The sequence below is a fragment of the Haliotis asinina genome, chromosome 16, assembly GCF_037392515.1.
Source record: "Haliotis asinina isolate JCU_RB_2024 chromosome 16, JCU_Hal_asi_v2, whole genome shotgun sequence".
NCBI classification, from domain to species: domain Eukaryota; kingdom Metazoa; phylum Mollusca; class Gastropoda; order Lepetellida; family Haliotidae; genus Haliotis; species Haliotis asinina.
This window is the reverse complement of record NC_090295.1, coordinates 24,874,580-25,108,362: the sequence shown is the minus strand read 5'-3', so window position 1 is coordinate 25,108,362 and position 233,783 is coordinate 24,874,580. Positions and strand designations below refer to the sequence as shown.

At 41.3% G+C, this 233,783-nt stretch overlaps 8 protein-coding genes and 1 pseudogene across 8 annotated transcripts; 5 read left to right on the top strand and 4 right to left on the bottom strand.

The window, feature by feature from the left end:
* The first annotated feature begins 22,142 nt into the window (after positions 1 to 22,142).
* On the top strand, positions 22,143 to 27,976 carry LOC137268526 (uncharacterized). Its single transcript, XM_067803097.1, has 5 exons — positions 22,143 to 22,275; positions 24,083 to 24,463; positions 25,232 to 25,579; positions 26,608 to 26,745; positions 27,470 to 27,976. The coding sequence occupies exons 1-5, from the start codon at positions 22,200 to 22,202 to the stop codon at positions 27,589 to 27,591; spliced, it is 1,065 nt and encodes a 354-aa protein (XP_067659198.1). The 5' UTR covers positions 22,143 to 22,199; the 3' UTR covers positions 27,592 to 27,976.
* A 1,783-nt stretch (positions 27,977 to 29,759) lies between these two features.
* On the bottom strand, positions 29,760 to 31,830 carry LOC137267722 (toll-like receptor 4; annotated as a pseudogene).
* A 6,693-nt stretch (positions 31,831 to 38,523) lies between these two features.
* LOC137268564 (uncharacterized) lies at positions 38,524 to 50,358 on the bottom strand. Its single transcript, XM_067803132.1, has 4 exons — positions 50,274 to 50,358; positions 45,912 to 45,955; positions 41,870 to 42,001; positions 38,524 to 40,890 (listed from the first exon to the last, which is right to left on the bottom strand). Exons 2-4 carry the CDS (start codon positions 45,916 to 45,918, stop codon positions 40,286 to 40,288), a joined length of 744 nt encoding a protein of 247 aa, XP_067659233.1. The 5' UTR covers positions 45,919 to 45,955; positions 50,274 to 50,358; the 3' UTR covers positions 38,524 to 40,285.
* Positions 50,359 to 90,797: 40,439 nt separating this feature from the next.
* Positions 90,798 to 113,220, top strand: LOC137268198 (solute carrier family 12 member 9-like). The gene is made up of 11 exons (XM_067802735.1): positions 90,798 to 91,238; positions 98,394 to 98,528; positions 99,555 to 99,689; positions 100,620 to 100,768; positions 101,599 to 101,776; positions 102,174 to 102,281; positions 105,049 to 105,160; positions 105,664 to 105,821; positions 106,093 to 106,175; positions 106,337 to 106,461; positions 107,178 to 113,220. Exons 1-11 carry the CDS (start codon positions 90,881 to 90,883, stop codon positions 108,523 to 108,525), a joined length of 2,889 nt encoding a protein of 962 aa, XP_067658836.1. The 5' UTR covers positions 90,798 to 90,880; the 3' UTR covers positions 108,526 to 113,220.
* A 261-nt stretch (positions 113,221 to 113,481) lies between these two features.
* Positions 113,482 to 186,278, bottom strand: LOC137267512 (serine/threonine-protein kinase mTOR-like). The gene is made up of 58 exons (XM_067801983.1): positions 186,169 to 186,278; positions 180,223 to 180,472; positions 179,404 to 179,639; positions 175,336 to 175,437; positions 174,810 to 174,908; positions 174,574 to 174,708; positions 174,148 to 174,210; positions 173,603 to 173,773; positions 172,604 to 172,716; positions 166,088 to 166,267; positions 165,609 to 165,737; positions 165,185 to 165,348; positions 164,027 to 164,110; positions 163,748 to 163,866; positions 163,373 to 163,469; positions 162,920 to 163,125; positions 162,230 to 162,352; positions 145,447 to 145,530; positions 143,852 to 143,944; positions 143,177 to 143,311; positions 142,621 to 142,756; positions 141,611 to 141,861; positions 140,567 to 140,653; positions 139,463 to 139,630; positions 139,197 to 139,309; positions 138,052 to 138,307; positions 137,717 to 137,860; positions 135,860 to 136,002; positions 135,337 to 135,499; positions 134,832 to 135,044; positions 133,812 to 133,951; positions 133,205 to 133,305; positions 132,786 to 132,901; positions 131,623 to 131,700; positions 131,338 to 131,445; positions 130,390 to 130,515; positions 129,781 to 129,918; positions 129,366 to 129,484; positions 128,689 to 128,806; positions 127,896 to 128,045; positions 127,361 to 127,458; positions 127,129 to 127,225; positions 126,523 to 126,621; positions 126,317 to 126,439; positions 125,872 to 126,054; positions 122,968 to 123,102; positions 122,560 to 122,734; positions 122,225 to 122,360; positions 120,508 to 120,655; positions 120,120 to 120,242; positions 119,691 to 119,773; positions 119,409 to 119,556; positions 118,486 to 118,621; positions 118,169 to 118,231; positions 117,804 to 117,884; positions 117,159 to 117,236; positions 116,465 to 116,570; positions 113,482 to 115,684 (listed from the first exon to the last, which is right to left on the bottom strand). The coding sequence occupies exons 2-58, from the start codon at positions 180,446 to 180,448 to the stop codon at positions 115,669 to 115,671; spliced, it is 7,455 nt and encodes a 2,484-aa protein (XP_067658084.1). The 5' UTR covers positions 180,449 to 180,472; positions 186,169 to 186,278; the 3' UTR covers positions 113,482 to 115,668.
* A 277-nt stretch (positions 186,279 to 186,555) lies between these two features.
* Positions 186,556 to 193,159, top strand: LOC137268518 (ubiA prenyltransferase domain-containing protein 1-like). Its single transcript, XM_067803088.1, has one exon. It carries the CDS (start codon positions 186,687 to 186,689, stop codon positions 187,653 to 187,655), a length of 969 nt encoding a protein of 322 aa, XP_067659189.1. The 5' UTR covers positions 186,556 to 186,686; the 3' UTR covers positions 187,656 to 193,159.
* An 8,399-nt stretch (positions 193,160 to 201,558) lies between these two features.
* Positions 201,559 to 215,344, bottom strand: LOC137268006 (uncharacterized). Its single transcript, XM_067802477.1, has 11 exons — positions 215,257 to 215,344; positions 214,345 to 214,727; positions 211,465 to 211,540; positions 210,632 to 210,775; positions 209,440 to 209,583; positions 207,768 to 207,846; positions 207,138 to 207,229; positions 205,843 to 206,005; positions 205,319 to 205,422; positions 203,660 to 204,301; positions 201,559 to 203,086 (listed from the first exon to the last, which is right to left on the bottom strand). Exons 2-11 carry the CDS (start codon positions 214,399 to 214,401, stop codon positions 202,827 to 202,829), a joined length of 1,761 nt encoding a protein of 586 aa, XP_067658578.1. The 5' UTR covers positions 214,402 to 214,727; positions 215,257 to 215,344; the 3' UTR covers positions 201,559 to 202,826.
* Positions 215,342 to 222,423, top strand: LOC137268008 (uncharacterized). Its single transcript, XM_067802478.1, has 3 exons — positions 215,342 to 215,458; positions 215,731 to 215,834; positions 219,801 to 222,423. The coding sequence occupies exon 3, from the start codon at positions 219,837 to 219,839 to the stop codon at positions 221,301 to 221,303; it is 1,467 nt and encodes a 488-aa protein (XP_067658579.1). The 5' UTR covers positions 215,342 to 215,458; positions 215,731 to 215,834; positions 219,801 to 219,836; the 3' UTR covers positions 221,304 to 222,423.
* Positions 222,424 to 225,644: 3,221 nt separating this feature from the next.
* LOC137268400 (uncharacterized) lies at positions 225,645 to 230,749 on the top strand. The gene is made up of 4 exons (XM_067802968.1): positions 225,645 to 225,733; positions 227,287 to 227,476; positions 228,063 to 228,205; positions 230,584 to 230,749. Exons 1-4 carry the CDS (start codon positions 225,685 to 225,687, stop codon positions 230,688 to 230,690), a joined length of 489 nt encoding a protein of 162 aa, XP_067659069.1. The 5' UTR covers positions 225,645 to 225,684; the 3' UTR covers positions 230,691 to 230,749.
* Positions 230,750 to 233,783: the final 3,034 nt, after the last annotated feature.

Below are 233,783 nucleotides of genomic sequence, written 5' to 3'. Positions count from 1 at the left end.
ATCCACTTTATCTATGTTGTAAGTTTTGACCGACCATATAGGATCGGTGGCTCGCTTACGGCTATGTTATGTTTATATCGATGAAACAGTTTAACGTGAACCGCCTATGATCTCTTTGGTGTTCGTAATAAAGGCTTGTTGGGCTTTTTGTATCCCCTGTTCTATGTACTTTTTTTTCTCATCCTCGCTGATAGCAGACTTACGAGACTTGGATCGAATATCTTGTTTCATTCCGTTATATTTTGTGAGTTCAGATAGGATTGAACGAAACTCCTCTTCTGAGATCTTACTGTCAGAGAGTGCCGTGGAAATTCGCTCACTCACTGTGTTCAGCTTTGCTTCGGCCAGAACCTTTATCTCATCGTGTTTCAATGCCTTACGATTAAGTCTGCGTGATACTAACTTAAGCGCCAACCCTACCAACCCTGTCACCCCAGCCGTTATTTCAATACCTAACACTATAGGTGCAGCCACGATGGTGGTTAACAACCCAACGCCTGCCGCCCCTAGTCCCATGCTGGTTGCCATAAGGGTAGTGTCAGCCCCATCCACGATATTGAAAGCTCTATGGTACTTTTTACATAGTGCTTTCCGCGTGTCACGGTCTTGTTCTAGTTGACGTTTCACATCACATAACTGCCTCAAGCGGAACCCATCTACGGTTTCCAGAGTCTTCGCTACTTCCTCTACGACTGGGTACAGACCCATCCTATAATATATATTTTGAAAGATATTTTAATTGGGTTTCAGTTAACTTTCTCTTAATGTATTTAAGGTTTAGAAGGTTTATACCAATAGTCAGGGTAATAGGTGAGAGTTTAATAGTCTCTCCTATTATTTCAATAGAAACCCCACTGAGGCTTGTTAAGTGTTTTATAGGTTCCGGTTGGTATCCTCGTTGTATAATAATACGGCAATATTGACCTGCGTGTTTGTAATCCCATCTTATTATCAACCCGGGTAAAATTTGGGTTACTCTCATGGTGCCATCACTCGTAAAGAAGACTTCTATGATGATTGTTAAAGGGTAGTATGATAGCTCAATACTGTCCGGGAAAGGTATATTAGTGTTAAATGTTAATTTATTGATTGACCCAACAGACCTTAACCTAGTTTTTATATTACCAAACCCTACTATGACTGCTACACCACCATCCGGAATGAACTCCCCGATCCAGTCACCGTTGTTTCTAATCTTAGTGATAAGATCATCTTCTTTTAGTGTGATATAAGGTGAGGCTAATGTTAAGTTGATCAACCATCTAGGCTCTTTTAAGTTTGATAACGACACTCGTCTGTACACGTTGTCTTTGAAGTGTAGGATATAAAATTCATCTTCCTCACCAGGCTCATCGAACCCCTCAGTATCTCCTAGGTCGTTAAGAGTAGTGTTGGGATGATAATTGGTCATTGTTATAATATTATGGTATAATTTCCAACTGGTTTTTTGGTACTAGTATAGGGAGGAACTTCATACCAATAAAGTGTATGTTGTTAGGTAGGAAGATCTTAGTTAGTGATATTTTGTTTTCCACGGTCACGTTGACACCCTGCAGACTGGTGTTGGAGCCGACACCAACCCGCACGTAAACGTGGCAAACTTGATCCTTGTGTCGTCTTTCCCACCCTAGTTTGACCCCTTTCACGATCTCGACGTCATCCCCCGATGGTTCCCCTAGGTAGACTTTGATGGCCAGTGTTACGTTTGATGGTATACCATCTAATAATTTGTCCACGCCTTCGAATTCAGACACCAACTGCAATTTCACGTTTTGTATGTTCGGTTTACTCGATAGCATGTGGAGTGGTGAATTGTTGATTTGGCTGATGACTACGCTACGTCTCTGAGTTGGAACGTAAGCCACGAGCAGGGTTCCATTGTTCACGACTTTGTTTAGGTAGTGGTCTTTGTTATCAGTGAACACGTAGGGGGAGAAGAGGTCAATATTAAGAAACCAGGTTTCGTAATCGGGTAACAACACCCACTTGTCATCTTCGGTGAAGACGAGCCTATATGGCCGGTTTTTGACGACGGTAGTGCGCTCAACATCGTCCAAGTCGAACAGTTTACCCCCGAACGATGGGTATATTCTCCAGTTGTCATCACCGGTGTTGACGAGGGCGTACTTAGTGTTGACTGTTGCTCCTGTGGTATCTATCATATCACTTAGGGTTCCACCGGAGGAGACTTCAACGCGTTTGTAAATGTTGTTTTTCAGTTGCAAGGCGTACGATTTACCATCTACTCCGGGAGCGTCGAAACCGCGCGTGTCTCCAAGGTCGGAGATCCCGATATTGACGCATTTTTTCACTCCGGGCCCTTGTGCGCTGGTCATGTTACGTGAAGCGTTAAGCTGAGGTATCCTATATTTACAGGATTATGATTTATATCTAACACCGATATTGTCAGCTCAGGTATGTTGCCCTGGGTTAATCTCTTATACTGCCGTGGTGAAAATGACTCGGTTCTACCGTCGTTGAATTTCTCAGTTTTCACCGGCACTGCTCTCAATATAGTGGAAGGGTGACCTCCTTGAATGTTATACGTTGTGCTCACCTGACCGAGATGAATGTATAGCTCTCGGTACGGTACTAGTTCGGGTAACTTCGTGCCTGTGACGGTTGTTGTTGGTTTTATCTCGTCAGGAGACATACCGAGTATCCTCGCTAATGGTCGGCCGAGCCTCAAGGAGGTTCTTCCGTTGTTGATTAACACCACTGTGCCGTTTGAGTCGTTCATCTTGAGTTCGGCTCCCAGGGGTTTGAAGACCTCGTCGTTTAGAGAGCACACGCTGTAGTAACCGTCAGTTATCTGACTGCGAGTTCCACTGACGAACAGCTTATTGTTGCTGATATTAATGTTAGTCCATTGCGGTAGGTAGGTGATATCGCAGAGTGCGACTTCGAGTTGACCTGACGTGTTATCGATCGCGTGCGTCAGCTGAACGGCCTCACCGCTCGTTATTCCTGGAAGTGTTATGTACATATTATATTATATAATTTATATATTATAATATGGATTTAGCACACTTGAAAATCGTGGTGAATGCAGATGGTACGGGGTTTAAAACAACCTTTATTGATATCTTTGAAAAGTATGTCGTGTCCGTTAATAACGCGCAGGCGGTGGTAAACTGGAATCAAAACCCAATGCAGTTTTGGCAGAACCAACTCAACTTTGCTGTGTGGTGTGCGACGACAGGGTCGGGTGTGACACCAGACTATGGTATAGACGAACTGAGTAAGGCGGTTGTTTTGTTTCATATTTATTATCAAACGAGACGAATATTGAAGGAAATAAGTGCTCCTCTTCCCCAAGATAAAGCGTGGAGTATGACGAATAACCCCTATGATAGACGCGCTTATGAACGTATTTGTGGGGAGTTTGAGATTCCAACGAATAAAGACTTTCGCCTTCCTGGTGTGAACCATGGTCTCGGTATAGTTCTCGTGTACTTCTACAGGTCCGGAAAATATTATGCCGGTTCTAAAGATGGTTCATACAACCCACACCGTCATACATTTACAGGCCCCACAACGAATGAACAGATCCATGTCAGCTGTATAAAGCAAACCAGTCCTGATGCAGCCACAGCCTGGACTAAAATGATCTCAAAAACATCGAAAGGATTCACTCGTGCTGGTACAATATGCTTGAACGACTCGATTCGAACGTACGTGTGGGCGCTGTTGGGTGCGCAGTCGATGACGCGTTCTAACATCCTCGGTAAGGGAACTGCTTACGACGCTCAGACACAATTCGTTTCCAACGTTGATGATGCTATCAATTCACCAGTTGATCTCCCGAGGGCCATCGAACGCTACCAAAACGTGTTAGAATACGCCAGATCGAAAGTCAATTACGTGTTCGGCGTGGGGTTGTACATGGCTCCGAGTGATATGCAACTGAGAATAAAAAAAGTGGTGGGTTATAACAACGAAATAGTCATAGCCACGAAGGATCAAAAGTTGGGTATCAACCCTGATATTAACACCCCCTATATCCCACACACCCAACCACGTGAAACGGGTATAGTTGCGCCACCACCGGAGCCTAAAGTTCATGTGGAGGTACCCCCGGGGGGTGTGGGGGTTTCCACCACCTATCAGCAGCATATTGATAATAAAACAGCCTTAGTGGTTGGTGGGGTAACTTTGGGACTTATTTGGTTAAAGATTTCTTAGCCGCTACGTACACCAGACCCGCCACGGCGACGATGGCTGCCCACAGGTTTTGACTGAGCCACATGGCAGTTTTAGACAGAGCGCTCAACAACCACGAGACGATGCTACCCAGGATGCCGGGAAGGGCTTCGGCGGCTTTACCAGCCAGTTTAGCTAGGCCTTCCCCGAGTTTTTTAATCCAGTCTTTAACACCACCACCGCCACTTGGAGTTCCGCCGCCTCCTGTAGACCCAACAGGGGCACCCCCCACCAGTGACACCACCAAGGTTGATATGATGAAACCCAATGCAGTCAGAATGCTGGCGATGGTGATCCCTTGCTCCCGGAATAATATCCGAATCCTGTTGGCTAAAGTTGTATCTTCGTTCAGTATTCTATCGATTGTTTCCCGAATGCGACTGATCTGGGATCGAAGCTGTTCACGATTCGAGGAAGCGGCTTCCAATCGTGTACGTCTCTCGTCTTCTAAATCGCGTATTCGTTCATTGATACGGCGTTTCATATCATCGTTTTCAGTTTCGTTGAGTTTGGTTTTTTCCCTAGCGATGTGCTCGTCGATTTCGTTTAGTTTCCCCATGTTGTTCACGAGTTCTCCACGCACGCGTTTCACGGCTTCGTCTAAGCCGTACAGTTCCCTTACCGGAAAGTCAAACCCCGGTAACGGTTTGTCCCAGTAGGTGCTCAACAGTTTTTCTATGCTGTCCGAGGCTTCTGTAGCACGCTCTGGTGTCATTTCATCTCTAGTGGTGAGGTGGGATCTGGTAGCTTGCAGATCTTCTTTAACGGCCTTAGGTATTGCACCACCGTAATCATTCATGTTTAGATTTTTACGAATAAATTCGACACCATAGCGGCTGGCTAGAGTTGACAAGGCCAGTGGTTTTTTATTGCTCTTGTTAAAGAGGTCAACCCCTGGGTCAGACTTAAGGCGTAGAACACCCTTTGTATCAATAAAAAAATCCTTATGGTATCGACCCTGTGGTTCAACGTAGTTTTTATCTCTTCTTAAACTTTCGAAATAATCATCTACCGTTGTTTCCAAGAGTTCTTGGTTCAATGGTGAACTAGTAAATGAGGTCTCCTGCTCATCATATGCCTGGGCACTAGCGCCCGGCATCTCCGTCATATCTATATCTTCATCCATTAGTATTAAAAATATATTTTATTTATATAACAATGTACGGTAGAAAATTAGATCCTTTCAGAAGATTGAGAGAGCCATTAGGTGCCAGAGCCGTGCGACAGTCGGTGACCATCACCAACAATCCCAGCAAGATAGACCAGAATCAAACTCTGTTGGTTAGATTTCCAAACCTTGGTGAGAATGACCTCATTGTACCAGGCACTGTTCGACTGGCGTTCAATATCACGTTGACCTCCGACAACGACAAACGCGAGCTAGTGCGGAACGTGGGTCGAGCTATCATCAAGAAAACGACCGTCAAGATCAGCGGTAACGAGGTACTGAGCATCGACGACAGCGACGTGTTTCACTGCTACAAGGATCTCTGGAAAAGCGAGAGAGAACGAGTCAATGATGTGTACCAGGGTATCAGTAAATCAACCCGGGCGCGCATAGGATACGTCTTCACGACAGACCAACAAGACAAGCTATCGGACGGTGAAAAGGCCATCGCTCTAGCATACGGGAATCGATTCTGCGTGCCGCTCGACTTCGAGCTGCTCACGGGACACGCGCCGTTTTACCAGGCCGCGCTGGGTGATAGGCTCGAATACGAGCTCACGTTTAACGACTATAGCAAAGTAGTGCGTACGCCGAACGGTGATGAGGCCAGTTATGCCATAGACAACATCTCTCTGGAGTTCGACATGGTCACTAGCCCGGAGCTGGCCAGGCAGGTTCGAAGCCAGTACTCTGGGAAGATGGCTATCCTGTACGATCGCGTACTGAGGCATAGATCAGTCGTGCGAGATAAGAGCGACACTGTGTGGAATATCAACCTGAACGTACCGGCGCGATCGATGAAAGGTATCCTGGTCGTCCCCGTGGAGGATTACGATCCATTCCGGAGGGACAGCGAGAAGTTTTTCAACCCCGAGATTGAAAAGGTGGAAGTGACCATCGAGGGCGTGCCCAACCAGCTGTTCAGCCATGGTATGAGACCACACCAGCAGTGGGATGAGATAAAAAAGCTACCAGTGGGGGATTATATAACAAAGGACCTGGACCTCGGCTCCGTGCAGATCGGTGAATACCTGACCACCAAGTACGCCTTATGGTTGGACATGCGATCCACGGATGATGATAAACTGCACGGTAGCGGGCGCCGTATAGATAACGGCAGCGAAGGGATAACCATCCAGATTAATAAGAAGGCTCAAACCGCTGGTAAGTTGAAATTATATCTGTACGTTATTATGGACGCGCAACTTAATATAGACAATGGGAGATTCGTGCAAGCCATCTACTGATGGGGGAGACCCCCCCAATAAACTACCAACCTCTGGGGGGTGTGGGGGTCTCCCCCTCCCCACTGACCCACACTGCGCTATCATATGCGGACAGACTGGCTGTGGGAAGACCGTTTTCGTGTTGGATATGTTGGAGGGTTACTACAAGGATGTGTTCGATAACATCGTTATCATGTGCCCTACTCTGAGCATGAATAAAACGTACGCGCGACCTTGGGTAATGACGGACCCGGACGTACACAAAATCGACCCTGGAACACGCCTGCAGGACTGGTTGAAAGCTCTTCACGAGAAATTTAAAGGGGAACCGACGCTGTTTATACTGGACGACTGCAGCGCTAATCGCGAGATAACAAAAAAGAGAGACATGCTATCGTACCTGGCCTTCTCCGGCCGGCATGCAAATCACAGCGTCTGGGTGCTAACGCAGAAGTTCAACTCGGTGTTGAAAGACCTCAGGGAGCAGACGCGATGGGTGGCCTTATTTCACTGCAAGGATAGGGATTCGTTTGAGGAGTGTTTGAGAGAGAACGATGTGATGAGTAAATTAGAACGGGAACGGGTGAAGAAACAGCTCGCTGAAACTAAACACTAAGCTCGTTCTAAAAACCGACCAACCAGTAGCATATATAGTATACTAAAGCTAAGCAAAGCTAAGCTAAAGCTAAGCAAAGCTAAGCAAAGCTAAGCAAAGCTAAGCAAAGCTAAGCATATAGCTATGATATTTGAAGTATTTATCGTGTGCAACTTAACCTTCATTTCTCTGTGTTTTATCTGCATCGGGTATTATATAGTTAAAACTAAATCTTACTTGTTATATTATAAGATGGAGTGTGAGGAATTGCTCGAACAATTGTCTGTGGAGGGTTCCCCAACTGGGGATTCCCCCAAGCGAGAGAAACTGGTGGCGTTGGCTGTTGGTGGCAAAGCCAAACATTACTTTGGAGACTACACTCCAGATAAAATTAACAAAATGTCAGCCGAAGAAATCGATAAGCTGTACGCTAGATACGAGTCCCGGCTCGGAGCAGAAATGACAAAGACAATAGGATCGGCTATGACCCAGATATACACCGGTATTGTGTCACATTTCCTTCCCATTCCACCAGAGCGCCGACTTTACCTGTGGGAGGACCTAGATAAAGACCCTTTTATCGAACACGCCGTGAGCTCTATCAGCTGCGGGCTGTACCACAAATATGGTATGTTGTTGGCTCCAGTGACGGCGGCGATTATCACGGCAAAACATTGCCAATTTGAGAGAAAGAATAATAATAATAGTATAGATGGATGCTGCACAGGAGGAGACCCCAGTGGATTCACAGGAACCAGTGACGGTGGAGACCCCAGTGGTGGTACCCCCCACACCCCCTACAGTAACCAGGCAGAAGAACCCTAAGAGAGTAGCTGCCGGTAAAAAACGGTGGTGTAACCAACATAAAGTGACCAACCCAACCCGACTGTTGTTGGCTGTAGGTGTAACTGCTGCCGTGGTTATAACATGGTTATACGCGGGGGTACCCTCCCACAGTGAGCCCCCCACCCACAACAGTGGGGGTATGGGGGATACCCCCATGGTAGACCCGCATATCATGTTATAATTTAAAATATTTTATATCATATACATAATGTCTGAGGGGAAAACGTTCGTCAACGACGCATACCACGCCACAGTGGTCGCCAGTCTAGCCGTAGGGTACGCTCGGTTGACTAAAATGGTGCTTAAACAACCAACTATCAAGCTAGATTTCAACCTGCAGGATATGGGTATGCTCATAATGAACCTTGGTATGGCGATGGCCACAAAAGACATCCTAGTAAAACAAGGAATAATACCTGATAATATAATGAAATAAATATAGGGATGGCCACGATAGCTATGATGGTCGGTGGGGCGTTAGTGAATGCCCTGGCATTTTCCGGGAGTAATTTCCTCTTCTCGAAACTACGAGATGATCACGCGTCTGAAATACAGGAAGAAAGGAAGCGACACGATCTCGCTACTGAGAAATTACAAAGAGCACAGGACGAGTACGTTAAAAAACGCCTCCAGAGGATCGATTTTATTAATGAACAGCTCAAGCGTGAAAACCATGCCATTAAAACATTCTACGATGTCGATGAAGCAATGAAAGAATACTACATACTAACTGGTAAACAATTGGAACCGCTCAATAAACCCACACTCGCTCAGTACTACACACCATCCAAGGGACAAATGAATCGTGAACTGGGCTTCATAGTGTTGGGTATAGCAGCTACTGCGTTGGTTGCGAAGCAATTAAACTAAAATACCTATATAAGTAAACATGAGACCCGCTCCATACCGATGCGAATATATACTTATGGGGAAGACCGAGGCCTGTGGTAGGAAATGCAGGAATCAGGGGTTCTGTTGTTTCCATATGGGAAGTCCTAACTACACGTGTTCTGTGTGTGGTATCGGGGTTAAAGGGCACTACTGTTTATGTAAAGCTCACGGAGCGAACGTAGTCAGACATCAACTCATATACGAGAATAAAAAAGGCTACATAAAAGAACGTAGGCGACTGCTCAAGATAGCCACTTAAGAGTTACTGTGAACCAATTAGAGATTATACACACCTACGTATAGCTATGTCTGTGGAAAACATATTCAAATATGAACTGGCCTTATGGGGAAGCTTCAGATTTAAGATAATAGTGGACGTGGTATGGATTAAAGAGGGTGTTAAGTATACTCACCCCTTCGAATGGGAGCGGGATATCGCGTCTCAATACCATATAGAACGTTTTTCGAGTATAAGTGAATACAAGGAATACTATACCCAAGGCGAGTACTGGATTGAAACAGCCACACTATATATTTTACCAGGTACGTGGGACGATTTGACAGAATGTCTAGAATTGTACCCGGCCACCAGAAAATATTTTTTAAGAGTTACCTCCCCTTTACTGTGAACCAATTAGACATTAGTTCTCTTAGGTGTAAACACGATGTCTACTGTGCGCGAGCTCAAGAGGGTCGCAAAACAGAGAGGTGTTATCGGGTATTCTAGAATGCGGAAGTCAGCATTGTTGAGATTACTAGGTTTAGAAGTCCCTCCTACAGTAAAACAGTTAAAAGCTCAAGCGAAACAGCTTGGACACACGGGTTATTCAAAACTGGGGAGAGCTGGGTTAACCGCATTGTTATCACATGCCCCCGTAGCACGTCCCACTGTAAAACAACTGAAAACCGAGGCACACGATTTGGGTTTAGGCGGGTATTCTCGTATGAGGAAACCACAGCTTTTAGAATTATTACGACAGAATAGAGCTATTGACCTACAGTTCGTGCGCACTAAGCACGCTGTAGGCAACTATTTAGGAAGTTGGCGCATGCACGTTGATAGAAACATAGACATTACAGATATCAAACCTCTGATAGCTGATAAGGTCAACCAGGAACTAAATAATCTAGGAAGTATCAAGTTTCAGATCACGGTGAAAATGTCGCTCGATAAGGAGGGCACCACAGGGGTCACTGAGTATTTTCAACCTTACTTCCGAGGCCAACAAGAGGTCGTCACACATACAGAGACCATTGACGCATCAATCGATAATAGTTTTCAGCAGATACGAGAATACCTAGAACGCTACACGCACATGGGGTCCGGGTGGGCTGTAGATAAAATCGATAATGTCTATCTAGACATAGCTAAATACGTGCCGTTCAGAGGTGGGTCATACCTAGCCTTGCCTCCCTACTATAGGAACAAACATGCCATAGTAAACGTTAAGAATAGAGGAAACGATTGCCTGAGGATATCTATCAGGTCAGCCTTATTTCCAGCTGCCACTCATTCAGATAGGCTTTCTAGCTATCCCCAAGATGATGGGCTTAATTGGGATGGTATAGATGAACCCACCCCCATATCCCAGATCACTAAAGTAGAAAAACAGAATAATCTGGCTATAAATGTCTTTGGGCACGAAGGTAATACAATAATAGTACACAGGGTCAGCACGGTGAAGGATTGCCAAGTTATCAATATATTCATGATCCAACTAGGTGAAAAGTATCACTACACGTGGATAAAACATCTCAGCCGGTTGTTGCACGACCAGTCGAAACACAATGGGGAAAAACACTTTTGTGTACGATGTCTACACGGTTTCAGTCGAGCTGATTTATTAGAATCCCACCGGGATGATTGCCAAGGTGTGGGGCAGACGGCCATACGAGTCGAAATGCCTAAGGAAGGTGAAAATATCCTAAAATTCAGTAACCACAAGAACCAAATGTCTGTACCTTATATTATATACGCCGACTTCGAAGCCTTAGTTGTGGGTGGGGATTCCCCCACACCCCCTAGTGGGGGTAGCTTCACCCACAAGACACAAGAGCATAAAGCCTGTTCGTTTGGATACATTGTCGTCCGTTGTGACGGGGAAACGAAAGCTCCGGTAGTGTATAGGGGGCCTGACGCGGCTGAAAGGTTTCTAAAGTGTTTGCAGGAGGAAGAAAAAATTATTAGGAATGCATTGTATAGAATCGCTCCCATGCGTATGACCCGAGCCGACAGGCTAGCTCACGCTAGTAGCACTAACTGTCACGTGTGCGACTCACCACTTAACGGTGATTCGGTGAGAGATCACTGCCACATAACTGGTAAGTATAGAGGCGCCGCTCACAACGCGTGCAACCTCAAGCTTAAAATCAACCCTAAGACAATAAACATCCCCGTTGTCTTTCACAACTTGAGAGGGTACGACTCACACTTGATCATGCAGGCCATCGCGAAAATCGATGGTAATATAACGTGCATCCCCAACAACATGGAGAGATACATCTCCTTCAGCTTAAACGGACTTAGGTTCATTGACTCGTTTCAGTTCCTCCTGTCGTCACTCGACAGTCTGGTCAAGGCCAACAATACCTTCCCTATCACCGATCGATACACAGACGCCGAGACTAGACCCCTGCTTATGAGGAAGGGTGTGTACCCCTATGAGTACATGGATAGTTGGGCTAAGTTCACAGAGACCAGACTACCTCCTATTGACTGCTTTTATAGCAAGCTGAATGAGGCGTCCGTCTCACGAGACGATTACTCGCACGCGATTAACGTATGGAATAAACTGGGTTGTAAGAACCTGGGCGATTATCACGACCTGTACTTGAGGACAGATGTACTGCTGTTAGCCGACGTGTTCGAGACGTTTCGGCGGACATGTTTCAAGCAGTATAAACTCGACCCCGCATGGTATTACACCAGCCCAGGTCTGTCGTGGGACGCCTTGCTTAAAAAGACCGGAGTTAATTTAGAATTGCTCACAGATTACGACATGCACCTATTCATTGAGAAAGGCTTGCGAGGTGGGATTTCCATGGCATCCAAACGATACGCTAAAGCAAATAATCAATACGTGAAAGGTTACGATCCTAACAAACCAACCAATCACATTCTCTACCTCGACGCAAACAACCTGTACGGCTGGGCCATGAGTCAGTATCTACCTACAGGGGGATTCGAATGGGTACCCCACGTTGATGTTATGAGCATTGCACCAGATTCGAACAAAGGTTATATCCTCGAGGTTGACTTAGAGTATCCCAAGGCATTACACGCATCGCACAACAGCTATCCCCTTGCACCCGAACGTATGAGGGTTAACCCAGACTGGATGTCTGAGTACCAACATAACTTGTCAGGTGGTCGTGTGACAGACGTTGAAAAACTCGTGCCTAACTTAATGAATAAGACCAAGTACATCGTTCACTATCGCAACCTACAGCTGTACCTGTCGTTGGGTATGAGGCTGGCCAAAATACACAGGGTGCTCATGTTTGACCAGAGCCCATGGATGGAGCCCTACATCAGAATGAACACAGACCTACGAAAAAAAGCCACCAGTGATTTCGAGAAAAATCTCTACAAGCTCATGAACAACTCGGTGTTTGGTAAGACTATGGAGAACCTGAGGAAACGCGTGACCGTGAAGCTGGTTAGATCTAGTGAGGAAGACAAGCTCAGGAAATTGATAGCCAGTCCGGCATTCAACCGTAGCAAGATATTCACAGACGACCTGGCTGCCCTACACATGAAGAAAAGCCACATAAAATTCAACCGACCTGTTTACGTGGGGATGAGCATCCTCGATTTATCCAAACACCTGATGTACGACTTTTACTACAACGAGCTCAAGAAACAGTACGGCGACAGGTGCGAAGTGCTGTACACTGACACGGATTCCCTGCTGATGGAGATTCGAACCGAGGACGTGTACGAGGACATGAAAAAACACATCGATTTATACGACACCAGCGACTACCCTAAGACCCATGCCATGCACAGTACGGTAAATAAAAAGGTCCTAGGTAAGATGAAGGACGAGTGTGCTGGCACGCCCATAGCCGAGTACATAGGTTTGAGGCCTAAGATGTACTCCATACTGAAAGCCGACAATAGCGAGATCCGGAAGGCTAAGGGGGTTAAGAAGTATGTGGTGAAACAACACATCAAACACGCCAGATTCAAGGAAGCCCTGTTCAAGACCCGTACCTTTAGACATAAAATGAACACACTTAGAAGTGATGGGCACAAGATATACGGACTGACTATAAACAAGACGTCCCTATCGCCTATGGACACGAAACGTTGGATAGCTATTGATGGGATAAACACATACGCGTATGGACATGAAAAAATTTGAGGCTATTTATTACAGCCCGCGTGGATATTGGAAAGGAGCTAGCGCAGTAGATAAGCTATCTAAAATGGCACGAGTACCCCCGGAGGAAGCCAAAGCGTGGCTTGAAAAACAAGCCCTGTGGCAGATCTATTTGCCTGCACCACGCTACGTGCCTAGAAGGAGGTTCGGTATTAACATACCTAATAGCGTTCACCAGGCAGACCTACTGTTCCTACCCCACGACAAGAGGTACAAGTATGCCTTAACCGTAGTGGACGTAGCCAGTCGTTACAAGGAAGCCGAACCCTTGACCACGAAAGATTCGGCCCAGGTAGCCAGAGGATTCGAACGCATATACAAACGCAGCCCGCTGACGTGGCCAACAGAGCTGCAAGTTGACCCCGGACGGGAGTTCATGGGTGCCGTGTCACAACTGCTAGCCAAACACGATACAAAGGTCAGGCGTGGCACGGCCAGAGCCCATCGCAGCCAAGCCATAGTTGAGAGATTTAATAGGACTTTGGCTGAGCGCTTGTTCGGCCATCAGTATGCTAGGGAGATGGCCACCCCTGGAAAACGATCGACTGAATGGGTCACGAGGTTACCCGAGGTGGTGTCGGCAATCAACCATGAAGTCACCCGTCTCACCAGTAAGAAACCGGCAGACGCTATCAAACTAAAATCAATAGTTGCAGAATCGGCCGCTCCATTGCGTGGGAAGGAGAAACAGATACCGGATAGGGTCCTAGTGAGGTATCTGTACCAGCCGGGGGAACACGAGGGCGATAGTCGTAAGCGAGCCACCGATCCTATATGGTCAGTCAAAACTTACAACATAGATAAAGTGGATATGAAAGCCGACGAACCTAACTTATACTACTTGAGGGATGGGCCGGGTAGGGGGTTTGTAAGAGAAGAATTATTGATCATACCGTACGGCACAGTGTTACCGCCTGCCAAGTCACGGTAAACGTGATGGCGTAGCTTTGTAGTAGGGGCAATAGTAGCAAGAGCTAATGGTCCCACCAAAGCCTCATTTAGTAAATGAGACTTTTTAGAGGGGTTTTTTGAAAAGTGGTCCAGAACTCTCATTACCTATACTACTGTTTGTAATATATTTTTCTACACAGTCCCCTTCCAAGTTCACACACTTTTGCCAGCGATGCTGCAAGGCCCGAATCCAGGTGAGGAAGAAATCTTCTTCAGCTACCCTAAAAAAAATCAGCCACAGCGGAAATGACGTCATCATTACTTGGAAAATGGCGACCAGCGAGTTCCGTTTTCATTTTGGGGAACAGGTGGAAGTCAGAAGGAGCCAAATCAGGTGAATAAGGAGGATGGTCAATGAGTTCAAAGCCACAATCGCGGATTGTTGACATGGCCACCACCGATTTGTGAACAGGCGCATTGTCTTGGTGGAAGAGGACACCTTTAGCGATCATCCCTCGTCGTTTGGCTTTGATTGCTTCTCGCAACTGGTTCAGTAGATCAGCATAGTATCTGCCGTTGATAGTTTGACCTTTTTCAAGATAATCAATGAGCAGAACACCCCTGGAATCCCAAAAGACTGATGCCATCACCTTTCCAGCTGAAGGAACAGACTTGGCTTTCTTCGGAGCTGGTGAATCAGGATGCTTCCACTGTTTTGACTGCAGTTTTGTTTGTGGTTGAAAGTGATGTATTCAGGTCTCATCCATGGTTACAAATCGTGCCACAAAATCATCGGGATCTGCTTCAAAACGACGCAAATTGTCAAGGGACGTCTGGAACCTGACACGTTTCTGTTCTGTCAAGAGCTTTGGCACCCATCTTGCAGAAACTTTAGTCATTCCTAATTCGTTGGTGATAATATGCTCAACCCTCTCATGAGAGATGCCCACTACCCTAGCAATATGTCGAGTAGTCAGTCGTCGATCATCCATCAACATATCGAGCACTCGCGTGATGTTTTCTGGAGTGGTTGCTGTTTGAGGCCTTCCTGAGCGTGGGTCATCATCAAGGCTTTGTCTGCCACGCTTAAATTCTGCAGCCCACTTCTTTACTGTGGAACATGAAGGAGCATCATCCCCTAGAGTGGAGACCATGTCAGCATGTATCTGTGTTGGGGACATCCCTTTCTTTTGCAAGTACTTGATGACTGCCCTGTATTGTTTTGTCCATTTCTGATGATTTCAGAGGGTAGGTTTACCAAAAGAGCTGTAGTTGAGATAAAACTATTAGTACGTTTGTAGTTCTTGTGTCTATGATTCACTAAATGATTGTCCTCATTGGTGGCAAACACCTGTCTCTACCTGGTGCGGAAAAACCACTCAGGCTGAGAACTTTTCAGCCAACCCTCGTACTTCCCTTTGAGAGGAATATGTTTGATGACGCCCTGTGCATACACTCCCTCACCAAGTGTGTTAAGAACAGTGATTGTAAAGTATAACCCTTTAAGGCAATCCTAATAAACCAATGTTCACAATTATCAGCCTGTCACACGGAACACTTCCTTACAAATTAAGTAGTTTAGGGCATTTTTCAAGAGCACGCCTTTTAGTAACATCACATTAAACAAATATCAGGTTTTAATATTAGCTATGATTTTTTTTGCTGAACGTGTAGAGTCTGGCCTTGTATATTATTAGCTGACGTAAAATGATCTGGCTCTCACGTATTTCACCGTAGGAGTGGTGTCAGAAAATGTTCCATATATATACATATGAACAAAGGTTAAGCGCCATCCACTATTTTTGTGATCTGCTACTTTGGATACTCAGTGGATCATAAAGAGATCTATGCCTGTCATTGACATCATTGGTTTGATTATGTTTGGCAACTAATCGGGTGATGATGCTGTGATGACGACCTATTTGCCATGCAATGGCCCTGCATGACATACCCGCATTTTTCATGCCTATCACCTTCCATCTCTCAGCGGTAGTTAACTTTGTCCTCTGCATGACTGATTTTCTACTTTCTCCTCACCATGACTGATTTTTTAACTCTAAAATGAAAGGAGAATCTCAAAACAGACCGGTGAAACCAAGTGTTTGAAACTTGATTTTCAAGATTCAGATAGTGGGGAAATGGCGTTGCACGTGCAGAACGTTTTCCTTGTCATATCTTGACGGTCTTAGGTTCAAGAATCTATGGAAGGCTTATTCAGTCAAAAACATTTATAGATTGTATTTCTGATCTTCAGTGCTGAAATCAAGACACTATGAAAATAGTGGCGCTTAACTTTGGTGCATGTGTATAGCTAGTTAAGCATCATGGTAGATGTATTAGTAGCGTAGTTTTGTATATCGTTTCAGTACCCGTACAGTTCCAGGTTATAGTTTTAGTAACTCATGCCTGCGTAAGAAGCGACTAACGGAGTCTGGTGGTCAGGCTCACTGACCAGGTTGTCACATGTCATCGTATCCCAGTTGCGTAGATCGATACTCATGTTGTTGATCACTGGATTGTCTGGTCCAGACTCAGTTATTTACAGACCGCCGTCATATAGTTGGTACACTGAAGAGTGCAGCGACATTTATCTTACCTCACACATCAATGTCATTTTCTGATTGGCTTAGCGCTCTTCTACTATTTTCAATGTACCCCTCCTGCAAGCGGGGTACATAGCAATGTAGCAACGTACCCCGCGGCAAATCATTTGGTATTTCGTGGTAGTATTTATCATTATCTCAAATAACACTAAATCATGCATTCATTACCGATGTTTTGCGAATGCAAATCGATAGAAAGGAGATGACTCTAAAAACTGTTTTTCTTGTGTCGACTACAAAATCTAGCGATGGCTACGATTAGCCTCGCATTCCAACAAGTTCATTTTGATAATACGTTGAAATGGGGACCCTGTGGATATTAAGAAGGGGAAATACAGCGCGGCGACTTTACTAAGACAATACCTTCGGGAAAGCCAGCAAGATGCAAGATCCGAATCGTTTGAATCACACTATGGTGGCTGATTAGGGCCATCGCTTTCTCACCTTAATATTTGGAAGCGAGAGAGCGATATCACAAGACGAGAAACCGATGGCACTAGATGAGAAAGCGATAACGCGAGATGACAAATCGATTACAAGAGACGAGAGCGATAGCACCAGACGATAAAGCGATAAAACGAGAAAGCTATATAACAAGGCGAGAAAGCGATACAACCAGCTGAGAAAGCGATACAATGATAAAGCGACAGAGCGAGGAAGCGATAATGCGAGAAAGCGATGTTTACCTTAATTCTGCCCTGTCTGCTCATGTCGCCTTGCCTGCGTATGACATCGGGAAGCCGAATCACCATTTGTTTTAGTCGCATAGAAACAAAATGCACATGCTTTCAAATTCTAGGGCATCTTTGTAATTAATCTTTTAACTCGTCCAGACAATAATCCAACAATAACTCCAGAAACTGAGAGTGTTTTCGTTGAAATGAATGAGTGTTTTTAAAAGCCTGGGAAAAGAATGACAATCATTATTGTTAAACCACTAATTAGGCCTGGAATATTAATTTCTTGGCTTACATTTCTTTATTGCCATTTCCCTTATTAAATGCCACCATTGTTACTTCATCAATAATGCCTGGATGAACAAACCCTGGCTTCCATTTGCCCATCCATCCTACCAATTTAGCTCTAATTATCTACCAGCTTCCCTTGCTATCTTATCACTGTTGTTTCAAATGTTCGTATATAACTTTCCGTTTCCTCATACACCTGATGTAGGAATAAGAATATACAGTGTTTGTGTTTACAATCTTTTTTTTTTTCTAATGATGCTAAGATTGGAAAAAGGGCTTTCACTATGCACTAAGCATACTAAATAAGGGAGACAACTCTTGAAGGCTTAGAAGGCAGCTCATTACGTCAAGAGTTATCTCCCTTGTCTGAGCAGACGGCTTCCTGTGTTGACATGGCAGAATTTACAGCAATAGAGAAAAGAAAGCTCATTCTAGATGCTTTTGAAAGGGGTGAGGCTGATGCTAAAGTGTTAGCTTGTAGACATGGTATTCCTCTGTCTACAGTATACAGAACTTTGAAGAATATTCAAACAGGAACCGGGATAGAGCACTAAGCAGGGGCAGGTCGGCCTAGGAAATTCAGTGTTGTGGATCGCCGAAGACTTGGGCAGATTGTGAGTAGGGGCAAATTGAAAAGTGTTGAGAACATCAGAAATGAAATGATTAGCAGAGTAAGTCCTCAGGTATGCAGTGAAACAGTTAGGCAGGAATTACAGAGACTTAATTGGGTGAAAAAACGTGGAATTCCCTCGCCGTTGATGAAAGATGCACAAACGGAAAAACGTTTAAACTGGTGTCGGGCTCATGAAAATCAAGATTGGGATAATGTTTTCTTTTCGGATGAAAGTTCTGTTTGGCTTTTCCCTAATTGTGTGAACATTTGGACCAAAGATACTGTCAAACCTATCTACCAGCGACCAAAACATAGCCCGAAGTTTCACATGTGGGTTGGCATATCGGCTCGCGGAGTGACGCCATTGTGTGTTTTCACGGGAAACTTGACAAAAGAAAGATACGTTGACATTCTTAATGGTCACCTTCTTCCGACAGCACAAACATTGTATGAAGATGATTGGATTTTCCAGCATGATAATGACCCAAAACACACTGCGCGCTACACAAAACAGTGGTTGTCGGGCGAAAATGTTCAAGTTTTAGTCTGGCCCAGTTACAACCCAGACCTAAACCCAATTGAGAATGTGTGGGGAGTCATGAAGGACAGAATAAACCAAAGGGACTGAGAAATATTGAAGACATGAAGGCCGAGGTGGTCCAATATTGGGATACCCTGTCACACGATTACCTACAAACTTTGATGGGTAGTGTGCCTAAGCGTATTCAGGCATGCATTGCTGAGCGAGGAGGTCTAACAAAGTACTAAAACAAGACTGAGACTGTGAAAGGATGATGTTTTAACATGTTTATGTAAGTAAAACGCCAGAAGTTAATAAACGTAATGAGTTACATGACGCAACATGATTCTCAATAATTTCTGGGAATACTATACTTTGTAACATCGTGTTCCACAAGTACGGAAGTAATTCTCTTTAGGTACTTTACTAGTACCTTTTATTCCCTGGGCTAAAGCTACACATTTGACACGTGACGCCATAAAGACGAGTATCAGGAAATACGATAATATTCCGCAAAGCCTTAATAACCAGTACCTTCCCTACTCCCCATGTTACCGGGGTAACAAAATCGGGCTTACATTGGTCTTCAGCAAGTTATGCTTGTTGTAAGAAGTGACCAGCGGGATTGGGTAGTCAGGCTCGCTGACACATGTCATCGTAACCCAATCACGTAGATCGATGCTCATGATGTTGATCACTGGATTGTCTTGTCCAGACTCGGTTATTTACAGACCGCTCTCATACAGTTGGATTAGTGTCGAGTGCCATGTTAAACAACAAACCAACCAAACCATCTCCCTGCTTCCCACGTTGTTTAACGAGGGCTACATCTTCAAATATATTCTCTCTCGCTGTCGGGCTTTATTGTATCAGTGATGGAATGTTATACACCCTGAACCTTTCATCAGGACCTTTTTAAGTGTACATATTTCAAACATATATTTCTACAAATATGGGGTAAAAATGTATTGTCCCAAATGTATATGTCGTAATATTGTTATTGTTGTCTATAATATTGTTGCCCGTAAGGTGATACTAAACTGTCTCTCCCCATTTCTAGACTATAGACTTGAGACAGTGCCGCAATTCATCGAAGTGATTGGTGTGTTAAACGAAAACGTAATAAAATAATCACTTGGGGAATAAAGCACTATATCATTAAACACATGTAAAATGTATAACTGACACATTGATGTGGGGGTATTAATGAGCATTAGATGACGAAATAGCAAAGAAAAAGTCATGGGTTGGGGACATTTCGCTATTTTGAGGGCTTTATATTATAGGGAGTGTAGTTTATCACTATTGACAGGGGATAGAGGAGGTGGGCGACGCAGCCCAGACTAAACATGATAAGAGTTTTGTAGATCGAAGGAGGGTTTATTTGTCTGCAACCCAGTGAATGTCACCTGTTGCTCTCATTAGATTCGAATCGTTTTCACATGAGTTGACCAAACTATAGACAAAATAATGCAGGTAGGTAATTGCATGTATTGAACGAGTTTGACAACGAAAACGTTATAGACTAAAAATGGTTAATTGGATACACACGTCACAAGCCAGCATATCAAATTCTTTGCGACCTCGAGCAGCTGTACCCTTTGAGATATATACATGTAATACATATATACAAAGATAGGTAAAACAGTGTATTTATAAAATACGATAGCGGTCAGATATGGCAAACGGAATGTTTTACACACCAACCTTTGACATACAAATGTCATTTAAACTGTCCCAATAATATATCCATAACACTTTTAGTGCTGTTATGTATACTATGAGATAAACGTGATACAGAGCAAAGGGTTGTTATTTACATGGACACTTGGCTTCTTCATGCATCATCGTTAATTAGTAAACATCAATGAACTTACTGAGCAAACTTTCTCATGTATATATAAGTCTTTCCTGCAGTATTGTACATAACGTGCTTGATAACAGTGTCTATACCAAAACGTTGTTTATATTATAATAAAGAAGCTGCATATCCATAGAACTTTCACACTGTTCAGCACACCAACTCCTAAATGCCTCTCGAAGTTCACTTTGGTTAGTGAGACCAGCGTCTAACTGTGTACCATTTTCAGCTTTGATCGGACGAACGTTTGACTGCACTCTTTCATTGGCCTAAGTTAGACCATTGATTGTGTAATGGTTCTGTTTCTATATTTAGATACCAACACGCTTTACTGTCACGTGCGTCTCCTCGTTGCTTGGGTAGGAGCGATTTGGCTTCATATAGGTGAAGATCGTAAGTTAAGAAATGTTATCATCTGTAATTATTCAGAGAAAGTACAGCTGTATTAATTTTTCATAACCATGAATACATGACGTAAACAAATTGTTCCAATTTGTTGGATTATACATAAATCGCAACTCGCTTAATGTGGGTTGTTGTAGTGATTTTATTTTAGGATGATTGTTTGGATGTGACTGAATGTGCGGTATCATGTTGCCTTGGTGCTATCACAATGCCTTATTTGTCACTGGTCCGTCCCTTTCGTCTGGCACTTCCGACACATTGGTCACACAATGTTTGAACTGGTTGGTGTCATAAAATTGGTTGAAACAATTCCAGTTCAGTGATGGCATAAAATCACTTTTTAAAATGTAATTCCTTTAGTCACTTCACAAAATGAATGTTTCTGTTTTTCACGATATGAATATTGTATATACGTTGAAATAGTTTGCCAAAGAAAAGGCTGCTTCTACCTCAGATATTCTCTAAACGTCAAGTCAAACAATGCCATGAACATTACTGAAAACCATTTAATACTATTGAGAAATTACGAATGGCGATTGAGCTCCAGTTTGTAGTCCCAGACAGGACTGAATTATGTGTAATATCGCTTTCTCGGTCTATCGCATTCTCGCTCTATCGCTTTCTCGCACAATTATATCGCTTTCTCGTCTCGCTCTATCGCTTTCTCGCCTTCAAATTTTAAGTGCAGTTAGTGCTCAGCTGGTCGTACCTTCTACAGTTTCACATAGACTTACGACTTTCATAGTGCTCTATTCTCCTTGTAGAGCGGGGCATGTCTTTTAGCATGTAGGCCGATGAAATCCAACAAGACGTCGATATTTAGAGTGGTATTTCAAAGTGCTTACTGTTAAATATTCGATTTTAGAAAACAGTGTAGCTAACAATAAGCCATACATAACAGTTTGACATTTTTATAGCATCCATAAAATGATTGAGTTCACGATGAGGAGGCTGTATAACCAGACCCACAGGTTTATCAGATAGCGCAGACTTGTGTCTTGTGTTGTGTTGTGTTCATATTAGCATGGATGTATCCACACACATACCGATCTGGATCACTGTGTTGTTGATGTTGACGGCTTCCTCGGAGCAACAACCCGGTGAGTTAATGTGTCTTCCGAACTACTTTCACCGTTTAGAGAGTGATTGAGTTGGTGATTTGCATATACAGTGTTAGGTAATACAAACAATCTCGGGAACCCATGTCTCGAGGCTCGTAACTGAATTGACCCGTAAAGATACGTGTTAGAATTGATCTTGAGTAACCCATACATGTCATGAGAGGCGACTGACGGGATTGGGTGGTCTGGCTCGCTGACTTTTTTGACACATGTCATTGTATTCCAGTTTCGTAGATCGATGCTCGTGGTATTGATCACTAGATTGTATCGGCTATTTACAGACCACCGCCGAATAGCTGTAATGTTGCTGAAAGTAGTATAAAACTATAGTGATCCACTCATAACAGAGTTGAATATATATAAAAACACTAATGTGTTCCTGTGGTACTACATCAAGCAAAGTGAACGAAGTGACTATGCGTTACTTTGAGAAATCGGTTAAAGCAGTTTATTGACCAAGGCAAGTAGTCAGCCAGTCAGTCAGACAGACAGGTTTATTCAGTGATTTATGCCTATAGCCCATAATACATACAATTTGCAAAATACTGAATATGATCATGAAAATATGTTCAAGGTTATTATAAGAATTATTGACATTTGAGCTTCACAATGGAATCACAATATATGATTTGACTGAGAAAATGCAACAACAACAACAACAACAGCAACAACAAATAACTAAGGCTACATACTTAACAAGGCAAGCTCACTAACGGCGTTGAAAAGAAAGATGCTCAGGTTCTTTCAGCAGACGGAAGGACAGGCTAAACTTGAATAAGTCTGATGATAATAAATTCGCAGATTCAATCTCGATGCTACTGAACCAGAACATTGCAATAGAAACAAGCAAATGAATGGACTCTTCATATTCTTTGCTAACATGTTTTCGACATCAACTTGCATTTGATAAAGACATTCTTTTGGTGTTAATTCTTAATCCATCTTCAGGTGAATTCTGCTGCTTCATCTCCAAGTTGATCTCTCACACACTCTTTGAGGAGCACTTAGAAGTAAAGAATATAAATCAATTACTTAGCTTCAAAATCTGTGTTTCATAAACACGAAGTTTTAGAATTTATTCGTACTCCTTTGCCGGAAGGATTAATCAATTTCAGCGTTGGGGTAACTGTATTTTATTAAACACAGTTTTACATAACTTCCACAGGGTTGTATTTCTCTCAACAATATAGACCTGAGATGCAAGGTATGTCTTGGGTGTGACCTAAATACCTACAACAAGAAATCGTTTCAACAGGGGAACCATTACAGAACCATTTCTCATAAAGGCAAGTTATTATGTGCAGTGGTAAAATGTGTCTGAAGTAAGATTGTGAGTTGTTTTTTGTTTTGTTTTGTTTTTTGTTTGGTTTGTTTGGGGTTTTTTGTTTATGTTATTTGTTTTTGTCATGGATGTGGATGAAGCTTATCATGGATGAAGCTTATAGTTATTCTGGACAAATGTCAAGTGTCTGATATATAGATCTGGGAGAAACATAAAAAGCTCCATATAAATTGAAATGGAGAGACAGTGAGGTGGGTAATTCAGAACCAGAGGCAGATCAAGACTTTCCTCATTTAGAATTTTTGGACTAGTGAATCGGGTGAGATCCAGAGGAATTGACAACAGTATGGTGCAGGGTGTATGAGACTATATTCAGTCCCCAAGGGAAAGAAATACCACCTACGAAAATTAGAAACGACAATGTCCAGTTAGATCGACCCCTTCTACAAGACGTCACCTTTTTCTCCACCCATTAAAATATAGTATTCTTTATCTTTCATTCAGACAATTTTAACACCTCATTCGAAGTCAGACCAGGAAGAATCATACTTGGTGGCGTGGGACAAACAAACTGGATGAGCCTAACATGTTTACACCATGGGACCCAACATGGCGACCTAACGACACGAGCAATGGAGATCGGCAAGACAGTCGATGACAGGAGAATAAAGATGGCGACTCTCCAACACGGAGACGCAGGACCTCACATTGTTGATGCCGCGATCAGGAAACGAGCGTCTTCATCCGGGACAATCACTGATAGAGGTGGTTATATGTACATCAGCTTGTATCAGCTGAGGTGTGACGACCAGGGGGTGTACTACTGCAAGTCAAACTCCAGCTACAACACAACTATTGTCTTGTATCACAATGTCACCGTTACAGGTAACCGTTATCTTGTATCACAATGACACGGTCACAGGTGACCATTGTCTTGTATCACAATGTCACGGTCACTGGCAACCAATGTCTTGTATCACAATGCCACCTTCACAGGTAACCACTGCCTTGTATCATAATGCCACGGTCACAGGTAACCGTTGTCTTGTATCACAGTGGCACAGTCACAGGTAACCATTGTCTTATATCACAGTGTCACGATCACAGGTAACCATTGTCTTGTAATTACAATGTCAAGATCACAGGTAACCATTGTCTTGTATCTCAGTGTCACGGTCACATTGGTCATCTAATATTACACATTAAAGTAAAAGTAAACCGAACACACTATCAAATAGTATGATGATATTTGTAGTGAGAGAATATTAAGCTCTTTATGAGCTGACGGAGCAACGTTGACCCGGTCGTCAGAGGCACTGCAGATAGCTGTGCAGAGTTGCGTCCCTTCACCAGAAACCCAGGAACGTTTCTAATCTCAGTTCGACACGTTTATGTTTACTAGTTTGTATTCACCATCCTCGTGAGTTTCAACAAAGTGATGAACGTGTTGGACCAGCATCACTTTAGGCCTTCAGTCCACAGTTTGTTGACAGGTCCTGCTGTGGCAGGAGTACTGTTGTAGTTTCATCAGACCCAGCTCATTTGCAGGCAAATTCGATACTTTAATTGTGTAACTGACAAAGACCCCTTTGAATGTATTGTTATAATGTTGCCTGTATGTAATATACAAGCGTCACCCATGTCCTGTTACAGCAACTGCCCACATCCCGTACATGAGGCTCACGCCTAGTGGTTCACGATACCATGTCGGCCTTGACCTTCACATTAAATGTAGCGGACGTGTAGGAAGCCAATTCAACTCAAGCCTTTGGAGATGGGAATGGCGGAGCGCAGGCGAGTCGACCAGGTGGACAGAATACCCACACAAGGAACGCATCAGACATGAAAGTCCGACCGAGGACCCAGTCAGTAAGTGTGAACTCCAGGCAGCAAGCACACTCATCCACACCATCACCAGCCTGGACGACTGTCGCCAGATTCGATGTTCGGTCGGTGACGCCAAGTACAGTGATGAAGTCACCTTACGTCTGGAAAGTCCAGGTCAGTGTACACTGCAATTTTAAAATATTCACATTTGCGAATCGATGTCATAAAAGTGCTTTGGTACCAACCTGAAGACCGGGGGATACTTTTGAAGGAGGCCACTTTGGTTGAATATTCTCCTGAGCCAACCAACGTCGAGATTTTCTAATCAGCCAGTTCCGAGTGCCGATGCTCCTGAAGTCGACGCATTCAGACCAGCATATCTAATTTCAATTTTTCGACACGAAGTGACGAACGTAAGAACGATTAGTTTCCAATGAAAGAAATAAAAAAAACAACAACTGATTTTAACGAGATTAATTTGATGTCTGGTTCATTTGTGTATAATCGTTATTTTGTAAATAGATAAAAATGTTTTTGCCATGCCTCCATACCTTTTGCCAGAGTCAGCTACGACGTGTAACCGAACCATGTAAGAATACACAAACGCATGGGCGTTTAACAAGCACACCCACGTTTTCTAAGCACGAAATCACCCCATGTTTCCTTTAAGCCTTGAAAACCATGTTCTGCAAAATGAAATGGAAACTGTCATGTCTGGCATGTGGGAAATTGGTAGTAATATCAGAGAAATAAGCGGAGACGTCAGCAATGCCAGAACGTACTGTCACCATGACTACGCCACCAATCTGTTGTGCGTTTCGGAAATAATGATTCAGTAACAGTGATCAAACTTCAAACATCAAGCATTTGTTAGATTTTGGTTTACACTTCCTCGGTAATCTACCTGTTGTCATTCCTCCATTCCATCTGGAAGCGGTGATGGTTTAGTGGGTTAGATCGCTGTCTTTGTATACCGGTCATTGGGTATTGAGGGTGTGTACATGAATCCCTCTAGGACTCAGCCCCAAAAGATAAGAAAAATATAATAACAAATATAGCATATGATTCGTAAGGCTATTCTAGAAATGGCGTTGTGCGTGGCAAAAGCCCTTTGACGTTTTAAAACGCATTCCTGTTCAGTGGTAAACACCTGAGTGCTGACAACGCCACAAGTTAAAGAGTACTGTATGATTTATTCCAAGATGGAGACCCCAGACTCCAGGGTGACAAGTCAACTCTCCTTCTGGATTGTGTGAGAGTGCTACTTCTCCTGACCAGTGCGCTCGGTGTTACAACAATAATGTATCTCACGTGGAGACGGCGTCGTGCACTACGACAAGGTATAGCTAGTCATTATATACAACTGTTCATTATATGTTTCAGATATATATTCATTATTTAATGTCATGTATAGCAATTCTTTATCAATTTAAGTTCTAACAATTGTTATCAACTCAATATAAATTAATTAAGGTATTCGTTACTGCTATCTATATTTTTTAGCTGATGATCATAATTTACATTTTTGTGCTATGCAAGATGTAATTAAAGCTACATATGATTTTTTCAATCAAGATGTAACTATTTATTATTATCAAAAATAACTTTCACCGCTCTGTCGTCTTCTGTGACGTCTGTCAATCACTGATGGCCTTCAATGGTCCCGACATCGAGATGTTGTCCTCAGCTGTGTCACAGCTGTAATGTTTTAGAAATACTAATTCACTCTTAATAATGCTAACTGTCAAGCTGAGTCTTTTGTCCGAAGTGTGTTTGTACACCGTTTTGTGATGCCATGTTAAGTGATAATTATTGGTATGAATAAGTCTTTTTTCCCCGTTTAACTGTAATGCAGTCGATTCTGTGAGTATACAGTCATTGCGCAAGGTGTCAAACTGTAAATAAACTCAAAGCCATATATCTGGTACCGTGTTAGCAAACAAACAAGAAAACATACGTGCTTTTTAACTTGATGATATATTTGTATAAATTGTTACATTAGTTTTCAAGAGGTTAAACAATCAGCAGGAACCTAACTGAAACTGTATGTTTTATCTTCCATAGATGCAGCGATGTCTCGCCGCCTACGATCACAGGAGACAGGGGGAGTTCAGTTCATATCGTCCCCAAGCGTACACGCGTATGGGGACAGTCACAAACCTCCTTTGCCTGACTCCAACATTTAGCTGACTCGTGGAAATGTTGCTCGTATTGTCAACAAATGCAGTGCTTTTGATGAATGTAGATCTTAACGAAGAAAAGCACAAGTTTCCTACGTATACAGTTGTTTCTGAAAAGTTTCATATCATGTTGATCCGATAGTTCATGTACCTGCCACGGCATCCGCTGTGGTTGGATAGAGGTAGTCGGGATCTCTCGACCTGTTAGGCCGATCCTTGGTTGATGGTTTTCAGCCACTTGTTGATAACATCATCCAGGCTGTTTTCAGTCAACTTTACTAACGCTGCCTCGTCAATACCGACATCGTCCCTCTTTAGGGAGTATTTCTTTGTGACTATGTACTGGCTTTGTCGATGAACTTGTCCTGATAAAACGTCCATCACCCACAAATATTGTGTTGTTACTTACACCGCCTTGTTTTAAGCACAAATAGTGCCTCTGATGTATACCACAGAATCCTCGCGATATTGGGAAGACGTTGATACATTCGGTGTTCCCCCAATCATGATTTGCTAATCATATCAGCTGATCTACAGTTGGGAACCATCAAACCATTCTGTCCAGTAACCCCGCCATGAACAATGTGCCGTGGGTGTCTGCCTGTTCTAGTGATCCTACACCGTATCATTTGCGACAACGGTGTTATTCTACAGGGGGACCTCCATGACCACGGCTTCCAACACTAGGTGTTATTCAACAGGAGGACCTCCATGACCACGGCTTCCAACACTAGGTGTTATTCTACAGGGGGACCTCCATGACCACGGCTTCCAACACTAGGTGTTATTCAACAGGAGGACCTCCATGACCACGGCTTCCAACACTAGGTGTTATTCTACAGGGGGACCTCCATGACCACGGCTCCCAACACTAGATGTTATTCTACAGGGGGACCTCCATGACCACGGCTCCCAACACTAGGTGTTATTCTACAGGGGGACCTCCATGACCACGGCTCCCAACACTAGATGTTATTCTACAGGGGGTCCTCCATGACCACGGCTCCCAACACTAGGTGTTATTCTACAGGGGGACCTCTATGACCACGGCTCCCAACACTAGGTGTTATTCTACAGGGGGTCCTCCATGACCACGGCTCCCAACACTAGGTGTTATTCTACAGGGGGACCTCTATGACCACGGCTCCCAACACTAGGTGTTATTCTACAGGGGGACCTCCATGACCACGGCTCCCAACACTAGATGTTATTCTACAGGGGGTCCTCTATGACCACGGCTCCCAACACTAGGTGCTATTCTACAGGGGGACCTCCATGACCACGGCTCCCAACACTAGATGTTATTCTACAGGGTGACCTCTATGACCACGGCTCCCAACACTAGGTGTTATTCTACAAGGGGACCTCCATGACCACGGCTTCCAACACTAGGTGTTATTCTACAGGGGGACCTCCATGACCACGGCTCCCAACACTAGGTGTTATTCTACAGGGGGACCTCCATGACCAAGGCTCCCAACACTAGATGTTATTCTACAGGGGGTCCTCCATGACCACGGCTCCCAACACTAGGTGTTATTTCTACAGGGGGACCTCCATGACCACGGCTCCCAACACTAGGTGTTATTCTACAGGGGGACCTCCATGACCACGGCTCCCAACACTAGGTGTTATTCTACAGGGGGACCTCCATGACCACGGCTCCCAACACTAGGTGTTATTCAACAGGGGGACCTCCATGACCACGGCTCCCAACACTAGGTGTTATTCTACAGGGTGACCTCTATGACCACGGCTTCCAGTACTAGGTGTTATTCTGCACGTGACATGACCTGCCGAGCATAATGTAAGAATGTGACATGTGACCTGCCTATTTGCATGACCGGGTTGCTGTTCCGGTAAGCAGCTGAACACCCTTGACATGTGAGGTGTTGTTGTGAGTTGAAATAATGACAGCTCTTATGGACAACTTTCTTATGATCGAGTGATAAATTACAACAATTAAACACCTCAATGGTAGAAGAATTACCAAATTGGAAACGGATAGCACTGCTAATATGGTCCAAAGATACAACAAAAAAACAGCACAAAACAAAAGGATAATATTCGGTTCCCACAGTACAGGTAGTTGACTAACTGAAGTTCTGTACATATACAGATTTAGACATATAAAAGCACTTGTACATTCCTTCTCTGACGTTAAACTAGAACACCTAACAAACGATCGCTTCTTTCAGATTTTGCCAAGACGATTCCTTATCCTCACCATTAGAGGGGTATCTGAGATAGGCGCCATGTTCAATTTCAAATGAGATGTCTTCAGTTAAAGCTACGTTACGCGACAGGTCAGTGTACCACACAACGCATAGCACAACCCTTCCACCGTAGACGCTCTCCAGTCTGGCCATGTGGACTTCATAGTCACACCAGGAGCTCCGAAGGAAGCTTGGAGACAACAGAGCAATGGTTCTACGGCTTGATTGTATGGCGTTTTAGATATTGGAGGTGATAACTTCTGCAACCATGAAGTCTTGGTGATGTATGCAAAGTCTCAGCCCGTGTGTCTTCTCCAGAACGTTGCTCGTGTCCAGCACAACGAAGTCTCTATCCTCGTTAGCACAGGAAACAAAGGCATCATAAGTGAAGTTGTCTTCCTCATCCGCCAGTCTCTGGTAGCCTATGTACTTCCTCCGGGTGGAGTAATAGATGTATCTCAGTCTCCATAGGTAACAGTAGACGACGCCAGCCACTACAACCATGAAGAACGCCAGTATCCCTGTTACTGTTCCACCAACGATTGTGTGTGTGGCAGCTTTGTTGGAGGGTCAGCACAATGTCCTCAAGGTTGTCCAAACTGACGATGTCTCCATCATCCATCACACAGGAAGATGCGTTGACATCGACCACCACCACGTGATCTTTCAGCCACTGGAATCCATCCAAATGCCCGCAATTGCATTTGAAGACGTTTCCGCTTAGTCTGGTCTGGGCTTGCATGTCATCGATTTCACGTCGAACTGACCCTGTGATGCCTTCAAACCTGTTGTTTGAAACTTTGTTACGGTTAAGAATTTACCGTCACAACAATTTAAGAAATCCCCTTGTAAACCAGCAAAACAGAACAAAGACAAGTCGTTCACGTTCAAACTCTATTATTATGCAACGAGAGCAAGGTATACACAGTCACAAGTCAATATAACAATGTAGATTTCAGGTACAATTCAACAGAAACAAAATCATACACAGCAGATATGCCTCTTCTGTGAACATGCATGTTCATATCCTCAGATGTTTTATCATGGTCATGGGGAAACGAAAAGAATTGATCATAAGACATTTACTGCTCTGAAGCGTAACGCTGTTTCAGGCTAAGAAGCTGATCCAGAGAAAACATATACATTCCAAACCTGAATCGATTTCCCTTAACTAAAATTGACTCTACAGATGTCAAGTATTTTGGAACTGTGCTTGTAATTAGTTCGAGTCTGTTGGTGTCTGCATACAGGTGTTTGAGCCTCGTGTCATTCAAATATTTAGCGTGGTCCTGTTTCAGTTCAACACCAATAGCAAACGTTGGAACAACTATACTCATATTAAGAACACGAATGGCAGAATATCGCAGTCCATAGAATGATTCCCCAAGTACATTAAACCTTTATGTTCATTATCTGACACATCGAGTGTGGAAATGTTTCTCAGTAGATAGAAAGTTGATTCTTCGATATTTTGAAGATCACAATTCCTCATGTCTAGAAACTTGAGAAATGGGAGGTTGCTGAATGAGGTATTAGACAAGTGTCCAATATGGCAATGGCCCCTCTGTCCCGAAAGATGCAGATTCATCAGTTTGGTCAGATTTGCAAACCCCTCTCCAAATGTGACTTTTGACAAGCCGTCAATCGCAAGTGTCTGAAGAGAAACCTGCAGAGTCTGCAAAGGTCCTGTCCGGGTAATATGATCCAGAAGCACCCTGGTCATTTTTGCAAATGTCTAGTGTAGACGGTTGCCTCTGAAAACGGAAGAGCCCTTCTGGGTAGGCAGCCGATCTAAGATTGATCCTATTCTCGCGAAAACTCAGGAAAACTTCAACATCTTGGCACGGACCAGAGAGTCGCGGTGTAGGGAAGGGATGTTATTAAAGGACAGATCCAAATTTTGTAAGTTGGAAAACCGCTTCAACGACCCAGGCCCAACCTCGCTGAAGAGATTGTGGCTGAGTTTCAAAGAAGTTACAGAATTAGGAATGATCGAGTGATTTTCCGGAACACTTGGCGATGAGTTCATTCGCTTTCGGTTTAAGACAGAGGCATGGTTTGCAGTTATGATATGTGGAGCGATATTCGTAAGGTAGTCCACTCTTGGCATGAAACACCACGAACAGAACCAGTTCTTGCCACATGTATTTATCCATCTCTGTAAAAAGACATTGGCATATTGTGAATATATAACGAACATGCTTTTGTTTCAATACAACACATGTGCAACATATAGGGTAATGGGTCATTTCACCCCCAAACACATTAGCCCCAAGTCGTTTCACCCGTGCTTTTTCACTCCACACAGTTTCACCCTAGCAAAAAATAGCATTATTGTCAACTATAAAATTGTTTCAATATTATTTTTATTCATCTGTGTGGAGTGCCAAAACATCACAGTCAAATTGTTTGAATAATTACATTAGTATTTTGTTCACACTGGCTGTGTTGCATCGCGTGACGTCCGTCAATGAGGATAGCAAGTAGCTGCCGTGGACAGGAATGAACTTGTGCAGAGTTCCTTGTTCTGTACTGTGTCCAGAGATGAAGACGCTTCTCGTGGATATTCTTGAATTTCTTTTTATTGTCTCGTGACAGAAGACCATTCTGAACCAGGCGCACTTGAGTTTTACTTGGTCAGCCTCACTTCTCAGGAGAGGCACAAGGACATAAAATGGCAACCCAGCACCACCACACTTCTTGTATCGCCGTCTGTGCCATCCCTCTACGTCATCACTGGTCCTGACGGTATGCTGGGCCACTGGGGTGTACAGCTCTGCTGCCATCCACGTTGTTTCCAGGTACGTTACAAACTCTGGTGAGTGTTCTGTGTTCGCACGGGTCTTAAGAGGTGTGAAGGCTTTAACAATGTGATCTTCTTGGAGAAACGACAGTTGGATATTTGAAAGGTATCAATTTAACATCATTTATCAAGCGCCGTGTACCACATGCATTCAACATTCTTATCAAACAGCTGTTACCATTATCGGTGCCACATATTGTGTCTTGATGCGGATGATGGGTTTCACGCTGCCTCACTCGAGTCAAGTCAGGTTAATGTATTGTATTCAAAGCCTTCAGAGTCCACCCTTTCACCAACATTTAACACGTGTATAAATGAGAAAAAATCAGATGAGAAAACAAAATAATCGCTGACACTGGATCCCTGTTGACCCCTCAGTATGTATATTCGCCTTGTTCGTCTCCGAATACTCTACCATTTACTATAAACAGTTTGAAGGCATAACATGTCTAACAATACTCTACCAAAACCGTTAACAACATTGTCGTGGGAATTACGATCTTCTATAGAGAAGTCATTCTCATCAACATCATGGCATACATTATTCATATGATCATCACTAGAGAAAGATTTACCTGAAGTCGCCACAAGTAAGAGTGTGACACTCATTTATGCCTTGAAGATCTATCAGAGACTGTTCTTACTGTTCATTATTACAATTATAAGGTTTATGTTGATCCTGTCGGAGGGATGCATGCACATATCGGGTTGACACCTTTATCGATAAAAACAATTCCTTAGCAAGTCTGAGACAGAAAAAAAACGTTATCGAGATCAGTTTGCATAAGTTTCTCGGATCATGACGGATGCAAACGTCACCGGAATGTCTGCTATAGTTTGATTGCAGGGCTATAAAATGTATCATAATCTTCAAGCCAGTTATAATTCATGCTTTCCACAAATGTTTCAAATAAAGAGAAATCGATATCATCAACCTCATCTTTGACCATTAATATACCAACTCAGAAAAGTGTGTTTCCCATTGTCAATGATATTCCGTGCATGGCGGTAATGTTTACTACCGGTGTCAGTCGAACAGTGACCTTGTAGTAAATGTTCCAAGGCTCGGCCGGGTTCCTATACAATGGCGGTGTTTGTCGGCGATTGTGCGATGCCCTGGTTAGTGTTAGTCGCGGCATATGACCTGGGTTGCGTCAATCTAGGCTGGGGATGTAACTGCTTATGGACGTTTACACTAGGTCTGGTTACATTCGTAACTACTCGTCTCTTTCCGTGACCTCAAGAAAACTCGCACCATTCTCGTACGCCATTATTGCCAGGAATGGTGGCAAACCAATCAAATCGCGCATAGTAAAACGCATTTCAAAACATGGAAATGGAGTAACTGTTCAACTTCGCTAAACTATATCAAGCACAATTTCAACATAAATTTTGAGCTAAAGGATAAACAACATTCACCACTGAGACATATTTGCAAAGGCAATGCCAGTATTGCTGTTTAGTCCACGGGATGTAGGCTATTCTTACAGCCATGTTTGTAAAGTTATCTTTCCTTGATAATAGTGCCGGTTTGCGCTTAGACATGACCCAGTCGTAAACATGGCCACGAGAGGGGTACGAGACGCCACCCGGCTTGCCGGAATGACACGAGTAGTGGTGATCGTTACAAGTTTTCCATTCTTGAAATAACCAAACTGGCCAGTTCCCTTACTCTCATCTTGCAACAGAGGCTGCAAGGGTGAAACGACACATGTGGGATGAATTGACCTAGTTTGGAATTTGGATGAAACAACCCGGATGATATGAAACGACTTGGGGAGAAACGACCCGTAACCATAATTATATAGATAAAAAGTATATTACTTTCCACTACGGCTGCCAAAAACTTCTAATGTCCTGTAACAGTATTCAGTCCCTTCGGTAATTTTGGATGGTTGTATTCAACAAAAGGCAAAGACGACGGTTTATCTCTTATGAAATTTCTAAGGTTACCGAGGCTGAGGATATAGCTCCTCAGCTTTATATTGAGCTTATCACTCACACTTATTTGAGACATTTATTATTTGACATTTATTCAGAAGCATTTGCTAAGATAACTGTTACCCCGATGTATCTAGAATATGACGCATTTGGAGTACCCTTCTCCTTCTGTCTTGGGTGGTCGGCTGCTTTAGTTTCGGGTTGGATATTCCAAAAGTACCAGCTATGTTCGGTTATCAAACTAGTGCTATGTCGCGTTCCTCAAAGCGATGGTAGCATTAAGCTGATCGTAACTCCCACATTTTAACACAGACTTGCGACTGTCGTGGCGATATGCTCGTAACTTCCATACTTTAACATAGATGTTCGACTGTCGTAGTGCTAAGATGATCGTAACTCCCATACTTTAACAAAGACGTTCGACTGTCGTAGTGCTAAGATGATCGTAACTGCCATACTTTAACAAAGACGTTCGACTGTCGTAGTGCTAAAATGATCGTAACTGCCATACTTTAACAGAGACACAGGACTGTCGTAGTGCTAAGATGATCGTAACTCTCACACTTTAACATAGACATACTACTATCGTAGTGCTAAGATGATCGCAACTCTAACACTTTAACATAGACATAGAACTGTCGTAGTGCTAAGATGATCGTAACTCTCACACTTTAACATAGACATAGAACTGTCGTAGAGCTAAGATGATCGTAACTCTCACACTTTAACACAGACATATTACTGTCGTAGTGCTAAGATGATCGTAACTCCCATACTTTAATATAGACATGCGACTGTTGGAGCGCTAAGATGATCGCAACTTTCATGCTTTAACATAGACATACGACTGTCGTAGTGCTAAGATGATCGTAACTCCCATACTTTAACATAGACATGCGACTGTCGCAGCGCGACAATCTCTTTGAGGAACGTGGCCCTAATGGGTTTCCAGTGGTATCCTTGTCGTACCAATGGCATACTAACATCACTTTGTAGAGAACAGTTCGGGGATCTTTTAAAAATGTCTTCTCTTCCTAGTATCCTAGTACTAAACAAGTGAAGGTTTTTATGGGCTCAACGCTGATCACGGGCCCCTTTAACATACTCGTACACATAACCGTTGCTTATTTGAGCTATTTCTGCGATCTTCAATGTTCAAAGAACACATATTTAATCCTAACATTTATGTTATTACTTGACAGTACTATTACCGCTTGGGAAATCATGTCTGCTAACAATTCTATCCTTCTGGTGAGATGGGTTTTTTGTCATCTTTGTCATAACATTTGACCAACTCTTCGTATGTTTTTTCTGACGTTTAAAAGTTTCAGTTGTTTCATGGTTGAATCACACAGAAATACATCAGCCGTTTAAAGTTCAAAACTTTGCCTAGAGACAAGTAACCACGGCTCATGCTCATTCACCCATCGGTACCTCCTTCCAAGCTTGAATACATGGTCTATATAAGACAGGCCCCCCTAAGTAATTGAAGGAATTACAGCAAATTTGAAGGAATTGCATCTCAAATGTAAACAAACGCAGCCCACTCGCGAAACAATTGCAGCGATATCGGTAGTTTAGCGGTAATAACAGAAACACATCGGCCCTATCGGAAGCAATGCCGGTAATAGCTATTGCCCCGACAACACCTCATACCTAAACGCATTCAACACGGGTGGTCAAAGATGGATAAGTATAAAAATGTAATAGTAGAAACTAAAAACAAATCTCAGCGAGACGGGTGCTTCTTCCAACGACGCCATGTTTTGCTGCGTGAGTTTCCGCTCGCGACCGAAAAATCTCCGAAGGTGGCCGATCGTGTTTCCAGTATTACCGACATTGCTTCCGATAGGGCCGATGTATTTCTGTTATTACCGCTAAATTACCGATATCGCTGCAATTGTTTCGCGAGTGGGCTGCGTTTGTTTACATTTGAGATGCAATTCCTTCAAATTTGCTGTAATTCCTTCAATTACTTAGGGGGGCCTGAAGACACTTTTAGTGAGTGACTGAATTTAGTTTTACGGTGCTTTTAGCAATACATTTTAGCTGACGCTTTAACCACAAGGGTACCCCACCCTTGCAAAGACACTTGAAAACATACAAGCACAAATATTTAACTGAAAATGTAAACATGACCGCTTCTAGCTCCATACCTTCCCTGAAGATCTGAATGTTCCCTTGGTCGATGTTTCTACACTGCCGTGTGTGAGACTGATATGTGTCCACAACAGGAAACATCTACAAATTGTAGACATTGGACATCAAGATGTGTATTTCCCACTCGCAGTTTCAAAACGTTCATCCCAAGTAGGCTTTGTTTGTGTCAATATTTGTTTCAAAATTGTTTGAAACTACCTCTCGATGTTTTAAGCTGTCCAGGTTGAACCACTGAGTGACAAAAAACTCGTAGGGGTTAGCACTCACTGCAAGAAGCAAGTCGCAGTCGTATGGATATGGTGGCTGAGTTGAATTCAAGACATTTTATAGGGCATTAGCTGAGCGAATAAATAATGAAACTTACAAACCGAAACATGAGTCTCATTAACCTATTCAGACAGTGATCTACTTTTCAAAGCGTTTACGAACGCTTTTAACATTTCCACACCGAGGAATGATATTGAAATATGTACACATTAACAAAATTTTAAAGTCATTTTGAAAACAGTGGTACTGTCCAGAACTGGTTATTGTCAGATAAAAAAATCCACACCACAAGCTGTATGATGCAGTAATATCGTCAAAAGTAATGGCCTACAGTGATTCATTGACCTCCATGCACGTGTATTGGGCTACAGCGTTGAGCACGTGCACCCCATGAGTTGTCTTTAGGGGTGGTGATAAAGGGAAATGATGGCGCGTTCATAAGAAGTGACTTCAGGTAATTTTATTAACGTTTACGTTTTTATCCAAATTGAATGCTCAAGTTACCCTAATTATTTAAATAGTATAACCACACTGTATTGCAGAAGAGGGAGCATGTTCTTCACCAAAAGTCCCATCATTTCTTCTTTTAAAATCCCGTCTAGCACTTTGTAAATTCCTTCATTCACACCATGGTTAAAGGAAGGAAACACGTTACACAGTAACTGACTCTTGGTCTCACAACTGCATAAGCGTGCTAATATCAGTTTCAAGAAACTTCCTAGATAACGCTTCACCAGATACTGTACGATTCCAACATATAAATAATGTGTACACTGTTTACTCCGGCGAATACTAAACAGACATTGTCTATTTGTATGGCCCGTGTCAATGACAACTGCCCCGCAAATATGCTGTTTTAATGAAAACTAACAAATGACCGTGTTCATCACAGTAAATGCTTTTAATGAAAGCTAACACAAATTACCGTGTTCATCGCAGTAAATACAGTATACATCGAGCATATACACGCCTACACAATAACAGACCACTAATGGTCTGAGTATTGTCATTTGGTCGTTTTGTACATGTATACGGCAGGGAATATCGATCTAGACAATAGCATGCGACTGTTCCACATTCACAGAACGTCTCCAGCATCTGTGAGTAGTTACAGGGAGAATACTCTGGCTTGAATGTGTTTTTGACGACTGAACACTTCATCCTTTGCGATGACCGGGTGGATGAATTGGGTGGTCCAGTAGTTTGGGGGTGATGGCTAGTCCTGCTAGGATCCACTGGTTGTCGGCGGTTTGCTTGTCGTTTAACTCCGCACTCAGCATTTTCCCAGCTATATGACGGTGTTCTGTAAATACCTGAGTCCAGACCAGAAAGTCTAATGAGTGTCATTAGAATAAATCATTAGAATAAATAACAAAACAGGGATACGATGCCATGTCAGCCATGTCACCGAGCCTGACAAGAACGGGTCACTTTCTGTCGTCTCCTTGACAACGCGTGGACAACGTACCTGCCTATGAAAGCGCATCTGGCACCATATCATGATGTCAACTCGCTCGTCCAAGCGCAAACTATGTAATAGGGAAAGAGGTGTTTGAGGAGACCAACTGTTTATTCAGAGTAATATGTTTTACAACAAACGTGCATTCAGTATTGGAAGAAATACTCACAACTCGCTTGTAGTGTCAGAACGGTAATCCATCTTTCTGGTCAGATCATTATTGGGACAACATTTAAATAGCATTACATACCATCACATAAAATTACTAGCGTTACATTGCATCACTTCCAGGTCAAGCAGAAAATACTATGAGAGCTTCAGACTGTCCAATCAGATTCAAGTAACTGTCACGTAAAATGTGACTGTGTCAGCAAGACCATGTGACCGTTATGTCCTCGGAAATATACTATCCTCTCACAAAAGCGCACAGAGGACTTGTATATTTAATTACAACTATTACTTAAAGCGGTTTCTTACAAGGATTAATCGTCACAACGTAACAGAAAGCACCTTCAAGTTGAAATTGTGCAGCAAAGAGCAATAAAAATCCAGAATATTTTCCGAAAATGGCAATCGTTTTGAAGGAGGTTCAAGGTCAAATCACAACGCCACGTCTAGACTCTACGACACAGAGCATTGCCAGTGAAAGAATGTATGCTGGCGATTACCAATCTTTGCTGTCAGGCGTCTGAATGTTTGTCTGAGCAAGATATCACGGCTTGCAGTTCGTTACAACCAAACAGACATAGCAAATTCCCGTTCCCGTACAGGCAGACCTCGAGTTACCACTGCAGGCCCAGAAACATGCCTCCGGGTACTACATTAGCGTCATTGTACTGTCACGGGTGAGAGCACAGCAGCCAGGGTGCCTGAACCTCGGAGGTCAAACTTTACGGAACATACTGAAAGAGATTGGTGTGAGAGCCAGAAATCCAGATGTCGGGGTCTTGCTACGTCGTCACATCTCAACGCTCAACATCTCCGTTATCTAAAAAGTATCCGCTTGATTGTATAGACATTGCCTCTTCTAAACTAGTGTAAATATTGGTGGACAAGTTATACATGTTTGAAAATAAAACACTTTCGCAACATATTTCTGGTCTGTGTATCTTTTTGGGACAGTATACATGTGTGTAAATAGTCTACTGAAATTAGGTCAATCGGATAGGGCAAAAGCTGTGAATAGATTAGAACCCTTTGATACACATTTCCAGATGGATGTCCTCAAAGGCATGTTACATTTACTACCTTTAACACTGCACGGAGAGAATTGCATTCATATCCTAAAGAGTATGTAGTGTATGAGGTTTTTTGTCCTCACACAGTAAACAACAGGGTACGTTTTACGTTTCAACTCTACATTTATACATTATGTGGTAGGAGAACGCCGACGTTTATCAGAAAGACCATTCCACAATTTGAGCTTGTCCGGTATAAAGACTTTCCGTTTCAAATAATGGCGTGTGTAAGATTAAAGTTGTTTCTGTGTGTATGGTGACTGATGCTACCCTTGATGATAACGATGGTTGTGGACAAACTAATTACAGATCCTGACACACGTTTCCTCGAATCAGTTTATACATTTAGAGGAATAAAATTACAAGGTTAATAAGAGTATGCTGTATCGTACGTGCATGGAAACAATGCTGTCTGTACGGACATATAGCCAAGTAACACACTTTATTTTATCTTGGGGTGTCAACGCGTGTTTTCTTCGGCATTGCGATTTACAACGTATACTAAAAGTAAAAGAAACGCAACACACGTGATGGCTTACTATCATGAAATTTCATTTTTTCGAAACTTGCGTTTCTTTTGCTTTTCAGTATATTTCAGAAATGTCGTTCCTTCGATTTATCCAGCAGCATATATTGTTTTAAACGCATCTTTCTGCATTATCCAGATGGATTTGGAAGTATGTTTGCACCCGCTGGTGATGTAACCGTTTTCAGTCGGTGTTTTGGCAGTGGCGTGCATGGCAACCACTCCGCGGACAAGACTTTCACATTTGGAGTTGGTCATGATCATGTAGGTTCTCAGAGCGAACGACGTGGAGGCTGACTTGAGACGCTGCAGCCGTTGGGAGAACAGCTTCAGGTCCTGTGCGTCATAATCGACACCAACTACACCAAACGCTAGGGTGAAGTCGACACTAACGAACATCCTTAGACGGCGTAGTACAAGTTTGGCCATGGCACGGTTACACTCCGAGGCCGTTTCCTCGTCCTTCGCGAAGGTCAAAAGATATGGGACGTCAGTGGGTGTAAGAATGATGACGTCACATACGACGTCAGATGCTGTCTTCAAACCCAGGAGGTTGGAAATTGATTTCTGGAAGAAGGCAACCCCTCCTTTCTCCGCCACAAGGTGTTCCCTGACGGTGCTGATGACGTGTTGCTCGTCGTCTTGCAGTTCTTGGTCAAATCTCGGGGGAAACAAAGTGAATTTGACACCATCCTCTGAAGCACAAATCAGAGCCATGTGTTAAATGTACAGTCTGATAGAAATACAGCAAAATTCCAGAAACTCTTTCAAAAGGCATCGTAACGCATGGACAGTCGTAAGTCCAGATTAAAACAGATACGCGTTACGATAAGATTGTGGAATTTAACAATGTTTTCCTGGCATATTATTCGGATTACAAGATACTGAAGTTCAAAATCACAAAAAGGCACTTGCCAGTAGTTTGGAAAATTTACATCTATTTACAGTTCATTGCTCAGATCACATTAACTGGATTTGCCCATCAAGATGAGTGAGTGAGTAAATACTACTGGGGGTGACACAAGAAATGTAGTAGGGAATCGAATCCGGGCCGTCGGTTGGGGAGGGGATACGTTTTAACCACAATGGTACCCAACCGACCCTTGTCAAGATGAAGTTGTAATATGGAGATGTCGTGGTGGAAGACGCAGTTCACACACTTGGAAAGGAGTAGATACACCTCATTACATGCCGTGCCAAATGCCAATTTGTATTAATCACATGTACTTTTGCACGTATCAGATGCCGTGTAATGAAGATGTATCTACCTTATTTAAGTTTTAGAACAGTTCCTAACCACTTCAGCATATTTAAAAGAAATGTCAAAGTATTCGACAAAACAAATTTGTATCTCATGTAATAAAATATTTGCTCAAAATTTTAGTGATATTCAACTTTGATCACTTTTACTGAGTCTAACACACTGGGAGCCAAAATTTCTGGCACTAAATACCTGCAAATCTGCTCACGCATCGTAAAGCAAGTTTTACTCACTAACTAACTCACTCTCTTGCGTAAATTAGGAGTGGTGGAACAGCCTAATGGTTCATGCGTTAGCTCCTCCAGTTGAAGATCTGGTTTCTGGTGTCATATTATGTTATATTATCGCGGTGTAAAACCATACTCATTCATGGATGTTAGTGAAATAGACTTCTAGTCACATAATACTTTTACCTTCTTCTTGGAGAGAGTTAAAGTATTCCAGAATCTCACTGAAAGACTCTCCTGAGTGTTTGACTGTCGGTCCGAAACTGTAGCAGCCTCGCAGGTCAGTCACAGTGGACGTATCTCCCTTCTTCCAGATGTCTGAAACACATGACTATTGATTCACTACCTGTTTACATTGTTAATATTTACAGACAGCGGAAAAGATCATTATTTTGATGTGGCCGATATTGACTTGGTTTGTTGTCAGCGAGTCTTGATGGTCGCCTCTTAGGAAAAGAATGGGTTGTTTAAGATCAATGATAACCCGGATGTTCACAAGTTTGCCATAAGAAGGGATTAGCTATCTGTCTACAGTACGAACACCTCATTTATCAAGACAAGCCACTGTGTGAAGAGGTCACACAATTACGTTATGAGGAACGATGCCTGTATACATTCAATGTGAATTTGAAAATATTTAAATGTTTTTTAAAAGCCTATTCAGCACAATGAAATAGAACATAATTCCGTGTCTTAATATTGCCATTTAGTTAAATATGTAGTCGCACTGCAATGTTTTCACTTATAACCTACCTATCCAGACTGTTGTTATTTGCAGTGGTTGCATTATAGAGTGTCAGTGGGACAACATTTATGCAGTTATGTTATAACGTTACGGTTGGATAAACTGCAAAGGTTCTGGTATGACGTTATTTTCATGGTTAAGATTCCTTTAGCTGCCATTTGTTGAATACTTAAGACATACAACGCGGCTTGAATCCATAAGTCTTAGTAGCAATACCATGAATGTAATAAGGGTTGAATTATGCCATAGTGCGCCATGTCACCTAGTAAGTGCGGATCAGACATACCAGCGAATGGATATATGAACAAATCTAGGCATGTCATATACCCTGAACACCCTTCTTTTAACGACGCTTGTGACAATACATTAAATGCTGGTATCTTCTTGACCTCGTCAGTGACCAGAAACAATATAGTGTTTTAGACGGTTTAGCATATATTCAAACTGTGGAACTGGCTAAACATCACAGCTGCCACCAGTTTTGTTTTCACAAATACACGTAGTTCCTTCCCGCCAAAGGTTTCCGGCACAGACACAGCAATGACAACATATTACAAGAGACAGAAGAGATATAGGACTTGCATATGCCGCCCAGGACCAGGCTCCACTGGCATAGGTTATCCACATTTAGGTCGTTCAGGCATAGGTTATCCACATTTAGGTCGTTCAGGCATAGGCTGTTCACATTTAGGTTGTTCAGGCATAGACTGTTCACATTTAGGTTGTTCAGGTACAGGCTGTTCACATTTAGGTTGTTCAGGCATAGGCTGTTCACATTTAGGCTCCACAGGCATAGGCTCCACAAGGCATAGGCTCTCAATAAAGTAATGGAAGCTCACCAATCCAACCGTGCATGCTGCGGAATGTCTCAGTTTGAAAGAATGATGAATTATTGTGATACAGTCTCAGAAGGAACTAAACGTCATGTGTGAAATGACGATATTGATGTGTGTAGTTTATTCTGGTCTAACACGCTGTATCCACTCCGAGAACGCTACCCTTCTCGGCGTCAGGTCGTTGCTTACTACATAACACTCGGGTCCTTCCTTGTCATAAAATACCAATCCATCAAAGAAATTAATTACAACCTGCATGACGAATATCTCCTCTCGAACCTTATGAAACAGTATATCTATAACATCGTCCGGAGGGTCAATGTTCTCGTTGGTTCGGTTGGTCCACATCATGTCTGTTCGAACCTTTTGAAGGAGAATACGTCTGAGGTCTTCCCTTTCACCTTCAGTCAAGGTCATACCACAGACCTTCGACCTTTTCAATTTATAGTCGCCCATGTCTATCAGTTCTTCTTCTATCCCACAATAAAATGAACCTCCTTTCACTAGTTTTGTCATCGCTGTTATATTTTCTCTTAATTTAAGTGTTTCCCAGACCACAAGTGCTTTTTGCTCGACATCTGATGGTACCACAAATCCTATTCCCCAACATTTCATTTCTATACTCCGACTTTCATGCAAAGCAACAACACTCTGAGACCAGTCTATGTCGACCAGGGGTTGGGGTGGAAGCAGAGGGATTCTGTCTCCTGGGCTGAGGTTATACAGATTAGGGATGTTCCTTGCAGAGGGGTCAATTAGGCAGTTGTCCAAGGGGATCTTTGTCTTGAAGTCTGATGTGGAGCAAGACAGCGAAGATTTAACCTTGAGGATGATAACGCAATCATTAAGCCAATTTCTCTCGTAATTGTCAACAAATAATGTATCGTCTTCTATCATGGCGTTCAGCTTCAAGTCGACCAGCTCATCAAATGCATTCAAATCTCTACTACCGGTTTCATTAATTCCATTCAAATGAACCAACAAAATACCTCCTCCAGAGTTTCTTAGAGCACAAACATGATTACAGAATTTTGTCAATAATTCCTTTCTACGTGTTTTCAAGTTGGTAGCTTTGCGGCCAGATCCATATACCACGGCCCGCTCCATGTCAAGTGTGATAACAGTCTCGGCGGTAGTCACGTGATCCACAGCCTCCGCGCAAACTTGGCACCCATCTGGAACAAACGGTGGGCACCATGAAGTTCACGTGGCCTTGTACACCGAAACGTACTGTTACTTTAATGACACCATTGGAAGACTGCTGGATTTGTGAGGATCACACGTGCACTAAAGGTAACACTGATGTTTATGAGCCATTACTAATAATGTATAGGCCATAATTTCTAATCTTCTATAGGTAACACATTGCACTGGATATTTTCACAGTCAAATATTTGTTTTGCTCCTATGTTTTTACTTTTTTGTTTTTGTTTTTGTTTATTGATCATGAAAACGCTCCCCAGATTACACGAAAGCATAAACTGAGTGTCAAGGAACCGTTACGGCATTCATCAGGGTACAGAAAGTGTTCAAGGATACTTAATGACTTACGTTAATGAAAACATATTCTAGCAATTTCGATCAGTTGTTGTTAATTTCTCACATTGTCTTTTACCACGAACACCAACTCGCTTACACGGAATACAATGGATGGAATACAATAATTTCATATGGCACATTCTGAAATGATACTGTCAAAAGTCAGCCCACCATGTGACACATAACTGAAAAATTACACACAAAATGCTTATAAGCTGGTTCACGAGGTAACCTCTTTAGTCATGTGGACAAGGTGTCCGACTTCGAATGAGAGGGTCCTGGTTCTTTCCCAGCACGGGATTTAGAAATTTTGTGATACAGCATAGCGTTGGGAAACATGTAGTTTGAAACGGATTCGTGATTCGGGATTCGAATCCCCGATCTGAATATTTTGCTAGTTATTTGCAACAATCCTACACTTGTCCTTTTCTCAAATGTCTGGGATTCACGGCACAATTCCTTGAGCGCAGCAAGTTCAGATGGCGCGTACTGGCCACCTCAAGGAACCAGTTGGTGTGGATCGAATGGCCACAATCTCACTTGAATGGGTGTGGATGACAGCGTACCGTTCAGGGGTTTGCCTTAAACAGTCTCGATTATTTGGATGCCGTACTGATGCTGACCCAGCAAAACATCAGTCACACGGTCACTTCCTGGTCAGATGGACATGTGTTATCACGAGGCAAGTGCCTTGTCTATGATGATATCCGTCATTAGCAAACATAGCCATGGATGATTTCAAACTCCTAAACGTCCCATTATCATTTGCTTCACGCCGCACCTGCAATTTCGCAAATATTCGCAGCGATAATTACTGACCAATAATGTTTCAATTACGATTTGTTTTAGTTACATTTCATGGGGTTTTAATAAGGGGAAAGTTTAAAGATACTTCCGGGCAAAAACATAGCATACAGATGGAAAGTGAATTTGACAAAAATGACTAAACGTTATAAAACAATATTACTGTCCTGAATACTGGTGGCGGAGCACAAACGCTCCTGTGGTAATGTATCAAATCCATCACCATGAACAACCTATTTGCATCCTTACACATGTCTGTATACTTTATTTTGCCCTTGAGTATACGTTTCACATATACTAGTACCTGTCATATTTGGAGATTGCCTGGTAGTGCTTGCTGTCCTGGATCTAAAACAAAATAAACAATGGTAAAATACGAATATAACACAAATGGTAAATAAACTATAATTAGCATTCAGAATATGTCATGTACATGAGTGACTGACTGACTTTAATTTTAGCAGTATTCACGTCAGGGGACACCACAAATGGACTTCAAACATACGAGGAATTAAACCCGGGTGTTCATCACTATGCTACCCAAGCACCCCAGTATGTAAATGACTGGGATAAATCACAAACTTACACTTTCATCGAAATAAGATCTCGCAATAATCTGACTTCAAGGTTATGGGAATATTCCATGTCTCTGCCCAGGCAATTCTTAGCCTATGAATAAACCTTTGTGGTTGGCGTGAGAGCATTCCCTAGCGTCTATAGTGCATACAAATTACAAGTGTCTGGCGCAAGACACATCGATGGTAATGTGGGTCACGAGTATCGATCTTGACAGTGGGACTGTCAGATAGGTCACGAGAATACGGAGTCTGCAGGTTTTCTAATACAGGTTCGTAAGGCCTTCAAGATGGTATGAATTACAAAAACGTCATTGGGAAAGAGTGTTCACTAAATAATTAAACTTACGATGGTGGTTGTTGGGGTGAATTCGCAAGGATTGAAATATTGTGCAATAAATCACGTATTTGTTGAATTTAATTCATTGAGATAATAAATAATTAACCAACGCTATAAACTCGTACCTCGAGTATTGGACTATATCAAAATATAATATTTAATTTCATTTTTGAAATTATAAAATTAAAATGAGCTACATGTGCGTATATACACGATTATGTTGCACTTAGTAAATATAAGCATAGTCACGGAATGTAAGTAATTACCGAAGGTAAAACAACCGCGTCACCTCTATAGCTGCCTTGAGGGAATTGCCAAGAAGCACCAGACTTTTAACTCCTGGCATTCTAAGAAATGATACACCAACATAAATATATATCTTCATAATTAGCGTGGAATACTTGTCGATACTGTATGTTGGCGTCATTCTAACTGCAATATGTTTTTAGTTTGATAAGGTAATTCTCGATCGTTCTCAGAGCAGATCGTAATATCATACCGGCTTACCGCTATCGTCATTACTTTGTCACAACATGTCACACTGACATTTATCAGACATTGTTATTAATGTATTAATTCTGTGCAGTATAGTAAACAGTTTGCAATGAAAACATTCACAAGCAAACGTTTGCTTTATTCGTATGTTTTTACATTTTTTTTCTTGGTTGGGAATCATGAAAACATCCCGGATGAACTAGGTATAGGAGGAAGTAGTGTTAAGCTGTGTCGTTCCTCGCAGACATATACCACACTGATGACGTTCGCATTAACCAGGATGAACGAAGTTCACAGGGATAGTTAACATAAAGAAACTAACAATGAATATATTGTTATGTTTCGTGCATTTTCGATCATTTGTCAGTTCATTTGTCAGTTCATTTGTCAGACAGTCTTTTCCCAAGAAAGTTAACTGGTTAAAACGATGGAATGATAATAATTCCGTTTGGCACAATCAGGCAAAGCCTATCATAGAAAGAAGTCATCTTCAAAACATGTATATTTTTAAAAGATACCATGAAAAGTCACCATGCAATATGACCCATACTGGTACATATAGATTCTGGGATGATACCATTAACGTTAACCCACCAGTTGATACTTACTGACACATAAGCACGTTAACCCACCATGTGACACATAATGAAACATACACATTCTGGAGGGTGACTGTCAAACGTTAACCCACCATGTGACACATAATGAAACATACACATTCTGGAGGGTGACTGTCAAACGTTAACCCACCATGTGACACATAATGAAACATACACATTCTGGAGGGTGACTGTCAAACGTTAACCCACCATGTGACACATAATGAAACATACACATTCTGGAGGGTGACTGTCAAACGTTAACCCACCATGTGACACATAATGAAACATACACATTCTGGAGGGTGACTTTTAAACGTTAACCCACCATGTGACACATAATGACACATACACATTCTGGAGGGTGACTGTCAAACGTTAACCCACCATGTGACACATAATGAAACATACACATTCTGGAGGGTGACTTTTAAACGTTAACCCACCATGTGACACATAATGAAACATACACATTCTGGAGGGTGACTGTCAAACGTTAACCCACCATGTGACACATAATGAAACATACACATTCTGGAGGGTGACTGTCAAACGTTAACCCACCATGTGACACATAATGAAACATACACATTCTGGAGGGTGACTGTCAAACGTTAACCCACCATGTGACACATAATGAAACATACACATGCTGGAAGGTGACTTTTAAACGTTAACCCACCATGTGACACATAATGAAACATACACATTCTGGAGGGTGACTGTCAAACGTTAACCCACCATGTGACACATAATGAAACATACACATTCTGGAGGGTGACTGTCAAACGTTAACCCACCATGTGACACATAATGAAACATACACATTCTGGAGGGTGACTTTTAAACGTTAACCCACCATGTGCCACATAATGAAACATACACATTCTGGAGGGTGACTGTCAAACGTTAACCCACCATGTGACACATAATGAAACATACACATTCTGGAGGGTGACTGTCAAACGTTAACCCACCATGTGACACATAATGAAACATACACATTCTGGAGGGTGACTGTCAAACGTTAACCCACCATGTGACACATAATGAAACATACACATTCTGGAGGGTGACTGTCAAACGTTAACCCACCATGTGACACATAATGAAACATACACATTCTGGAGGGTGACTTTTAAACGTTAACCCACCATGTGACACATAATGAAACATACACATTCTGGAGGGTGACTGTCAAACGTTAACCCACCATGTGACACATAATGAAACATACACATTCTGGAGGGTGACTTTTAAACGTTAACCCACCATGTGACACATAATGAAACATACACATTCTGGAGGGTGACTGTCAAACGTTAACCCACCATGTGACACATAATGAAACATACACATTCTGGAGGGTGACTTTTAAACGTTAACCCACCATGTGACACATAATGAAACATACACATTCTGGAAGGTGACTTTTAAACGTTAACCCACCATGTGACACATAATGAAACATACACATTCTGGAGGGTGACTGTCAAACGTTAACCCACCATGTGACACATAATGAAACATACACATTCTGGAGGGTGACTGTCAAACGTTAACCCACCATGTGCCACATAATGAAACATACACATTCTGGAAGGTGACTGTCAAACGTTAACCCACCATGAGACACATAATGAAACATACACATGCTGGAGGGTGACTGTCAAACGTTAACTCACCATGTGACACATAATGAAACATACACATTCTGGAAGGTGACTTTTAAACGTTAACCCACCATACGGTTGACACAGAAACATATATTCTGGAGTCATTTTATCAAACGTTAAAGAACACATAATGAAACCTACACATTCTACATATACGACACAACGCAACCCAATGTGAATGTGTGTCTTTCATAAATATTCTCCAGGATGGCTTGCTAATTCTTTAAGAGAGACAGCAGAATAAAGAACATTTTACACAGAATCCAGCGTGTCTTTGAAAAATGTTATTTAATATTACAAAGGCAAACTCGTCAGTTTCAAGGGGTAAATCATACCTAGATACACTAGACAGTCAGGCTTTGGACGTATGGCTACAAATATAAATGAAACAATCTACGTTTCTGTCTCGCATGCATCATGCTTCCTTCTGATTGGTTCACATCCAGACAGTACGTCATATTGTAAAAAGACAGTAACATAAGGGTAGCCTTTTGAAAATGTCAGTGAGTGTGGCGTTTTGAAAATGTAAAAAAGTGACAAGAAACTGAATGATACATGTTTCAGAACTATACGTGAACCTTGTATCTCCATAAATTGCATATGTAATGTGTAATGAATATGTTCCCGTTGGTGAATCAATAGTGGGACCCTGTATATCATTATTGTGGGTTAATTTGTATAGGAACCTTGTTAATCAGGACTTTGGTTTAGACTCAAATTCTGCAGTAACTAAGAAACAGGTTGAAAGAAAATGATTCTTCAAGGGTTTTCTGCTGATACTGTGGCCTCGTTTGATACGTGACAGCATCACAGATACGTATCCTAACTGAATATAATGTACACACCTATAATATGATAAAATAGATGGTAAAGACTTTTTATGGAACTCCTTTCAGCTAATATCAGCTTAGACTGTTTCTAAGGATGTATTGAGGCACCATTATCTTTGTAAAAAAATGCTTAAACCAAGGTTCCACTTACCAGATGTCTGTCCCGCAAGGTATGTCAGGCGAGGGAACAATGAGGCAGCAATGCAATACCGGAAGTGACCAGACTCACTGAAGACAGGATTTGATTGGTCAGTCAGCCAGACATGACATCACTGCTGCCATCGAGTATTGATTATGATCAGAGAAGCTGTTCTAGCGATTTCTGTGACAACCTGTTCACATAGCTACAATAAAGAAGATGGAGAGTGGTTTAAGCTTCCCTTGACACTTACAGGTACTAAATGCAAACTGAAAACAAGTATGGTTCAGAGAGGTGGCATTGTGAGCCATACCTGACTAACAGACTGTAGCTAAGTGTGCTCTAGTTCTGCTTATATATACATATCACGTATAGCAATGTTTAATATATACGTACCTATGTGGTAAACATACAGGTGTAAGGGTTTGGGATGGTAGCCTATACTAAACGTCAAAGGTTGCCATCCTATTCGTTCGTCGCCTGAAAACCAAGTATTTAGCTTCGACAAATACATTTAAAATCGCGGACGTCCTTATATGATGGATGGAAACAAGCTGAAAGAAACGCGTGCTTAAATAAGTGACAATTAGCAATTGGAAGTGTACTGCTAAAATATCTATTTTGATTAACTACTGATTTGATTACTCATTACTAGAGCTAATTACATAGTGTTTAAACAGTTTCTAAAATGGTTTCATGGTTCATTCTAAATACAAGTTTTCAGTTATGTACATTTTATTGATAATTTAGGTAAGTGTTCTGATAAATAGATCATTTGAAATGGAACAAAGTGTTTGCAGATGAACGGCATGTGGCTATAACGTTACATAACACCCTCATGATAATGGATTTCCTGATAAATCTATATTTCGTTTGAACATGAGGTTTGTAATTCATTTAACCATGGATTGCAGTGCTTAAACACCAAGATCCTATTTGTATTTGTATAAACCAGAACTCCTTGTTTTAACGTTTCATAATCATAAACACGAGACCAAGAATGGATACGATAACATTCTTCGTAATAAAGAAGACGTTTCATGTTTCTGTAAACTCTTGCTGTGCTGAACTGTTTATTTACACCAATATATATGTTGTAGCCAGGAACATTAACTTTCGTGAGTGCTTTGTTCTTGTGACTCAAACACAGACACAAGGCTAAAGTGATTCTCTTTCAATCATGATAATACACAGGTGTAATCTAACTATGGGGGCTGGAGAGAACAACTGATGTTGATGTGGTCAGTCTGAGTTTGTGTAGACCGGATGACTCTAGACAGATCTTTAATTATATTACGTAAACTATTCTCAACTGAAACATCGTGCAAATGGTGAATATAGTCGTTGATGAATGTACAGGTTCAGTGTCATTGAGAGAGGTTGATTTTACACCGTCGATAACAATAATACAGCAATATCAGCAATAAAATGCCTGCAAATGAATCACTGGATTCAAACCAGAGTCTTCGGCGTGACGAGCGACCACTTTAACCACTAGCATATCCCCAACAGACCCGGTCTAGTTGACATAAATCATGATAGAAGTGTGTCTCCGTAAAAAGTAATACATCACATTCCGAGATGTGCTCAGAAATACAAGGAAGTTTATGTTGTAGACTTGCTACATATAGGTGAAGTAGGTATTTGTCTTTATTGTGAGACGCCGGACCTGGGTTTAGTCCGTATCTCCAGCAATACCCAGATGTAAGATGAGTTGGGTATAATGTTACACACAATCAGGTCGAGACTGTGAAAAACAGGTACAGTTAACAGTGTCCCACGTGTGTCCCATGCTGACATCTATGTTGTTTTTTTTCATGCATAGTTAGTTGGGTAGTGTTCACGCGTCATTCGTGTTCTAAGCCATTATAATGCCAAGCCACGACATGTTCAGCCGACACTCCAAGTTACCCTTTGTTTCACTGCCTTGTCTTACTCTGTTAACGCCCCTCCCACAGATAAGCGCCCCTCTCACTCAGCAATCTACAGCTGTATGGCGGCGATCTGTTAATAATCAAGTGTGGACCAGGTCTTGGTGACCAGCAAGACAATTTATCTGGTCAGCTTTGATATGTTTGCATTCTATCTTATTGCGTTTATAAACCAGAGTTTAAACACTAAATAAAACTCAACAATAACATCTTTTCGTAAATGCTGTGAATTATGACAACATGTTATAATCTTTTGCAGTAACTAATACAGTAAAGTTTGGGTTGGCTACAACAGTAGTTGGTTTGTATTTCTACTGTACACCTCAAGTGGCGGCACCAAATAACAGTTTGTTATATCCGTCAGTTCGTGTTACGCGTGTTCATTATAAACATTGTTTACTGTACGTAACTTTCCTGTCTCAGTGAAGCACAGATTCTAGTGCATTTGTTGGGCTGAGTCCCATCCGGGATTCGAAATCACACCCTCTGAGTCTGGCAACCGATTACCAGCACACAAAGTTAGGCGTCCGACTTTGGTAGCTGGTAGCCGTCTGATTTCTGATGAGTGTTTCATAATGTGAACTTATCTCCTCTTGTACCTCTGAATAACCGAGCAGATAGCGATTAATATTACATATCAGATGTAATTGAACGATGTTCTTTGTCAAACATTTATATGAAGTCGATATAGTCATTTGGCATTTAGCGAGGATGCAATACATGAAAAACGACTCAGGCACCACATTACAACACAGTTACAGCTCTGCCAAGTGACCTATGGCCAGTTAGTGGGAGAACCGCTCTCAGCCTCAGTGTTAACGATATCGACAGGCATTGGAGGACCGCAACTGACTGCATGTACGGAAGCTGATCAGATGACCAAGCTGGGTGAGCCAGACAAGTGACAATACAGATTCAAGTGTATTGATCACCTGATAAAGACGAACAAGTACATCCCAGGATATGTTATACGTCTGCTTCAGTTATCGTAAGTCTACTTTGCTTTTTAACAAAATGAAATGACAAATTTGCTTGATGCATTATACGTACGCTTCACCGACTATTACTTAAGATAGATGAAACACTTAGATATTGTGAAAATGTTTCATTAGAAATAGACACATACATGAAGTTGATTAAACGTAAGGACGACTTCCTCATGATATCAACGACTCATGGCATATGCTTCAACGACTACTTACATTTAAATACTAATATCAAAAGAACGGAAAAAAGAATGTGTGAAGATATTATACGTACGCTTCAATGCGCTGCAGATCAGTTTACCTAATTAGTGGTGTGTTACATGCAGCTGTTTTTCCCCAATATAATCGACAGGTCCTGTTCACACGAGTACGTTGGTCAACATGTCCTGCGTTTATTAAAACATTGCAGGGAAAAACATGACTATTTCATTACCTGAATTTACAAAAATATTAAAAGTCAACCCAAGTGAATTATCGATTATCCGTGGAAACATCCTCCATTTTGGAGAAGAGACATGTTAGCTGAGACCAGGATCGGATTATAGCATACATGAGAGCAAAGCCAATATATGTAACCTGTGTATCGTATATATATTGTCACCTTCACCAGATGTCAAATTAAATACTTTATTCTCAGGTCCACATAGAATCACATGATCCCGCTGAAATTAGTGTCATTTCCAGCTTGTCTCAAAACAGGACTTGACAAAGATTATACCGAAGTCCTATAAAAGTCTTGTCAGTTGGATCCATTACCCACATGGTGGTTGAAAGGCATTATCGACTCTCATTCTTGCCACTAAGCGTCATCATAAATGATTCGATGTCTATCGGCAAAGTTCCAAATGCTTTAAAGTTGCTTGCATCAGAGCTCTCATAATATATTGAAAAGACCAGTGTCTTAAATTCCGTTTCTGTCTAAAGTTCTGGAGAAAGTTGTAGCATATCAGCTACATTCGGAAGCAAATGACCTGCAGGAACATTTCAGTCTGCCTACAAAAAGTACCACAGCACAGAGACCGACCTGTTACAGATTCAGAACGAGATCCTGTCAGCCCTGGACAAGCAGGAGGTTGACATACTTCTTCTCTTGGACGTCTCAGTCGCTTTTGATACAATCGGTCATAACATCGGGAACTTTGCATCTTGTTTGTATAATCATTGATTAGGTGATAGTTATCACTGGATCACAATGTTTAGAGTTTTGTGAGTGAATTGTGGGTCACTTTTCATATCATATACATTGATATCATTGATTTATTGATATACGTACATGAAAATATTTCCCTTTCACTCAATTTTCACGTTTTGCTTGTTTAATCCAGTTAACCGGGCATCTCGCTATCTGGACGATTTCGAGTGAAACTAAAACAGCCGGATAAACGGGGTTCGACTGTATGTTCAAGGACAATAGTTTCTTTAGCGGCAAACATCCTTGATAGGGCCCCAGTTACCTGCCCTTGGAAATCTATTGTTTACTTCCTATTCACGAATGTTCTGACTAACTGGCGACAGTCACGTTGTGCTCGAATGTTCCCGATACTGTGTCAGTGTGTATAAAGGCTGGTTGTTGTGTTAACTGACACATACGGACGCACACTCTGTATTACTGGAGTTCTGTCTCTGCCTATCATCGACTGTTTGTCAACAACATCCGACCTACAACTTACATCTGTGTATTGTATTTCAGCGTCACTTGCTCATTGTTTGCTCAATATAGTATTGAATATTTTAGATTTGTATTTGTTATATTTTGCTTGTTCAGAATGGAATTCTTATGCCTTTTGTCACAGCAATTTGCTATCCGTACGAATCTAAACCATGTCCCTTGTCATATGGCGTACCCCAAGGATAGGTGTTGAACCCACTGCTGTTCACAATGTACATCATTCCTCTTGGTGATATTTTCGCAAGTTACAGAATACCTCTCCATGTCTCCATGAATATGCTGACGACACAAAAGCCATTGCTGCCAGACCAAACCTCATTTTCACTGAACATGACTGACTAGAAGAAAGCACGGATAGAGTTTGCCACTGGATGAGAATGAACTTTCTTAAATGGAATGAAAACTAAAGTCCTTTATGTTGGCTCTCATCGGCAATTACAGAAGATGCCGATTGCAGAATCACTTTCAAAATTGGAGATACACCACTAATATCATGGAAACAAGAACAAAATATGGGCGTTGTGTTTGACTCCAGAATCACAATGAAGAATCAAGTAGCAGCAGTTTGCAAAACAAGTCATTTCCACCTCAGATTTTTCAGACTGGAAAACGCCGCAGATACGTTTCTCAAGATTCAACTAAAATGCTAGTTCAATCTCTTATCATCTCCAGATTAAGTACCTCTAATTCCCTGTTATATGGCATATCCTCAACACTCCTTCATAAACTTCAACTACAGCTGCCACGATCATTACCAGGACACCTAAGCACCAACGTGTCTCTATTGTTCTCAAGCAACTCCACTGGTAACCAGTTTCCAGCAGAATCAAGTTCAAAAATCTATTCCACACATTCCAGAGCCTCAAGACAGACTGTGCTCCTCCTTATATAACAGTCCTTGTACAGCCTCGCACACGAAGCTGGACACTGCGTGGACAAGGGCCTTCTTCAAAAGCCTCACTGTAACCGTGTACATACTGTGTGACATACGGTGAATATGCTAGAGCGCCAGGGAACAATCAGTCTGGAACCTATCGGTGCTATACACAATGAAATCATCAGATCAGATTAAATATATGTCGTTATAGCAATCAAGAGAATTGTCACTGCCATCGGGTAAATCTGTGCTGTCTCTAGAATTATCACTCTGTCATGTATGTAGTTACTGCATTCACTAAAGATTTTCACTCTGCTATATGTAAACATCATGGCATTCACTAGAATTATCACTCCGTCAAATGTGTAGTTGTAGTAGCAATAACTGGAATTTCCACTCTTTCATGGGTAAATGTTATGGCATTCACTAGAATTGTCACTCCGTCAAATGTGTAGTTGTAGTAGCAATGACTGGAATTTCCACTCTTTCATGGGTAAATGTTATGGCATTCACTAGAATTGTCACTCCGTCAAATGTGTAGTTGTAGTAGCAATGACTGGAATTTCCACTCTTTCATGGGTAAATGTTATGGCATTCACTAGAATTGTCACTTCGTCAAATGTGTAGTTGTAGTAGCAATGACTGGAATTTCCACTCTTTCATGAGTAAATTTTATGGCATTCACTAGAATTGTCACTCTGCATGGGTACTTTTATACATGTACATTTACTTTGAAGTTGGTTTTTGGGGGTTTTTTTTCATGGATTCCATACAAACTAGAGACATATCAGAATAAGTTATGCATCATTTTGCTGCAACCTAACTCTCATTTGTTTTGTATTTTTCATGTAAATCATCTGTCTACATGGGACAATTGATAAGTCGACAGGTCCAGCTCCAGAGTCAAAATGTAGAACCATCACAAGGTCTCCAGACAACATCAAGAATGAGTATACAGAACCAAGACAAGTCAGATTCCACATCCTGATGACACCGTGATGACCGTAGAAAGAACATGCTCTCCAGTACCGAAGTGACAATGGTTTAATTGTTATTGACTGTACAACCAGTTGTATATGACTGGCCATTACCATAACCTTTTTTCAGACAGCGGGGAAGTCGTCACCGAGTAATAATTTGTGGAAAAAAATAATTATCAAGTATTACCACTCCAAGCGATATATTAGGATCCATATAATAAAAACAAATACATATAAAACATCCGTTTCATTGTGATCAGTAAAAGCTTTGAGAAAGACATCGGTCAAAAGTAATACAAACTCAAACCACTGTATAGTGTAAAAGATGTTTCTAGATAAATCCTAGCCTAAGGAAACAAAAACTCATCTCTTAGACATACTTTTTAGACGGTCAAACACTATGTCTGTAATATCTGATAAATTGCCACTATTAATTTGATGAGGTAAACATGTCATCGCCTATATAAGTATAACAATATTATATGGCACAGTTTCCTCTATGTATAGCAGACAGTCTTATCAATCATATGGCTGTGTACAACTCAGGATGACAATCACATCACTAATACTTTGAATACTAATGCCGTACTGCTGTGATGAAGGGTTTCATGTGTTGGATGGCAGTGAGTATGGTTTTACGCCAGTTTTAGCAATATTCCAGCAATATTTCGCTTCATGCACACTACAACATTTCAGGAGGTTTCACGTCCATATTCTAAGAAGACATAGCCCGTGCTTGAAGAATTCAGTTTGAAGAAATAGGCTACCACTTGGCATGAAAAGTTATTGAATATTGTCAGTTAAATTGGTAACAATAAGTATCAGCTTAGTCCGAAGATGCTGCAATCTGAACATTGGTGAGTGAGTTGAGATTACTGCTGCTTGCCTTAGATTTGATTTTCAGCCACTCTGGCTTTGTAAGAGGCTCCTGGCACGATCAGGTGGTCAGGCTGGCTGAGTTGCTTAACGCATGTCATGGAGCCCCAGTTGCTTAAACTGATGCTTAATGCTGGTCATCGCTTGATTGCCAGGCGTATACTCGATTATTTACAGGCCACTCCCTGTTACCTGGGATATTGCTGAGAGCGGCATACACCTGCACTCACTCACTACTGCTCCACATAGGTACGATGTGTGAAGCTCAGTTCTGGCGTTCCCTGCCGTGATATTGCTGGAATGTTGCGGAAACTAAACTCACGTATTCATGACCAACAACAGTACAATGCACCCGTTGAAGATCCGGGTTAGATCGGGTGGTCAGTTGGTACGGCTTGACCGATGTATATTATCGTATACTAACACTTGGCAATCGGTGCTCTTTGTTGTCCATCACTGAATTATCTGGTTTCAGCATTTACAAACAGCCGGCGTTAAACGACGAACAAAGAAGCATAATCCGTACAGATTATACACATATCCGTACAAAAATGCCTTTCGGCTTGCCAAGCCCTGTGACGTGGCTAACTGGTTTCTTGACGATCTGTGTGACAGGCAGTTTAGAAGTTGAAGAATGATACGAAGGGTCTGATATTTCATTATAGAATCCTAGAAGAGGTATTGTTGCGTTGTCGCAATGTCACGTTGTCGCCCTCTCAATAAAAAAAAGTGAAAATGAGGCAAAAATTAACTAAATGCGACAACACGATGTTTTGGCCATTTGTCGCACTATCGCTGTGTCACATTGTCGCATTTTTAGAAAAAAATGTATTCATCCAAGTATGTCGCGTTGTCGCTCAGTCTAACATGTGTAAAAAGCATAAAAATGCTCGACAACGCGACATAATGAATATGTCGCTCTTTTCGATTACCGCTGCGCATGTGTAGGAGGTCAGTTAGTCTACTAATGCGCAGAAATGTTATGCTCTATTTCAGATTTCACTGGTCTTTTGTTAACTCCAGTGGTTTTTAAAACATCAGTAGTACTGGTAACTGGCAATGCGGCCTGCTTTTCTTGAACATAATGCAAATCTTGTTCCTTTGAAAATTATATCATATATTGTAAATGTATTATAGCCAGTCAAGTGTGCTTTAGCTTTCAGCAGCAAGACAAATTATTACCGCTACTATTCATTGTAATGACTGCACACTGTCATTCTAGGCGTTTCAAGCAATTCGCTGTGTGGGGCTGCGTCTCTCAGTAGCACCAGATAACTATGATCATAGGTTCGAATCACAGCACCATGCACATTCACCACTTTGGACATTTCACCAATATCAAGCTGACAGGTTGTGTAAACCTGAAACATTGTTAAAATTCAGGCCGCATCGGCTTAAACATAAAGTGAAGTCCCCCCCCCCCCCCAATTCTGTTCTATGTACAAAACACATGACCCCTCCGCCCGTCCCCTTGCGAATCAAGGGTGATATCAAAAGCTTTTGTCCATGTTCAAAATAGCTGACCCACTAAAATATGGGTACAAAACAGTGATAAATTATGAACGGTCCCTAACCCACCACCCTAACCCACTAAACTGTCTCAAAGACAGTTTAGATCGGCTTTGAACGTCATATTCCTGTTTGAAAAACGCCATACACGTGGACTGTTATCATTATGATATAAAAAAAGTGAAATGGCTTGGCGTATTTGCATACTCTTGGAGTGCCGGAAACCTACTCTCACTCACGCACGCGCACACTCGCTTGCTCGCTCGCTCGCTCACTCACCCAAGGCTTAGCGAGTTAGGTAAATGAGCACGGTATTTCATCACAACGACCCTTATCCAACAGACTTCATGCTTGTCATATTGTTCCAATTACCCAATAACTAATACAACGCGACAATGCCACATGTGGATGAAATGTCGCGTTGTCGCCCTTTCTTACAATATTGAGTATGGTATTCATTATAACGTACTGGCTACCAGCGCGACAATACGACACTGCGACATTTTGATGAATGTCACGTTGTCGCATTGATGCATGTCGCGTTTTGGTTTATCTTTCCTTAGTCCAGGAGGAGGCAGGTGAAAAATCTGATGCCTTTGCCTCCCAAGTACTGATTTGGTTTGACACTGTTTTCAGTTAGTATGATGTCTTGGGCTCATGAAAAGGCCTGTAATACTCTTAGATTGTGGTATCAGGTGTTTTTTTTCATAGGCCGTTTTATGTGATGGGAGTCTGTGAGCATTTTCATGACATTTGGTTTGCTGCCACACAACATCTCAAAGTTAATCAAGGATGGGTTTACTACTATCAATCTGATCACTTTCATTTTGACTTTTGTATATTGGTAGAGGATGTTTAACTTTTTTTACGTATTTTTGCTTTTAAAAATAATCAAAATGGCCGCCATTTTGCTAGTCATCTTGAATTGTCGTGTGTTGCTTTCTCGGGAGTTAAATTTACATAAAAATTAATACCGAATGTGTCCAATTTACATCCAATGTTGATACTTTATGTATTTGACACTTGTCTCTTCTAGAGTGGCGGTTATGGCACAAAACAAGTAATTTTGTATGGTAATATAATGCTTATTCAGCTTATATAATATACAGCTTATTCTTTGAGACAGGGGATTTTAACGATTCTCCGACTTTTCGTGTTAATGTGTGGTGGTGATTTATTTATTGAAAGTTTACATTATTCTTGTAACTAGAATCAATTGTTTTTGTTACCTGTTTACTTCTGGAGTGACAGCGTGTTATGGAATTATTTCATATTAACCAGAATTCAAAATGGCTGCCAAGATGGCCGCCATTGTAGTTTTACTATTTATACATAGCAGAGGACTAAATTTGTACTAATCTATTAAACAAACAATTCATTTGGTGTCACATGTTAAACACAGTATAGAAAAAATAAAATTTCAATGTTATGGTTAATAAAAGCTTCACATTCCTAAAATATTTGATGAAATAACATTATCCAAAGTGTTAGAAATCTATGCTTCACGATCGATAACTGCGTCTAAGCTCTTGTTGTAGCTATTCAAATGGTCTGTCACATAACTCTTAATCACTTTTGATACATTCAGAAGCTTACAATTAACTCTTCTCTTCACTTTCTTTCATATCATTTGTAACATCGTGTCAGAATTGGAGTCATCTACAAGCCAAAACTCTTCGGGCAACAATCACCTGCCATACAAAAAGACAGGTCTATGTGCACAATAAATCAGTTCATCTGCATTGACATAGATCTTTCTGCTGGCATTCTGACTTTATTGCATTTACTCTATGTCAATTCAACTAATCCACGGGGAGCAAAATCTCTCGACATCAGAACACCAGAAAAAGGGTAAGCTGACCATCACAAATGCTCCAACCATGGTCAAGTGGTGAAGGAATATGACTGGTTGCAGATGCTGTTTCCAAACATGCACTTGGAAGTTTACTCGTTCAGTATGATATTCTAGGCTGTTAGTGGGAGGTTTCATTTAATGTCTAGTCTCATCTACAGACATCACTGGATTGTTTGGTACATACATTGAACTAAAAGTCTGTGCGATGTGATCTGGTAATGTTGATAGGTTTTTGTATTGTTCTGGTTTGTAGATATTATAGTACGCCCGTGTACTGATGTTGGACTTGTTTCTTGATGTGTTTCTGTGTTGGCAGTGTTTAGCAGTGTATGGCAGTGTATGACAAAAACAAGCACTCCTACACAGGCGATAAAGTCGGGCACACCCGATTTCCATGGACAAAAACAGTTCTTCTGGTTTTCACAACATTCAAAACAAAACAACAAAACAAACAAGCACAATTGGACCAGCTGTGCGGATTACGTTTTTTAATGTCATCATTCCTAACATAGAACAGTACCAAATCCTTGAACACCACAATTGTTGCCGCAGAATTTGTGTCTAAATTGACCTTGTTCAAATTTGAGATTTGAACAAAGTCAAAGGTAACTGAAGCCCGACACGTAAAACCAGAGATAAAAAAAACTTTTTTTTCAGTAAACAAAAAGCTCTGGAACCGTGTTCCCTCAACGTATGCAACGGTACCTAATCCACTGGAGGGTTTACAGTAGTAGACACGCATAGTACATTGTCACAAAATGTACGAACAGTAAAAAATCCACATCCACATCCACATCCTGCTCCAGAAGAATCCTTGATCCACTTCTGTCCATGAAATGTCTTCTTGGCAGTCGTCTTGCCTCTGGAGGACTTCAGGGTCCATTTCCGCCCCCAGGACGATAGTATCCCTGCTTCTAATAGTAAAGTGAATATATTTTACATCACTGGTATTTACTGTGTATTTAAATGAAAGTTATATGCCTACACGTGAAAAAATCTCAAACATGAAACTCAACTTGTAATTTTTCAGCAGGCGTCATGGTAAACAATGTTGCATTACGTTTTATGTTTTCTTCAAAAGAGTGTTTGAAAGAAACAGTTGCTTACGTAAGTGACGGTTCTACTAAAAAGGGCAAAGAACATTCTACATAATTCAAGCTTCCCTCACAGACTGTGACTGCGTGAGTGTACTTTTTACACCGCTTTTAGCAATATACCAGCTATAGCAACTACAAATATATGCTTCACACATCATTCCCATATGGGAAATCGAATTAGGGTTGTTTGGAGCGTCATGAGCGAACGCTTTAACCATTCGGTTATTCGACGATCCCCATAGATTTAAATGCAAAACAAATATGTCGGGGCGTGAAAACAAAATTTAATCTAAATATTCAGTTGAAATATTGAAATACTTTACCAGCAGTCGGCCAGTACACTGACTCTCAAAGTGACCATCCGGGACTGGCTTTGTCTCGAGCTACCACTGAAGGACGGAATGTTGGGTTAACACTAATTTATGTCATCTATAGATAGCATCGTACAGGGCATGCACGAAGGGGGCCCTATCTACACTACCACCTAAATCTACCAGTCAAGTGCAGTCAGAATTGGGTCTACTGGGGATGCTGAAAAGTCTGGGGCCAGAGAGTGTGCCACCCCTAAACTAGCTGGGTTGCTGTAACAACCATCCTGACTGTACAATCAGTCCCTAACACCGAACCTACTCCATGTACAGTCGGCGAGGGGCTACGCGGAAAGCGGACGTACTATGGAGCCACCATGAGACAAAAGCTCATCCCATCGGTTCCCCATGGAAAGCCAGTGTACTAAAGTCCAGGCGGAAGGGTTTAGAGGGACACAACACCAAATCCAGAATGTGCCAGGGTTCCTGCGTCTAAAAGAAATGAGTCATGCATAAGCATCAGGAATCACATTTCACAGAAGTGGGCGTGAGCCATAGTATTTAAGTGTGGACTCGAACAGTTGCACTGAACGTGGCGTGCCATCACTTGAACAACTAGGCTACACCGTTTACATGCAGACACCAGTATCAACCTTTCCCATCTATACCTAAATGGCTGTATACTATGAAAGAGTGAATGCGCACTATATATTAAACAAACCTTCATATAGACGCATATTTCCTTCAAAATATATTTGGAAACACCTACCTGTCTGGTCCTCTGTCGCCCGTCCGAAGAATACTTGAAGTCGTCCTACCTCTACAGGATCTCAAGACTTTCTGTCCCCACTACGAATATTTCACATCATTGTGAATAAGTGCTCAGACTCCAAGCGGGCTTTAGTCGCTTGCTTCGATTGGTGGAGCTGGAAACGACAAACGGCAAACCAGCCACCTAACGCAACCTAATCCCAGTGGCCGAACCCGAAACAAAGGGTTAAAGCTATTGAAAAACCTCAGTCACAAGTGTTTGCACAGAGACATGTTTTCTTATTTAGCGTGAGCCCAGAAAGACCTGGTAATATATTTTTTTAAAACAAAACGAAACAAAAGCTTCTTTCATTAATTACAGACTCATATGATTAAAACATAATCAACGGCTAATACAATACATGTATGACGCAGTGTAAATTCAAAATTACAAGTTAAACCCCAAGTTACATAGGTGTATGGATCGTTCAATACAAAAGAATTAAAAGAAACAGTCGTCCGTTTGTGGTAATGTTGTAAACTGTGATGTGCTTATCACTGCTCATCACATTCGTGACTCACTCTTCTTATTATGGGATTACAGTCTGTTTGCCATGAAAACGTACCGATGAATGTCTCTTTAAACAAGAAGTAAATCGAATAAAGTGAAATTAAGATTGCAAATTCTTATACTTTTACCTTGCCAATTGAACATTTAATTCTCAGAATTTTACTCAACTTAGTATGAAAGTTGTTTAACAAACGATCGTAATTTTAAATCAGTTTCTTTGTATTACTAGAGGGGTATGCACACTAAGGCTGGATTTACACTACAACCGTTTTTGGATGCGATGCGTCATGCGTTGCGTACAAAAAACGCACATCGTGTAATTTCATTTATTGCAATACACTACGACAGACTTTTCAATGCGTTGCGTCGCGTCGCGTTGGAAATAGGTGCTGCACCTATTTTTGACGCAACGCAAGGGAAATCGCATGGGAATTCCCATCGATGACGTCATATTTTGCACGAGCAACAGGGACTTTCCCGAAGACCCACGTGGACGAAAAAATGAGGTGAGTGATTATCACGCATTTTGGAGTGCTTCGTTGATATCTAGTAACAGTTTATATTCAACCACTGCCATTCTTGAACAATATATATAACAGAAGTAATATTTTGCATATGTACCTTTCTGTTACTTGCCTTGAACTTGTCAACCATGTTGTGTTGCATTGCTTTCTGAATCAATCAACAAAGTCAACAGAAATTGCAAGTACAAATGCAGTGATTAAATAGAAAGCAGCCAGTTGGCATATATTTTGGTACAAATCGTAGGCGTTGGGCAAAGCGATTTCACATGTAGTGTGCTTTCATAACTCAAAGCAACGCAATACAACGCGACACATGAAAAAAACGGTCGTAGTGTAAACCCAGCTTAAATAAAATGCCGAGAAGAAGTTGCGTTGGTCGAAGTGAACGTTCATCACGTACCGCACGTGCTCTTGTTTCACTGATCCAACTGCTGCGCTTACCCCCTTGCAATACAAACCAGTAATAACGATTTGAATCTATGATCGTTTGTTTAATAACCTTTATCCTAACTTGAATAAAATTCTTAGACTTAAATTTTCAATTGGGAAGATAAAATTACGTGGATTCGAAATATTAATTTCTCTATGTCTGGTTTACTTTTTGTGTAAAGTGAGAAGTCATCTCAACATCGGACACCACCATCACATTCACCAATACATGGCGCACCACAACATCCACCAATGCATGGGGTACCACCACCGGCATTACATGGGTACACCACAACATCCACCAATGCATGGGGCACCACTACATATAGACACCACAGCCACTGACACAACTAATTACGACACAACAACATCCAACACTACACCACTGGAACACTCAAACCACATCTATTACTGTGTGCATGTCATCATCAAGATATGGTGCTATGGTGGACACTGAATTGTTTTAGCCCATCATGTTTAGTGGTGGGTTTGTTCATTCCTTGTGCAAACTAGTTCTAAAGATGTGTTGTGATGCGACATGCATCCTAGAACGACAAAGTAGGATAATACAATTTGAATGAATTAAATCTCTCGATATGGATGAATTTGACGTTAAAGGAACATGCATTTAAAACAACAATATTGACACCTAGGTGATTTACAAAGTACATATGATATACTCCCAGGTTTGAGATATTCTAAAAACAACAACAATATAACTTTAAACACATGACACCTTCTATTGATAACAGTACTTCTTTTTCATTCTTCATACGACGTTTCAGAGCTAATTATCTCTCCTAGTCAGCTATTTTGTCCAGATGATAAGATGTTATATTTACTAGCCAGTGTTTAGAATACCTCTTGGCTACATTTTCAGGTACATGTACTTTTGCTGAATCAGCTGTAACGTAGATACAAGTCTTGGTGTGGATGCATCTTCCAGTCATCGTGCATTGTAGGTTAAACATCTGTGGATTTAGATCTGGTTTTACATAATCGTAGATTGTACATGTGTTTACTCAGATTTGCATCTAAATGGTCGTAGATTGTACATTTATGGATTAAATCTGGTTTTGAATAATCGTGCATTGCCTATGCGTGTATTAAGATCTGGTTGCAGACAATAGAACATATAAATTAATACATGTTTTATATAATTGTATCAAATTCCGATTTATTCCCTTAAAATTTAAAGATATTCTTGTGAAATTCCGATGTTTTAATGACCTTTCTTGTGTCTTGTTTCGGGGAAGGGCATATTTGGTAGACTGGATCATCTGCACAAAATGAGGACATAATAATGTAGGACTTCACTAAACGTGACAGTCCTTGAGAATGGCTTTAAAACTAACATTTTGGGGGATTGAACCTACACTAATTGTCAAAACGCTTCACTCACTCACTCACTCAGCTATTATGGACGTTGGGATTTGATGGCAGCGTTGTATGCGTATACGAAATGGAACATTCTCTGACATTGTCTGATATTACACTGTAGTGTTTTGACCTGTTTCCGAAGTGTGTTAATAAGACGCTGTCAGGTGTAATGAAGATATGATTTGGGACAGTGACGAACGGAATCGCCATACTTCAAACTTAATATGGATGTGTGCAGACATAACATAGTTGGACATCAGTTGCAACACGTTTGTACACAGTTTCCACCAGGTCAACTTCGTTCTCAGACAGACGAAACGCGATCGCATTATGTTCTTAGTTACTTTAAATTGGTATTCCGAGCAAATATTCTCAAATCCAAATGAATTGTTCTTAAGAAGTTTGTAGTACATTTCTACTCGGTTTTGAAAGAGCGCAATAGATTCTCATCAAGTTCTACCCGTTCTGCGTTTATGTAGGTCTCACACAGTCTGCCAACACTGTGTGTATTACGATATGACACGGTAGGGTATACAGACATGCGTTTTTAACATGTTCTCCATTTTGGGATAAAAAATTCTGCCTGTGAAACATGAACAAATTTGCAGCTGTCAACATGCTGAATGCTAATTTGCCGGAATTTTTATTGGAAGCAGAACAGTTGGTAGAGCAAGAATGGAGGAAACGAACACCCCTTCATTAAATAAGATGTCTTTCTTGGTCCACCCTCATGTTTCTGTGGAGGCATGGTGATGTCGATCTTTCCATCTTGAAACTGATAACGGAAATAGAATGGGCTGGATACTTACAGAAGTCAAACATGAACATGTCTGCTATTACCACTGCACACGCTAGAATCAGAGTGAGAATGTAGTGCGAACGGGAAGAGGTGTCTGAATACGATCTGGTTGAGTTAAGAAAGAGTTAGAGCTGGGTAGTGCATGTTAAGAATGTGGTAGGGCTAATCCAGAACGGATATAAACTGACTAAAGACGGGTTTGAACTGCTTGAAAACGTTGTTCACATGGGGTGAAGGCGCATTTCTTCCCTGCTTATACGTAATACCAACTGTCTGGGGATTGGGCACAGATGAGATGGACATACTGACAGCTATTTATGATCAAACGAGCATTGTAATTTATATAATCATTACACGTTCTATCCCGTTCAATCTATTTTTACAGTTCTTGTTAAGACAGGTCAGGACGTCCTAAGAACTACAAATGTACCTTGGCGTGCCTAGGACCTACCAACGGGTAGCATGGCCGGACCAACAGAACTCTATCGTTCGTTCGTATGTGCGACTAGACTTGTTGATTTGTCCCAATGTCTTGGTAGTGGTGTGTTTTTATCAACAATCGTAACTTCTTGTGCCGTTGACGATCACCTTTGATTCGCTCCCCTACTTCGACGGACTCTTGCCTGGCATGCCTGTCCCAAACAACATCAGCTCTATTGTAGTCAGTTCTATTCCGAATTTATCTCAATGCATCAGCCAAGTCTCCAAATTATTTTGAAGCAGTTCCCTTTCTGCACATTTGCAATTTTGCCATGCCATTAACTATATGAAGAGCCAACATTCTCTCCTCTGCTAGTAGGCAATGAAGGACCAAACACTCCCGTTTGAAGTTTCTCTTACAAACCGCATTTGATGTCTTTTCTTGATGTTCCATCTGAATGAGCCATTGCAAAAGGAACACTAGAAATGTCAATGCGCTAATCAGGATTGATGGGAAAATCCATTCAGTCTTCCAAATGAATGATGTGTCATGTCTGTATCTTATGAACATTGCTAGTGGAGTTGTTGTCTCAAAGGATATAATTCACGGCTTCATGCATGTTAAACAGAGCAAAAGGGTTAATATCATATGTAGTCAACGGAACTCTCCCAAGACAAACGGGCAAAATGGCGGCCATTTTGATTATTTTCAAAAGCAAAAATATGTAAAAGAAATTATACACCCTATGCCAATGCACAAAAGTCAAAATGAAAGTGATCAGATTGATAGTAGTAAAACTATCCATGATTAACTTTGAGATGTTGCTGGGCAGCAAACCAAATGTCATGAAACTGCTCACAGACCCCCATCACATAAAATGGCCTGTGAAAAAAACCTGATACCACAATCTTAGAGCATTACAGGCCTTTTCATGAGCCCAAGACATCATACTTACTGAAAACGTGTCAAACAAAATCAGTACTTGTGAGGCTACGAAATCTTATTTCTAGGCCCCTATTGAAATTCTTCTCCTGGACTACCTCTTTTCGCTTGGGTTCTGAGAGGACGACAACGCGAAAACGCGACAACGCGACAACGCGAATATGTCCCTTCTAGGCTTCCATGCTTTATGGATGACGTCTGCCGTATTTTATATTCTTACAATCTTATTACAGTATAAGATTCTATGATGAAACGTGTCCATTTCTCCGGGACTTTTCCCCTGTATGTTATATGTTCATTTAAGATTCCAGCTTTTCCTTTAGTGGGGGCCCAGGAAGGTCCGGGCTAGAACTGATCTTCAGTAACCCATGCTTGTCGTAAGAGGCGACTAAAGGGATCGGGTGACATGTGGTTGACACGTGTCTTTGTGCAGGTCGATGTTCATGTTGCTGATCACTGGTTTGTATGGTCCAGACTCGATTATTTACAGGCCATCGCCATATAGCTGGAATATTGCTGAGTGCGGCATGAAACTAAATTCACTCAGTAGTATGGTGGGCACACACCGTCTCAGTGGACCAAAGCTTCACGTCAGTTCGATGAGAATAATCCACGGTGATATGTAATCATAAACCATCCAACTATTGTCCTGGTTAGACCCCAGACATGTGTTTACACATATATGTAGAGGAGTACAGCTTTCTGAAGGAGACTATTGATGAAGACTGTCCGGATCTACACAGCTGCTGTTTTGAAATGTACTTCGACTGTTTTGAGGGATATGTTACTATTGATTTAAGCTCATTTAGTAACATACATCGAATTGATTTTTATATTGATTGTAATAGTTTTACAAACAGAACCAGTCGAATAGTGCAGCTGACACTGCGTGTTAGGTACGGTGTGTATAAGTCAGATTCTACTGCATACATATCTAAGAAACATGTGTGAACTAAAATCCAACATTTTCAAAACATTTTTAAACATTTCAGAACTGTGAATCTCAAATCACTTCCTTGTTATCAGACAATAGACAATGATTCTTGGAGGGACGAAAGACCCGCTGCGCGTAGTAAGGGTGATCGTAACTGACATATTTTACCCTAGACTTACGACAGCTCGTCGCGCTAGAGCATCTTAAAGAACAACTAAACATTTTTGGGTACTCTTTTTACCACTGCATATGACAGATTTCTGGTTAGTCATAAACGGAACACCATTCTTTTTTTTTTTTTTTTTTTTAAAAAACTTGTTGTTAATTAATACCAAGCGCTTAAAAGTTGCTAAAAAGCCGTCTGCTTCTCTCTCGCCCGCAAAAGAAACCACAGACAGGTTACGTAACTCTGTCGCCAGAGCCCTACAGTGACGTCATAGGGAGGAACGATTTTCAGTTAGCTGTATAGAAAATGTGTAGGAAGCTCGTCATTTTTCTGATTTCTCGACGTCATCAAAGACATGCCGAATTGTTGTGTTGCCGTCAAATAGCTCTTTGGGGTCGGGTGATGGTGTCACTATGCAGTAGTTGGTGCTTAAATTGGTTGTTTGTGTGTGCGAAGCGAGCGTTGTGGAAGCCTGTGGTATATACTAAATCGGATGGTTCGCCCCCTACCACGCTTCCAGGATATAAAATGGAGTTCAAGTTTCATCGAGTTTAAAGACTGCTTACTACACATTGCTGACCAAAAGGATTTTGCATGAATATAACGCTTTCTTCCTCGGACGCGAGGTTGTGGTCGAAGTGCCAATATTATCGTAAGTAATATTATATCGATTCCAAGAGTGAAATTGTTATGTTATAAGCAATGTCATGTAAAATCCTAATGTCCATCAATAAAATACATATTTCACTACCAGTGAAAACTAATTTTGATTTTGTAAGTCGGTGAAAACAAACTTAAATGGCATTCATTCTCAGGCAGGGCGCCGCCATTTTTGAAAATCGTGAAGTCACGGACTGAAGGCCATTTGAATTAATGAGATTATGGTTTGTTTTCATCAAGTTAGAAAATCAAAACTACTTTCTACCAGTAGTTAAATATGTATTTGAATCATGACCAAAAGGAGTTTGCATGACACAACTTGTAACGTAACATAAGCGAGGTCGAGGTCGAAGTGAAAATACTGCGCTATACATTTCTACATTTGCTAAATTTACTTGGTTTGTAAAGGTTCACTCTCCAGTATGTGGACACTTGTCAATATACGTCTTTATATTTGGTCTCATAATCCTAATTAATTTATAATCATACTTGTATGCATTTTGAAAATTAATAAAAAAAGAAGCGATCTGGGAACGTATAACAGGAATGTAATATGTAGACATTTCATAGTTTTCCTACATGAATCATAATTCGCACGCACACCCTAGTGTATGTCGTCTGCATCATTACACTTAAAGACGAAAACAATGATTCTGTTGACAGCTAAGACAACTTATTAAAAACAAAAATCCAAATATTAAAATTAAAGTTATAGGAGGAATGTCAGGCTATTACCTTCTTTGAGGAATGTATCCATCAATATCCACAAACACAAGTGATATATAATTCATCTGCAGATTTCACAAGTGATGTGTCTTTTAACAGTCTAATATACGAAAACCTGATGTATCGTTTCAGGTTTCTCACATTGCTGTACAGTCTCATTGGTCACCTAAGATAACACACCTGGCAACTAATTGCATAATGTGCTTCATTCTTTGAAAAAAGTAATTCAGTCAGCCATTAATGAGCAATCAATCAATGTATTGGCGTTTAATCCTTTGAAGGAAGGGTGGTGTTTTTACATAGACACAGACATGACAGAGTGTATTCAGTATAGATTAGTAGATGTACATACATAAACCCTCCCTTTTGACAAATCCCCCATTTAAATCCTCATAAAACTAAATAATCAATCAGCGTGTTATCGGTTAATCCTTTGATCGATCCACACAAAAGAAATGCCAAATGGGGGCCTTTGTCGGGGAATCTAAGTGGTGTTACCACTAATTATACCCGTTACAAATTCATTAACTGGACATCAAGTGAATGATGACAAATAATGTGTGGGTTTATACACGGAGTACAACCTAGCGACACCAAGTGATTTTGACAAAATCGTCTATGAAAACAATGGTTGTAACTCGGAAACTAGCCAAAGCAGGGGACAAAGCTAAATGGTTGTAATGTCTGGTGTGAGTTACCTTCCAAGGAATATGATAAGCTGGAATTAGTACAAAAATATTTCTGCAAAAAGGTTCAAGGTATATCTAAACGGTCCAGTTCAGTTATAGCCAGAAGCTGTTTGGGACTCATTACTGTACAGTCATACATAGAGCAGCAAACCCTCATATTCCTCGGGAGATTACTACGTACCGACATCGGTTTTGTTTTTAAGAAGATGTTCTGTCATAGATTCACACAGTTCCTGTCCTCAATATATCTAAAAAGTAGGACCTCACCCATCTTTCACATGTTAGGTTTTATTGAGAAAATATGGAATATATGACTTATATATGTACCTGGAAACGTCTGTACCTCCCAGTAAACAACTATGGGCACACCTGGTTAAAACTGCTGTTCATGAACTAGACAACAAATCCATTATTTCAGAACTATCTTCAAGAGCAGCTTTAGCACGGTATCACCTTATTTATGAAAATTGTCCGAGCAGATTATGGTGTCTTGCCCTAGAAAAACATCTATGTTTTTTTATATTGCAATGCTATTACACATCCGCACTTACGTAATTAAATCTCACGAATGTCTTTGTGGTACGTTTGCCTATGACATCATTAAACATGTATTTCTTTATTGTAATGAAACGCAGTATGAAAGAGACAGACTAATTGAAGACATAATTGACATTCTTGATGTAGAAACGTTTAGCAGCCTATGGAACAATGATGACGATACATTACTATGTTTTATACTCGGGGGTCTTCCTACACAGAGCACAAAGACCCTTGAGCATAGAACAATGTGCATAAGTCGAATATGCAGAACTGTTAAATTCTGGAAACGATATTTGCATCAATGTATATAATTTCTGACACCTGTATATGCCATACTTGTTACTGTTTATCCATATAATTCCATATTGATTTACTTGCCGTAATGCACATGCGAACCCTGTACCTATCTTCATATGATATGGAGGAAATAAAGTATATCTATCTATCTGTGCCACACTAAGTGAAATGACAACCTTAGCTTCAACAGCAACACACGTTGACTATCGCAAGTTGTGGGAAAGCTCAGACGTCAGAAGCCCCAACCGCTAGGCAGAGTTGTGTCCTTTGGACTCACTTTGAATGTGGGTTTAAATAGTGTCAGCGCCATACCCGTGTTCCCAACTTTCAACAAAGTGATGAGAGAACCAACTTATTTTCTCCCTCTTTGTTGCCCATCCTGGGTTCATGCGTCCTTCATGTCACCTGCCCGTCAGCAACCCTGCATCCCATCACTTTTATAAAGCAGCGATTTTAACGCCGATTGGATTGCCACAGTGTGAGACAGTCCTTTAGATTAGCGTCGTGTCGGCTTTAGTGGCAATCTCCGCTACCGATGTGCACTCTCGATTATTTGTTTTCTTGTGTACCAGTTGGTGAGACTGACGCAATTAAGTTTATGGGATATCGAATTCCAGGTCCATAATTGGCTACTCCATGGTGATGACCTAGGGTCACATTATGAATGACTACTTTCCTGATCATTGATAATTTATGTATTACTGGCCCTAATTCTCTACACGTTCGTTGCCCTGGGAACATTTCACTTTGACCATAGCCAATGTGTTAAGAATGAGCTTAAGAAGTTCGTAGGACTACGAACGTTTCGAGAGCAGCCAGTCTGGTGCCTTTTTGTCGAGACTTTACGTTTTTTAGTGTTAATAAATGTACTTGTGTCGTATCCGACGTTTGTGTCTTGGGCCACAATATTCTTGGGTATACACAGCAGATCGCATGACGTCACAAATAACCGCTGTGTTATGTGGTACTGTGATCATGGTACTGGACAAAATGTATGTCGATTCGGTGCTAACGTTTCATGAAATTTGTCTGAGTTAGACACACAACTGCACTCGTTATTTGATACACACCGAGCTTCACTGCCTTAGTTAAACACTCGTAATTAAAATGGAATTTGACAAACACTTAATTAATGTTTATAACTGATGTATAACGGTAATTTCCTTATTCAGATTTACTCGACTTAAGTAATACTTTCACGATCAACTTATTCATGAAGCCATTGTGATATTTATCAAACTGAGTTGTATCATAACATGTTGTCTATTATCGTTGGTGATTGTTTAACCACCGTCATTGTCACCGTCATTGTCACCGTCATTTGATCTGTAGTGTTGAGTCCATTAGGCGAGCCTCACAGCTAAGGTGGGATGGTAGGGTAGCCGAGTGGTTAAAGCGTCAGCTAGCCGCGCTGAAGACCCGGGTTCGATTCCGTACATAGGTAATATGTGTGAAGTCCATTTCTGGTGTCCCCCGCCGTGACATTGCCGGAATATTGTTGAAAGAGGCGTAAAACCATACTCACTCACTCATGGCTAACGTCATTGTTTCGAATCCTAGGTCCCCCCTGATTATGTTTCTACGTTTATACGCATTACTTCAAATACTGTTTCCCATATCTAGCTGACTCACCTTGATATGTCTAATGACTTTTCAAACTGCCGTTATATTCAACTCTCTTACTCCATTGTCTTTGTGTATCCCCAAAGGAGTGAGTGAGTGAATTTAGTTTTATGCCGCTGTCAGCAAAATTCAGCCTATATGTCGTAGGTGTGTGAATAATCTAATCTGGAACAGACAATCTAGCGATCAGCAACGTGAGCATCGATCTTCGATCATCGATCTGACATGTGCCAACCACGTCCACCCAATCGCGTTATTCGCCTCTTACGGCAAGCACGGATTATTGAAGATCAGTTCTAACTCACGGGTCTATCTCCATAGGAACTAACAAGTCAAGAACTAAGAGACATAACAAACAGGTTGATAGTTTATCGTAGCATTCCTCCTGAACCCGGAAGGTGTCTGGAGAACTATACAAATACCTGCTAACAAGAACATGTCGCTTTGGGTTCAAAATATAAACAGCCCTAGGACTGTTCCCGAACACCTGGTTTTACATATTTAAACTGAAATTGGAAAAAGTCTTAACTTCAGAATCGTGAAAATGCAATAAACATCAAGATTAAAAAGAAACATCGGGATACTCTAAACACTAAACAATGATGTAGTCATCATCTCCATGACGCCAGGCGAGACAGGTCACGTGTTACATGCCGAGACTACATGACACATAAGATTGAGCACACTGTCATCGCCCCTCCATGGTGACACACGGGAATACAGCACTAAAGCTGATACAGCGGAATACAACATTAAATATGATTTGTGAGGTTGTAGTTCGATTCACGTCATGGTATTTTTGTATGAAAATAATTGTGACGCGTCAACCAGTCGTAAACTCGAGATCCATATTATATATGGATGAGTGAGTAAAAAATTAGCTTGAATGTTGTAATATTTTAGCTCTATACCGATATATAAACGGAAAACGTCTCAAGTGATAACTTGAGGTGACTGATTGATTCTTTGCTTGTTTGGCTGATTGATCGGTCGGTTGGTGGGTCGATTGATTGACTGATCCTTAACTGTTCTAGCTACATGACGGCGATCTGAATAATTACTCTCAATAATGAATCTGGACCAGTAAACCCAGTGACTGACTTCATGAGCATCGATTTACTCAACTGGGATACCGTGACATGTTTCAAACAAGACAACGAGACCGAACACCCGATCCCGTCTGTGGCCTTTTACCACAAGCATGGGCTGCTGAAAAACAATTCTAACCCGGATCTTCACGGACGGAATTCATGGAATTTTGACAATAAAATGATCAATACCACAACTGTCGAATGGTCAACTATCTCTTGCTCATTTCCGAAGACCAGCTGGGTTCCTTTGATAGTAATGCCTCTTACGTGGTTACTGTTAGATCACAGGGCACCTGCAACACTACAGGCACTAGGCGTTAGGGTATTTAAATAGCAGAACTGTCTCTGCATATATTGAGTGGGGTGTATGCTCCCTTATGTTTTTTCCCTGATCAAACTGAAACCGAAGATTCGAAAATCACTTCAAAGTAAAAATAAGCTGTCTTGAGCCACATTAAACTGACACATAAAATTATATATAGGTTGATGAGTACATTTCTTAAACAGTTACAAAGGCCCTTGATTGACAGGTCCGTGACAGCTATGTGACGTGACGTGCTGAAGTCGGCGTAAAACGCCGCCGGGTTCCTCCACTGGGAAGTGGGGGAGTGAAAAGTAAGAGCCCCAGGCTTAATCATGATACAGCTAATGGAGTCGTCATAAACGTGTCATCACTTTTTTGTCATATCCTGATTTGGGGCTAGACATATCGGTTACTATCGTCTGATAGTGGATATGATCAATGAGTTTTAACTGTGTTCCTTTTGCACGTCTAATCCGTCACTGGTGCACAGCTAAAACAGACGCGTCTTCGACTTGTCTTCAGTCACTGACGGACAGTTCGTGGATATGGTTCGTATTTCGAACAAAGGAGAGAACTAATATTTAAAAAGACCATGCGGCTTTGGTTTACGTCCGAACGCATATAAAACAAGCGCATCCTCATTAAATAGAAGGTTCAGATTAAAAATCTAGTTTCATCTGTAAAACGACTTGTGAAAATACAGCCTGCGCCGGGAGTGACTTAATCTTCGTCGCTGAGGTTGAAAATGAAGGAAGTATATAAAATCCCCCGCAACAACGTTTCTAAACACGTGCCAGATCCGGGACTGAGTAAAAAACAGGATTATTCCAGCTACGTCAGCTTGGAGAATTTTATTCTGGATAGTGAACGCAACGTAGATGACGAAGACGACCTGCCGACTCCGCCGCACAAACGATTTCTACGTTGGCTGAAAACTTTCTGCTGTGGAGCTTATGAGACTCTGTTAGACCCAAGGTCTAATAAGACCATATTCAAACAACGCGTTGGGACACTGTCAGGAGTAGTGGCACCTGTGGCATTGGGGCAGTTTGGTACCATGCTGTTTCTCAGAACAGGTAAGATACTATGCTGCATTCCAACTCTGAGGTGGGTCTTGTTTTGTGCCGAATCATTATGCTTTACAATTGTGAGGAATGTTCACCAATTGAATGTGGCGGCGGCGAATCACTTCTAGTAAATTTGTGTCCATTTGTTTATGGGTATGGGATTCTTTTTCAGCTATGGTATGTGGATTTTCAGAAGCTTGCAGGTTTCCTTGACCAAGACATACAAAATATACAGTAAACTTAAAAGGTGGAAAGATGCTGTCCAGAGTTTGTGTCCCTCTGTGGAGCCATAATTCGGTGGATATCCTAGTGGTGGGATATCCTAGTGGTTAAAGCGTCTACTCGTGACGCTGAAGACCCGGGTTCCATTCCCCACATAGACTCAATTAGTCTGTCGTACAGACCCTGAAGTATATATATCCAAGAAAGCCCACGCAAGTCTAGAAAATATGGCAAGTCTAGATTTCCTTAGCTTCAGGAAGAAAGCCTCAGGGCTCCATTTCATTATATTATTTTTTTTCACTGTGAACGTTTTTTCAGTAAAATATGTTCATTTCAGAGACTAGCTGTTAGTCTAAGACTCAATGTGTGTAGCTCATTTCTGGTGTTCCCCGCCGCAATATTGCCGGAATGTTGCTAAAAACGGCGTAATATTAAACTCACTCACTTAGTCATTCATCCTGATCTGCGGTCTTTCAACAGACTACTGTGTTTCACCAATATATTGACCTACTTTTCTGTTTTCATCCAAAGGCACGGCGAAACAAACATGATATGACATTTAGTCTTCTACTCGCTAGCTGATGGGATCCAACTGTTTTGTTATCTAAACTTTATACCACTGTACATAGATGCACCTTACATTACTGTATATTAAGGATAGAGTCATATACGATTCAGGAAGATGTAACATTTAGAAACTATATAAACTATAAGACCTTTTGAACCCTGTCAGTATTTAGTGAGAACGATGCCACCTGGCCTGTGTGCTCGAAGATGGACCCTTGTCACACACTTCAAAAGCGTGTTTGGTTTGTGTGAACGTACATATGGAGTTATGAAGTGATATTCTGTTGCTACTCACGTTACTTTAAGGCGAACATAAACCTCACGCCTACTACTTTACCATACCGTTAAATCCCGATTTAAAAATGTTTACATAAGTTGACACCAGTTCCCCAATACCTCGATGTGAAATGGAGTGGTTGGGTAGCCTAGTGATTAAAGCGTTCGCCCGTCACACCAATGACCCGAGTTCGATTCCCTACAATGTGTGACGCACATGAAAACGCCTGCCGCAGCTTCAGTAGCCACTTGGCCACATCGTGAGTTGTAGGGAGAGTCTTATTGTCGAAACAACATTATCTGATATGTACAATACGGTTTAACAGACCGTTGCACTCATCCTCGCATTTATCACTTCATAAAACCAATGAATACAGACGTTACGAGGTTATCTTGCAACGGGCACCTGGCCCCTCCCACCCGTTGCTCTGTAGAAGTTTTCATGGGTGAGCTGTGTAGATGTACCTGTGTGAAAACCATCTCAGAAACTATGCACTTTCTGTTCACCACAGTGGGCCGGCTCTTTTCATAGAGATCGTACTTCAAACTAGACCTTGATTTCATAAGTAATGTCTTGTATTCGCGTCGTTGGTGCCCGTGGTTTGACGTTTTATGAAGAAATGTCGCTTGCAAACTTAATTGGCAATCGATAGACAACAACGAAATGGAAACAAATTATTATCGGCTAAAAATCTGGAAACATAGATATGCAAACTGATTAGTGTAATGGTACGCCATAATTAAAACAGTGATAGATTTTTACAACTTTATATCATTTATACTGTTTAAATACCAATGAAAGTATCACAGAAATGATATATTTTATATACAGAGATATGTTTAGAGACTCGTTTGGTGATAATAGGAATCCATGGTCTCGTCCATGCGCTCATCAGACAAACGGATTCTGTCAATAGTTCGCCTTATAACTAGAGACCATTTTCCCTCAGTATAACGTTTTGTTATAATGGAGTGTGAATGGCGTGTGACAGGTCATTGTCCATAGCGAGGATGATGAAGTATGTATATTAGTACACACCGGTGCAGTGTCTCGTGATGCTGTGTAGTATACTAGGAACGATAGCAAATGTAATCTTTTGAGGAAACCATGAAATATCCTCCTGAAGTTTCTCAAGCAATAATCCTCCACTAATTACGGTAAATCCCAGGCCTAAATCCAGCAACAGCTGCGTCTACTACACGGCGCTGTATGCGAACAGCTGATGCTAGTATAGTGACCGAGCGAGAGCGCTTCTGCGATGATTCACTGGGCGGTGTTTCTATACAGCATATATACACACACATACATGCTGGAGAGCGACGCCGAAGTTCCACGAGCTAGTGTAGGACAGTTATACACAGGCTGGTGATAAGCGCATGCTACACATTTGCACAGTGCCACGCGAGCTGTTAGTTAAGTTAGCGCGACAGCTTGTCGGAGTTCAACCTGTAATTACATATGACAGCATTGTCTTGCAACTGCAATCCTAAATGATGAGGAATGGATATGGTTCTGGGGGAACTCTTGGGGAGGATACCCCAAACAGGAACTTTATTCACCTGGAAAGTTTACAGATGAATGGGGCACCGGTTGAAGGGGGAGACGAAAACGCTCCCCTAATACCCCCAAGACGCTGGTATAAACGAGTATTTTCCACACTGTTCGGCGCTTATGACGATGATTGCGAGGCCAAGTACAACATGTTTGGATTTCGACGGAATCTGAACACAATAGCAGGGGTGTTCGCTCCAGTGGCACTCGGCCAGTTTGCCAATAACGTCTTCCTCCGAACAGGTAAATATAGCCCGAATACACAGAACTGCTATTGCTCTGTGAACCTATCCAGCTTGAATCGTAAGATAAACTTTGAGTATACGCTGCCGGTCGGTGTGCTGGAATGTTAACCAATGATTTACAACTGTAGTGTATTTAATTATATGTCAATGGAAATGTCAAGTGGAGGCCTGACATTTCGGGCTATCACTGAATGAAATACTATCAACAAAAAGTCAGCAAAAAGAATCTTCACTATCGTCCTTCAAGCATGTCGTGCATTAAGGTTTATATATGCGCCTCGGCATGCATGAAGGAATTTCACGGTGGTGTGATTAATCCTGAGCCCGTGTACCACTCGGTTGTTTATGTACCACGTGGTTGTTTGAATATAGAAATGCAGCACATAAAGATCCCGAACCCTTTCTCTTCCTGCAGACTAACTGACAATGTTTACAGGAGCTACTCAGCCAGCGGAACGGGTTGATCTGTGAGAACAGGGTACATTGTGATGATATGACTAGATTGTTTGTGAAGAAAGTTACCATATTTAGACGTGTATAGATACGGCCGTTCAGTCTGCTATACAACAACACCCCGGTTTCGGTATCAGTCATGGGTCTGGTCGAGCTAAGACTTGGATTTTTGTTGTCGAAGTTAAACTCATCAGACAGGTGGCAATCGTTCATACATTCTCGATCACACTTGTGCCGAAACACTTACGTACACACAGCTATGCAACTTATAGGCTTGCACTTGGTCTGATATCGTGTCAAAAATACGTATCTAAAGCCATGTCAAATGACCAGACTAATGTTACGTTTCATGATGTATCAAGTTAGACTGGCCCATTCACTCTAGACTTCAGATGAGCTATTTTTAGACTTATTCACTCTTCAAAACCCTTTTGTCACTGAACCCTGGCATTTACACACATTACTTTCACAAATGTATGTTTTTTTAACGAATATGTTAATTCGCTGAGCAAAAAGTGCACATAAAATGTAGACTTGAAAGAGCCATTTCAATGTATGGCCTTTCGTTGTGAACACCATACAACGCGACACGTAATATATTATCGTAATGTTTTACACATGAAGACGAAAAGTGCAGAAAAAGGGTTCGGGTGATTTTCATAACATAATCAGTCTGGTAAGGCGTCAGCTGACCCGTGGAGATCCGGGATAGAATTAATCTTCAGTAACCCATGGCTGTCGTAAGAGGCAACTATCGGTAGCGGGCCTTGGTTCACACGTCATCGTATCCCAGTTACGTATATCGATGTTCATAATGTTGATCGCTGGACTGTCTGGTCCATACTTGATTATTTTCAGACCCCACCATATAGCCGGAATAATGCTGAGCGCGACATATAACTAAACTCACTCACTCGCCTCCACAACGCGATCGTGACTAAAAAAATGAAACTGTCGAAATGATAGTGAATGTGGTATGATAATACATGTCGGGGAAGGTAATTTGGGCAACAGTATCTGACGTGTCCACCTAGTTGGGCGACATATGCACGACCCTTGAATGGCGTACTGTGAATTAACTTGGCTCTTCGAGGTATTACCGCTATCCCGTCGTAAGAACTGACTCAAGCTGGGCAAGGATGCTGAAGCTAGATATCTGATATATCTCCTCCCAGATACATCTCAGTCATGTTCTGATGGGGACATGGAAGAAACAAAGTTGACCGGACCAATGTTCGTATGTTTCTGTTGTCGCAGATATTCAATGACGACTTAGGTACGATGTGGTCTGGCAATGTCATCCTGCAGTTCAGGATGTTTGTCAAAACTTCCAGTGAATGGAACTGTGACAACGGCAAGATGTCGTCAACATACCGGTGGCCAGTCACAATAACCAAACCGATGTCTTGGCATTGTCCTGTGATTCCACCCCACCCCACCATACCGATCATGGTGAAGACTTGTTACCCCGGCATACCGCGCTCCGCTATACGTCGTCAGTCATGGTTTCTGCCATCTCTGAATCGGAGGCAAAACCTTGACTCGTCTGTGAACATGGTGTGGAGAAACTGTCGTCCAGTCACTCCTGCACTCCCAGGACTCATTGCAACTCCACGGTTGCACTTGTCCCACATTCGAACCATTACTCATTTTGATTTACCAAGCATTCCCGTTTGGAAACTTGGGACGTTGACTTTACCTTCTGGGCCCACCACGACCTGAAATGTGAACAGATACAGTATTATAAGTCTCATCGATAGCTTCATTCAATCGTTAGCTCGATAGAACATGATATGACAAGACGTGTTGTGGAAACTTACAAAATCTCTTTGGTATAATCGCTCGGAATAACAGGTGTCCTTTGTGGGCAGTGTCCAGAAGGAAGAGGATTGGACTATGGAGGTAATTGACAATAATGGCGCTAAGTGATTACGTGGCATTTTACGTGATCCAATTTGAAACGTAGGATATTTTGTCCTGTTATCTTAGATATACACATTCAATTACATATCCTTATTATATATGACGATCAGATAACTAACCCATCTCTCCATGCCATCATTCTATGATTAACAAACATGATCGTATTTCCAGCCAAATATCAGTTCAGCAATGCAAATGTATTCATGAGATCGAGTCTACGCAGCCTATATACCTTTGGTACACTATTGGGTGGTGGGGCAGCCAAGTGTTTGAAGCGTTCGCTCGTCACACCGAAAACCCGGGTCGATTCCCTACATGGGCACAATGTGTGAAGCCCCTTTCTGGTGTTCCCCGCCGTGATATTGTTTAAATATTGTTAAAATCGACGTGTAACTAAAACCACTCACTACACTGTTAATGGTACACACAACGCTCCGGGTTCGCCGAATACATGGATCTGAAATAGGATCATAATAAATTTATGTATGAAATATATTCTGTCAGTAATAATATATAGAATGATATGACGGTTACACCTGTTGTTGGGTAAATTATATTCATTTAAACATACAAGTGACTTCATGTAATATTCACCGTGAAACAACTATTAGGTATGTTCCTGACGTCCACGTTACATATCGAATCAGCCGAACATATAATGTATAAATCATCAAATATGTATGGAAATTGGTACTCTTTTCAACACTAACACGGTAATGTAAACCGTATGAACACTATTGTGTAGCATGTACGTAATGGCAGTGTTGCCGGTACTCAAATCTCGTTGTGACGTTGTGAGAATAACGCCACCTACGAAATTAGCTGGAGACTGTCGTCATTAGACAGTTGTGGTGTGCAAAATGGTATAGACAGTTGTCCGTTATCCGTGAAGATTCAGGTTAGAACTGGTCTTTCAGTAACCCATACTTGTCATAAGATGCGACTAAAAGGATCAGGAGCCAGGTTCACTGATATGGTTGACGCATGTCATCGTTACCAGCTGAGAAAATCGATGCTTACTGCAGTGTGGTTATTTAGACGTGTTTGTTCCTAGGGGAACAGACCCGTGAATGTCCAGGTTAGAATTGGTCCTCTGGAACCCATGAGAGGCAACTAGCCTGATTGGGTGGTCTCTCTAGCTGACTTGGTTGACGCATATTATTGTATCTGAATTGCGTAGATCGATGTTCATGCGGTTCCTCACTAGACCGGTGTCCTATAGCTGGAATATTGGTAAGTGGTGCCGTAAACATCAAACTATATGTATGTTATTTGACGAAATGTATAAAAATTCTTGCATCTCCATCGATCTCGCGGTTTAATGATTCCGTCACACGTTCCGTGAACTGTTCTAGATATAAGGTGCCCGTATTATAATCTCCTTGTATACCATGGACACAATGTGTGACGCCCATTTCTGGGCCCTTATTCTTGAAACGTTCGTAGCCCTAACAATTTCGTAGGGGTACGAACGTTTCGAGAATAGCTAGACTGGTATCTGCTGCTGTGATATTGCTGGAACGTAAGTAAACTCACTCTCTCCTTGTATACAATGATTAAGGCATGTCGCTATCCAGTCGAATGTTTCATATACAATAATATATATCTAGAGCTTATGGTATAGGGTGGTAAAATTTCAATATTTACTTCTTGTGCCATATGTTGCGCGAGGCAAACATTCCATGGAATTTTTAAATTTATGAAAGGTATTAATATATTCAGCAAATAGATTCTGTATATGAATTTGTGCAATAAAAACACGCAATAATGTATTTAAAAATATTCATTAATTCTGAAATATGTGCATTAGTCGCTAGACGACACAAGTGAGGCTTTGCAACACGACAGCGGATTATCGTGGCACAGTGCTGGTTCTTGTGTAGTTACTAAAGCAACTGTATTAACTATAATACTTCTAATATTTCTACAGTATTTGTACAGTTACGGACAAAGTATTGTCGTTGTATTACGTCATGCTCGTGTTAAGAACCACTGTGACAAAAACATAAAAATGAAAAACGGTACTGATAATGCATTTCAGATATACTGTCGGACCTTTCAAATATAATGTCGGACCTTTCAAATATATACTATTGGACCAGAAAAATCCAACTATACAGTCAAGTTTGATGATAGTTACGACTGCAACAAATAAGATGATGTTTTTTCTCGTTTTTCTGAAAGACGATGTAATTCATACTGGAACAAGTTAGGTTTAACTTATTTTTCCATCGTTACGTCGACTGTTTTCAGTCTAGTAATGATTTGAGAAACGATTGTAACCTTTTGGTCCGATGTAAGTTTCAAGTATTTACTTTCTTTTGGACAACGATGTAGTCCATTTAACATGGGAGGTCAAATCACGGCGAGGACAGTACACTGACCGGGTCATAGACCCGACCACATTTTAAACGGATAAGCAAGTTCAGGGCCCCGTTTCACAAAGCTCTCGTACGCCTAAGATCTCGTAACTTGTCTCGTAGTATCCGTAGCTCCTGTGTTACAACATAGGAGGCACAATGGCTACGAGAAAACTTACGAGATCTTAGGCTTACGAGAGCTTTGTGAAACGGGGCCCTGGATTCGAACACATGATCGGTGGTGCTTGACTTGACTAGGGGACGCAACTCTGTAACTCATACTTGACCAGTTCACTAGTAACTCTTTTATCAGATATATAAAATACCCGCCTAAGGTCACATCACTGGGGAGAGAAATCGATACAATAATCTTGAGTTTGCCAAAGATAATAAATTATTTGAAATTGATAAGCATAGATTGTCCAATATTGTATTTATTTTTGTACAGACGTCATTTAAATACACATCAGTCTTACAGTTAGGTACGCAGTGTTTTACGTGTTATTGATTAAACTGTACAGGTAATCCGTAGATAATCTCAGCACCTGCCAACAGTTGTAAGCCACGGTACAAGAAATATTCCCAACAAGCTGTATACATGTATTCATAGCTTGAAAGTCGCTACACATATATTAAATATCACTGGAGTCTTTCAGAGCATGTCAATCCGTTCAATTTGTAGCTTAGACCTTGGATTGTCTCAAAAAGTAATAATAAACATAAATCATAAATAATGCATTCGTATTTGTGTTTTGCTCTTGTGACAATGCAAATTTATACGGCGTCCAAATGATCTGTAAGTACACCTAAACAAACATTAAATACATTCTTTATAATTTACTTTATGTGTATAATTATATTCTTATCGTCTTATACGACTTTCACACACCTAAATTTGAGACAATCCCTCAATGTTTCCACAGGAGCAATTTAAACCGTCAGTCAGCTGTCACTTGTCATGCACTCCACCTGAACCACCATGGCGACGCAATCTTGTCGATTTCAGGGAGTGTAGTTATCGACTCGACGTGAAAACAGTGGGTCACAACAATGGGTGGCTGTTACAGTCGAGCCTTAACTTTACACGTAACATTTCTACAAACACTTTCCCGAAAAAAATTGAAATGTTGAAAGTTACGATTACACAATGCCATTTAGAAACTGGTCAAATGTAACATATGTCATTTCTGGGATTACGCTTTCTTAGTGAAGTACAAATGTTTTGGTTGAGAAATATTTGACCTATGCATTTAAAAAAAAAACTTATAGCCTCATGACGTACATTTTCTATTTCGCTATTATAGTTTATGTGTAATAACTCGTGAGTCGGAATTCTTTTTCACACTTTTAGCAATATTCCAGTAATATCACGGAGGGAAACACCAGAAATGGGTTTCTTATAATGTACCCACGAGGGGAATCGAACCCGCATCTGGGGCGTGACGAGCGAACGTTTTAACCTGTAGGCTACCCCACCGCTACTCTGTAATATTTCTAGATAATGGAAATATTGTCTACATATTTGTCTTCTTTGTTTATAAGTCTGAGACCCCGTTCATGTACCATCATTTTACACCCTTTGCATTTTTACATATAGGTAAAAATTCATGGGTATGTAAATGTCTAGTTTGCTATGCGTTCATGCACCACAGAAAATCTATTTTAGGTGAGCATTTAAAGGACACACTTGCTAAATTTGTCATTTATCAAGTAGCATTGAACATGGACACACTGCATGATATTCAGAGAAGAAGATATTTTCCATACATTGCATTAACTGTAGGCCAAGGCAAGGAAAGATCAAGGTACAGACTTGAAAAAAAAACAGGGCTTGGTGGGAGGATATTGTGGAGGGCACATTTGATAATAGACAGTGGGTAGACAATTTCCGTATGACTGAGGACACTTTTAGATATATCTGCAATGAACTTCACGATGACCTACAGAAGACACCAAACAGATATCCACTAGATGTGCACCATCAAGTTGCACTAACTATCTACTGGCTGGCATCAACAGGGGAGTACAGGACTATTGGCAACATGTGTCCACAACGTCTGTGAAGTTACTGTGGAGAAGTTAGGGCCAATGGTAGTTAAGTTTCCGGAAGGCGATGCGCTGAAAAAAGTTGTACAAGGGTACCGGGAAGTTTGGGGATTTCCAAAATGTGGTGGCGCCATTGATGGGTGCCATATACCAGTCATTTGACCCGTTGATGATCATGCACCCAAAATGCACGCTGAGCAGAAAAACGTATGTGCAATATACTTTTGCACCTACCCCTGACTTGATGCAAATTTGCTCAGTGTGCAGTTTTGCATATATGTGCAATTGCGTTCATGGACCCATTTTGCACATGTGTGTAAATATACATATGTGTGTATTTTTGCATATGTGTGCAATTTTGGTGCATGAACGGGGTCTGAGTTTCGTAGAAGTGTTATATGTGTATTTGAAGGTGTTGAAACCCGGTCGTACCTTCTAGATTTTGCAATATACAATATTCATTTTCCCTGTAGGGCTGCATATATAAATGCTTGACTGTAGGTATGTATGCCCTCACATATATCATTTGTCACATCAAACGTAGGAATCGATACATCCACAAACGTTTAACATCTGTTTTTGCTTATGTGAAATTACAACAACTTTAGCTTCTGAAAGCTGTCACTCATTATGATTTGATACTGACAGCACCAGTGCAGGTGATAAAAAAAAATTGCAGTTAATCAAATATTGAAATGGCTCGGATGAAATATTTTCAATAAGCCTCGACTAAACGACTGTAATTATAGACACAATACTCAATATGATTCATTCAATGGAAAATGCGATAAATGTGGCCAGCTGAAATTATTCAAAACCTACATTTGCACCCCACCAAACTGTTTATCGGTGACACTCACACAGCTTAACATTTGCGCGGAAATCCTTCACTCAAGTTTACGTTTTCATGATTTTAGCCGAACAATGAATTGACACGACTAAATTGTTTGATGTTTCAGTGGATCATCCCGAAAGGTATGGCCACGCTTATTTTCCCGAAGGCATACCTACATTAGCTCTTTGCTGCCTCATGGGGTGGCCTGTCGGTTAAGCGTCCGTTCGTAACGCTGGAGACCTGGGTTCGATTTCACCACATGGGTAAAATTACATGTTTGGTGTCCCAAGCCGTGATATTGCTAGAATGGTGCTAAGAGTGGCGTAAAAACATACTGACTCACTCGTTGGTGCCCTATGGTATCCTATGAAACGATTGTATTCCAGTCCACGCAGTTTGGGATATTGTATGAGGCACAGGCATGCCTAATCGCAAATAGGGGTGACAGCAAAATGACCAATTTTCCTAAATGCAAATAAGACTGGCCATTTTTCACTTTGTTGCGCCACACTATTTGTGCTACAATTTGCCTGTGTATCAGGTGATCTACAGATCCACGACAGTGTTTTGTCAGACCAGTTCCAGTCTGCCACGACATTGATACTGCAAGGCCCACTGGTTGGCGGGATCGGATAGCACATACGTGTATTATTGTGCCAGGTGTGGGCTGGCGTTAAATGTGGGTATCCAGGAACAGAAGATAAGGTTGCCCAGCTGACGATTCATATGCCACAGTATATGTATATCAGATATAGACTCCACTTATCTCTGAACATGGCTGAAATGACGTCGCCATTTGGAGAACTGTGCTGGAATTAGTTTTCTACAGTATGAACTATGTATAACATATCGGTGATCATGCTAAGATCTTAGGATTATGAATATTAATCGTTCCTATGTGTGTAAGTGAGTATGTATCACTGTGAGTCACTAATTACCATTATCTATACATGGCCACACACTGTGGTGGGTTAATCAGATGTATTACATCAACAGCTGCTTCGAAGCAAATTTTGAGAATTTGATATGGTATGAATGGTTGATTCTCGCACTTGTCTTACTTAGGTGAATAAGTTTGAATATTGATATTTATTTGTTTCTGGTGAATATATACATAACATATTTACATAAAATATTTTTAAAATGTTAATAGGTCTTATATTTCTGTATATATGTGGTAGTTTATGTGACATATTTACGGTATTTAAATTGAGTCAGTAAGTGGTATTTTAGTTTTCCACGGTGGTCATGCGTAGAAAGACATGACGCATGACATTGTGACATTGCCGCATGTATGCAGCACATTGCCATGCACGTCGTGGCGTAACTGACCAATTGGACATGTGTTTACATGAGTCGGGTAGCTTGTGCATGTGTATATTTTTCATACAGACATATGTGGATGATCTATCTGTACAATAATGCAATACGGTTAACTCGTATCATCCAACAAATATGCAAATGAGGAACTACTTCAGGGCTCCATACACCAATGCAATGCTTTCTTCCTTAAATAACCATCGACTAAGACGCAGAGAGACTACTTTCCAAAATGGCATGGAATTTCCCTGCAGCATGACACTACTGTGGCTGAAACAGCGACATGTCAGTACATGCACGACATGTATGTTTGCAGCATGACACTACTGTAGCTGAAACAGCGACACTACAGTAGGAGAAATATCGACATGTCATTACACAATAGCATGCGTAACATCACATAATATCATATATAGTATGACGGGTGAGCTAAGGAAATATCACTTGCCACCGTGTACAGTCTCCCTTGCCGCTGTGTAAGTCATTATTTAAGTCTTCCTTGCCACCATGTAAGTCTCCCTTGCCACTTTGTAAGTCATTATTTAAATCTTCCTTGCCACCGTGTAAGTCTCCCTTGCCACCGTGAAAGTCTCCCTTGCCACCGTGTAGGTCTCCCTTGCCACTGTGTACAGTATAAGTTATCACATCGTGTCGAGGGAAATATGGGGTTTTATCAGTCCCGAGTAAGGGACAACCTTACGAGCCGGAGGCGAGGGGGGGAATACTGCCTCATGAGCCGGAGGAGAGCGGGGAATGCAACCTTATGAGGGACTGATAAAACCCCGTATTTCCCTCGACGCGATGTGATAATGCATTTATCCAGATGAATGTTTTCACTAAATCAAAACAAAACAACACGTATCGAATCGACATGTGTTTATATACGTGAGATGCCACTGTTGACACCAGCTGATCGTTTGACCTCAACGCACCGCACGTTACTAAAGGCTTGTCGATGCACGCTTTTCTCACTTCGCGTCGTCACCGAGGCGTAGCGGGGTGATATGACTTTCGTAGCGGGATTACACTTTTATACATCCGCTCGCGGATCGTGATTGATGTACATTCTCCCTTGCCACCGTGTACAGTCTCACTTTCCGTCGTGTACAGTCCCCCAGGCTGCCGTGTACAGTCTTCTTAGCCACCGTGTAGTCTTCGTGTATAGTCACCGATCTGTGTTATGATTACAATTCATTTTGTTAATTATACACCCAACACATTTACTTTATTGATACATCTACTTTATTTCCATAGATACATTCATCAGGACATGCCATGTATAATTCAAGGTATAAACATGATGTGTACCAGGTGATGCAAACGACTCAAAACAAATAGACAACAGCTACAGTTAGTAGAATAACGCCAGTGAAACCACGGGGTGTCCCTTAACTGCTATAGTGTAGCATATACACCGTACAGGTATTCAGATTCGTCTTTATGGTTGTTCGTCGTAAACTGGTCAGTGTTTTCTAAATGAGAAGCTATATCATTCCTTGTTGGTGACTTCATTCTCGAGACCTTTGCCATACTTTGATCATGTTGGACTAGACCAGACAATCCAGAGGTTGACATGATGACACCGAAATTCACGGAATTAACCCTACATTGCTAGCTGACAGTATTAACATATACTACAGTCCGTTTGAGTCAAAATCTCCCCAATGAGTTGCCCTCTAACTCAAAATCAAATAGTCGTAAATTACTCAAACAGGCGCCAAAGTAGATAGGAAAAACACACCAACTCAGCAGAATTTTGTCATGATTTGTGTCTACAAAATAAAAAAGTTGTTTAACAAACCATCATTGTTTTCATTAGCGATGTCACGGTTTGTACCAAGGGTGTAAAGATAACCTAGGTAACAGCCAGGTAAGAGAGGCACGTGCAAATTTATCACGTATACCTGTTTACATTAACGACTGGGCGATTGATTCATCTCACACAAAGAAGCTTACTTGTGATGTTAAAACTGTAATTTGCAAGGTCTACGACTTCCAGCCTGACACTCTACAGGGCAGACTACTTGGCAAATTTCTTAAACAATCATCTTGTGCATGTCCTGCATGTCACAAGTGTTTTGTTTTGTAACTTGCTTTCCTGGGAAATATGTTCTTGACGCATCAATCACTTACTTCCATTGCCTGTCATGGGTATTTGTTCACATAGTTTCAGCTCACGGCAATTTTCATTGCCGTTTTTTTTCATAGTATACTGTCATGTTCAGGAGAATAGAATAGAAACACGTTGACAAGGTCCGTACGACGATATTGTTAAATGAGTCATAGAGTCTCCCATGGTTGAATCAGGGATAATCTTTAATCTCTGTATATAGTCTCCATGGGTGATTTAATGGTCACCCAGTCTCGTCAACTTTTATGTTATGTTTGTCTTGTGTGCTTGAAACAACGACCTGCAGCTACAAAGATTATGCCTTTGTATTAGGGCTCTTGTCACACTCTCTCACTTCCTGAATCCGTTCATTTTGCCTTCGTGGTTATTTAATATCCTTCCCGTTCTGTCACACAAAATCTGAAAGAAGTGTTGGTTTTGCTCAGGTTCTGGGATCTGAGTTCTCTAATCTCACCGGGGTAATGTATTTGCATTTAAATGGCACATTTTCAGAGACGAAGCTTGTACTGTAAAATTCCTCCGAAGCAGCATGTTTGTAAACAAACGCACGTGGCTCAAATCCTTGTGCGCATCGTACTGCGCACAAATGTGACGTCATGTCATATGCTTTCCGGTTCAGCTGACTGGACTGAGTGAATCACGGTGAATAATACAAAACCGCTATCGGTTTTGGACCAAGAGTTGACCCATGAATAGGTCATGTGCTCCTTTTAACGTCAACGCAATGGAGGATGACAAGGACCCAATCTTGTCCAACTCGACGGGTAATGTCAGCTATGGAGCTTCGGCAAATGAAACGACATCTCAAACGTCTGACAGCGTAGTTGAAGTTGCCGAAAATATTGAGACTGCACCACAGTTAAGATCTCCGTTTTACTGGTCCCTGTCGCGAAGTTTGAGTAATGCCGGCGCCACATATGTCCAAAGTGGATCAACGAGGGAGAGGAGGGCGGCGGGCAATGCCAGGCGAACGCTGGGGACATTTGCTGGGGTGTTTTGTCCCATCGCCCTGTCAATGTTCAGTACACTACTGTTTTTGAGAGGAGGTAGGTAGACCTGCAGCTGTCATTCTGCTACTCCGTGCAATATAGTTGTCATATTAGTCACGCGTGAATGAACGCTGATGTTTTAAATCGATATCGTTTTCTTTAACAGGCAATATTTCTAATTTGTATGAAAATTAAACGCGGTATTTAGCATGTTTAGAAATAATTAACATAATAATAATTTTTGTTATTGCATACTACTGTGCAGGATTCTGATAGTTTAAGTGCAAAATACCTTAGGCCTGGCTCATGTCTTATATACCATGATTGTGCGAAGAGGAAACAAGAAGTACAGTGGTGTTCCTATAATCAACAGTGTTATATTTCTTATGGTAAAGTTGACTTTTAAGATACAACCATTGGTCAAAGCTTTTTTTCTCAGTTGAATGGGTTTCTTTTTAGATCTAGTAAAAAAAATCTCTGAAATATATGGGTAAACATGAACAAAATATTTTTGTATACCTGTATGTGAGATTAACATCATGTGTTCCTTGCTTCATGATTAGGGTTCATAAGTACTGACTTGTGCCAAAAGTATTCATCACTTTCGAGTTCACATCATTTTGCATAACTGGTTGTGCTTCATAAAACTGCATTATATTTTTCTCTCAATATCTACATTTCAGGTTGATAAATGCTGTGACATTACCATTGATTACATATTAAGACATTAATTTTGCCCACTGCCTGTTGTTTTTGTTTGCCTTTAGTTGAAGCAAAACAGAAAGGCAACAGCTTTACAAATTGATCATGACATTTTCACCCCTTTCTGACTTACCACCAAGTACTCTCTGATAATAAATATCAGATATTATTTGTCTTCAATATCTATGTTGCCTCGTTCCAGCTATTCATTCATGATTCATCAAGTTGATTTGAATCACATCCTTGACAGTTAAAACAGGTTTACACAGATACTCTGCATTAGTAGTGTAAAATCGAATTTACAACCTATTTAAGCCCACACTTTTGAAAAGCAGAAGTATACAAAATCAGCTACCGGTAATTCATTTGTTGTTGCTAATTGATTTCGTCTGACCCAGTATCAGGAATTGAAAACAAATTTCGTAGGTGATATTAATATCTCAGACAAAAGAATTAGTTATCAGAGTGAAGTAACCTGCAGTTAGGCTGGAAGCGACACCCTCAGGTAACCTGGTAACAGGACTACTGACACAAAGCTGTTCTGTAGGTTGAAAGCAAACTGGAATTTTTTCATCATCCTGAACCCAGTCTGGTGCTGGTGGCAGGAAGGTACAAATGTTCATATTACTATTGATCAATATGTTTTGGCCTAACTGAGTTTATAACCAGTCAATATATGTATACAGTACCATTGCTATTCATAGTGTATTTTTTTTATTTATACAGAGTTTATAAGTGTCAACAGTCAGTATGAAGTAATGTGACATTATGGCTTAATCATGACTTGTTTCCATTGATTGCTATGTGTTTCCTTGTTGGCCAAGTTGAATATGGCTCCCAGGTGTATTTGGTATGTTCGGTTTGAACATAACATTTGTTATTGACAACTCAAGTATTTACTGCTGGTTGAGGGGTAACCATGAATGGTGAGTGTCAATAGTAAAAATGAAGATCGTGAATGATCTGTGAGAATCCTAGTTCGAATTTATCTCCAACAACTCATGTTTGTTGGGTGACTAGCAGGATGAGATGATCTGGCTCTTTGACTTCTTGATCATGTCAGTGTATCATAGTTCCGTACATCCATGCTTGTGATGTCAATCACTGGATTGTGTGTTCCAGACTACATTACCTACAGACTGCTGTTCTGAAGTTTTGTTTTAGTATTTCTCAGTGTGGCATTAATCGAACAACCTGAAAGATACAATGATGACAATAGAACACAGATGGGTTTACATATATTCTGTTAAAGTCAAGGTCAGTATATATTTCCTTCTGTTTTATTATTTTTTCCTGTAAAAACATAAGCTGATTAAGGACTTGAATTCACAATGATATTTTATTTATCGAAAGGTTCTCGTTATACTCAGCTACTCCGTTGGAATATAAAGTTTGGACCTTTTAATGGTTTGGACCTTTTAATGCTGTAATTTGACTGGTACATGTTGTTTCTGATACTGGTACATGTTATTTCTGATATTGGTACATGTTTGTTTCTGATGTGCCAAGTGCATGTCAAGTTAGATTATGGAGTAACACATTATGCATCTACAGGATGTAGTAGTCATAATATAGCTGCATGATCACACCTGAAAATGCCCTTGAAGTAAGTAAGATTTAGTGTTATCTTTGTGTCACATGGTACTCACATTCTTATCCCGATAAACATCAGGAAAGGGAATATGTATGAAGTATTTGTATGTGAACAGGATTAGAGGGTCTTTATTACACAATAATGGATGAATGATTATCAAACAATTTTTATTATTATAGGATATTTATATAGTGCACATATCCAGGTAACTTGTGCTAAATTGCTCAAGGCACGGTCATATTTTTCCCTTGATCACTGGATGTCAATCTCAATGGTCCACTTTATTATCAGTCTCAACTCCTTTGGGAGTATAGAACTCATGCTGCCCCTAGGACTTAATAAATGGGTAGGAAAACAAAATGTTATGACATATCTGTTTCATTCACAATTAAAAAATGTGAAACTAAAGCTAGGGACAAAGTAAAATTATTCGATTTGGGACATAAATCTCAAACTCATTTTGTATCCTACAAATTTATTTGTCACAAATGGTAATGACAATATAAGTTCGTCCACTAGTGATGTGAATAGGAAGTAGGAAGACGATTAGGTACTGTTTTTGTCTGCAGAAAATGATCCTGTTCATGTGTTTTCAGTTTGCCAGGCAGGGGTCAAAATAGTGCATAATTTGTGTGCCATGGCACTGTAAATATTGAAATGGCATGGTTGAAATATTTCCAGTATACCCAGATAATACACATCATAATTCATTTCATGGTAAATGCTATAAATTAGTTCAACTGCACTGATCCAAAACTTAAATTTTACCCCATGTTGTTGAGTACATGGGTAGATACAGACACTGAGGGTGGTGTTCACAGGTAGATACAGACACTTTCATTAGAGTAATTCAACCCATATGTAAATGTGAATCAGTATGTTTTAGATCATTTCCTGTGGTGGTTGCCGATTCAGTGAAAGATATTCTGACACATGATGTTATGTTACTGTGTATCAGTGGACAACCGATGTACATAAAGTCAACATGGTTTATCATGTGTATACATAGATCCTCGCCTCATCATGATATAATTAACACAACTGACAGAAATGATCATGCTACTCTATGAAGTCAGTTGGTATACTCTGTCACTGGAGATAAAGCTATCAGAGATTGATGACATTAATACACTGTAGTCATACCGAGGAGTTAAAGGTCAGGTCACAAGGTTTGTTTAGTCATCAGCAGGAGCATCTAGCCCTGACTGTCATGTGATGTTAGGAATTTAACATCTTCCTTATTGTAAATACCTTTAGTTTAGTTGGCTCATTTGTTTTAATGATTACCATGGACACCAAAGAATCATGAAATAACTTATTGTAACAGTTATTGATCTTCCATGAGTAAAGATAAGATGTATTGAATTAATTACGATAACAGAAAAAAACCATGATTAACTGATAAAGGAGATGTAATGTAAGTGAAACCTCTTAACCCAGACAAATGAAAGATAATGCTGCTGACAGTCTGAGATAAATGTGTTGTGTGCTGGCATTAGGTCGTCACTTACATAACAGTTGAAAGTTATGTGGGCTAACTATTCACTCATTGGACTCGGGTACCTGTAACAGTGTGCTCCTGGCATATTATTTTGTTTTGAGAAATACAACTTTTATGTTGGTTCTGTTTGTATCAGCAGCCGCATCACCACCACCACCACCTATAAAATGTAATTTGTCAGTGGTTTTAGCAGTGATGGAAGCATGTTGAGATCCAGCCACTGTTCAGTTAAGCATACCTTACATACAATACTGACAGTACATGTATGAGTCCTTCCTGGTGATGCAGGTCAGTGACACAGCCCTTTTGTAATTATATTTTGTTCAATCCTCACCTCGTCTCCAACAGTTTCTTTTCATTTTCTCTCTCACTCACAATGACTGTTATATTGGAGCTATACTTCTTAACAGAATTTGTCGCTGTTTGACATCCACAAACTCATATCTGTGCAAAATAGACAAATTCAAAGTTCTGAATCCCAATTCATTTGTTGTGATGTAGCTGGAATATGGCTAAAAGCAGCATCCCAACTCACTCACTCACTCACTCACTCTGAAAGTGTATCTAAAGTTGACATGAAATTGTAAAATCACATGCCCCCAGTCCAGTGTCATGACATACTGTGGAAATGTTTGTTCCTGATGTCACATATGGTAGTTACTAAGGTTACTGACATTTAGATTTTATCTGATCGATCAGAACACAGGTCACAATAGATGACTTTTCTTAAATATTTGCTGTGTGCAGGGTGTTACATTTTAATCAATTGTACCCAATCATTATCTGTGACCATGTTCAGATAAGTCTGTGACTCATTAACATTTTATATCTTTCTTTATATTTTAGTTTGAGAATACTTTTGTGTCATTTTTCAGCATTTACTGCTTAGTTATTTTCTGTGTATCTTGCAGTGAATACCTAATGTCTGGCTGAATTTGTTTTAATATGTTAGATGTGAGCAGCAGTTGTCACTGTTGTCATCAAGGATGAAGAGCCCGTCTGTTACAGTGGTAAATACTGTTGACTAGGTGTGTTCTGATTGATTGAACTAACTGTGCATAGCATTTGTCCTTGTAGCAACACTGACATGCTAAAGAAAGTCAATAATTCAAAAAAGCCAACACAAAAGTTGATGTTGAGCTTTGTTTCTGTACAATTTTGTCCATGTGACTCTTGTGAGCCATGTGTTCAGAAATCCATGAAAACTTACAGTGTTCACAGTAGGAAAATTATGTTTGCATTCCAAAAACACTTAGTCCCAAGAATCTTGTGTGTTCAGCAAATTCAGGGCGTCCCACTGTCAGATTTTAAAATTTAGATGTCGTTTCCTTGTCTTTTAGAGCATGTTGTCATTTGCAAGTCAAATTAACTGAGAGAAACTTTGTTTTATTTTGTTGCTTCCTTGGGGAAAATACTTGTTTTCAGTTACTTGTTCCCAGAACACAAAATGATTTCTGTACAAGAACACTCTGGTAGAAAATATTGTGTGTGAAATGTAGATTTATTTGTGTGTAACATGCACGTTTTTGGTTTATACGCACACTGATAACTTAGCATCAATCTGCTTAACGTAATGGTTATCATAGCAGACTAGGCAGTCTACTCCCATTTGTGAGAACTCTCAGTTTTGATACCCCAACTGTGAGACAGTGGTATGGGCAGTTAATAAAGAAAACACACCATACTCCCCTATCTGATAGAATGGATTAACCTTAGCTAATTAGGGTTTAGCTATGTTACTGAACCTTGTGAAGAGGACAGACATTTTATTCTCAAAACTCACAGAGAACATACAAAAAATGTTGATACATATCAGAACATTGAATACAGTCAAAGACAGTATGATAAAATATGGAGGTCATCACAGACAGATGATGTATAAAACTGGCAGATTTTGTTGCATCATTTAATGTCATAACAACCTCCTGTTTCAATGGGCAGTGAGTGGTTTGAAGTTCTAAATTTAGTTAATGAGTCTAAAGTATTAAGGTAAGACCAGACCAAATATATCTTTTTTATGGATCCCCGGGTCATATTTTTCCAAGACTAAGAAAAAAACTACAAGTTCCCTGTTTGAAAAATCGTAATGCTGTTTATTGGCCAAAAATGTAAACTTACAAGAAAATGTTTTTTAAGTTGTATTTTGTCCAAAACACACTTCATAAATTGCCAGAAGTAGATTACTATAGTATTTAAAAGGAATGTTACTGTGACTAGAGAGTTTATTTCCTTTTCCCTCCTGCCATTAGGTTTTCGGAGGACAAAAATCTGTAAAACAAGAAATAAAATTAGTCTGGCCTAAATTTTAAAAAAATGGCATTTAATTTACCATTACAACATAACATTTTAGTCCGGTTTGATATATTTCTTAATTTTGCAAATATACTGATGGGGTATCCATTAGTTCACTGTAAATAATAAAATCTGATTGCAATAACTGTTTTAACTATGATTAATATAAAAGTATCTGTGAACCTTTGACTGCTCATTTTGTTCACCATTATATGACAGGCCTTCAGCAAGTACCTGTGTCGACTGGTTCGCCCCCGTATCTCTGATAATCAGTTTTATTATTTCTGTATCTGTCAATGTTCTTTTTTGAAAACAGTAAATGCTCTTACACGAACATTGTCTTATGTGTTAATTAACTCATTAATAAACAATGCCTCCTATGGTTCTTCCTCTGCAACCGGATGTTCCCACTTTCATTGTAGGGATGTGGAAACACAGTTTGGAGAACCTGGGTTTTAGTAAATGGTTGATATTTTAGGCTTAGGTATCCTGGTAAATAAAGTAGAGAATTTTGATTTGTGGATATCATATGTGGACAGGGTATGCATGAACAATCACAGTAGTATCTTGAAAAGGTGAAAGTCTTGTCAGCTATTTGTATATTTTTTTCAAGTTTATGGAAGTTTTGATGTAGTCTGTTACCAAATTTGAAGATCGTCAATTGATTGAAATTAAACATCATTCCAAATTATATTTTTGAATGGTAATAATATTGACAGTATTTATAATGTGACTTTCATAGGATGGCTGTTCTGGTCAAAGCACACAATCTGATCATTATTACCTTGGTTACTCAAGCTGCCTGTTATAAGTGAAAAGGTTCAGTCTAAGTAAACTTTGTACTGTTGTTTCTTTCATCGCTATATGTACTAAGTCCCAAAACCCCAATATCTTAGAAACTGATTGTGACCTGAGCTCTATGCACACAACCACACACTGCAATCATGAATTATGAAGAATTGCAGGTGTTGAAGTTAAACAGTGTGACCTCACACTGAGTATTTGGTCTCTGCAAGTTGAGTAAGTGTTATACCTTGCCTCTGCATGTAAAGTGATCATCAAGTATGTATCGTGTGTACAGTGTGAGTTTTCAGTATGTTTATGCTGTTGTTCCATGTTTCAGGTTTTGTGGTTGGCCAAGCAGGCATCCTTGAGACAATCGCCCAACTGGTCCTGGCCTACCTGATCCTGGTGCTGACCGTACTTTCCATATGTGCTATCTCAACCAATGGTGCTGTGGAAGGGGGTGGAGCTTACTGTATCCTTTCAACTGATTGGTCACTTTGTTGTCCAACTGGAATCGGCTACAATTGATATTTCAGTTAACATTATCAAAAGTTAGAAAATCGTACTGCCATGTCAGAATGTTGAGATGTAAAATGTTCACATGACCTTGATTAAATACTTTATTTCACCTTACACATAAATATTGTTTTCTGATTAGCTGAGTGCTGTTTATTATTTTCAGTGTACCCTGTTACAAGCAAGTAGCATTTCAATATTCCCTGCTAGGAATGCCGAACTCATTTGCTACTTTGTGGTGATTCTTTATCTTGAATAACATTGAATCATGTATGGTGTACAGAAATATCAATGTTTTGTGTATGCAAATCGATGGAAGGAAGAACTGTAACTCTGCTTTCCTTGTCGTCTGCAAAACCTAGCAATTGCTACAAAAAGTTTTGTCACCATGCTTCAAACAGTTCAAAATTAACAAACACAGGTGTTCGGTAAGATAAATGCATTGTTAACTGGTACCCTGTTGCCCATGGGTTGATTGGCCAGTGAACAACAGTGAACAACAGTGAACAACTTACAATGTATCCTCTTCCCACAGAGGGAATCATATTTCCCATCAGGAAAATTTTTATGAGTTTATACTGAGCAAAAGTTAACCCTCCGCTCAAACATTTGTTTTATATCTATTGTCAGTTCCAGTTTGTTTACAGTGGTAGATTGATTTCATTGCAGTAGTATCACAAGATGACAGATTGAATGGAGAAGAGTAAATGTAGTTTAATGCCCCCTTTAGCAATCTTCCAGCAACATCACAGTAGGGGACATAAAAAATTGGCTTCACTCATTGTACCCATTTTGGGAATTAAACCCGGGTCATCGGCACTAGGTTACTCTACCGCCTTATAGGGAGAGGTGATGAATGTAGCATTGACTAGAAGCCTTTTATGTGTGTTGCTGTGATATTGGTGACTGTTGTACCAGAGAAACTGACACTTGCATACCTGTGTGATATGGGTTCGGAAAAAGATCCTTGACCCTGTGCCAGACATGATAAGTCGAGCCCTTGGACCTGAGTTTGGCGGTAGTATTGGATTCCTATTCTTTGTAGCCAATGTGATGGCATGTGCTCTCTACGTCAGTGGTTTTGTGGAAGGAATACTTCAGAACTTTGGCCCAGGAGGTAAGTTCAAGTGTTTTTCCGAAACTGGAAACATATGGGTACAAGCATTCTACCTCACTGGTTCATAACAATGGCAATTGTTCAAGGACTATACTAGGAAGTTGTTGATAAGTTTTGAATGTGCAGGATGTAGGTAAAGCTCAAGTGAAATTACAGTGTCATTCATATCAGGAATGTTGTAATGACTGCATGTGTATTACCATATAGGACTGCTAAATATAGATCACAGGACCTGTCTGAACAACCTTTTATGTTTTCACATTATTTCATCAATCATTCTGTTAAACTCATTCTGACATGATTTGTAATCAAATGTCCCCAGCTCCTTGCATGATGGTATGGATACTGAGATTTTGATGAGAATTATTTTCATAATTTGTGGTGAAAAAAAGATAATACTTAGTTATAATTTACCTAAGAATTGTTATGGAATGCTCTCACCTTAGTTGTTTTTCATGCTGTCATTTTCTTTATTCACTGGCTTGATGGAAGCTTTGTATTTGATACAATTTCAAAATCTGGCGTACATCATTTATTGATAGGAAGGAAATTGATGGTTAATGACATGTATTGATCATGTTGAGTGATTGAGTGAGTTTACTTTTATGGCGCACTCAGCAATATTCCAGCTACATGGTGGAGGTCTGTAAATACTTGAGTCAGGAATAGACAAACCAGTGATCAACTACATGAACATCGATCAGTGCAATTGGGAAGTGATGATATGAGTCAACCATGTCGGCGAGTCTGACCATCTGATCCCGTTAGTTGCCACAAGCTGTCGCCTTTTGTGGCAAGTATGGGTTGCTGAAGGCCTATTCTACCCGGATCTTCACGGGTTTGATCATGATGACACCATAAGTTATTGAGCAATGTACATTTGATTGTACACTTGTCCAACTGTGCAGTATATATGTCCTGTGTATACAGGGTCCCTGATAGGGAAGGATGGTACTGGGCTGCCGGATGATAATGACTGGTGGAGGTACCTCTATGCCACCGTCGTATCTATTGTCTGTCTCCTAGTCTGCCTCATTGGTGGTGCCATGTTTGCCAGGACCTCGGCTTTCATCCTGATGGTGAGTAGTAAATTCTTCCTTTCATATGTAAATAGCTTGCACTTGGAGGCAAAAATTATGCATCAACAAAGCAGTCTTAATATGACCTATTGACTAATTTGGAATTGATAGTGTACTCAGATATGATTTTCATGTGATTTTCATGTGATTTTGCTTCTTCCCAAGGCATTGGCATTAACTGTCTGTAAAAGGCAACCATTTCTCAACCATTCTGAAAACCAGGGCCCCGTTTCACAAAACTCTCGTAAGCCTAAGATGTCGTAACTTTTCTCGTAGCTCTCGTTCCTGGCATACTGTAACATAGGAGGTGCAAATGCTACGAGAAAAGTTACGAGATCTTAGGCTTACGAGAGTTTTGTGAAACGGGGCCCAGGATGGTATTCCATGGACTTATAGTTGGGCCACAAGTGGCCATCAGTTATTAATGTAATTTATCCAACTTCCTGACCAATCAGGGTCCATCTCTGACATGACTACAACTTGCTTCTTCCAAGATTGTGGTGCTATGTCAAAACTATTGAATTGAAATGAGTGTTTTGTTGTGTGCCTGAGATCACTTGGGCATCTTAATAACATGGAAGATTTTGAAAATATCTATGGACACCCGACAGTACACATGCCCTGCAAATCCTGCAAATGTTCTTCAATGAGTCTAGTGTTGGGTATCCCAGTGGGTAATGTGTTTACTCATCACACTGATGACCTTGGTTCACATCCCTGTTATGATATGGCTGAAATATTGCTAAAAAGGGCTTTAAAGCATTACAAAACCCAACCCACTCACTCACAATACATGCTGCCACATCTTCACATTATGTGTCCCTTGTCAGATTGTGGTGATATGCCTGCTGTCAGTCATCATCAGTATCTTCGCCATCAACCACACCATCAATGTCCGGATCCCTTTCACCAATAAAGTGGTGTACACCAACATGTCGGAAGACCAGGCCAACATCACGGGCAAATACACAGGCCTGAGTGCAGCAACCTTCAGGGAAAACCTCCTTGGTGAGTTCAGTAATTCAGAGTTATCTGATATCTACTGTCCCTCTTGTCAGAATGAAGGATCTTACGTTTAACTTGACTGTGAGCACTTAAAACAATTCTGACATCAGATGTTTATCTCCAGACCAAGCAAATGTTATTTATTTCTTTTTGTTACCCAAATGTACATTATTGCTGATTTGACTGTAAATCTTAACTCACTCACTTATCAAAGGTACAGTATTCACAATGTGTAACACTGACATTTTAGATGGACAGGACAGTTTTACTTAAACAGATGTTTAATGAAGTTAAGGTCCTGAATGTTATTCCCTTATTTCTAGTTGTCCATGTATACACATTCCCGATCTGTAACAATGTGAGAGGACAGGACAGTAGTTGTACTGTGGTTGTGTTACAGCCAACTACACTGTGGATTACAACACAGGGAACACCATGCAGTTTGCCACTGTGTTTGCCATTCTCTTCAGCAGTGTCACAGGCATCCTCAATGGGGCCAACATGTCAGGTAAGTCTGTTGGAAGATACTGACAGAATACGGATGTGTAAAACTAGTAAATTTAAGGATTTTCATCAATTTCACATGAAGTGGTATATGAAAGAAAACAAGCGTTTGCTTCAAGTACGTTTTCAGACTAAATGAATGCTTGGAAGGGCATTTTCCCCAAGTAGGTTAAAACTTTATTTGAATATTAGTTGATTCACACACTTCCAATGGCTGATAAAGCTATATTTGTTGATTCATTTATCACTGTTTTGGTTCGTCTTTAACTGTCATGAACACAGCAGGACTTGACATGCCAGGTAATCATATAGGAGGGACATGTCAACTGTCAGTTATTGATCATGTTAATGACCAACACCTGTGATAACTATCACAGTTCTAACTTCTGGCATACTCATAGTAAAAGTAACAGGTTGCATTATGGATGCCCAACAACAGTTCATGCAAAATACATCAGCTATACTGTCATTTTCTGCTTTGGTTTGTCACAATCTGGTTATTGTAGATTGTAGAAGTACTGCATTTAGGCCATTGATGACTCTTACTGAGCCACAACTGTGTGCTAAGTTGTCTGTGCTATTTGCTGTGTAGAATAGTGTAGGTTGGGCTAACCAAATGGGCTAATCACAATTCATCCTGATCATCTTTTTAGGATTCTTAGCAGCAAATGTGTTTAACCAGTGTGCTTAGCATCTGACCAGCATCACATTATCTTTGCTCTCTTGAACCTCCATCACTACGTCCCTTTTGAAACTCCTAACAAAATACCACACTTAAGGCAACATACCCAGTCATCACTTAGTCCTTAACTAAAACTCCAACAAACTACCTAAGTTAAGGCAACATACCCAGTCATCACTTACGCAGTCCCTACTGAAACTCCAACAAACTACCTCAGTTAAGGCAACATACCTAGTCATCACTTACCCAGTCCCTACTGAAACTCCAACAAACTACCTCAGTTAAGGCAACACACCTAGTCATCACTTCCCCAAACCCCAACAAACTGCCTCAGTTAAGGCAACATACCTAGTCATCACTTACCCAGTCCCTACTGAAACTCCAACAAGCTGCCACAGTTAAGGCAACATACCTAGTCATCACTTACCCAGTCCCTACTGAAACTCCAACAAGCTGCCACAGTTAAGGCAACATACCTAGTCATCACTTACCCAGTCCCTACTGAAACTCCAACAAACTGCCTCAGTTAAGGCAACATACCTAGTCATCTCTCACCCAGTCCCTGTTGAAACTCTAACAAACTGCCACAGTTAAGGCAACATGCCAAGTCATCACTTAGTCCCTACTGAAACTCCAACAAACTATCGCAGTTAAGGCAACATACCCAGTCTTCACTTAGTCCCTACTGAAACTCCAACAAACTGCCACAGTTAAGGCAACATACCTAGTCATCATTAAGTCCCTACTGAAACTCCAATAATCTGTCAAATTCATCACTAAGGCTATTCTCTTTTTATATAATCATTTGTGCATATTGTTTCCCTTATCAATCCCTGGTTTGATAGTGGTCTGCATCTGACACTAGCCTGGCAGAAGATAGCTGTGGATGTACCCTGCCTCTAGTTGTCCACTGCTTGTGTTCAGGTACAGCTGTTGCCATGTGTCTCTGTCTGGTCGGCTCCCTGTGTGGGGACTATTGATTGCAGCAGCTGGTTAAACAAGTTCATACCAGTGGAGGGAGTTGTCAATAAAACTGTTCCACTCCTTATTATTATCAGTGTTAGATGCGTCAAAACATTATTGTTAGGTGGGATTTAATTGGCAGGTTGGCCCATGATTGGTGAACAGGTGACAAATCAGGTATAGAAATGTGGGTCAAGGACAGTAGTTGGATTACTATGCCCAACAGATTGACTTGTGAGTTTACAGGTATGTCCAAAGCTGATGCACGTATAGTACATGTGGTCTTGCGTCATACATGCCTCTGTTCATTTGGCAGTGAATATCAGTTTGTTGTTCAATGCCACACTCTGCAATATCCCAGCTGTATGGAGGCGGTCTGTGGATAATTGAGACAATCCAGTGATCAACATCATGAACATCAGTCTTTGCTAACCACTTGTCATAGTTAACAGCCTGTGTCCCCTAATCTGTGGTGTCTATGAGATCCTGAAATTAGGGAAACGTGTCTTCTTTAGACGAGTTTTCATCAGCAGTAAACACTAGCACAAAGGTAGCTACAATTACCTCCTTTCCAGCTTACATGGCCATGTAAGGGACCATTCATAATTTATGGCGAGGACGAGTGTGACTGTGTGTGTAATGATGATTTTAAGGAGGGGTCACCCATTTTGTTCTGGAGAGGAAGGAGGAGTCATCAGTGTTCTAGCGGGTGGGTCAGCAGTTTTGATATGCAATTTGGGGAGTGGGGTGTCACTTCCTTTGTACATAAAGTTTAAAGGGGTCATTGAATTGAGAATGGTTGTTAATGCATGCGTTACTGTATGAAAATGTATGAAGGAAAGTAATTACATGAAAGTGTATTTTTTTATTCTTCATTCATCTCTTCATTCACCTGATTTGGTGCAGCAACTTGCTATACCACATTTTCAATTGGGAAAATAGATAATTGTGCATGTGACATAGAAAACATGGTACATACAGTTGATTTAGAATAATTTGGTTGCTGCTGATGATGAGGCCCCTGATCACAATCCAGGATATATTCAGTGCTGTGTGCTGGTTGATGTGGAATGACACAGTGGGGACTACTATGCCCATGATATACCTTACACCTTCTGTACTTTAGGTGAGCTGAAGGACCCCAGTAAATCCATCCCGAAAGGAACTCTGTCAGCTGTGGGCTTCACCTTCTTTGCATACCTATTCCTCTCCATCCTCATTGGTGGATCCTGCTCCAGGTGAGTACCATAAGGCAGTGTTTTAAACCCTCTATTGGCCTATAATCTTTACATTCAGTTCAAGACTGTCTGTTGACCTAAAGTCTTCACAGTAAGTTCTAAAACATCCTGTTGACATAAAGTCTTCACATTCACTTTTAAGTCTGTCAATGGACCTTTAGTCTTCAAATTCAGTTCTATAACTGCCTATTGATCTAATGTCTACATATTCGGTTCTAAACAGTCTACTTACCAAAAAAGTCTTCACAGTATGTTCTGAAACAGCCTTTTGACCTAAAATCTTTACAGTAAGTTCTAAAACAGCCTATTGACCTAAAGTCTTCACATTCAGCACATTCAGTTCTAAAACTGTCTACTGATCTAATTTTTGTTTACAATGAAATATCAGCAGTGATCATTTTCAAATATCCATTGTGTCAAAACTATTTCAGTGTTTCTTGTATAACTGTCGCCATGAATTTATGTCAAGGAAGCAGTGTATGTGAGTCTCAGTATTCTTCCAGGTTCCTTCTGAAAAATGACTATGTGTTCCTGCAACAAATCAACGGATGGCCTCCATTCGTGGTGATTGGTATTTTTGCTGCCACACTGTCAGCAGCCCTGGGAAACCTTATAGGTGCTTCTCGTATATTGGAGGCTCTTGGAGTGGATCAGCTGTTTTGTAAGTTACACTCCAGGATTGTTTGCTATGTAACAAGTAACACTACAATCTATATTGTATGAGGGATTATCCTTGAATTCCAAAGTGTCTGTGGCAGTGAAAATAGGAAAGTTAGTATTGTATAAATTTGTACTTTTTAAAGTCCATATTTCTCAAGTGTTCACTTTGATATAAGGGAACATAAGTGTTTCTGTAGCAATCAGCACTGTTGAATTGAATAATATTATTTCCAGTTTGGGTCAACACTGAAAAAGAATACATATTTTTCCAGGGATTTTCCTGAAACCTGCAACAATCACGACAAGGGGAGGTAACCCTATCATGGCAGTCATCATCACCTGGGTTTTAGTGCAGGTATGCTCACATACACATACAGACATTTAGGTGTAAATATTTTCATGGAATACAGTGATATGTCCAGTTTCATCTTTTCCAATGCTTTTTAATATGGTGTTTGTTCATTTTGTGCATGAGCAATGAAAGCTAGTGAATAACACTGCATGGTCTTGTTTCAGTGCATCCTGTTGATCGGCTCCTTGAACGCCATTGCCCCAGTAACTTCAGTGTTCTTCTTGTTATCGTATGCTGCTACCAATCTTGCCTGTCTGGCTCTGGAACTGGCGTCTGCCCCCAACTTCAGGTAGGAGCTGACATAACCTGAAATAGGTTCCTTGCAAGAGTCCTAGTTTGGACAAGCAGCAATGTGTTTTGAACATTAAAAACAGTTGAGAATGTGTGTATCTATCTTGTCGTGTTAGTGACTTACATAAGCAACTTGTTACTCAAGTCTGTTTGCTGGACTGGTACAGCATAGACTGGTGCTCATGCTCACAACCATTGTGTTTTTTGGCCTGTAGGTCACTGTGATTCAGCTGGAATATTGCTGTTTGCTGTGTAACTACGTATAATAGTAAATGACTTTCCATCTAAATTATACCATTTTTGTTAAACGGTTTAATGATTTAGTATCAAATGATTGAAAGCAAATCATTCGTGAGTTAGAAAAAAATGGTATTTCACGGAAGCAAGCTTAGTATTCTGCTTATTACTGACCAACATAACTGACAGAAACTGCCTACAGTGTGATGACTCTCAGCTCTCCAAGAGTCAAGCAAGGCCTAATACCACTGAGACAGTTATTGGGATTGTGACGCCATTGCTGTAAACAGTATTACACTAGTGCAATATTGCCATAAAAATGTTACACTGCAGTATCTTCCATGGGCGAGTAATAGGGACATTTAGTCAGTCTTTCCGTGAGTGCCATGTGCTGTGTACCCAACATCAGTGCAGAAGTTTCCCCATACCGAATTTCCTGTGACTGCAGTCTTATATGTAGGTGTTCTTTGTCCACAGACCTACGTTCCGTTACTTCACGTGGTACACATGTGGCTTGGGCCTGGTGGGCTGCATGGTGATGTGTTTCCTCATCAGTCCCATCTACACGTCCATCGCACTGGTCATCATGCTGCTGCTGGTCATCCTACTGCACTTCCGCTCTCTGCCTACGTCCTGGGGCTCCATCAGCCAGGCTCTTATCTTCCACCAAGTCCGAAAGTACCTCCTCATGCTGGACTCACGCAAGTCCCATGTCAAGTACTGGAGACCACAGATTCTACTCATGGTAGCCAACCCAAGACAATGCTGTGAACTGATGGACTTCATCAATGACATTAAGAAGAGTGGGCTGTACGTTATCGGTCATGTGAAAGTTGGCCGGCTAGAAGATTACCCCACGGACCCTATCCTTGACACACAGCCTCACTGGCTCAGCCTCATTGATCATCTCAAGATTAAGGCATTTGCAGAGCTCACCCTTGCAAACAGTGTCAGAGAAGGATTGCAGCATCTTATCCGTGTGTCTGGACTTGGCGGAATGAAGCCTAACACAGTGTGTCTTGGCTTCTATGATTCCTCTGAACCACAAGACACATTACTAAAAACAAAAGTTCGTCGTAGAAGATTCTTTGGAAATGTGGAAAATGAAAGTTTTTCTCAGATAGAGGGATACTTCGTGGGGCCTCGTGATGGGACGAGTCCAAAGAATATATTATCAGAGACAGAGTATGTCAACATGATTAAAGATTGCCTCAAACTGGGAAAGAACCTCTGTCTTTGTCGCCATTTTAACACACTGAATAAAACAGAAATCCTTCAGTCCGACCTGAACTCGTATATTGATGTGTGGCCAGTGAATCTGTTCCGTCCTGAGACTGCGAGCTACTTCGACAACACCTGTCTCTTCCTCCTTCAGCTTGCCTGCATTCTTAACATGGTGCCCCGTTGGAAATCTAAAACCACTCTACGAGTGTTCCTGATGGTGAATGCCCAAACAGATAACACGATTCAGAAGGAACAAAAACTGGACATGTTCTTGCGTCAGCTTCGGATCATTGCCAAGATTCAAGTGATATCCTGGGACCATCTCCAGCCGTACATGCGCAGCCCGTACATAGAAATGGACTTTGACGGATCACACATGCAAGATTATTATGAAGCACCAGACGATTTTGTGAAAGCAATGAATGAACTTATTATTGCCAATTCCAGTCGAACAGCTGCCAGTTTCCTCTATTTACCCAAACCACCAACTGAATCAGCTATGTATGGGAAATATTTATACCATCTGGACATGCTGACTGCCAATTTGAAACCAACCATTATGGTGCAAGGTCTACATCCTGTTACCTCTACTACACTATGAACAGTATATGTTTGTTATTGAGGTGTATACAATGTCTGATAACAACATCTGACATTATGATGGTGTGTTCTTTTTGAGGGTCAGTATAGTTGGTTTGTGTCCATCCATGACTATAACTGCTGTTTGTCAAGAATGCAATTTTGGTATATGAAGATGGTCAGTTTACTGCCAATAATTATGAAATAAGTGTCATTTGTACTGAACCATTTGCTAAATGATACTGTAACCTGTTAATCACATCAGAATCTTCTCAGATCTCAAGGGGAGATCATGGGATATACACTAATACAGATAACTGTGTTGCCATGGAAACACATGAGCAAACCTTTCACTGCCTAGTGGTGCTTTTGAGTATAGTGGTGAGGTTATAGTATTGTAGAGGAGCCCAGTATTGTTCCCTGTTTCAGGGTATTTATACTAGTCTTTCATAGTCTAGGCTGCTTCTGTGCACCATTGTGAGAGTGAGACTGTTGGTTGGTGACAGCATGAACCTACAGGTTCCTTGTTCCATGGCCACCTGTCTTCAGTTGTCAGAATATCTGGATATTTCATGAATGTAAGAGATGAACACTTGAAGTAACACTGGTATGATATCAAGGTGAACCAGTAGTAAAGTATGACAGTACATGTTATGACTGATAGTGATTTTAGGAAAGGAAATTTCAAAGTTGATGTACAGTGGAAGCTGTCTTACTCGAACCCTAAGTAACACTGTTTTCTATATAATTTGGTCCGAATTGTTGGTCCCGGCAGAAGTTAACTAAGTTATCATTACATATAGGCTAACAAATTCGGACTTCATGTAACTCGGATTTCGGACTGAAATCTCCGCCCTTCAAGGTAATTTACTATGAAAACATCGCTAATTAAATCGGACTAGCGGGACTGTCTATGCGGAAGTGCTTTGTAGTTAGCTGATTACCGACTTCAAATGGATTATCAGGTGTGATGATAACCAATTAACAAAAGGAATTAACAAAGAAGTTCAGCAAGCTGACACGACTCGCTCCGTGTCATTTTGAAGGTATGCGATTTTGTTATAAAAAGACGATGCTCCAGTAATTTCTCATCAGTGACAAAATTCCTGAACCAATGATATGTTGTATTTGCTGATTTCTGTGGAGAAGATTGAACCATGTGCGCTTCCGTACAAGGGCGTTACCCCACGAAATAGCAAGTAACACGAAAGCATGGTACGTCACTTCTAGCGCTTTTGCTTACGGATAAGACACAAAATGTGTGTTGCATTGGAAACCACTGGACAACAGAGCATTCTAACAATAAATTATTTATAAAAGATGAGGTGATATTTATGGACGGAATTACAGTTTTGATAATCTACTGATATGCAATAATGTCCATGATCATCTTTTGCGATATTACCCCGAAAACACGTTACATCATGGTAAAAGTACCGTGCCTGTGTAGCTCCTGGTCAAGGGAGCTAAGTCTTGACTCTCACCAGTCCAATTCGGACTCTTCGTAATTCTGATGAGTCTGAATTAGACAGCTTCCACTGTATTTGGAATAGTAAGGCATCATACCTCTACAGTTTGTTAAACGTTTAAAAATCGTTTGACAGGGCCTTCCTTGTTTGGGTTGCCTAATGGTAAGTTGAGTAAAACTGTCACTATCCTCTTGTCATTCCTGGCCAAGGGGAGAAAATGTGACCAATGTTGACACAGGTATGTCACTGTTAATAGTGGACAGATCTATGCAGATTGCTGCCATGGTATACTGCTGGACGTCAGCCTTGATGGTGAACACAGCTGTTGTTGTCCAATATGTCGACCTACGAGGAGACAGCGTGTCGGTATGCTGACACTATCGATTGGGTACCTTCAGAGCAGTTTACTGTCGATAAGCAATATCAAACTATACACCATTAATGGATAACTATCGCACTGTTTTAATATCAATACTTATATGCATAATACTTTAAGCATTTTTAACTTAAGGAGCAAAAAACAAAATTGGTGTCTTGGCATCGACAGGATGTGTTTATATGTAATTCATAGTCCCTCTTACTAGTCTTAGCTCAGTTATTCTCTGTTAAACAAGCAAGTAGGAGTTGAATCAGGGAGACCATAATGACAATACAATCAAAAGAGAACGGACATAATCAGTACAGGGATGATATTGATATTTTCACATTTTGGCACTTATTTTGATGTCAGAATATTTTGTGATATGTTATCAGGAAAATAGGTTATTTTCTTCCCTTGATGTGCAATATGTATGGTTGTGTCATGGGCATTTCTAAGGAGTTGAAAACACAATTCATGGATACCTACTTCTTCAATAATATTTTCTAGTGTACTACTGTTGCCCCTTATTGACACAGATGCCAAAGTGACAATATATTGAAGAATTTGTTGTCTTGCGTCTATTTTGATAGTAGGGACAGCTTATCCCATATTTGTACGTTGGGTTAAGTACAGTGTACCAAGAAATGTATTGGGGGGAAAAATATTTGACAATCACTTGACTACTTTGCTTGTGAGCCGATGTTATGATCAGAACCAGAAAGTTCTTGTAAATATTCCTGTATCATCATTTTGTATGAAATTATAATTGAAATTGAAATTGATTTTTTACCTCAAGTTAATCATGATCTTAAAAGCAGTGTAGATAGTTAAGCTGATCAGAACTATTTCAGATTTCTTCTGTCTTTTTCCAGAAACAGACCATACTGTGCTGAATTTTGATATGAATATTGTGTCCATATATCTATTTTAGCATTGTTAAATGGTTTGTACAAAGTTATATTTGTTATTTATTAAAATGTCTATTTGCCGATCCATAAAACTAATATTCTATTTTATTTGTTCTTAGGTTTACCTTTTGAAAATCTTGCAGAACATCTGATATCAAATATTCGGTAATAACAGCTGACTCTTTGTGACACATTTCTGTAACCAACAGCAAGTAGAACATTAGCTAGGCATGACCTTAATAATCTGTAACTCCGTGGCCCCTTTTAGTTTACTTCAGGTTATTTCAGACAGGCTCAGATAACAAGCAGAGATGCCCATTCCCAACTGTAGCTACCTCCAAACCATATTTGGCAGCCACTCCATGGACCCGACATTCTTTTATGTATATATTGACTACAATGACTTGAAAAACTCTTTGCCCATATTTCATTTTCTGTGAACTGTTCCGTCAGTTTTGTATTGTCACCTTACCGACTGATGAAATAGGTGTTGGGTAGCTAGCTTATTTTGATGACAGTATCTGGGTTTTGTACAAGGCTTTTATTTTTGTATTGGAGCAAAGAACAAAATTAATATCGACATTGCACGGTTCTTCTTCGTTGTCAGCCTTGTCCATTGTGTGTGATGCACAAAGTTATACCTCTCTGGGATCATTGTCCTTAGTGTGTGACATGCAAGGTTATTCCTCTTTGTGATGATTCTCCAGTGTTGGAGTGACAGGGTTATTCCTCTTTGTGATCGCTGTTCATGTGTGGGGATGTAGCTGGGATGAGTGTCCGTGGTGTGTGACTTCCCTTTGTCATCATTCTTCAGTGTTGGATGGACATGGTTATGTCCCTTTGTGATCATCGTCCATGTTTTGGGACGTAGGCGTAGCTGGAATACTTTTCCTTGGTGCAACTTGCAAGAGTATTCCCCTTTGTGATGATTCTTCTTTGTTCAACTTAAAGATGTATTCCTCTTCGAGATCATCGTCCATGTGTTGGGATGGTAGGTGTAGCTGGAATACTTTTCCTTGGTGCAACTTGCAAGAGTATTCCCCTTTGTGATGATTCTTCATTGTTCAACTTAAAGATGTATTCCTCTTCGAGATCATTGTCCATGTGTTGGGATGGTAGGTGTAGCAAATGCAGATGTAAATGTACAAGATATTATATTTTTGCAAGCATTAGAATTCCAAGATTATTATGCCATGTGATAATGTGGGCAAACATTATATGCCATCATATAGTTTTGCATCTAGTTTGCCTGCTTGTGGAAGTATAGTGTACACGTCAAGTCCCAAAATCAAAGTTGTTAAGTATCCTGTTACTGAGTATGTTAGATGTTGATTGTCTTATATATTCACACCAAAATCTTGCATGAAGTGCTATTTGTATGTTAATGTGTAATGGCTAAACAGTATTGCTTACATCTTCCAAATAATGTTTGCTGAGCACTCTGTTGTCTCTATCACTACTTAAATGAACCATTGTGAATGAAATATGATTACGAAGCATATGTATAAAATAATAATTTGTGCATTTGACGTAGAAGTAGTGTAACTAACCTCTTAAAATCACCCGTGACGATCTATGGTAACCCATCCTCAAATTGAATCTCAAACCTGAGGTTAAGAACGTTGCTTGTTTGACCCTCCCATCTGAACCTTATCGTTGCACTGATCGAGAAAATGATGACTGGTCGTGCTATGAAATATCCTGTAAGGTTAATGTCTCGCTGTTGCTTGCAAGGTCTTAGTGTTTGTTCCGAGACGTACTTGTGTAAGTGGATCATCTTTATTGTCAGCTACTGTCCTGGGACCAGCCAGTTGTTTTGGATGTTAATTTGTCACACATACACAGTATGTTAAACCACACTATGTACATCCTCTAACTTATTTCACCTTATCCTTATTTCAAATGTATTTGTATATACATTGTATTATTTGTTTTCTGCAATAGTGGTCACACACAATATTCGATGAATAAATGAGTATTGTAAAATCTTGGGGTTTTGTTACAGTCAGCCATTCAGGTCAACAGGGAAAGAAACCTTTCAAAACTATCCACTAGACCAAAGGGCCAGTGAGTGGACAATAACTAGTGATCCAACATTTGTAGATTTTCTTAACTATCAATACAAAGTTCACTGAAAAATTATCATTTAGTGGTCCAAATGAATTATTACAAGGCAGGGACCACAGGACCAGGGTAAAAAATTTGACAAATGTCATGAGATGGTAACAGTAATGCTCCAGTAAGTTTGAATGTTTTATTTTTCTGTCAACAAGGGTTACAGTCTCTGACTGGTACATTAACATAACCAAAGCATGTAAACGCGATACACTTAGTGTTCATATTATTCCAACAACATGAATGGCATTCTACAAAATGTCTCTCTGAGATACAGTGGAAACATTCAGTCATGATTCTTGTTTTGGCACCTGGTTTGTAAATACCACATTTGAATTTTTAGAAATCCAGTCACGCCTGTATGATGGAATTCTTATAACTTCTTTTCTTAATCTGAATGTTAATCTGAAGTAAAGCCATTTGTATATTTGGCTGGAACTGCTGGAAGGCAATCATTTGCATTAATTTTATCACTGAATGATTTCTAGTGAGCTGCATGTATGCCTGTTCAATTTACCTTTATCATCTAATTCAAAAACCTTTGTGCAAAATATAAAATGTGACTAGTGACAATTACCAAGATGAAAGACTTAATAAGCAATGAACAGGTGGTTGACACAATGTATAAAACCAAGTTCAGTTTGTACCTGAACGGCCTCTAAAATCACCTTACAATCATTTCTGGACACATGTGAGACATAGCAGTATTTTGACCTGACATTCATTGATTGCATGATATACAGACACTATTACATGACACAAAACATGTTTGAGGGCTTGAACACATTACAGGAGTCACTTTCAAATATGACCAAGCCTTGCTCAGTGCATGACACATTATCATTACTTCATTTATCAACAAGTAACATCAACAAATCAACATAAACATATACACAATTGATATATACTACATTTGTGGCAGTAGAGAAGTCTGTTTCAACCTGGATCATTTTGGGGAACCAGGGTGCAGCTTCTATAAGTAGGGCTCTCACTTTCTTCAAAAACAGGAAATAAATTCTTACCCGTCGGAATGCTTTAACCAGTTAAGATGACCTTGACATCAAGAGTGTGATAGGGACATATATGAACAGTCTCTTCACGATCATTGATTCATTGTCCATTATTCTTCTCACAGTGAAATTGTTTTTAATTATAATTTCATTTACTGTTGCTGAAAACCACAAGCACCAGAAGTTGATGACAACAAGCACAGAAAAGCATGACCTAAGATAGTTCAGTGACTGACGTTGTAAGGGTTAGTCATCCACAGATGTTGAACAAGTTTGCATAATGAAAATGATCCTGTCTGGCAAACAGTTGTTATGTACATCACTCTGCTGCACAATGCACTAACTCATAGACTTGATCTGCACAGTTAGTGCAGTCACAGACAGCTGGGAATCAAACTCCAAGACTCAAATAAATCTCATATACTACATTCAACTATGCACTTCTGTGTACCAGACATTTATGGCACTGTCTTTGATTAAATACTAATGTTTACCAACCACAATTACACAACACACAAACAAACAGGAGCCTGAATACCAATGGAAACCTGAACCAGCCTAATCCTGACTTATGTGATTTACTGATTATAAGATGTTCACTGCACATGAGCAACTAAAACTAGTTTTGAGTTTCAGTCATGTTTGTATGTTCATAAATCATTGTTTAAACTATAAATCTGGTCCCTGATAATAAGCTTTTTTGATTGGAGCCAGGACTAAAATAGGAAAGAAGTGTTCACTCAAGATGAAGAATAATCTGCATTAGACTCCAGTCCCGATGGTACATTGGCAGAGGTAGTTGTGACTGCATTAGCAGTCTACAGGTCAAACCATACCTCCCAGTGGTACATTGGCAGAGGTAGTTGTGACTGCATTAGCAGTCTACAGGTCAAACCATACCTCCCAGTGGTACATTGGCAGAGGTAGTTGTGACTGCATTAGCAGTCTACAGGTCAAACCATACCTCTGTTTCTCTTATGCACTTGCTTACTTGTAATTTATAGGTTTAGCAATGCAAGGTATATTTTGTAAGAACTATTCCTGTGCTTACAGAGTCAGATAGATGCCACAGTGCCAAGGTCATGGGAAATGAAGTGAATCTGTTGCCCAAAACAGCATGATGATGCGAGCGTTGAACAATGGAACTACTCAGCCATTGGATAGCCTATTGTTAATCAACCTGCAACAGTTTGACAATGCAGCAAGTCCTTATATACATGGCTGTTAAAGTGCTCTCTCTTTGTCATTATTTACATATAATGATGTACATCTTCATATCTTGATTAAAGTGGTGCTTCCAGATCACCAGAATGGACACCTGAAAAAAACAACCACAACAGAAATTGATAAATAGCATACATGCTAAGAATGAAATGACACAGCAGAGTAATGATACTTATCTCAATACATGGGTCATGATACAATACATATCACAATACCTTGTTCATGATACAATACATATCACAATACCTTGTTCATGATACAATACTTATCAAAATACAGCTTAATAATGGCACATAACACACCACAATACTCTGATCATGAAATGACACATATCACAATACACTGATCATGAAACGATACATATCACAATACACTGATCATGAAAAGATACATATCACAATATATTAGTCACACTAACATATGTACTGTGTCTACTTCAAATGTGTGGAAATGTCTTCACTAAATATTCATGTTCAGAAAGAAATGTTAGCTGAAGAATCATGTTTCAAATGACTGTGTTTAGTAGTGAGCACAAAACACTAATTACAACACATATTTGGTGGAAAAGAATTCTAGAGACCATTGAGAGTGTAGCAAGTAACATATTGCCTTATACTGATACAGACAAAGACAATTCAAACGGAATGGATGCAGGAGAGAAAAATTTAAAAGTAGGGCTTGGATTTGACATTGCATTTTTGTATCTATAGCAAGCATCCATTGATGACTTCAAACATTCCAATTTTCCAGCAGTTTTCTTAAAGATCCTTTATCATACTGTTTAGCTGTTATGATAATTTTCTGAAACTAGTTTCCATCTTTGTGCTGTTTCTGCACAGTTACCTCCCTTCATTTTCCAAGGGAGAGTACTCACCAGCCTATGTAGCACTGACAGAGATTCTCATGTGATGTTGCCTGATGTATCAGCAGCTCCACCTGCTTCCTCACATCAATGGCATCCTCTGTGCTGAAGTCACGACCTGGAATATATATATGCTCCTTCATCTGAATCAAGCAAACTAGAAAAAAACATATTTGTCAAAAAAAATTCAAACCACCCTTTTCATCATGTTTGTGATCTTAAAACTCAACAAAAATTAGAACAACCCATCTGACAGTTACTTAAAGTCCAACATGAAGAAAGAATTCCTGTTTAGTCTGTATGCACAAGTAGTTACTGAGTTATCAAAACAATAACATGTAAGTGGGATTCAAAACTTTGTACTTCTATGTCAGGTACACACCAATGTCAAAGAAAAAAATACAAATTTTGAAAATCCCTAATAGCAAAAGGCAGCATTAGACTACTTAGTCTTTGTGTGTGCAGGTTCATTAAAAAATACCTTTCAGTATTAGAGACAGATGGATGAGGCGTTCACTTTGACCCTCCACATATTATGCTGGGGACAATAATAGCTCAAAATCTTTAGATACGCAAAACCAAAAATGGACATTTACATTTTTCAAGATATAATGAAGTCAGATCTTGAACATATTACCATTGCAAGTGATGTGAGAGAGGTGAGATTTAAGAGGAATGTCAGTACAAGCATGTTAGCCTTGTGTACCTGTAAGTTTGTCTCGAACTCTATTGACAATGGATATTGCCTTCTTGTTTAACACTTCGGATGGCACGTTGTCGTCTCCTGTTACGGCAAAAAGCAGATAGCTGGAAAATGGCACCATTTACAGAATAACCTCGTACAAATAGTTAGCTTACTATAAACTTGTACATGTACAGAACAAACTTTAATGGCCTGCTGACCTGACATCATACACTGAGACCTATGTACCTACCTGAAATCTTAAACCAAGATCTATGTACCCACCTGAAATCTTAAACCAAGATCTATGTACCTACCTGAAACCTTCAACCAAGATCTATGTACCTAACTGAAATCTTACACGAAGATCGGTGTACTTACCTGAAATCTTAAACCAAGATCTGTGTACTTACCTGAAATCTTAAACCAAGATCTGTGTACTTACCTGACATCTTGAATCAAGATCTATTTACCTACCTGAAATCTTACACTGAGATCTATGTAACTACCTGAAATCTTTCATCGAGATCTATGTACTTACCTGAAACCTTAAACCAAGATCTGTGTATCTACCTGAAATAATACACCAAGATCTATGTACCTAGCTGAAATCTTACACCGAGTTCTATGAACCTACCTGAAATCTCAAACAGAGATCTATGTACCTACCTGAACCCCCTGAAACGCTACTTTCTGGTCCGATCTTCTTGCTGGACGACTGATTCAGCTCAACACTCTCTAAAAGGTCACCTGATCAGAAAGAAACAACAGTGAGCCTCGTTTCATCACAGTTATACCTTGCCACTCCTAAAAGGTATTCCTTATTCTAGAGTTTAGTCTACTTGACAAACTCAGGAGGAACAAATATCTTGAACAGGTAATTAAGGAAACAAAATTAAATACAGATAAATATCACCATGGCTGAATGGCATTTTTTGTGATGAGAGGATATTTTGATTCCAATACAACCATGAACATTTTTTATGCCATAGCTCCTGTGTATGTCTGCTATATCCATAGTGAATCACATGTACCTTGTTCTTGACTACCAGAGTAGGAGTCTGATCTGTTGGTTTTCGTCTTTGTCTTTGTTGTTGCTGAAAACAGAAATAATATACAAATCATGACATATTCTTGAAACAATCCATCTAGTACAACACATGGAAAGACAATACTACTTGTGTTACATGTTGGCCACTTATTTACTTTTGAGTGTTGGCATCCATTTAGTACTAATGAACTAGTAGTACTGGTTTCCGTTGTTTAATTTGCATCTTTGAGTAAGGATATACTCCGAAACGTGTTCCTCAAAATAAGCGACCTAAAACAACTTGTGTTCAGGATTCCTCACCATCAACCAGCCTCCAGTTGAGCAGTGGATCGTAGACGAAGGCTTCCAGTACAGCCATCAGACTGTCCTTGTGGTCCCTCAGTACATGCATCACACTCTCACACGTCATGCGGTAGTTGCCATCGATACCCGTCACCTGCAAATATGTGGTGCTGTCACAGAAGTTTAAGTCAGCAAGCTAATCTACTAACATACCTACATGACAGGTCGAAATAGCACGACTAACACAGCCTTGTCAGTCTCATCACAACAAGTGTAATTTTCCTGCATGACATCATCCGAGTAATGCCTTTCCCACTACTGCATGAGATCCTCCCAGAAATGCCTTCCCGCTGTTGCATGACACAGTGACAGTAATGCCTTTCCTGCTCTTGCATGACACCCTCCCAGTAATGCCTTTCCCACTGTTGCATGACATGCATGACACCCTGACAGTAATGCCTTTCCTGCTCTTGCATAACACCCTCCGACCCGTGAAGGTCCCGGGGTAGAATAGGCCTTCAGCAACCCATGCTTGCCATAAAAGGCGACTCAGCTTGTCGTAAGAGGGGACTAACGGGATCGGGTGGTCAGGCTCGCTGACTTGGTTGACACGTCATGGGTTCCCAATTGCGCAGATCGATGCTCATGTTGTTGATCACTGGATTGTCTGGTCCAGACTCGATTATTTACAGACCGCCGCCATATAGCTGTAATATTGCTGAGTGCGGCGTAAAACTAAACTCACTCACTCACTCACTCATAACACCCTCCCAGTAATGCCTTTCCCGCTCTTGCATGACACCCTCCCAGTAATGCCTTTCTCACTCTTGCATGACATCCTCCCAGTAATGCATTTCCTGCTGTTACATGACACTCTGCTTGACTTGTCTTCTCATTACGACAATAGCTTAGTTATATACTGTGTTAGTTGTCTAGCTCACCTCCATGGCATTCATCAACATTCTGGTCAGTCTGAAGGGAATCTTCTCTGGGAACTTCTCCCGTACCATGGCAACCTCGAAGCAGTCACCAAAGTCTATGTGGATGATTTTGCCACTCATACGATCTAACATCAGATTGGAAGGGTGCCTGGAAGAGAGACAGATCCAATATTAGACTCTCAGGGCGCCTGAAAGAGAGACAGATTTGATTGGAAGGGTGATCACTTATCAGCCAGTCTTGTCCAGATCTTGCAGTAGACATAAGACACAGCTGTCTCTCACCTGTCACCAAGTCCCAGGACGTATCCCACCATAGACATGACAGCCAGCGAGCGAGTGTAGTTGGTCCGACGATCAAACCATACCTGTACAAAATAAGTAAGGGATTAGTATTTTTATGACTGATATATTTATTAGTATGTCAATGTATAAATACATCATTATTCATAATTTCAAAATTTAAAAATATCCCTAACTATTTTTGTCCAGTACATATACTGTAGTGAGAAGACACGGACAACACACATTGTCACTAAGGTGACATAATCCCCTGCTCCAAATTATCCAATACTACATCCCCTGCTTCCCATTTAGTGCGAAGCGGGGGATAATGAACAAGAAGAAACCTCCCAGATTTACTGGATCTTTCCAACATAGAATAATGTGATAAGTCAGTTCACCAAAACAAGAGCTTAAATATCAGCAACTCACCTCAGAGCTGGGACTCTTGTACCACAGTATCTTGGCCAGGTCATCGCCCTGTGTGTGCTCCAGCGCATGCTCAAACACCTCCACTTTCTGCATCAAGGCTAGGTGGTCATAGTCCGGGGCCATCTAAGGAAGGAGTAAGTGGAATATATCTACTCTGCAGGCAGTTAGGGTGGCCTAAAGAACAGTTGCTACAGGCCAACTAATGATACATAGAATTTTTTACATCAGGCAGTGTGCACATAAACAAATCTGTGATGGCAGATACTTGTAAATGAACAAACTGAAATGATTACGTTCACAGGAAAGCTAACAAGAAATGTAGAAGGAGCTTGAGCTGATGTTTCAGTACTTGGACAGCTGCCAGACTGGCCAGCGGTCAACCCCTCACCCGCAGCATGAGTCTGTGTTCGATGTTGAGCAGGATCTTCTTCTTCTCGCGGTAGTCTCGGATCAGGGAATGTAAAGTATCACAGTGTGGCACCCATCCAATCAGCCCCGAGTTGGTCGACAGAGGGATGGCCGAGAAACGTGTGATTCTGAGAAAACGAATCTTCAAATGATGAGCGTAATAAGTCAGTATCAGCATTTTTCCACCATTAAATTATTCAACACATGTCAGAAATACCTTCTGTAGGTGTTAATATGATGAACAGAGAACATAACTCTGTGTTTGTACAACCTATCTTAAAATGAACATGATGTTTCAATCAACCAAGTGAATTTTCTAACATGACTATTTGGACTAAACCATTAACCAGATATACCAGAATATAGAGACCTGAGTTGTAGTTAGCCCATACCACTGACCAACAGCCCAAACCAGGCTGTTTCAGTATTACACTTCTTGAAATCATTGTGAGGAACTGGCACTACATGCAGTCATTGTCAGGTTCTGGCACTGCTTGAAGTCATTGACAAGTACTTGCATACTTGAAGTCATTGTCAGCTACTGGCTTTTCTTGAAGTCATTGTCAGGTATACTTTCACTTCCTAAAGTCATTGTCAGGGACTGGCACATCCTACAGTCATTGTCAGGTTCTGGCGCTTCCTAAAGTCACTGTCAGGTACTGGTGCTACCTAAAGTCATTGTCAGGTACTGGTGCTTCTTAAAGTCAATGTCAGCTACTGGCTTTTCTTGAAGTCATTGTCAGCTACAGGCACTTCTTGAAGTCACTGTCAGGTATACTTTCACTTCCTAAAGCCATTGTCAGGGACTGGCACATCCTACAGTCATTGTCAGGGACTGGCACATCCTACAGTCATTGTCAGGTACTGGCGCTTCCTAAAGTCAATGACAGGTACTGCCAATTCCTAAAGTCATTGTCAGGTACTGGTACTTCCAATAGTCATTGTCAGATATACTGGCTCTTCTTAAAGTCATTGAGAGGCATTGGCACTTAATAAAATCATTGTCAGGTAGTGGCACTTCCTAACGTTATTGTCAGGTAGTGGCACTTCCTAAAGGCAATGTCAGGTACTGGCACTTCCTAAAGGCAATGTCAGGTACTGGCAATTCCTAAAGTCATTGTCAGGTACTGGTACTTCCAAAAGTCATTGTCAGATATACTGGCACTTCCACAAGTCATTGTCAGGTACTGGCACTTCCAGAAGTCATTGTCAGATATACTGACACTTGCAAAAGTCATTGTCAGGTATACTGGCACTTCCAAAAGTCACTCTGAGGCTCCGGCACTTCCTAAAGTCATTGTCAGGTAGTGGCACTTCCTAAAGTCATTGTCAGGTACTGGCACTTCCTAAAGGCAATGTCAGGTAGTGGCACTTCCTAAAGGCAATGTCAGGTACTGGCACTTCCTAAAGTCATTGTCAGGTACTGACACTTCATAAAGTCAGTGTTGGTACTGGCACTTAAAGATGCCATTGTCAGGTTTTCCATAACAACAGTATGGCTAGATTAGTCCCGGAATGTCAGCGGAGCTGCTCTGTCTTAGCCTCCAAATAGCAGCCATCCAGCTGGTTACAAAGTGACACTTGTAGGATCTGGTACTTCTGGAAGTCATTTGTTTAGCAACATGTAGCTTGAGTGTAAAGGCAGTGGAGCTAGTCAGCCACCTTGATGTGTGAGATAAGCGTGTCAATATGCCTACGTGAGGTTTCTGCGGAAAGTGTCTGGGTTATTCCTGAGGAGTGAGTTGACGAGACCAAACAGCTGCATGACCCTCTCATCTTGGCGCAAGTCTTCGTGGCCCTTCAGCAGGAACTGGTAGTCCTTGCCATCACTACCTGGAGGACATAGCACAGTTGCTACATACACAGGTACCAGCACTTCACTTCACATACAACTGTCAAGTCTATCAGCTTATCAAAATAATGACTAACATAGTACAGAGATATCAACAGAAGAGAAACTGATTATTGCTTGGTGAAACTCATTTTCCAAAACAAAATCCTGTAAGTTTCAAACAGCAGAGTTACGTCATACCATATATGGTTAGTTTGCGTGGCCTCTGTTTTGAGGTGATGACTTGCAGGGAGCTGGCAACTCGCTTGATGCGGACGACAGGCTGGTTGGGCTCATAAGATCCTGGAACGGCCAGCTCCTGGTCTTCGCACTTGAGGAGTTTGGGGGACACATACTGCAACTCCAGGGACGTCAGCTGGGGTCACACAAATACATTTAATGGGGACAATTGTTACAATTGAAGAGTCTGATGGACATGCTGCGGGCAACTTTCACAAATTTCGTAAGAAAGAAGACCAACACACCCATCAAACCATCTACCACTTTCAAGCAGAGTATACTGTGACCGAGTTGTTTTTTATATCAAGTTCCCTCTCTAAGAGATTAGGATGTGCCAATTGAGCAGACTGAATGGTCCATCTTGGTTACCTGTGGAAGCTGCTTGGAGATCCTCCTGAATACATGGTAGTACAAGTCCCAGGCCTGGGTCAGGTCTTTTACGTTGCCCGACCGCTGATACTTCCGACACCAGTCCTGAGCCTCCATTAGATCCCGGCCATATGCCTGAACAGCAACACACACATCTTCAAACACACATTTTGCATTGACTGAATTGTCAATAAAATTTATACAAATCTGTAGAAGTTATGAATTCTTTGAAGAATGTCCTCCTTGGGGTACATATAAACATTTTTATGTTCATTAAAAATCCATAAGACAGTTGTAACTATTTTGATAAGAAAATATTTACAAAACAAAAAACTTGTTTTTGTCTTGTGGGACCACCTTTACAGGTCCCCCCCATGCACCCTACAGCCAACAGCAGGTATCTCTGGCCATCCTCACACCTCACTTGTCATGCTGAACGTATCAGACAGAATGAGAGGAGGTAGGTGGCTGGATCTCAAGGAGGACATTCTTCAAAGAATTCATAACTTCTACAGGTTTGTATAATTCTTTTTCAAAAGAAGTCCTCCTTAGGCTACATATACGCATGAAACAGACTCCTGAAACTAAACAATTGGGAGTGGTATTCTGTCTGACAGCACAGTCCATTCGATGGAAGTGCAAATCTACAACACACGGAAATAGAAAAGGCACTGACCTGGTCACCTGGCCGCTGATGTCAATCAAGGCTGGGGCATGACAAAGCTGAGAGACTAAACAAACATCACCAAATACCACCACTGATAAAATGGGAATGGACAGTCACCCACCACTGAGTGCAAACAGATATAGTCATCTGACAAAGCTTTATCCGCTTGAGCAGAGCTCTTCGAGTCCTTGAACTGCTAACAACCTCCGCGGCCTCCCTAGCTATGGTTAAAACCCAGGCGGAAAGGCAGAGACAGTAGTGTCTGCTGTGTTGCCAGTGAAAATCTGGCGACAGACAGCCATAGCTTACAAAGGCCCATCATGGCACACATCACCTGACTCGCGCAAGAGCGCATCGATTCACGCGCCAGATGTGAATAGATCTCTGTGAGCTGCCGCACTAACGTGGACGAGGTAATTTCCCCGTACCCGTCTCCTGTGGAACCATCTGCCTCTGCAGGACAGCGAGGCAGACAACATAAAGTTTACCGCAACATTAAGTTGCTGCAAGGCATTCCAATACTGCTCCTCAAAGGAGCGGTAAGCCTAACTGTGGCCAAATGACCCTCCAAGCGCGATCGAGGTGTAAATGCACTCGTCGACAACAGGAGAGTCAAATAGCGCATAATCTCCCACCGAGTAGTGGTGATTGAGCTCCGGAAGATCAAACCGCAAGCTGCAACCTGACAGAATACCGAAGAGTATAATCAACTTTGCTAATATGCACCGCTGGATCTCGGCTACCCTGCACGGAGTAAACGCTTCACCAGGGAGACGAAACTCTGCGGTAGTATTACAGAGATACGTTCGCGTATATGCCACAGGGACAATCCGAGCGAGAAGCTGTGTTGTCCGAATGGGCCTACCCTTGGCTCACCGAAGAACCAGGGCGCCGAGAACCCATGGGATCAGCTACCAAAACAGGGACCCCGGTGCACTGACAGAACTGAAACATGTGGCAAGCCAGTGTTCCGGAACCACAGGTTAGACTGCCGGTGACCAACAGTACAACAAGCGGAACTGCACCCGAGTCGGATCTCGGTACAGAACCCTAAGAGTCAGCGGGGAGGCCATCAGCAGAACCGGAGCTTGGGTCTGACACTACCCCCAGGGACAGCACCAGTACCTGAACCTAGACCCAAGGCTTGGGTGCCCCCTACTCTCTCTCTCAAACGACCCCAGACCGCCAAGATCAGAAGAACGAATGCCGAGTTCCTGCTGGAGATCGGATATCGCGTTCGTGGTCAGGGACCAGACCGACGACATTTGCGGCTGCAAATGCTGGTGTGTGGTGGGGGGAGGCATTTGTGAAGTAGAGGGAAGAGGGAAAGAACATGGTTATCCCCCGACTTAGCCCGCTTATCCCCTGGAGCCAGCTAGTAGTAGGCGTGACTGTAACAATCAGAACCAAACTAATGGTAACTGATGCACAGAAAACATATGCAATTGAACACACAACAAGCAAAATATAAACGCATGGGCGATAATATATTGCCAAAATACATTTAACCCAGCTAAACAACTTTATTTTAAAGTACAAGCGGATAAATGCAAGCAGCAAGTGTGCACATATAATTGTGTAATGCTATGAAAAAGACAAAGTCATGTAACCAACTTACCCATTTTGACTCAAACAAGAACAAATGGGTTAAGACATCTTAGCATGTAAAAACATACTAACAAGAAACCTGAAGGAAAGTGAGACGCAATCGAAACACTTCCCGACTAAAAAGAAGCCATAAAGGCTGCCATCTTGCCAGCAACATGACAGGAAGACAGGACCCGACCGGCAAAGTTACAACAATTTATGAATGAAAATTTCAGCCAAGAAATTCCAACTAACGCCCGTGCGAAAGAAAAGGAACCATACATACAGTAGCGCACTCTTTTTCACTCATAATTCCATAGGTAGATAGCACAAAGACTATCTAAATGGACCCCACACCTCTTTCTAGTCGAACGACAGCATGAAAAGTGAGGTGCGAGGTAGACGGCCAGAGTTACCTGCTCTTGGCTGCAGGGGGCCTGGCAGGCCCTGTAAAGATGGTCCCACATGAAAAAAAACAAGTTTTTATTTTGTAAATATTTTATTATCAAAATAGTTACAACTGTCTTAGGGATTTTAATGAACATAAAAATGCTTATATGTACCCCAAGGAGGACTTCTTATGAAAAAGAATATCACTTTCTTTCAGATGTTTTACTTGTGACATGACAACAGACAATACAAGCACTGACCTGATTGAATGATGTCTCCTTGAGTGTCTGTGGACCTCGTTCTATCATGGCATGTAGAGGCTCAAGGGTTGCGAACATGCCCTTGACGTTCCTCTCCCCAAAGTAGAGTCGGGATGCTTCCTCCAGGCCCTCGTGCCAAAGCTCATGCCACAAGATGGCGACTCGGATCAGCTCCTCAGAAACCTACAGGAAAGACATGGTTGTCTAAGACTCCTGCTCCAGCCACTTAGACATCTACAGTTTACCACTAGAGACAAATACAGTACCAACAACTATCACTGAAACACACGGTGCCAAATTATCCTTACAAACCAGAAATGTTATACATTACTTAGTGACATCAAAAAAGAAATGAGAAAAAATGAGGAACAACGTATAGAATGAGAATCGTCACTGACGGTAGTCTATTAGCAAGATGACGTAAACAGGTGACATATCTACTGACCAGCATAGCTTGCTGTACCAGGTTGTTGCTTCTCTCACACATGTTCTGCAGGATCTTGTTGGCAGCTGTCTGGCGGGCCACTACATTAGACTTGGCTGCAACTGTCAGCGGGTAGATGAGAGCCTGCAACAATAACAACACCATACACATCCCCATCCTGAGTATATCCAAACACTGCCCTGTACATGTATCTGGTTCCAACTCACCTGAGGATGGTGTTTGCCAATGTCAATGAGCAGCTGATGGATGAGACGGCCGACCAGGTTGCGGGGAGTGTCTATCCTAGCAATCAGCTGGGGAATCACCTGAAACAAACAACACACATCATCTCCTCATCAACTCCTTCACACAGGTGTAAACAACACGTAATCACACACACTGTATTCATCAAAACCATAGGGAATGAACATTACTTCATGTGGAAAGTTTGACTGAAACATCCTGAGTGTCTTGTTAATGTATGGTTTAACATACACACAGCTGGTGTCTACAGTATACTGGTATATAGGGCATGGGATAGCATTTCATATTGCACTTGAATGAAGACAAATTAAAGAAGTGACTACTTTGTGTCAACAAGGATCAACCCATGAAGATCTGGATTAGACTTGGTGTTCTACAACCCATGCTTGTTGTAAGAGGCGACTAATAGGATTGGTGGATCTTGCTGACTTGGTAGACTCACGTCATCATATCATATATTGATATTCACCGTCTGGTTCAGGCTAGATTATTTCTAGACCACTGCCATCGAGCTGCAATACTGATGAGAGTGACGTTAGACAACAATCAACAAGGATCTGTTGCATTACCTGCAGCCAGTTGTCGATCTGGATAGTTTTAATGCCCTCCACCAGTGCCTCATGTACCTCTGGCCACTGCCCAAAGTCAAACCACACTGTCAGCAACCTGAAACACAACATATCAAACTACGAGGGAAGGAGATCACCTGAACAGGTAACTCTGTATGAATTTCACTTAAAGTCTAAACAAGAATATACAAGAGTATTTCATAAACATTACCAGAGCTCCTGGCAATCTCACCTGAGAGTATCTTGAAGGCTGTTCTGGGAGTCAAGTGCTATGGACCGGAAGAAACCTTGAACTGCTGGCACACAGTACTTGTGGATCTTGGCGGAATTCTGCGGAGTACAATATCAGCATATGATCAACATTTCACGAAAAGATAAGAACTGAGTTTTGGTGTAGATATCATCATTGGCTCGATAATGGTGTTAGCATCCACACTGAAATGTCACATTCATTGCAATAAATAGTGATGACAACAGGTGAAAGTGATTTCAGCAGAAAATCAGTTAGGGATCAGGGGGCCGCAGGTCCCCATCTGGGTTCAGGATCAACTGATTTGGGTTCATGGAAAATTGCCATCCCTGAATAAAGAACTTCTATCCTTAGAACTTGCTTTTCTTTCATATTCCAGCCACTTGAGAGTATTGACCCGGCAATCCAGTGACTCGTATAAAAAGGAGCTCCCCACACCATCAGGGTAGGAAGACACCAATCAACCAGTCACTAAGCCTGACCACCCCATCATATGACAAACATGTACGATACATACTGATTCTGGTTTCGGTGAGATGACTAGTTCCATGACTGGCCTTGCTATGGCTCCCTTATCCCCTGAGGGTGTTGTGCTGGAGGAGTTCTGTTCCTTCTGCTTGTAGAACAATACAGCCTCGTAGTTCATCAGAGCCCATGCGTGCCAGGCCTGAAACACACACTCCATTACACATCTTCACATACTGTTCCAGGAGGTTACCAACTCCATTCATGTTAACAGTCTTTGTCCATTTGTAACTGCCCTTGTTGGACGTGGTTTTATATTTCCAGCAATATTATGGTGGGGGAACACTTCAAATAGGCTTCACGCATTGCACACATATTTTGGAATTGAACCATGGCCTTAGCTGTGATAAGCGAATGCTATAATCACTAGGCTACCCCACCACTCCTTGATATCAAACCGCATATGATGCATAATGCCTCTCGTTTCTATGTAGGTTTTGTGTGGAGGGGAGAATATAAGGCCTTTATGGCTTTTCTAAAGTAGTTTGAAAACTGCATGCCAACCAAGATTACATCTCTAACAGTGTTTAGTTGGTTGATGTACAATTAATGAGTGAGATCAAACATTTCATATCACATAAATGAGCTTGTCAAAATCAAAAGTAAAGATTGTAAAAAGGTCATTTATGTATTCTTAAAATAACTCATACATAAAGTTTGTTTTATTGAACATCATTACATACGATTACACATACGACTCACATCTTACGAAAATGACATAATTTTACTCACATATCGGAAAGATTTGATGAAACGCACTGCAGTGAATTTAAAAAAACACCTACCCTGTACCAGTTCTTGTCATGCTGAGTAGCCAGACTGTAATACTCCAACACCTGGGGTATAGACTCCTCTGATATACCATTCAGCTCCTCTGCCCAGCCTCCCAGACAACGGTAACATCTGTAAACAGAAACATGATATATGGGAACACATATTTCTCACAAAAAAACCAAACACACCCAGTTCTTCAAGCCCCAAACCCCCAAAATTTTATATCATATTATGAATTTCAAGTCAAAAACCATTACTTAAAGACATTTTCTTCAGCTGAAACAGAACTAAATGAGCAACTAATAATGAGCAATACAACCATATTTCACGCTTACCCCAACATCACATCCTTTTTAAGACATACCAAAAAATCAGACTACCTAGGTCTAAGATAACCTTAGTGCAATGGTTAACCTTAGCAAAGGTTGCTTTGTGAAAGGAGCCCCAGGTTTGTTAGATTCAGCAAGATACAATGTATCATGTCTGAAGAGGATGCCATATGTTAAACACTGATGGAGTCCTAAACATGTTTTGGAAAGACTACAAGATGACCTTGAACTTTGAGCAACCTTTTCTGAAATGTCTCTTTAGTATTAATACACTCTAACAAAGAGTACACACAATCACAATAATTTGGAGATGAGTATGCTTAGTGTGGCTAATGGAACAGAGTGTTGGCAGTGTGTACCTGGCCAGCAGCTTGTTGAGCTCCAGTCTTTGTGGAGCATCCTCTGGAGCCATGAGTTGGAGTGACTTGGTCTGGAGTGACTGACGTACAAAGTACTGCAACATGCTGAAGGCATTTTCCTGTAAAAAAAATGCCAGCTTTTCAGTGTCTTTCTCAACGATGAGAGTAAGGTCCTGCTCCACAAAGATATCTTACCTCTAGTACAATTGTATGTCTATGTTTATGTAAATTAGTCTGGGACATGTATCAACATTGGTAGCAATACAGAAATGGTGGAATCTACTCAAAAAGTGTCCTACTTCCATAACCTTAACCCTTACTGTAATGGTAACAGTGTGCAAACATAGCAGAAGGGGTTACTGAATCTTGGTTGCACTGATAGTAAAGAATGACTTCGAAGATTTTCGAATCTGACCTTCTGATTGCTGCCTGTCTGCCACATGTGTTTGAGGTAGGCGAAGGTGACCTGTGGATGCGTGGTAGGGATGTGCTTGTCCTTGTTCTTTTCAGGGTCCATTCCCAGCAGAGTGACCAGAGTCTTGTGAGACAGGGCCTGCAACACAAACACCACCATGTGGTGTCAAATCAGGTGAAGTTACCTGTGGATGATAGTGGCTGTGTTTGATAGCTTTATTCCTTCAGTTTCTGAGTGTAAGAGGCGAACAACAGGATCAGGTGGTCAAACTTGCTACCTTGTTTGACACATGGCATCGCACCCCATTTGCAGCGATCGATGCTCATGCTGTTGATCACTGGATTGTCCAGTGCAGACTTGATTATTTACAGACCGCTGCCATGTAACAAGAAGACAAAACCATTAGTGAGAGTTTCTCGGATATTGTCCTAGCTCACACTGAACCTATTGTAGCACCTGTGATAGCAGCATCGTAGACAGATGGAACTCTACAGCATGTTTGTCAATAGACTTCCTCATCTCTGACTGGTCTCTTAACTCTATTTTCGGAAGTACTGTTGTTGTTGTTTTTCTCTGTGTGAAACAGTTCCATGACAGACGTCTACTCACCAGCCGCTCACTCTTGCGACACAGACTGGCGTACTTGAGCCAGGTCTTCATGTCATCTGCAGGGGAGATAACCAGGGACCGTACTTGCAGGATCCGCTGCCAGTCCTCTACGACCCGCTGACAGCCCTGCAACATGGCAACATGGATTTACTACTTGGCAACAACTGAAACCTCAGTCTTATGAAAACCAGGTATTATAATCCAGCAAGACAAGTTACATTGTGAATAAGTGTGAGCAAACCATAAAAACAGGCGCTCTTTGTGCATTTCAGAAAGCCAAAAACAACCAGGCTACCTGAAATATTTTTATGAATATTTACTACATCCTGTTCTTTGTAAACAACCTATGCATTAAAAAACAAAAAGGTTACTCTCGGGGTTATATATGGGTATATGGTGGTTTCATATCCTAAACTTGAAATGTTTCAAACAGGGACAGAATGAAATAAAGTCAAGTCATCTGATTGGAATACAAACCCTAAACATTGAGTAGAGGTAAAAGTTCACTTAGGGTACATGTGACATCATCTTTGACAAAGAGATGGCGATCTACAAGAGCAGTCTCACTTACTTTTATTAGATTGATGGAGACTGTACAATGTCAAAAAAGTTTCACTATAACTGAGACTGAATGTTTTGGTTTCTTTATCCTGTTCACTTTCTAAAAATGTATGGGCTGACAGAAGTTACAGACTATGACTCTTCATTACACCAGTGATGAATCAACATGGTATGTACTCCCAAGTGTACTCACAGCCATCTTGATTCATCATCATCCTTGTTTCTGTTTTCTCTTTTAATATGCACTGGCTTTGTAAGTTCCACTTCAAGTACATAGATGATTTGTATGCACAGTGTATACACCATGTGTGGGTGACTGTGTGTTTGAAACAAACTGATGGGGTACTGACAAGCCCTAGGATGGAGGTATGGAAGGTGTCTGCCTACCTTGAGTCTGTCCCACCACATGGTCTTAATGGCATCTTGTCTCTCGGGAATCAGCTTGTACTTAATGATCTCCTCTAGCTCGGACAACATCTGGACATTGACCATCGCCTAGTGGACATAGAGCAGAGTCTTCAGTGTGTGCACATGGTAGCAGTCATGCAAGCAGTTATACCTGATTCAATAGAAAGACCATGTCCGTAATATTGTTAAGGACAATAGCTGACAAAATATGAAAACTGATATAGTCTGCACTTAAATACTTATGTCATGAAATTGTTTCCTCACCCCATAGGCTCTGTTGTAACTCTCCCCAGCCATAGCAGTCAAGTCTGTGTCCAGGATGTCTCGGGCCTTGTCGATACACTGAAACACATGGCCTTACACTGAAACACATGGCCTTGCACTGAAACACATGGCATTATTCTCAAACACATGGCATTACACTGAAACACATAGCCTTACACCGAAACGCATGATCCTACACTGCAACACATGGCATAATTTCAGGAACAAATTGCCTTAACCTGAAAAAAAAGGCCTTACAATCAAATGCATGGCCTTACACTGAAGTACAGGGCACTATTCCGAAACACACTGTCCTACACTGCAATACAGGACCTTACAGTGAAACACATGGCACTATTCTGAAACACATGGTCTCATACTGAAACACATGGCACTATTCTGAAACACATGGCCTTACAGTGAAACACATTATCTTACATTAAAACACATGGTCTTACACTGAAACAGAAGACCTTAAACTGAAACATATCATCTTACATCAAAACACATTGCCTTATTTTGAAACACATGGAATTACACTGAAACATATGGCCTCACTCTGAAACGCATGGCAATATTCTGAAACACATGGTCTTACACTAAAACGCATTGCCTCATTCTGAAACACATGGAATTACACTGAAGCACATGGCCTTGCACCTAAAAACATTGCATAATTCTGAAACACATGGCCTTGCACTGAAACACATGGCATTACTCTGAAACACATGGCATTACACTGAGAAGCATGGTCATACACTAAAACACATGGCATTATTCTGAAACACATGGCATTAAACTAAACCCCATGGTATTAAATTGAAACACATGACATTTCATTGAAAGATTTAGCATTATACTAACACAACAGGTTACTCAAGTAAGTGGCACTATACTGGAACATGGCAATAAACTGAAACATGTGGCACTATGCCTAAGATAATCACGTACACAAGTACTGTAATGATGAAAGGCAATAGGACATCTTGCAGGATGAGAAGCCATGTATGTGGGACAGGACACTAGTACTTAATGAAACGCCATATACCTCAACAAGAAAGCACAAGACATGGCAAACAGTTACTATATTGTCCGAGTGAACTTACCATACCACAGACTCTGGTTGTCAAGAACTTATGCATTGTGTTTTCACACATTCTCACCTGTTGGGCCAGCTGGAAGTTCTCTGAGTGAAGAGCAAAGATGGCTCTGTAGAACGCTCCATCGTAGCTGGTGCGTGGGATGAGACACATGTACTCCTCCATGCTTTCCCACTGGCCTGCAAACACCATCAACAAACTCTCACCTAGCATAACTCATAGATAGATAATACCGAAACATGCCACAAAACCAAGTATGTTGGGGTGATATCTGTATATACTGTGAGGACATTGATATATATACCCAAATCTGTTAATCATGAAATCTGCTAAACTGGACGAAGTCTCCGGAAATGGTACCCTATATAGCATCAGTTTCATCATATTCCTCAAGTCATTTTGGTTACATAAGAATACAAGTTCATTTGTGCCATCTATGAATATAATCAGGGCCTGTAAAAAAATGAGAAGTTTTATCTTACCTAGACCCCATGCGGCAGCTGAAGCCATTCTTGCCATCTTGGTTCGCACTTCATCACTGGCTGTTGGCCACTTGTCACAAGCCAGGGCGTGTAGCTGGCCCCTGAGAGAAGACATAGGGTTGGATCATTAAGTAAGTGCAAGATAAATGGCTACATGCCACACTAAAGGAGTCACTGAGGGATTTGCAAACATGTATACCGTATTTAATGCATGTGTGTTGGAAAGAGCCTGGCCCAAGGAGGTCAGATGCCAGTGTGATCCAACTGGGCAAGTGTTGTTGAAAGGTAAATCAAACTCACTAACAGTGAGATGTGTCTCTCCATATGAAATTATATAAACAGATGGTAGCTGTAAATGTCATGTGGTTAACGGGCATGACATAATATATCTGAAAATGGATGTGGTATAAATGGCAAAGGGTGTGGTATATATTATGATGGATGTGGTATATATGATAAGAGATGCATGCATTATGACAATGGATGAGGCATAAATGAAAAAGGATTTGGCATATATGACAATGGACGTAGAATATACGAGGATGTATATGGTATACATTATGATGGATGTGGTACATGAAACACTGAACACAGAATATTCACTTGCCATTCTCCCAATGCTTCAAGACAGCGCATACTTCCCAAGGTCAGGGTCAGGTCATCAGGGTTGGTTTCTTGTTTACGTTCATATGCATGAAGGGCTTTGTCCCATTCATGAAGTTTTTCATACCAAGTTTCCTGGATTTTCTGGAGACAAAAGAAAACATATGCTCAAGTGCTTAACTGTCTCTGTTAATTTGTGGCAATGATTTGGCCATGTGTGGAATGTGAACCTGCCAATGTGTAGGATGTGAATCTGGAGTTGAGTAGTAGGATGTGAGTCTGGTGATGTGTAGGATGTGAACCTGGCGATGCGTAGGATGTAAACCTGGTGATGTGTAGAATGTGAACCTGGTGATATGTAGGATGTGAACCTGGCAATATGTTGTATGAGAACCTGGCGTTGTGTAGGATGTGAACCTAGTGATGTGTAGGATGTGAGCCTGGTGATATATAGAATGTGAACCTGGTGATGTGTCGGATGTGAACGTGGCAATATGTAAGATGTGAATCTGGCATTGAGTAGGCTGTGAACCTGGCGATATGTAGGATGTAAACCTGGTGATGTGGGCAATGTGAGCCTGGAGATATATAGGATGTGAACCTGGCACTGCGTAGGATCCAAACCTGGTGATGTTTAGGATGTGAACCTGGTGATGGGTAGAATGTGAACTTGGCGATATGTAGGTTGTGAACCTGGTGATGGGTAGGATGTGAACCTGGCGATATGTAGGATGTGAACCTGGCGATGTGTACAATGAAAGCCTGGCGATATGTAGGATGTGAACCTGGCGATGTGTAGGATGTGAACCTGGCGATGTGTAGGATGTGAACCTGGCGATGTGTAGGTTGTGAACCTGGTGATGGGTAGGATGTGAACTTGGCGATATGTAGGTTGTGAACCTGGCGATGGGTAGGATGTGAACCTGGCGATGGGTAGGATGTGAACCTGGCGATATGTAGGATGTGAACCTGGCGATGTGTAGGATGTGAGCCTGGTGATGTGTAGGATGTGAACTAGGCTAACCAAGTCTGCTCGATGATGCTTCATGGCATAGTCCAGGACACCAGCTGCTGCCTCAGGCTGTTGCAGCTTGTTGTTGATGCTGATGAGTGCCTCCAGAGTGTCGGTTGTGGGGCCTCGGTGGAACTCCTCTTCCTTGTAGTGGAGTGCCTTGGCGTAAGCCTGACACCTCATAGCCCTCTGACCAAGGATATTACTGGCAAGAGGCAGGGGACCCTGTTATAATACAAGAACACTGATCAACAGTTACCAGCTCTTTTGCAGCAGAAAAGCGATAAAAGTCTTACAAGTGCTGAATGATTGAACGCAGTACAATCTCCTCTTAAGAGCACTTCATCAAAATGATGCCTTGGGCTTACATATGGAATATATGCAAATGAACTCCACTACATTTTATTCAATTTTGGGGAATGAGCTAATCTGAAATCTAAAATACAATAAAACACTCAAGCTCCATAGCCCTCAAATTACGCTGTGGTTGTATTTCTGTTGGTGAGTAATACCTAACCTTGTCACAGTGCTCCATGAACTCAGCCAGGTTGAGCAGTGTCTGGGTGATCTCGGGGATTTCCTGCGATGTGAGAGCCTGCTCCAGGCTGTGGATCAACTCATCCTGCTGTGTCTCGGTCAGCTCCGTCCAGCATGACACAAACACAGCATTGAACAAGTCCCTGAAAACAAAAGTAGTCGCTGTCAGAATATTCACAGGACTGCAGTTGTTAGACAAAACAATGGGAGTGTGATCTACTCACCTGGCCAAGGGGTTGTGTTATTCAATGTACTCACCTGGCCACGGGGTTGTATCTCAGTGATCTACTCACCTGACCACGGGGTTGTATGTCAGTGATCTACTCACCTGACCATGGGGTTGTATGTCAGTGATCTACTCACCTGACCAGGGGGTTGTATCCCAGTGATCTACTCACCTGACCAGGGGGTTTGTGTTATTCAATCTGATCACCTGGCCAAGGGGTTGTATCTCAGTGATCTACTCACCTGACCAGGGGGTTTGTGTTATTCAATCTACTCACCTGGCCAAGGGGTTGTATGTCTGGGCCAGGGTCCAACAGGAGCGCAGTGCTGGGGAGGGGGATTCCTTCAGCAGCTCAATACTCAGCTTCCGCAGCCACTCCATCCAATCTTCTTTGGACACTCTCCTCCCCGCCCCCAGTGCCTGTAACAACATTTACATCCACAGTCAACTGTGTTGTGAGTAGATGACCTAAGCCCAAGCTAAGTGAGATGCTAGTGTCTAATGCAACTGTATGTCAAGATTTCTATCAAAACCCTTCTTCGTGTACAAGTATCTTCATTATGAGTACAGGGTCAAAATCACTCATGCTAGACTGTTCAAGACGTGTGCATGCACTCTCAACCACTATACTCTGCAGAACGTCTTGGTCTCAACAAGTCACGTGAAAAAAGGGTGAGTGAAACAAAGTGCCTTTGTGGAATAATGATAAATCCTGTGTATCAAGTGGCCCGAGGACTGTAGATAATGCTTGGAAGTGGAACTGTCTGTCCGGTTGTACAGACAGTTGATTTTTGGCAATGAAATCCCATCTCAGGCCTAGATGTACAATCTCATGATGACTGGAGTCATACTGCGTGCCATTGAAGTCCAGAGCATGTATTTCTAGGGAGAGTAGAAACAGTGTATTCTGTGTCAATAATTCAAGTGATGTCCAGTCTAGTGGCTCAAAGACATCACTTGTGAGGTGTTGTAGTACAACATTCAAATCCCAAGCCATTGGTCTTCCAACTTGAATGAACACAGTAAGGCGAGTAGTTCAATTACTTAAGTCAGCTTGATCCCCGTTTTCATGGTGATACCAGAGCTGAGTGCCGCCAACGATGTCGAGGGGTAGAACCTTTCAGTCCTCTAGTATTTCGTAGATGACATAAGTAGTCTGCTATATGAGGGTGTGTGGCGTTCATTGCAGTGAAGCCTTTCTTCCTGGCGTGTCTTTCAAAACGCATCCATTTATCATCATATAAGGCACGGGTAGATCTATGTAGAGCTAAGGTGACTGCCTTCGTGTGTGGATGGACAAGTAGGTTCTTCCACTCTGGCAGTTGTAGTGTTGGTTGTCCTAGTTCCTCGATGAGTTCTGGGAACCAATCTCTTGCTGGCCTAGAAGGCTTGACCAAAATCAGTTGTATCAGCATTGTCTGTTTCATCTCTCCGATGACTTTCCGTAGTTGGGGGAAAGTGTAGTTGTTCAGCCCTTCCCATGAGATGCTGAGAGCGTCAGCATGTTGCACATGCTAACGGATCTGACACTGGAGATACGAATGTTGGTATTTGCTTAATTAACCTTGTGGCAAATAGGTCTATTTGCAGAGATCTGAATGTCTGACATGTAGAGGGTGTCACAGTGTATCGGCCGTGATGTTGCAAGCACCTGGGATGTAACATGCCTTTATGTGCAGGTTCAAGCTGTCGAAAATGACGAAAAGTTGAAAGGTCAGCTTTAGCAGTGTGTGAGATTGTGTTTATGTTTACTTGGTTATGTAGAACGCTACTGTGGAGTTGTCAGTGTGAAGCATTGACCAATAACTTACACTGGATGCACAATTTTATCAGCTGAGACCAAGTCTAAGTTGAAGAAAACGTGTCCAAAACACATGAAAATTTACACATTTGAACAATAATTTTACATCATGACAATAATAAATACAATCCACAAACTGAATAAGACTCAGTTTAGTTTAAAGGACCGAAATATAAGCAAAAACGTATTGCACTATAGGGACAAAAAGTGCCTCCAACCATCCACATCCAAGTATTCCATTATCTTCACATTGAGCGAGGAGATAAACATAATAAACATGAGTCAGGATAAAGAAAAATGTGTACGTTAAGTTTAAAACACTGGAACACTTACTCTCTGCATGTGGTTAAAGTTGACATGTAACTTTTTGATGGTGGCTGTTTCTGTTGTTTGATCTGAAGACTGTGGTGCCTTAAGCCTGTTCTTCTTGTGTTTGATTAAGACAGGGTCATCCTCTTCTTCAGCTATGGTAGTGCCCTGAAACAAAAAAATGCCTCGTCTGAACTGTACAACATAAAATGATGTGTTATTTGAATAGTACAACACAAACCATATGTTATCTGAATAGTACAACACAACCTGATGTATTATCAGAAAATAACAAAACAAACGTCTAAATCTATCCTTGAAGACGCTGTAGTCATCACAAGCAATTCCTGTAACTCTACCTTCAGTAGCCTGCACATCAGGATGTTGTAGCGTTGATGTGTGATCCTATTCTTGGTCATCACTTTGTTCACCATAGAGACGAAGATGGTGAACTTGTGTCCTAGTTGCAGCACCAGGGCACAGAGTGTGTCCATGACGGTGGTCTGAAGCATGGAGCAGGTATCCAGTGTCCTCACCAGTGGGTGGATGATCCGGGATGCATAGTCTGTCAGGTCCAGGCTATCAGTCAACCGGTCAATAGTCTCCAGGGCCATTCTGTCAGAGAAGAAAGGAATAAGTGATACGAGTAAGTGAGTGAGTGGATATGGGCGAGTGAGTGGATAAAGGTGAGTGAGTGAGTGGATAAGGGTGAGTGAGTGGATAAGGGTGAGTAAGTGAGTGGATATGGATGAGTGAGTGAGTAGGGATGAGTGAGTGAGTGAGTAGGTATGAGTTGAGCAAATGGGCAAGTGAGTGAGCGGGTATGGTTTTACACTTCTAGCAATATTCAAGCAATATCATGACATGAGACACCAGAAATGAGCTTTACACATAGTACCCATGTGGGCATTTGAACCTGTCTTTACAGTGTAATGAGCAGACGCTTGAGTGAGTGAGTTCAGCTGTACGCTGCACTCAGCAACACTCCAGCTATGTGGTGGCAGTCTGTAAATAAAAAAGTCTGGACCAGACAATCCAGTGATCAACAGCAAGAGCATTGATATGCACAACTGGGAACAGATGACATGTGACAACCAAGTCAGCGAGCCTCAAAACCCAATCCCGTTAATCGCCTCTTATGACAAGCATAGTCCACTTTTTATGGCGAGCATGGGTTGCTGAAGGCCTATTCTATCCCCGACCTTCACGGGTCAACAGTGCATAGAATACAACACATCTTATTATTGTCCCACACATGACAAGGCAGGAAACACAGGCATAGCGGGGTTCATATGAATGTGAGACAGTAAACTCTGTTAGTACGCCTACAAATGGCCAGGCTGACAATGCAAGTATAAATGAAGTTGCACACAGGGTGAGTTATAGGACACAGGTATAGTGAGGATGATATCAAAGGGAAGCCAGAGAATACAGGCACTATTACAGGTGCGCACTGAGTGAGGATTGCATATAGGTTCCTGAGTGGTTACAGGAGATAACTTACTTTCTAACTGGAATAGGAATATCAGCAGAGTCGAACAATTTCACGACTGGGGGCAAAAGGAGGTGGAGATAGTCATCAAGGTTGGCGCCGAACAGCTGGAGTGCATTCAGGAGCTGGGAAAATACAACTCAATCGTGATCAACTGGTACAGAGAGATGGTGTCCAACAATAATCAACTTCAAGCACACCATAACAATATCTCCTGTCAGGATGGGGAATTGTACCATGGAACTAAATCATAGCCTTGTAAATTGTGGCGACCATACCTTGGCTGTGACAACTCGGTCCTGGCTGGTGTCATGCATGAACACACGGAGTATCTGAGGCACAATCTGAGGCAGGTACACCTTGAACTCCGTGCCCAGAGCATTGACGATCTGCTCAATAAGCAGGATGATGGTGCTCTGCATGGAGCTGTTGGGCGTCCAGAACTCCTGCAGGAAGACATAGAAGACACAATAAAGAGAGTCATACATGCACAGTTGAATGACTTCTTGCATCAGTAAGGCTTCAGTGTGTCTATTTATGTATGAGTAAATGCATTATTTGAGGAGTAACTTGCATGTTGTGTACTCCCACTAGTTAAAAGAATTAAGTTCTTTTACACAGTTTCTTATCCTTATTGGGTCTTTATCTCTTCTACATATATAAATATAGATGCATCTCAATAGGCTAAAAGTTTTTAGTAATTGTCATATTGCCAAACATTTGGCAGCCATGTCTAAATACTCAGCACGGAAGTCATGTGACTATTAGATAAACCCAGACAGTGGCTATAGCTATGATAGTATATGTATTTAGGCATCGCCTACCATTAGCTAATGCTGTTGTAGAGTTTGGGCACCTTGACAAATCATGTGCAAGCCAGTTTAGTTAATTGAGTAAAGTATGCAAGGTATTATAGACCTATTGGGTTTTAAGTGATTCCTATGTGTTTTTTGTACTCCCACATTTGTAATTAATTGAGTAAATGTGATTTTTACTGAGTAAAATACCCAAATACACGCCTTATCTGGAACTCTGAAATAAGAGTGAACCATTGGTCAACAGCAAGATTACTGATCCACTCCATCAGTGTATTGAAACACAATGTCACATATTGAAACTCTAGATGCTGGTTAATGACCTCCACAGACAAGCCTGGGGGATGGGCTACATAACATCTTTACAGGAGATTCTAGTAGACATGCAGGACCTGGTGTTGCCTTTCACATGCCACAAGGAAAGAAAGCCTACTCTTCTATAGCGTTTGCTTGGAAGACAACAACAGAAGTGAATGTGTACCAACCTTCTCAGACTGGCATTTCAGAAGTTAGGAAGTACAATACTGAAATAAAAGCTGTTATCCATGAAGTCCATGTTGTACCAACCTTGATGAGACAGAAGATGTCCTCCAGGTAGTTCTTGATGTGTTGCTTGACAATGGCAATGATGACACCCAGTTGTTGGAACAGGAACTAGTTCATGGTAAGAAAGAGAGTAAGGAATCACTCAATATATGTTTTAACCAAACAATTACATTCCTCCTCATAAAACTTCACAAACTGAAACATACATTTAGCTTAATGGAATTATCAAACACTTAAATGACTAAGATATGGTCATGTATTTCAGTTTAAAAATTTGGTTCTCTTCACTGACAAACCATTGTTATAAACAATGAAACTGCAGTCAGTTTTTGTTTTAAGTGGCAGTGGAAGGGTTTATACTAATTCCAAACAAAATGTAAGCATGACTTTACAGCAGTAGAGTGGACATTTTCATTTGTGGTGAGGTGACAAATGCTCTCAAGCAGAGTGGAATTCACTATCCACTTGGCTACATTCTAATACTAAGTACCCCAAATCCAAAGGGACATATCTTGACAAATTGTGATACTGGACATAATTTCTGGTGCTGACACACATGCAGGCAGTATTCAATGGACTTGACTTCATCTATCCATGTAAGTAAGTAAGTATGGTTTTACACCACTTTTAGCAATATTCCTGCATTATCACATCAGAGGACTCCCAAAATGGCCTTCACACATTGTGCCAATGTAGGGAGTTGAATCGGGATCTTCGGTGTGATGAGCTAATACTTTAACCACTATTCTACTCCACTCACTTCATCTATCCATGTAGATTTTCAGCAGTACTACTGTGTCAGAAAGTGAATTTAGTTTTATACCACACTGAGCAATATTCCAGCAACACTACAGCTGGGGACACCAGAAATAGGTCTCATACAGACTAATCATGTGGCATATCAAACCCAAGTCTTTGGCGTGATGAGCGAACATTTTAACAACTAGACTACCTCACTGCACTACACATCCTCTGAGTCATGAATGAATACAGTGTCCAGTTGATTAAAATCCTAAAACAAAGCCATATCTCACCATAGTGACTTTTATGAACAAGCCAACTCACCTCCCTAAAGTTTGGATCTGCGGACCTGATGACTGTGAGGTAGGCCGGTATGACCTGCTGAATGTACGGGACACATTTGATACCCAGGCTCTTGAAGATGAATGTGATGGCTTGAACCACCATTGTGTGGTGCTGAGACAGTGATGGATCACGGATAATCTTCATCAGTGTTGCTATGGCGATAGCTGGGTAGAACTCTTCCAGAGTTGTTGTGGCACTCATGTTTGCCAGCATTTCACTGGTGTTCAGTTCTGTGCAGGTACGAAACAATACCATGTGAGATACTCAGGTAAAGCAGTTAGTTTATGAACAACTGTTTTGACACTAATTTCATCCTACCACAAAAGAACATCATTGTCTCATGAAATCTTCCAGAATCTGTCCTCTGTCTGCATTGTTCTTGGCCATTACAGAATTAATTTAGGCCATGCTCACCTGCCCCACATGGACCAAGGCACCCCATGACCCATTTGTAACAAGCAGACCCCTGACCCTTCTGGACAAAGGAAACCCCTGACTCACACGTAGCAAGGCAGCCCCTAACCCACCTGTAGCAAGAATACACCTACTCACCTGGAGCAAGGAAACCACATGGAGGAAGAGCCCAAATGGCGGAAAGAAATCCTTTACCCACCTGAAGCAAGGAAACTTCATCCAGCTGTAGTAAGGCAGCCCCTGACCCACCTGGAGTAAGGAAACCCCTGACACACCCATAGCAAGAAAATCCCTGAACCACCTGTAGCAGGGATACCACTGGCCTACCTGACCCATCTGGAGCAAGGAAACCCCTGAAAGACCCGGTGCAAGGTAATCCCTGACGCACCTGGGGAGGAAACCCTTGACCCACCTGGAGCAAGGAAATCCCTGACCCACCTTTTTGGAAGAAGAAAATCCCTGACCCACCTAGAGCAAAGATACCAATGACCCACCTGGAGCAAGGATATCCCTAACCCACCTGGAGCAAGGAAACCCCTCACCCACCTGAAGGAAGGAAACCTGACCCAACTCACCTGTGTTGCTGGCGTCCTTCTCAGCTTTGGTGTGGTCTGACTTGCTGACTGCAGCCTCACTCTCTGAGATGAGACCCAGGTTTAGCTTGTGCTTGTGGGGGTCCAGAGCTCCAAGTAGTCCCAGGACTCGAATCACCTACAGACAGATATGACTGAGTGTGAGCCTGTCAGTGATGACAGCCAGGTGATCACCACATACAGGACCTGTCTATTAGACTTTAAGAATCTATTATGGTTTTGCAAAACGATATGTGTGCATTTGTAAAAGACTGACAGAATTTCAACATACTTCTTTCCTGATGTTTTGTTGTGTTCTTATGAATACTTATGCATGATATTATAAAGCTAGTAGGGACATTTTATGTTTAACAATCTTATGAAATTGGTAGAAATATTGAAAAACCGAATAATACACAATCCATGTTTGCTAAAAACATTGCAAAGCTTATCAGCATGATCACATGAAGGAATAAATTTGGGAAATACTGTACCAAGTTTAGTCAAATACTGACAGCAAGTGAACAGATATGACAGTGTAGAAATGAACCTAGCTTACCTCTCTCCGGATACCAGGGGCCTGTTCTGTTTTCAGGAAGTTTAGGAGAACCTCAAGGAGAGTGGGGTACTTCTTGTAGGGTTCCACCACAGACCCTGTGCTCTCCACAATCTGACCTAGTGTCCACAGTGCCACCTGCAATACACCAACATGCACAATTCACAAATTTTGGCAAGACATGAAGATCTGTTATGACTGCATAGGTTGATCATCTCTCCCTGAAGTAGTCTGCATCAATGTAATCATTGATCTTACGGGAACCTCAGACATGCACAACTCACAAAGCTCTTTGTTAGAATTGGTCTTCTGTAACCCATGCTTGTAGTAATAGGTGACTAACAGGATCGGGTGGTCAGGCTCATTGATTTCGTTGACACTTGTCATGGTATTCCAATTGCATAGATGAATGCTAATGCTAAACAATGCTGAGTGTAGCAAAAAACTAAACTCACTCCCTCTCAATTTTTGGCCAAGACTACTGCTCCCATAAAATGAAACACTACAAGACGTACATAGTTCATACATACATGTTCTTGTGAAACATTGAATGCATGTATTGCATTAAACACAATACATCTGCATTGATAGGACATATTTCCAATTCTGGAAACAAAAGGGAGAATGCCAACAATTGACAGATGTGCTAACATCACTCATGACTTGTGATCAACTGACCTCTCTCTTCTGCAGGGATGACGAGTCCTGCAGCATGTCCAGAATGATGGGGAGCAGTTCATCCATCCACTTCTTCATCTCAGTGCCACTCACCTGAAAGGAGGTAGACAAGGTCATCTTACTGGAACTGGCGCTTTTATAACACATCCCAAGCAACTTTCATAACAAACCCCTGGCAGATATCTTCATAACACACCCAGGCTGATTCCTTCATAAGATACCCAGGTTGATATCTTCATAACACACCCAGGCTGATTACTTCATAAGATACCCAAGTTGATACCTTCATAACACACCCAGGCTGATTACTTCATAAGATACCCAAGTTGATATCTTCATAACACACCCAGGCTGATTACTTCATAAGATACCCAAGTTGATATCTTCATAACACACCCAGGCTGATTACTTCATAAGATACCCAAGTTGATATCTTCATAACACACCCAGGCTGATTACTTCATAAGATACCCAAGTTGATATCTTCATAACACACCCAGGCTGATTACTTCATAAGATACCCAAGTTGATATCTTCATAACACACCCAGGCTGATTACTTCATAAGATACCCAAGTTGATATCTTCATAACACACCCAGGCTGATTACTTCATAAGATACCCAAGTTGATATCTTCATAACACACCCAGGCTGATTACTTCATAAGATACCCAAGTTGATATCTTCATAACACACCCAGGCTGATTACTTCATAAGATACCCAAGTTGATATCTTCATAACACACCCAGGCTGATTACTTCATAAGATACCCAAGTTGATATCTTCATAACACACCCAGGCTGATTACTTCATAAGATACCCAAGTTGATATCTTCATAACACACCCAGGCTGATTACTTCATAAGATACCCAAGTTGATATCTTCATAACACACCCAGGCTGATTACTTCATAAGATACCCAAGTTGATATCTTCATAACACACCCAGGCTGATTACTTCATAAGATACCCAAGTTGATATCTTCATAACACACCCAGGCTGATTACTTCATAAGATACCCAAGTTGATATCTTCATAACACACCCAGGCTGATTACTTCATAAGATACCCAAGTTGATATCTTCATAACACACCCAGGCTGATTACTTCATAAGATACCCAAGTTGATATCTTCATAACACACCCAGGCTGATTACTTCATAAGATACCCAAGTTGATATCTTCATAACACACCCAGGCTGATTACTTCATAAGATACCCAAGTTGATATCTTCATAACACACCCAGGCTGATTACTTCATAAGATACCCAAGTTGATATCTTCATAACACACCCAGGCTGATTACTTCATAAGATACCCAAGTTGATATCTTCATAACACACCCAGGCTGATTACTTCATAAGATACCCAAGTTGATATCTTCATAACATACCCAAGGTAATACTTCATAATATACCCAAGCTGATATTTTTGTACATACCAAAGCTGACATCTTCTGACACAACAAGGCTTGTTTAAACCTGTCTACTAATGGCAAGTAAGACTGTTCCATGTATAGTGGTTTATGTATACAAGACTTATATATTGCTGTATGTCATGGTTTACTGGCATGAAAAGTGCCCAATATTTACCTGTGCCTGTTCTCCGATTGCAGCCAGCACACTGATGGTCACACTCGGATTGGGGTCAGTTTCCTTCAGTTTGGGAATGAGAACCTAGCAAACAAAATACATCATATGTCAAACCGCAATGGCATTTCTTTTTATCAAATTATCCACTTAAAACAGACTGACAAAGTGTATACATATTTTCAATATAATGGCAACAGACACCTGTCACTGTGGGTTCAGATTCTGGTTTGTCCTGATCATCTTTGCAGGTTTGTCAGTAGATGTACAATACCATTTGACACCAGTCAACAAAATGGTGTAGTGGCTCTCATCCAGCATGATATTGTCATTCTTCGGACTTCTATGATCATCTCTGCTGACAAGCGGATGACTAGGTACTTGAGTGTGTTTGATCTTCGATAACACTCGAGGTAGTAGAACCAGAGACTGGAACACGCATACGTTTAATCCTTCCCATGATATGCACAGGGCAATCACTGTCAAGGCTTGAGGGTCTGGCACTGATGAGATGAATGTCTGCAGTTAACTGTTGTCCTTATTGCGAATGAGGGGAGATCCTACTGCTCTTCTGATGAGATGGATTGCCTGTGTGTGGATCTATTCTGTTGGCGACAGTTGAGGTAGACAGGATAGAGCATCTGCTTAACACCTTCTTCACACATTAACACATGCCTTCAACCAAATGTTTAACTCATCTGCGATAGATGGAAGGCGAGCTGGAGTAGCCTTGGTGATCTTGTGATCTATGGCAGTTTACATAGAACGGCATTGTCACATTGTCTGAGTGAACCGTAAGCATTCAGTTGATAAATGGGCTCAAAAAGTGTTATATGGCATTTATCACTGCTCTCATCTTCAGCTGACTGATGTGAAGTTGTTCTTTTTTTGAACTCTTATCTGAAACCACTTTGTTGTCGCAATGTGTTTCTCATTTTCACGAACACTGTCTGTCATCTTAGGGTTCTGAGGCACACCTCTCTCTTCGGTGAACCAATCTTCAATCATAGCTAACATCTGTATTGACATGCTTCATGAAGTCACCCCAGTAAAGTTCTGCATTGTAGCATGGACCTGATACATTGTGGATGATGTGTTTGATGATTACACGGTGCCATTTAGAAAGTGGTCAAATGCAACATATGTCATATTTGGGATTTCACTTTCTTAGTAAAGTACAAATTCTAGTACTTTTTTTCGGTTGAGTCCCATCCGGGATTCGAACCCGCACCCTCAGAGTCAGGCACCTAATCGCCAGCACACAAAGTCAGCCCTCAGAGTCAGGCACCTAATCGCCAGCACACAAAGTCAGCCGCCTAGCCTGCTCAGCCAGTGGAAGTCGCGGTGGCTGAGCAGGCTAGGTGGCTGACTTTGTGTGCTGGCGATTAGGTGCCTAACTCTGAGGGTGCGGGTTCGAATCCCGGATGGGACTCAACCGAAAAAAGTACTAGAATTTGTACTTTACTAAGAAAGTGAAATCCCAAATATGACATATGTTGGATGTGTTTGATGAGTAGTATAGGGAATGATAGTCCGAAAACACTTTTCAAAAAACCCCTCTAAAAAGCCTCATTTACTAAATGAGGCTTTGGTGGGACCATTAGCTCTTGCTATTATTGCCCCTACTACAAAGCTACGCCATCACGTTTACCGTGACTTGGCAGGCGGTAACACTGTGCCGTACGGTACGATCAATAATTCTTCTCTTACAAACCCCCTACCCGGCCCACCCCTCAAGTAGTACAAGTTAGGTTCGTCGGCTTTCATATCCACTTTATCTATGTTGTAAGTTTTGACTGACCATATAGGATCGGTGGCTCGCTTACGGCTATCACCCTCGTGTTCCCCCGGCTGGTATAGATACCTCACTAGGGCCCTATCTGGTATCTGTTTCTCCTTCCCACGCAATGGAGCGGCCGACTCTGCAACTATTGATTTTAGTTTGATAGCGTCTGCCGGTTTCTTACCGGTGAGACGGGTGACTTCATGGTTGATTGCCGACACCACCTTGGGTAACCTCGTGACCCATTCAGTCGATCGTTTTCCAGGGGTGGTCATCTCCCTAGCATACTGATAGCCGAACAAGCGCTCAGCCAAAGTCCTATTAAATCTCTCAACTATGGCTTGGCTGCGATGGGCTCCGGCCGTGCCACGCCTGACCTTTGTATCGTGTTTGGCTAGCAGTTGTGACACGGCACCCATGAACTCCCGTCCGGGGTCAACTTGCAGCTCTGTTGGCCACGTCAGCGGGCTGCGTTTGTATATACGTTCAAATCCTCTGGCTACCTGGGCCGAATCTTTCGTGGTCAAGGGTTCGGCTTCCTTGTAACGACTGGCTACGTCCACTACGGTTAAGGCATACTTGTACCTCTTATCGTGGGGTAGGAACAGTAGGTCTGCCTGGTGAATGCTATTAGGTATGTTAATACCGAACCTCCTTCTAGGTACGTAGCGTGGTGCAGGCAAATAGATCTGCCACAGGGCTTGTTTTTCAAGCCACGCTTTGGCTTCCTCCGGGGGTACTCGCGCTAGTTTAGCTAGCTTATCTACTGCGCTAGCTCCTTTCCAGTACCCACGCGGGCTGTAGTAAATAGACTCAAATTTTTTCATGTCCATACGCGTATGTGTTTATCCCATCAATAGCTATCCAACGTTTCGTGTCCATAGGCGATAGGGACGTCTTGTTTATAGTCAGTCCGTATATCTTGTGTCCATCACTTCTAAGTGTGTTCATTTTATGTCTAAAGGTACGGGTCTTGAACAGGGCTTCCTTGAATCTGGCGTGTTTGATGTGTTGTTTCACCACATACTTCTTAACTCCCTTAGCCTTCCGGATCTCGCTATTGTCGGCTTTCAGTATGGAGTACATCTTAGGCCTCAAACCTATATACTCGGCTATGGGCGTGCCAGCACACTCGTCCTTCATCTTACCTAGGACCTTTTTATTTACCGTACTGTGCATGGCATGGGTCTTAGGGTAGTCGCTGGTGTCGTATAAATCGATGTGTTTTTTCATGTCCTCGTACACGTCCTCGGTTCGAATCTCCATCAGCAGGGAATCCGTGTCAGTGTACAGCACTTCGCACCTGTCGCCGTATTGTTTCTTGAGCTCGTTGTAGTAAAAGTCGTACATCAGGTGTTTGGATAAATCTAGGATGCTCATCCCCACGTAAACAGGTCGGTTGAATTTTATGTGGCTTTTCTTCATGTGTAGGGCAGCCAGGTCGTCTGTGAATATCTTGCTACGGTTGAATGCCGGACTGGCTATCAATTTCCTGAGCTTGTCTTCCTCACTAGATCTAACCAGCTTCACGGTCACGCGTTTCCTCAGGTTCTCCATAGTCTTACCAAACACCGAGTTGTTCATGAGCTTGTAGAGATTTTTCTCGAAATCACTGGTGGCTTTTTTTCGTAGGTCTGTGTTCATTCTGATGTAGGGCTCCATCCATGGGCTCTGGTCAAACATGAGCACCCTGTGTATTTTAGCCAGCCTCATACCCAACGACAGGTACAGCTGTAGGTTGCGATAGTGAACGATGTACTTGGTCTTATTCATTAAGTTAGGCACGAGTTTTTCAACGTCTGTCACACGACCACCTGACAAGTTATGTTGATACTCAGACATCCAGTCTGGGTTAACCCTCATACGTTCGGGTGCAAGGGGATAGCTGTTGTGCGATGCGTGTAATGCCTTGGGATACTCTAAATCAACCTCGAGGATATAACCTTTGTTCGAATCTGGTGCAATGCTCATAACATCAACGTGGGGTACCCATTCGAATCCCCCTGTAGGTAGATACTGGCTCATGGCCCAGCCGTACAGGTTATTTGCGTCGAGGTAGAGAATGTGATTGGTTGGTTTGTTAGGATCATAACCTTTCACGTATTGATTATTTGCTTTAGCGTATCGTTTGGATGCCATGGAAATCCCACCTCGCAAGCCTTTCTCAATGAATAGGTGCATGTCGTAATCTGTGAGCAATTCTAAATTAACTCCGGTCTTTTTAAGCAAGGCGTCCCACGACAGACCTGGGCTGGTGTAATACCATGCGGGGTCGAGTTTATACTGCTTGAAACATGTCCGCCGAAACGTCTCGAACACGTCGGCTAACAGCAGTACATCTGTCCTCAAGTACAGGTCGTGATAATCACCCAGGTTCTTACAACCCAGTTTATTCCATACGTTAGTCGCGTGCGAGTAATCATCTCGTGAGACGGACGCCTCATTCAGCTTGCTATAAAAGCAGTCAATAGGGGGTAGTCTGGTCTCGGTGAACTTGACCCAACTATCCATGTACTCATAGGGGTACACACCCTTCCTCATAAGCAGGGGTCTAGTCTCGACGTCTGTGTATCGATCGGTGATAGGGAAGGTATTGTTAGCCTTGACCAGACTGTCGAGTGACGACAGGAGGAATTGAAACGAGTCAATGAACCTAAGTCCGTTTAAGCTGAAGGAGATGTATCTCTCCATGTTGTTGGGGATGCACGATATATTACCATCGATTTTCGCGATGGCCTGCATGATCAAGTGTGAGTCGTACCCTCTCAAGTTGTGAAAGACAACGGGGATGTTTATTGTCTTAGGGTTGATTTTAAGCTTGAGGTTGCACGCGCTGTGAGCGGCGCCTCTATACTTACCAGTTATGTGACAGTGATCTCTCACCGAATCACCGTTAAGCGGTGAGTCACACACGTGACAGTTAGTGCTACTAGTGTGAGCTAGCCTGTCGGCTCTGGTCATACGCATGGGAGCGATTCTATACAATGCATTCCTAATAATTTTTTCTTCCTCCTGCAAGCACTTTAGAAACCTTTCAGCCGCGTCAGGACCCCTATACACTACCGGAGCTTTCGTTTCCCCGTCACAACGGACGACGATGTATCCAAAACCGCAGGCTATATGCTCTTGTGTCTTGTGGGTGAAACTCCCACCACTAGGGGGTGTGGGGGATGATTCCCCTACCACCAAGGCTTCGAAGTCGGCGTATATGATATAAGGCACAGACATTTGATTCTTGTGATTGTCGAATTTTAGGATATTTTCACCTTCCTTAGGCATGTCGACTCGTATGGCCGTCTGCCCCACACCTTGGCAATCCTCCCGGTGGGATTCTAATAAATCAGCCCGACTGAAACCGTGTAGGCATCGTACACAAAAGTGTTTTTCCCCAACGTGTTTCGACTGGTCGTGCAACAACCGGCTGAGATTTTTTATCCACGTGTAGTGATACGTTTCACCTCGCTTGATCATGAATAAATTAATAACTTGGCGATCCTTCACCGGGCTGACCCTGTGTACTATTGTTGTGTTACCTTCGTGTCCAAAGACATTTATAGCCAGATTATTCTGTTTTTCTACTTTAGTGATCTGGGATATTGGGGTGGGTTCATCTATACCATCCCAGTTGAGCCCATCGTCCTGTGGATAATTAGAAGGCCTGTTCGGATTAGTGGCAGCTGGAAATAAGGCTGACCTGATAGCTAACCTCAGGCAATCGTTTCCTCTATTCTTAACGTTTACTATGGCTTGTTTGTTCTTATAGTAGGGAGACAAGGCTAGGTATGACCCGCCTCTGAACGGCACGTAGTTAGCTATATCTAGATAGACGTTATCGATTTTATCTACAGCCCACCCGGACCCCATGTGCGTGTAGCGTTCTAGGTATTCTCGTATCTGCTGAAAACTATTATCGATTGATGCGTCAATGGTCTCTGTATGTGTGACGACCTCTTGTTTGCCTCGGAAGTAAGGTTGAACATACTCAGTGACCCCTGTGGTGCCCTCCTTATCGAGCGACATTTTCACCGTGATCTGAAACTTGATACTTCCTAGGTTATTTAGTTCCTGGTTGACCTTATCAGCTATCAGAGGCTTGATATCTGTAATGTCTATGTTTCTATCGACGAGCATGCGCCAACCTCTCAAATAGTTGCCTACAGCGCGCTCAGTGCGAACGAACTGCAGGTCAACAGCTCTATTCTGTTGTAATAATTCTACGAGCTGTGGTTTCCTCATACGGGAATACCCGCCTAAACCCAAATCGTGTGCCTCGGTTTTCAGTTGTTTTACAGTGGGAGGTTTTGCTACGGGGGCATGTGATAACAATGCGGTTAACCCGGCTCTCCCCAGGTGTGAATAACCCGTGTGTCCAAGCTGTTTTGCTTGAGCTTTTAATTGTTTTACCGTAGGAGGGACTTCTAAACCTAGTAATCTCAACAATGCTGGCTTCCGCATTCTAGAATACCCGATCACACCTCTCTGCTTTGCGACCCGCTTGAGCTCGCGCACAGTAGACATCGTGTTTACACCTAAGAGAACCAATGTCTAATTGGTTCACAGTAAGGGGAGGTAACTCTTAAGTGGCTATCTTGAGCAGTCGCCTACGTTCTTTTATGTAGTCTTTTTTATTCTCGTATATGAGTTGATGTCTGACTACGTTCGCTCCGTGAGCTTTACATAAACAGTAGTGCCCTTTAACCCCGATACCACACACAGAACACGTGTAGTTAGGACTTCCCATATGGAAACAACAGAACCCCTGATTCCTGCATTTCCTACCACAGGCCTCGGTCTTCCCCATAAGTATATATTCGCATCGGTATGGAGCGGGTCTCATGTTTACTTATATAGGTATTTTAGTTTAATTGCTTTGCAACCAACGCAGTAGCTGCTATACCCAACACTATGAAGCCCAGTTCACGATTCATTTGTCCCTTGGATGGTGTGTAGTACTGAGCGAGTGTGGGTTTATTGAGCGGTTCCAATTGTTTACCAGTTAGTAGATAGTATTCTTTCATTGCTTCATCGACATCGTAGAATGTTTTAATGGCATGGTTTTCACGCTTGAGCTGTTCATTAATAAAATCGATCCTCTGGAGGCGTTTTTTAACGTACTCGTCCTGTGCTCTTTGTAATTTCTCAGTAGCGAGATCGTGTCGCTTCCTTTCTTCCTGTATTTCAGCCGCGTGATCATCTCGTAGTTTCGAGAAGAGGTAATTACTCCCGGAAAATGCCAGGGCATTCACTAACGCCCCACCGACCATCATAGCTATCGTGGCCATCCCTATATTTATTTCATTATATTATCAGGTATTATTCCTTGTTTTACTAGGATGTCTTTTGTGGCCATCGCCATACCAAGGTTCATTATAAGCATACCCATATCCTGCAGGTTGAAATCTAGCTTGATAGTTGGTTGTTTAAGCACCATTTTAGTCAACCGAGCGTACCCTACTGCTAGACTGGCGACCACTGTGGCGTGGTATGCGTCGTTGACGAACGTTTTCCCCTCAGACATTATGTATATGATATAAAATATTAAAATTATAACATGATATGCGGGTCGACGGTGGGGGTACCCCCAACAGTGGGGGTTACCACCTCAGGTACCACCTCACGGTGAGGGTTTCCCTCACGTGTATATAACCACGAGATAGCCAAGGCAGCAGTTACACCTACAGCCAACAACAGTCGGGTTGGGTTGGTCACTTTATGTTGGTTACACCACCGTTTTTTACCGGCAGCTACTCTCTTAGGATTCTTCTGTCTGGTTACTGTTGAAGTGGTCTCCACCGTCACCTCGGGACTCACTGGTTCCGTCACCTCGGGACTCACTGGGGTTTCCTGTGCAGCATCCATCTATACTATTATTATTATTCTTTCTCTCAAATTGGCAATGTTTTGCCGTGATAATCGCCGCCGTCACTGGAGCCAACAACATACCATATTTGTGGTACAGCCCGCAGCTGATAGAGCTCACGGCGTGTTCGATAAAAGGGTCTTTCTCGAGGTCCTCCCACAGGTAAAGTCGGCGCTCTGGTGGAATGGGAAGGAAATGTGACACAATACCGGTGTATATCTGGGTCATAGCCGATCCTATTGTTTTTGTCATTTCTGCTCCGAGCCGGGACTCGTATCTAGCGTACAGCTTATCGATTTCTTCGGCTGACATTTTGTTAATTTTATCCGGAGTGTAGTCTCCAAAGTAATGTTTGGCTTTGCCGCCAACAGCCAACGCCACCAGTTTCTCTCGCTTGGGGGAATCCCCCACACCCCCACTGGGGGAACCCTCCAACGACAATTGTTCGAGCAATTCCTCACACTCCATCTTATAATATAACAAGTAAGATTTAGTTTTAACTATATAATACCCGATACAGACAAAACACAGAGAAATGAAAGTTAAGTTGCACACGACAAATACTTCAAATATCATAGCTATATGCTTAGCTTTGCTTAGCTTTGCTTAGCTTTGCTTAGCTTTGCTTAGCTTTAGCTTAGCTTTGCTTAGCTTTGCTTAGCATACTATATATGCTACTGGTTGGTCGGTCTTTAGAACGAGCTTAGCGTGTTTAGTTTCAGCGAGCTGTTTCTTCACCCGTTCCCGTTCTAATTTACTCATCACATCGTTCTCTCTCAAACACTCCTCAAACGAATCCCTGTCCTTGCAGTGAAATAAGGCCACCCATCGCGTCTGCTCCCTGAGGTCTTTCAACACCGAGTTGAACTTCTGCGTTAGCACCCAGACGCTGTGATTTGCATGCCGGCCGGAGAAGGCCAGGTACGATAGCATGTCTCTCTTTTTTGTTATCTCGCGATTAGCGCTGCAGTCGTCCAGTATAAACAGCGTCGGTTCCCCTTTAAATTTCTCGTGAAGAGCTTTCAACCAGTCCTGCAGGCGTGTTCCAGGGTCGATTTTGTGTACGTCCGGGTCCGTCATCACCCAAGGTCGCGCGTACGTTTTATTCATGCTCAGAGTAGGGCACATGATAACGATGTTATCGAACACATCCTTGTAGTAACCCTCCAACATATCCAACACGAAAACGGTCTTCCCACAGCCAGTCTGCCCGCATATGATAGCGCAGTGTGGGTCAGTGGGTAACCCCAGGGGGTCTCCCCCACTAGTAGATGGCTTGCACAAATCTCCCATTGTCTATATTAAGTTGCGCGTCCATAATTACGTACAAATATAATTTCAACTTACCAGCGGTTTGGGCCTTCTTATTAATCTGGATGGTTATCCCTTCGCTGCCGTTATCTATACGACGCCCGCTACCGTGCAGTTTATCATCATCCGTGGATCGCATGTCCAACCATAGGGCGTATTTGGTGGTCAGGTATTCACCGATCTGCACAGAGCCGAGGTCCAGGTCCTTTGTTATGTAATCCCCCACTGGTAGCTTTTTTATCTCATCCCACTGCTGGTGTGGTCTCATACCATGACTAAACAGCTGGTTGGGCACGCCCTCGATGGTCACTTCCACCTTTTCAATCTCGGGGTTGAAAAACTTCTCGCTGTCCCTCCGGAATGGATCGTAATCCTCCACGGGGACGACCAGGATACCTTTCATCGATCGCGCCGGCACGTTCAGGTTGATATTCCACACAGTGTCGCTCTTATCTCGCACGACTGATCTATGTCTCAGTACGCGATCGTACAGGATAGCCATCTTCCCAGAGTACTGGCTTCGAACCTGCCTGGCCAGCTCCGGGCTAGTGACCATGTCGAACTCCAGAGAGATGTTGTCTATGGCATAACTGGCCTCATCACCGTTCGGCGTACGCACTACTTTACTATAGTCGTTAAACGTGAGCTCGTATTCGAGCCTATCACCCAGCGCGGCCTGGTAAAACGGCGCGTGTCCCGTGAGCAACTCGAAGTCGAGCGGCACGCAGAATCGATTCCCGTATGCTAGAGCGATAGCCTTTTCACCGTCCGATAGCTTGTCTTGCTGGTCTGTCGTGAAGACATACCCTATGCGCGCCCGGGTTGATTTGCTGATACCCTGGTACACATCATTGACTCGTTCTCTCTCGCTTTTCCAGAGATCCTTGTAGCAGTGAAACACGTCGCTGTCGTCGATGCTCAGTACCTCGTTACCGCTGATCTTGACGGTCGTTTTCTTGATGATAGCTCGACCCACGTTCCGCACTAGCTCGCGTTTGTCGTTGTCGGAGGTCAACGTGATATTGAACGCCAGTCGAACAGTGCCTGGTACAATGAGGTCATTCTCACCAAGGTTTGGAAATCTAACCAGCAGAGTTTGATTCTGGTCTATCTTGCTGGGGTTGTTGGTGATGGTCACCGACTGTCGCACGGCTCTGGCACCTAATGGCTCTCTCAATTTTCTGAAAGGATCTAATTTTCTACCGTACATTGTTATATATAAATAAAATATATTTAAATACTAATGGATGAAGACATACCTATGGATGAGATACCGGGCGCTAGTGCCCAGGCATATGATGAGCAGGAGACCTCATTTACTAGTTCATCATTGAACCAAGAACTTTTGGCAACAACGGTAGATGATTATTACGAAAGTTTAAGAAGTGATAAAAACTACGTTAATCCACAGGGTCGATACATTGATAATTTTTTTATTGATACAAAGGGTGTTCTACGCCTTAAGTCTAAACCAGAGGTTGACCTCGTTAACAAGCGCAATAAAAAACCACTGGCCTTATCAACTCTAGCCAGACGCTATGGTGTTGAATTTATCCGTGAACATCTAAACATGCATGATTACGGTGGTGCAATACCTAAGGCCGTTGTTGAAGATCTGCAAGCTACCAGATCCCACCTCACCACTAGAGATGAAATGACACCGCAGCGTGCTACAGAAGCCTCGGACAGCATAGAAAAACTGTTGAGCACCTACTGGGACAAACCGTTACCGGGGTTTGACTTTCCGGTAAGGGAACTGCGCGGCTTAGACGAAGCCGTGAAACGCGTGCGTGGAGAACTCGTGAACAACATGGGGAAACTGAACGAAATCGACGAGCACATCGCTAGGGAAAAAACCAAACTAAACGAAACTGAAAACGATGATATGAAGCGTCGTATCAATGAACGAATACGTGATTTAGAAGACGAGAGACGTACACGATTGGAAGCCGCTTCCTCGAATCGTGAACAGCTTCGATCCCAGATCAGTCGTATTCGGGAAACAATCGATAGAATACTGAATGAGGATACAACTTTAGCCAACAGGATTCGGATATTGTTCCGGGAGCAAGGGATCACCATCGCCAGCATTCTAACTGCATTGGGTTTCATCATATCAACCCTGGTGGTGTCACTGACGGGGGGAACCCCTGTGGGTCCTGCCGGCGGAGGGGGAACTCCCAGCGGTGGTGGTGGTGTTAAAGACTGGATTAAAAAACTCGGGGAAGGCCTAGCTAAACTGGCTGGTAAAGCCGCCGAAGCCCTTCCCGGCATCCTGGGTAGCATCGTCTCGTGGTTGTTGGGCGCTCTGTCTAAAACTGCCATGTGGCTCAGTCAAAACCTGTGGGCAGCCATCGTCGCCGTGGCGGGTCTGGTGTACGTAGCGGCTAAGAAATCTTTAACCAAATAAGTCCCAAAGTTACCCCACCAACCACTAGGGCTGTTTTATTATCAATATGCTGCTGATTGGAGGCCTGAATATGGGGGTGTGTGGGGGGTACCCCCACATGAACTTTAGGCTCCGGAGGTGGCTCCACTATACCCGTTTCACGTGGTGGGATGTGTGGGATATAGGGGGTGTTAATATCGGGGTTGATGCCCAACTTTTGGTCCGCCATGGCTATGACTATTTTGTTGTTATAACCCACCACTTTTTTTACTCTCAGTTGCATATCACTCGGAGACATATACAGCCCCACACCGAACACGTAATTGACTTTCGATCTGGCGTATTCTAACACGTTTTGGTAGCGTTCGATGGCCCGCGGGAGATCAACTGGAGAATTAATAGCATCCTCAACGTTGGCAACGAACTGTTTCTGAGCGTCGTAAGCAGTTCCCTTACCGATGATGTTGGAACGCGTTTGCGACTGCGCACCCAACAGCGACCACACATACGTTCGAATCGAGTCGTTCAAGCGTATTGTACCAGCACGAGTGAATCCTTTCGATGTGTCCAGCATGAACATTTTCCACCCGTCTGCGGTTGACTGCTCCACTTTCTGGACTGTGAAAGCAACACCACCTTTAAAGTTCATACGATCATCCCTCCATTCATTACTCGACAAAGCAAAGTCCGGGCGTAGTTTACCTTGTTTCAGTACAAGATCACTGAGTTCTTTCACTGATCGCACGCCATCAGAAGGAATACCCAACCCGTGGTTCGGCCCCGGCAAACGCCAATCCGTCTTCGGGTTTATTTCGAATTCATTACAAATACGTTCGTAGGCCCGTCTATCGTATGGGTTGTTTGTTGCGTCCCACGCTTTGTCCTGTGGGAGGGGGGCACTGATCTCTTTAAGGATACGTCTGACCTGGTAGTACACGTGGAACTTGAACACAGACTGACTCAGCGGTCCACGCTGAGAGTCGGCCAATGCCACACCACACCCAGTTGTAGCGCACCACACAGCAAAGTTGAATTGATTCTGCCAGAACTGCATAGGGTTGTTGAACCACGCGTGGACTGCCTCAATGTTAGTCACCATAAGCTTATACTTATCGAACACATCTAAAAGCTGGGCATTGAAATACAACTCAGGAGCAACCACGATCTTCATGGGGGAGAAATCTACATCCAGTTTAGGGTAAAACACACCAGGGGAATACATTTTAAAACTATTATATAAATAAATATATATGTAATATGTACATAACACTTCCAGGAATAACGAGCGGTGAGGCCGTTCAGCTGACGCACGCGATCGATAACACGTCAGGTCAACTCGAAGTCGCACTCTGCGATATCACCTACCTACCGCAATGGACTAACATCAACGCCAGCAACAATAAGCTGTTCGTCAGTGGAACTCGCAGCCAGATAACTGACGGCTACTACAGCGTGTGCTCGCTAAACGACGAGGTCTTCAAACCCCTGGGAGCCGAACTCAAGATGAACGACTCAAACGGTACAGTGATGTTAATCAACAACGGAAGAAACCCCTTGAGGCTCGGCCGACCATTAGCGAGGATACTCGGTATGTCTCCTGACGAGATAAAACCAACAACAACCGTCACAGGCACGAAGTTACCCGACCTAGTACCGTACCGAGAGCTGTACATTCATCTCGGTCAGGTGAGCACAACGTACAACATTCAAGGAGGTCACCCTTCCACTATACTGAGAGCAGTGCCAGTGAAAACTGAGAAATACAACGACGGTAGAACCGAGTCATTTTCACCACGGCAGTATAAGAAATTAACCCGGGGCAACATACCTGAGCTGACAATATCGGTGTTAGATATAAATCATAATCCTGTAAATATAGGATACCTCAGCTTAACACTTCATGTAACATGACCAGCGCACAAGGACCCGGAGTGAAAAAATGCGTCAATATCGGGATCTCCGACCTCGGAGACACACGCGGTTTCGACGCTCCCGGAGTAGATGGTAAAACGTACGCCTTGCAACTGAAAAACAACATTTACAAACGCGTTGAAGTCTCCTCCGGTGGAGCCCTAAGTGATATGATAGATACCACAGGAGCAACAGTCAACACTAAGTACGCCCTCGTCAACACCGGTGATGACAACTGGAGAATATACCCATCGTTCGGGGGTAAACTGTTCGACTTAGACGATGTTGAGAGAACTACCATCAAAAAGAACCGGCCATATAAGCTCGTCTTCACCGAAGATGACAAGTGGGTGTTGTTACCCGATTACGACAACTACTGGTTTCTCAATATTAAGCTCTTCTCCCCCTACGTGTTCACTGATAACAAAGACCACTACCTAAACAAAGTCGTGAACGATGGATTCCTGCTCGTGGCTTACGTCCCAACTCAGAGACGTAGCGTAGTCGTCAGCCCAATCAGCAATTCACCACTCCACATGCTATCGAGTAAAACGGGCATACAAAACGTGGCATTACAGTTGGTGTCTGAATTCGAAGGCGTGGACAAAATACTAGATGGTATACCATCAAACACAACACTGGTCATCAAAGTCTACCTAGGGGAATCATCGGGGGGTAACGTCGAGATCGTGAAGGGGGTCAAACTAGGGTGGGAGAAACGGCACAAGGATCAAGTTTGCAACGTTTACGTGCGGGTGGGTGTCGGCTCCAACACCAGTCTGCAGGGTGTCAACGTGATCGTGGAAAACAAGATATCACTAACCAAGATCTTCCTACCTAACAACATACACTTTATTGGTATGAATTTAATCCCTGAATTATTAACAGAAAACCAGTTGGAAATTATATAATAATATTATAATAATGACCAGTCATCATCCCAACACTACGCTTAACGACCTGGGAGATACAGAGGGATTCGATCAGCCTGGTGAGGAAGATGAATTATACATCCTACACTTCAAAGACAACGTGTACAGACGGGTGTCGTTATCAGATTTAAAAGAACCCAAATGGTTGATCAACTTAACAATCGCCTCACCTTATATCACATTAAACGAACTTGGGACTATCGCTAAGATTAGGAACAACGGCATCTGGGCCGGGGATTTCATTCCGGATAGTGTAGCCATAGGAACTACTAATACCGAAAAAAATAGGTTAAAGTCTATATTAAAAAATAAATTAACATTTAACAATTATCCTGCTGACTTAATACCTGATATATACACCCCTTTCACACTCATCATAGAAGTCTTCTTTTTCTATTTAGGTAATGAAAACACCTCAAAAGTACACCAAATTTTACCCGGGGTGTCAATACACTGGTTTGACGAACACCAAGACCAATATTGTCGTATTGTTATACAACAGGATACCCACGGGGGTCCTATAAACCGCTTAATAAACCTCAGTGGGGTTTTTATTACAACAGGAAATTCTATTAACCTCTCACCTATTACCCTGACTAGTAGTCTAGAACTTGTAGACTTCAAATTAATTGATAGAATATTAACTGAACCCCAATTAAAATATCTTTCAAAATATACATTATAGGATGGGCCTGTACCCAGTTGTAGAGGAAGTAGCGAAGACGCTGGAAACCGTAGATGGGTTCCGCTTGAGGCAGTTATGTGATGTGAAACGCCAACTAGAACAAGACCGTGACACGCGGAAAGCACTATGTAAAAAGTACCATAGAGCTTTCAATATCGTGGATGGGGCTGACACTACCCTTATGGCAACCAGCATGGGACTAGGGGCGGCAGGCGTTGGGTTGTTAACCACCATCGTGGCTGCACCTATAGTGTTAGGTATTGAAATAACGGCTGGGGTAACAGGGTTGGTAGGGTTGGCGCTTAAGTTAGTATCACGCAGACTTAATCGTAAGGCATTGAAACACGATGAGATCAGGGTTCTGGCTGAAGCAAAGCTGAACACAGTTAGTGAGCGTATTTCCACGGCACTCTCTGACAGTAAGATCTCAGAAGAGGAGTTTCGTTCAATCCTATCTGAACTCACAAAATATAACGGAATGAAACAAGATATTCGGTCCAAGTCTCGTAAGTCTGCTATCAGCGAGGATGAGAAAAAAAAGTACATAGAACAGGGGATACAAAAAGCCCAACAAGCCTTTATTACGAACACCAAAGAGATCATAGGCGGTTCACGTTAAACTGTTTCATCGAGGTAAACGTGACATAGGGGTGATAGCCGTAAGCGAGCCACCGATCCTATATGGTCGGTCAAAACTTACAACAAATTATTGATCGTACCGTACGGCACAGTGTTACCGCCTGCCAAGTCACGGTAAACGTGATGGCGTGGCTTTGTAGTAGGGGCAATAGTATCAAGAGCTAAGGGTCCCACCAAAGCCTCATTTAGTAAATGAGGCTTTTTATAGGGGGTTTTGAAAAGTGTTTTCGGACTATCATTCCCTATACTACTTGATGTCATCTACATCCTCTTGCAGCTGTGATGAGGCTACACTGGTGTTGTCTCTGATGACAGACGTCTGCATTGCTGGAGGTTTGTCTTTGAATAGGTTGTGGTTGCAGTGGACTATCATCTCCACATGGGGGCAGACTTCATCGACATTCTAGTAGATCTTACTGGAACTTCAGGCAGCAGTACTGGAGGGTCAGCATAAACGTCTGCTTTATCAGGGGGCATGATGTCTTCAATCAATGACCTCTACATTGTTTGCTGGGACAAGCTGATTTTGCCAAGGTTCTAGATGAAGAGGATTACTTCTGGGTCACAGACAATGAGGACTTGCCCTCTTGCTCTCTGATGGCATTGACTCAGTAGCAGACCTCTTCTTAGACACGTCTAAGTCCTGACTAGTCCTAGACAGCTGCCCCTGTAACGTGCTCAGCATATGAATTTCAGCTGTAGTTAACAACATACGATTACCTGCATTATTCCCAGATTTATCACCAGTGATTTGAGATGAGATGACTTCCCTCATTCTTTCCGTCACCGTTTACAGATGTAACACAAATAACAATTAAATTGCACATCTGATAAACTAATACTGAAACGCAAGCTGAAAGAACATGGATTAATACATGACGGGCATTGGGGGTGAGGATCAACTGTTGATGAGCACAAGAGCTCATCAAACAAACTACATTGTGATAAATAAATGTCACAAAAGATGGATTATTTTGCGAGCTCATGTGACTGTTTCAGCAGGAAGGGGTTCAAGGGAGGCAACTCTTGGGTGAGTGAACGTTAATGTCCTTTTCAAGGAATCTTCAAGTGATTCAAGTTGTCCACTGTCATTCACATAGAAGGAGATAAGCACAATAAGCATGAGTCAGGATAAAGAAAAATATATATCTTAAGATGGGGGGGGGAGCTTGGGGTTTGACAGATCATGGCAGACAAGACAAGCATTGTAAAGCTCCTAGAACAACTTGACAGTGCGATAACACTGACTCAGGAAGGATTCAACAACTAAACCAACCTTCAGAATGGGCTCCATGTAGGGCCTGATGAGACGGGCTGCATTAGAGACAAGATGGCCAAGCATCCGAGCCGCCTGCTCCTTGTTTCGACCAATTCCACTGTGTTCCAGCTCTGTCAGAATCTGGTCAACACAGCAAATGTTTATACTGTTCTTAAAGGCAGTTACAGGTGGTAATCTCGATGCCATGAAAATAGAAGCTTGAATACAACTGAAAATGTAAATGTTTTGTAATAATGTTCTGCTGCAAAGTTCACATTTTCCTCCACAGACCATGTTTGGTATCCTAAAATCAGTAGTTATCTGCAAAGTTACGTATAACTAGGGACTTTTGCTGCACACTAAACATCGCATAGAAATGTTTCTTTAAATGAATGGACACATGTGGAATTAATACAAAAGGGGGTACTGCTTTCTATAGTATGTATAAACGATTGTGTATGTGCTAATGATCTATTTATTCATTACTCACAGAATACTTAAATGATGATGTCAGAAGTTATTTCATCACATAATTGATGCTTATCTACATCTACAATGTGACTGATCAGTCAGTTACTATGCATTGATGGAACTTAGCCTTTGTATAATAAGAAAGAATCTTGGCGAAACGTAGGACTTCAGTCTCCTCATATTAGTATAAGCTCACTGATGTTTTCTCCTGTACAACAAGTGAAAGTCTGAATTTACCTGAATCAAGACTTTCCGGAGCGATGGCATTACGTATGCTGGATTCTTGCTGCTCAGTCGGCCAATCATGCAAATAGCCAGCTCGCGGATCTCGTAAGCTTCGTCATTGAGTGCCACAAACAGTGCACTGAGATTCTCAGCCTGTGCCAGATGGGGGTCAAACCTCTCGTCCAGGGCAGCCAGAACACAGTACCGGATATCAGCATCTATGTAAGTCATTTAAAATGGATTTGTTAACTTTGTGGATAGATTACATTTGCAAATCATGTGGGAATATTGTACAATCAGCATGTTCCAGCTCAAATGCTATTTTAAATCAAGGAAATGTTGAATGTGTCTTGCACCTTCATGTTCAAGAGATGTACCTTGTATCCTCATACTTTCATCCGTCACCATTAGACTAATTCTCTTGTGTGTTCTGTTTTATTTTGTTGTGAGTGTATGAACACTTACCTGAGTCTGTGATGCCCACCACAAGTAACTTGTTCAGCACATAGGCTACAGTTGTCATGGCGGACATGCTGATCTGACCCTGGCTGGTGGCAAGAAGCTGAAACATCATGCAACAATACAACATTCAATTTGCATCATATTTATCATGGTTGAGGCCTGAAATAAAAGTAATGACAGGCTACAAACACACATGGCATTGTGAGTAGGGATGATACGTAGAATGGTTTAGCCCTTACAGAGAGTAATGACAGGCTACAAACACACATGGCATTGCGGGTAAGGATGATATGTAGAATGGTTTAGCCCTTACAGAGAGTAATGACAGACTACAGACACATATTACAACTGGAATTATGAGTGAGGTACACTACTTACCGTGAGTAGAGGTGAGAGGAGCCGGGCACATGTCTGCACTGCCTCCATGCGGATCTCCTTGTGTTCACTGTTCAGGTAGTGGTCTGCACAGTGCTGGACAAACTGGGTCAAAGAGTGGCCTGCAGCCATAGATAGGTAAATTACATTCTATCCTAATCAAACAAAATTCACAATCACACATACTTTGCAGGACATAATATTCATTCACCTATTCCAGAAATGATCACAAAGTACATATACCTGATTTTTGAAGTCTTCATACACACAAACATTCCTTACCTTCAAAGTCGAAGCTCCCCAGTGTCCGCAGTGCCAGCGTGATGCTTGTAGCATCATGGGACTCGGGCAAGTTTGCCATGGATGCTGAAATAGCATTGTATTATTGTATCTGATGACTTGTTCAGTTATCATCATGGGGCATTGGCAGAACAGTCTTGCTATTCACACATTAACAGTGACTCTAGGTTTATGCCACTTCAGCAATAGTTTAGCACTATTGCAGTGGATTTAACCACCAGGCCCCTACACATCAACACAGTTGTGTTTGTGGTTTATACAACAATAGCACATAAACAATGGCTGATTATTAAAGCTGCATTTAAGCAACCTTCTACTAGAATGAGAGTGTGAGCTGCATTCTAGCATTGCTGCTTAACGCTACTCCAGTTATGCCACAAGAAAAGCCTGATGCAGCTTTCAGATGTCTACCAAAACTTACCAGCACATGTATGGTGCAGTGAGGCAGCTTAGTTTCACAACACCATTAGCAAAATATTCCAGCAATGTAACAACCGAAGACACCAAGAATAGGCTTCACATATTGTACTCATATGGGGCATTGAACCTAGGTCCTAGGTGTCACAAGAGAATGCTTTAATCACCAGGATACCCCATGTATGATGCAGGCAAACCATAAAACAATCAGGGCAATTTAGGATGCAAACCCTTAAGCAAAGGTGTCAGGGATGAATCCTGACCCATCATCTGAGAACTGACCATGGCTCATGTCAGATATGAAATTAAGTTGCCATGCTTGTTACTGCTTCCCCCAGCGGATCGGTATATAAAGAGTCTTGGCCCAAACACTCAATAGACAACAATGGAAGACACAAGCCATATCTTCTGGGCAAGACAACTCTACTTCAGGGAGGTCAGCAGGGTACTACAATGGTGAGTGGGTTTAATTTAACACTGCTTTCAGCAATATTCCAGAAATACCATATTGAGGTACACCAGAAATGGGCTTCACACATTGTTGGGGGGGAATGTGGGGAATCACACCTGGGCCTTCAGAATGGTGAGCGTATGCTTTAACCACTAGGCTACTGAACTGGCCTGGTACTACAACAACTTGACTCTGCTAACACTACAAATACCTCTACTCAGCTTGACATGTACAACAGTCAACTGACTTATGTTTTCACTGCTATTACATACCTGATGGCGGAAGAGCAGACGATGGACTCTTGGGTGCTCCTGGGTGTTTCAGGGGCCGTCCCATCAGGATTAGAGAGAGATTTTTGAGGAGGCCATCTTGAATGTCTTTCTTGAGCTGTGGGATCTGGGTGGCTAGGTCCCTCAGTGCAGCAGTCAGGGCAGGACTGCAGGAACAGATTGTTACCATAGTTACAAGATGACAATTACACCATTCTCACATGACTTAGACAAGCTTAAAACAGGGACTTTGATGGGTTTATAACTAGGGAGGGAAGCATCAAATCTAGTCAAAAATTGTTATAAGCTATTTCACATTATCATTTTTTTCCAAATCTGAAGAACATCCGCACATATTGGTTCCAACAGACAAGAGTTTAACTCTAGTTACTTAACGGTGACCTTGCTGAGATTTATCTCCCCCTACCTCAAGCCTGTGGCCAGCATGGAGTCAAGTAGTTCTCTGATGTCTCGGGTCATCTGTGGACCCATGGCTTTGGCTAACATGCTGATACAGGTGAACACAGCTGGGTCCACTGCGAAGTTACGATGTTTCCTGACATGTGCAACAACAAATATCACATCTGCTTCTAGAAGGTCTTAGAGCGATAAACATACATTGTACTGTTTAGTTTCTCTCTGAATTTTCAGAACTACAATGGAGTCCAATGACATTGTGCTAAATGTCCAATACCATAACTATTGATAAAAATGGTCTCGAGTGAGGGTTTTTCTCTCAAGAGAATATATTGTACAAACTGAAGGCATGAATTATTTTGTTTTGTGTTGACAGAAATGATGATGTGTCATGACTACATCTCTCATGGTGATATGCATATATGAAATGTGTTCAAACTTTATTGTCAGATATATGACTGCTGGGTAGAGACATATAGATGAACTTACTTGGCAGAGTAGTCTTTAGGAGGGAGTGATGCTCTGATCACTTCCATGATTCGAGGCAGATGTTGACTTATCTCTCCTTGCACTGAAATAGCAAGAAGCCCAACAGCTTGGAAGGCCTGCGTACGGTCTCGCTCACGCTTCAACGTCCCCAGCAGGAAGTTGATTGTGTCATGTAAGTATCTGGAAAACAGACCTAAGGATTAGCTTAAGTTCTCTTAAATATACAGGATCTTGAAAATTTAACTATAAATTGTATTTATATACTTATCCTATCTCATGGTATGCACTTGTCTCTCTTGAGTGGAACGATGTAAACGTTTTTCCCTAGGCCTCTCTTGTCCATTCACCTAAGCACTCCATGCTACCCTCTTTATAAGACAGCTTCCCACATATCATGAAAATCATGCTACATGCCCCACTGTCTAACTATGTGAGCAACTTTGAATCATAACTCTCGTTTTTAGAGTCACTGGATATTTTTATCCTTGGATATCTACACAGCAGAGGGATGGGTGGGAATCCATCACATGAGATACGAAAAAAACGTACGCAAATCATTCCACTCCCAAAGCAAGAGAGAGACATGCATAGTTTGAGATAGGATAAATTTATACAAACCTGTAGAGGTTATGAATTCTTTGAAGAATGTCCTCCTTGGGGTACATATAAGCATTTTTATGTCCATTAAAAATCCCTACGACAGTTGTAACTATTTTGATAATAAAATATTTACAAAACAAAAAACTCGTTTTTGTCTTGTGGGACCACCTTTACAGGGCCCCCCAGGCCCCCTACAGCCAAGAGCAGGTAACTCTGGCCGTCTACCTCGCACCTCACTTTTCATGCTGAACGCATCAGACAGAATGAGGGGAGGCGGGTGGCCGTACCCCAAGGAGGACATTCTTCAAAGAATTCATAACCTCTACAGGTTTGTATAATTCTTTTTCAGAAGAAGTCCTCCTTGGGGTACATATAAGCATTAAACAGACTCCCGAAGAGAAGCAATTGGGAGTGGTATTCTGTCTGACAGCAACAGTCCATTCGATCGAAGTGCAAATCTACAATCACACGGAAATAGAAAAGGCACCGACCTGGTCACCTGACCGCTGATGTCAATCAAGGCGGGGGCGTGACAAAGCTGAGGACCCGCTTGTCAAAGCTTACATGCCCATTGGCTAGAATTTGGGAAATCCCAAATGAGAAACCCCGCCCACCCAAATCAAAGTTTGGAGACCTGGATGTACGGGACACTCGCCAAACTGAACCTTGTCCATACCGCACTAGCAAGCTAAGCAGGGAAATGGAAAGGAAAGTAAGGCACCCAGCCAAAGAGGGCGGGACTAAGAAACCATCACCAAATATCACCGCCGATAAAATGGGAATGGATAGTTACCCAACACCGAGTGCAAACAGATATAGTTATCAAACAAAGCTTAATCAGCTTGAGCAGAACTATTCTGTCTACTGCAGGGAACTGACTGACCGAACCGAGCACACTCTCGTGAGTGTCTGTTCAGTTGGTAATGACGGTTCTGACGTGGCCACTGCTCTCACTGAGTGAGCTGACAACCCCTTTTGGGGGAGATAAGCCTTTATGTATATAGACCTTGCAGCCTGCCCATACAATCCATCGGGATGCCGTCTGTGTATCAGTCGGATAGCCAGCCATTCCGCCACCACAACAGCAAAATAGCTGTTTCTCCGTACGGAGCAAGGCTATTCTCTTAAAATAACTTTAAGAGGTTTCATAACGTCTAATACACGAACCTTACGGTATGTATTATCAGACGACGCAGGCAGCATGCACCCAGTTAGATCGATAGGCGCGGTCATTCGAAGCGAATGATCAAATTTTTTGGGCGGTATGAATCCGGTAAGCGAATGCTAACCCGATCCTTATGGAACATAGTAAGATCCGGGTCTGAAAACATGACGTGTAAGTCGCTAACACGTCTACCAGACGTAACCGCCACTAAAAAGTCGTTTTCCAACTTAACAGTTGTAACGACGGGTTGGCCAAGTCATAAACGAGAGGAGTGGGTAACCATTCCAATACTCGAGACAAATTTCACGACCGGACGCAGTCTGTCCACGCCTGCAAGAAAACGCTGTACCCGGGGGTATTGTCCCAACAAGGCACCCTCAACGGGTATGTGGAAGGCTGAAATAGCCAGGGAGTAGCCTCGAATCGTAGAAGCGGCTAAGCCAGATTCTAAACGAGACGGTAAGAACTCCAATACTTCAACTACAGTCGAAGAAAAGGGATCGAGAATCCCTCTATTTCCACACCAGCGCGCATAACAGGCTCATCTATCCTCACACTGTACATTCGTGGAATCCGTCCACGAAGCCAGAATTGTGTCTGCAACTGATGCAGGAAATCCGCTCTTTTGGAGACGATTCCGGACAGTGGCCAGGCCACCCACTGAATCCTGGGGATTGGGGTGAGGCTGGCCGTCCTGGGATAGTAGGTTCGGTCGCCGCGGTAATAGTACCGGCGGCTACACTAGCGACCTGAGTATTACCGGAAACCAGCGTTGAGACGGCCACAGAGGTGCGAGAAGCACTAGTAGCCGCGCTGGTTGGGTGGCAAGCTCAGACAGAACTTTGGAAATCAGGGGAATTGGCGTAAACACCGACACCACCCTGTCCGTCCAGTCCCGCTGGAAGGCGTTGGCGGCAATCGCTCTCGGATCAGGAATCCGCGAACAAAAACCCCGGAATCTTAGTTCGTCACTCCAGAGGCAAACAGATCCACCTAGAACGACCCAGACAACTGGGAGATAATCCCGAATATCTCCCGATCGAGCAACCACTCGTGGGGAGCCAGAACACGTCGTGAGAGCGCATCCGCACGCACGTTGTCGACCCCTGGGAGATACACAGGCATAACCCGTATGCTGAACTGATCGCACCATAGTAGAAAACTGCCACGCCTCCTGAAGGAGCGACGGAGACACAGTGCCGCCCTGCTTCAGAATGTAAGACATCGCCGTCTGGTTATCCATCTCTAGACAAACCACTCGGCTTCGAACCTGATCCACGAAGCGTTCGAACACCAACGTCACAGCTCTCAACTCTAACACATTGATGTGCAAGGTCGCCTCTTGGTCGGACAATAGTCCCGACATCGCGAGGTCGCCCAGGACGCATCCCCCCCCCAACCCTGTGAGGGAGGCATCCGTCTGAACTGTGAGCGACGGTACCGGGGTCATCAGAGGTAAACCTTTGAATAGATTCCCGGTATCTGTCCACCTGTCCATCTGAACTGGTACTAGCATGAGTTTGGTGAACACCCTTGGCGCCGTGGAGATGCCGAAGGAGAGCACACGAAACTGATAACAAACCCCGTCTAAGGAAAACCGAAGGTATTTCCTGAACTCGGGATGCATCGGTACATGGAGGTATGCGTCTTTGAGGTCGATTGACGTAAGCCAATCCCCTGCCTCTACAGACGAGATCACTAACCTCAGGGTCTCCATCTTGAAAGACGGCACCTCTATCAAGTTGTTCAAACCCTTGAGATTTAGAATGAGTCTGAACCCTCCTTTCTGTTTGGTTACCAGGAAAAAAGTGGAGTAAAACCCCATAGTCTCCTGTCCTGATGGAACCATCTCTATAGTTGCCTTGTCCAGTAAAGACTGAATTTCGGCACGGAGAATTGCCACCTTTTCCGGCGACTTCGGCACCGGAGTGCAGCGAATCCCGGCAAAAGGAGTAAGCTCTCGCTTCCACTGTGGCGTGTGGCCATCCCTGAGTAATAACGGGAGGCGACCACCCACAGGAATTTCAGGTAGAAGGCAAAGTGTCCCGGCCGACGGCAGAGATTGCCGCTTGCAACGGGACAACTGAGGGCTCCGGAGGTACTCCCTTTACCCCTGCCCTTGCTCTTCCGTGCCTGTAGTGGAGCAGTCCACTTCGGCGCATCCTTAGACTGAGTCGCAGGATAGCTTGAGCTGAGGACCGAAGGCCGCGAGCGAGAGGTGGAGGGTTGTTCAAGAAAAGACTTAAGAGTCCTTGAATTGACTAACGGCCTCCGCAGCCTCACTAACTCCCGTCAAAGCCCCCGGGAACTGGGTCAAGCCCAGTCGGAAAGGCAGAGACAGCAGTGCCTGCTGTGTAGCCGGTGAATACCTGGCGACAGCCATAACCTACGAAGGCCAATCACAGCATACATCATCTGACTCGTGAACGCATTGAGTCGTGCGTCAAATGTGAATGCACCTCCGTAAGTTGCCGCTCTAACGTGGACGAGGAAAAATCCTCGTCCCCGTCCTCCTGCGACACCACCTGCCTCTGCAAGACAGAGAGGTAGGCTGAGTGCACCGCAACCTTAAGTTGCTGCACGGCGTTCCGATATTGCTCCTCAAAGGAGCGGAAACCGAGCGCAACACCTGGTTCGATGAGGTACAAAGCGGCAAGCGGCGACCCTGACAAGCCGACGCCTGGCAGTGGCCAGACGACCCCCCAAGCGCGATCGAGGCGTACACGCACTCGTCGACAGCGGGAGGGTCAAATAGCGCATCGTCCCCCATCAAGCTCCGGGAGATCGAACCGCGAACGGCTACCCTACAGGAGCAGATTAATTACCTAACTGAGGAGTGAAGGTAAAATAGGCAATTGAGCCTCAGCCACCCTACACGGAGCAAACGCTTCCCCAAGAAGACGAAACTCTGCGGGATCGGGGGCGTCCGCAGGGACGACCACCTGCGGCACAGCCCCTTGATCTCGGCTACCCTGCACGGAGTAAACACTTCCCAGGAAGACGAAACTCCGTGGAATCGGGTCAGTGCTACCGCGATCCATTCGCGTACCTGCCCCGGGGACGAACGGAGCGGAAAGCTCCGAATCGGCCTCCGTCGGTTCGCCGAAAATAGAAGGCGTCGAGACCTCGTGAGATCGACCGCCGAAGTAGGGAAACCGATGCACTGAGCGGAACCGATGCAGGCGGCAAAGCCGGTGCTCGAACCGCCAGTTTGGTTGCCGGTAACCCCGACGCACAAGGGACCCGTCAACAAGGACAACAGACCCAGAAGAGCCGAGTTGTCGGAGTCGGCCTACCTCTGGTTCACTGAAAAACCAGGGTGCCGAGACCCCGTGGTGTCGACTGCCGAAGCAGGAACACCCGATGCACTGAGCGGAACCGAGGCAGGCGGCAAAGCCGGTGCTCGAGAACCACCAGCTAGGTTGCCGGTAACCCTGACGCACAAGGGACCCGTCAACAAGGACAACAGACCCAGAAGAGCCGAGATGTCCGAGTCGGCCTACCCCTGGCGGGTGGCAAAGCCGGTGCTCGAGAACCACCAGTTAGGTTGCCGGTGACCAACGGTACGAGACCCGATGGACCGGCGCCTGCAAGCAGAATTGCACCGGAGCCGGTGCTCGGTGCAAAACCCCTAGAGCCAGCTGGGAAAACGACACCAGAGCCGTAGCTTGGATCTGAGATTCCCACAGGGACAGCACCCGTGCCTGAGCCTAGACCCAAGACTTGGGTGCACCCCGAAACTGTAACAATCAGAACCAACTAATGGTAACTGATGTACAGAAAACATACGCAATTGAACACACAATATGCAAAATATAAACGCACGGGCGATAATAAATTGCCAAAATACATTAACCCAGCTAAACAAGAAAGTATAAGCGGATAAATGCAATAACAAGTGTGCACACACAAGTGCGTAATGCAATGAAAAAGACGAAAAGTCTTAAAAACCAACATCCCCATTTTGACTGAAACAAGAACAAATGGGTTAAGACATCTTAGCATGTAAAACATACTAATAAGAAACACGTAGGAATAAGTGAGACGCAAGCGAAACACTTCCCGCACTAAAAAGAAGCCATAAAGACCGCCATCTTGCCTGCCACATGACAGGAAGATAGGACCCGACCGGCAAAGTTACAACAATATATGAATGAAAATTTCAGCCAAGAAATTCCAACTAACGCCCGTGCGAAAGAAAAGGAACCATACATACAGTAGCTGACTCTTTCTCACTCATAATTCCGTAGGCAGATAGCACAAAAACTATCTAAATGGAGCACACACGTCTTTCTAGTCGAACGACAGCATGAAAAGTGAGGTGCGAGGTAGACGGCCAGAGTTACCTGCTCTTGGCTGTAGGGGGCCTGGGGGGCCCTGTAAAGGTGGTCCCACAAGACAAAAACGAGTTTTTTGTTTTGTAAATATTTTATTATCAAAATAGTTACAACTGTCGTAGGGATTTTTAATGGACATAAAAATGCTTATATGTACCCCAAGGAGGACTTTTTCTGAAAAAGAATTAAAAATTAAAACACGCTGTTACATGTCAAACTTAATTCCTTCTTACTAATATTTCATTATTGCCTGACCGTGTGTATGAAATAATCATACATTTCTTGGTTCTCACTTGTATGATGCAAGTTGATATAGTTTCATGTGTTTGCTGAGCAGGTTTATATTCTATGTATGTACGTCCTTGCCATCAGCAGGCTGCAGTTTTAGATAGTGCCTTAAACACTTCTACTCACGTTTTGGAGAAGAACTGTGAGTTGAATGCTGCCAGTCGTGGCAGGACCATGAGTAGGGACTGCTGTACATAGACACTGCGACTCGTACGGTGCTTCAAAATCAGGTGACATACCTGCAGTGAAAAATGGTAACATTGTCACTGTCCATGGATACCATGAGTTTTCCATCCAGGACACACAGTTGAAGAAAACACCTCCCACAAAATTGCTTTATCTCAACCAAGGGATATCTAATAGGTAGGAGAGATTGCTTTATAACACCCAAGTGATATCTCACAGGGAGCAGAGACTGACTTAGCTCACCCAGGTGAGTTCTCCCATGGAAGAGAGATTGCTTAATCTCAACAAAGTGATATCTCCCAGGCATCAGAGATTGTTTTATCTCAACCAAGTGATATCTCCCAGTGAGGAGAGATTACTTTAACTCAGTCAAGTGATATCTCCGTGGGAGTTTCCACTAGTATACTGTCCATTTATTTGTTTGTTTAATGCTGCACTCAGCAATAAACAGTGGTGGTCCAGTACGGACCAGTGATACAGATAATTGGGACACAATGACATGTTCCAACCAAGTCTGCAAGCCTGACCACCTCTTAAGACAACCTGATCCCTTCTTAAGACAACCTGATCGCCTCTTAAGACAACCTGATCGCCTCCTGATCACCTCTTAAGACAACCTGATCACCTCTTAAGACAACCTGATCGCCTCTTAAGACAACCTGATCACCTCTTAAGACAACCTGATCGCCTCTTAAGACAACCTGATCGCCTCTTAAGACAACCTGATCCCTTCTTAAGACAACCATGAGTTGCGAAGACCAGTTCTAACCTAGGTCTTCATGGAAACCTCAATAATTTATTGAACTCTGATACACCAAAGCTGACAACAGCAACCACAGAGTATCCAAGCTAGTGAGAACAAAGTTGTACAGACACAAAAACTTGTAGGACAAAGACTCAAAAACACAACAAAATTAAGGAATGATGGAGTATACTCACATTGTCAAAGTTGGCTGACATCAACTCTTTACATGTATGACTCTCGAAGAATGTCGGCTTCTGCTGTGCTGGACGGCCTCCAAGGCCAAATATCATCAGAGGCGACATCTTCTGCTGCAGCTGCTGCAGAGCGGAGATGCTGCCCTGGGGTTTTGATTTGGACGACAACTCCTTGTCACAGATAGTAATAAGCAAAGTAAGTCCACAAAGTACATACCAATAGAATGAATGCTTGCTACAACAGCTCCATAATTAACACTGTACAAATAAATGCATGGTTTGATGGAATAATCAAAACAATTTCCGCAAACTATTTCTGCAAAACCAAATACCAGAACAAAGTTCAGTGAGCAAGCATGGTTTAATCCTTTTAGCAATATTATCATACTGCAACCATTTCCGGAACTGAATGCAGGACGTAAGAAGGACACATTAATACTCTGACCACTGATCTAGCATTTAATATATAACCTTTAACTAACACCCTTGTGGATTTTCACACTGACAAATTAGTTCTACCAGTCGCAATGGCACAGGTGTTCTACCTTCACAGTCTTGTCATGGAGGTTCTGCTGAGCTGTGATTTCCTCCATTTCCATTCTCTGTCTCTGGAAAGTTACATGAGTAACAGTACAATCAAATAATAAATAACTTTTCCAGTGAACAGTATATCCTGTGGGTACAAAAATATGGGCATATAGGAACCTCTGTGTGATATTGGCAGAGTTGACCCTGACTTGTGTTTTCATATATAATGTCCAGAAGCTGAATCAGTTCCAAATCCATCCCTTCTTGATTCAGTTGTCAACTTGAACTCAATTTCTTCAACAGTGAGGACATTAATACTGATGACTGTCATTTTTATCATGATTCAATCAATTGAATTTAAAGTGCAATAATATCAATATTTCAAACACAGGAGTATATGACAAGACAAACACAACATATCAAAGATTTTCATGGAGAAGTACCTCTCCCTCTACATTGCTGCATCTCAGAAGTTCATTGATAATGAGCAGCGAGCCGTGTGTCCAGTCTTCTCGTGTCATCTTCTTCTCTCGCATCTGGCTCTCGTCAAACGGCTTCTGAGTCTCATCAAAACATTGCTGAAACAGAGCAGGTTGATGTGGTCAGACATATGCTATCCTCTGTTGGCATATATCTCAAAGTATCAGATTATATAAATTCTGAAGAAGGGAAAACCTACCCTGTACCACTGCGACCTTTGAGAGTCCTTGGTCTCCCTCTGAGAGGTCACAGTCAAGGCTGCTCTTAGTGCTGCCACAGCACCTTCTCTTATAGATGGCTACAAAATTAGAGATGGTGACCACAGTATTAATACAAGCAGAATTATATATGAAAAAAGGTGAAAATATTTTACAAATAAGCATATTATCTTTCATCAGCATTAACATAAAATGTCTTGGCATACGTTTAAAAACAATTTATCAATTGATACCTCATTGAATGACAAGAATGGTAAAAATTGTTACACCATAAGCAGAAAACTGGCATAAAAAATTTGAGTTTCATGATGTGACTTATATAAATGACTTTTCTTATCTGTTTTCTCACAACTTACATGACCATATAAATCATATCTTTTTGAAAGTTAATGTTATTTATTAACTGTCACCAATATTATGTGACATATATGTAAATTAATCGCATGTCATCTTAATGAAATGTAAACATGAGGACCCAGTTGTTGGTGTAGAGAATTCTCTGCATACCTTCACATCTCTGATAGCGTTGAAAACTGAGTCAAAGAACTGTTGAACTTGTTGGAAGAAAAATGTGGGTGTGTTGTCAGCAAGCTCTTTCAGCACAAGAACCTGAAACATAAGTTGAAAAGCCTGGTTCCAGCGTGATATGGAAGTCATCACCACAGAAACTGATAACCAGTAATTCAAATGTAAGAAACCACTGATACGAGCATTCAGTTGTCTGAATGGCCAGTTTTTCTCTTGTAAAACACATGCGTTTTTGTTGGATAGCAAGTGGAGACATAATGTTACTGTCATTTGCTTGTCACATCATATTTGGTCCTGTTCACATTTTGGTCCTGTTACATAATACATCAAAGGGCAGATGTGATATTGGCATTTTGCAACACATGTAACTTTCTGAATAAAATTGATATTTTACACTTATCCTGACTCATGCTTATTTGCATATCTCCTCTCTCTATGAGACAACAGTGGAACACTTAAAATGCCTGGAAGTTCCCTTCTTTTGAAGCGAACGTACAATCAGACTCACCCACTGGAAGCCTCCCCGTTTCCCACCATATCGGTCACATGACCGGCCCTGTTTGTCACTCTCTCAGTAATTCCATCAGCCAGACACAAGAATTGTAGAGAAATCCACCGTGTCTGAGTGGGGTTTGAAGTCTTGAGTCAGGCTAAGTATAAAATACCAATTTTATTCAGAAAATTACATCTGTTTCCTTATCCTGACTCATGCTCATTTGCTTACAGAATCCAATGGAATCAGTAGTGGGTGAGACCATGATGGATTCTATTGGCTGCATCCAGTACTTCCAAGTCTTTGGGTACTGTAATGGCGGTAATTCAGTACTGTTCTTCCAATATCCATGAAACGGGGAGAATCACGTTCAGTCAAACTTGTCTTCCTTGAAGCATTCACTGACTGGAATGTGATGATATATAGATCAGCTAGTGTCCTTCTAGTGTGTTATGCAACTGTATGTCAAGATTCTTATCAAGACACATTGCGATTCTTCACATGTACAAGTATCTTCAGTATCTATCATAATCATGCTGGGTCATGCTAGCTTGTTTGATAAGGACTCTCAACCATTTTACTCTGCAGAGCATCTTGGTTTCAAGTCACTTGACACAGAGTGAGATTTTAGATATACTAGTTTCTTCCCCCAACTAGCTATCTATTGGAACTCTTTCTTCATGATGTCCTCATCATAGTTTTGTGACCCTCCTTCATGTACAAGTATATACTTTACAAGTACAGATCACTCTTGATAAGAAGAGGTGAGTGAAACTCAGCGGCATTGTGGAACCGTTAGTTGTTGTGGTACAACAAGTGGCCCAAACTGGTGAATGCCAGCAACATCCTCAGTGGTGATATCTCGTAGGTAGTGGTTGGCAAACACTGTGGATGACCTCCAAAAGCAGCTCTCCATTATCCTTGTAAGTGGGCTATTTCCATGTAGAGCAGGTGTTGTTACCAAGGCTCTTACTTCATGTGGATTATAAGGTTCAAGACCTACTGCTTTGTAGGCCCTCAATATAACGGCTCTCATCCATACTGAGATAGTGATGTGGGATACTCCCGTAGGTGACATAAGAAGTCCGCTACTTGAGGATGTGTGGATTTCGTTGCAGTGATGGCCTTCTGCTTGGTGTATGTCTCAACTCCCATCCATTTATTGTCGTGTAAGGAGCGAGTAGATCTTAGAGCTATGTTGACTGCCCTCGCAGCTCTACTGGAACATCCTTAAAGTTTCAAGCTGACATTGATACGATCCATACGTGTGGTTTGAATGATGTCCGAATGCTTGTTTGGTGTGCAGATGGACAAGTAGGTTCTTCGATTCTGGGAGTCTCAGTGACGGTTGCCCTAGTTCCTCGATGAGTACTGGAAACCATTCTCTCCTTGGCCAATAGGTGTGATGAAAGTCAGTTGCAACATCGACGTCTATTTCATCTTACCGATGACCTTTGGTAGTATGACCGGAGGCGGGAATGTATAAGCCTTCATTTGTTCCAATGAGATAATGAGATCGATTGTTGCCCATGAAAACAGATCCGGTACTTGAAGTACGAATGTTGGTATCTGCTGAATCTGATGGCAAATAGGTCTATTCGCGGTAATCCGAACGTCTGAATGATGAGTCGAAACGCCTCCTGATGTATCCTCTCTGTTGGAGATTGTTGTAGAGGATGTGATATAGCACCTGCCATGATGGTGCATTCACCTGGGATGTGGCTTGCCTTTATGTAGAGATTCAAGTCATCGACGATGTCGAACAACTGAAGAGTTGTATCAGCATGTGAGATCATGCTGATCCTTGCTTGTTTATGTAGAATGCAACTGTGGAGTTGTCTGTGTGGACCATCAGTAGTTTATTCCTCACTACTGTCGACCAGTGTTGTACCGCGTTGATTACAATCTTCATCTCCAGGTGGTTTATAATTAGAGTGCAACATTGCCTGCAGAATTTCCTGCTGCAACCTTGTTGTCCAGGTGGACACCCCAACCTTGAAGTGGCACATCTACGTAGGGATGACTTTTGGAGTTCAGCTCTGTCAAAGTCTCTGTGCAAAGTTGTAATGATTCTTCTTGACCGGAATGTAGAATTTGTGTCAGATTCAAGCCTGACTTCATCAATAATCTTCTGGTACTGCCATGCCGAAGATGTTGGTACCGGAATCACTTTGTCCTCAGATCATCAGCAGTGTAAGTTGTGAGCGAGTTGTCCTCCATGTGAAGCCTGTTTATAGTTGACTCGCTGTTGCGGCAAAAAACTGCTATCTGTTGCTGTAAGCCTCTAGTTAAAGAACATTGAATCTGCTGTTCGAAGACCTCTTGTCTCTCGAAGACAATCGAATGTTGCTGTAGACTGCTATCTCGGTTCTAAATAATGTCTTTCCAACGACTGGTTTTTGACATCTGTAGACGACTTCCTGACACCTAAACACTAGCTGCATTCTGAACAGGGCGTTGTCCTTTGAAGACCAATCGGATTCCAGATGTGACGTCACCGGTGTTGCAGCCAAGTGATCATCGTGAAATCTTGTGCAGTCAGTGATTCGGTCACTAGTATTCAGACCTGTATCAGAGATACACAAGTGAGCATGTGTATAGATGACTGAGTAGAAGCGCATGAAACCTTCTGTCGCTTAATACTGACGTAGGTAGACTGTCCTAATGGTCATTGTGTTGGTGTTCTTCAACTGAAGACTATACACTTATTATCTTATACAGATGTTGCCAAGCAATTCTCACACTTCCCCATGTTGGTATAAGTTGACAGTAATAATCTAGTAACAATAAAGCGTCAAAATAATGTTGAATTCCTCGCTGCCAGTGCATGACAACATGATGTTAGTGCCAGATACTTGGAGATGAATTGTTGATCCTCCTTTGAAGTAAGTAGAGTAGATAAATCATCTTATCCTCTTCGAAGCTGGAAACTTCTGGCAACTTCTCAAGCCGTAGTGTCCTAACGAAGCATGTGGGGAACCCTTCCAACTGAAATGCTGAAGGTGCTTGAGTGCAGTCGTTGAGTTGGTTGTAGAGTAAATCGCCAAGCGTTGAAGGATGGGACATGTTGATGCTGATTCTTCGTCACAGTATGACAAGTTGTTTAGTACTGTACATATCAGCGGATATGTATGGAGTAGACTCTCTGAAGGTTGCAGCGTCATTGTAGATAGAGAAGATGAAGGTCTAGTCGATGCTGCATGTTGCGCTGATTCCCTGAAGCTCTGTACCTCAGGCAGTGGGAGTCGAGATTTGTCGTAGATCTCTCGTTCGTTGGGAGGGATGAGATCATTGGTCTGTTGTTTCAGCGATGATCTAGTAGTATCTAGTAGTTGAAGACTAGTCCGTCATCGTATCCTGATTGTGTTCATCAATGCCCCTGCCGTTGATAACTGGACTGTCTGGTCCAAACTCGATTATTTCCAAACATCTGCCATTGTGACTAACAGTTCATATCATCAAGATTACAATTCATAGTCTTCAAATTTACATCTAATCAACAAAAAATCAACCACATTTATTCATTCTGAACACACAGTCCAGTATCCACCTACCGCAGCTTGTCTCCTCCCTTCAATCCTGTCTCCAGTGAGCCATTCCAGTGCTCGCTTCACCTCGAACTCCACATACTCTGCAGCATATGTGCCTGATGCAAGAGCCAGGATCCCTACAGCCTTTGCCGCCATTTCCATCACCACCACATCATTTGATGGGAGCAGATTGCGCAGATAGCTTGCAAACCTACTCATTCTTGTTGATGTATTGCCCACATCAACACCAATCAAACTCACTGAAACAAATAACGCTGACAATGAGAATTATTACACTGTCTGAATTATTAGATAAATATCATGTGTTGCCAAATTCTACGTGTTATTAAAATTACAAAAAGGTAAAAATACCATCATTTACTAGACCATAGATCTTGCACGATTTAAAAGTGTTTTATAACTTAACAAGTCGGATAGAGTGACATATCTAAAAACATGACCCCTTGACAATTCACTAGCCACTCGGACCAGTAACTGCGGAGATTTACTGGCCTGACTGGATTTTTACTTGTCACGGGCTAGCGGACTAGTCATTTTCTATTTAGCACACTGGTTACCAATATACATTCTAACCATGCATATTTTAGTTATTGTAGATATTAATCAAACATACTTAAAGATAATCTTGACTTGATATTGACACCCTTAAATTGAACCATTGAATCTCTATTGACAATCTCGACTCATTGCAAGTGCTTTTGTCAGGATACTTTTCCCCAACTGATATTCAATTATTTAAGCAGTTGCAACCTTTAATTTCCCAAATTTGACATACAGAAATCACAGACGTTGTATCCATCACACATCCTGTTGATCACGAACCTATAGCTAAGATTCCACCCTTCCTGTCATTCAGGTCTGTGCTAGACACCATCTCAAAGATGTGATGGTTGAACTCATCCATGAAGGTGGTGTGTTCCTCCACCGGCATTTCACGTAGCTCAGTGCTAACAAAATGGTGGAGGTCATTGGCTGTCTTGATGCGGACCTCTTCATTTCGATTCTTCAAGCCAGATATGAACTGGCGCATGACAATTCCAGTTGACATGGTTGAAGCAATGTTCAGATTTTCCTGCAAATAATAGAGGACCCATATACCATGATACATATGATTATAAAGATTGACTTGTTTGTTTGGATATGTGACAGTGAAGCTTGTCTTATTGGGCAAAAATATGATAAAAACACAATCAAATGATTTGACAGCGAAACAAATTATACTTTTTATTCAGGCACCAAATTTTAACTGTAATACAGCAATACTATGATCAAACATGTAATTTCTTAATTTTAAGCAAAATTGATATTTTATACTGACTCATGCTTATTATGCTTGTCTCCTGTTGCTCGAATGATAGTGGAACACTTGAATCCTTTATAGTTTACTTGAAGAGCTCGCTCACACACGAGTTGCCTCCCTTGAATCCTGTCCCGCCAGTCACATGACTTATCATGCTTGTCACTCTCTCCTGAATAAGCTTGAGCAAATAGGTTTGCTGTGAAACCGAAGTGCCTTCTGTGGGGAGGTTGGGAAGGCTTGACATCATGAATCAAGATAAGTATAAAATATCAGTTCTACTTAAAGAATTACATATTTTTCCTTATCCTGACGCTTGCTTATTCTGCTTCGAGAATCTGGCGGAAACGGTAGTGGGTCAGGCCACTCCATGGATTCATCAGCTGTCCTTAGATACGTCCCATATCCCACCAATGGGAAATGTGTAATGGCACTTCCTGGATCCTGTTCTTCCAACTTTCACTGTCAACTCAGGGGGACTACATCTTGTCATCCTCTATAAGAATAGTGAATCTCGTAGATTCATTTTTTCCTCATCCTCATCATGACAGTTGTACTGATAGCTGAAGTGTATGTAGATATGTAGATAGTGTCTAACCTTTCAATCGCCTCATACATCTATGATGACATATATATTTCGCCACTTCAGGATGAGTCACTTTCATTGCCGTGAAGTCTTTCCACACTGCATACTGTTCAAATCTCTGCCATTTCAAGGCGTACAAGTTGCAAGTTGATCTGCACAGAGCTAGAGTTACTTTAACCGCTCTGGCAGAGTATCCTCTTTTCTTCAAGCAAGTCTTGATACAGTCCATATGTGTAGCTGGAACATTAGTGGGTTTCCATGAGCTTGCTTGGTGTGCAAATATACAAGCAGGTTCGTCCACTCTGGTAGGATTTCTGGGTTGGATTTCCGAGTTTAAGATCTGGGAACCAGATTCTCACAGGCCAGTAGGGTGCAACCAAAGTCAGTTGTAGCACTTGGGTCTGCTTGATTTTCAATAGTGCTTGAGGTAGTACAACCAGAGGCGAGAATGTGTAAACCTTTAGTCCTTCCCATAATATGCTCAGCAAGTCAGTTGCCCAGGCCTGAGAATCTGGTACTGGTGAGACGAATGTCTGTAGTTGTTTGAACCTTGTGGCGAACAGTTCTATGAGAGAGAGATCCTACTTTCATTATGGTGAGCTGGAATGCCTATGTGTGGAGCATCCATTCCATGGGTAATGGTTGAAGTGGGCGAGACAGATAGTCCTTGGCTCTTGGGATGTGACATGCCTTTAGCCAAACATTCAACTCTTTGTTGAACATGGTGAACTGAAGCAGATTTGGTGATCTCATTGATTCTTGCTGATTTATACAGAATGACACTGTTGATTTGTCTGTGTGTACTGTCAGCATTGGATTGATCAGTGAGCCCAACCAGTGTTGTATGGCATTGGTCACAACCTTCACCTCCAACTGGTTGATGTGAACAAGTTGTTCTTGATTCGACCACTTCCCTCATGCCAGATGCACTCCCACATCTTTGTAGTGATTCATCTGCATAGAGGTGTTTGTTGAAAACTGGCTCTTCGAAATAGGTGCATGAGCAGACATTCGACTTGTAAGACCACCACTACAGGTACGTCTTGAGACTTACAGGTACATCTTGAGACTGTCTGGTACAGTGATCTGGTCCATGCAGTCCAAGTGTCTTGCTAAGAAACAGCGCAGTGAACGTGAACTGTAGTGATCCTTTGCAAGTCAAGTCCTGCACTGAGATGAGGAGACCAAGGAGGCATTGCCATGTTCGTAGTGGTAATGCAGAGATGACACTTTCTGGAATTATGGCTTGAATCTTGACAGATCTTCCTGCCTCTGGAAATAGACTATTTCTTTTCCTTCACCTTTTGAACTCCAGAGAACTTTGACTTGTTGCTGTAACTCAGTGATATTTGATGCATGACTGACCAGTGAGTCGATGGACTTGATCAGGTATGACTTCCTTAGCAACTGCGTCAATTTCCCCTCAGAGGATAGTATTCATAGCTCAAGCAGCTCTAAATAGACCTCTATTTATCTGGAACTTGTCATTCCAGGAACATGTCAATAGCAGACTTGCCTTTGTAGGGTGAGATCCATTGACGTCGAGGCCAGGTGATAACGGATGAAGCGCTGGTCCTTCTTAGTTATCATTGCTGATGGTATCATCATCTTCAGTCTTGGGGTTCTGGAATCCGGATATCAATGCCTTGTTGATCGCTCTAGATCTCGCCAAGCCAAAGAGCACTCTTCTAGTCATGGTGTCGAGTTAAGCAATCTTCGTCTTCTACCCTATATGACTTGTTACAGGAATCAATGATCACCTTTCAATCATCCAGGTCCTGCACGCTCATTAAGGGGCCCATGTGATGCACAGGAAACTTCTTAGCATTGAACAAAGGTACATGTTGATTCTGGTACCGGGTTGCCGTACAGAGGTTTGCTGACACCTTCGGGTAAGTTCAGTCGTGGAATCGTTAGAGTGTCAAAGTCATCTTCCAGCATCTTGCATTTGAATGATGCATTCGATTCCTTGGAGGGAGATGCCAAGTCCAAGCTGTTTGCGATCTTGCAAGAAGACATATTCACCCTCTTCTTCTGCGTATATTCCTGTAGATAGTTTCAGGTCAGCCGAACTGTGCCTTCACAAACCTCCCTTTTATGAACCTTCTTTCCATTAACCCTCTTCTTGTGAATCTTCATTTTGTTCCTTTCACAAATCTTCCATTCTCGAATGTCTGTGGGAGCTGCAGGTTTCTGATGTAGTGCGACTGGATCTTGAAGTGGATTCCCTTGACCTCGAACGCTGAGGGTTCGCAGACCTGACTTTAAAGTTTCTTATAGTCCCAGGGACGTTCGCAGAACCTTCTCTCTCTTCCTCAGTTACGTCTGAGTCTTCCAAATGTGAAGATCTTCTCAAACATGGAGAATTTGTGAGAGTCATCTTCGGCTGTAGATCTGTGGTAAGACGATGTAGATCTCTCAGGAACAGGTTCTCGAACGACCATGTTTTTGCAAATGCCATCTGTCATCATAGGGTTCTAACATGAAGCTCTTTCTCTAGCGAACTGATACTCCATCATAGCCATCATCTGGGTTGTAGGAGAGAGAGGATTCAAGGGAGGCAATTCGTGGGTGAGTGAACATTTACATCCCTTTCAAGGGAACTACATATTATTCAAGTGTTCCACTATCATTCGCATAGATGAAGATAAGCACAATAAGTATTTGCATAGAAGAAGGAAATAAGCATAATAAGCATGAGTCAGGATAAGGAAAAATATAAAAAATGAAATAGTAAAGTGTGGTACAGGTTTTAACTCTTTTGAGAAGTTTGGCAAAAAGGCATGTTTTCAGAGATACACTCTTCTTCAGTCATTGGTGGAGACGTCAAGTGATTGCAAAGATGGTATATGGTCTACAAACACATTGTATTAGGTGTGAGACCTTAAACTGCTGATCATCTGGAATGTACGGATCCAAACTGTCACACTTACACCGCTTGTTCAGCTTGACCTGAACTATTCCACATATGCGTGACCCGGTAGGTCAGTTGGCATTAATGACAGGTTGAGTAAACTTCATTAAACAAGTGAGAAGAGAATGTTAAACGGTGATCTTGTCTCAGCTTTTCACACATGTTGACAATCAAATGACAAAGGTGTACCCCTCTATGATAATAGACCCAACCATTTGTGACATTGTTATGCAATGCATTAGTATTCACTTGATCAGATCAAGTTGTAGAAATGCTATATTACTGGTCTAGACACTTTGACATGTCTCCTTGTTGACCTATACAGTCCTGTACAGGGTAAACAACACATGCAGTTTAACAAACTGGCTAATCAGTCACTTAAGCTTTCGGGCAATAGGCATGGACCATTTAGCGAATAGTGCAGAGGTACAGACACACTGTGTTATTGCATGAACTGACAACTAATTATTTATAAGAAATATGTGTTAGACATTTGGCAACATAATAAAGAAATAAGTACAAAAACTACAACAGCTACGCCAGTATGACTGCCAATCTCAAAGAATTTGTTGTTGTTGTGAGCCTTAGTACCTCAAAAGGGATGTTTAACCCTGGAAGTTTCACACTCTGTGGACCAGGATCACAGGTAATTGGCATAGACTACAGCTTGTTCAGCTTGACCTGAGCTACTCTACATACGCATGACCCGGGAGGTCAACCACAAACGGCAAGTCAAGATAACTTCATTAAATAGGAGAGCAGAGTGTGTTTTTAATGTTGCATTTGTGTGAAGTATCCATACATCGGAAACATGAAATCATCTGTATCTTCTTTTCTAAAGAAAGTTAGGACATTGCTGATGATATCTTGACACTGAGATGTCAAATGTCAACCTTGTCTCAGAAGTTTGGACATGCTGACAGACAACTGACAAAGGTGCACCCCTTCACAATGATAGACCCAACCATAATAGACTGAACAAGCTGTATTGTCATGTTGCTCAAAGAATCCATGGTAGAGAGTTGGGACATAATTGTATTAGCTTTTTGTAACAGCACAAATTCAAATCAAATGCTAATACAGTAGCCTGACACACTTATCAGGCTTATTAATATTTGAACAAATGAAATATTATCTGAATAATACATCACAACTGTATACTGATATGTAGCTACAACATAATTTTCCAATTGCTGTTTGTGATTCCAAACGTCTTGCTATGAGTTAGTTCTCAAGCATGAGTCCATTTAGTTTTATGCCACTTTTAACAATATTCTAGCAATTTCATGGCTGGGGACTCCTTAAATGAGCTTCATGCATTGTACCCATGTGGGACATCAAACCTGGATCTTGTTATGACAAGCGGATGGTTTAACCAAGAGGCTATCCTTCATCCCACCCAACTTAATGGATCTGGTGGTCAGGATTGGTGACTCAGTTTCTTGCATGTCATTGCACACAACTCTTTGTAATGTATTGATTGTAATGTATGCTAGTCAAGACAGGAGTCCATTAATTGTAACTTATGTCTTCAGGGAGTTACAAAGCATTTTGGAGCATGGCATCAAACAACAAGCATTGACTAATCAGAAATAGTTCCTTCCATTTCCCAATATTCTTTCTTCCTCAGATTAACAGAGGTATTTATTGTACTTAAGTTTGGGGCTTTCAATTATTTTTGTGAGTCCTCTAATCCTTGTTGTGTTGGGTTTTGTTAATAATTCTGATATATGTCAATATATAAATATTATTTGGGATGGGGGAACAGGAGGAACTCTTACAGACTAATCATTATGAATGTTGGAAATCAAGGCTCTGTCAGTGACTATTTACCCCAAAGCATATGCCCCGCCCAATGTCCATGACAAAATCATTCAACTCAAATCATTGGACGACTCTTATTTCATTTCCTTATCGAGGAGAATTTTCGATTATGCATGGTATGACTACAGCATAAACCTGTTGTTTTACCTCATAAACTTTAGAAATAATTCATTGAGTGATGAATTATCAGGTTACGAGGTCTTGTCACTAGAACAGATGAGGCAGTCAGAGTACTTGCTCTCATCGCCATGTTGATTTGACTGGCTCCTGTCTATAAAACACTGACATTAGCAGTGCGTGATTACACTGTGACCAGTTTAATAGCAAACTGGTTTCATTCTTAGATCGCGCAACATGCTAACTTGTTAGGTAGACAGGACCCCAGTCAATTCATGGGCATTCGTACTGGATAATCAGATCCGCTATATTTCCACAGAAATAGAGTGGTTTTATTGCATTTGTATGCCTATTATACTGACAAGCGGATTCCCATTATTAATGTATTGTGGATATTAACACTTATAGATAATATTTACGCACTTCCGGTGAATACGCAACATGGCCGGTTGTTGCGAATGAGAAGTGTGTTTTGTGTGACGATCAAACCCCATATTTGCCGTTAATAGGAGACTGATATGTGATTCTCTTAGACTATACCAGGCAAAATGACAAAGAAGGGTGTCAATGGCGTCCATACGCCTACAGTAAAGAATGGGAGGCTAAATATTCCACAAAGTTTCAAAAGCCAGCTGTCTCAGTACTTCGCTGCCCTTCGTCCGTGGTCTTTTACAGCATCCTTCACCCCGGTGGCGTTGGGTTCTACGTTGGCATTCAAGACGTCGGGCACTTACGATCTGACTATATTTCTTGTGACGTGTCTTACCGCGTTGTCTGTTCACGCAGCTGGTAATCTTGTGAACACTTACTTTGATTACACAAGAGGAATTGACAGTAAGAAAAGTGACGATCGGACATTGGTTGACTGTTTATTGTCCCCAGCAGACGTTGCCTTTCTGGGAGGAGTATTTTATGTGATGGGATGTGTGGGTTTTGTGCTGCTCGCCTTCCTGTCACCAGCTAAGATGGAACACATAGCGCTGATATACTTTGGTGGCTTGTCAAGTAGTTTTCTCTACACTGGAGGAATGGGACTGAAATATTTTGCCATGGGTGATTTAGTGATTTTTCTCACCTTTGGACCTTTGACAGTGATGTTTTCATTTTTATGCCAGGCAGGACAGTTATCCCTCAGTCCATTTTTATATGCGATCCCTCTAGCTTTGAACACTGTAGGAATTTTACATAGCAACAACACAAGGGATATGGAATTGGACAAGTCGGCAGGGATAATGACAATGGCAATTTTGCTTGGACGCACTGGTTCTTATCTATTATTTGCAGCTCTCCTATTTGTGCCTTACATCATCTTCATAATGATGAGCTTGCATTGTACAAAGTGGATGTTCCTACCAGTACTTTCAGTATTTCTTGCATTTAGATACGAAAGAGAATTCAGAAGTGGAAATCTTCATGGGATGCCTAGAAAGATGGCTTTGTTGAATCTGTTTATGGGAGTGATGTATGTTTGTGCTTGCTTCCTGGCTGACAAATCAACTTTACCGAATCTCATATAGCATGTTCATGGTGAAAAAGGAGTTGAGAATAATGAAAAAAAGACTATCAAGAAAAACGTTGTCTTGAGCACATAATGTTGTCAGCCAAACCCATCAAGTGTTTGAACTCACATACTACCTGCCATCGCCCATCTTCTGTACTTGCAACAGAATTCATATGAATGTGAAGGTATGCATAGACCTTGATAGATAATTGGTTAGCCACTGTTCCACCAGAGTACAGTGACTTCAAACTCTCAAAACATGATGGGATTATTAGTCATGAAAAACACTCTAAAGGAACAAGTCTTGAATGAAATGTTATCTGGACATGTGGAAGTTGCAGCGAGGAATAAATGATTCTTCATTATCTGTATCTATGTGTCATAAAGTTAACTTTCAGGAAGAAAGCACATTTCCAGACAGTTCACAAGCGGTGTCAGACACTTTGTTTGGGGATGATTACAATTTCATGCTGACAATGTTCATTCAGAACATCTCAGTTGTAACTATTACTCTACTGTTGACAAATGGTTTTCATTCATCATCAGTGTACATGATCAACCCATTTTATGGATATGTTTTCAAGTGAAATTGTAGGTTTGAGTTTTATATCGTTAGCATGGCTTGTTAAACATCTGATTATGTCAGTGAAGTTTTGTCAGTCATGTGAATGGAAAAAATTACAAATACTGTTGTTTAAGATTATTTATTTTTTTCATTTTTAGTGAATTGACAGTTGTGTCCTGTGTACACGTGATCGTGATGATGCCAGCACAGTTGTTGTGATGAGACAAATAACGTGTTAAAGATGAGAGTATGCTGAAGCCCACTTCTTTGTTATGAGGAACACAATGTTTTGGAGAATATGAAGCATATAATATGAGATGTGGTATTCCTCTTAATAAAGAAATTGGTTTCCATGAATTCTTTCCCATGTGTCTGGAGAAAGTGTGAATCAGGCATGTGTTGCCATTATCATATTTTTTAACATCTTGTGGCTATACTTGCGAAGAGTCTATGTTCAATGCGTAATGTGTGTGGGCATTGGATCAACTATAGTTACAGCATCAGGTTGTGTTTCTGGTGTTCCCCGGTTGTTTTGTGGCTGTCATATTGCTTACTTATCCATTGTCACATAGTTCTCTGAAATCTGAAGACTTGTTTAACATGTGTCCAGCATGAAAATGAGAAGCTGATCATTTATGAGAATGGAGATTTTTATGGACATCAACTTCTTAATTATGAGAACACAACTTTATGTAATGTTGTGTTCTCATAATGAGGAAGTAGATATCCATAAAAATCTCCATTCTTATGTGTTTCACTTCTAAATGCCCTTCAAAGACTTGATCATTTATGGAATAAATATCCCTCTTCGGCTTAAAATGATTTTGCTGATTTGAGATGTATGCAACAATTCATTTCACAAGATAAGAACAATAAAGAAACTCATTAAAGCATGACTGAAATGTAAATGGGGATATACACAATATGCTATCATTTCTAAAGACTGTTTTTTTATCATGAGGTCTCGGACAGAAAATGGATAAGAATTCAAAAACATTAGAGCTGTATTGATTTGGAACCCATTTTTCAATATCATGAATATAGCTAAGTAAAATGTTCTCCAAGCAGACATTTCACATTTGTTTTCTGGTGAAACCAGGTGCTAAAGTAATACCAGAAATGCTTGGAAAATTATAAAAGATAAAGCACATATATCATACATGTAATGTCAAAACTGAGTTTTGAAATACAGACCAGAATTATTCATATAGCCTCAACTAGTTAAATAACGTAAATGATTGTAAAAAGTCTTGGGTTTTTTAACATCAATATGTGCAAAAGATGGAACCCTTGTTGTAGTTATAGTCAAAATATTTATGTGAAAAAGTCTTAATTCAAATTGCATGGATAGTCTGGTTCACCAATACTTTCTCTTTGTGTATGAGCACTGAACTGGCACCATGCGACTTGATATCTGCAGAACCATTATTTTCAAATTTATACCTGTATTTCAGACTGGAGAAACAAAGCAGGAACCTCTCGCCAGCTATGACAGGGTTTAGTATGGAATGTGTAAAGCCCTTAGTTTGTCATATAGTCAGGTTTACAAAGTTACCTCAGAGACATCGAAATCAAAACCAGGTAGGAAACAAACTGGATGACTTTGATCATACGCCATGCAGTTTATAAACTATATGAACTCAGAGTCCCACCCGAGTTGAGCTAAAATACAAGATGAGATCAATGATACAAAAAATGTCTCGAAAACAACACTTATAGTAGGTCTAGTACTACTAGTAGTAGAAATGGGGTTCAGGTACACCAAAAGGGAAGATGACAGAGCTGTGTTTACAGAACAGTTAAAGAATACCGAACTTTTGGGTTTCAAATTATACACCTTGATAAAACTTGGCATAATAAGAATCACTCAACCAATTGGATGTGGCTTATTTCAGATTGTTCTAAGGTGTCAGTTGTACCATCAGACTAAGGTATACTCCTGATCATCTTGTATGCTGGTACCTGTGGTCAGGGACTGATTAGGGGTTGTGGCTTTGTCTTTGAGGCCCAGAAATCTGATCGTGATTACCACATCGAAATGAGTGGGCGGGTATTTTTGGATTGGTTTGAACATCAGCTTTTATTGCAGCCGGGCAAACAGAGCCTTATCATTTTGTATTACACCAGTTACCATAACAAGCGTGTCCCGGTACCATCACACCCACCATAAGCAATCTCAAGGCTCAGCTGCAAGATTTTCTCACTTCCTGTAACATGTCTTACAGGCACTCAGAAACAAAGCCTCAGCTCATGGATATAATCCAGCAGCACAAAAAGCCAATTCAGTACATCACTGACAAACTAGCTGCACAACAAGGACTCACAGTTCTTCATACACCAGGACAGCAGTGTGAGCTCAATCCCCTTGTACTGATCTGAGGTAACCCAAAAAAAAATACCACATTCAAGGTTTCAGGACTTAAAAAAACTTTTGTATGCTTCTTTTATGAGAATTACCCCAGAAGTGTGGCAAAAGGCTGACGACCGTGTTCATAAAATGGAGGATGAATAGTGTCTGCAGATTAGCGTTAACATCAGCCGAGTTGCACCTGTTTAATTTTTCTAGGGTCCTCAGCAGGCAATGATACTGACACTTGATATTTTTAGATGGTACCAGACATGCATTGCCCATGCGTTACATAAGGCTGTCACCCTGTCTGCCTGCCAGCTGGGTCACAGTATAGTTTGTTTCTTAAATTTGTTTTTATCATGAAATTTTGTCAGTATTTACGAGAGGTCATTATGAGGAGGGAATGGTACATCGTGATTCTCTGATGCCATAATAGGTCAAGGTGGTATGAATATCTGAGTTTTGAATCTGAAATATCAGTCATTATCAAATAATTGCCTAAATGCTTTTTCCATGCATTTCTGGCATTACTTTAAGAAACTATAGTCTCTGGATGGGAGACCACAGAAGAAGATGCAGTTACTGCCCTCCCTCATCCATTCATCTTCAGTACCATGATGATCTATATTTGAATTGATATTCAGCAACCCATGTTTGGTGCAAGAAGTGACTAACAGGATCAAGTGGTCAGACTGACTGACTTTGATGACATATCATCCTATCCCAATTGCATAGATCAATGCTTATGATGTTGACACTGGATCGTCTGGTCCAGACTTGATTATTTACAGACCACCGTGATGCAGCTGGAATATTGCTGAGTGTGGCATGAAACAACAAACCAACCAACCATTCATCCTGTCATTTGAGCTGTAAATTCTTTTGCACTGATTGTTCATGCAACTCTAGAAGTGACATGAAAGAACTTACAAAAAACAAATTAAGAGGAAACTGCACCTGCATTGGTGATTATCAAGTTGTGGCAAGTGTATCATTGATTATGGATGTATTTGTATAAATCTTACTAAAGTAGTGAATATTCAGGTTACTTTTGTTACCATGGTAACATGACTGATTTTTGCTATGGTTAACAAGACATGGAAACATTGTCTTAATTTTACAGTTATATGCTTGTGGCTAAGCATTTTGCTAAGGATACAAATCACAATGCATTCTAGTCATATTTTCTACCAGATGAAACTTAAAAAGGCCTGTATGCATGATGAAGTTTAATAGTATAGTTCTGGACGAAATAGACATATGGTGCAAAAGTTCATTGATGGAAGGGGATCTTTTCTTTTATTAACAGCAATGGACTAGAAAAGAATGGAGCATTTTCTTCTATCATTATCAGATATCACATACTGTCATCATCACCTACAAGTTTATACCAGATTCCAGGTATGTCTTGATTCCATACAGAAAAAATGTTTGGTCCTGTACAATGCTTTCCTAAAACAATCATTCTTTCTTTGATGGTTTGACAAACCAAAATACAGGTAACTGAACAATTGCATCAGTTACAAGCATCTATTTTTTGCATCGTGGGGTTATGTATCCATGGTAACCATTCATAAATATTTCTCTTACTTTACCATTACAACATGATACAAACTTGATGTAAAACAGGTGCTGATTTTGGCAAGCAAATATTTAACTTACGGGCTAATATTTGTTGTGATTGTGTTATTTTAGTATCATGATACCAGACAGTCTGGAACATAATGTACAGTAGGCCTGAATGTGCAATGATGGACAACTGGTGTAATATTTAGGATGTTGAGTGAAGCCAAATGCCCTTATCTAGCCTCATGTAAGAATGTCCAGTTGTGATTGGTCCATGTGACTCTGATAAAATACCATGTACATCCATCACGATCCGCCAGCAGGAGTATAAAAGTCGCATACTCCCGCTCATATCACCCTGCTACGCCTTGGTGACGACGCGAAGTGAGAAAAGCGTGCATCGACAAGCGTTTAGTAACGTGTGGTGCATTGAGGTCAAACGATCAGCTGGTGTCAACATGGCAGCAAGTCGATTCGATGCGAGTTGTTTTGTTTTGTTTTAGTGAAAACATTCAGCTAGATAAATGCGTTATCACATTGTGTCGAGGGAAATACGGGGTGATAACTTATATTACCCCTGCTGTTATGGGTGTACAGTATGCTGCAAGTGACTAACTACTAAGGCTGCATAAACAAAATTAAATGTTTCTCGGGCATTTTTTCAAAAGTGACGAGGGCGGTAGGAGTTATTTTTTAAATTTTTTTTTATAGAAAAAAAGTGATGAGGGAGGAACACATTTATTTTTTCTCTCATAAATACAGCTTGGAAAGTTTAACACATTTTAAAAATTGTTGCTTCAGTCACGCTCATATGACAGACACTCATTCCTTTAGTGGATAATTTTTTTTAAATGGCAATAAAACATTTGTTAATTGCACACACAGAAAAGAATGACTGCTGATGCCCAAGAAACATTTCACTTTTTTATTAAGCCTAAGATATGAATGTTGTACTTAGGTATTGTGTGTTTTTTTTCTTCACGTGCAGTGACATGATATTGTGCCAATGTAAGTTATTCTGTCTAATAAAATCTGAAGAACTCAAGTTTATTGTTTTTTTCAAATTTATGTAAACACTGTCATCATAAAAATTTCATAGTAAAATATTAATCTGTGGAAATCCTTCACTTCTTCTCTGAAACCACATATCCTCAGTAGATGACTACCACAGTTCCTGATCTGTGAAGGCAAATGTAGGATCAGGTTTGATCATGTTGATGAGATGCTTGTATACGTCTTCTTATCTCAGTTGTGTTGATAGATGCTCATAATGTTATTCACAGGATCGTGTGGTGCCGACTCAGTCATGAGATTATTACCGTCAAACTGCCAGACAGCCTATCCATTGCTGAGTGTGGCAGTTAACAAAGAAACAAACAATGAAATGACATCTGGTTAGTTGGTTTGTTGTTTAACACCACATTCACTAATATTTCCAGTATATGGCAGCAGTCTCTAAATATTCAAATCAGAACCAGACAGTCCAGTGATAAACAGCACGAGCAGCCTTCTAACAACTGATATATTGACATGTGTCAGTGTGCCTGACCACCTGATCCTGTGTGTCGTCTGTAACAATCCAATCTTCACAGGTTGAAATCACAAGATACGACAGGAGCAAAGCGATGTACACATCTCAGTTCCTCCTTCCTGGGTCCAACAGTGAAATCCTTACTAAAGTTAAAACAGTAACAAAACTTCAGAAATAAAGATTTTATTGCCAAGCAATGGGCACATCATTTGAAAGCACTGTCCACAGTGTGGAGATGCTGCACTGTCAATACAAGCTTTTAGCAGATAAGGTTAGTACATAAAAAATCCTATCAATTGACTTAACAAAATTGATATTTCCACAAGTGGAAACAACAACTGAACCACAATACAGGACAAGATAAAATGTTATATGTCATCAAAAGCAGCTATTTTATGGTGTATTTACTCACATTTACATTTATTTCAAGCAGTGTCAGTTCACTTCATGAAAATATGTTTCTAACCTCTAACATATAAATCATGATATTCATTATGAGTGAACATAAAGAATTTCTACTTCTTTCAGTACACTTATATTTTTCTATTGTTTCTTCATACATAGCACCAGCAATGGGTTTTCTTAAAAACTCTCAAATGATTGGTATCTCTCCGAGCACTTCTTCCTCTGGATGTGTTCAGTAGCTTTATGGTTTACATAAGACGAGCTGAGATAAAAATACATTGTGATGCACTAATTCCATGCTTTTATATTCATGTGACTAGATGATTCTATAATTGAAACTTTCAAGAAATGACGAGACCTAATACAGAAAATTGATTCTACTGAAGATATATTATCAGTGTTTCATATGCTGTATATTGTCCTGGTGGAACAACAGATGCATCTAATCATTGCATAATATCAGTAGAGAATCTATTTTGAACAAAAACCAGAACCATTTCTATAAGAATAACAGCCATGTTTAAACAAGAGTTATGTCCCTTGGTCTAAGGAGTGATTTCTGATAGTATTCCCCAAAACACAGCGCTAGATGCTTGATTAGCTTTTTAGAAGATGCTGTTTGATGAACACAGAGATTTTTCTGGGTTACATCTTCATTTTTATTCACACGTTTACTGAAGAAGCCCGAAACATTGAACTCCATAAAGAAGAAAAATATGTATGTTCATCAAAACACAGAGTGTCACCAAACATAGGAGTCGCCTTTAAAGTGATGCAGGTTTCAGAAGTTCACCATTTTAGTGAAACCCACAAACATGTATATGGTGCCTGACAAGAAAATAAGGACAAACCAGGATTCAAACTCACTATCTCTAAGATCTCTGGTGTGCCCAAGGGACAGAATTCTGGAAAGTAAATTTGGCACCCAAGATGATTGTGTCATAGAATGATATCAAGGTGTTCTGCATATATAACCCAACATAACCCAACATGGATCTACATGCCCAAAACTATTTTATCTGCCATTTATCATCATTTCATCTCAACTATGATCAGCTGTCTCTTTTCACTTGGTAGTTTATTTTGTTAGAAAAAAAAAGAAAAAATACTATTCAAATTCAAAACGTGATCACAAAATATGTACCCTAAAAATTAGGTACCCTAATCTTACTGAAAGAGAAACATTTACATAACACAAAAATCCATTAAAGATGGCCAGTGTACTGTACTTGTTAGTACTTACAACATAAGATGCATCGGTTATTCAAAGAGAACATCTTTGGCTTCAGTGAAATGAAGAGTTCATCATGTATGGAAATGCTGAACAACATGGAATCATTACTATACAGGGGTGGAACAAGAGGGGTTGCAGGGGTGTGCACCCTCCCTTCTCATCCCACCCACATTTCCCCCTAACCTTTTGACTTTATGATACAGTTGAGCATCGTTGTGTGGAACTTGGTTGTCTCGACGTAACATCCTGGGCCCGGCAAATCCTTCATAATTCATCATTATTTAAACTCTTCTACCTAGACACTTATGTCTCAATATTTTGGATATCTCACTGTAAGTTTATGCTCCAGCAGGCAAAATTATCCTTTTTAACTTGATATTTGCAGAGAAACCCGATGTTTGAATACCATACAGTGGTAAGTATTCCTCTGAACTGAGGTTGTTTCCACACATTTACACACGATGCGGCCTGAATCAAAAAGATTCGGTAGTGTAAACAAATTAGGGTTAATTGTGTTGAAGGTGACACTTGTTTATTATTTAATTAGGATTAATTCAGTAGGAATTAATTAGGAAGTACTCATTGACTAATCACCACTAATAACATTATATTTTTGATGAAAAACCTATTGAGAATGAGGATTTTATGTAATCACATGACTAGCATGTGATTGTTGAGTTGTTTGTAAATTGCCACCACCAAATGCTTATCAATGGTGCTCGACTGTATGTGTGCACACACTCTTCTCCACAATCCTAGATACACCCCTATGTATTTCATATGAGGTGACTGATATTTCCTGTTACCTTACCTGTTGACAACATTGAGATCTGATTGGTTCCAGTGATCTAAATGAGATACTATTTGTCCCACCCGAGATCGAAATCCCTTTCTGTGTCAAAAAATATATCCATTTTACCCTGCCATGAAGAAAAAACTCTGACTTCTAAGTGGGTGCAATAAATGATTTGCATGCACCTACAAAAGCAAGACACTGCATGTTATTTAACATATCACTGAAAATAGTGTGACACAATTTCAGATAGTAACAAGTCAGCAAGATATAGCTCTGAGTATATCATAAGCATTTTGTGTTTGGTTTTATAATGAGCTGTAAGAGAGTGACACAAAGCCTACTGAAGGACACATAAAGCCACACACAAAAGGGCCTGGAACAGGTACAATTTTCTATCCGTGACCCCACCACCTATCACCCTACCCTACCCTAATATCGGATATGTTAATTCCTGACATCGATTTGTAAGAAATGGAAATATATTCTTCAGCTTGGACTATAAAACTTTGCAATAACTTAACCATGTATTATATTCATAACAGGTGATTGTAAATTATGCCTAAATCTTCAAAGACAATACAACCCTGTAATGATAAAAGAGTAACATACCATTGTTGAATCTATTAGACTCATGATCATAGCAGTTCCAGGAACTGAGATGGGTACCCAGGTCCAACACATTACCCCCTAACCCCCACGTTCAGATATCTGGGTTACCCATCCCAGCACTAACATGTACCCCTCATGATACGATAGAAATCATGATATTCCACAGGCACCATGACTTGCGACATGGGACACAGACGGGTGTTTTTAGTATACGATATGATAATACTGTATGTCTATAACCCCTAACAAGTATCTCAGACAGACTGATTTCACTGCACAAACCATTCACCCAATTTCATTCAAGACATGGCGACACATTCACGAAAGCCAATTTATCACACTGCTCAAAAGAAATAAATTTCAGGACATCCTTCATATTGCCTGTGCTTAATCTCCCATGTTGTTAATATGAAAGAATTAATTTACACTTAACTTCTTTTGAGTAGTATATGCATAAAAGAGGTGACCATTTTAGTGGATCTTCCTCTGCAAACAATACACATTACTTACAGTGATAAACATCTGTACAAAGCAAATATAAGTCACTTTTTAATGAGAATTCATCACCTACATTCTCCACACCTCTTAGCACAAGAATAGACAATCTGAGCATTCTCTAAAGGTAAGAAATGTACAAATCTTTAACTGTGATATACTTTCACATATTGTTCTGCAAAAACAGACTGACCTAAACTATGTTACACCGAGATATATTAAACCTTTCAGGCTATGCAATGCGCATATATTTGTGATTTCATTTCAACTCCGACTAAAAAGTGTAAACCACAAGATTGCCATCATTTTTCTATATATACACAAGCAACTCACTCTGCCATGACTGGGCTCAATACAGTACAATCACAACAGTGTTACCAGATCCAGTCAGTGATGGTGGCAGGGTGATTGTAGACACTTGCACCATATAAAACACACTGCATCAGCGCATAATACATGAGTCACATTAGATTAAAGTAAAAAGTAAATCAATTTAAAATCAGAGGTTTTAATCCAGCCAGTCACTGAGATAAGATCTGATGGAAGACATATTCACTGACTGTCACAGCATGTGAATCATAAGCATCCTCTAACTCCCCAAACACACATGGTTTCATCAGTCAATCAGATGCTACCTTCTAAAATGATTCAGCATACTTTCCTTACACCTCCTTGATTCCGATACTGTTGAAACATAGTTGACACATTGTTGACAGCCTCTCTCTGACTCCTTCTCCCCACCACATTTGATTCTCCATATTATCTACACATCACCTTTCGGGGAAGTTCACTTTCGGGGAAGTTCAATCAATAGACTTTCTCTTGATTAGCTCCTCCAGATCCTTGCACAACCAAGGGATGCAACTATGTACAGATGTATTTTGCAGTCTGATGAACCATTGTTCTAGTAATATTTTTTCAGTTTACAAAACATGAGGACTTGAATTAGTTTTGATGATAGTAGTATTAGAGCAAAATTCGTGGACTAATGTAATAGAAACTGATCTAGCCTGAACAAAGACAGAAGCTGAACTGGTAATATCAATCCATGACCCGCTAGCCAGTATCCCACTGGGCTTGGCTAGTTGTAATATTGTGTGTAGAGCTCAAACATGAAGTGACACAAGCTGCCATAAGAGAAGATTCGTTATTAAAATGGCCGAACTGAAACAGCATAAAATAAAGGAAGCCATTTTTATATTGTATGTGATCATAAGGAACTGTTTGATATTATGATCTGTTTGATATTATGAAAAAATGGAGATCTTCTAATATAGTTGTAATAACATCCAACAGAATGACATCACTTTCACACATTGGAGACAACCATGTAACCGTGACATTATCCACCTCAGTGTCTCCGATATATATATATAAATATACTTTATATATATATCTGCCCATATAGATACACACAATCTTAAAAATACATGTGAAACTGAAGTACATCAATCTAAATTAAAAGCTTGAACATCTAAAACTGAAAAACAATTCTTAAAAACATTTTCTGTATTCTTCTGAAGGTACAAGTGGTCAACTGTCCAGTACAACCTCCATCGAAGACTGATTCGTGTCCTAAGTGACCTCCCTCAGAACCCACACAGCTATGGTAACATCCAGTATTAATCACTAATTGGTGAACCAATGAATCTAACACATGAAGCACTGACCAATAAGGCACAGCTAGCTTCTTAGAAGCTGCAAGTCTAGCTGGTCACACATCATTTCAAACATTGATTAGTAATACAAATTACAGTTCTGAATTTATCGAAGGATCAAGTTACATCCTTGATCCACAGATCCTGAAACAACCAAGGGAAGGAACTATGTCATATCTGACAAAAAGGTAGATAATAGACAACTTCATCGCTATTTTGCAGCTATGAGTAAACAGCAACCTATTGAATGATATACACAGAAAACTGGAATTGACATGAGGACATACTGACCAGAGAACAGCCATCATGATAGCCTTGAGCAACATGAGGATGAAGGAGATTCGAAGACCTGACATCACAGTGCAGCTTCAATAGGAAAACTGACAAGCCCATGCTAATGAAAGTTGAGGATGAAAAAGATATTTGACTAATTCACTACATGGTGGGTTCATGATGTTTATGTATTTTGTGACAGCATGTTTGTTTTATTTGTCTGACAATTAAAGCCGCAATATGCATATAATGGCGGTCTGTAAATAATGAAGTCTGGACCAGACAATCCAGTGATCAACAGCATGTGCATTGATCTAAGCAAATGGGATCTCATGACATGTGTCAACCAAGTCAGTGAGTCTGACCATCTGATCCCGTTAGTCACCTCTTATGTCACAGCAGCTATCACAAAAGATGGAACTCTGAACATAGAGGCATATTAACTCTCTGAGCAACAGTAAATCACTGTGAACACAGCTGTTGCAGAACCAGAAGAAATATTGACTGTGACCAAGAAATATGAGGGCAATTTGATGATTCCAATTTAATATAACAGACTTTTGGCACTTCAAAGTAGTTCAACTCAGTTCAACTTCATTGGCCGTGCACATCATTGCTGACAAGAGAGGTGACAAGAGAGGCGACAAAAAGCTGACTGTTACCTGACCATGGATACATCCCAGCATACCATTCTCCATACAGTGCAGTCAGCATATGATAGTTACTATACATACTATAATAACTTAAGGCATAGTTGGCAACAGCTTAGAAAGCTAAAGAAGTGCCCATAATTAATGTTCAAACTGCAGTGTCCCAGACATTCACTCCACATTGTGCAAACAGTAAAGATGAAGTAATAAGTTAATTTGTCCTGTTTTGTACATGGCCTGGCTCACATTGACAATATGGAACTCCACAGCATGAACATACCCATACATAACCCTGAATATCCTCCTCTCATCTAAAAAAAAGGTTTTACAGTAAAAATACTAAAACTGTACAATCATTAATGCCCTCAATACAAAAGGCTATGAGAAGTGTTAACGAATGCAGTAGTATCATAACCAGCAATACTACCATGCCCTTTACTAGTAACATCAGGACTGCACATAAAGCTCCACATCTCTTGGTAGATGACCAGATTGTGGCCATGTGAATATGTGCAAACACCTAGTTGCGGGTACAGCAACATGCAGTAAACCTGGACAAAGTACTGTGACTATGTGTCCCAGTCCATTGAACTGTGAATGGATACCCCGTAAGGATGGGAAGGACACAATAAACTTGGTGCTCCTAGTAGTAATTCTTATGGCTCCTTCCAAATACAGTCAGCTAGTTTCATAACTACACACTTTCTGCCTCATTCATAAATGGCAAGTCCCCAAACTCATATAATTTTTGACAAAATAGAACTGACAGTAGTGTTTAAAATTTTATTGTCAAAGAATCCAAACACCCCCTTCCTCCACAAAGAATGACAGTATACGCAATGTGGATGTTGAGCAGAGAGCTGACGTTTGTCATCATCAGTGACCAGACTTACTCTTCAGAAGTGCTACAGTGACGTCCTAATGTCCTATGGTGTACCCAGCAGGTGCCCCTCCAGACTCTTGAATGCAGTAGTTCTACTGCCTTTGTGATAATAACATTGATTACGGTATACACTTAGCCTTTCTGGATGGACTGAATATATCAAATCTTTGACAGGACAGCACCCCTCTCTTGCAAATAGGTGGAACAATATAGTTCCATAACTTGTTGATAACCACACTGCCTGGATCATCTTTTCACCAAATAATTATCAACATGTTAATGATGTGTTCCCTAACTGCTGAGTCTATTTCATTATTTGGTTCTGCTGACCTTCCTGTCAGCTTCACAATGGTCACTTTAAACTAAGTTGTTAACTAGAACACAGAAGAAAACAACACACACATGAAGTAAACACACTGGCCACAAAGAGGCAATATCTTCGGTTCACTTAGTGACCAGAGAACACATTGGGTATGAATGAGTGAGTGAGCGAGTTTAGTTTTACAACGCACTCAGCAATATTGCAGCTATATGGCGGCAGTCTGTAAGTAATTGAGTCAGGACCAGATAATCCAGTGATCAACATCATGAGCATCGCTCTGCATGACTGGGAACGGATGATGTGTCAACCAAGTCAGCGAGAATGACCACCCAATCCCATTAGTCGCCTCCTACGGCAATCATGGGTTACTGAAGATCAGTTCTCACATGGATCTTCACGGGTGAGGGTATGAAACAGATGCATATCCAATGTAAACATATGGGGTGACAAACTGGTTAAAGCATTCACCCATCACAACAAGGAGCTTGGTTCGATTTCCTCATGTGTGAAATACGTCATTCCCATTTGAGGTGTCAACTGCCATGTTATTGCTGAACATTGCTAAATCACATCCACTTGGTCACGATACACAAGATTTAATCTTGAAAGAGATGGTAATAGTGATTTTGTGCAACACTAATGATTATCTATATACCAATAAATGTCATTACAATGATGATAGATGGTAATTCACAAATCTCATTTCCAGATACTGTTCAAATCCATTTTGAGTATCAGTGATGATGTTAGAAGCTTTAGCTTGATTTAAATGGCCATTTACATCCTTGCGATTCAATGGATATGTTGAACATTGCCTTGTTGTTGCCAAGTTCAACAAGATAATTGGAAAAGTCTTTGGAATAGTCTTCTGTGCTTAGGCCATGTATCCAATATGAATCAGATGCTCCAAATTCAAAAAACATTGTTTATCTTATTACCTGGAAAATAATAAATATTCCCAGAGACAAAAACTCCATGTTAAGGTGAAGATCACACAGTTCACAAAAGCCATAATCAGTCATTTCAGTTTAACGTCCATGATATATTCATAGACGGTACAAGTTCCTCTGTCTACACAATTTGTAATGCTGTCTGACAAAGTGCCTCAACCTCCACTGTGGTTACACTTTGAGGTAGCAAATTTGCTAGTCAAAATGTATTTTTTATGATAAAATTGATGTATTATACTTATCCTGATTCATGCTCTTTATGTATTTTTTAGTGGAAACTTCAATGATTTCAAAGTGGGCAATTTTTTGGCAGGAAAATTGGAGGTGGCTTAAGATTAGTCATCGTACATTAACTTCTAGGGAATTTGAAGGGATTCAGGTTTCCACTAACTGTTCTGAATAAAGGGGAGATAAGCAACAAAGCATGAGTCAGGATAAGCAAAATATCTTATTTTGCTACCTTAAAAACCCCACAGTAGCAACAACTTGCTACTTGGTTATTACTGTGAAACTGCTTATGTTCATCAATCAGTCAACATTTTCAAAGGATAGATCTCAATTTGTGCACTTTCACTTGCAAACTCGATGATGGTATTTAACTTTCCCCTAAAATGCTCATTGGAGCTTTTGTTGATCACTAATAATTCAGTCAACCAGTACAACATTTCCTGCGTAAGGACAACAAAGCATCATCTGCTAGTACAAGGAGGCCTAATACAGGTCCATAAGGCCAAAGACAGTAATGGGACTGAGAGGGAGGAACTAACAGCTATTCGAGAGAATGCTGTTACCTTGCAACGGATACTGCTACCAATTTTTAAACCAGGCAACAAGTACTGGCTACTTGCTCAAAAAGTTTATTTTGAGCACTGTAGCAGTTGTCTGTTCCCAGAGCATCAGTTATCTGCTTCTTCTCTGAGCTGCCTCTCGCATCTGCTCATCTGCAGGATCCACTGCTGTATCTGGCTGTACATTAACTAGAGGAGACACCACTGCCTGTTGCGTTGTCCCCCCTGAACTGTTTCCACGCTGAAATGGAGGCTGGGTGTTCCTTGTGGGGCTGTGAAAGTGGCTGACATTGGAGCTGCTGTTGTCACTGTTTTCATCAGGTGTCCGTGGAAAATGAAATGGTGATATCTCTGGACCTGGTGTCACCATGGCTGAAAAGAATTTTCAAGTATTCCTAAACAGTTTACTTTTTGTTGAAGCAAGAGGTTTGAACTTCAGCACTTAAAAGATCTTAAGTCTATGTTAATGCATATTAGCTACAGTTACCTTAGCACCAAGACTGTTGTTAGTCTATGATAATATATGGAAGTGACAGTCATCTTAGTGCTAAGACTATTTCAAGTCCATGTTAATGTTACTATCTCAAGTCTATGTTAAAGCACGTGAAACAGAGTCACCTTAGCACTAAGACTGTCATTAGTCTATGATAATGTATGGAAGTGACTGTCATCTTAGCGCTAAGACTATCTCAAGTCTATGTTAATGCATGTGAGATACAGTCACCTTGGCGTTAAGACGATTGTAAGTTTTTGTTGATGTATGGTAGCTAGTCACCTTAGTGCCAAGACTATTGTAAGACTATGTTAATGCATGCAAGCTACAGTCACCTAGCATTAGGACTACAAGAAGTCCATGTTATTGTACCAATTACTGTTATCTTAGTGCAAAGATTGTACAATGACACCAAGGAACATTCTAAGTGTGTAGATCTCATGCATACTCACGTGTCACCACACCCACAGGCCTCTTCTTCTCCGTGCTGTCAGTGGGACGGGTAGTGGACACTTTCAGAGGAGTTCTTGGATGGGCAGGAACACCCTCCTCCCTGCCTGGTGAGTCTGCATCTGTGAGTGCCAACTTTGGGACTGTCTGCTTGCTAGCATCAGCCCTGGTGTCAGCCCTGGAGTCAACACCCTCAGCACCAGCATGTTTACAGCTAGTCTCCTCCATCACTGGTGCCACCTGCTTTCTGTTTGTCGCATGCTGTGTAGTGTCCCTAACCTGCTTCACACCGGTCAGGGATGACTGCCCACTTGGATAACTGGATGTGTCGGACCCAGACCCAAGTCTAACATCAGGAGGAGGTAAACTTGCATGTTCTGCCATGTTGCTGGGCAATGAAGACACTGATCCATTAGTATATGGTACCCGAGATGATGAGTCTGTTACCAGAAGCTGTATTGGAGTGGTTGAGCTAGACTCATCATGAGGCTGACTGAGAGAAGTCTCTGCCACATAAGTATACTGTGTAATGTTGGATGGGTGACCAGATGTATTAAATGTGTTGGGACTCCCATTTAGGGTTTCTGGGCTGCCTGGTCTTAAAGGTTCCATTTCCATTCCTTGTCCAGCAGCTGTTCCATTTCCTGGCAAACAATCAATGTGAATGCAATAGCGTACGTATTTTCTGGCTATCAATTCATACTCTTTCTATCCTAAATAAAGAAATTCTCAAATAAGTTCCACATGGCATCAGGTATTGCACAACTAGGTTATTCTGGATGCTGGTAATTATTTATTACTGAACTAAATCACTCTGGATGTTGACAATCATTGTTTGCCTCCAAAAAGGAATGACTTCCAAACTGAAGACGGTCTGTTTTCAATGAAGAGGTGGTTACTGAACTCTTGAAGATGGTCTGTCTACAAGGAAGGGATGGCTACTGAACTCCTGAAGATGGTCAGTCTATATGGAAGGGATGGCTACTGAACTTCTGAAGATGGTCTGTCTACAAGGAAGGGATGGCTACTGAACTCCTGCAGATGGTCTGTCTACATGGAATGGATGGCTACTGAACTCCTGAAGATGGTCTGTCTACATGGAAGGGATGGCTACTGAACTGAAGATGGTCTGTCTACATGGAAGGGATGGCTACTGAACCGCTGAAGATGGTCTGTCTACTAGTACACAGGGTGCAGTTTCATTTTTTTCAGTATCTGCACCGAGCTGCACCACAAACTTACGTTACTGGTTCTAAAACATATCATAAATACTTGTTTAGAAATATTTATAACAACTAATCATCTGAATTATATGATTACTGCTACCTAACTGATAAATAAGTACACAAATGTTTATGCTTGTAACAAATCCTATTACCTCCAGTCACTTACTTCCCAGTTAAAACACATGATGACAGCTATAAGATGTTGGAGGATTTGCTGTTACCTGCAATGGGTGCAACCTGTTATTGAAGATGACCTGCACGAGCCACTGTTAACCTGCACTTGGTCAGATTATAAATAGTGAAATCACACCCTGGAAGGGGATCAATGAATGGAGAGATGGAGAGTTGACTCTACTGAACTGTTGAAGATGATGGAATGTCAGTTACTTTACATCAAGCCATGAAAGTTACTCCCATGGTGTTACTAGTACTTACCTTTAAGCAAGCAGTTTCTCAGAGGCTGATACTTTTTCAGTAGAAGACAACACACTCCAATCACAAGGACAGCTGCAGCAAGAATACCTACTGCAGGCAAAACCCTGAAATAAAGGAGATACTTCACTGATGTGTCATATTCACCAACACTGTCGTGTGGGGGCATGGAGGACAAGCTGAAAAGACTGTTTGATCACGTTGACATGTTAGTCATAATATTGGCCTGTTTGGGCTTTTTTGCTTATTCATGAGTGAATGAGTATGTTCCTGCATCACTCAAAACTATCCGTTCATACTAAGCTGACATGCACTGATATATTGTCAAATTACATGTTGTCTGATGGCAGTGTTTACTCCTTTCATATTAATACTCACATTGAGTTGCAGCAATGATTACAAATCCATGCACCAACCACTGAAAGCCTCCTTTGATAGTCATATCAGTTTCAGGTTAAGACAACCACAAGACAAGTGGTTATTATAGGTGGAAGATTATGGAGGGAAAATCAAAATGGTGGCCTTACCACTTCGGAATATCACCAGCAGCAGGGACTTCAGTAATGGAAGGGGGTACTGTAGGGTGACTTGTTGGGGTTCTTGTTGATTGTTCTGTCGACAGTCTGGTAGACAGTACCGTAGATGGTCTGGTAGATGGTACTGTAGTTGGTCCTGAAGTTTGGGGTGGAGCTAGATCATAGAAAGTTTGACAGCAACATCAGGGTTGTCACATCTACAAACTTAGCTACTGAATCTCACATTACTAAGTGACTTGACATTCCAAATGTAAATTATATCAAACTCTCATGGACTTCATATGACATGTTCCACATTATTTTCTGCACATCCAAATATATGTTGATATATACTGTATGGCTGAGACATGTTTCTGATATCATGAGATGAAATAACATTAATTATCTGTCTACATATTTTTGCACATGAAATCTTGATGACATGGCTTCACACACAGTCATGTATTAACTGTTGTTATATACCACAGAGATACTATTTCTCCCCATATTTAACTTCTCAAGGAGAAGTTGTGAGGAAATGAAGGTAAATATCAAGAATAGGACTACATTAACATTATACATAAAACCTTGGCAACAACCAGAGAGTGAGTGAGTTTGTTTTCATGCAGCTTTTACCAGTACCCCAGTAATATCACGATGGGAGACACCAGAAATGAACTTCATACATTGTTCTCATTAGGGGAATCAGACCTGAGTCTTTGGCTAACAAGCAAATCTTTACCACTGGGCTTCCCACCGCCCCTAGCAATAACCAATCACATACTCAGTGACTTTACAAACAAAAGACTCCACAAAACACCTTACTCACTAATGTTGTATTAGAATTGAATTGTAAAAACCATGCCAATCTACACTTGTCAGAATGGTACACAAAGTGCCTGGTCCAGACGACCAGTTGTCTGACTTCCATTTTTGTTCCAGAGCGCTGACATTGTGTGCTGGCGATTAGAATCTGAGCTCTGAGAATTCCGGCTGGAACTCAACCTCCAGAGTACTAGAATATGTACATCGCCAAATAAGTGTAATCACAAATATAACACATGTTGTATGATGAAATACTTGACATGTGTTCCTGCATGCCTCAGAGTTGTTTTACTTTCTTCAGCTCTCTCAGACTTAACAGTCCCCTGCATTAACACCCAATCACATTTAGCCTATGTACAGCAGACACAAAATCTACAAGTCCTGTGATGGGATTTGAACCACAGACCCTCAACATGTTGACACAGTTTAGATGACTTAGATGGGATGACTTAGACTAGATACCTTGTTACAAACAAACCAACCTGCAGTTGTGGAAGCATCAGTGATCTCTGTGCAGTTGACATCCCTGATGTGACTACCAGGACTGGTCTCCTTCAGGCCCAGCATGGAGCAGCTGCAAACATGTGCATGCATTATTCATAGAAAACATTCTAAACATAAATGTGCACATCTCCCTGACAGACGTACTCGTGTTTCAAAAACAAAACCTTCTAAACGTAGCGTTGCATAATTTGTCTGAATATTTACATTTAATAAACAATTAAAACATTGAAAAAATTAACCACTGTTTGACTGCATAGCACTGTTTTACACTGTACAGCATGATTCCATATCCAGGTTCATGATTTTATGATGAGTTTTACGCTGCTTTTAGCAATATTCCAGCAATATCACAGTGGGAATACCAGAAATGGGCTTCACACATTGCACCCATGTAGGGGAATCAAGGTCGGATGTTTGGTGTGATGAGTGAACACTTTCACCATTAGGCTGCTCCAGCACACCATGCGACCTGTCCAGCTATGTGATTATAACAAGATGTTTAAATACTGTGATGGCAGATGACAGAAGATAATAAATGAGACACAGTTTAACTAAGATCGATGTCTCCATTAAACATGATTACGCATAATGATTCGTAATAAACCCACTTTCTCCATGCTCTACACATGCCATAGTTCGAGTGGTCACTCTTAAAGAAGCCGAATGGACACCGTCGACAATCATCATCTACCAAAAACAATGTAAAAAAAATATTTATACACATTTTCTTTAAAAACACATATACAAGAGTCAGATACATGATATAAACAGAACATATCTAATAAGCCATGGTGACATACTTTTAACAACATTCTAGGAACATCATGGTGCTTTCGTTGATTGTTGGAAGAAAGCCAAAGTCAATACTGATCTCAGCTACCAAGTTTGGAGAAATACAAAAGTACCTGTATAGTAGAGACAAACCTTGATTCATGCGATATGGATTTGGACCCACAATCAAAGGTATCTAGAGTACCCAAGGGAGGCACCTCTGCACAGCCAACAGCTGTACCTTAAAGGGGCACTGATGCGGAGCAGTTTCTGTGGACTGGTGTAAACTTTTGTTATTGTTTTTCTCCTGTGAGTACCCGGATGATATCCCAGAATTCGTGACTGGTTCGTGACCTCTGCTGCGCAGTCTGTATGCGCAATTGAGAGTTTAATTATAGACAGATAGATTGCCAATGTGGATCCTATTTCACCCACATACGCGATCTAGTGTGTGTTTTCTGTCCTATAGATTCTGCTGAATGCTACAACAAATAAATTAAACCAAACTGCAAACAATGAACGTAAAACAGACTAATTTTATAGCAACAATATCAGGCTACTACCTTGTTCAAGAATGTATCCATCAATATCCACATAAAAGAACGATATTCCATTCATCTGCAGCTCGTAATTAATCTTGCTCTGTGTCGTGTGTCTTACAACAGTCTAATTCGTGAAAAAGTAAAACATGTTTTAACGTCTTTCACATTCACCCAAGATAGCACGCCTGGCAACTAATTGTATGATGTCTGCCATTCTAGGTAATTTAGTTAACCAATAATGACCAATCAATCAATCAACGCAAGGGTGGTTAATTCTTTGAAGGGAGGATGTTGTTTTTACACTCGCACTTTACGACAGGATGTAGTCAGCATAGATTAGTACATCTACACACACTGCCTTTTGACAAATCCACTGTAGAAGATAAAAGTAATTAATCAATCAGTGTGTTATCAGTTAATCCTTTGATCGATGTTTGTTTTTGTAACTCAGCTGATAAACCCTCTTGCATCACTTACATGCACATATTACATAACATACAATACATTTGCCATTACAGACCTTAATATATAATGTTGAGTATTTTCTCCAGACTGGAGAAATGCCAAATGGGAACCTTTGTTGAGTGACCTGAGTGCTGTTACTACTATTTATACCTGTTATAAATTCATTAACTGACCATCCAGAGAATGACGGCAAATAACACGAGTAGGTTTACACCATGAAATGCGAGTTGCAGCAAGGAAGATGTAATCTCTGTGTCGCATGCAGCCTGAAAACACTTATGGGCCGAAACTGTTTTCAGGATACCAACGGAACTTCGTTACATAAGGAATACACACTGGCATTTGCTGTGTACTTGGTGTTCACAATAAAAGTCAAAGTCACTAAACTGAAGGGAATGATGTCCTCATTGTGGTGAAAATATGACCTTTAAGATGTGATTTTTTACACAAGTTTTAGTGTTTGTTTAAGCTGACATCTGTACTCATGTTGTGGTGGCCTTACCAGCTGAAGGCTCCTTCCCTTGGCCACATTTGTTTCTTCTTTCCTGACAGTTTAGTGTCAGTTTCATCTTGGACTCACTCGGCTTCTTAATGAAGCCGACCGTGCGATTACACTCGAACGTTGTTTCATTGACTGCCACCACTTCTGCAAGAGTAAAACAAGCTGTCATATTCCCCTGTCTGTCTCTGATGGAGAACTAGAACTTAGAAACAGGAAACTTCCATGTCGTGCTTAGGAGAAGACAGAAGAAAACCTAAACAGCACATTTACTACATGACTTCCACAAATTCAAAAAGGCGAGTCAGAAAGTGAATCACTTCCTCTTTAGATAGGATTTTGGGGACGTGTATATCAAGTAAAATGGTGGGTATGGCCACACAATGTTAATGGGAAACACAGGACTGAAGCAAGACTGGGCAGTTAAGAGGTATAAAGGGCAGGTCACATGTGTGGAGGGTAGGTCACAGTCATATCATTGTGCAGAGGTTTTAAGTGAGGAGGAGGGGGTGGGGGTAACACAGATGTAGTAGGGGAGACCACAGGTGTGCAGGTAGGTCACAGGTGTAGTTGGGAGGTCACAGGTGTTGAGGTTAGGTCACAGGTGTGCAGGGTAGGTCACAAGTGTAGTGGGGAGGTCACAGGTGTTGAGGTTAAGTCACAAGTGAGCAAGGTAGGTCACAGGTGCAGAGGATACGTCAAAGATGTGGAGGGCAGGTCAAAGGTGTTGAGGTTAGGTCACAGGTGTGGAGGTTAGCCCACAGGTGTAATAGGGAGGTCACAGGTGTGGAGGGCAGTTCATAGTTAATCAGTGTTGTAGGCAAGGGTCTGAAATCTATGTGCACAAGTGTGCTGGCTAACCATGACCTACTTCTTTGAGAGGCATTTTAGAAGCTTTAAAGACGAAAAATAAAACAACTTCAGTGGATAGTCATTTTGCACTCACTGCCACAAAGAAGATCAATAACCAAGGCTTAGTTTACGTGAATTGCCTGTAACCTGATAACAGATGTTGTTTATAACCCAGTACACATTTACCTAACCCAACAAATGTACTTCTCGTCTTAACAAAAAAGTTGTTTTCAGGTCAGGAGACTTAGCCCATCTCGCAGATGAGCAGACATGCCAGGGAGAAAAAATTAAAATGACAATATTTGCACATGACTAGACTTATTCCAGGTTTCACATAGCCCACCATTCTGATTCGGCATATCCCCAGGTTTCAGGTAGCACTGCCTAGGATTGAATGATGAGGATCCATATACCAGTGTATAGCCCCGACGACATGGTTTACATATGTCTTGGGTGTTGTCCTCAGTGCAAGAATCCACATATGTATCTAAAAATAGAGAAATACCAGTAGAAACCCTCCATAATGTGGAAGGGTTGTCAGGCCTTTGAGGCAACAGACATAGAACTGAAACAACTAATGTAAGTGTTGGTCTGTTGGAAAAAAGTCCTACCACATGATAATATACTTTGAAGCAGGAAAAGCACAAATTGCAAAAAGTAGACATAGGCTTTGTTTCTGCAGTTTCATGAAAGATTACCTTGTACTCTTTCAAGAAATGGTCATGACAAGCACATCACTGTAGATAGAGTCGAAGTGAAACTTGTTGCCACGGAAATAGAGACAAATTAATTTTTTTTAAATTCTTAAATAGCATAAGGTACCAATTTAGTCCTTGGTTAATCTATGTATCCAGCTGAATAAAATGGATGAAAAGTTTCTCATGGTGGTTTAGAAGTGGTACAGCTACAAAATCCACCCCTCCTTTTGAAACCATGTCCAAATTTTGAAACCATGTGGAAATTGTTTCCATGGAAACCAAGAAAAAGAAAGAGGAACAAAATCTGCAAGTAGCAAAATGCAATACTTCAGGATCTGTTTGTTATATTGGCCATGTTTTCATGAGATATATTGAGCATCTTTTAAAGCTATGCTCCACAAAAAAAATCCACCCCCTTCATTTTCAAACTTTTCATGGTTTCATAGGAAATGTAGGTTTTAACATTTAAATTCCTTACCATCCTGACAGTAGACTTCGCGACAACACTTGTTGTTGTGTAGGTATGTGTTAGGTTGACATACTCGACAAGCAACCTGAAACAGTATATACCAATATCCAGGACTAAATACAACAACATTATAGACTATACATAAACATCCAGGACTAAATACAACAACACTATAGACTATACATAAACATCCAGGACTAAATACAACAACACTATAGACTATACATAAACATCCAGGACTAAATACAACAACACTATAGACTATACATAAACATCCAGGACTAAATACAACAACACTATAGACTATACATAAACATCCAGGACTAAATACAACAAGACTATAGACTATACATAAACATCCAGGACTAAATACAACAACACTATAGACTATACATAAACATCCAGGACTAAATACAACAACACTATAGACTATACATAAACATCCAGGACTAAATACAACAACATTACAGACTATACATCAACATCCAGGGCTAAATGTGACAACATTAAAGACTATACATCAACATCCAGGGCTAAATGTGACAACATTAAAGACTATACATCAACATCCAGGGCTAAATGTGACAACATTATAGACTATACATTAACATCCAGGGCAAAATGCAACAACATTATAGACTATACATCAACATCCAGGGCTAAATGTGACAACATTAAAGACTATACATCAACATCCAGGGCTAAATGTGACAACATTATAGACTATACATTAACATCCAGGGCAAAATGCAACAACATTATAGACTATACATCAACATCCAGGGCTAAATGTGACACATCAACATCCAGGGCTAAATGTGACAACATTAAAGACTATACATCAATATCCAGGGTTAAATGTGACAACATAATAGACTATACATCAACATCCAGGGCTAAATGTGACAACATTATAGACTATACATCAACATCCAGGGCTAAATGTGACAACATTATAGACTATACATCAACATCCAGGGCTAAATGTGACAACATTATAGACTATACATCAACATCCAGGGTTAAATGTGACAACATTATAGACTATACATCAACATCCAGGGCTAAATGTGACAACATTATAGACTATACATCAACATCCAGGGCTAAATGTGACAACATTATAGACTATACATCAACATCCAGGGCTAAATGCAACAACATTACGGACTATACATTAACATCCAGGGCTAAATGCAACAACATTAAAGACTATACATCAATATCCAGGGTTAAATGTGACAACATAATAGACTATACATCAACATCCAGGGCTAAATGTGACAACATTATAGACTATACATCAACATCCAGGGCTAAATGTGACAACATTATAGACTATACATCAACATCCAGGGTTAAATGTGACAACATTATAGACTATACATCAACATCCAGGGCTAAATGCAACAACATTACGGACTATACATTAACATCCAGGGCAAAATCCAACAACATTATAGACTATACATCAACATTCAGGGCTAAATGTGACAACATTATAGACTATACATCAACATCCAGGGCTAAATGTGACAACATTATAGACTATACATCAACATCCAGGGCTAAATGTGACAACATTATAGACTATACATCAACATCCAGGGCTAAATGTGACAACATTATAGACTATACATCAACATCCAGGGCTAAATGCAACAACATTACGGACTATACATTAACATCCAGGGCAAAATCCAACAACATTAAAGACTATACATCAATATCCAGGGTTAAATGTGACAACATAATAGACTATACATCAACATCCAGGGCTAAATGTGACAACATTATAGACTATACATCAACATCCAGGGCTAAATGTGACAACATTATAGACTATACATCAACATCCAGGGCTAAATGTGACAACATTATAGACTATACATCAACATCCAGGGCTAAATGTGACAACATTATAGACTATACATCAACATCCAGGGCTAAATGTGACAACATTATAGACTATACATCAACATCCAGGGCTAAATGTGACAACATTACAGACTATACATCAACATCCAGGGCAAAATCCAACAACATTAAAGACTATACATCAATATCCAGGGTTAAATGTGACAACATAATAGACTATACATCAACATCCAGGGCTAAATGTGACAACATTATAGACTATACATCAACATCCAGGGCTAAATGTGACAACATTATAGACTATACATCAACATCCAGGGCTAAATGTGACAACATTATAGACCATACATCAACATCCAGGGCTAAATGTGACAACATTATAGACTATACATCAACATCCAGGGCTAAATGTGACAACATTATAGACTATACATCAACATCCAGGGCTAAATGTGACAACATTACGGACTATACATCAACATCCAGGGCAAAATCCAACAACATTAAAGACTATACATCAATATCCAGGGTTAAATGTGACAACATAATAGACTATACATCAACATCCAGGGCTAAATGTGACAACATTATAGACTATACATCAACATCCAGGGCTAAATGTGACAACATTATAGACTATACACTGATGTCCGGGGCTATAGACAACAGAGTTATAGACTATACACCCACATTCGGGACTATTTACAACAACTCTATAGACTACTATACATCAATATCCAGCACTACATATACCAACACTACAGACTCTACACCAACATCTACGACACTAAATACTACAGCATTATGGGCTAAACACCAACATCCAGAACTATACACACCATAGTCCAAAATCAAGTCTGGTCAAGACAAACCAGTGACCAACATCATGAGCATAGATCTACAAAAGCAGGAAATGACATGATACACTGAGTCAGAGAATCTGATCTGCTGAAGACCAGTTCTAAATCGTATCTTCACAGGCAGTTAATTAGTATGCTGAGAATTGCTTACCTGAGAGGTTGTGATGATGTAAAGGACAATGTTCACAGAACAGTAGAGCTTTATCATATCTTCAGTATTGTTGCTGCAGTGACATTATCTTCAGTCCAAACAGATCAAAGTGTTCATATTAACTGTTCATTTTGAAACTTATCTGACATTCAGTTCAAATAAGAATACATTCAGAGACATAATGTTATGAAACGTACCGACACAGACTAAAATGTTTCTCTTTTCTTCGTGTGTGACTATACAGAAACAAATATCTGTGACAGTTAAATGTGAAGAGACATAATATTGTGTTTTTCATGAAGTTGAACAACTCAGAGTGTCATCAGTCTCAGGCAATGTTCTTGCATCAAGGGAAGTTCCATCTGTGATGTTGTCACTTCCAACTGTGAAATAAATATAACTTATTAATGTTGTTTGTAATCATTCAACATTCAATCAACAAGTGTCAAAATAGAATGTAACAAGTACATCATTGTAAAAAAATTCAGCTCCATTGAAATGTTCACAAACCATTACTGCATGTTCTTGTTACTATTTCAGGTCATGCTGGTAAATTAAAGGTTTTATCACACGTGGGACTAACCGTAAGATTACAGTGTGATACACACTGGGTCAAACGTAGAATTCCCCACTGTATGTTATGCTATTGAGGACATGGATGAACAAATCATGTCCAACCAGAAATTAACGAGTGTGTAAAACAATAACACAATGCTCATCATCTGCTTCAGAAAAACTGTGACGATGTGCGTGAAGATAATTCTGATTACTCATTACTAGACTTCGTTATGTTCATATATCAACTGTCACACAGGCCCAGTAACAACTCTCTACATAACGTCCTGTCGCGGTCACAGGGGCTGGTTATTGTAATGGTTGCACTTAAAAGGAAGAAAGTCAACAAATACGTACTTGTTTTGTTCGTAAATGACAATTATGCATCGCTCTCCTCAAGGCGTTTAATTTCGCGTCAGAAAATGAAGACTTCCGTATGCTTGTCGGGTTAGACATTCCGAGTTATTCCCCTTTGACAAGTTTAGACCAGAGCGGAGATTATGAAATCATTTCTTGTTGTGTAACAAACTCGAATACCGACCAACAGTCGCAAGGAATGGTAGGTCCCAGCGACCAGTGGTCTTCGCTGGACACTGTTCGTTTCAGTAGTATACATAGGGGGCGTCTCATAATGTCACCTGCTTGTCTTTCTTTCACCGAATTCGAAATACTGACTCTTAAAATTGTTTGCCTGCATTTGTCGGTACATGTTGTATCATAGTGATTAGTTCATCGAAGTCAATATTATATTGCTACTTAGAAACAAACATGATAAACAAGTTAATGAGGCTTTGAGAAATCCTAATTCTGCTTGTTGTTATCGATCTGCAGAGCAAATAATCTGGCTTCCACGGGATTTTGTAACCAGGGCTGCGAAACCCCACCGTCTCAGATTCAGTTGAAACAAGCCAAGGTGACAGGAAGGACGACAGTCAGTAAGGACCCATTATGTTGTTACTTTTGATTGTGTTTTGTGACCAACTCACAACTTATTCAGTTTATAGTAGCTTTATGAAAGATTGAAATATTGTCCGAATGCAGTAAATTCATGGATTATTGCCAGTCTGTAGTCTTTGTCAGTTTGTGCAGTTCTTCAGATAAGGGCCGTGTCGGCGTATGTTCAGACAAAAAGTATGCACGATACAGTAGGAAAAATATCAGAAAGTAGCAGATACGCAGCACAGCAATGGTGTACTGTCCTAGAATCATTTACAAATTATTATCAGAAAATGTATTGCTTTATTGTTTATTGGCCTGTTTTACACGAGTGACAATGCTATGGTGCATATATGAAACGGAACACAAGATTGCTTACACGCCATTAAACTCAATGCATTCAGAACTCTAAATGTACTGTTAAGTTTCCCCAGTACTCTTATACTGAAAAAATAAGGCGTACGTCCTCCATATGTTGAAAACTTATCTGGAGCCCTGTTTGTGTGTAAGAATGAGATGCCATTGCAGGAACGTGACTGGCATAAGTGTAGCATGTTCAAGCCATTTTTTAAAATGATTAAGTTAATATTTCTTTCTGTGGGATATTTTTCATATGCACTTCAAAAAAGGTAGGGGAATCTGAACTTTCAATTTGGATAGGAAGTGTAAACATTAATTAACATTTCAAGGACAGACATGTTATGAACGCCCCACCTTTTCCCTTTATTACCACATAAAACATGATGTGCATGTGCACAACACAGTAGCCCATACAAGTGTAAGGAGTCCCATTCTTGATTTTGGAGTTTTTTAAAGAAGGTAGAGAAATCACTTAGAACATTAATTTTGACACTCACCTTGCATCACACATTTGTTAGTGTTTGTTTCTAGTTGTTTGTTTTAAATAAAAATAATTGTATACATACAAATCAATTGCCATACTCCAATCATCTTTCAAAAGCGACTACATTCCAAATAACTATGATTGTTAGGAGGTGCAACTGGAAATGCACTCTCAAAACAATATATATATCAACATTGATTGACACCGATAAATTTCCTAAATATGTTTAATCGTAAATAAAGAAAAAGAAGTTCCCCCACCTTTGTTGAAGAGTATATATGCCTCAGAAAAGTAAAACGCTTTACTTGTTTTGAAATAGGTTCAGTGAAACAGAAAGTACAGTCAGTTTTTAGAAAACATGTCCAAACATAACAAGCACAAATATGATACATGTTCATTCTCTTTATTAAAGCTTTCACATGCCCCAAAATAAGGGCAGTAATTTTATATGTGTCGTAAAGTTAGGTAATAATACAATATAATCTTAACACATTTGTGATTATTGATCTAATCATTTTCTTTTCATAACATCAAGCAATATTCTTCAACTAAGTTTTATGTTGAAAGAATTCAGGTGTTGAAACTATCCTTTAACTACCATTATTATGCAAAAAAAAAATTTATACAATACTATTTGAAAGACAAGCAAAGTGTCAAAATGGATTTGTTCTCCATAGTGTAGATATCACTTATAACTGGAATTGCTAATGTTACATTTATTGAACCAAATTTTTATGTTTTTATGAACAAGGTAAAAATTATAACATTTAATGTAATGAATTGACACAATTTGTGCATGATTAATATGATTAATCATGTTAATGCTTAACGTTTAATTGAAATGCTCCAGCTGAACATGCATAAGTAATATAATTAATGCTTAAGACTGTGGTAGATATCTATGTTAAAAATAATAGACAATATATTGGCATATATAACATATATAGAACATAAATATTTTGCCAAGTGATATTCGACAATATCTACATTTGTCCTTTAGTTATCACAGTAGTGTTCAAGCAACTGTGCTAATCATAAAACAATCCATATTAAAACATCTGGTGTAACTTCTATATTTCATGTAACTTCATGAGTCAATTTCCCTGAAAAGAAGAAAAAAGAATAATTACTTCTTATTTCATGTCTTAAAGAAAACCATGCATTCCTTTTATTGTGGGCGGAATTTAATTTTATCTTAATTTGATTTGCATAAATAAATATTCCTGGAATATTTGCAAGAGAATTGTTTTTGGATCTTGTATGTGATTGAAATATTATGTTACATTAAACTATCTTTAATGATTAAATATGTTGGTAAGAAATGTAAGGGAACTAATACTGGTATGTTCAAGGAAGAATGTTCTCTTAATGGTTAGTACAAGAACATAATATGCAAAATGGAAACATTTGGTTCATTAGGGTAACAGTCAACAACATAACATAACATTAAAAACATTTCTAACAGTAATTCTTTACTCAATTATTGTAGCTCAGGAAGACTATTTTAACATAATGAATCTAGTAATTCTAACATTTATCCATTATCAATGGATGATTTACAAGGGTAGGAATTCTTAATATGTACTGTAGAGGGGAAATAGTTAGTTCTTGAAAAATTATTGCATTTGCAAAAGCACTCAAATCAATAATGAACATATTTTATTTCAGCAAAATGAATTTAATAATTCATTAGTTGTAACATTTATATATGATCAATCCATGAATAACTGTTGTTTAAAAAGTATCACAACAGTAAACTATATGTAGGACACAACAGTAAACTATACGTAGGACACAACAGTAAACTATATGTAGGACACAACAGTAAACTATACGTAGGACACAACAGTAAACTATATGTAGGACACAACAGTAAACTATATGAAGGACACAACAATAAACTATATGTAGGACACAACAGTAAACTATATGTAGGAACATAACCTAACAATTTATAATCCATAAAATAGAAATGAAAAGAAAAGTTCTAAGAATTTTTTTACAAATATTTCTCTTATTAAAATATATTCTTTTAAAAGTGAAGAGTAGTAAGATAATATAATTATATCATCTAACCGTAAGGAGCTATAAGTTTGACTCATGAAGGTTCCAGGGTAGAATAGTCCTTCAGCAACCCATGCTTGCCATAAAAGGCGACTATGATTGTTGTAAGAGGCGACTAACAGGATCGGGTGGTTGAGCTTGCTGACTTGGTTGACATATGTCGTCGGTTCCCATTTGCGCAGATTGATGCTCATGTTGTTGGTCACTGGGTTGTCTGGTCCAGACTCGATTATTTACAGGCCGCTACCATATAGCTGGAATATTGCTGAGTGTGGCGTAAAATAAACTTACTCACTCACTCGCTATTGGATTGCTGATGTTTACTGAGAGTACCCGGCAGAGTTACTTGCCCTTTGCTTCAAGACTCCAGTGCTGTTAGCAAAAACATTTCACAATTGTTCTGTTCCTCTGAAAAGTTTAATGTGTCCTAAAATGTTGCTCTTCAAGTGTTCAAAATGCTGCCAAATACCTCTAAACATATTTCCAGGATCATATACAATTTCAAAATTTTGAGAAAAAAATACTGACCTGAAATCAGTGTGACTGCTGATGGCATCTGCTCCACTCTAGGGACCAGTCATTTGCTGAACTCATATTTCCGCAGGAAATGAGCAGGAGCTTGTAAAACAAGGACCCCTCCCTCACAAAAAATCAGGTCAACTTTCAGATTTCAGGAAAGAGTTAATTCCCTTGGAAATCAGTTGGCTAGTAAGTGTAGATCTGAAGTCCTGTCTGAGAGTGTGCATCCCCCTTTTTCACAAAGGGCTGTACCCGCCCCAGCATGCAGACTTGTAAGTCATGTTGGTTTCAATCACTGAGCCACACATGAACATTTTCTGGTACTGTTGTCAAGCATGACCAGCTAGCTGACTATCTTGCTTCGCTGAGCCTTAACTCCTACTGATCTTGTTCACACAAGAAACAAAACAGAATTATTAGTGCTTTCTGTTCCACCTCTGACAAGTTTTGCAAGAAACATGTCTGTCAATGAACTAATTATATAGTCCTTACATGTAGCTTGTTGTAATCTGCCATTGAGTGTGGGTCTATGTTTCAGTTTCCAGTTTGGGGAATCTACAAGAAGGTTTACAGCATGCCTGCTGGGAAGAAGCGTGTGTTGATTGTTGGAGCAGGAGCTGCAGGAACTGCTGCCGCATACAGCCTGGGCAGATTTCCAGACAGGTTTGATGTGGAGGTTTGGGAAAAATCCAACGCTCCTGGTGGCGTTGCCACAACCAACATCATAAAAGGTGATGTTTTTGTTAACGATGGAGTTCAGGGTGGAACCCCAACCTACCGAAACACCCTCAAGTTAATGGACACATTTGATTTTGAAACCACCCCTGTCAACATGAAGATCTCCTTTGGAAAAGGACAAACAGCCTGGACCAACTACACAAAGACTCAATTGACAGAATATCTTAAAGATGATATTAAGAAGTTTGGGTCAGTTTTGAAAACTGTCAACAGATTTGAGGCCTTCTTCATATTTATCCCAATTCATAGAGTTTTGAAGTGGTATGGATTCTCTGATGATTTTTGTACCGAGATGGTATATCCTCTCACAGCTTTGTTTTTTGGAACAGGCAACCAGACACCAAACGTGTCTGCCGCCATCATGGCTCGTGTGTTCCTGGATGACGATCTAAGATTGTTTGACTATGACACAGAGCAGCTTTTATCTCAAACACCAGAAATGTTTGCATTCCCTAATCTGGAGTTGATGTATAAAACAATAATGAAAAAATCAGGAATCATTTACCATGGTAACCGTCCAGTGACGTCTGTCCGTCGTACCAGGAAGCATGTCTATGTGACAGATGCTAATAACCATGAACAAGTCTTTGATGAAATAATCTTTGCTTGTGATGCAGAAAGTGCCTTGGCGATTCTTGATGAACCAACTTTCTTTGAAACTAGAGCCTTGGGGAATGTCCAGTACTACAATGACCTGATAATCACTCATGAAGACCAACAGTACATGGACAAGCTTTATGAGCTTCACATAGACACTGATCAATATTTTGTCCGAACTGACAAGAAAGACAGTTCCAAACTAGAGATGTCTTTCAACCTGTCCAACTATCAACCTCAGCTCAAGGCTTCAGGAAGGAACATCTTTCAAACCATCTTTCTGGATGACAAAATACAGACTATATGGACCAAGGATGAAATCAAGGAAGACAAGATCCTCCTGAAACGTTGGTGGAGGCAGTTTTCTCACACCTGGCGTCACTTTGCGTTTACTGTCCCTTTCATGCGCTACCTCCAAGGAAAGAAGCACACTTGGTACTGTGGAGCCTACACTCTCATCAACACCCACGAGATTGCTGTCATATCTGGTCTGGCAGCTGCACACCGACTTGGGGCTCCTTACCCGTTCACTGAAGACCGCTTGGCAGCAAAACAATTTGACCACTACATGATGGTCATCCATGGTCACCCACGATCTGCTGGATGTAACAAGGACACAGTGAAGTCATATCTGCTTGCTCCATTCATGTTTCTGTTTGCCTGCTTTGCTCTGTTGTTGAAGGTGATTCTCAGAGTGCATTCCTAAGTGCCTAATATGTCGATCCAATATAGAAAGTGATGTGAAAGGCAGCTCTCTGTATAGAAGCATTATCCATCTACCTCAGTGTGTCTTTCTCCAGTTTCTAAAATGTTAGTAGCTGGTCTGACATAGGTCTCTACTTCAGTCATAGTGAGGTTTGTGTCAGAAAAAGAAAATAACAGACGTTTGTTACATAAAATATATTTTATCTACTGCTTCATGTTTAATTATATTCACCAAAAAGAATTACCCAACTGTTATTTCTTCACACCATCTTTTCTGTGAACAATTATCTTGTCAGCTGTTAATAGTCATTATTTGTATCTGTAATTTTTCTGTGTATTAATAAGTTACATTTATCCCAGCCTCTTTCCCAAATATATTGTTTGTCTCTTACTTTGGGTAGGACAGGGAAGGGGCTTTTACATTGTCTCCTCAAAAGACCCTGTAGAAGTGTGAAGTATGAAGTATATGTTCCTTGTGTCTCACCCTTATAAGACTATGAAGCAAATGTTCCTGGTTAACCCATGATTCATGTACGTTGCACATGTTAGTGGTGTGCCCATGGTACAAGCATGAAGCACATGTTCCTGGCATGTCCCTGGTTCAAGTTTGAAGCACATGTTTCTGGTGTGCTCCTGGCTCTAGTATGAAGCACATTCCATGTGTACTCCTGTTTCAAGTATGAAGCACATGTTCATGGTGCACCCAAGGTTAAAATATGAAGCACATGTTCCTTGTATACCCATGGTTAAGTATGAAGCACATGTTCCTGGTGTACCAGTGGTTCAAGTATGAAGCACATGTTCCTGGTATACCATGGTTCAAGTATGAAGCACATGTTCCTGGTGTACCCATGGTTCATGTATGAAGCACGTGTTCCTGGTGTACCCCTGGTACAAATATGAAGCACAAGTTCCTGGTGTACCCATGATTCATGTATGAAGCTTATGTTCCTCATGTACCCATGGTTAAAGTATGAAGCACATGTTCCTGGTGTACCCTTGGTTAAAGTATGAATCACATGTTCCTGGTGTACCCCTGGTTCAAGTGTAAAGCACATGTTTCTGCTTTCACCTGTTCTGAAAATATTTATACCCTGAATAAAGTGTTTCCTGAAAGTTGAGTTTGAAATGACTCTTTTCCTAAAACTAAACACACTCACTCACTCATGTCTGAATTACCAAACAACCCTTATTACCATATTTGGAGACAGTCCTAAAAATATCTGAAAAGCAAATATCCTTAAAAGACCATTGTTCAGGCATATTGCTACACTAGAACAAGTAGGCCAAGGGTTGGGTGTGATGGTAGATAACCACTCTATTGTCCATGTGTGATTCTAGAATAACAGCCAATTCATTGTTCAGTTTTAATGCTGCACAACCATAAACAGAAACTGGTTTAGTATGATAGTACACTAAGAGAATAAGCCAATCTTTAGAATAGGATGCAACACAAAGATGATCAGCTTGTTGTTTGTTTGTTGCAGCACTACAGTTTCCAGAGTGCCACTGCATGAAGGCACAGGAGTTAGATCATCTTAGCGCTAAGACTTAGTGTATGAAACTCATTCAAAACGACAGGAAGCACACTGGGCTGCTAACTAAAAAATGTTGCCGGCCCTGTTAACATGTAACCATCCCTGTATTGAATATAGGAAATTGAGATATGTTGTTAAAAGAAAGTAATTGATGAATAATTTAAGAAGTGATGTAAACTTAAAAAGCAAATTTGATAAAACAATGACTTGGTGGTCACTGTTAATTCATGTAGTGTCACTGCCATCAGAAACCAACAACATTCGTCGGCTGAAAGCATTCTCTAGACCAGTCACATTTAGTTTCTAGACCAGTCACATGGGCAAATGGATGAGTAGATAAATGGTTAGGCTGATCTGTGGAAGTTACAGTTTGATTGATCATGAAGAATTTGATTGATTATCTAGTTACTACAGTTATAAATAATTTTCGAAATGTTCCCGTAGTCAATGACATAGACAAATATATACCCTCGGAAAATGTGTTGGCGCACAGGGCCGGCTAGAAAATATAGGTGTAAGCCCCCCATGTAACTAGCAAGCAGGGCACCGGGCAGACGCTATTTCATACTCTGTAAGACTTCATTTTATAATGACTTCCAGGTCAACATATGGCTTGATACTACAGTTAAGGCCATGACTTGGGTTTTGATGCTATTTTAAAACAACCACGCCTGGAACATTTCTGGAGGAAGACAACTTGGCCATAGTGACAGAGCAGTAGTGACAGCTCACTTGTGAGGCGTTACATATATAACTATCTACTACGGTCTAGAGCGTGCAATGAACTAAGCAATCACATTGCTAGCACATCCTCACGGTGAACTGAGACAATTTGGATGTAAGTATCTTGTCCAAGGATACTGGACAAATGTGCTAACCTCTGACCCAAACGAGGTGCCTACTCCCTGGATCATACAATGCAACACTAAGGCAACTAGTCCAATCTTTTGGTTTAGTGCAACATTAATGCAACCAGGCCACATGTATCATATTGTATGGTACAATGTAACAAAGGCAAACAGTCCACAGTTTGGGCATGATGCTACATGTTGGAAATACTTCAAGTAGAATAGAGTATTTGGATAACCAGCCTTGAGGCCGTCTCACGTGGTTCACAAGGAGACCTTAATCCCAAAGTTCCCACGTCAAGCAAAAGGTTCAAGCCGAATCAAGGGTCGTCATGTGAAGCTCAGTCCCTGAATACAAAGATGCTTCTGACCTGTCGTCAGTCGTTGAGAAGCCTCTGTCCGTGAAGGTCCCTGGGTAGAATAGGCCTTCAGCAACCCATGCTTGCCATAAAAGGCGATTATGCTTGTGGTATGCTGGTGGTCAGGCTCGCTGACTTGGTTGACACATCGGTTCCCAATTGCGCAGATCGATGCTCGTGTTGTTGATCACTGGATTGTCTGGTCCAGGCTCAATTATTTACAGACCGCCACCATATAGCTGTAATATTGCTGAGTGCGGCGTAAAACTAAACTCACTCACTGAGAAGCCTCTCTCATATAAAACTGAATATATAGCAGGACGCCTCTCACACTGACTTGAGCATATCCAAAAGCGTTTTTACACTGGCATGTGGTATATGATGACACAGTTGATTAGCTATAGAGGTATGAAAGAATTAGTTTCTCTGATAATGAACGTGGATATGTACATATATGTCAGGCCCTCATTGAGAATTCCAGGGGTCGATCGGACTCCATCACTAAAACCTCGTGGCCAAAGAAGATTTAGGCTCACGCGTACTTCGAACTGAAAGGAATCAAGGAGAATGAGTCAGAAAGGAAGAGTATTTCCAAAATTCGAACCGCTTTCGGGAAAGGATGTAAAAATATAGAAGCCTTGTAAGAATAAGACTCCCAAATGCTGTCACGTTTCAGTGACAGGTGGCAACGTTTCTATGCGATTCGGTAGTATTCTGATGATGCCAGGATTCATATAAAGAGCATTCAGGGCGATCTGACGTATTCGGGGAGTATTCGAGGTACAATCGAGCTCTGTTCCATCTTCAGTCGAATTATTCCCATACAGTTGAAGAATATCCCACCTGAAGCCCAGCAGCAATCAAGATGAATTCTGATTCATTCGAGGCGCATTTGAGATTCTGATTATGTTTTGAAGTGAATTGTCTTTTCTATTCTACCTCCAGTATGTTCAGAATATTTTGAATGCAGTAAAAAAATTGTATGCAGTAAGGATATTTAGATTGCAGGAAGAATATTCAGAATAAAGTTAGAATGCAGTTCGAATGTTTCCACTTCGAATGTACTTCGAAAGTCATGTTAAAACAATTCATGCATGTTACAAGAATTGATCCGAATAGTTTGAAAGCATTCGGAATGCAGTAAGAAGTTTTAGAATTCAATTCGAATTTACAGGAATCTTCAGACATTTCGTTCCGACAGCTTTCAGGGTCATACCGCCTCATGAGAGGTGTTAGAGGTCACATGTTGTTCTTTTTAGCGAGGTGGAGAGTGGGTGAGTTGGTGTTTACACCGCTTTTAGAAATAGAGCAGAAATATCACGACAGGGGGCACCCCGAATGGGCTCGTACATATACATGCGGGGAATCAAACACGGGTCTTCACCGTGACGAGAGAACACTTTACCTAGGCTACCAGACTGCCCTCTTGACCACGTCAGTGAATGAGAGCTGAAAAGACTGCAGAAGGGGGTTACGGCTGTCTACCGTGTGGCTACCATCGGACTACTCGCGGTGGGCAGGAAGTGCGGATAATTAAGGAAACTAAGTTAATTAGTAAACCGAGAGTTGGTCTACTTAAACTTACCGAGTCTGTGAAGTCTACTGCTCAGTGTGGTGCGGATCGCTGAAAGAAGAACATGACGAACGTTTCTCTTGGATGGGGATTGTCTGTATTACTTGTGATAGGTATGTGATATTCCATCTCTCTCATGTGCCAAAGAAACGTGTTTCTCTTACTGCAACCATACGTGTACATCCAAGCCAATTCATATATACCTGTCACGAAAATTAGTTTTTTGTCTCAATGAATCGAAATTGTCTCTTTCATTCCTCTTTCAGTTCCCAGGTATAGACTTATTTTATATCACTGGCCGATCACCTATGTTGCATACATAACGTGTTCTGTTTGCAAGGGGAACTTGAATCAGCATTGCAGTTGGCTGGCTTCTTGTTTTACGCCGCACTCAGCAACGTTTTAGCTATAACGCGGCGGTCTGTAAATAACCGAGTCCAGACATTCCAGTGATTAACAACATTAGCATCGATGTCGCCAACTGGGATAATGAACGTGTTAATGTGTTCAGCGAGCATGAACACTGGATCCCGTTAGTCGCTTCTTCCAACAAGCATGAGTTGCTGAAGGCCAATTCTAACGCTGATCTTCACAGGTCCAACATTGCATTGATATTGATTAACGCCACTGTGAGCAAGTTCCAGCAACATCCAACTTGGGGACATGGGACTCACAAAATGAGGTTCCACACACTTACCTAAGTATGGATTCGAACCCAGGTTTTCAGTGCGCCGAACGATTGCTATACACGCAACAGCAACACGACCTCGCATACCACATTGCAGTGTATAAAATACGTATATTCTGTCTTGAAAAGAATGCTATGCTGGAGATCTAACTACAAGGTTTTGTTAAAACCTTAATAGATATTACTTTCTCGGCAAAGTTGTATTTTAGTTGACGAATTCATTACAAGCCGTAGTGAATTATGACAGCAGATGTTCTGCGATCTTTTAGCACGTCAGTGGTAAGAGGGAGGTTTCAGATCAGTATCTCCGTCACGATTTGTCAAACGTTCATTTAATCGACGAAGACAGTGTGTTTCAGTCTCCCATTGGGATTGTCCCTCTCCTCTTGCAGCGCCTAGCCAAGTTCAGCCAGACTTGGTCAGTCGTCCTTGCTGTTGACACACACGGTTGGTTATCGCGTATCGTGTTCAGTGGCAGAAAGGTCACGGTTCATTCTATGGATGATGTGCTGCTGGATTGAGTGAGTTTAGTTCTAGCCCGCTTTTAGCAATATTCCCGCAATATCACGTCGGGGGACACCGGAAATGGGCTTCATACATTGTGCCCGTGCTCGGAATCGAATCCCGGGACGAACAAACGCTTTTACCACTAGGCTACGGTTCAACATGAAGTCCAGGGTGAACCTTGATTCATCATTTGCACGTCCACATTTTCATATCCACCAGCGGTGCGTTTGGTTCCAAGGACGTATAGTGGTCAATGTTAGTTCAATATCCCTTACTTTTTGTCAGCAGTATATATATCATGCATTCTAATATATTGTCTTCTCTTAGGTCCGCGCGTCACATCGCTTCTGATTGGTTCAAATTTGCTGGATGCGTGGTTGTCGGCAGCAGCGGGATGTGTTTAGATTACCCTTGTAACACGTCTTCCCTAAACTGGGTTCTGTGTATTGTATATATATACGTCTTATACAGGCTGTGCATCGGCATGCGAGGACATATTTCTACAAAACCAAGATGAAGAAACTGTCAATGGAACGGTCTACACTACAAGAGGGGCCCTTTTGATCCTTGTGTGCGACGGAACGTGTCAGGGAGCTGGATTCACTCCTAATTTAAAATGGTACACTCCATCTGGAGAGAAAGTCTCAACATTTCCAGGAAGGTAGATGTTATTCTAGTTTCAAAGCGTGTGTGTTGATATATGTAATGCTTGGGATATGTCTGAAGCATGACGAATTGTAATAAAGTACATGTACACTAGTTTGAACTGACTAAGATAGTAAGCAATAACAAAGGTAACATGTTAGCCAAAAGACAGATAGCAAGTAATGACTGACGTAACACTGGTTGCACTGAACCCATTTAGAAATTGGCAGATGTAACGCATGTACTGAGACTTTACTGAGAAAGTGTAATCCTAGATAAAACACGTGCTACTTGTTTCATTGGAAACGGGTTAGGTCTAGGATATGAAGACCTTAGAACAAAACTTAATTTTAACATATTTGCTGGTATCAATGATTTCTATGAACGCAACATCGCAGTCCAGACTAAGGGGAAAGTGGGATTGTGACCATTCACCTTCCCAACAGCCAGCTTGGCTTATCGGGGTAATAACGTTCTTTGCTTTGATTGTTAGCGCTATAAGCATACCTGGTGTGGAGGTAGGCGCTATATGAATGGATACATCATTATTGTCATTAAGGTTGAGTCAGTGCTTGCATTAACGTATACATGTTTTATACAAGGATAATGTCAGTGTATCAACAAAGCAGAAGAAGCCGGAAGTTGTATGTTCAGCGATTCCGCTGGCGTGACCAGGGCACTTACAGTTGCGAGGGGCAAATACACGGAGAGTTCCGGAAGTCGTCAGTCAAGGTCCTCATTAGAGGTTAGTGCTTTGTCCTTGAACCACGAGTACCCACTATCAATGATAACACTCTGAAGTCCATATTTAAATGTGAATGATAAAAGCGGTGCACTGAATAATAATTTATTTATAGAGTGCGTAAATTCATAAATGTGCTCTTATTCTCTTCCCTTAGAGGTTACTTGTGACAAGTAACCTTTCTGGGAAGAGATGACGTGCTCTTTGCGCTAAAAGATAACAGAGGGTAATTTTAAAGGCAGCAGTGCCAAACAAGGTTGAAAGGAAGAGAGACTGTGGACAGATGTCAGATATTCTGGGAGATTGTTCCATTTTGATGCTGCAGGGGAGGAGACCGATATTTTGCCAAAAGTTAAAGCTTTCACTCTAGGGGTTGAGAATAAACATTTATTTTGTGATCTAACTCCTCAAAATGGTATTGCTTTTCAGGACCGCGACCCGGTTTACAAAGTCAAATTTGATGTAACTCCAGTAAGCCTACTCTCACTTGGATATTTTATCTGCTGTCGCGCAACGGTCGCTTTCTGGTTTGGCGACTGGAGGTAGTTTTATGGAAAGATGCGAGGTGACGAGCGGTCATTTCTGTTCTCTTCCAATCCAGACATGGAAGAAGCACATGTAGTGGTAGACTCACGCGCAGTCCCTCAATATATAATCTGGATAGTAAGCCCGCTGAAATCGAAAAGGAGCCAGTGAGATGGACGATCCTGAACCTGTTGAAATCTAGACTTGCTTCAAATAGAACTTTAGCATTGCAGGGAGAGGTAGGCAGAAGGGAAAGTACTGTGATTCAGGGACTGAGACAGCTTTATATAGCGACTTCGCCTGTGAATTTATTCACCAATATTAACATACTCTATTGCGTCACGTAGATCGATCAGGTCAGCTCTCATGATTCGGAACCATTTAACAAGCGGAAAACGAGCAATCTTGTTGTAAGATGCATGTTCTCTAATCCATTCATGCGTGCGGTTCAGAACCGTACTTGTCACTATGGCAACATTCTTTCAGCAAGACCACCACACCTGGCGACAGAAAGTGATCATGTCTTACTGCATACTGATCGTAAAAAAGGGAAAAACAAGTTAAGCTGTTCCGGGGACACCAAAGAGATCCTTCTAAACAACCTCTTATATATCAAGTAGCGACTGCTGCCAAAATTAATTCCCATCATATCTAACTTTACAGCGAAGAGAAATCAATTGCATTCTATGTCAACTTGTTCAATGAATTTCAATTACAACTGACATTATATTTGTCGTCATATACGTCGTATAATGTCTGTTCCTCAAGAGATGCTGAATGAGCCGTATAACGTCCTGCTGTTGAGCAGTACTTCAGTTGCCACAGTTTGACGTCTTCGTGGTGAGAGAGAGTCCGTAAACTAAGTCGTTGACGTTCATGATGTTACCATCGTTGGAGCAGAAGTCACCAAATTCTTTGTGAGGAACTGGCCGGCTCAACGAAACCTAGCACTTCACAGTCGCACGGCCATATTAATGTCTGGAAGCTACGATCACCTCAGTGCTACGATCGTTTATGGAAAGATGACACCACTGTTGACTGAATGTCATAGACAAATGTCGATGATAAAATCACAAGTTGTTTTGGAATGATTAAGGAGGGGTGTTTGTCGTCCTTACTGATAATATTGGTACAGCCCAAGAGCACAGGTGCAAAGTTTGCTAATCAAACGGTCAGCTGATACTTGTGATTCTTGCATGGTACGTAAGTCAACACATCAAATGCTGCTTTTTTGGGGTTTTTTTTGTATTCTCAAGCATACTTTGATTGAATTGTATATTCTGACGACATATATGAACGGTTACACGACACCGAGACGGAACACCGCAGTTCGGTAAGTATTTACGTGGGTGGTTCCCACTAGAGTATAGGGGACACGAGTAGGAACAAAACGACTCCACCCCTCTCCACTGAGGACAAGGATGTCCGCACCCTTGACCTTAGAGACTTGGACAACCCTAGCTCAGCTGTCACAATCATGTCTCCAGACGCAGCTGAACTGTCACAATCACGTCTCCAGACACAGTTCACCTGTCACAGTCATATCTCCAGACACAGCTCAGCTCTCAAAATCATGTCTCCAGACGCAGCTGAACTGTCACAATCACGTCTCCAGACACAGTTCACCTGCCACAGCCATATCTCCAGACAAAGCTCAGCTTTGATTGCCATGCCTCTAGACACGGATGTGCGTGCATATGTTGATTTATACATTACACACCCCAGAATGCGAAACTCATATGTATTGGCTTAGTGTTTTCCTTATATTTCACACATATGTTAAAAAAATAAATGAAAACAAAACACGGTATATATTGGGATTCCAGGTAATGTACTCATGGCTTTGTCTGCTGTAGGCACTTCAGTCCGCCCGGTGAGCCGACGTCCGCACACGGAAACAACCGAGACACCACCTGACGAGTCGGATGCACTGCCGTTACTCCCAGATACACTCGTTCAATGATAACCGCGGTCACAAGGTGTAGCTTTATATATCAACTACAAATAAAGGTATCTATGGAAGTCAGTGTTTGTCCTTCATGTTTCCGTCCATGAGTCCAGGTTTTCCAATGAGTACATCTTAGTACGTTCTGATTCCATCAATATTTTATTGCGATAGTATCAGTTGAGCTTGACGTTACCAAGAGCGGATTTACTTCCATGAAACACATGCCACGCAAGTATGCACGCAAACATGCACTCGCATAAATGTCAAGGAGGAAGTGATGCGACTGTAATATGTACCGATGTGAGCATGTCCGCAAACTAGTGAATTTAGTTTTATGCCGCTCTTAGCAATATTCAAGCAACAACACTGCGGTGAACACCAGAAATGGGCTTCACATATTGTATTCATGTTTGGATTCAAACTCGACAAATCAAAATAGAAATATTCCAGTTCACAACCAGTACAACCCTCTAGTCGTCTCGTAAGTATTATTCCCGAAAACGTGATAACTTCGCCTGAGATTCCTAGTTGCAAACAGGCTCATGTTTCTGGAGGTGTTAAAAAGTGTTCGGGCTTGAAGTTTTGAGGACTCCGAAAGGATCTCAGAACCAAGAAAGCTGAAACGAATGCAATGTTTAATGATCATTTATAACATGGGAGATTGATACAGGATACTATTTTATCATTCAAGCAAGATATATCTGCACTACACAGTCATATAATCAGTATGAAGGATAATATTATATCACTGTAGCTATACGCACAAAACAATGTTTGTTTGATAGCTGTTCACAGAAACTTTATGGAGCTTCAAACGAGTGTCCGTGAGCGCTCGTGAAACTAATTGTCAGTTTTATAGGACCACAATTAGTCTTGAAGAACCCCGAACGCTATACCCATAACACTTATCATTAACTTTGAATAACTGTTGTCTATTATCAGCTATTCATTTCATTTTTCCATTGACAATAAAACACCATTGCTTAAATGAAAAACCGTGCAATGAGTTTATGCTATACGTTTCTAATTATGTAGTTGACTGAATGAGAATGAATAATAATAAATTACCGTAAACTAAAGTCAAAAGTGCGTTTGACTTCAATTTGACTCAGTTATATTTCGCAGTGTACTGAATATGCTGTGCTCAAAAACTAAGGGAGAGCCTGAATCATTCAAACATATCTCTTGGTACTGGTGAATCGAATGCTATCACACCATATCTGATAGGAAATACGAGTGTAGGAGTGAGTGAGTGAGTTTAGTTTTACGCCGCACTCAACGATATTCCAGCCATCTGTAAATAATAGAGTCTGGACCAGATAATCCAGTGATCAACAGCATGAGCATAAATCTGCGCAATTGGGAACCGATGACATGTGTAAACCAAGTCAGCGAGCCTGAGCCCGTTAATTGCCTCTTACGACAAACATAGTCGCCTTTCATAGCAAGCATGGATTGCCGAAGGCTTATTCTACCCCGGACCTTCACGATCCGCTTGGTATAATGAGATGACTGCGCACTAGGTCGTTAAAAAGTATGTGGGTCAAAATCCAAATTTGTAGTTTTCAACCACAGCCACTAATACTGTATGAAACCACCCGTTTGCCTGGCATGCATAAAATGCCATGCATAGTTCTCATCATTCGAAAAGAGTAGCTTGTCAGCGACGTTGTTCTACCTATGCACGACTTAATTTCTCGATTCTAATCGATATTGACCTGTCAGGGATGCAACATATTGTTTTGTTGACAACATTACTGCACATGAAAGTATACGGTGTACCCTGGACATTTTCGGACACGTCCATGTCCTCAAGTGATCCATATTTGTTGTAAAGCTTAATCTTATTTTCAGACCCTTTTGGGGCTCTGCCACTTTGTTTTTGTGAAAAATCAGACTCAGGTTTACTTTTGTGATTTGTTGTACGTTACACAACTGAGACCTTGTGGTAGACTGAGACGACGCATTATGATCACGATCTGACTCTGGTTCACTTTGAGACGTACCAGGAAGTGGCACAGCAGTTTGGGTAGATACTGCAGGTGCAAAAGTCTGTGGGGAATCGGTGTTTACCCATGTCAAATCTGTTTGACAGCCTGAAGTTGATCTGGTTGCTTTATTCGTCGCTTCAAATGATGTCTTAGCTTTTGAAGTATACGTTCCTGTTAATTCCGATCTCAGGACAAGCTCTTTGGCTTAAGAAAAGCCAATAATTTGGGTGAATTTGAGTTTGTTTATCTCTATCTGCTGCTTCCATATCGGACACTCTTTTGAAAAAGAAGAATGGTCTCCTGAATAGTTAGTAGATTTCTTATAACTACTGCCTCAATCTTCTGTTGTGTGTGTCTTCTCACCACAGTGAGCACACACAACAGACAATGTGCAAGTATTTACGCCATGCCCATACTTTTGGCACTTGAAACATCTCAGTGGATTTGGAATATACGTTTCCACTTTGATATGACAATAACCAGCCTTTATCGATTTAGGAGCAGTCGGAGTAGAGAAAGAAAACAACTAGGAGTTTGTTTGTTGGATCTCAATGCGTTTGCGGGTAGTGAACCGTTTCACATATAGCACACATTGTTCCTTTATTTCAGAGGCAATATCAGTGTCCAGCATATCAGCAAAAAGGCGGTCTCGGTCCCTCACTATGCCTTTGTTGGTGTTAAGCGTTCCATGGGCAGAGACTGATAGGGGAATGCCGACAAAAGATTGTTTACATGAGGTTAGTTGTCTGTTGTCTCTTACTGCATTCAATAAGAAGAGAACCTGAACGCAAACGTCCTGCTTTGCCTTGTATGCCTTTTGAAACAGCAAAAGGGTTCAGCTTCAAGGGCGTCTTGTCAACGGCCTCACGTACTATAAAACGAGGCCAATAGTCAATAGATGTGGACAGTCTCAGTTCATTAATATCAGGATCTGAGTCAAGAGGACGTTTTTTCTTGGTGATAGGGGCTTCGTAAACCATGGCTAGTGTTTTAAGGTTCATCATCCGAGCCAACTACCAACATACCTCACATAAACAAGAACGTCCTTAAAAAGTTCACGTACACAGTTCACGGTGAGAGTCAGAACCAAAGTTCTCAGATGTTGTCACAAACATCG

Excerpts from the sequence above, each read along its gene's own strand:
- LOC137268008 (XM_067802478.1), top strand. The coding sequence starts at position 219,837 with ATGCCTGCTGGGAAGAAGCGTGTGTTGATTGTTGGAGCAGGAGCTGCA.
- LOC137268518 (XM_067803088.1), top strand. The coding sequence starts at position 186,687 with ATGACAAAGAAGGGTGTCAATGGCGTCCATACGCCTACAGTAAAGAAT.
- LOC137268564 (XM_067803132.1), bottom strand. Across the intron at positions 40,891-41,869 it reads TAACTCTCTCCAAGAAGAAG|AGGATGGTGTCAAATTCACT; the intron begins GTAAAAGTATTA and ends TTTGTGCTTCAG.
- LOC137268526 (XM_067803097.1), top strand. The coding sequence starts at position 22,200 with ATGGATGTATCCACACACATACCGATCTGGATCACTGTGTTGTTGATG. Across the intron at positions 22,276-24,082 it reads TTCCTCGGAGCAACAACCCG|ACAATTTTAACACCTCATTC; the intron begins GTGAGTTAATGT and ends TCTTTCATTCAG. Across the intron at positions 25,580-26,607 it reads CTTACGTCTGGAAAGTCCAG|ATGGAGACCCCAGACTCCAG; the intron begins GTCAGTGTACAC and ends ATTTATTCCAAG.
- LOC137267512 (XM_067801983.1), bottom strand. The coding sequence starts at position 180,448 with ATGTCAACTGGAATTGTCATGCGCCAGTTCATATCTGGCTTGAAGAAT. Across the intron at positions 166,268-172,603 it reads TCACAGTTCTTCTCCAAAAC|ATACTTACATGACACAATCA; the intron begins GTGAGTAGAAGT and ends TCTGTTTTCCAG. Across the intron at positions 133,952-134,831 it reads AGCATCATCGAGCAGACTTG|AAAATCCAGGAAACTTGGTA; the intron begins GTTAGCCTAGTT and ends TTTTGTCTCCAG.
- LOC137268006 (XM_067802477.1), bottom strand. The coding sequence starts at position 214,401 with ATGATAAAGCTCTACTGTTCTGTGAACATTGTCCTTTACATCATCACA. Across the intron at positions 205,423-205,842 it reads GCTGGTGATATTCCGAAGTG|GGTTTTGCCTGCAGTAGGTA; the intron begins GTAAGGCCACCA and ends CCTTTATTTCAG. Across the intron at positions 204,302-205,318 it reads GAGAAACTGCTTGCTTAAAG|GAAATGGAACAGCTGCTGGA; the intron begins GTAAGTACTAGT and ends ATTGTTTGCCAG.
- LOC137268198 (XM_067802735.1), top strand. The coding sequence starts at position 90,881 with ATGAATAGGTCATGTGCTCCTTTTAACGTCAACGCAATGGAGGATGAC. Across the intron at positions 105,822-106,092 it reads TGGAGTGGATCAGCTGTTTT|GGATTTTCCTGAAACCTGCA; the intron begins GTAAGTTACACT and ends ATATTTTTCCAG. Across the intron at positions 106,176-106,336 it reads TCACCTGGGTTTTAGTGCAG|TGCATCCTGTTGATCGGCTC; the intron begins GTATGCTCACAT and ends GTCTTGTTTCAG.
- LOC137268400 (XM_067802968.1), top strand. The coding sequence starts at position 225,685 with ATGACGAACGTTTCTCTTGGATGGGGATTGTCTGTATTACTTGTGATA. Across the intron at positions 225,734-227,286 it reads GTCTGTATTACTTGTGATAG|GCTGTGCATCGGCATGCGAG; the intron begins GTATGTGATATT and ends CGTCTTATACAG. Across the intron at positions 227,477-228,062 it reads GTCTCAACATTTCCAGGAAG|GATAATGTCAGTGTATCAAC; the intron begins GTAGATGTTATT and ends GTTTTATACAAG.